The sequence below is a fragment of the Dermacentor andersoni genome, chromosome 10 (assembly GCF_023375885.2).
Source record: "Dermacentor andersoni chromosome 10, qqDerAnde1_hic_scaffold, whole genome shotgun sequence".
Classification (NCBI taxonomy): Eukaryota; Metazoa; Arthropoda; class Arachnida; order Ixodida; family Ixodidae; genus Dermacentor; species Dermacentor andersoni.
Window position 1 is genome coordinate 80,984,693 of NC_092823.1, and position 288,358 is coordinate 81,273,050.

At 45.2% G+C, this 288,358-nt stretch overlaps 3 long non-coding RNA genes, 1 other non-coding gene and 1 pseudogene across 4 annotated transcripts; 2 read left to right on the forward strand and 3 right to left on the reverse strand.

Moving 5' to 3' along the window:
• Positions 1 to 26,488: 26,488 nt before the first annotated feature.
• Positions 26,489 to 30,339, forward strand: LOC140213529 (uncharacterized). The gene is made up of 3 exons (XR_011890389.1): positions 26,489 to 26,576; positions 28,070 to 28,447; positions 30,093 to 30,339. It is a non-coding gene; the product is annotated as an uncharacterized lncRNA (long non-coding RNA).
• A 28,094-nt stretch (positions 30,340 to 58,433) lies between these two features.
• LOC140213530 (uncharacterized) lies at positions 58,434 to 62,120 on the forward strand (annotated as a pseudogene).
• A 6-nt stretch (positions 62,121 to 62,126) lies between these two features.
• LOC129388332 (uncharacterized) lies at positions 62,127 to 63,240 on the reverse strand. Its single transcript, XR_008615306.2, has 5 exons — positions 63,167 to 63,240; positions 63,042 to 63,080; positions 62,927 to 62,971; positions 62,458 to 62,505; positions 62,127 to 62,394 (listed from the first exon to the last, which is right to left on the reverse strand). It is a non-coding gene; the product is annotated as an uncharacterized lncRNA (long non-coding RNA).
• Positions 63,241 to 78,870: 15,630 nt separating this feature from the next.
• Positions 78,871 to 184,490, reverse strand: LOC129388333 (uncharacterized). The gene is made up of 3 exons (XR_011890505.1): positions 184,425 to 184,490; positions 85,463 to 85,660; positions 78,871 to 78,950 (listed from the first exon to the last, which is right to left on the reverse strand). It is a non-coding gene; the product is annotated as an uncharacterized lncRNA (long non-coding RNA).
• On the reverse strand, positions 178,805 to 178,877 carry TRNAS-UGA (transfer RNA serine (anticodon UGA)). The gene has a single exon. It is a non-coding gene; the product is annotated as a tRNA-Ser (tRNA).
• Positions 184,491 to 288,358: the final 103,868 nt, after the last annotated feature.

Sequence of the window (288,358 nt, forward strand, 5' to 3'; positions counted from 1 at the left end):
AGGTATGCACACACATGACGCAAGCACCGGCTCTCAAGCTTCAAGATCTGAAAACAGGGAATTATTAACACGTGGAAACATTATCTCATCTTATCTGGTAAAAGAAAGTTTTCGTGCAGTGTAGCTTATGGATGGCTGATGAATTTGTCGATCTTTTTAAGTGTCGCCAGCCACAAGTACAAGCGAGCTTAGTGGAACACAGGACGGCAGTCGCATTTCTTGCAGCGTTTCACAATCTGTGAGGGTAGATTGGTAACCATGTGTACGCTATCAACCGCGCACAAGTGGCACAAGAGGCATGAAAAACAAAACAGCGTTATAACTAGCTTAATTGTGGCTACCTATGAATCGTGCCTCTTTGTTTATTATGCCACCGAAGCCACGCTAAAGCACATATCAAATCCAGACATTTAGATTATCACTACTTTGAAAAGCTCACATTCTAATGTTGTTTTTCCACAGCCTACAACTTGCGCATTTTTCATCCACGGATGAGCCACGAGTTTTGGAGTGTTAGGCAAGATGTGTCGTCAAGTGAGCAAACCTAGTGCAACAAAAGACGGGTATCAGCATGTCCCAAGCGCTTCTTCTTTCGTGTTAAGAATTATTTTAAACTGCGGCCGTGTTTACTTGGGGCAGACCAGCCAGTGCATGAGCGACAGGCTGCGACAGCACTTTAGGTGTTTGAAATCAGGAGAAGGGTCAGATCATTCCTTGGCACTGCGAAATTTACGGTTGCTATCCGCGGTTGAAGAATGCGGAAGTTGTTGGCCATGGAAAAACAGACGCATCCAAGCGTACCCAAGAAAGAGAAGGACATAGGACGGTGGATTGTTGGGGGGGAGGGGGGTCGGAAAGTTAAATAGCTTTGAGAGGTGTCGTAGGTGGCATCCGCCTACGCCTACTACTACAACTACGTCTAATACGACTGCTACGCGAAACCACCTACTACATTCTCGCTTACGCCTACTACGGCGTGCGTGGGTCTGTAACTACTACTACGCCTACTACGCGGACAACGCTCTGGCTGCCCGCTTCGCAGGCAAGCGAACGCGTTGAGAAGTTTGGCGCGCTTTAATTTGGCCTTCCCGAGACGCAGTAAGAACGCAGGCGAGAGCTTGCGCGAGCATTGAACGCGCGGATAACACAGGCTTCCTAGAGAGAGAGAAAGGGTGACGTGGCGTCGCGGGGATACCCTGTCCCGTTACGCAACACCGCGGCAGGGGGTCGGCACTTTCACCCGTTCTGCTCCATCTAGGCGCGCGCTAGAAAACGCGATCTGGCGTCGTGAGCGCGTACTCGTGATGTGGCATGCCAGTCAGTGAGAAGTTTCACTGCTACAGCAAAAGCGGCCGGATTTTCCATCGTATGGCCCATTTGGCGCTTTCGCATCAAAAGTATAGCGCGACGGAGAATCCAACCCGTGTCTGCCACGTGGCAGTCAAAGGCACAGCCGCTTAGCTACCGCTAAAGCTCACAGAATTGTTTGGTTAGTTGCGATATTAACAACTGTTTGAAAACTATTCCGGTCTTTACTTATTGTTTATGTGGATGTTGTCGTTATAAATCGCACATCCTTAGGCACTTTGGGTACATTTCGCTCGAACATTAAGGGTTTTAACCTATTTACCTTCTCGAGGCACTTTTTAACGACTCTTTCATTAGAGTAGCTAGCCTCTGCTGCGCCACCGCTGACTGCCGTCTACGCGTGCTACGCCTCGTACCTTCTCGCGCTTGTTTTCTTAGGATTCTACCTAGCACATTTGATGACGGGAAAGTATGGCTGTATGATGACTAGCTTTGTAGGCGTTCTCACCACTGTACTCTGAACATAGCCCGCAGCTTCACGGAATGCGCTTCTGGTTCTGGATCCGCCATTCTACCAAATCTATTAACGCGCCAAATTTATTGTTCCCTGGTGCGTCAGACGTAGTTTTAGGCACCTCCAAAATATTTTGCGCGTCGTGGACTATAGCCACATGATCTTGGGGTGTCTAAATAACAAATGCTTCGAGCGTCCACCTTACATAGTGAACACACGAGGAGCTTTCTTGTGCCTATCATACTGGAATGTGGATTTCAATCGCGGTTTTTAAAGCATGAAGATATCCTTGCCAGACCGATAATCCTACGTGCTTGCAGGTTATTTTTGTTCGCTATATTGAGCATGCTGCTCTTGTCGGCGAAACCCGAAGTCATGGAAACCACTGTGCGCAAACAAAGGGGCTATGCCCAGTGCAAAAACACTCTGCCAAGCAGTTCTTGTCAGGAGTGCGCAGAACATGCCCTTCGTATCCGCCGATGCCATATTGTTCACATTCCCGACAATATCTCCGTCGTGCTATGCAGTTTATTTTCTATTTCATTGTGTGTGTTCATTTCCTGACACATATCTGTACCCGGCATTACACAAAAAAGCAAAGCACATCGCAGTACACGCACTTTCTACATGCGTAAAGGATTTCTTGTAGGGGCAATTTTTATTGGTCTAGGACAGGCATTTGACAGCATAAACTACAAGCCTTATATGGCTCTCGAGAGAGAATCAGTATTTCCACTTAGTATTTCTAGATATTTCCCGTAGCTCAAGTTGTTTATACTGTTATTGTTTATTCAGTGAATCTAAAGGAAGCGCCTCAAAGACTCCTCGTGTTTTGTTAGATATTCATAATTTGCCAAACTTTCTTTCTAAGTGAAATTGCATTACTTACGCTGATGATGATTTTGTAATTCTGTTTATTCAAGACATCTCATCTTTTGATAAATATGCATATTTCTGATATAGAAAATGCCCTAAGTTTCCCATGCCCTAAAATGGGGCATTAGCTTATCTAATAAAATCACCAAAACTAAGTTTGATAAGTTCTCTAGTCATCAGCGAAATCTTTCAGCTATTCCCCTGTCATTTTTGGTACCACTGACGCCCTCAAAATTTATGCGCCCAGAGCCTACCTGAGTGCTCCAATTTATACCGTAGGAGGTGACTGATTGTGGGCCATTGAGCGAACTGCGAACGAAGGAACAGTTATCAGCATTTGCCCACACTGGCGCGTTATGTATTTTGGAGGACACATGCAGGATTTGAGGCGGCAGCGCTAGATGACCTAGAGGCTTGTTAGCGGAGCGCAAAAGAAGATTCCCGCTACAGTACACGCCTATCACATAGCTCGTTTTGACAGTGGCAGTAGGTTGTGTCGATGTATTGATTCAATGCTAAACACATTACCGTCGACTGTATTGAAGCTCTCTTTCCCTGCCATCCCGTGGCTTGCTCTGCGAAGGTTGCTTGCTGGTCGGGTTGCTGTGGAGTAAGCTCTTCCGGTCTTCTTAAAAATTAATTGCGTTCGACGGCAGGACTCGAACCTCAGCACCCGATTTCATCAGTCCGGTGTTGTAACCATTTTGACACAATTGCTAATATTATCCTTTTTTTATTGCCCGTACAACAGCAATTATATACACTATCAACGACAGGCATATTTACAACCATACAGGTTTCTTTACTCCAAGTGTTTACTCCAATCTCCTGCTGCGCTCCGCGTATCCTCATTCATCCTTCGCAGCAGTCCTTCGCTCAGTGGAGAAAGTGAGATGCATGTGCGGATGGTTCCAATCATTTTGATTAAAGCTGTTGCTGTTGCACAGAGATACTAATTTCTGAACAAACGCACACTTCAATCAACTTCCGATCAATTACTTCCATTTATTCATCGAGAATGCATTGATATTATACTGTCTACAAGCTTCTACCTTGAATTAGCTGAATGACTTCTTTAATTCCCCAGTTTAACTATTTGCAACCCAATAACACAAACTTTAAAATGCTATTAACAGTATTTGCCTTTTTCTGGCGTTTCAAGCGTGCCTGCGTGTCTGTCTGTCTGTCTATCTATCTATCTATCTATCTATCTATCTATCTATCTATCTATCTATCTATCTATCTATCTATCTATCTATCTATCTATCTATCTATCTATCTATCTATCTATCTATCTATCTATCTATCTATCTATCTATCTATCTATCTATCCTGTTACGCCAAACCAGTGCTCCTGGTTGTCTACCAGCATAGGCCACTAGCTATGCTCTCACGGTCGTTATGCCGTCGTTATAGTTCCATCGTCGTAATTCTGGGTTCTTTATCGCACTCTTGTCTTGGCGTCGTCGTTACGCCTTCTACGCTCCGCCAGTGGTCCAAGTTCTCAAATATTTTGGGCTAATAGGCCAGGCTAATTTTCGTAATGCCGTCGTCCTGGCATTTTTCACATTTCCGATTTTTCGTCCTATATTTGTCATGTCGATTTCGCCATGCTATTTTTGTCATGTATTCAGAGTCATACCGCCGTTGTGATGCCGTCGTGGTCGTTATTACGTACGCAAAGGCTTTGCGTACGTAGAACTCCTGCGTATGAGCAGTGCGCCTGCCAGCTTTAGTTTCATGTACGTAGAGCCTTTGCGTACGTAGAGCTCTTACGTGTGAGCAGGATGCCTGCGCAGAATGCAAAATGTTTGCGCGAGTCTCTCGGACGTCTCACGGCGCCTCCGTTTTTCTGAAAACAACTTGAATTTGTTGCGAGACGTAAGGTAGTGCAACCCCTTCGAGGACAACATGCAGTATAGCCCTTCTAGTCATTGCGAAGCTCCGATCGGCACAAGAACACACTTTTACGTGTTTTGCGCGCCAATCCAACTCGACTGGCTTGGCGTTGATTATTTTTGGATGTCAACGGCTGCAGCAGTGCTTATACCTGGCGAAACATGGCGATACATGGTCGGTTTTAGCGTGCGTCGCGTACGTGTAGTTAAAAGCGTTTCAGGTGAGGTGTGCGTATGGTACGTGGAGCTTTCACGTATGCGTGCGTGAAGTCTCTGCGTACAATGACTAAAACTGTCTAATGTCACCCACGATTTCGAAAGGAGTGCAGCCGGTAGAGGTGTTCCAATCAAAAGTGGATAGGCTTCGTCTTTACGGCATCATCTTCCTCCGTATTACGTGCCGCCCGCCGTCTCCGCGCATATTCCCTCTTCCGTTCAGGACGGTGGTTTTTCGTAGGCGCGCTATTCTGCCGCAGTCCAGTCCTCACCTCACGCGGCCTACCCATTGCACCGGTGAAAAGGGACTGAGAAAAAGTAACGTGGTTAGCCTATACAGCCTGTGACGTCAAACCGCTATCCATACTCAAGAGTGACTATTCCGGTTTCACTTTTTTATTACGCCATATTTTATTAGAATACGTTCTGACACTTGTCGCAATGAAATGCAGCTGGTCGACGCACTTTTTCCATGTGGTTTTGTTCTGTAGTTATCGCCCTCGTTTGTGCGTGCAGAGAAAGTGCCAGAACCTATCGTATACCAGCTCCTCTGTAAACGAAGGCTGAGGAGATTTATGCAAAATTGCTAGAAGGAAAAACAAGTGTAGCATACCTGATTAGATGAAGCAGGCTAGGTGACTGTTTGCCACTGCCTCGTTTCAAAAGGGACGCCAATAAAGCATCATCACCAACAACATCGAATCGTGACACTTGTCACGCGACTTGACCTATGCGCAGCGTATCGTCAATGCGTGGAAACATTGCATTGCAATTGCGTTGTATTTCACCAAGTTTCCCGAATGTAGCACTTGCCTCTTACATATGGCTCGAGTTGGTAATTTCAAGCAAGCTAGGTGATTATTTGTCTCCGCCCTGCATCAAAGGGCATTCCAATATATCATCATCACCAACAACAACACTTACCATTTCGCGGGTCAAGAAATGCGCCATATGCGCGGCGCAGTCTCGACATTTGTGTTCGCACTTCGGCGCACTTTGCGACAATTGCTCGCAATGCACGAACAGTTGCTGAAGAAGCGAGTCGTGGAGCTGCGCGCGCGGCTCCAACCAGACAACGTGTGACTCAGCAGGTTGCTGTGCAGAGAACAGCACAAGCCGTAGCTCACCCTCGACTCCGCCTCGCAGTTCAAATCATTCGGTTGAAATCGCGGTAAACAGACTTTGCCGCAAAGACTCTTAGTCATTGCGGCTGACGAAAATGGACCTTCTATGGATCTGGTCCTCCAGCTTATACTGTGACTGTGCTGGCCTTGCCGCGCTGGCCTCTAACTTTTTTCGGTAGATTTTTCTCGGAACATTAAATTTTGTGTAATCATCCTTGGCGATACAATAAATTCCACTCAGGCAATCGGTGATGTCCGTTCAAAACATTGCTCGGATTGTTAAAAAAATGGATAATAGTGTTGGGAAACGTGCTGAGGTGATTTTAAGTGTGCGAATTGATTTCCTACCTCGAAATTTGAACACCCATAAAAAGAAGGCGCGCTAAAAGGATAATAGTAGCGCTAATATTTTTCTTAATCACAGACTTTCTCTTAGCGGATGTTTGGTTTCCGAGCTGGAAGAAAAATAACACTACAGAGTTAGTAGCATATGCGTATAAGATATGTTTTTCTTGGTTGAAACGGGACATCTGAAAGCCAGGGTAATTCTGCTTTCATAGTCTGGAAAAAAATGGCAAGGTTATGTTATTAAAACGTCATGCGTCGAAAAGCAAGGATATATCGAGAATATTAGCCCAGCATTGGTGAGAAACAGTTCCAGATCAGCGAAAATTCAAGTCCACTTTTATTTCCGGCGCCGGGGAGCACATTTGCACACCATAACTAATGGAATTGGATTTTATTAACTATCCCTAATTGAGAATCCACTACAGCGTCTTCAAAACGTTATTATATTCTATTCGTTAGATCACCCGTTCGGAAGTCAAAATTTAGAGGCTTCAAATTCAGCGTTTAGGAAATTATACTTCATGAATTGGAGGATCATGGGACAAAGCTTCGTTTCCGACAGGTAGCGGAAATGCAGCTCACAAACGACGATAGCACAAAGGTGTATAGCAGTGCACCTTTATGGTGGAAGGCTTTCAGCCACATTACCTGATGCCAGGTGGGCGTTAGAAATTTCTCTGAGCTTTGTCAAGAGCGAAACTGCGTCCTGTTCTGCGCCTGTGACACAACATCACATTAAAATATGGAAAAGACGCAAGTAGACCGTGATGTGCCACCTTGAATATGTTATGCCACGTCATGCAATAAACACTGCGCCTGTGTGACAGCTGATCATGTGAGACAATTGAGACAGAAAAAACTTTAGTTCGTATACGGCATGTTTGTGGACTGGCCTCCCGCTTAGGTATCGGCGAAGAGGTCTTGCCTCCTAGTGACTTCCGCGGTCCCCTGTATTGGCCAGAGTTGCTTGTCCAGGGCTGAGATGAGCGGCACGGTCCGACAAAGTGCGCGGAGGCTGTCGGTGGAGTCCGTGTTCTCATTATTGCGGATTAATCGCATAGTATGTGTTCTTAGGTAGTTCGTGCATCGCAAGCTTTGCATATATCGGTCGTCTATATTGCTGCATATGTAACATGTAATTCTGCCGGACTGTTACATGACTCGGCTTTTAACTGTCGCCCTTAAAGAGACAGCGAACTATTAAGTTGTGGATGAGGGGGTGGGCAAACGCACCTGCGCAGTTTATAGTATTTTATAATATTGTTGAATCTATCCATTTTGTCCTCCCACTCCGACACATCGGGGGACACTGACGAAGGATGTCGCAGCTAGGAAAGTGAGCTGTAGAGATGCGTTGTGTGCTGTTTCGTCATCATGTTTGTCCTTTCCCGTATGGTCGGGGGCAAAATCCATAGAATCTGGATACACCTGTCTTCATGGGTTGTTTTGTATGTTCTTTTTTGACGACGTGCAAGCTCCGGAAGATTTGTTCAAAATACGATTGAAATTTTCCAAACTTCGGTTTTTCTTGAAAGATAAGCTGACATACAATGCTGACCGAGAAAGTCTCAATAAGGAGCTCCAGTATAAACAGACTAGGCCCCTGAACGATGCAAAAATATCTGGCTTCCACAGCTGCGGTATAAAGAAAAACATGTTTTTAAGATCTCAGCACCCAGGTGTTTCTTGAACGTTGTTTTCGTTAAATTTTGTAACATTGTATTCAGAAGAAAATGAGCAACATCCTACGGCCGAACCGCCACTGAGTTGTTATTCTAGAAGGCGCGGAGCTTATTTATTCTTTGCACGTGTGAACAATACTTGACAAATGTTCGGAGAAAGTGACTCATGCACTACCGCCACAGGTTGACGTGGACACTGACCTTCATGTCCCGTTATCTTTTGTACAAGGATCTTTGATAATGGTTTGCTTTCACATTAATAGTCTTTGCTGCCCGTCTGATGGCTACTACTCTTGTAAACTGCTAGTATGCTTACACGCGAGAAAGCAAAACGGTCAAAAAATACCGAACACAAGAAAGGTGGCAGAAACGCAGAAAATACCCCATTTTAGACCTTCTTTTCCTTGGTTTTATCTCAACCAAGCCAATGTTCTGCGCCTGAAAGAGATCCTGCAGAAATACCTTGTGGATTGTCGGGTGCATAGAATATGGAGCCGCTTCTTGCAATTGTTTATTCTTGATTGGGTGAACGTTATTTTTCTTTTATTTTATTGCTTCGCGTATGTCCTTATAACAGTTCTGGCCTTGTCTTTCACATACTGTTCAAAAAATGAAGATTAAGAAGGTATATTTTTTATTTGAGCTCAGTATAGTTTAATTTTGTGTATTGTCTTTGAGCTTGGTAGGCCGTTTTTTTTTTTTTTGCAGTATAGCTATAAAACCCAACGATACCTTTCAGGCGGCTACGTATGCGAGTGCAAGGCAGAATTCAATTTCCTGTAACTGCATGAAGTACGCTAATGCAATATCTAATGTTTACGATTTCACGAAACCAAAGTTCACATTTTCACTATAATTTCAAGTTTTCTTGTTATCACTACCATTAAAGCTGCTTGCCGTCGAGATTTGAGAATTCAATGCTGCGAGGTCATGCACTTGAGATTTTTGCTTAGTCTTCAAAGAAACAGCGCTGTGCCATGTTGTTATGCCTAAAAATAACACGAAGAACTAAACACCATATTTTTTTACTTACAAATACAGCCATGTAACAAAACGGGGGTAGGAATAGATAGCAACAACAACAACACATAAACAGCGACTACAAAGTTGGGTCCGGTCGTGTTGATCACACACACAGAAAAAAAACTAGTAACACACCTGCTTTATCTTCGCGATTCATGTTCTCAATATAGCACGCGTAACGCATTCTAGTACTTTTCTCCTGATCGAAAGAACGTTTAGTTATGAGGGAGCATACGCTACTAATTTTTCGTGATGTGTTTTCTTCGTGGAAGCAGCGCATCATGCCGTGAGAAAAAAGGAAGGATAAGTGCTCAGTGGAAATAACTCTGGAGTCCCCTGCTTGAGGCCCCTGAAGTCGTACAAGAAGAGCTTGACAAGGCTGTGTGCCTGTCCGTCGCCTTCGAAGTCACTGGCAGCCACTCGGCTCCGTTTCAGAAACCTGGGAACACCCAATCACCTGCTAAACTTCATAATAACACAAAGTCATCCGCTATCGACAACACATTAGCAGAAAATCTGCTCAACCAGCTCATTGTGCACTATTCCCATGAACGAGCCAATCCTGTAGAGTTCCCCGAGAGCAAATGACAGTGACGGTCAAATTTTACGAATACCTGGACTTTCCCTAACCGTTTTAAAGCTAGCCTTAGGTCGCCTCGTTACCCTGAGTATAAATTTAGGTCATTAGTATTTGCGCGTGTGCATGCGCATGCATTTCCTTATCTCATACATTCAGTATTTCTGGTCAACATTGAATGCAAGACCTTTCGTGAATCCAACATTGGAGGGCCTCATTACGTCACGCACAATTCAGGTAAATGAAATACACGAAACATGGGAAATATCAGACAACGACGCCGAGGAATCACAAAATGAAAACAATGAGACTGGTACACTGTTGTCAGTATACTTGGCTTACCGCACAGGCGTTTTTAACGTCGTTGTCTAAACAGAGATTTATGGGACATGTCGGGCAGATTGGTGTTACTACAAAAAGATGGAAAGTTTCAACAACTGATGCTTCACATGATGATGACGATGATTTACTGGCAACCGCTTGAGCTTACTTGAGCTACTCAAGCAACCTAGGTATGCTGTACGTGCTTTTCATTCTAGCATTTCTGTGGATACACCTCTTCAACTTCTCGTCTCTCCCAAAATTTCTCTATTTACCGTGTACCGCGGCCTATGCCAGTAACCGATCCGGTCCTATCAATCTCTAGCCTACTTTTTCCACCAATAGTCTAAACGTCTCTCGCTTTTCTCGATTGCTGATTTATTGCTGCTTCGGTACGGTTGAAGTTCGGCAGCTTCTGAAACGTGTACGTTACCTACGGGCCTCACTGGATGAAACATTTGCATTCTATTCATATGTGCTAAGTGGTTTCAAAATTTATGCTGCAGCATACACGCGCCTGATGTCGTTTTGAATATTTGAGCCGGTATTTTCTTGTTCATAGGCAACCAACTCGAACTTCAAATAGTAGGGCACTGTTTGTGTTATGGCACAGGTTATCCCTTCTAATTTCTTCCTTCCTACTGGAAGATATTCATCTTTGCTATTCTTTGCATTCATTGGACACAATTCAGTCTCGCGTTTTCTCTCACTTTCCTTCTTATGACTCCTCGTTTTCTATTAAGACTTTCAATTACCCTGTACTTGGTTGCAAACTTTCCTGACATCTTCAATCTATGTCCACAATTCTCACGTCCAGATACTTGTGCACTTTAGCTGGCTATTTTCATCCGTGTTAACCAGCATTTGTTCAAAACAAGTTTCCGTATGCGTTTCTGCGACTTCAAAAGACACCCAGACCAAGCAGCTGTGAGCTGCGTCATTTGTGATTCTAACGTGGGCTGCCAAAGACCTCTCGCTTACCGATCGCTGCTTAAGTTCCAACACTGACAAGTTATCCGATTGTAAGCACAGAATAGCTTTTGCGAAAGTTAACACGTGCGACTTTACGGCTTCCCAGAATCCGTGCAGTAACTCATATTTACAATAATCCCTAAGCAGTCGGTGTTTTCATTACTGTATTTCGCTTCCCCTTTATTTTTAAATTATGTTGGCAGTTGCCTGAGTAAGTGTTTCCTTGGTTAGAGTATACGTCAAGGAACTTATATTCTTTGATTATCGGTATCCCTTGCTGATAATTTTCATCATCAACATGAGCCAGGCTACGCCTACTGCAGAGCAAAGGCCTCTCCCATACTTCCCCAACTACCCAGGTCATGTGCTAATTGTGGCCATGCTGTCCCTGCTAACTTCTTTATCTCATCAGTCCACCTAACTTTCTACCGCCCCTTGCTTCGTTTCCCTTCTCTTGGAATCCACTCCGTAACCCTTAATGACCATCGGTTATCTTCCCTCCTAATTACATATCCTGCCAATATTGTTGCGGGAAGAAAGCAGGCCCACGAGTGTAAAATAACGTATATTTACAAATGATGGATATGGCGTTCAGGCAACTGCCAGACTTCGTCTTTCTCTAGTCCAAATCAACTTCTTCCTTCACTTCACCGTAACATCACCCTCCCGGCGGGGTAGCTCCGTCCCGGTGCAAGTTATACAGCCTCACCTAATGGGGGGACATAGGGCTTGAGCCTGGTGACGTGAACAACATCGCTGGTTACGTTGGGAGGCACTGAAGGCTGACCGACTGTCATCTCGTATGTCACGTCGGACAGTTGGCGTAAGATCTGGTACGGACCAGAAAAACGGGACAGAATTTTTTCCGACAAGCCGACGCGACGTGAAGGCGTCCAGAGAAGGACAAGGGAACCAGGTGAAAAGTGGTGGTCTCGGTGCCGAAGGTCGTAGCGTCGCTTTTGAGAAGCTTGCGAGACTTTGAGGCGATGACGGGCGACATCTCGGGCCTGGGCGGCAAAGTCAATAGCATCGCGAGCGTAACCAGTGCTGGGTGACTGTACTGCGGAAGGTAGCAACGTGTCAAAAGGCAAGGTGGGGTCGCGACCATACAAAAGGAAAAATGGTGAAAATCCGGCAGTGTCGTGACGGGACGAGTTGTATGCGAAAGTGACGTATGGTAAAGCGACGTCCCAGTCGCGGTGATCGTTGGAAACGTACATGGCGAGCATTTAAGTGAGTGTGCGGTTGAGTCGCTCGGTGAGGCCGTTCGTTTGAGGGTGGCACGCAGTAGTAATCTGATGTTCTGTAGAACAGGAGCGGAGCAGATCATCGACGACCTTCGATAGAAAGTAGCGGCCGCGATCCGTCAGCAACTGGCGAGGGGCGCCGTGGTGCAGGATGACGTCTTTTAGTAAGAAGTCGGCGACATCTGTAGCGCAGCTGGTTGGCAGCGCTCGTGCGATGGCATATCTAGTGGCATAATCGGTTGCTACAGCAATCCATTTGTTCCCTTTGATGGAAATCGGAAACGGGCCAAGGAGGTCGAGGCTCACACGGAAGAAAGGCTCTGTAGGTATATCAATTGGTTGAAGCAAACCAGCGGGATTCATAGCAGGCGTCTTCCGGCGCTGACACAGGTCGCAAGAAGCGACATAACGGCGCACAGAGCGATAAATGCCGGGCCAGAAGAAGCGGCGCCGCAGGTGGTCGTAAGTACGAGTGACGCTCAGATGTCCAGCAGTAGGAGCGTCATGAAGTTGCTGGAGCACGGCGAGTCGAAGGTGTTTGGGGACGACTAGGAGGAGCTCCGGCCCGTCAGGACGAACGCTGCGACGGTATAAAGTTCCATCGCGCAAGGTGAACATGCGAAGGAACGGGTCATTGGGCGAGGAGCTTAGGCGTTCCATAAGTGTTCGAAGAACAGGATCCTTGTGCTGCTCGTGGCCAATATGGAGGAAGCCGGAGAGGGACAGAACACTGATGTCCGAGTCTGCATCGGTATCGTCCGGTTGATCCACGGGATTGCGGGACAGGCAGTCAGCGTCTTTATGCAGGCGCCCTGACTTATATATAATAGAAAATGTATATTCTTGTAGGCGCAATGCCCAACGTGCAAGTCGTCCAGTTGGGTCCTTCAAAGAGGAGAGCCAGCAGAGGGCGTGATGATCGGTTACAACGCAGAAGCTCCGACCGAAAAGGTACGGTCGAAATTTCGCGACCGCCCATACGAGCGCGAGACATTCTCTCTGAGTAATGGAGTAATTTCGCTCGGGCGTGGAAAGAAGGCGGCTAGTGTAAGCGATGACATGGTGTTGGCCCTGTTGACGCCGACCGATGACAGCGCCGATGCCATGACCACTCGCGCCAGTTCGTACTTCAGTGGGCGCAGAAGGGTCAATGTGTGACAGAATTGCGGAAGTTGTAAGCCGCTCAATCAGGGTAGAGAAGGCTTTCTCCTGCAGTGGTCCCCAACAGAAAGAGACGTCTTTCTCAAGAAGGTCAGTGAGAGGGTGAGCGATTTCGGCAAAATTTTTCACAAATCGCCGGAAATAAGAGCATAAGCCCAGAAAACTACGGACATCGTTCGTTGAACAAGGTACAGGAAAATCTCGCATGGCGTGAACTTTCTGTGGATCAGGTTGGATTCCGGCGGCGTTTACGAGATGACCAAGCATGTTAATTTCACGGCGACCGAAATGGCACTTGGAGGAGTTTAGCTGAAGGCCAGCCCTGCGAAACACGGAGAGTATGGTTGTGAGGCGCCGCAGGTGGCTCTCAAAGTTCGGCGAAAACACAATCACATCGTTGAGGTAACACAGGCATGTAGACCACTTCAAGCCGCGCAAGAGAGAGTCCATCATGCGCTCGAATGAAGTTGGCGCATTGCATAATCCAAAGGGCATGACTTCATATTGGTACAGACCGTCCGGTGTGACGAAGGCGGTTTTCTCGCGGTCCATCTCATCAACGCTAATCTGCCAATAGCCGGAGCGGAGGTCAATTGATGAAAAGTATTGGGATCCGTGAAGGCAGTCAAGAGCATCATCAATGCGAGGCAGGGGATAAACATCCTTCTTTGTTATCCAGTTGAGGTGACGGTAGTCAACGCAGAAGCGCCACGAGTTGTCTTTTTTCTTTACAAAGACAACCGGTGATGCCCACGGGCTACTGGAAGGTTCAATGACGTCCTTGTCCATCATTCTGTCTACCTCTTTCTGTATGATGGCCCTTTCTGTTGCCGAGACACGATATGGCCGCCTATGAATGGGGCTGCCGTCATCGGTGTTGATGCGATGCGTGACAACAGATGTCTGGCCAAGTGGACGGTCGTCCAAATGAAAGATGTCCCGATAAGATGACAGGAGGTGACGAAGAGCTGTTGTTTGCTCGGAAGGAAGGTCGGGGCGATCTTCTTAGAAACATCGTCCGCAGGCGTCGAGTAGGAAGGAGTGGATGACAAAGGTCCGTTCGTACTGAGGAAGGATTCAGAGGTCAAAAAAGAAATCTGAAAGTCTTCCAAAGGAGTGATATGCGCTATGGCGATACCGTGTGGCAACACATGCGACGAAAACCCAAAATTGTGGATGGGCACGCGAGCGCAGTTTTCGCGGATACGAATTAAGGTGCTCGGTAGGGCAATATTACGCGACAAAACCACGTCAGTAAGCGGTGACACGACGTACTCGCCATCAGGTACGGGAGGACAGGGCGTCAGGAGGACATTTGTAGCCGCCTGTGGAGACAGCCTTGCAAATTCAGCAGAACATAAGCGGTGTGGAGCACAAGTGGTTGCGTCGGCAGGAAGCGGCAGATCCAACTGTACAACACCTGCGGAGCAGTCAATTTGGGCAGTGTGTTTCGAAAGGAAGTCGAGGCCGAGAATTAGGTCGTGCGGACAGTGTTCAAGGACGATAAATTGAACAACGGTATAATGGTCCCCAATGGTCACACGTGCTGTGCACATTCCAAGGACAGGTGACGTACTCCCATCGGCGACTCGCACGGTGCACGGTACGGCGGGGGTCAGAACCTTTTTGAGCCTTCGGCGGAGAGCAGCGCTCATAACTGAAAGCTGCGCTCCTGTATCGACGAGAGATCTAACAGGAACGCCATCAACTTCAATGTCCAGTAGGTTTCCACATGTAGGCAGGGTCAATAGAGGATTTGTGGGCCGGGTCGGAGTGACAGCTTCACCTCCGGGAGCTGCACCGCCTAGTTTCCAGAAGCGAAGTGACCGGTTGCAGAAGGGGACGAAGAGCGGTGAACGAGAGGCGAACGGGACCTACGACCTTGCGGAGACGGGGAGCGGCTGGATCTTGGTGGAGCACTGTCGGCGTTGATGTTCCTAGTCGGCGTATAGGGCGAGAAAGTACGATTGTCTGGTACTTGGCGGTAGTGACTCGGAGACGACCACCGAGGAGGCGACGATCAGTGGTTGCGGCAATGACGGGCGATGTGTGCAATACCGGAACAATTAAAACAGATGGGTTTATCATCCGCTGTGCGCCATTCAGCTGAGTTGCGACGAAGTGGTGGAAAGCTTTGCGTCTGGGAGCGAGCGGTCGGAGAAATTTGGTAGGTGTTTGTATGGCGGACCGAGCAGAGAGATGGAATGCCTAAACTTGCTATTTCCTCCCGAACGACCGCTTGTATAAGGGAGATAGCGGGTACGCTTTCCCGACAGTCTGAACGAACTGGAGCCGGGCCCATGGCCTCAAGCTCACGGCGAACGATGCGCGTTATTTCTTCCGGTCCTGTGGGCTGAACGAACCGCGGCGGGTCTTCGCAAGAAGATGTCGCGGCGGTATTGGGCAATCGGTCGAAAGCTTGAGTGACGCGGCGGCCCTTCGCTTGTTCGAAGCGCCGGCACTCCTTAATAATTGCATCCACAGTGGCACAATCCTTACACATCAAGAGATTGAAGGCATCGTCTGCAATACCTTTCAATATATGGCCAATCTTGTCTGCCTCGGTCATGTTGTCATCAGCCTTGCGACAGAGGGCCAGCACATCCTGTATGTACACGACATAGGATTCTGTGGACGTCTGAGCGCGGCACGCAAGTTCTTGTTTTGCTGCCAGCTGACGACCGACAGGTCTGCCAAACAGGTCTCGCATTTTTTCTTTGCAGACATCTCAGCTCGTTAGGTCAGCTTCTTGGGTGTCATACCATTGCTTCGCAGTTCCCCTCAGATAAAATATTAAGTTTGCAAGCATCATTGTAGGATCCCACCTGTTGGTGTCGCACACTCGCTCGTACATCGTAAGCCAGTCCTCGACGTCGGCGTTGTCCGTGCCACAAAATGTTCCCGGGTCCCGTGGGGGAGGGAGGATGACCGTTGGCACGGGCTGCCGAGGCGTTGTCGCTTGTGTCGGTTGATGTGCCATTGTAGCGGCAGGTAGATGACGTCCGCTGCGAAGTACCGTGGTTGTACCCCGCACCTTCCACCAAAATGTTGCGGGAAGAAAGCAGGCCCACGAGTGTAAAATAACGTATATTTACAAATGATGGATATGGCGTTCAGGCAACTGCCAGACTTCGTCTTTCTCTAGTCCAATTCAACTTCTTCCTTCACTTCACCGTAACAATATCTACTTCTTTTTCCTAATTTCCACTAAGATTTCATTAGACACCAATGACCGGTTTCCCGGCGTAACGATGTCTGTGTGACGCGCGGCCACTCTGGGTGAACACACGTTCCGCAGAATGCCTAAAGATATAGCGTCTTCACCCTTTAAATGGAGGAGCGCATAAAGTGTACGCAAACATATCTTTCACTATGGACACCTGCGCTGTCAGCGCGTTTTGTCTGCCGCCTCTACTATCAGCACTGGAATTGCCACTCAGGAACACAGGGCATGAAAGACAAAACTGTATTCATCGTGAGCCCCCTGTAATCCTAACTCCCGTGTGCAGTCTGCTCCATGTCTTGTCTACAGCAACGATGAACAGCAGAAATTTAAAACAAAAATCGGAATTTACTTCAGTACGAGATTTCTTGCCTCAACCCACAGGAACTGTGCATCAATCGACGCAGTTTACTCCAAGGAACAGGCGGCTACCGAAATCTTACCGGTGGGTGGATTTTTCGGACTTTCTGAGACTTTTCCACCGCACGCCACGTTGGCGCGCAGCTACGCCTAACGAGCCAAACCATACGGGGCGGTCGGGCAGGCGTCGAGCCTAGGCCCAACGCGTCGTCGAGCTAGGAAATGGCCTCCAACCCCAATACCTCGGTTGTAGAAGGCATGGAAATCAATCCGGAGGAAGCGGAGTGCTCAGGCTGGATCGAAGTCGTTAGCAAGAAGAAGAAACTTGCCGAGCGGTGTGATCCTAACGCGCCCACGTCAGCGAAAGGAAGCGGTAATGGCGGCGCCCGCAATGCCGCACCACAGAAGCTATTGCGACGAGTTGTGGAAGCTTCCAGAATCGCGAACCTTCCTAGGAATCACTTTAAGACCATTATAAGGCCTCGTGGAGGGCTGGACGTTAAGAAGACGGACCTTATTATTTTCAAGCGTGCGCTCGCCAAGGCGGCTTCCCTAACAGCGGAGCAGGTGTTCGACGACACGTTGTGCACGAACCCCTTCCAGAACATTCTCGTGGTTGCCACACCGTTCGAGGCAAACGCGCGCGCCTATGCCAAGGTTCAGCAGATTTGTATGGCAAGTGTCGTCATAGAAGTGGCGGCCTACGTGGCTGCGTCGGACGGCACATGTAAAGGAGTGATCCGCGGAATCAACGTGCACATCAGTGACGCAGAACTGACGGAGATGATCGTCAACCGGAGAAACCCCGGCGCTCTGGGGGTTCGAAGAATCAAGAAGACAACAACAGTGATCGTGTTGTTCGACGGACACAAGGTCCCCCTAAACGTCGTATGTGATGGTGTTCGCTACCCTTGTTCCTTGTATCGCAGGCAAGTAGACGTTTGTTATGCGTGTGGAGAATTGGGCCACAGGTCCGACGTTTGCCCGAAGGGCGAAGACCAGAAAAAATGCCGTGGATGTGGCATGCTCACACCACCAGAGGATCATCAATGTGATCCCAAGTGCGCCATCTGTGGTGGGGCACACCAAACGGCAGACCGCAAGTGCAAACAGCGCTTCCATGTGCCATACATCGTGCGCCAAAGACGGCGGCGCCGCAGGCGCGCACAGCACGCGCAGCGGGCGGCAGGACCGCGTGGCTTCGACACAGCTAGCGGCGGAGAAGCAATGGCGGGAGAGAAACACTTCTACTCCCCTCACCGCAACATATCGGCATCGAGAGGACGCTCCCGATCCAGAGGGCGATCCAGCAGATCGCGCTCTCGCTCCAGAGGGCGCGACAATAGCAGCAGACGCTCCCGTTCGAGAGGACGATCGGGTTCCAGGGTCCGAATCCAGGAACCAATGTCCTGGGCAGACATGGCCAGGATGAACATCTCAAGCGGCAAAAAGGTAACACAGGGCATCTCGCCGGAGCATAAAAGAGAACAATCTGAGATTTTAATGCTTAAGAAGGAAAATGCAGAGCTAAAAGACGCACTACGAACGCTGAGGGCTGAGTTCGAGCTCTTCCGTAACTCGCGTGAACCCCGCGAAGTAGCCTTACCCATCCCAGTTCAAGCAGAAGGGTCGAATAAGGGCAAAGCTATTTCCCCCCCCCCTCCGGGACCACGGAAAGAGAGCCAATGCAAACTGACGAGTCCCCTGCTCAGGACCCTAAGCCAGAGCCAAACATACTCGCGTCTTTGAAGGTAATTGAGGAATCGCTCACGCAGATGAGAGAGGCCTTAGCTATTCAATCTAGCACTGTCGAGCATATGGACAGTAACATCTCTCACCTAACACGTAGAGTTGGCATCCTCGAGTCTAAAATGAAAATGATAGACGCTAGCAACATCAAAAGCATCTCCACTGGAACCACTGCAAAAGCTAAGAAAGTACAGCAGGATCCCGATAACACGAGTCCCCTGCAGGCTCTGCTAGTTCAATAGAAATCAAAATGGCGGGACAAACCGGAAACCTAATTATCTGGCAGTGGAATTGCGCCAGCTTCTTAAGGCGCAAGGCTGCTCTATTGCAGCTCATCAAAGCACAAGCGATAATGCCGCACGTCCTGCTCTTGCAAGAAACACTTAGTGAGAAGGTAAATTTATCGGGCTACCGTTCGGTTAGCCAAAAAGGAGAAAATGGCAGAGGTATCGCCACATTCGTCAGGAAAGGCACCTCTTTTCAGGAGCACGAAGTGAAAATTTGTAACTCGGATAAGAAATCCGGTCTCGAGGCACAGTTAATTGAAATCATCCCCCACGGAAAGATTCGACGAAACATTTTCATTCTCAACTTGTACAGCTCTCCTTCCGCTCATAAGCATAATCTCCGGTCACTACTAAATAGGGTCGCAACCGCTGCGAAATCGCAGCCCTCAATAGTCGCAGGAGATTTCAACGCTCCCCACCCGGCCTGGGGTTATGTAACACGAAGAAAGAAAGGAGCCAACCTAGTTGCAGCGAGTACAGACCTAAACCTGACGCTGGTCTCGGACCCACGTTTCCCCACGAGGCTGGGGAACTCGGTCGCCAGAGACACGACCCCTGATCTCAGCTTCACTAGAAATGCTGTGGCCACGTGGTCCAACTTACAGGAGAACTTGGGGAGCGACCACTACATAACAAAACTCAGGATGGAAATAATAGCAGCTCCTCCCAAAACCTATAAATACACAGACTGGGACCTCTTTAGGAAAATAAGAGGTGAAGATGAGGCAGTATACGACACGTTCAGTGAACTGCTTGTACTGATACAAATGGATGTCGAGAAGGCCACCAAGGAAATAGTTACGGATTTTGATGCCCCAGGGATGGACGCAAGGTTAGCGCATCACCTGGAAGCCAAGCGCTCTCTCCTCGAGAGATGGAAGACACAAAGACTCAATCGCAGGCTACGGAAAAAGACCGCAGAGCTCAATAAACTAATTGAGGAGCATTGCTCCGAACTTAATAAACAGCAATGGAGAGACGCCTGCTCGGCAGCGGAAGGAAAAATGCGCAAAGGAGGCAAATGGACCCTCTTTAAACATCTCTTAGACGATGGGCAATCCAAATGTAATCAGAGACTAGTCATAGACCGATTAATTAATAAGGAAAAAATGGAAGGCATCTCAGAGGCCTCCATATTTCGGAAACTAGCGAACAAATACCTTCCAATTGGACAAAGCCCAGGTTCTCCCCTCCCTCAGTATGAGGGCGCGCCTGCCCCAGAGCTGGACGTCCCCTTCTCGGAAGCTGAGATCAGGGAAGTGCTGCACAATTTAAACGGAAGGTCTGCCCCAGGCCCCGACGGAGTTACAAACCGGCTCTTAAGAAATTTGGACGACAAAGCAATTCAAGCTTTAGTGAAGGAGATAAATGAGGTATGGGAGGAGGGCGTTGTACCAGAGAGTTGGAAGGCCACAGTGGTCTTAATCCCCAAGCCAGGTAAATCACCCAGCTTGGAGAACCTCCGTCCTATCTCCCTTACTTCTTGCATTAGCAAAGTAGCGGAACATGCAGTGCATAACAGGATATCGAGTCATATTGAGCGCAACGAACTATTCCCGTACAATATGGTTGGTTTCAGGCCCTTGCTTTCAACGCAGGATGTCATGCTCCTGCTCAAAACACAGATAATCGACTCTCAAAGCAAGGATGTAAAAGGGGTCCTCGCACTGGATCTATCCAAGGCATTCGATACCATTGCACATGACTATATCCTTCACGAGATATCGGCCTTGAACTTAGGAGTTAAATTCTTCTCTTTCGTTGCATCCTTCCTCGAGAGCAGGACGGCGGCGATAAAGTTGAGGCAATCAGTCTCGGAATATTTCACACTCGGAAACAGGGGTACTCCCCAAGGGGCAGTTATCTCACCCCTTCTGTTTAATATAGCAATGCGCAAGTTGTCGGAAAGCCTTGCAGCAATTCCTTACGTAGGTCATGCATTATATGCTGACGATATTACAATCTGGTGTCCTGGAGGATCGGAGGCTACGGTCGAACAAGCTCTACAGGAGGCTCTGGATGTTACAGAGTCTTTTTTGAAAGGTACGGGACTGGCACTCTCGCCTGGAAAGTCGGAACTCCTGCTGTACAGACAGGCTAGACGAGGTGCTAGGGGACTCACCCCACTCGATCAGGTGCCCATTAGCGTTCGTACTAGAGATGGGCACACCATCCCGAGAGTCGACTCTATCAAAATACTAGGGCTTTCAATAAACTCAAAGGGATGCAACGCTAAGACTATAGCCCAGCTCACCACGAAAACTGAAAACATTATTAGATTAATTATGAGAGTGTCCAACAAGAAAGGTGGCATAGGCGAGGATATACTCCTTAGGGCTCACCATGCTTTCCTCATCAGCCATGTCATTTACATAGTCGCGGCCCTCAATTGGACGAAAACAGAAATGGATAAATTAGACCCGCTTATGCGCAAAAGTATCAAAAGGGTGATCGGCGTGCCAATCACGGCTAGCACAGAGAAACTCATGACATTGGGAGTACACAACACAACTTCGGAATTAATAGAAGCACAAAGATCAGCACAAATTATTAGATTATCAAACTCCAAAGCAGGCAGAAGACTTCTGGATGCGGCAGGCCTCCGTCCTAGCTTCAATCAGGGAAATATCGCGCAACTTGATATTCAGACAAGGAACTCCTTTATTGTAGACCCTTTTCCAAGAAATGTCCACCCCCAACACAATAAAGGTCGAAGGTTAGCGAGGGCTAGAACTTTCCTAAAGAACATATCCGGAACGGAGACCTTTGTTGACGCGGCGCGACACGCCAGTGCCAACAGGTTCTCCGTAGCCGTAGTCGATGACAGAGGAGAACTCCTCTCGGCAGCCTCGCTGAAAACCTCCTCGGTCGATGTTGCAGAACAGGCTGCTATAGCTCTCGGATTACTGGACTCAAAACGCACTACGGTGTACAAGGACTCCCGAGCAGCTGTTAGAGCGTTCGCATCGGGATTGATAGCCAAAGAAGCAGCCAGGATTCTAAACGGCAAACACCCCTCTGACATTGTTCACCACATAGTCTGGTTCCCAGCTCACATGGGACCAGACGTATTACCGGGTCACCTGAACCCAAATGAGATAGCCCACGACCGTGCGCGAGGTTTTGTATGCCGCGACGGGATGGTGTCTCGGGAGAGTTCGGGAGAGCTCGTCCACAGTGATCCACTGGTTACTTTTCATGAAATCACCTCTCATTACAGAGGGAATAGGCAGAGTTTTCCTTTCCCCCATCATAAACTCAACAGGCCACAAGCTAGCACGCTTCGCATGCTCCAGACAGGGTCCTACCCCTCTAGGGGCTTTTTGAACATCCTCCACCCGGACATCGATCCACTCTGCCCAGATTGTGGCACTGAATTTAGCTCATTAAATCACATGCTCTGGCAGTGCCCTGTGTTACAGGATTTTAATACAGAAGAAGACTGGACGAAGGCCATCACAGACCCGAGGCAGGACGTCCAGCTCCTGGCTGTCCAGAGGGCCCGTGAATGAGCGGAGAGGCATGGCCTCTCTGTTCCAACATGGGGCTAGCCAACGGCTGGGTAGGGACCTGCAGGCCCCCGCTTAGCTCCTCAGGACCCCAATAAAGTCGTTTGCTGCTGCTGCTTACTTCAGTACCAGATATTTGCAGAATCTACTATGTGCAACAGTCACAGGAGCCTTCAAGTGTACCGTACATGCGCCGCAAACAAATCCCACGTCAGCTATTTTTTTTTACGAATGTGAAGCAGAATGGCGCAACGTAGCAAATAGTCCTGGTAATTTAAAGTGGTGGACAACATTAGATTAAGTCTATAGTATCGGTTACGTGAAACAATTATACATGCTGCCTTTCCACTTCGTTTACTAAGTGTTTTACTGCAGTTCATTTTATACGAACTTTGTCCATTTGATTCTTATTTTTGCAGTCCATGATTCATACATTTAGCGTATATTTGTGAGACTCAGGAAGTGACGCTAGCGCACGACATGCGAGCATTTTCTTGTGGCCGCGCACGTGATGAAAGCATACCTTCGCGGCTTGGGTACTACAACCTTCTGCGCTGTGGTTTTAAAATGCGTAGACAGTACACCAAGCTAATGGCCAGGCAAAATTATGTGCTGACGGTAACGTACTAAATCGAATTGAAGCTAACAAACCAGCAAAATCCATATCGTATGCTATGTGCCGTGATATGCGGCGGGATGATATGCCAGCATCAAAACAAATAATATATTAAACAACAAAAAAGTCACACTTTTTTGTCACTTCAATAAAATAAACACTTTATCGTAGCTAAGAGCTAACGCCGCAAAGTGTGCTTTGTTAAAAAAAAATAATTTACAGAGTTTTAGACGCTAAAACGACGAAATGATTACAAGAACCATGTAGTGGGAGACAACGGAAATTTGGAAAGCCGGGGTTTTTTTAACGTGCATGTAAATCTAAGTACATGGGTGTGTTCTCATTTAGCCCCCATCTAGATGTGGCCCCCGTGGCCGGGATTCGATCTCGCAATCTTGAGTGAGCTTTGTTGAGAACTCACGTATGCTTTTGTTTTCTTTCTCGCAGCCACAGCAAAAACGAGTACAATCCTAAAAGGCAACATTAAACAGTAATACATTTGTGAAGCCCACTGGTTAGCCCTTACGTGTGCTATAACAAACAATCACCACCCATGCACTCCGTACGGATAGTAAACCAGCGAAGCTAGAACGTGTGACCACGGTGTTAACACTGGTTCACTAATCGACGGCTTGGTAGGCTGTCAGGTCTTCGGTATGCAGCTGCTCCTTTCGCTCGGCTGCACGAGCCTGTTCTTGTGGGCGGGCCGCGTAATCGGAACGGCGTAGACGGGCTTCATCCCTGTTCTCCTCGCGGCGTTGCTGGTCGAGAGCTGCCTTCTGCTAAGGAGTACGTATAACGCTTTGCCTACCTGTTTCGAAGCCGCAGAGATACAGCTGCGCGCAGGCTCGCCAGTGACGGAGAGCAACGTCATCACTACTGGCGCAGATAATCTAACACCATCTAGATAGCACAAGGCCTTTTCACTCCTATTCGTGACGTCATCTGCTCTTTGTGCGCTCCCATGTTTCAGTTCATGCCCTCTATACTTCAAGCAGTTCAAAATTTTGCTTAATTTCTTGAAACGACTAGCCGAACAAAATATCTTACGTACCTGGCCCGACTGCCATATAATTTAACGGGGATGCTCCTTAGTAGGCAACAGTGATTTCGAGGTTACAACACCCAAATTTCGGTCTGGTAGCGTGTCATCATGGATCACAGTAAACAGGTCTTATGCTATTTAGATTATGTTGGGAAATCGCGCACCCCTCTTTCTCTCTTTTTCCTTCGCGCATGCCCGCTGGGTTATGCCGGAGGAGTTTTCGGCATAGAGGCGACCAACAGACGGACGGACGGACGAATCGGCTAGACATATGCAGCTTCGCTGTGGACACTAAACCTAAATTTAATTCCCAAATCGCACGTTGCCTCTCAAAGCGCAGCGTACGCTTAAATGTAAGAACGCGTAGCTGCAAATTTTTTCAGTGTCAGCCTGAACTTTCTTTGCTGGCTACATTGAGGTGCTGTTCTATGTCATAAACTCGCGGAAAATATTGGATAAAAAATAAGTCGTGCATGGGTCGAAATGTATGTGAACTGAAAACCCCTCAAGTGTTCTGAGTCGCAGTAGAAGAAACGGAGCCGTGCCGACATGCGTTGACTGGAAGAGCAGCCATCTTGATTATGTCAGGGGCATCAACCAATTCGTTGATGCACGACATTGCGTCGTGCATGCTATATGCAAGAAACGGCGTGTAAAAAAAAAAGAACGCTAAAATTTTAATTTATAATTATTTATGAAATCACCATAATTTAGAACGGCTATATTTTAGTTTTAACTTGATTTATGTGTTATAAGAATAGCAGAATACCCACCGTGGTTGCTGAGTGGCTAAGGTGTTGGGCTGCTGAGCACGAGGTCACGGGTCGGATCCCGGCCACAGTGATCTCATTTTGATGGGGGCGAAATGCGAAAACACCCGTGTACATAGATCTACGTGCACGGTAAAGAACCCCAGGTGGTCGAAATTTCCGGAGTCCTCCACTACGGCGTGCGTCACAATCAGAAAGTGGTTTTGGACCGTAAAACCCCATAATTTTTTATGAATAGCAGAAAGATCTGTTTTTCCTTTTTTTTAACAGTTTTCCATCCTAGAACATTCACAGAAATTTTGTGTAAATTATCTTTATCTTAACATCTTCTTTTTTTACAGTGTAGAGGACATCCACTTGGTGAGCAGCATTTCGGACAAACCATACATGGGCGCATGCAGGCTGTCACTACTAGGATATTCTATTTATCGAAGTCCGCTATTTCGATGAAATGAGTTGTATTTTGTGTGCAGCCACTTCAGAAAGTTTCTCGTATGTTCTGTGTTCTCCTTTCTCCTTAGTCAACTAGTGGGTGTTGCTGGATTGACATTTCAGCCATATAACACATGTGAATTTAGAAAATAATCCCAACTACTATCTCTCTGTGGCCGTTGTGCCAAGTTGCGCCCTGCTGCATGATAAACTTCTTATGCGAATTATATTTCTTTCTACCAGGCTGCTTTCTGTGGTAAGGATGGTGCCCATAAGCAGCGGGACATCCGGCGAAGGCACAAGTCCTACAAGGCCGCGTTGGCAGGTGCGGCGGGATAGAAGACCGAGTGCTTTTTGCATTTCTTTTGCAATTTTGTTGTGCTGGAAAATAGGGATATTCAAAATGTCCGATAAGGACTTGATCGCTGAGAGCATACCAAATCTTGCTGACTTGGCTTGCGGTATAAAGATTGGAGCTTACGATGACTAAATGCATGAGTGGGGTCAGAAATTTGGAGCTGACCATACAACCGTAACATGAGTTTCTTCTGGGCGTTACTGGGAAAGGTGAAATGATGAACAAATCCGTGGCAAGAACAGAAGGTGGGAATGACAAAAATTATGTGCTGAATTTCTTATGTTGGGTAAGAACATAACTCCAAAAATAAGGAGAGGCCTTGACCTACTTTCTTTGACAGAAAAAAAGAACACATTTTCTTCAGTTCCCAAAATACAGCGAACGCTTTACTCAATAAGTATTTGAGATTTATTTCGCTCACATACACTCAAATATTTCTTGCATGCGGCGTTAAAAACAGAGCGCGTTGCAGCCCGTTGCGTCACAAATGCATCAGAGCATTTGTGACGTTAGTAGAGGCACACAGCCCTGTGTTTTTCCTACTCTATCTCTCACAACCGAAAATAAAAAGAACAAATAATCCTGCGAGCATGTTCTCTCCTCCGCTGAAAGATATTCTATTATAATGGAACGCGAACCAATGTGTAAAAAACTGACAAAGATATATTGCGCCTGGGAAATGTCGAGTCACTTTATTAATCATCCGCGCCTTCATCAATAATGTGGCTCTCACGCAATTTGCGCTCTTGAAACTTTCATTTCTCTGACTTCCTGCCTCGCTCTAGATATTTTTCTAAAAGGGGGAAGGAGAAGAGAGGCGGGAGCTCTTTGTGTATAAAAGGCGGCGATGCTTAGCTAGCTTGTTCACAGTTCAGTGGAGAGCTGCAAGTGCACAATATTTACGATGGCTGCTTCGAAGGTTCTTGTAATCCTGTCCATTATTGCTAGCGTCATGATAATGTAAGTATGCTGGGAGACCCTTAGAAATGCGGTAATCTACAGAATACATACATTTCTTGTCCTTGTAGGTTCCAGTGGTCGTATGTCGTTCAAAGTCATGGAGTTGTAGCTAGCAGTGTGGAGAAAAAGTTTCAATTGCTGCTGCACGAGTGATTCTCTATATGTTTTAGTTTTCCTCTTTTCTACTTAAAGGTTATTACTACGAAATGAGCAGCGAAGATATCTATACCTTGTTAAAACTAGCTGTAACTTTCTTTTACTGCGTCACTGTAAGAATGTTGTTGTCCCATATGCGATAGAACTAATGTTGCATGAACGTTTTAGAACTAAAATGCTAAAATGTATGTCTGTCAAATACAACAGAAAACAGAGTAAATTTGTTTCGATAAGTACTTTTAATTGACGCAAAAATCACAAAGGAATTGCTCAGACACGTAACTACAAGTGTCACAAAAACAGTAGATGCAGTTTCTGCATTTCCGTAAACAATCGCAAAATTAACGTTTGCTGTAGCCATGCGAAATTTCTACAACACAAATATTGGGGCATTCTCGTAGACAGCTTTGATGTGTACTTTGCATCACCCATGCCAGCGCATGTAGATATCTTTATATGACAAGAACAAGAGCTTGCTAACGCTCTTGTGCCTTCAAACAATCACCGTCTCGGTAGCCACCTTATGTTCTCAAACTGGCTATTCCGGAGACTGCAACCAGAAGGTTACCTGATGTTGGCATACGATTCTTATTAATAAATACGAGACAATATCATTGGCTTGGATATATGCAGTAATAAACTTGGCTACTAACAAATGCGGACCGTTTTTCTACATTCTCACCTCGTCCACAATCGCTGCGCCACGCCTGCGATGCCGCCGCTAGCACTCCTCGCCACGAAATTATTATGAGAAGCCATAAGCGCAACGTAAAGCCTTGTTATTCCTTTTAGTGCTTCGCGTCCGATAGAAAGTGCCATATTTCTAAACAGCTGTCATGCCAGCCGCTTCCTTAGGTGATTGGCATTCTACAAAACGTAGCAATGAGATTATTTCGCCACCATGTGCAATATAATTGTATGCCTGATTATTATCATTTCTAAGTTACCCTAGTTCTAGTTGCGACGATTCATTTCCGCCTAACTTTATTCTGTTAAGCAGTCCTATAAGACCACCAAACGGGTGTCCATTGTAATGAGTGGGGCTTTCGTAATTTTTTCATTCCTTCGGTGGAGCAATACATTAAAAAGTTTTCTTTAGAATGTTGGCAATGCACAAATATTATATGTAAAATGTCATCTCAATTTTAATTAGACTTCTCTTAGATTCAGTAAGGACATCTTCGTCGCGAACGCTTCGCGAGCGAGTGATATTTTGCTTAGACAAAGACAAAAAAACTATTTGGAGTAACAAGAACCGCTTCGCTTCAGTATTGCTACATGTCTAATTCCTTTGTATATTAGGAACCCAAAGTTCAAAAATCTGTTTGTGCTCGCAGAACCCAAAGCTTGACACCAGCGTCCACAATTGGTGGGCTATCATCTGGAGGGGGCCCGTCCGGTCCGGCTACTAGCGCCACCAGTGGCGGAGCTGGCGGAGCTGGCGCAGCTGGCGCAGCTGGCGCAGCTGGCGCAGCTGGCGGAGCTGGCGGAGCTGGCGCAGCTGGCGCAGCTGGCGGAGCTGGCGGAGCTGGCGCAGCTGGCGCAGCTGGCGGAGCTGGCGGAGCTGGCGCAGCTGGCGCAGCTGGCGGAGCTGGCGCAGCTGGCGGAGCTGGCGCTAATCCCGGCGGCGCTCCTGGCGGCGCTCTTGGCGGCGCAGGTGGTGCCGCTGGTCCAGCCGCTCCAAAGTAGAAGCCGATGGGTGCAGCCCGTTAACAGTGAGACATGTTATTACGGGTTTCATGAGATTTTTTTTTGGGATGATTTCTGTTTGTTCATCGAAATAGGTCTTTCCAGCCGAGTAACATTCGTTTTCGTTAGGCACAACATACACAGTTTCACGGTTCATATAGGAAATATTGCACCTAATCTTTAATAATTTATGTACGCCGTGTCTCAATGAATTTTCCTTCGTAGATGATAGAGGTGGCGGTGGTGGTGGTATTGCAGCAGGTGGGGTTAGCTTGGCGAACATATCCGGCAATCGATCCGCGTGAGCCTTCTGTGAGTATCACTATGTGGGTCGCCAGGTGCTGAAGAGCCTCCTGTTTCGCATGAAGGAAATTATCAGCCATTTCACTCTTTTCCTGAAAGCCGCAGGCCATTCGGGGAAAACGATGTCATCAAATGTCCTATGCCAAAGACCATTCTTTTGCAGGCTGTCGACCATCGCTGTCATTTCTGCGTCGGACTTCGAGCATAGCCAAACAAAATGTTTGATGTCACGGATATCAACACAGAAGGTGCAGAGCCGGGAAGTGCATTGCCGAGTCTTGAATAACCAAGCGGCGATGCACGCGGAGTCGGTTAGGATGCGAAATAATAGTGTTGCTACTTTCCGTGTAAGTCCATGAGTCACAGGGGCTTGGTGTGGAGTGTGGTGGATCGCCCTTATGTGAATGCGCATTGCCTCCATAGGGTTCGGAAAAATACTGGACGCTCTTACTTTTGGGGCACATGTTATTGCCACGCGTGGAAGGGCGTCAGCTTTTTCATTTCATTCAATTCCTACGTGAGGTGGGATCCACTGAAATTTTGCGTTAGATCACTTGCTCATTGCAACTTTGACCAGTGCCAGAGATTGCCTTCTAAACTTGTCTTGAGGTAGGCCCCGACGTAATCGTGTAACAATAACTTTGAGTGCGTCAGCACCACAACGTCACGTGCGGAATAGGCGCGTAGTTTTCGGAAGGCCGCGGAAATTGCTGCACTTTCTACTGTTGTACACGAAACTACGCAATCCAGACGGCCAGACCATGACACATCTTCGGAGCGTGTGGAGCACGCCGCTGTGCGGCTGTCTGTCTGCGCACACACCAACCCGTCAGTGTACGCTTTTACGTGGCTTTGAAACGCTGTGCTCAAGTGTTCTAGGAGAAGAAACTACTTCGGCGCTTGAAATGGTACGTTTTGCCCGTAGGTGGGCTACACTAACGCTGCAGGTAATGTCCGAAAATGATCATGGCGGGTCGAAGCGACTGAGTTTCGGCCACGCAAATCCAAAAGTCGAAAGTTGTTCAGCGCCGCATGGAAATGGGAGCGAGTTCTTGCTCTTAGCCGCCGGAGAAGCGCCGCTCCTGCGGGGCACTCACCTAGCCTTAAAAGCTGCGTCAGCTAGGCCTGAGATGCCAAAAGGCGGAGGGGAAGAGAGTCCGGGTCATTACTAAGCTTCTTGTTTGAAACCGCCAGAGAAAATACCATAGGAAATACCAGAGAAAATACCAGAGGAAAGGCCGGCCTTTCTACTAGAAAAAAAAAGAAAAGATTTGTTGAGCTTTGCGATTTATATAAGCCACCGAGCCATGTTATGACTTATCGAAAATGCTTGAGCTCGGCCAACCTAATTGAGTTTTATCTTTCCAGGGCACCATTTGAAGCCACCGAAAAACTTCAAGAACGGAACTGATGGTGTTTGTGCCAACGCAAGGAAAAAAAAAGCAGTCACTAGAAAAGAACATCTCAATACAGTCTCATTATTGCTTTCACACGATATTGAAGTGAAGCACCAACAAAACAAAGGAAAAGGAAAATACAGATCACATCACAACGTTCTTCTAATAGGAGTTTAATCTAAAATGCAAAGCATTCACGTCTATGAATAAATATTACTTTTGCTAAAAAATCTGCTTCAACTCTTTTTATTTCCCCTATACCTAAGCCTTGTGCGCAGTTTTGTCAATAGCGCATTGCGGAGGCACGATATAGTCGCGATGCACAAACGTCGCCAGATCTTCTGTTGACATGCGCGACATGGAATAAAAGCTGCTAAGATGATCATTTGCTTTGTGTCTTAATGTTTGGGTAATATTCACAGACCTACTTGTTTATCTTTATTGTGTGACCACGTTTCACCGTTTAACAAGTGTTATCACTAAGTTCACGACGCGCCTGCATGTATCGAAGTTTCTCGAGTGTTATCGATTGTTGTATCCGCTGTCTGTTGTCACCGTATCTTGTGCTATCTAATTAAATGTATGCCTGACTCGAATTGTGTAGTACTTTCTGGAAGACATCCTGGTAGCAGCGACTACTCTGCAGCCTTAAAGGAGTCATGCGAAAAATCCGACGCGCTTGACCCGCTGATCAGATTACGACTATCGCCGACTCTGTTCGCCGCTATAGTCGTGATTTGAGTGTAGACTGTTTTTTGTGGACACAGATTCACGCAATATAACTTAATTTCATCATTCGCAAATTTCGCTACTGTCTTCTTTACCGTCACAACAAAGTAACATCTGATGGAGGTGCTTTGCCTTCATTTACCGGACGCCCTGGCAAAGCCGGGATCCAAGGTGGAACCAGGAAGAAAACCCCAGCATGTGCAAGGTCCAACGAGGCTACCGCGGGCTGCAAGAGCTGCCCCCAGCGCATAGTCTTTTGCCTGAGACGGCTAGGAAGATCGTCTCTATGTCAACAAAAATAGCAGATAAAGATTCCTCCATCGTGCTTCATCAACCGAGGCAGCCAACTACTTTGCGTGGAGCTTCGTCAGACGATCCCGAAACTTGGCTCGAGACTTTAAAAACAATCTCAGCCTTTAACAACTGAACCTCTGGGGATAAGCTATGCCACGTGTACTTCTCCTTGGTAGATGCCACTAGGACATGGTTCGAGAACCGGGAGTCTGCCTTTACAACGTGGAACCTGTTCCGCAGTAACATTCTGAGGACCTTGACGAGCGCTGACCGTAAAGAAAGAGCCAATTGTTATATTAGATGGACAAGTGCAGCTACCTAACGATAACCTTGCCATCTTTACGGAAGAAATGAACCCTCTATTTCGCTACCTGACCAGGAAATGTCCGAGGATAAGAAAATCCGCCTACTCATGCATGGCATTAAGCAAGAACTTTTTACCGTAATACTACGAAGTCCACCAGAGACCGTCGAAGAGTTTCTTCTCGAGGCTGCCAGCACAGAAAAAAAACACGGTGGAAATGTGGAACGGACAATTCAACTGCCGCAAGAACTTAACATACTAGGCTGGAGTTCGCTCACGGGGCACGGACGATCTGCGCGAGACTATCAGAGCGCCCTTGAGGGAGGAGCTTCCTCCCTCAACACCGCAAGAAGCAGTCTCAAGCAGCTTCAGTCCCTGAGATTGTTCGCGAGGAAATTCAGCAATCACTTGGAGTCTCCGAATCGCAGCGGCTTCAGCCGGAAACCATAACCTACGTCCCCGTATCCCGCCGTCTCCCACCGTCACGCTCGCCTTCCGCGACCGCGCCATGGCTCGGTAGTTCCGCAGTTCCGTCGTTCACCGCTGCAGTTGTCAGCTCGCCCTCACGTCGGCCAGCGCACCTACACAGGCAAGACAGATGTATGACACACTCCGGACCACCGCCCGCTCTGTTATCATTGCGGAGAAGCGGGCCACATCTACCGCCGGTGCTCACACCACGACTTGTGATACCGAGGCTTCGCCGTCAACGCGCCGCTTGCACAGCTTAATCAGCGGCCACGTGACATCGGCGACCATATCGCCACAACAAAGTGTAGATCTCGACAATATTCGCGTTCACCGTCGCCAGTACGCTACCTGTCGCCGCAGTGCCGCCCATACACTGGCGCAACACGGGGCAAGGCCGTAAGCCCTTCTCCGGAAAACTAAAAGCAGCAGCCGATGGAGGTGCGGTTGCTGTACGTCGAAAAGACGAAGATCCTCCGTCCCCGACGATGATGCTCAAGATCGATTTTGACGACGCAGCAACGACACGCCGCCATTCGGACGAAGCCTGGAATGCAAGAATACGCCTACACAAAACGACAAGACGACGCCACAAGTCAACGCGACGCTGACATGATCCGACGCCAAGACCCAATTGCAACCAAAGACAAAGAAAATCTCACCTCCACGTGTTTCCTGGTGGCCGCGAAGTCGCCACGTTTGTACATACTGGAATGGATTATACTCCGTCATCAGTGAATTATTCGCCAAGTTAAAGAAAGTCAAGACTGCCTGCTACGGCCCCGAAATTAGGATTGCTGGAAGACACGTCATAACGCGACTGGAATCTGCACGGCCAGAATTGCCGTTAATGACCGCACCTAACCTGGGACCTTCGTTATCCTCCAACCGAGTTCAGATTCTCGGCGCGGACTACCTGAACAAACACGGCGCAGTCATCGACTTGAAGTTGAAGTCGATAACGTTATCCGAAGATCAAGCGATACCGCGAGAGCGCTCTTGTATCAGCACGCCTTTAGTGTGCTCGAAAATTAGGTTTGCATCGCGGCCCGCTCAAGCATTGTCATTTCCGTCAGCACCGAAACACCTGCATACGTAGAAGGCGTCATCGCCAGTGAGCAACGTTTACTGCTCAACCATGAAATTTGCGTCGCAAGAGGTATCGGTAGAGTGCACGTAGGGAAAGCGAAAGTGATGCTGACAAACTTCAGACAGGTGCTCCAGTGCATCAACATTGGCACGACGATCGTGTACATCGAGGAAATTGTTGAAACAATGCGTTTGTCCTCTCGAATTGTGCCGCATCTACCCCGGCGAACATAGTTCCCTTACCATACTTCGAAACAAATGCAAGTGTCCCCATGAGTAAGCAGCAACAGCTCAGAAGCCTTCACCGACGATAAAAAGAGTGCTTTTCGACGTCATCGACGATTCGGGAAACACCACTTGCAAAGCATGCCATAATAAACGAAAAGTGAGCTCGACCACTCCGGCAGAACTCCTACCGAGTTTCGACGCGAGAAGGTCAAGCTATAAAGCAACAAGTTGATGAAACGCTGCGCGACGGATCATCCAGTCGTCGAACAGCCGGCGGTCATCTTCTGTTGTCTTGGTGAGGAAAAAGGACGGAACCGTATGTTTCTGCGTCGACTGAACAATACCACGAAGAAGGACGTGTACCCTCTCCTACGGATAGACAACGCATTGGACCGGCTCTGAAACCCTAAGTACTTCTCATCCCTGAATCTCTTGTCTGGCTACTGGTAAATACAGGTCGACGAGAGAGATCGCGAAAAGACGACCTTCAACACGCCAGACGGTCTATTAGTTCAAGGTCATGGTATTCGGACTGTGCTGGCCTCCAGCAACGTTCCAGCGCGTGATTCACATGGTGTTAGAAGGATTGAAGGGACAGACCACCAGTCTTGTTACTTGGTTGACATCGTCGCCTTGACCGGAAGCTTCGAAGATGACCTTAGGTGGCTTGCGATAGTACCATTGGTAATAAAATCATCAAGTCTCACTCTGGAGCCGCGAAAGTGCCGCTGCGCATGAGATGAGCTTCTGTTCCTGGACCAGGTCATTCGAAATCTGGAGTCCGCTCTGACATGCCGAAGACAGCTGCCATCGAAAAGTTTCAACTGCCCATCGACAAAAGGCAGTGTTTAGAATTTTTCTCACGTGTGCCCGCTACAGGCGCTTTGTCAGTGACTTTTGACGCGTCGCTGAGCCGCTGCCACATCCAACTATATGTGATGTCCATTCCAAGTGGTAAACGCCGCAGAGCAACGCATTTCAAGACCTCAAACTACACAAGTAGTTGCCACCGGTACTTGCGCACTTCGAGGATGACGCCGATACTGAAAATCACACTGACGCCAGTGGCCTAGGCCTCGGTGCCATTCTAGTCTAGAGGAAACACGGAGTTCGACGTGTGGTAGCTTACGCTATCCGCTCGCTGTCAAAAGCGGAATGCAATTATTTTACGACCGAAAAGGAATGGCTCGTTATCATTTGGGCTACCGCAGTATTCCGCCCTTACCTACCGCAGTATTCCGCCCTTACCTATATGGCAGGCCGTTGAAAGTCTTGAGCGACCATCAAGCGTTTTGTTCGCAAGCGAACCCTTCAGGTTGCCTGGCGCAGTGGAGTCTCAGACTGCGAGAATATGACATCACTGCAATCTTCAAGTCCGGCTGGGATGCCGAATGTCTGTCTCAAACTCCCGGAGACCCACCGCCCCAAGATCTTCAAGACGAGGACCCCTGTTAAGTACAACGATTGCAGACGACCTTGCCGAGTAGTAGATATCGGACCCGGAGCTCAGAAGCCTTGCTGAGTACTTCCAAGACAAGACTAACGCTGTCCAGAGAATAGTTAGGATCGGATTGTCTTCCTTGTTCTGACAAAACGAAGTCCTAGTGAAGAATAACTTTTCGCCAGGCCGCGCGAACTGCCTTTTTGTGGTGCCTGCATTATTCCGGTCAGAACTGCTGCACGCCCTGCAAGAAGAAAGGACCGCCGGGAATCTCAGGTCTTCCCGTACGTTCAAAAGAATACAAGTATTATTGGCCGCGACATACCGCCGACGTCGCCCGTTACGTCAAGACATGTCCATACTGCCAACGACTCAAAACACCACTGACAAGGCGGACGAGATTGTTATAGCCGATCGAGCCTCTTTGCCGACCGTTTCTGCCGATCAGGATGGATTTGTTAGAGCCGTTTCCGATGTTAACATCTGGAAACAAGTCAGTCGTACTGGCCATCGACTGCCTGACTCGATACGCCGAAACGAAAGCTCTACCTAAAGGTAGCGCGGCCGAAGTCGCTGAACTCTTCGCCGAGAACATCCTACTGCGACATGGTGCCCCAGCAATCATCAACGACAGAGGAACGGCCTTCACTGCGGAATTCATCCATACCATTGTGTAATACAGCCAGACAAGCCAGAGAAGAACAACTGCCTACAACCGGCAGACGAATTGTCTTACGGAGCGGCTAAATAAAACCTTCGTCGACATGCTTGCAATGTACGCCGACGGAATACGCAAGACGTGGGATGCGTTCCGCCATACCTAACCTTCGCTTACAACACGGCAGTGCAAAAAACAACGTATGTCACGCTGTTTAAGCTGGTTCACGGCAGGAGCCCGACGATGACTCTCGACACCATTCTGCCACACGTCACCGACGAAGTGAATCTCAACATTGCCGCCTATCTCCAGCGCATTGAATCCCGAGAACTCGCCCGCCTGCGCATCGAGAACCAGCACAGGACCGACAGCAGGCACTGGAATCTTCGACAACGCTACGTCAATATACCAACCCGCCGAACATGTGTGGGTATGAACTCGCATACGCCGATGAGGACTTTGCGAGAAACGGTTACGCCGCTATTTCCAACCCTACAAGGTAAGCCTACGCATTGGCACACTGGACTATGAGGTCGTGCCAGAGGGCGTTTCGCAATCACAGCGGCGCCACGTGCACCCTGTAATCACTCACGTGGTGAGTTTTAAGCCTTCATAGTCTCACCGAGTAACTTAGGGACATACGTTATTGTTATTTTTTCACTTTATTATGCGTGGTTTTGTTTTCGATTTCACGTTTCTAGCACGGAAACGACGTGCTTTACAAGAGGAGGAGTATTGACACGTGTACTTGTTCATCGTGTGAGCGTGTTTCCCCGTCTAACAAATGTTATCGTTGAGCTCAAGATACGCCTTGATGCATCGGGAGTTTCTCCAATGTTATCGACGGTTCTACATGTTGTATTTAAAAAAAATTAAATTATGTGGTTGTACGCGCCAAGATTACGATACGATTATGAGGCACGCCGCAGCGGGGGATTAAGGAATTATGAAAACACCCGGAGTTCATTCTAACGTGCAACAAAGTGTAAGTCCATGGGTATTTTCGCATTTCACCCCCATAAAAATCGGCCACCATGGCCGGGATCCAACACCATAGCCACTTAGCAACCATGACGGGCTACGCTCTTTCTTGTCACTCAGCTTTCTGTAATCTGAGCGCATGCATGCGCGACACGAATTGTGTGGTGTTTTCTGGAAGACACGCGGGCACCACTGATTACTCTGAAACCTTCGACGACTCATGTAGAAAAGCTGACGCGCTTGACCCGCTGATCAGATTTCGACGATCGCCGACTGTGTCCGCCGCTATTGTTGCACTTTGAGAGTAACTTTCTTTTGTGGGAACATGTTCGCTGAATAAAACTTTGTTTCGTATGACTACGTCCCAGTAAAAAATGGAGAAAACGACTACCCAAATATTCCGACTAAGAAACTCAATGAATCTCGAAATACAAAAACCATTGGTTCGGGATTGCCGTAAGTTGTAAGTAATCAATGTACCGGGTCGGCGTTACACATCCGCTTATAAGCCTAGTTTGATGCGCAGAATATCTCTGTAACTGCGAAACAGAAACAAAAAAAATGCGTGGATCCCACGCATCGCACGAATCCGTTTAAGTGAAGCTTTCATTGGTGCCATCTTGGTTGAGACAATATCCAGTGCTTCTTCACACTATGTCAAGTATCGGTTAATCCTGCACGACAGCAGCCATAAAGTAAGGGTAAATGGAAGAGATAGCTTCGAAAAATTAAAACATAAAGCATTTTCACCCGTAACTCTGAGATGGGACGTGATAGCTGGCGAACTGCAAGGCGCAGTAAGCTTTAACTGCTTCGGGCGGTGTTTCTTGGATTGAACATTCGCAGGCGAATGCTCGCAATCTGTATTCCAGATGTAAAATTGTGAAAAGTATTTGTTTATGGTATGTTTCCTGTCTTGCGGTGAGGTGAATGACTGGGATTTTCTCCCGTCTGTGATCTATCCCTACTTAACCGTTAGCCGCCACTAAAACAGCGCTTTAGCTTTTTTCTAGTGAATTCCCCCCGCTTACATCTCTTGGGGCTACATCACTGTACGGCTCAAGCTATCCGCTAAGAAAAGAAAACGATGTTATCGTCATCCAGTAAACATAAGAGCATTCTGAGTTGTAATGGAGACAACGCAGACGCACCGAATCAGTGCCATTACATGTAGAAGAGTAAGAATTCATTTATTGCCGTGTCTCTAAAGGAGCTGGTGACGTGCTAGAAGAGCAAGAAAGACCGTTCACCAGCTATATCTTGTACATAAATTTCGAGCGGGCCGAAGGTACTTACGGCACCTGCTGGCAGGTTCGCGCTCTGCAGGATCACTATTCTCCACTTCAACCAGACCAGTCGCTTCGATTTATTTTGTTGTGTAGGAGGGCAGCCTTTGGTATGCGTAAAAACAGAAAAAAATACCAATACAATTAGGCAACCATAATTCTTTATCGTTGCCTCTGTTTTAGAAAAAACTATGCTAGTTTTCTGTGTCGGTGATTACTTATGCAAATTGTGTTCTCTGGTTAACCTTCAGCTGAAGTGCATTGCCTTTTGCGTTCGGGAATGCTTGCATACACTAGGACAAGCCGTTAGCCACCACTCTTCCGCACACAACCTTTGTCTACACCACGACACTGCAAGAAAGACGTTGTTCAAGCTGCTGCTTTACGCAAGCTACACCGCAACTATGCATGACCCCAAGCTACTGAATATCAGCGACGAAAACAGCCTTTAGGTCACCGCGTGCCTCCAGGAAACCGAATAGTACGGACAACTTGCGCGCTAGCGCACCAAAACCAGCACAGCACCAATATCCGATACATGAATATTTGGAGGCGGTACTTATGGGTTTGGGCACCACCTTTATTCTTGCCTAACTTCTGCCATAAATCTAGCCTAGCGTCCGTGAAAAGAACATTGACCTAGGCGTTTTGTCCTTATTCCTTCAGTATGTTCACCACACTAACAAACGCTGCCTACTCCTAGAAAGTTCATCGCACACGTCACGCAGATTACAGGATGAGCTTAACTTCAGCCGTATTTTCAGCAAAACTGAGGCATTCAATCGTCTGCACTTTCACGTATCATTCGTTTCTGGCACAGTTTCCCCAACAGCAAAGTCACGGAAGCTGACCATGAAAAATTCCTGGACTCACTCAACTTGCTTAACCCTCGAAGACCCGTGATACAAAACTCACTGTTTCGTTTTCTTTTTCCGGCTTTTCATTGCACTATAACACGTCTGTTAAACATTTATCGAAATGATGTTCTTCTTATGCACAGATGCATGTCGTTAATACGTTTCCATAATTTCTACGCTGTGCACCTGGCTGGTGTTGTTCTTTTGACCTTCATATTGACACGTGTAGTTTACATTTTCCGGGTGACCGCTCGTTACCGCCTAACAAATGATATTGCACAGAGCAGGACGCGCCTGCATGTATCGGAAGTTTCGGGAATGTTGTCGATGGTTCTATCCGCTGTAAGCCACCGAACCTTGTGTATTCTGATTCCATGTATGCGCGAACCGAATAGTGTAGAACGTTGTGGAAGACACGCGGGTCGCAGCGATTGCTCTGGAACATTCGACTACTGATGTAATAAAGCCTACTTGCTTGACCCGGCAGTCAGATTTTGATGACCGCCGACTGTGTTCGCAGCTGTCGCCCTTCTTTAAGGGTAGCCTGTTTTTGTGGGTACATGTTCGCCCAATAAAAGTTAGTTTCGTCAGTAAATTTTCTACCTTCTCCTTCTTACACGTGTGAGCCCCGAGTGTTCCAAGCTGGCGTAACCAGCTTACTTGGTAGAAAACTTTTCTTCAGCTGTCGTTGTCTTCTCCCCTTCCATCAGAGATGGGACGCCATAGACGTTGCACTTGGAGAATAGACTTTATGTACAGACATTTACATTGACAGCTATTTACAGTGGGTCTGACGTGTCAACTCGACATAGTCGATAGTGCGTAGCACCGTTCGTACGTCAAGACCCTTAGGTTACACTGGGACCGGCGCCTTAACTCGGCAGAGCCGAAAGTGCAGAGCACCTGTCCTGCGCCCGGAACCACCGTGAGAGGTCGGGAGCCAGGTTTTAACCCTTCAGTTGCTCCTCCCGAATCCCCTCACGGCAAATCACGACACCCCAATGACCTGATTGGGTCAACTGGGCTGTCACTCATTGGACACTCTCTTTCTCTCACCCTCTCTCTGCGTTCCTCGGAACCTTCAGAGAGACAGAGGGAGAGAAAGGAACCACCAAACAAGAAATAAACAAATAGCATCCCAACCGTTTTGTCTTCGCGACATATGGAAAAGCCTCCCGACACTTTGACGAACACTTACGGGAAACGACCATCTTTGTCGCCCCATCCTCGCACCTTAATTAAAACGATCGCGCACTGCGTGCCGCAAAGGGCACCCCTGCCGAAGTGCACCCACCGATTCACCATGCCGTCTTGTGCATGGTCCGTCTCCTCCGGCGGGCCCGTAAAGCTAAGTGCACAGATGGATTTGTCTCGGGTGCCGGCCTGCCTTTCAAGAGACCGCGCGTCGGGTCACCGATCCCTCTGGCTTTAAGCTGCCCCTTTGTACCCCGGGCATGGCCATTGATGCCCTAACGACGCTTTGCCCGTGGTCCGTCCGAGGCAGGGCGTCCCCGTCCGCGCTTCCGGGCCAAAGGGCCCCCAACGTCTCACCCTTTCCTACGTTTCACGACCGCATGCGCGACAGGTTAAGATGTCCCGAGGTGTCGGCGCGGGCTATACCTGCCGCCAAAGAGCGCCCCCCGACTCATTACCGAAGCGCCCGGCTGGTTTCACTCTCGGCGAAGCCCGAAAATGGCGACCTCCCACAATCCTGGGGCGAAACTACCTCTCCGCGTCCATGCCGTTTGTCAACATCCTTTACACGCCCTCCCTAAGATTCATGTACGCGCTCAAATGCGGGTACCTGAATACAAACAAAACAAAAAGGATGGTGCAAAGAAAGTAAAGCAAATGTCACACTTTCGGCACTAGGATTTCTGTGCCTAAACTAGCATCGCTCCTTAACAACCAAGCCCCCCTGCGCTAACACTGAATTCAAACACACCATGGTGATACAGTAACACTACCCGATCGAGATGTCGTACATGCACATACAATGCACAAGCACTAACAAATGAAAATGAACAAAGCAATAACAGACACCGAACACGGCTCATGAACAGCATCGCGAGTCATGGTGTCACATTAATGACCGCACACACAAAAACAGAAAAAAGACACACAACAGAACAAGAACTCTTTGAACGCATGCAATAATACGACAGGAAAACGCTTATTTCACTGAAGAACACACACTTCATCGCACGGTTCAGTTCTATAGTTCGACACGTCACTCTGTTCCACGCGAGTGTTCACTGCATAGTCCTCCCGTATCTTATCTCCCTCGGAAACACCGCTGCCTTTAACCAAGCGTGCCTTCAACAATGCCATAAGCATCCTACACCTTAAACTAAGGTGAAACATAGGTGGAGTGGAAACCCCTCACAGCTCATACTTAGCCGCCGGGGTCGAATGGGTGCTCCCTGCAGCGCATACGGGTGATCTCGCGGCGCGCGCTGCGACAAACCGTCTGTTCGGAAACGTTAGCCCGCAAATGGCGACCTCCCACAATCCTGGGGCGAAACTACCTCTCCGCGTCCATGCCGTTTGTCAACATCCTTTACATCGTCTTTCACAGTATTCCTACTGTGTTCTTTATACGTCCCTACCACGTGACAGTATTGCACAAGATTGACACGTTTTATGTGTTTCCTTTGTTCTATGCCCTCCTTACTCAATGCCCAATGTTGGAAACTTGTAAGGTATACGGTAATAAATAAATAAAATAAACAAAATTTCATCAACCAATTGAACATACAAAACACAGTAGCGCATTTTACCGCAGAAGTAGACCACAACCAACAGACGTAAGGAAACTCATGCAAAAGATGAGTTCCTTGAGTGAACGATGACTGTCGACGGGCACAAAAGAAACAAAACAAGGCATGGGGCATTCTCTGTTGATATGCTAATGCGGAAAACCTTATTGCATTCAAACAGATTAAATTTTATGGGATGAGGACGCAAAGGAAAGCAAGGAGGGTACGCTGGGAGAGGTTTCTCTTCGGCGTTAATCCGTAGCCACACGGGGTGAAACATGGGGCGGTTTTTTGAAGGTTAAAGGGGCGGCCAATCCAGTCATTGCCCTTGGTAAACCAACAAGCAAACAGTCTGAAGGACCAAGCCGACGCTCTTTTGCGAGCACTACTAGTGCGATTTTAGCGCAATGCACTATTCCGTGTCTTACCCGCCGTGATTGCTTAGTGACAATGGTGTTGGGCTGCTAAGCACGAGTTCGCGGGATCGAATCCCGGCCACGGCGGCCGCATTTCGATGAGGGCGAAATGCGAAAACACTCGTGTACATAATTTAGGTACGTGTTAAAGGACTCCAGGTGGTCAAAATTTTCGGAGCCCCCCACTACGGCGTGCCGCATAATCAGAAAATGGTTTTGGAACGTAAAACCTCAGAGTTTCTTGTTTAGTCCTTGTCTTCTCTGAAGCACAAAGAAACGGAGGAACGGAAGCCACTCAGCAACAAATGTAGTACAAACAACCCTTTTAACGGGCATTTGTGCTTTGCATAGCTTTAAGCTTCCTGAAACACATGTCAGAACTCTGCTCTGGGTCCCAATAGAGTTACATATGACTTTATTAAACACCTTCACCAAGACAAACAAACCACACTACTCGCACTCTTTAAAACTCTCTGGGTAGCTGGGCATTTTCCATCCTCATGGAAAGAAGCTATAGTCATCCCCTTGCTGAAACAGGGTAATGATACCGCCTCATTAACAATCTATCGTCCAATTGCGCTAACGAGTTGCATCTGTGTTTAAAAAACGATGAATCGTCGCGTTCTACATTACCTTGAAACAAGCATGACGCTTGCTCTGTAGCCAAGAGGCTTTCGAGAAACCGGGTCAGCGACCGACCACCTCGTGCGTTTTGAGCCTAATATTCATGATGCTTTCGTCCATAAAAGTTGTTTCTAACTGTATTTCTTCACATGAAAAAGGCCTACTACACCACGTGACACTGTGAAACGCTCCCAGATATGTCCCGAATGGGTATCAGCGACGAATACGAATCACTCTGCTGCTTTGTACTGCACGAAAGAACAATATGCTTTCTATTCTAATACGCTGAGCTTTATGGACAGTTACCTCTCGAAACGTGCTTGCTGCGTAATAAAAGGCAACACACTGTCTCGCTCATCTACATAGGAAGCTACAGTACCGAGAGAAGCATCCTCAGCTGTAGGCTTTTTATTGTGAATATTGTTACGGAGATGTTGGGAGCATTTAAAAATTATATTTCCAATATATTCAGGATGAGTCAGAATAGCTAAAATGGCTGACCAACAACAACACGCAGCAACCAGCGTCTGCGATCTTCTCTTCTCTCATCCTTCCGTACCTGGGCCTCCGGGTGGCGAAGCGCCGTCTCGGCGCATGGCAGGCGAAGAATTGCGAGCGAAGTATGGCTTCAGCCGCGAAACGTGCACAACGTCGACAGCCATCTGACTTGATGATGCATAAAAGTGCAGCGGTGACATCTCGTAATGGACGTCGTTAACTTGGCGTAGGACCTAATAAGGCCCTGTGTAGCGACAGCGAAGCTCCTGGGAGAGGCCAACCCGACAATATGGTGACCAGAAGAGCACCCAAGCTCCTGGTGCGACCTTCACATCGCGATGGCAGCGGTCGTAACGCTCTTTTTGTATGTGCTGTGAGGCTAATAAAGGAGATTGGGCGACTTGAAGTGCCATGCGAGTGCGATCGACGACTTCACGATCGTACTCAGTTGCAACACGTGGCACAGAAAGGAGGATGGTGTCAAACGCCAGTGTGGGGTCGCGACCATAAAAGAGATAAAAGGGTGAATATCCTGCGGCGTCATGTCGGGACGAGATATACGCGAACGTCACGTAAGCCAGCATGGCGTCCCAGTCGCGGTGATTGTTGGAGACGTACATCGACAGCACCTCTGTGATTGTTCGGTTGAGACGTTCGGTAAGACCATTCGTTTATGGATGGTAGCCGGTGGACAGCTTGTGCTCAGTGGCACGAGAGCGGAGGAGGTCGTCCACAACTTGAGACAAGAACGAACGGCTGTGGCCTGTAAGTAACTGTCGAGGTGTGCCGTGCTGGACAATGACGTCGTGGAAGAGAAAATCGGCGACGTCAGTTGCGCAACGCATCTTTACGGCGGAGGCCTACGCACTCTTCTCGTTTGTGCGCCAAATCAAAGAAATAAAAGACAAAAGCGAAAAATACTTAGAGATTTATTAGGCGTCATCAAAGCCTCAGTTTCTCTACGGAATAAAAGCCCTGTCCTAACTCAATTTTATACAATATTCTGCGCTTTGTGTGCATCTCATCAACCTGTCAATTTATGTGGGGTACCCGGCCGCAGAGGCATGGAGGATGCTTTCTGATCATACAGCCAGATCCGTAAGTACAAACCCGTGTAATTCTTCCATAGTTGTGGCTGTGATTGATTTAAAGGCCCTCCTGCGCAAGAAACTGAGGGACCATTGGTTACGCACGTGGGACACTGAAATACTTAATAAACTTCACGTTATTAAGCGAAACGTATGAAACTGGCCACGAATAAAAAAGATACAACAAATTGAGGGTATTTTTTGGCGCCTTCGAATAGATCGTGCATATCGCACTGACTCTTACCTATTAAATGGTGATGATAGTCCTGTGTGCGATAAATGCAGGGACACGCTAACGGTCATTATCGTCTTGTTAGAGAGTCGTGCAGTAGAAGACCAAAGAAAAGTTTTTTTGTTTACTCGGGCATACAGACAACACATTCGCCTCCATCCCGCAATGTTTTCTGTTAATGAACCACAGGTGCTACTTAATAATAAGGTATTTTTAACTTTTTTACGAACTGTTGCCGCATTCCATGTTACCAGCGAAAGTATACGTAGCGCATTTTCTCACTAGAGGCTGCTTCTGCGAAAGCATTTTTCTAAAGGACATGGCTTCCAGCCCTTGCGTTCAAGGCCTCACTGGTGAGGTACAAATGCTACTTTGTAAATCATTTTTGACTTAATGCGCGCTGGGATCCAAGAGACATGTATCACCAACTAGCCCACAAGTTCGTCAGGAGCAAGTTCGCACAACACCTCTGCCTTCGAGCATTCAAGTATTGCAGGTTGGTCTTGTATTGATTCTTGGTGCGCGAACGGGCAAGTTGTCGGTATTATTGGATGGCCTGGACGTAAGTGGTGACCACCAGACTGTTTTCGTCAGTGATAGTAAGTTACATGGGGTCCACCCTAGTTGTGGGGTAACCTCCGTAAATTACCTTGAAAAGCGTGTTTCTGCAGTGCCGTTGTAATGTATTTCACTTCATATATACGAAAAAATACAATTTGTATCAGTATTAATCGATACAGAAAAATAGTATAGTTCCCCATAAAGAGAGGAAACGACAAATAACTAATCGATGCAAGATCGCATTGGTATTTCTTTCCATTATTTATATATACCCTAACACAGCCTTTCTCGATTTAAAGGAATACGAGGCAACCGGGCTGGTTCAATTGCAGTATAGTAATCCTGTAGAGTGTAATTGTGCAAGCAGCCGCCTTGAATAGCTGCGGCCTGCTCAACATTTGTGTGCTACACTCCTAGTGCGGTAACGTTTAGGTTAAGGTCATCTGTGCTCCACCTGCCATCACTGTCACCAGTCTGACGCATCTCGGATCATGAGTGGACAACCTTATCGCCAGGAGCATCATCCGCTGCAGCTATAAAAGCCGTGCGGTCATCGCCACCGCTCTATGAGCCCGACAGCTGCGCGACAGTGCAGTCTACTAATCCGTTGCTATTCACGATGCAGCTTAATAATATATAGTTCGCTGAAAAAAAGCAGTAATATTTTCCTGATGAAGCTACCGAGCCCTCAGTGCTGTGCCTGTATTGCTGCTGAATGTTCGCATGTTATTCGTATTCCCTTGATATTGTCGGGAGATGTAGAAACAAACCCAGGCCCCGACCGTTTCGACACCGCACTTGCCGAACCCCAGAAACTAACCACCGGGCAAACCGCGTTATGGTCTGATTTGCAGGGCAATAAACGACAGCTGAAAACTACTGACACAACATTAGTCGACCTAAACAAACGCATGAATGCTCGGGAATCCCATTACGCTACCATTTCTGATCTCCACGCTGAAATAGACACCTTGAAAACTTAAACAACCGAACTTACCTGCAAGGTCGACAAAGTGGAAGCACGAGTGGGCGACGCAGAAAATTGCTCCCATCCTAACAATATCATTTTTCCCAACGTTCCGGACGCTAACCCCGCCAAAACTTATGCAGACTGAGAAGAAACTGTCGTTCGCCAATGCTCTAAACAACCAGGTATTGGCATCGGACCTAATCGAATAGAGCGTGCTCTCGCTCTTGGGCGTGGCTAACCTAATAGTACCAGGCCTATCGTCGTAAAATTCACGTCATCCAAAATAAAAGAACCCATTCTATCATATGGTTATAAACTTGAAAGCACGTCTGTAACGTTCGCAAAAATATTGTAGCCTATGCCAGATCGGTATCCGATGAGTTCTCCCTGCGCTTCAATACATTACACAATCGTCCGAAACGCTGCACATTCGATGAAGCTTCACAAACAGTAAAAGAAGTGAAATAGCAATCATCTCACCATCAACCGACACGCCGTTCTAAGCATATCCCACAATGAGCACTTTCATTGTCAGCTGTTTTCTCTAACGTGTGCAGTTTCATTTTAAAGCGGGACATAATTTCAAATATCGTCTTCGGCCAGCAACCAACGAATCTTGACGGAAATCTGGCTGAACAGCGACATCTGCGATAGCGAAGTCCTTGCCGACTTGCCCAATTTTCGCGTCCTCCGCCACGATCGTCTAGATAGGAGCAAGGGAGGGGGGTAGTGAGTGCAACCAGACAGGAACTATCATCATCAACCTATGCCCCCTGCAGGAGGAAGGCCTCTCCCTGCGATCTCCAATTACCCCTGTCCTGCGCCAATCGATTCCAACTAGCACCCGCAAATTTCCTACTTTCGTCGCACCACCTAGTTTCCTGGCATCCTCTACTGCGCTTTTCTTCTCTTGATACCCATTCTGTCACCGTAAGGGTCCAACAGTTATCTAATCTGCGCATTACAAGACCTGCCCTGCGCCATTTTTTTTCTGTTCATGTCTATTAGAATATCATTTAGACCCGTTTGCTCTCTGATCCAAATGGCTCTCTTTCTGTCTCTTAAAGTTATGCCTAGCATTCTTCGTCCCATCGCTCTTTGCGTGGTCCTTAACTTGTTCTCAAGCTTCTTTGTCAGTCTCCAACTCTCTCCGCCGTATGTCAGCACCGGTCAAATACACTGATTGCATACTTTCTTTTTCAATGATAACAGTAAGCTCCTAGTCAGGAGCTCACGATGTCTGCCGTATACGATCCAACCCATTTATATTATTCTGTGAATTTCCGTCTCATGGTCAGGGTTCCTTGTGATTAGTTGTCCTAGGTAAACGTACACCTTCACAGACCCTAGAGGCTGGCTTGCAATCGTGAACTCTGTTTCCTTTGCCCGGCTGTTTATCATTATCTTTGTGTTCTGCATACTAATATTCAGCCCCGCTCCTACACTCTCCCTGTTAAGTCCTCAATCATTTGTTGTAACTCGTCCGCAGTGTTGCTGAACAGAACAAAGTCATCAGCAAACCAAAGGTTGTTGAGGTATTCGCCGTCGATCCTAACTCCTAAACCTTCCCAGTTTATAGCTTGAATACTTCTGCCAAGGACGCAGTGAATAGCATTGGAAAAATTGTGTCTCCTTGTCTGACCCCTTTCTTCATAGGTATCTTCCGACTGCTCTTGTGTAGAATTAGGGTGGCTGTGGAATCTCTGTAGATATTTTCCACTGTATGTACGTATGCGGTCTGTACTGCTTGATTACACAATGCCTCCATGACTGCTGGTATCTCTACTGAATCAAATGCTTTTTCGGAATCTATGAAAGCCGTTCAGAGAGGCTTACTGTACTCTGCAGATTTCTCGATAACCTGATTAATGACATGGATGTGACCCATTGTAGGGTATCCTTTTCTGAGGTCAGCCTGCACCCTTGGTGTACCAAAGTCCAATGTTCTCCTTATTTTATTGGGTATTATTTTGGTAAATATTTTCTTGTGTTACTCGGAGTAAGCTAATGGGCCTATAATTTTTCATTTCATTAACGTCGCCCTTCTTGTGGATTTCTATGTTTGCATTATTCCAGCTTTCTGGGACCCTCGCAGTCGATAGACACTTCGTAGAGAGCCGCCAGTTTTCCTAGCATTATGTCTTCATCTTTGATTAAATAGAATGTTATTCCTTCCCCTCCTGCCGCTTTTCCCCGTTTCATGCCTTGCAAGGCCCTTCTGACCGAATCTTTGGTTACAAGAGGAGTGTCGGTATACTTTCGTTATTGTTTCGAATAGGGTGCCCCTGAGTCCTCTGGGTACTGTACAGATCAGTATAGAATTCTTCCTCTGCTTTTATTATACCTCCGAGATTGCTGATGATATTACCCTGGTTATCTTTCAGTGTTTGGTTTGGTTTGTGATATGCCAAGTTTCCTTTTTCTGATTTCAGGCTGCGTACATATTTTACATTTCCTTCAGTCTTTCCCACGCTATGAGTTCTAATATCACTTATTCTCGCTTTCTTGGTCAGTTTTAACCGTTCCACGAATTCTATCTTATCTTTTGAGCTGGACACTTTCATTCTTTGTCGTTTCTTTATTAGAGCCTTTGTCACTTGGAAGAGCTTGCCTACTGGTTGCCTTAGTGCCTTGCCTCCCACTTCAATTGCTGCCTCTCAAGCCAGCTTCGTTACGGTTTCATTCATTACGTCGATTTCATCATCATCATCATTTCTCTGTTCTAAGGCTGCATATTTGTTTGCAAGTGCCAGCCTAAATTTGTCTGCTGATACCCTTATTGCCTCTAAGTTGACCTAAGTTAACCTAAGTTGACCTCTAAGTTGACCTAAGTTGCCTGCAGTGTCTAGGAAACCATAGAACACCTACTGTGCTACGGCCCATCATTTGAAGATGAAAGGCAAGACCTCTGCACAGCTCTAAATCAGCTAGATGGAAAGCCGTTCGCCTTGAACAAGATCTTGAGACCATGGCCTCGCATATCGCAGCTACAAAAGGAAACAAAAGCGCTGCTGCGATATTTGAATGATACCAGATTGAGTCAGCGTCTGTGATCTGGACTGAGTGACCGACTGATATCCCCAGTGGACTTTCTCTTCTTTTAATCTTTCCGTCCCTCTTTCTCTTTCTCCTGTGTAGGGCAGCAAACCGGGCTCAGTCCTGGTTAACCTCCCTACCTTTCATTTATCATTTTCTCTCTCTCTCTCTTTTCTTGACCAATTTTACTCTTTCTCTGTTCAGATTAAGGTGAATCCTGGCGCTCACTAACCTATTATTACGGCACTTTACCGTACCTATCCCTTCCACATCTTGCACTATGCTGCGATCAGCAGAAAGTACGAAAACTATTTCATTTCTTGCTTCACTATTAGTGCTTTTCCAGGTCCATATTGTATTGTTACGTTTCCTGAAAAAAGGTGTTCACTATTCTCAGCTTACTCTTTTATGCAAATTCTACTAGCATCTCTCCTCTAGCGTTTTTAGAATCGATACCGTAGTCGCCAATTGCCTGTTCACCCACCTGCTTTTTCCCTACTTTTGCATTGAAGTCAGCCATTACTACTGTATACTGCGTTTGCACTTTTCTAATCGCTAATTCAACATCTTCATATAACTGATCTACTTCCTCATCGTCGTGGCTGGACGTTGAAGCGTAGGTTTGTACAAAATTTAATGTATACCTCTTATTGAGATTGATTACGACAACTGCTACCCTCTCGTTGATGCTATAGAATTCGTGAATGTTGCCCGCTAGGTCCTTATGGATTAGTAATCCTAACCCGTATTGCTTCTTGTCCAGGAAACCTCTATAGCAGAGGACATGGCCGTTATTCATCAATGTGTAAGCCTCACCAGTTCTTCGAATCTCACTGAAGTTGAAAATATCCGAAACAATGTCTCATAGTTCTTCGAAGAGACCTGCCTCACTCGAAAGGGTTCGGGCGTTAAACGTTGCAAAGGTCAGTTTCCACTGGCGGCCTGTCTTGACGCAGAGGTTCTTATCACCCTCTGCTGCGTTGCGAGTCTGACCACCGACTTAGTCGAGAGCTCCGCAGCCGCTGGGAATTGAGGGCCATTGGGTAATTGAAGATATCATTAGAGACATTGTGGCCGAATACTGCACCAGGGAGGACAATTCCTGTTCTGGTGAGGAAGTGTCTTTGATCAAGGTTAGGGGGCTTCCTAATTTGGTTGTGGCAGGATTAGTATAGACCCACTCACCCTCGGCACCTTTCGCCGGTGTCAGGCGTCACTCCAAGCCTGCAGATGTAGTGCACTGGAGAAAGTAAAAAAAAAAAACGTGGGGGGGGGGGATTTGAACATCCGACTACTGTAGCCGAACACTCGGCATAGCTCAGTTAGATAATCCCGCAGGCAGCAAGGCTACGTTGTCGCCGCTAAGTACGACCCAGAGGGCCCTACATGCCTAATAGATCCTCTAATTTGTCCGCTTTTTGCCGGTTTTGCTGATCGTTATAGGTTTCACAACATATTGTCAGTTCTCCGTGGCCCTAACCTCTTGTTTCCCGACCCTCAGACATGCCCGCTGCCTTGAGTGTGCCTAGGAACACGATATCGTTTCGCTGAATTTGAAGATCACTTTAGACTTGTGTGTAAGAATTAAAAAAGAAGTGAAAGGTGTTTAAGTGCTTACCGAGAGGACGCGAGTTACGTATGATCCGCTCGTCACGTCTGCTTGTCCCTTGGCATCCGAATGCTAGGGTAGCTATTCAGAATGGTCAGTCGCACCGTCATCTCAATAACGCTTTGAGATTCGCACAAAGCAGGCGACCTTGACGGCTTCCCGGGGTGTCTTCATCATATTTACCGCTTTGAACAGTGGTTATACTAGAGCTAATGAGAAGGACGAAATAGGAGGGGGAGGTAAGTGACCTCGTAGTTTTCTCGGAACGCAGCGAGCCTAAGCGCTTGAGATCTGGGAATTGTATACCTCATTTAACCTACAGTGGTGATTCTTCGTTCAGTCAGACATGGTTTGAACATTTCGCGCCTATAAGAAATTCACGGCTCTCGGAAATACAAACAAAAATGAGCACGAAAGAATTACTGCAGATGTAGACGAAAGGGATGGACTCATATACGATCGTTCTGACGTGCTCAAAATCTGTGTGCTAGCTTTACAGCTATGTGTTGTTGCTGCTTGGTTTCCCTTATTATTTGTGTGAATACTGTAAACAAGAACCTTCCCGTCATTTTTCCCTGTACCTTCTGTGCGGAAATTTTGCATCCTTGGCAGTGTGCCTCGTAAGTTGCTGTGGAGGCGATCTTGAACATAAGTTCTACATTTGTAATGTTATTGAGCGTGTAGTGCCAACATCAATTCGCCTGTTAGGTTCCCCGAATAGGTTTCCAAGATCTCTATCAGCTAGCTTTTAAGTATTGTAGGCTTATGAAGAGGGAATTGCGGCAGGTGCAGATGTCTAGAATTTCTCTGCGTTGCATTTTCTAGTGTTGTCACGAGAAAGCATTTTGCAACGTATGTCAGTAGTGTATTTGCGAAGCCCTTTATGTAGAGATTTCGTGTGGCACGACATAGCGTCAGTTCTCGGTGGCCCTAACCTCTTGTTTCCCGAATCTCATGCGTGCACGCGGTCTTGAGCGCGCCTAGGTAGACGATATATTTTCGCTGAATTTGAACATCACTTTACACTTGTGCGTAAAAATAAAAAAAGGTAAAATTTTTTCAGCGGTTACCGAGAGGCCCCGAGTCTCGTATGATCCGCTCGTCGCGTGTGCTTGTCCCTTGGCGTCCGAAAGCTAGCGCTCCAAGGTAGCTATTCAGAACTATCATGTACAAAAATTAACGTTTCATCTGACATAGAAGTGTTATGGGTTATACGTATGTTCGCGGATGATTGTGGGATATATCGTGCCATTATTTCCACCGCTGATCAATCTTCTCTTCAAAGTTATCTTAATGCTGTCCAGGACTGGTGTAACGAGTGGCTGATGGAACTTAGACACACTAATGGAACTAATGGACAAATTTTGGCCGAAACGAAGATAAAGAATTCACGTTGATAAACTTGAATGTTCGTAGTGTCCGCAAATATTGGGAACAATTCAAGATTTTAGCAGTAGAATGTATAGGCTTTGTTGATATATTTGTTCGCACCGATATAAATGCCCCACAACCCTGTTTAGATATGTTCACAGTGAACGGTTATCGTGCCAGTTTTATTGTAAACCCCGTACGCCGTGAGGGAGGGATCGCTGTTTTTGTGGGTGAAAAATATGATGTTTCAGTTGTCGACATTACATTTATGCATGCGGATTGTTTGGCCTTAAACGTGAATTTATTACACGCGGCTTTTACATTACTCGGGGTATGCATACCGCCGTCTGGTAGCATGACAAACTTTGTAATTGAACTCGAGGAAATACTTCTCAAGTACAATGAAGCTGAGTTGTTCTGCCTAACACGAGATCTGAACATTGATAACCTACGCACAAACAAAATCCTATCCTACCTACCTATCCGATCCTACCTATCCTCACCATCAGCATATGGAATTGAAAACACGATCACTGCCGTTTCGCGTGAATATTTCTTGCACGGTCGACAAGTTAAGTCATGTCTTGACCACATCGCTGTTCGTGCACCCAATCACACTTTGACCTCATGTATCATTTCTCAGCGTCTAGCAGATAATTATTTAACCGCCTGTCGTTTTTCTCCTCAGTATAAACCGTCTGGAACTGCTTCAAATTTCAGTAATGTTAACAAGATACATGTGACAATAACAGACGAAAGAAAGTTGGATGCATTAGTGACATCTTTTCACTGAGCAAGTTTAATTGCAGACGATCAAGCAGAGGTAGTTTACTCAAAGATGTGCCGTAAACTTGAAGAACTCAAAAAAACATGTACGCGAAAAATTATGCGTAAAAACAGGCTGAATCATAATTGGCTTAGCCCGGAAATTTTACGGGCAATCGTGAACAGAGACTGGCTTTGGAGACGTTCCAAGCATGCTCCTAAAAACGCAGAGCTATGCTCAGATTACAGAGCCGCCAGAAACAAAGTTGTGGCACTTATTCGGTCAGCTCGACGGCTGTGCTTTCAGCAGCAGTTCAAACAAGCGTTTTAACATCCTGCAAAGATGTGGTCACTGATTAACCATCTTCGTGGACAAGGCAAGAATATGCGCAGTCTTGATCTTTTAGTAGAAGAGCCTGTTTCAAAAGCTGATAGTTTCAATAAGCATTTCACGCTCGCGGCGGAAATGGCAGCAGCTCGAGAAGACGTAACATGCACTTTAAAAGAATCTTTGTCAGCGTCCGCACATCTCCCTAAGTTATCAAAGGAAGACTTGCCAGATTAGTGTTTAGCTTTAAGCGGAGTAAGGCAGCTGGAATAGATGGCATATCGGCGGCATTGTTGCAACAGAATTTTGACGCTCTTTCGGAAATTATCATCTTTTTCATTAACGATTTCTTTAAATATGCCGTCTTGCTAGAAAACTTGAAGACCGCTATGGTAAGACCACTGTTCAAGGGAGTTCAGAAGAACGCAGTTGAGAACTATCGACCGATCTCTGTTTTGCCAATCTTTTCCCAAATACTAGAGAAATTTCTATTTGAATGCATGATGTCCTTCTTAAACAAATATGCTGTCTTGTCAAACCGTCAATACGGCTTTATTCCAGGAAGGGGCACCATACATCTTCTGGAGGGATTTGCAGACCAGTTCTACGCAGCATTTGAGGAAAACTCGTTTAGCTGCGCTCTCTTTTTAGACGTTAAGAAAAGCTTTTGATACGGTTCAGCATAATATTATTTTAGAGAACTATACTCACTAGGCTTTCGAGGTTCCTCTTTTGCCATTCTCAAGAATTTTTTGAGTGGTCGTTCTTAAATTGTTAGTTTAACCAACCAATCAGAATACAGTAGCAAGCTGCCTGTGAAGGCTGGTGTACCGCAGGAATCCATTCTATCTCCACTACTCTTTAATATATTTACAAATGACCTGAGCTTAGAAACTTATAAGTGTTTAATATTTCAGTAGGCGGGCGACACTGTTTTGCTCACAAGACATATAAACTACGAGACAGCAGTTAATGTTTTGCTGCAAAACGTAAATCGTGTAATGAAATGCTTCGCTGAGAACGGAATTTCAGTGAACACACAGAAAACCAAAACATGTTTTAGAAGTCCGTTAAAGACAGCCCTTATAGACACACAAGTATTTTTACATGATCATGATTCTCTCTCATGTCGTTGCGAGCCCGTTGAATATGTAAATTCATACAAATATCTCGGGGTGGTTTTCGATAGCACTTTATTATGGCATGACCACTTGGCTTACGTTTGTGGCAGGCTACGGAAAGTTTCATGGCTACTCTTTAATATCAGATCTTTGGCTCCAATGAATGTGAAGAAAAGTGTAATTTATGCACTTGCGTATGGTGTTCTTAGTTATGGAATCACATTATGTGCGTCATGTCCTTCCCGTTGGCATTGCCGAATTGACATCTTAAAAAACAGGTTAAAGAGCATTGCGTACAGTTGTCATATCCCACCCGGGGTGGACATTTTCCTGTTCCTACGTCTTCCTTCATTCCGTTCTCTCCGCGTACAAACGGTTGTTCATCGCCACTTTTAGAATTTAGACTTTTTAATTAGATATGATGGTGTGGGATGTCGTGTCTGCCGAAGGACGAATCCCAACATAAAAGAGTAACGACTCTTTATTCGACTAACGATGGCAGCCGACGGGTATACCAACGCTACGTTCGTCTCAGTAGCGGAAAGTAGAAAAGCAGTCCTTCTCAGCCGGGCAACCTGTTTTTATAGCCATCGTTGGTGACGCATACCTCTGGTGACGCGGTGGTGGCGCTATGTTTTATCGGCCACGCAGTCCAGCGTGCAGCTCTGTTATGCTGGGCCGGATGATAAGAAGGCGGAGGGTGTGCAGAAATATGCGCGGCTTGTGTCGCCACAATGCTAACCGGAAATTGCGAAATACCACTCGATATTATGTACCGCGGAGCTTAACAAAGCATGGAAAGGCAAGACGGTGGTGCTTATGTGCCTGACATTTTTAATGGCTTACGAAAATAACTTTTTGTTGTAACCTCTATGCGGAAAGTAAAAAAAAAATATTTGAGAACATTGTGTTGATTGTTGAATTTTTTTATGGTTGTGCTTAGAAGTATGAGATTATATATTTTGAGTTTTGTTTCCTTGTACTAGGCACTGCTGTCCTTGGTACTGGTTTTGTGATTGCTTTGTTTTTCTATGTTTTCAGCTGATCCTTTTCATTTTGGTATGAGTCTTCCATTTTCAGCATACATATTTATAATCAGCATATTTATTACCATATATACAGCTCAACTCGTCATCCACCATCAGAGCATAGAATGGTTATGAATATTTTTCTTCAAGACAATTCATTATTTCTTAGCCAATTCCCCATAGTGGGTAGGAGCTCCATACTGAGACAGTACACACAAACTACTTTGAACCTCTACGCATGCAACTCCTAGATGGATTACTAGCTGGTGTAATAATATGCAACTGCATTGCAACGCGCCCACGTATCGACGCTACGTAGCACACATCGCACATCGCATGACAAGGGGCAGGACACAATGCTAATGATCATGATGAAAATAATGATGATGATTTTTGATTTAAATGGAGCGATGATAGCTACCTAGTCTGTTTGATATTTATTTATTCAGAATGCCCCTAAAGGTGCTAAGGGGGGGGGGGGGATTGCAGTAACGGATACAGATGTAACAAATAATTAATAAGTCGAAACAAAGGCGGGACCTGATAAACTATAATCACAAAAATTAATAATAACACAAGGCCAATAAGATTCCCGTAGTATGAATAATATTTAGAAGTGTCCAAAAAGAGAATACGAATCACAAGCACACAAAAATGGAGGGTAATCCAGTTTATAAAAAATACACGTGAGATTAATGTATACCAACTCAGAAAACATAACACGTAAACTTAAAAGGAATATCCAACAGATTCCATATTACAAAGAGAGCTCAAAGGGTTTATTTTTTTACTAAGAAAGAAACAATAAAGTTCTCAATAACAGCCACATGTAAGAGGATAATCCTGTTCCCTTACATGTTCCTAATTACCATTTCCTTTGCACACGTGCCGGATACTCAGTAGGTTGTAAGTAGGCGGGGTTCAAAAAGTAAAAATTTAAAATCAAATACATATATATCAATGACAAAAGTGACTTTCAACTATTTAACTAAATGCTAAGTATCTTTTGTACGCAAAGTGAAATATTGTTGGTCTGAAGTTGGTATGTTGAAGTTGAAGTTGGTCTGTTGGTATGAAGCTGGTCTTGTAGAACTGAATGTTTATTTATAATATAAGCTATATGCTTCTAATGTCGTTCATAACTGCAAGTACAGTCAACTGGGAGTCATCACCCTTGTTATATTCTGCACAATAGACTGCACAGTAATGAAACAAGAGAAAAGCCGCTGTGGTCGCTTTGTAGATAAGGTGTTGCACTGCTATGCGTGAGGTCGGAAGACCAAGGGCCTATAGCGTAAAACTATTTCAGTATGTTTTTATTCCAATCTCCTGACGTCAAATTTGAGTAACCGCCGACGCAAGAATCCGGCAGTCACCCGCAGCGTTGTCTGAACAGACCAACCAAACGCTCTCCTCGTTCATAGGAGGTAACTTTTGTTTGCTTGAAAAACGATTAACATTGCCTACACAGAGTGGCTTGTCTTATCTAATTGGCTGAGACGAGACGAGTAGCACACTCAAGTGGAGAGGGATTCGATGGGCCGAGCCACTGCACTAAATATCGATAACCGGATAAAGAGGGTGGGGCCGGCGTGTGCGATTGGTCCGCTTTCCCTTACCTAGCTTGCGGTGGCTGGTCGAAAATCACGGCAGCATGCGACGGAAGCTTAAGTATGGTGCAAAACGGATCCTTAGCAAAAAATAGTTGGCAGAACGAGGTCGTAAACGTGCTGAAAGTGCTCAAAAACGTTACGCGGCCACGCATAAAGCTTTATTATACGCAAAAAAAAAACCATGCTCCTCGGCAGGTGCGAGTAGCCAGTGCCTGAGCGACCGGCGGCATCCATCTTTTATTCCATTCGGAACGGGGCAGCCTGCGGCTATTCAGAAGAAAATTCAGTTTTGTTCGGCATATTAATGCACATTTAACGCGTACACGTCACTTTGACCTGGTGAGTTTTTGCGGTTTTGTGAAGTCGCGTGACAAGCAGGTGAAGTTGGTGCAACTCAAAAACTTTTTACCAATAGCCAAGGGCTAATGGCATTAAGGCGTCGAATCAGAAATAACAATTTTTATTTTATTCGGTCAAATCATGTATAATCAGCGTGTACACGTCATGTGAGATGGGGATGTTATTGCGGTTTTCATGGCGTCGCGTGACAGACAGGTAAAGTGGGAGTGGCCCAAAAAGATGTTTGATCAATCGCGGAGGGGTGAGTGCGGAATTGGAATAGAAAAGTTTGGAATAGCTTTACGTTATAGCGCCCCAAATCCCTGCCACGGTGGCTGCATTTCAATGGGGGGCAAATGTAAAAACACCCATGTACATAGATTTAAGCGCACGTAAAAAAACCCAGGGGGGTCACAATTAATCAGGAGTCCCCCACTACAGCGTGTCTCACAACAAGATCGCCGTTTTGGCATGTAAAACACCATTATCTAATATCTGGAAACAAAAGACTATCGTAAATCTGCAGATGGGGGTAGAGTGTTGTATTCGCAAGAAGAGAAATGTGCGATACTCGAGCAGAGCAGAGTGTTTCACTGTAATGAAAGACAGAGAAAAATGTTATCGTAGTGTTCTGTCAATTACTGTTCACGGTTACGCGCTTAGCATTCAAGCAATTTAGCGACCCACGGTATTGGAGACCCTACGATCATTTAAAATATGTAGTTGTGATTCTTTGAATTTCACTGCTTTGGTTATCAGCAACCTACACTGTCTGTGGTATCAGTGCACATTGGTGTAGTACCGGCTTTCCAAGGTACTTTATTTATCACTGCAGGGTTGCAAGTTAATTGAGGTAGGCCTAGTGTGGCTACCAGCTGGGGGTGACGTCTTGGGCCCACGATACGAGTGCCAGTTCTATTTTCTTGTCTGCGCTTGTCAGCAGCTGATTCCAACCCTCCTTGGAGCGAGCTGGCAGTAATGATAGGGGGCGGGGGGGGAGGTTACCCTCGCATCCCCAGAGAATGTGTACCCGAGTGGCAAACATTCCATGGTCTCGCACTTAGTACAGACGGGATCACAGTCCTGGCCAGTGAATAATTAAAGCCTAGAATGAATGAGGACGAAATCATTCTGCAGTCTGTGAAGCATGGTGGCTTGTGGTAGGTTGAGATGGGGGTGGGGAGGCGGTAGACGTGTCTCGTCTCCTTGTAGAAGTTAGTAATTTCGCCATAGGATTTGGTGGCCTTTGCGAGAGCAGCCGGGTTCGGGGGGCCGGCCGCCCGGTTAGGTAGGCCTCGGGCTAAATGGTCGACCCCTTCATTCCCAAAGTTATCCGCGTGAGCTGGCACCCACACGAAGCTTAAGGTACGGACACACTGGCGGCAAAACACGCGCGGCACGCCGCCGGTGGCAAGAACGCCGCGCGGCAGAGAGGCCACATCGGTTGTGCGCGCGGCGGCCGCCGCGGAGTCACGTGACAGCGCTGATCTCGCCTTGTCTCGAACTGCGCGAGCATAGACGCGATATCGCGGTTGTCGGGCGCTTTTTCCTTGCTCGGTTAGCAGATACCAGCTCCTCGTCCCTCGTCATCTACCGCGCTGATCGCGTTGACTCTTGCAATGCCAGATGCAGACGACGCTGTTCTGACGACGATGAGCGTTTTCGTCATTGTGTGTTCTCTGCTGTTCCGACGGCGGCGCGCGCAAAAGGCACGCAGACGAAGGTTTTGGGTGCACCCCTGCTGGCGCTACCGAGACGTTTAGGGGCAAGCGAATGTTTTGCTTCCCCGACTGCGCGCCCGAGATGAAGGCTTCTTCCGAGAGTGAGTAATTACAACCTTTTTAAACGCGTAGCGTGCCGTGTGTGTGACGTGATAGTGATGTTGTCTTTGATTCTTGATTATAGCTTCCTTCGGATGCCGCCGAGCTCGTTCGACACAGTGCTCCACCTAGTTCGGCCTGTGATTGAGCGGCAGGACACTCCGTTCAGGCGGTTGATATCCGCACACGATCGACTTGCCATGACAGTAAGGTAAGTCCGAAAGTGCGCGACCCGGTACTGTCCCGTCACAGTGCCTGATCAGCAGTCCCTCGCAAAATATTGTGTAAAACATACCGCATGAGCACTGTGATGCAACTCACCACCCCTCCTCCTCATTTATCCTTTGAGACGTATGTGATGAGAATACGCTTTTCAGATTTCTCGCAAACGGCGACACAATGAGAAGTTTGTCGTTCAACTTCGTGACAGGACGATCAACGGCTGGAATGATCGTAAGAGAAACTTGTTCTGCATTATGGGAAATACTTCAACCAATCTATGTAAGATTTCCACAAACAGCAGAAGAATGGAAAAGAAGCAAGTGCACTGCAGTCCGTTTTGTTACTGTGGAGAAGGTTTATAGTGTTAACAAGCATCCAGCTTGCCTTTTTTTACCTCATTTGTTATGCTACTGACTTTCCCAATGCCCCCCTGCGTACCGACTTTTCAAATGTGTTGAACTCCGGCATCTCATAACGCATAAGACAACTAAAGGCTGCCTTATGCATTACTACGCTATTGTTTTGTCACAGTCTCATATTATATTGCCTCCCGGTCACTCTTTCAGATTGCCACAGACATGCTTGTCGACTGGAACTTTCCCAACTGCATTGGATGTATTGATGGAAAGCATGTGAGCATTGAATGTCCTGCAAATTCAGTGTCACGAAACTTGAATTACAAGAAGTCATTCAGCACAATCCTCATGGCAACATGCGATGCACATTATAGGTATGGTGCATTCATGGCAAAACAAAACTTTTGTTGAACTACTCGTTAATGGTGCATTTTTCTTGTGAATCATAAAAACAGTGTATTATATTCATTGAAAGAGAGTGCTATTGTATGCACTGAAAGAAAAGAGGACAGTTCAATGGTGTAAGTGACATGACGAATTAAGGAGCATAGCGTAGACAGGTGTATGATTACAATGGTTTGCTCACGCAGGTGGACAGTAAACATATTTGGTTCTGCACAAATAGCAGCAGATGTTAAGATGGTAATCTGAGTTGTGATTGTGTATGGCATGTATATGTAGTCAAACTATAATGCAGCGCAGAAATCACTTTACGAGACTTGAACGCAGTAGTGACTTCAGGAGGAGCAAGGTGAAAGTCATGTGCTACACCAGATGCTAAATGGGCTACACTGAAACTTCTTGCTTTATTTCAGATTTGTGTATGTGGACGTTGGCCACTACGGGGGAGGAAGCGATGGAGGAGTTTTCTTAAGAACGAAGTTGATGCGCATATTGGGCGAGCGCAGATTTGGGATCCCCCCAGCAGCAACAGTTGGCTCAGCGGGACTGATACCATACTTGATTGTGGGCGACGAGGCCTTTCCATCGAAGCTTTACCTTATGCGTCCTTATCCTCGACGTGGCAAGTTGCTTCAATTACTTTTAACGCTGACATGTTCCTCTTATTGCCGAGATGAAATATCAATGTAGCTGTACTGTGTTACTGCTGCCACTGTTTTCCATAGCAGATACAGTTTCGTGCAATGCATGCATACGGTAAAAATGGTCAAACAATTTCTACAAAAAATTTACAAATGCAGTCTAGGCAGCATGCATGTACACAGCAAGTCTTACATGGAAAGGTTTAGTTTCTGCATAGAGAAAGAAATAGTGCAGAGGACTAAATTTTGTGTATGCAGCGCATTATCAGTGTATTAAAATACTTTTATTACTGATAATTTACACGTTATGTTGCATTTTGTGTGAAAGCAATAGTACGATGCAGTAATAAAATGTAATATTGACATACAAGGTTTAATTGCATGATTGCAAGCAAATGTATGAGCACTATTTAACCTGTTTTTTCTGACAGGATAATATACTGAAAATCACAAGTTGTGCAATGCCGCCAAAGGTGGCCCTATGTAGCATTTCTTTAGCACAACTTAAACATGCAAAAATGAATAAAAACCCTTATAATATCAGTTTATGTAGCATTTCAAATTGGCTGCACTGGAAAGAGGCACCCAGAGGACATTAGATGTAGGAACAGCTTTTTCTTTTCAAGTTGTATAAAGCGGGTGTGCACAGCTGCCACTTATTTCAATAATTTGAAATTAGTGCCATAGCATTTTCGATCTAAGTATGTACATGTATGCTGTAATTTTAATGCCCTGACCTTTTGTTTTTTCTAGCTCTTCATGCATACAGGGTCAGCCAGTACAGCGAGTACTTGAAGAGGGCAGTGTTTAATTACCGGCTGAGTCCTGCAAGGAGGCTCATAGAAAACAGTTTTGGTATCCTGGCTAGTAGGTAGCGAATACTGAAGAGACCTTTTCGAGCGTCTGAAAAAACAAATGAGAACATTGTAAGGGCATGTGTGGCGCTCCACAATTTTCTGATGAAAGATTCGGTGTTCTCAAGGACAACGTACAACCCTCCTGGATTTGTTGACCATGAAGACTGGGAGGGAAATGTCATAAACGGTGCATGGAGGAGCGACACTAGTGCCCTTCCTGGATGGACAGACCAGGGGTACCACTCTGCTCGGTAATTATTATTTCCATGAGGGCATGAAATCAGAAATAGTTTGCATTTCCTGCTTTATTTACAATAAAGCAACTGAAGCTCATCAATAACAAACAGCGAAACCTTCAAAACATTTTGTTTAACTTGATCATTTAACACATGACATAAAATCTTGTTCATTAGAGTTTGCGTTAAGAATTGTAACAGTGCAAAAATACATGCGTAGTGCATGTTTTCAACAAAGTCCGTGGGTACAGCTAACGACGAGGTATAAAACACGCCCATTAGAACTGTGAGCTCAGTCAGACAGGCAGAATAAGCTGAAGGAAAAGGTTGAACATTTCGGGATTTTCTTTGTTACAGGGCTGCAATGGAAGTAAGTGATAGACTGGCATCCTACTTCATGAGTGACGGCCAGGTGCCATGGCAGGAAAGTGTCGTGACCCGTGCAGGACGGCAGGTAATTTCAGATAACAGGCAACTACTTGTCAGCATGCACAAACACAATCGTGTCAAAAGAAAGCCGAAATTGCTTGCTTTCATAGAAAAATATTATCGATTGCTTGCACTTTAAATTTCATTTATTCATACTGCTCCATTTCGGCTTCATACAGCAGCTTGTGGATTTTGAATGTTACCTCGCATCTTTTTTGTGTGGTAGCATCCTCAGCTTAGCAGCTATCCAGTTTGCTGCCTCTTGACTGTAATCTGTCGGTGCAGGCATTTCATTTTTTTTAGTTCTAACAGCGTAGCTGAGCAGCTGCCCAAGACATCTTTCACCGCCTTCTTTTGGTTCTGCATATAAATATACCAGCACAATGTTTTCTTGCAATCACTGATTATCATTCAAATACTGCAGGAAATGTGAACCATGCCCGTACCGAGAGGAAGGTCCATTTGATGCTCACCTTTTGGCAGACCTGCAGGACAGGCCACATCATTACACTCAAGAAATGCACTGGAAAAGTATGTCTGCTTCCAATCAAAGAAAGTGCCCACAGCTTTCTTACCCTGGATCTGGGGCAGCGGCTCCTGCTTGTGAAGTTGACAACCTGCCTCAAAAAATGTTTGTTATGGTGTCATATTCCGACACAAGAAAGTGAACACTAACTTACCCTGAAGAGCCAGCAGCAGATGCCGCACCTTCTGATGTGCTGGGGAGCCTATAGAAAAAATAAGAATGCTGCCATTTATGCCGTGCAAAAAACATGTTGTCTGCTTGCAATGCCATGAAAAGGAGCAAGACACATCACACTCACCTAGTACCCGAAAGCTTGGTTTCACACCTTCTTGTAGTTTTTAGACTTGCAGTCATTAAATAGGACACTTAAACGTTTTTCCCAGTACATTGCAATGCAGTGTTGAGTGTGTGATTCACTTGAAACTGCACACCAGCGGCGAGTCATGACAGCAACTAAGCCAAGCTCTGTATGCACATAAAACTAATCCATTTCTATGGGAGTGCAGCATAACAGTGCATAATAGAGTGCACCCACTCTTAAACGTGAAAGGCTTGTGGAAAGGGTGTATTGAAATGCAACCTGTGATGCACCACGGCTAGGAAAACTGAAAATCGCCACCTACCTCAAATCATCTTCATCAGTAAAGTCATTGGGGCTGTCAGAGTACCTGCGTTATATGAAGACATAGGATGTTACTGCTATTTGTGGATAATGACACCACAATTCGTACAGCTTACATTTCTTGAAAAAGCGTAGCAGCCGGGCTTGATATACAGCTGCACAGGTGAATGAAATGACAATGTTGTACATAAACTGCTTCACTGCAGTAACCGTTATGGTAAGCAAACGATGAGGTGCACACCTGGCCACCAGTCTCGGACTGGAAGGGCTGTTGGATGACAGTGAAGATGGCAGAATGGAGCTGCACAAAAGCACAGATGCATAACAAGTTAAATCACTTGAAGCTTTATAAACTGAATTTACACTTATGGAAACAAGACTTAACGTACATGTCCTCTTCTGGGGGCACATTTTCTGAAGACCTGAAATGTAAAATTTGAGGTGTTTTGAGGCAATCCCTGCAGATTTCTCGCCAGGAAAAAGGTAATGTGAAAATTACGATAGCGAAGCTACCAGCGCAGCTGAAGGGAATAAATTCTTAAGAACACAGACGCTTGGGCACTCAAAGCAGGTAAAAAGATATTGAACACGAAGAAAGCGGCTTACAAAATAGTGGTAGGACAGGTCACAGTGAAGTTATCAATGCCAGGCTTGAGTTGGCGCAGATGGCGACGCACTCAAGTTGCCTTTTTTTTACGTTTCCGCATAATGTGGTGTGTTCCTCAGCATGCCATCCACGATGTCGAAAAGTGTCCACTTCGTGTGGGCCTTTCCGGCCTCTCCTCCGGCGCCACTTTTCCGGGCCCCCTCCGACGCCGACACAATTTTAAGCCAACGATCCTTCACATCCTTAAATTTAGCGGCTGCTTGCGGTCCTACAGAAATGCCACTGTTTATCACCAAGAAAGGTTGCAAAAGGAAAAGGGGAGCAATTTGTTTGAGTGCTCAAGCGGCGCTGTACGAAGCGCGCAGCCTGATGCGACATACGAACCGCTCAGGCAAACTCACCATGCCCGTAGGAAACCGAGATTCCACATCATTTGTTCAGCAGCACATCGCTAGAGCACTCTAAACAAGTGTGCTCACCCCTGCACATTCCTGCCGACGTGAACATTCAGCGGAAGCTCAGATAAAGAATGAAAACAACTCCCCAGTCAGATAGAATGTTCTGCCGATGATCCCCCCCCGGTTCATTTTGGCGTCCTTATCTTTGAACTCCGGGTGAGTTTTATCGTACAAAAAGGGGAATAAGCTAACAGTCTCCAGAAATTGTTCGATCATGTTCTCTCGGCTGAAATTCATCTTGCAACGTGGATGCACACGATCACGTGGATGCACGTAAAGCACTGGCGCTGTTTGTCGCGGCTGGCACGGAGCGCTCGGTCGTCGATCGTGGTTCCGCCGCCGCCGCTGGAAGTTATCTTCGGCAGTAGCCAGGAGGTGGCGCTTAGGAGAAAGCCCAGACGTCTCTCATTGGTTCGCTGCACGCGGCAAGCCGCTGAAAATGGCTCCTCGACCCATCCTCTGCGCGGCAGAACAAACCGCTTCCGCGGCAGGTATCGCGGCACGCGGCGAGCCGCCGGCGGCGTGTCGCTCACGTTTTGCCGCCAGTGTGTCCGTACCTTGATAGTTTTGTTGAGAGCGCAACCACAGATGATGTGTGCGGCGGGGAGACAAGCGAGTGTTTCGAGAAATTTTGGATAGCCTTTTTACAGTCACTGAGAACCGTGCGTGTGCGGGGATCCGCGATGGCTAGCGCGATCGCAGCCTCTTTGGCACGGGTGGAGGAGTGTGTGCGCACTGCAGCGGCGCTGATGAGAGCGGTGGTTGTCGTCGCTACGCAGGCCACGTATGTGTACGAGTCGGATTTCGCCGCATCCACGTACATGGCATGTTCGTCGTCGGAGTAGGTGACGTCTAAGGCTTGTGCATTCAGTTGGCGGCGCCTATCCTGGCGGGCGGGTAGCGTATTCTTGGCCATGTGTTTGATGACCGGCCGACTGCAGATTCCAGTCGGGAGGGCAGCAGTGGGGTGGATGACACCTGTAGGCTCGATGTTAAGACGGTTAAGAATCTAACAACCGTGTTTGTTACAGTAATAATCGAAAGACTACACCGTCCTTCTATTGAAATGAAGCGCTGGCGTGGGCTTCGGACCCAATGTGCTGCCGAAGCTAGAGAATGCGTTCTACGTGCGCCACGCATTTGGGTACTCACGCTTTCTTGCTGCACACTGAAGATACAAGCGGTGGAAACGCTTCGTCTGCCGCTGCCGTTAAACGAACTGGCCTAGCAGAAGCTCAGCGCCGCCGGTGAGAGGACCGTGTCCTTCAAAAATCGACTATTTGCCACAATATATTTTGAATCCAAAGCACCTAAAAAGCTGCGCTCGAAATTCGCTTTAGAGAGTGTCGCATTCGTCAGTGAATTGCTTTTTTCCCCTAAATTCGAACATAAATAAATGGACGATTAGGAATACGTAATTGTGGAGTTCTATACAAACCAAAGAAAACATTAGGCGCATAAGAAATCATTGTTAGGTATTCGTGGGAAGCGATCATTTCATTAAGCGGCAAATTAAATGTCATGAATTTGACTCTTTCCTTGCTGCGTCATGGGTGTACAGAAAAATGCGCGCGCGCATGTGCTCGCGCATGCCAGTGCTGTGCATTGTGATAATGTTAGATGGGCTCGTCTTTCTTCATTTATTCTTATTTATTTTAAATGTACGGGGTGGTTTTTTGCCTGATCCCCCGAGCCGCGGATATGCGCCATTGTATGGATATGTGCCGCAGTTTGGAAATAATAATGATCGTCAACACGCTGCGATTATGTTAAAGAGCTAGTTGACGTTGACACGATAGCTACCGCCCCGCCCCCTTCTTCGCCAGTTAGTCGCTTTGGCTCTGCGTCATAGTATGAAAATGATCATCATAATCAGCAAGCGGTGGTCATAAGATAGACCATAGAGTTAGGTATCTGTCCGATGCGGCCTCAGACAAATTCATCGCATACAGCAAGTCAGTTCTCTTTTTTTTTTTGTTCCGCCCTTTCTTTCAGTTGGTAGACAAACCTGTATCGATGTAAATATGCCACTAGTTGAGAGTATATATAGTTGATGTTGTACAGGCCATAAAAAGTAGAGAATATTTGCAATTACAGCCTTAGCCTTATGGCACTCTGGCTGATGAAATGAAGAGCCGACCTTGGGGTCCTGCCGTGTAACGCGGATAATTTTTTTAAGAGATAGGAGGAAATTATTCCAAAGCAACACGACAAGCAACACACCTTCGTATAGGAAGCCACGGGATGGCAGGTAAAGAGAGCTTCAATTTCCGAAACTGTGGCAGAACTTATGTGACGATGACGGTCGACGGTAATATTTTTAGTATTGAATCAATGTTACGACACAACCTACTACCACTGTGAAAACGAGCTATGTAAGAGGCGTGTACTACAGCGAGAATCCTCGTTCGCGCTCTGCAAAGAACCCACGGCACCATATAGCGCTACCGCCTAGAATCCTGCGTGTGTCCTCCAAGATGCATAACGGGCGAGTGTGCGCGAAGTTTTAGAACTCTTCCTTCGTTTGGATCACGCTGAATGGCATACAATGAGTCACCTCCTACGCATAAATTTCAAGGAAGTCAGTGGTACCAAAAATGACAAGGGAATAGATGAAAGATTTCGCTGATGAGTAGAGAATTTTTCAAGCTTAGTCTTGGTGGTATTATAGATATCCTGATGCCCCATTTTAGGGCATGGAGAACTTAGAGCATTTTCTGTGTCAGATATATGCTTATTTATGAAGAGATGAGACGTCTTCATGAAATATAATTATAATATGATCATCAGCGTACGGAATACAATTCCATTTAGAAAGAAAGACAGGCAAATTATTAATATATAGCAAAACATGAGGGCTCCTTGAGGCGCACTCATGAAATTGGCTGTAGAAATTAAACAATAAGAATATAAACAACTTGAACTATGCCAAATAGGCAGAAATTGTAAGTAGGAATACTGATTCTCTTGATAGAGCCGTATATGGCTTTGTAGTTTATGCTATCAAATGCCTATCATGGATAAAAAAAGATTCAGCCTGCAAGAAACCCTTGACGCACAATAGAAGTATTGCGGCTGCGATGAGCTTCCCTTGTTTGCGTGACGCCGGCCACACACTTGCGCCAGGAAATGAACAGACACAAACAAGTAAGAAAATAAACTGCGCAGCACGAGGGATCGATTGTCAGGAATGTGAACAATGTGGCATCGGCGGATCAGAAGCGCAGGTTCTGAGCCCTCCTGACCATAACTGCTTAGCCGACCGTACCCGCGCTGGGCATAGGAATTTTATTTGCACACAATGGTTTCAAGTTCCTTCGATGTCGGCGCCTACAACCGCTCGCTAAATAGAGCGAGCAAAAAGCAACCTGCAAATACATATGATTATCTAGCTGGCAAGAATATTTTCATGCTTTTAAAACCGCGTTTGCTATGCACATTCCACTTTGATAGGCACAAGAAAGATCTTCGTGTGTTCACTACATGAGATGAACGCTCAAAGCAGTTGTTATTTAAACACCCTGAGAGCAAGCGGCTATAGTCCACTACGTTTAAAATATTTTGGAGGTGTCTAAAAGCACGTCTGACATACACGGGAACAATACAGTTTGGCGCTTTATATATGCGATAGAACGGCGGATTCGTAAGTACAGCTCTCTTCCGCAACCACATTCCGTTAAACCATGCGCTACGTTCCGGGTACAGTGGTGAGATGCCTACAAAGCTACTCATCGTAAACCGATACTTTCCCATCATCAAATGTTCTCGGTGGAACACTACGAAAACAAGCGGGATCTACGAGGCATAGCAGGCGTAGACGACAGTCAGCGCTGGCACGACAGAGGCTCGCTATTCCAATCAAAGAGCCGTTAAGAAGTGCCTCTAGAAGTTAAATACGTTAAATGAGTAAAGGTTAGAGCGCAAGGCACGTAGAGTGCCAAAGAATGTGCCCTTCAAAACGACAAAATCCACAAAAACAATGAGTAAAGACCGGAGCAGTTTTGAGACAGTGGTTAATATCGCAACTAAGCAGAGAATTCCGACACCTTTAGCGGTGGCTAAGCGGTAGTGCTTTTGAGTGCCACGTAGCAGACCGGGGTTGGGTTCTCCGTCGAGCTATACTGTCGATGCGAAAGCATCACACGGGTCTTCCAACGAAATATGCCGGCGGCTTTCGCTGCCGCAGTGAAACTTCTCATTGACTAGCATGCAACATCACGAGCTCGCGCTCATGACGCTGGATCGCGGTTGCTGGTGCGCGCCTAGATGGAGCCGAGCGCCTGAAAGTTCAAACCTGGTGCCGCGCTTTTGCATAATGGGACAGTATAGCACCGCGACGCAATGTCACCCCTGCTCTCTCTCTTGGAAGCCTGGGTTATCCGCACGCTCAATGTTCTCGCAAGCTGTCGCCTGCGTTATTACTGCGCCTCGGGAAGGCCAAATGAAAACGCTACAAACTTCTCAACGCGTTCGCTGGCAAGCAAAGCGCGCATCCAGCGCGTTGCCCGCGTAGTAGGCACACTAGTAGTAGCAGGCGCAGGCGAGCCGTAGTAGGCGTAAGCGAGGGCGTCGAAGGCGGGTGACGCGCAGCTGTCGTAGTAGACGTAGTTGTAGTACTAGGTGTAGGCAAGTGCCATCTACGACACCTCTTAAAGCAGTCTAACCTTTCGCTCCCCGAACAACCCACCGTCCTATGCCCTTGTCTTTCTTGAGTGCGCAAGGATGCGTCTCAAAAACTTGAGATTAAGAACGTCAGTGAGAAACTTCAACAGTGGGCGCGCGCAAGGACAGCGCAAGTGAAGTCACGAGCCATCTCTGTTCGCCAGAGCTTTACATCCGGCACGTGGCCACGTGACCCAATATTGTGCGCTTCTGAGAGGTGTCACTCGTCAATTCACCATTCTAGTACCGTCGCCCTCGCGTGCCTTACCTCGCCCCAAGAGCCTACGCCGGGCATGATGTCTACCATCCTGTGGCTAACGGATCGGTAGAAAATTTCAGTGGTACTTTGAAAGCAATGATACCGAAAATGTGTCACGGAAGACCGCGGGACTCAAACAGATATCTACCTGCACCACTTTTTGCACAGCGTGAAGTACGGCAGACAAGCCCTGGATTCTCGCCTTTCGAAATGCTATATAATAGACCACTGAGGGGGCCTTTAGCAATGCTCCAGGAGCTTTGGAGTAACGAACCATGGCAGCGGAGCCGAAATTGAACTAACTTACCTTCTGGACATCAAGGGGTATTAAAGGCCAGTATTAGGTCAAGCTTAAGTTATAGATAAGTGATTGAGAAGTTTTAAGGTGACAATATTATTGAGAACGAGGCCTCAATAATCGAGAAACTGAGGTAAATGCAAATGCAGGACATGATTAGAGACTCCCCAGGGACATTCAACCACTTGCCTGGTGATGAAAGCACTCAGTTAAATTCTGTTACTAGTACGCAACCACTCGTTATTAAAAACATAATTTCATTGTATTAGAAGAAGAAATAGGATGCTATTTATCCAGTTCTGATTCATTTTTAGAAAAAAAACAACTAATTGACATTACCCTTCACAACGACGCGAATGGTTGAAAGATTTCCTTTTAGCTCGAGTGCGCGCCGCCCACGCTTCTTCTTCTTCATCATCATCATAGTGTTTTATGTCCACTGCAGGACGAAGGCCTCTCCCTGCGATCTCCAATTACCCCTGTCCTACGCCAACCGATTCCAACTAGCGCCCGCGAATTTCCTAATTTCATTGCTCCACCTAGTCTTCTGTTGTCCTCGATTGCATTTCCCTTCTCTTGGTACCCATTCTGTAACCCTAATGGTCCAACAGTTATCAAACCGGCGCATTACGTGACCTACCCAGCTCCATTTCTTTTTCTTTTGATGTCAATTAGAGTATCATCTATACCCGCTTGCTCTGCTACAAATCGCTTTCTTTTTGTCTCTTAACGTTATGCCTAGCAATCTTCGTTTCATCGCTCTTTCCGCCGTCCTTAACATGTTCTCAAGCTTCTTTGTGAGCAGTCTCCAAGTCTCTGCCCCAAATGTCAGCACTGGTAAAGTGCATTCATTTTACACCTTCCTTTTCAATGTTAATGGTGAGTGAGCTTCCAGTTAGGTGCTGGCAATGTCTGCCGTATGCAGTCCATCCATTTTTATTCTTCTGTGAATTTTCTTCTCATAAACAGGGTTCCCTGTGATTATTTGACCTAGGTAAACGTACTCCTTCAAAGTCTCTATAGGCCGGCTGGCGATCCTGAACTCTTATTCCTTTGCCCGGTTATTTATCATTATCTTTGTCTTCTGCATGCTAATCTTCAACATCGCTCTTGCACTCTCTCTGTTAAGGTCCTCAATCATTTGTTGTAACTCATCTGCATTGTTGCTGAATAGAATAATCTCGTCGGTAAACCAAAGTTTGCCGAGATATTCGCCGCCGATCTTTTTTTCTAAGCCTTCCCAGTTTAATAGCGTGAATAGCTCTTGCAAGCATGCAGTGAATAGCATTGAAGAGATTGTGTCTCCTTGTATAGCCCCTTTCTTTATCGGTATCTTCCTGCTTTTCTTGTGTACAATTAAGGTAGCTGTTGAACGTCTGTAGATATTTTTCAATGTATTTACGTAAGCGCTCTGTACTCCATGATTACCTAATGCCGCTATGACTGTTGGTATCTGTACTGAATCAAATGCCTTTTCGTAATCTATGAAATCGATATAGAGAGGCTTATTATACTGTGGGAATTTCTGGATAACCTTATTAATGACATGAATGTGACTCATTCTAGTGTATCCCTTGCTGAAGCCAGCCTGTTCCCTTGGTTGACTGAAGTCCAATGTTGGCCTCGCTCTATTGGAAATTATTTTGGTCAATATTTTATATAATACTGGGAGTTAGTTAATGGGCCTATAAATTTTAATTCTCCAACGTCTACATTTTTGTGGATTTATATAATGTTTGCATTCTTCCAATTTTCTGGGACCCATGCAGTCGACAGACACTTCGTATAAAGAGCCGCCAGTTTTCCAAGCATTAAGTGTGCTCCACCTTTGATTAAATTGACTGTTATTCAATCTTCTCCTGCTGCTCTTCCTCGTTTCATGTCTTGCAAGGCCCTTCTGACCTCATCACTAGTATAGGAGGAATTTTTTTATGCTGTTCAACACTGTTTCTAATTGAGGTATCCCGACTCCTCTGAGTACTGTCCAGGTCAGTATGGAGTTCTGTCGCTGCGTTTAATATCTCTAGATTGCTGATTATATTACGCTGCTTATCTTTCAGTGCGTACATCTTGGTTTGTCCTATGCCAAGTTTCTTTCTCACTGATTTGAATCTGCGTCAATTTTTTACGGCTTCTTCAGTCTTTCTCACGTTATAGTTTCGATTATAACTTATTTTCGGTTTGTTGATCAGTTTTGACAGTTCCGCGATACTATCTTATCTGTTGAGTTGGACACATTAATTTTTTGTCGTTTCCTTAATATGTCCTTTGTTACTTGGGAGAGCTTGCCTACTTGTTGCCTTGGTGCCTTGCCTCTCACTTCAATTGCTTTGCTGCCTCTGGAGCCAGCCTCATTACGGTTTCATTCATTACCTCTATGACATCATCATCAAGTCTCTGTTCTAAGGCTGCATATTTGTTTGCAATAACTAGCCTAAATTTATCTACTTTTACCCTTACTGCCTCTAAGTTGACCTGTTTTTCTTGGCCAATCTTACTCTTTCTCGGTGCAAATTGAGGCGAAACCTAGCTAAATAAACAGTAAAAAAGTGTTCCATGCCAATATGTTGAAGAGGTATGAAGAAAAGAGTATGCTGGAGGGGATGCAAGCTTCATTTATAGTGGTAGTATAAGTAACAAAAAAGACAGAGGTACCCATAAGTAACGCACACATAAGTATGGGGTGAGAAAACGTGACGACAAATTGCATTTTCCACCCGAACAAGATAATACAAACAGCAAGCCTGTTGCGATGATATGCGGATATATTTTCAGACAAGCCTGGACAAACGAAAGACATTGAATGCCGGTTTCAAATCACTACAGATAGACTCGTAAATTTCAAGCAATACCCATTAGCAATAGCCGTAAAACAGTCCATCGACAAAGAAATCCAAGACGTGGTAGACATGTTTACTATCGAAAGATTAAATTAGGCATAACACGCACCACTAGTAATTGTGAAAAAGCTGGATGGTTCATGCCTAGTGTGTGTTGATTTCACGCGATTGAATAATAACTTTGTAGAGGATGCAGAAGCCGGCCGTTAAGTAGATGTAATGCTCGCCACGGTGGCCAACAAGAAGTTTTCTCAAAATTAAATTTAGCAAAAGGATATTGGCAAATTCAAATGCAGCAGTCCTCAAGACAGACGACAATGTTTTGATGCTCAGAGATGTTTTTCCAGTTAAGGTTTAGGCCGTTTAGACTCCAGATGGCAGCCGCGTTATTGACAAATTGATGGAAAGGGTACTAGAGATATTGGCTAACGTCCAACACTACAAAGATGACATTCTAGTAGTAACTGAAAACTGGCCGGAATATTTGGCCACTATGAAAGCGTTGTTTCAGAAATGGAGGAATGTAGGACTAACAGTGAAGCCCACTAAGCTTTATATGGGCTTCCAAGCAGTTTCGATACTTGGACGTAAGCTAGGAAAGGGGCAAGTTATAACGAAGGAAGACGCTATGAATAATTTACAAGCGGCGCAGTTGTCAACTACAAAAAAAGAGGTCAAATTATTTTCGGAATTAACGAAATACCAAAGTAATTCAATCATAATTACGCAGGTCTCGTGCAGCCGCTTGTAGAACTGACAAAAAAAGGAGCAGCTAAAACTCTAAGCCGGACAGCAGCGCACGAAAACGCATTCGCTGTTCCGAAACAACGTATGTCATAACCAACTGTGCTGTTAGCACCAAACATGGAAAAGGAGTTTGTACTGCGTACACACGCATCTAGTAGTGCACTCGGAGGAGTTTCGCTACAATGGCAAGATGGAATAATGCGCCGGGTATGCTACGATGGTTAAATATTCGCTGAAGCTGAATGAAATTACTCGACTATCGAGAAAGAGAGCCTCGCAGTGGTATGGGCAGTGAAACATGCCTACATATATCTGTATATACAGTCGACATTTTCATGTACAAACGGACTACCATCCCTTAGGATATCCAGCGAAAGGTGAGTTCACAAACAGCAGGATGACGCGTTGAAGTTTAGGCCTACGAGAGTATAGCCTCCATGTAGAATATATCAAAGGCAGAGATAACGTGGGAGCGCATTGCTTGAGTAGGCTAATTTGAAGAGAGTACTTCGCTTGAACATGTTTCTAACGCGTGTCGACAGTGAAAGGTTGAATTGTTAGAAGTAAGCTGAATTTATTTATGGAGTGTTTTGAATACGCATGCTTGCATAAAATATTTGGAGTTTAGTGAAACAAAACAAATTATCGGCTCATGCGTACGGACATTTAAGTGAGCAAGAAATATGTGAAAATAGGGCGCTACAATGTCAGACACACAACATGTGCAAGGGATGTGTGAAAGCGATGTGTTCGAGGTGGTGTGGGGCTCATGGTGATGATTGCAATGATGAATATTGATGATTATGAGGACATTACTTGAAACAATGACGGAGAAGCAGTTTTTCGAGGAAAAACTCTTCGGAGAGGGGGCATTGTCCTGAGCTGAAGTACAAGTATATAGCACCAAGCAGAAAATATCGAAAAGTAGCGTAGCAAGCACGGCCGTTACTTCAAAAGAAGAGAAGACAGCACGTGCATCCGGTGGAGAAAGAAAGAAGGGTGAGAGGAAGGTAGAGGAGGAAGGCTGACGTGACCTGGCAGGAACGAAGTGCGGAGCGACGGAACATCGCTAGAGGAGAAGAAGCAGGACGGGCGCTCGAAGATTCGGTGGAAAGGCGGTGAACCGGTGGGGTCGTCACCGACGACCTGATCAGGAATGGCATAGTATAACCGTCTAAGAGGATCCTAGAAGCCACACTCATGTGCCTGTGGTCCCCGGCAGTGCCTCCACCAGAGGACAACGGACGCATCCTACGCTTAGGGGACAACCCCGCCCTCGTGTGCTGCAACGCTCAACAAACCAGTTCTACTCTATGAAGACAAATACTCAGGAGCGAGGCAAGTAGTCCACCGGCCTTGCGAAAGGACTACAATGAAGCAGTCGTGGAAGCCCCACACTAAACATGCCTTATTAGTACACTTAGCAAAAATGACAGATGGATGGGTTAGAACTCGTGAAGGTATTAGCGGGAAGTGGAGAGACCAAACGTGCAGTGTAAGGAGTTATCCGGGTTTATGTATATTTCATGTTCACTTGTGTATTGTATGGTAATGTTATAAATGTGTTTGGTTTGTCTTCTTCTGTATTCTTGTGCCGCGCGCCGGAAAATGTGACACTGAGCCACAAACCGAAGTGTGTGAGTTGAGACAATGCAAGGCTTCATGCACCTCAGCTGCTCAAGCATTCACTGTTTTTATAGCAGTTGGTCATGCACACATTTCAGCAAGGCGACCGCAAGCTCCAGGCGCGACTGCCAGCGCTGCATAGCCAAGAGTGTGAGCCATGACCGGCGGCGGACTGGCGGCAGTGACTACCAGGTTAAGACTACTTGCAGCAACAGCACTGTAACATTACCATACCGCCGGCACAAAATATTAAGGAATGGTGAACTTCGATAAGCATGCAATTAAGGGCTACGAACTATCCCTGCAAGCACAACTTTAATTTTTGAGCCACTTCACATTGCTTAACAGCCAAGTGAAACGTGCCATAATAGGCGTATACCGCGAGTTTTATTTCTCTATCAGGGAGCACAGAAACAGCAAAGGATCGCTCAGCCATTGCAAGATTCTACTACAAAAGCAATTATATAGGCACTCCAGGCGCAGTTCAGCCATTGGCGTCGGCGTCGCTGTGATGTTTCATATATTGCCCAAGTGGGAAAACAACGTGCCCGCGCTCCGTATGGTTTATGCGCGAGTGAAACCGTGTTATGGTGAGCAGAGGATGGTGGCTTGCTCTCCTGCTTAAGAAATTAAAGCGCGAAGAAAGCGCGCCGTCGTCGATTGCACGCAAAGGTTTCATTGCACGAAACTGGTTTTCCTTTGTACAGCTGTCCCGCTGTGTAGGTTTAGCCACAATGACGTTGCGCTTCCTAACACGAGGTAGTAGCTTCAATTTTTGGTAACCCACCATTGTGGCTTAGTGGCTGTGGTATTGCGCTGAAAAGCGCGAAGTAGCGGGATCAAATGCCTGCCGCGGCGGGCGCACTTTGATTTTGGCGAAGTGAAAAACGCCCGTGTCCCAAGCATTCTGGGCCCGTTTAAGATACCCTGGTGGCCAAAATTATTCAGGAGTCCCCCACTACTGCGTGCCTCATAATTAAATAGTGGTATTGGTACATAAAACCTAGAAATCAAAAACATTTCGGCCATTACGACCCCATACGATAGCGCCGATATCCAAACACGCCCGTTTACCATGCGTGCGTTTACGTTGCGAGCTTTTTAAGAGACCCCAGGTAGTAAAAATTAACTCAGAATGCCCCAATACTACGTGCGTCATAGTGATATTCATGTTCTAAAACCCCGCAATGTAGTCTAATAATTTTGTGGAGACGGTGGCGCAAGGTCATCGCACGTGGAAGATGTTAAAGACGGCCTTAGTCACTTGTCGGTCCCTTGCAAAGTAATTGCCTTGTTGGGCTATCGATTCAGCCATGTTAGGGCCGAGACGTTTGCTAAACTGGAATCAGTAAATAAATTATCAATTTTTGTAGAATGAAAGTGACATACCAGGTATTTACAATCACCATTAATGCGAACCAAGATGTACAGCGTGAGCTGCAGGGGCTTCTGCTGATCACTCTTCATGACGACCCACGACTGGCCTTTCTTCTTTAAAGCAAAATCAGCGAGATCTGCAAGGAATACTGGCGGGTTTATTGTGCGGCTGAAGAAGGATACACTATTCGGCTACTCACGCTGGAGCTGGAACCCGGGGTAACCCTGGAAGATTATGCCACGGTCGCACGCATACAAACTATCGTGTTCACGTCAAAGCTCTTTCACATTATTGCCCCCAGTGTGAAATTTCGTAGCGAGGGTGGGGGAGAGCATTGCGCGGGTGCAAGATGAAACAGGCAAACAGGCCGCAGGAATGAAACAGGCAAATTCATAGCATATGATTAACCGCTACAAAAACCTTCACTTCACATTGCTTCCAAGATGTGCACGGAATACGCATGTTTTCTTTGACTAAATTCACCTCAGAATATTTATTTATTTATTTTCTAAGGACGAAGATAGTACAACAGTTACGGCGGCCGAATGATTCCGCATTGAGAAAGACAGACAAAAGCGTCGTGTGTCGCAGTTCTTGCTCGCACTTGCGCTTGGCTGGAATTGCTCGGCTGTTTTCTGCGCGAGACCTGACATGACTGCGATTCCCGCTCATAGTAAATCTCGTAACATTCGGTTGAGGCGCGGGGTACCCGAACGCCTGGCACTGGAACTCCGGAGGCAAACTCTGCCCACCGCTACCACCACGACCACGCCAGACAACGCCGGTGAGCAACCCTCTTCGTCAATTGGACCAATCACCTGCGGTGCCGTTCGTCAACGAGACCCAGCTGTGTTCAGTGGCACCGCTCATACTGACGTCGCCGACTGGCTTTCGTCGTACGAACGGGTGAGCAACAACAAAAAATGGCACGATCCAACAAAACTAAGCAACGTTATTTTTTAAACTTGTGACTGTCGCCAAACTCTGGTCAAGCATAGTTGCAGCGTTCCTTCCCTAAAGCAGCAGCTTGAACAGCGTATTTCTTGCAGGGTCGTGCTGTAGACAAAGGTTGTGTACGGAAGAGTGGTATCTAACGGCTTGTCCTAGCGTATGTGAGCATTGCCGAATTCAATTCACTTCACTTGAGGAATAAGCAAAGAACCCAATTACTATAAGAATATCCGACAGAGAAAACAAGCACAGTTTTCTCTAAAACAGAGGCAATGACAAAGAGTTAATGAACGCATAATTGCCTTGGTATTTTTTATACTTACCTAAGGCAGCCCTATAACAAAAAAAAAAAGAATCGAAGCGACTGATGTCGTTGAAGTGGAGAATAGTGATACTGTAGAACGCGATCGTGCCAGCAGCTGGCATTGGTACCTTCGGCCCGCTGGACATTTGTGTTCTAGATTCAGCTGGTGCACGCTCTCTTTTGCGGTTCTAGCATGTCGCCTTCTCTTTCGGAGAGACGGTAATATATGAATTTTTCCTCTTCTATATGTAATGACACTGATTGGGTGCGTCTGCGTGACCTGCATTACAACTTGGAAACTTCTTATGCTTACTGGATGGCGGTGACATCGTTTTGGTTTCTTAGAGGATAGCTCGAGTCATGAAATGATGTAGAACCAATAAACATAAGCCGAAGGAATTCACCAGTAAAAAGCTAAAATGCTGTCTTAGCAGAGGATAACTGTTAAGTAGGGCTGGGTCACGCAAGAAAGAAAATATCCAGTCATTCACCGCACCACAGGACAGCGCAGCTGCCATAAACAAATACTTATCACACTTCTTTTACATCTAGAAAATAGATTGCACGCATACACCTGCGAGTGTTCAATCCAACAAACACTGCAAGAAGCAGTTAAGGCTTTCTGCGCATTGCATTAAGCCAGCTATGTCATCCCAACTTAGCGTTACGGGTGAATCTTTTTTCTTTTTTTTGAGGAGCTATTTACCCTCAGTTTACAGCTGCGGTTGTGCAAGATTGATTGACAATTCACATAGTGCGAAGAAGCACTGGATATTGTATCAAAGAAGACGGCACCTTCACTAAGGCGGATTTGAGAGATGCGTTGAATCCACAAATCCTTTTGGTTCTGTTTCGCTTTCACTGATGCATTCTGCCCTTCAAACTAAGCTAATATATGTGGATGTTTAACGCCGACCAGGTATCTAGATGCCTTACAACTTACGGAAATACCAAACCTATGGCTTTTATAATTCGAGACTGATTGAGTTTCGGAGTTGTGATATCTGGGTCGTCTTTTTCTTCAGTGTTTTAGTGTCACGTAGTAGTGACGCTAACGAACACAGTATCAAAACTATTAATGATTAAACTATGTTTAATTGGGCGAACTTGTACCCAAAAAAGGAAGTTACACTCAAAGTTCAACGATAGCGGCGAGCATATTCTGTGATCTTCGAAATATCATCAGCGGGTCAAGCGCGTCGGCTTTTATGCATGAGTCCTAGAAGGTTCCAGAGTAATCGCTGGTACCCGGGCGTCTTCCAAAAAGTACTGCACAATTCGCGTCGCGCATACATGCAATCAGATTACACAAGGTGCGGCAGCAGAGAGCCGAGACAACCATCAACATTCGAGAAAGTTCCGATACATGTTGGCGCGTCCTGCGCTGAGATATAACATTTCTTGGACGGTGGAACGCGGTCACCCAATAAAGATAAACAACTAAGTGTCTTAATATTATCGAAATATTTAGACACAAAAAGAATGATTATTATAACAGCGTTTATCCCCTGTCGCATAAGTCAAGATCTGGCGACATTTGTGCATCGCGACTATATCGTGCCTCCGCAATGCGCTATTGGGAAAACTACGCACAGGGCGCAGATATAGGGGCTATAAAAAGACAAGAAGCATGTATTTTTAGAATAACGAATATTTATTCATAGACATGAGTGCTTTGCATTTTATAATTTTATAACCCATATTAGAAGAACGTCGTGATAAGATTCGCCCTGTATTTTGCTTCTCTTTTTTTTTGTGCTTCACTAAAATATGTTGTGAACGCAATAATGAGACCGTATTGAGATGCCTTTTTCTAGTGACTCGTTTTTTTATTTACGTTGGCACAAACACCATCAGTTGCGATCTTGAGTTTTCTTGGTAGCTTGAAATGTGCCCTGGAAAGATAAAAATCTATTAGGTTTGACAAGCCCATGCATTTTCGATAGCTCATAACCTTGCTCGATGGCATATATACATCGCAAAATTCAAGAATTACATTTTTCAGGTCAAACGGCCTGACTTTCTCTTCTTTCTCTGTCTTACCAAAATACAAGCCGCAGGTGTTCTTTTTTGTGTGTGGGAAGGAATTTATTAAAACCCTATGGAGGTCTTAGGTGTACAGAGCAGATACGATTGATCCGGCTTATACTGATATCGAGTGCCTTAGTATGAATTGAAACGAAGGTGATAAACTATCAAAATATGTTTTAGTTCATGTCACAAATTTTTAGCAGCACCATTCTATTAAACATCACATAGCCTGAACGCATGAAGGCTTTCCCTAAGCGCTTCATGTCTTGCGCGTGGAATTGTGACTTCTGCTCATCTCAGTGTGTCTGTTAATTAGACTAAGTTTATCTGCGTATAAGACTCTCGAAAAGAGGCACAGTTTGTGTATGTTATCGATGCGCAGCCAAAGTAGCTGCTTTATGGTGCCGAGAAGGCAGACATGTTGGCCATGTAACCTGCGTGCTTATTGTACATCACAGCCAAGCCGTCCAAGAACAAACAATTAAGGAGCACGGCCAATAATTGTTTAGAGAAATCGAGCGCTAAGGGTGTGCGACATAGCGGGGAGGTCATTCGCGATGGATTTCGAATATTTCTTAATGACAGCCTATTCACATCGCCGTGTGCATGTTTCTCACACATTTAGCTACGACCGTGAAAAATAATATTAGTTCTTCTCACGTCGGTGTGATGTGTAAAGCAGGCGGTGGTGACAAGCTACTTCACGCATGATCGTTCAATTGCACCGAACGGGACTGGAGAAAGCACACTTTTAACTACGAACACCATAAGTGTTTAGGTTTTCATCGCTTTTTCTTCTTTCACCGCATATGTACTTGTAAAGGCTTCTTGTGTGACCGTGTGAACTCGTACTTCTTAACAGCGAAAGCCTCCTGCGCACTTTTTATATATAAACTGTGTGCAAGTGTTAAATAATCTAGAAGTTCAAAAAACAATGCATGGAGCGGAGCGATAACTAGTGAGAAAAATGGTAATGCTTATGCAGAAACTGAATATAATAGAGTAAACGCTGTCGTCCGCCGTGACACAAAAATCTTAAGGCCAGTTCAATGGGTTACTTTCTGTGAGAGCTTATCTGCATTTACTCCCATGACAAGGATATGGGGAGTAATCAATAGCCTATCTGGAAAGGTTTGCCCACACAAGTAATTCGGAGCACTTGCTTCAAAGCAAAAAAAGAAAAAAAGATTCAATCCTTGCAAAAGATTTGTCCGATATATACAAATCTGGCAGATCAGCGCGAATGTACTTTAGTAGGACGTTCTTGACTACTAGTTGATTCATACTTCAAGCTAGGTTAAAACAGCGCGAAAAAGTCACTAGCGGATTAAAATACGAGTGGTGTGATTCTCGATTTGGTCAGCAATTAAATGCTGAAAAATCTGCCATACGAGCGAAGGCGAGTCCTTCAAGACATATTTAATCGTGTCTGGAGCACGGGAGACATCCCTGAAGTGTCGAAGAGGGCATGGTTGGTGTCAGTTCTCAAGTCTGGAAATGAAGCTGCCAGCTTTGCCTCATATCAGCCAATATCGCTAACATCTTGCGTATCAGTGCCGATAGAAAGACTGATACGTACGAAGTTAACTTGGTTTCTAGAGCAAGCCTGTAGACTGCCATCGTGTATCACCAGATTTCGCCCACATTTAAGTCTCCATGACAAGGTTTTGGACATACTAAGCCACATCGTGCACCTTCGGATCCAGGCCCTTTCGACGCTCGCCATCTTTATGGACGTTGCCAAAGCATATGACTCTGTGTCGTCTCATACTGGCTTCATTAATGGACTCCAAGCCCTGGGTGCCCCTGGAAATGGTCTTGGATTCGTCTATGAATTGCTTAGAGAGCGACATGTTCAGATTAGTCTTGGAAATATAGTGAGTGAGGAGCGACGCATTTTCCTTAGCGTCCCACATGGAACTGTGCTATATGTCTTGCTTTTTAAGGTTGCCATGGACACCATTCCAGACGCACTCTAGGTAGGTTTGACGGAATTGAAAATGTCCATCTGCGAAACTGAAATCAGCTTTTGGATCTCGAAGTAACCGCCAAATCGTTTGGTCCGGACAGCCCAGGGCTCAATCTCCGTCATGGATGGTCACTTATCGACGCTTAGCCTATCATCATTAGTGAACAAATCTGCATTCATACTTTTCCCGCCAGTAAGGCGGAAATCAACTCGCGTGTTGCTGAATATTCATCATGATCATGATCATCATCAGTCTGGTTAGGCCCACTGCAGGGCAAAGGCCTCTCCTATACTTCGCCAACTACACCGGTCATGTGTTAATTGTGGCCATGTTGTGACTACAAACTTCATCTCATCCGCCCACCTAACTTTCTGCCGCACCCTGCTATGCTTCACTTCACTTGAAATCCAGTCCGTAACTCTTAATGACCATCGGTTACCTTCCCTCCTCGTTACATGTCCTGCCCATGGCCATTTCTTTTCTTGATTTCAACTAAGATGTCATTACCTCGCGTTTGTTCCCTAACCAAATCTGCTATTTTCTTATCCCTTAAAGTTAGACCCATCATTCTTATTTCCATATTTCGTAGCGTCGTGCTCAATTCAAGTAGAACTCTTTTCGTAAGCCTGCAGGTTTCTGCCCCGTAAGCGAGTACTGGTAAGACACAGCTGTTATACGCTTTTCCCTTGTGGGATAATGGCAACCTGCTGTTGATATCAGATAATGTCTGCCAAACGCACCCCGGCCCATTCTTATTCTTCTGATTATTTCAGTCTCATGATCCGGATGCGCGGTCACTACCTGCCCTAAGTAGATGTATTCGATTACCTTATCTAGTGCCTCGCTAGCTATCGTAAACTGCTGTTCTTTTCAGAGACTGTTAAACCTTATTCACTTTTTTGCAGAATATTATTTAGACCCAACCTTCTGCTTTGGATGTCCAGGTCAGTGAGCATGGATTGCAATTGGTCCCCTGAGTTACCAAAGCAAGGCAATATGATCAGCGAATTGCAAGTTACTAAGGTATTCTCCATCAACAGTTATCCCCAATTCTTCGCAATCCAGAGTTCTGAATACCTCGTGTAAACACGCTGTGAATAGCAGTGGAGATTCTATCTCCCTGTCTGACGCCTTTCTTTATTGAGATTTTGTTCCTTTCTTTATGGAGGGCTATGGTGGGTATGGAGCCGCTATAGATATCTTTCAGTATTTTACATGCGGCTTGTCTACACCGTGATTCGGTAATGCCTCCATGACTGCTGAGGTTTCAACTGAATCAAACACTTTCTCGTATCAATGAAAGCTATATATAAGGGTTGGTTATATTTCGCACATTTCTATATTACCTGCCGGATATGGTGAATATGGTCTATTGTTGAGCAGCCCTTACGAAATCCTGCCTGGTCCTTTGATTGACAGAAGTCTAACGTGTTCCTGATTCTGTTTGCGATTACTTTAGTAAATACTTTGTAGGACACGGACAGTGAACTGATCGGTCAATAATTTTTCAAGTCTTTGGCGTCCCCTCTCTTATGGATTAGGATTATGTTAGCGTTTTTCCAAGATTCCGGTACGCTCGAAGTCCTGAGGCATTGCGTATACAGGGTGGCCAGTTTCTCTAGAACAATCTGCCCACCATCCTTCAACAAATCTGCTGTTACCTGATCCGCCCCAGCTGCCTTCCCCCTTTGCATAGCTCCCAAGGTTTTCTTTACTTCTTCCTGCGTTACTTGTGGGATTTCAGTTTCCTCTAGACTATTCTCTCTTCCGTTATCTTCGTTGGTGCCACTGGTACTGTATAAATCCTTATAGAACTCCTCAGCCACTTGAGCTATCTCAGCCATATTAGTACTAATATTGCCGGCTTTGTCTTTTACCGTACACATCTTATTCTTGCCTATTCCTAATTTCTTCTTCACTGCTTTTAGGCTTCCTCGTTTCCTGAGAGCATGTCCAATTCTATCCATATTATACTTCCGTATGTTAGCCGTCTGGCGCTTGTTGATTAACTTCGAAAGTTCAGCCAGTTCTATTCTAGCTGTACGGTTAGAGGCTGTCATACATTGGCGTTTCTTGATCAGATCTTTCGTCGCCTGCGATAGCTTACTGGTATCCTGTCTGACGGAGTTACCACCGACTTCTATTGCGCACTCCTTAATGATGCCCATAAGATTGTCGTTCATTGCTTCAACACTAAGGTCCTCTTCCTGAGTTAAAGCCGAATATCTGTTCTGCAGCTGGATACGGAATTCCTCTATTTTCTCTATTACCACTAACTCATTGATCGGCTTCTTATGTACCAGTTTATTCCATTCCATCCTGAAGTCTAGGCTAATTCGAGTTCTTACCATCCTATGGTCACTGCAGCGCACCTTGACGAGAACGTCCACATTTTGTATGATGCCAGGTTTAGCACAGTGTATGAAGTCTATTTCATTTCTAGTCTCGCCATTCGGGCTCCTCCTTGTCCACTTTCGGCTATCCCGCTTGCGGAAGCAGGTGTTCATTATCCGCATATTATTTCGTTTTGGAAACTCTACTAATAACCCTCCGCTGCTATTCCTAGAACTTCTGCCATATTCGCCCACTGTCTTGTCTCCAGCCTGCTTCTTTCCTACCCTTGCATTGAAGTCGCCCATCAGTATAATTTATTTTGTTTGGCTTTACCCATAGCCGATTCCACGCCTTCATAGAATAGTTCGACTTCCTGGTCATCATGACTGGATGTAGGGGCGTATGCCTGTACGACCTTCAATTTGTACCTTTTATTAGGTTTCACTAGACCTGCCACCTTCTCGTTAATGCTATATAATTCCTGTATGTTACCAGCTATATGCATTGCAGGTGTACGTTAGGGAAACAGTCCTATGTATATGCTTAAATTGAATGCTGCACTGACAATAAGCCGCATTCTCTATGAGCCTTTGCTGATATCACCATCACCGAGCCGATTGGAGTGCTTGGAGGTAGCGCAAAGAAAGGAACTTCGCTTGGCAATGGGAGTTCCTCAGGCGGCTTCAAAGAAGAAGATCAGTAATGAAGCGAAATTTCGTGCAGTCAGCCCTTTGGCATCTCAGGCATTGCTGACGGAGCCTTTAGGGCTGGGCGAGTATTCCGCTGGCGCAGAGCTTCTCCGGCGGCTAAGCGCAAGAACTCGCTCTCATTTCCAGGCGGCGCTGAACACCTTTCGATTTTTGGATTAGGCTGTCCTAAATGGAGTCGCCTCGACCCACCATGCTGTTTTTAGACTTTACATGCTGCCTAAGTGTACCCCACCTTCCGACTGAACGCACCATAGTTTCTTGTGCTAGACCACTTAAGCACCGCGTTTTAAAGTCACCAACAAATGTACACAGACGAGTAGGTGTGGGCACAGCGGAATTCTGCATACCTACCCATATTCTTGCATGAACTGGCCGCCTGGATTGATTAGTTTCATCTACAAAACTAGAAAGTGCCACAATTACCGCGGAATTTCGGATACTACACTGTTATTTCGCACGCGATGTCATGGTGATGAGGGATTCGAGAAAAATTTACTAGGCAATCTCTGGCATTGATCAAAGTTCTGACCAAACGATTTAGCGTAAAGTTTCAATGGGTCCCACCCCACCTAGGCATTGAAGGAAATTAGTAAGCTGATGCTCTTGCACGTCTGGCACTGACCCAAAAGTAATAACGCCAACAATTTTTCAGAACCCTATGGATGAAATCCACATTCACTTTAGGGCGCTCAACCACACTCCACACCTAGGCTGGGTGACCCATGGACTTAGTCGACTAGAATCATCGATGTTGTACCGCACCCTAGTCCGAGCCATCTCCGCGTATACCGCGCCTTGGTTATTCGACACTGGACGATGCACTTCCGGGCTCTTTACATTCTGTGATCATATCGGTGACATCGAACATTTCATTTGGCTATGTTCGTACTTCGACGCAGAAAGGAAAGCAATGGTCGACATCCTGCAAAGGAACGGTCTTCTGCACAGGACATTTGATGACGATGTTTTCCCCGGAGGGCCCGTGGTCCCAGAAAGAGAGTGAAATTAATGATAATTTTCTTCATGCGAGACACGGGGCTCTTCGACACTTGGGGACCAACATAGTAACACCCACAGAAGGCTCAGGTGATTCAATTGCCGGCTATATATGCCAGGCTAACCCAACCTACTGCAAAACTACCACCCCCACCACCATCACGTACGAAAGAAAGTTTGTCGAGACACCACCTTCATAAAATAATAAAATATTAGATGCTATATTTCCTCTATGAACCGTGTAAGTTATGTATTTTGTGCCTAACAAAAAAGAAAGAGGCTCAGCTGGAAAGACCTATTTGGATAAACAAACAGAAATCATTCCAAAAAATATAATGAAACCAGTAACCAACCAGCCAAACTCACCGCCAAGAGGCTACACGTTCACAATCCTATTTTGGATTGTTTGAACTACTGGTAGTAGAAGGAGTGCCAGGGGTGGCACCAGGACTGGCAGCGGAGCCACTGATGGGGGAACCGGAGGAACTCCCACTCCCAGTGGACCCGGAGGAACTACTGCCTCCTCCACCAACACTTGATGCCCCTGCTGATATGCATTGGGCTCTGCGAGCAGAACAAAATGTTTGAAGTTTGTGTTCCTAATATACAAAGAAATTAGACACGTGGCAATACTGACGCGAAGCTATTCTTCCTACTAGAATTAGTTTTTGTCAGAGAAAACTAGCACTCTGTTGGGAAATGTTCGTGACAAAGGGGTCCTCACTGAATTTGAGAAAACTCGAATTAAAATCGAGATGATATTTGCCAAAATTTATTACGCATTTCCAACATTCACAGAAATGATTGATTGTACTGCTCAACCGAAGGAATGAAAAAATTACAAAAGCACCGCCAATTGCAAAGACACCCACATGGTCGTCGTATAGGACTGCTTAGCAGAATTAAGTTAAGCGGAAATGTATCTTCGCAGTAAGAACTAGGGTAACTTACAGTTTATAATAATCAGCCACACAAGAATCTGGGGCATGAGGCGAAATATTCACATTGCTACATTTTGTAGAGTATCAATCAGCTAAGGGAGTGGGTCAAATTTCTGCTGCTTTGAAAATATGCCAGTTGCTATCGCACGCGAATCACTAAAAGCAATACCAAGGCCTTACGTTGCGCTCACGGCTTCTCAGAGTTCTTGCTTCTAGCGGCATCGCAAGCATCAAGCAGCGATTGTGCACGAGGAGAGAAAGAAGGACCCAAATTTACGATTACATATATCTAACTTGGCGTTCACTGCGCGTTCCACTATGAGTAGTGTAAGCACCACTGCGTAGCTTCCATACAGATATTCAGCAGGAGCGTTAGTGTGTGTGTGTGTGTGTGTGTGTGTGTGTGTGTGTGTGTGTGTGTGTGTGTGTGTGTGTGTGTGTGTGTGTGTGTGTGTGTGTGTGTGTGTGTGTGTGTGTGTGTGTGTGTGTGTGTGTGTGTGTGTGTGTGTGTGTGTGTGTGTGTGTGTGTGTGTGTGTGTGTGTGTGTGTGTGTGTGTGTGTGTGTGTGTGTGTGTGTGTGTGTGTGTGTGTGTGTGTGTGTGTGTGTGTGTGTGTGTGTGTGTGTGTGTGTGTGTGTGTGTGTGTGTGTGTGTGTGTGTGTGTGTGTGTGTGTGTGTGTGTGTGTGTGTGTGTGTGTGTGTGTGTGTGTGTGTGTGTGTGTGTGTGTGTGTGTGTGTGTGTGTGTGTGTGTGTGTGTGTGTGTGTGTGTGTGTGTGTGTGTGTGTGTGTGTGTGTGTGTGTGTGTGTGTGTGTGTGTGTGTGTGTGTGTGTGTGTGTGTGTGTGTGTGTGTGTGTGTGTGTGTGTGTGTGTGTGTGTGTGTGTGTGTGTGTGTGTGTGTGTGTGTGTGTGTGTGTGTGTGTGTGTGTGTGTGTGTGTGTGTGTGTGTGTGTGTGTGTGTGTGTGTGTGTGTGTGTGTGTGTGTGTGTGTGTGTGTGTGTGTGTGTGTGTGTGTGTGTGTGTGTGTGTGTGTGTGTGTGTGTGTGTGTGTGTGTGTGTGTGTGTGTGTGTGTGTGTGTGTGTGTGTGTGTGTGTGTGTGTGTGTGTGTGTGTGTGTGTGTGCATAGCACTGTAGACACTCCCGGAAAACACAAAGCTGTCCTGACTCTTGCAGAACCGACCGAACGGGGTACTTAAGTGCTTCCACATAGCTTCGTCGAATTTGCAGGGAAACAAACTGCGCTTTTCTGGAGACCTTCTAATGTTCTACGCAAAGGCCGTGCAAGCGTTTCGATGGTGTGAAAGAGCGGTGCAGAGGGACCATTGTGAACGGCGACGGCAAGAATGCGCCACAAACATCCGTATAACCGACATTGTAAAAAGAGAAAACTCATATTGGACTGACACTTTTCGTGCATACTGGCTACATGACAGACCATTTCTGGAAAGGCAACAAGAGTACCAACTAAAGTGTGCCGCTAGAAATAAATAAAATTCTGCTGCTCATGGGAAACTATTTTTTCAAGGAAGCTAATTCTTTTCCCAATACACATACACATGGCTTTCTTACGTAAACACGCTCTAGCCTTGTAATTTGTGCCGCCTCACCAATGGCATAAGTATGATCCTCTTTGACATTGTACATGACACCAGCGATGTCGAAAATGAATGCACAACCGCACGTATGGCCGTGCAAGATAAAAAGAGAATCTTTTCTGTTTTAAACGTTCTTAAAATGAACACGATAGTAATCATTGTGGCACCTGTCTCTATGAACCGCATAGCAAGCGCCCCGGGCATAAACAGTCTCATATGCGAACTAATACTGTAACAAGGAAGAGTAGTCTGCTCCTTAGCAGCATCGCCACCGGTGTGGCCTCGTGGTTCCTGTCCTTCGCCGAACGCTTGTGACCGCTGCCCGTTCACCTGCGTCCGCTGATAATAAATCTGTTTGGAAGCGGTGGAGCTTGCTGGGCTTCGACCACCATGGCACTTCTGAATCACACTGCAACCTCATCGTGCCCGACGACGCACACCCTCCTTCAACTACTCCAACGGCACCGCCCACGCTGGTTTGTGCAGGTGCCTTTCGTCAGCGATATTTCCCTATCTTCTCCGGCACAGATCATAGAGACGTTTAAGGGTGGATCTCCTCTTACTAGCGAATGAGTGCCCATAACCCGCGGGACGATGTTAGCAAGTTGAGAAGTGTAGCATTCTATATCTCGGACATTGCGAAACTTTCGTTTCTGAGCGATGAAGCCGACCATAATAAGTGGAGGTCGTGAAGACAAGCTTTACGCAAGTGTTCGGTCGACCAGCAGTAAGAAAGCGTCATGCAGAACAACGTTTGCGTACATTAGCCCAAAAGACTGGAAAGAATTTCATGAACCATACTGAGGATATTCTTCACCTATTTAGATAGGTGAACGCATTGATGTCGTAGGAGGTTAATATCAAACATAATTGAAGGGTATTGAGAACGACGCATTCAAAATGTTATTATCGAAGAGTCCTCACACTCTTCTGGAAGTGATAGAGTGTCAGAGTTACGACGAGTTGCGCAGGCAACGGCTTCGCACCCGACGTCCCCCTAGGCCCGTCGACCTTCTATCAAGCCTTTAAGTCAGCGACAACCATTCTACACGTTCCTGAAGATTAAGGATTTCGTTCCCACAGAAGTCGCTCGTCAACAATCTTCGATGTCTTCTGTCGCGGACCCACCACCCGCTTTGCCACCTCCAATCCGCGACATCATCCATGAACAAGCTTATCAAACCGTTTCTGCAGCCCATGAACAGACGCCAGTCACTGCGCCTCCGACGTACGCATAAGCAGTTGCCCGATCATTTCCACGCACGCTCTCGTCCTGTCGCCGGCGTCCGCTGCTAATAAATCTCTTCGCATTACAAACTATGCACAAGGCGGTCCTTGTGTATGGCTTTGCATAGCTCCTTTCTAATAACAATAGATCTCTTTGAAAGCGAAAACTCCCTCGAAGCAGGAAAAAAGGATAATATAAATTTCACCACAAATATGCGAGAAATACTTTCGCAGTACATCGCTGCTCTTTTAGATCCCGGATCCATGATTCAAGCCTCATTCACCACATTGCAAAGTGTTGTTCAGGACCTGAATCGACACCAATGCTGCCTCTTCAAGGAGCGAAGTGTAACTGTCGGTGGCCCGTAGGAGGCCACCTTCATTTGTAATGCGCTGGGTGAACATATTGCAGTTTTCCGTACTTTTCTAAAATGGCTTGTTGGAGTTAACATATTTCTAGCCCTTGAGTTTCATTACGTAGACAGGTCAATAATACTTGCACGAGAAATCAAAACACATCTATAGTTAATTAAGTAAACTCACTAATTACCCTCCTCATTATTTACTTTATCGCACCAATTGATCGCAATTTACTAATTGTAGCCGCTCTGTTTGCAAGGCGTATTTATTACAAATACTGTTCCACAAAGACACCAGTTGCGACATATCCGTCAACAAACTCGCCGTAAATATGTAACCTTCCCCTTACTTTCTTTAACAAAACTCCCTTTATGCTCTGAAGCTGAAAGTAACTTGAATGCATATTTATTTCCTCCAACTTCTTGGAATATGTCGAAACTGGCATCATCCTCCAGATTAGTTTCAACTACATATTTTTGCGAATTCACTGGCTATAATACATAAATTGGAGTGTGTGCCTTAAATTATTAGGCAGTGAATTTCTGATTTGCTTATTTTCTGTAATATATGTTTCGATTTCACGTGCTACAAACATAACGAAGCCATTAAAGAAAACAACTCATTAAAAGTGCACACAAAGCGCCATTTTTTTTGTACTACCGTCCCAAAGATGTTCCCCTCTAACCCACAGTGTTTTTAGAAAACGATAAAACCTGAAAATAATAGCTCTACTTCCCTATGTGATAACTGCTGCTCACCCATTACTGATTCAGATTTCACTGTTGCCTTGAACCTTGAATTTTATTCTGTTTGTTCTTTACAAAGGACCTGCCGGTGAACTTCCAGATTTACCATTTTAATATTTTCCACCACTGGAAGGTTTTGGTTTTAGGCCACAAGGTATCGTTAATGTTATAGATGGCCTCAAGTGCCCATCATCCCGTGGGATAGACGGTATCAATGCCAAACTGCTAAAAATACGAAGTATGTGTGTAGTTCGATCCTTTGTATTATTTTTCAATAATCATTTGGCAAAGGCACTCTTTCGAAAGACTAGAAAAGAGGGAAGGTCCTTCCAGTCTTCAAGAAAGGTGATTGGTCTTCCCCAGGTAACTACCGTTCCATTTCACTCACCAGTGTATGCTCGAAAATCATGCAACACGCCATTTACTCTCATGCTGCTAACTTAATAACTTCAGTGAAGTTCTTTCACCCTAATCAACATGGCTTCCAGAAATATATCTCATGCGAAACGCAGTTAGCTTTATTTATTCATGATTATCATTTAAACCTCGACTGTAACATTTCAAAAACGCCCTTGATAAGGTTCCGCCTTCACGTCTTTTGCTAAAGTTATCAAGCCTAAACATCCACTCAATAGTTCGTACCTCAATCCAGTGTTTTTAGCTAACCAAAATCAGTTCGTATATGCTAACCAACTTACATCTTTTGTTTCTTCTGTTCTGTCTGGTGTACATCAGGGGACTGTTCTTAGGCCGCTCCCATTTTTAATCTACATTAATGACCTGACATTCACTTTAACCACTGTAATACGTCTTTTCGCTGTTGATTGTGTCCTTTACCGCCTTCTCAATAACATCAGTGACATATCTACCCTTCGGGAGGATCTTTCATATTCAAGACAGGTGTGTTATATCGCTCTTGTCCCTGAATATTAGTAAGACTGTACAGACTTCTTTCCATCCTCAACCTAAGTACATCCGCCCTGCCTAAAAGATTATTAAATGTACCTAATCTACCACCGACTCTTTCAAGTACGTCGGAATTCACCTCTGCAAAGATTTGTCTGAGGGAAATCACGTAAGCCACATCATTAATTCAGCTAACAAAATGCCTGGTTAGCCTAGCCGTAATCTCCTCGTGGCACAACCACCCGTAAAATAAGATGCTTATAAAACGCTCTTGTGACCAAAACATGAATGTGCATCTGCTGTCTTTCACTTTAACCAAACTAATCTCACTAAAGCCACTGAGTTTGTTCAGAACCGTGCTTCTAGATTTATTATTTGAGATTACTTATATCACACTAGCGTTTCAACACTAAAATCAAACATACACCTATCGCCTCTTACTTCTCGTCGCATCTCTCGCTAATACCTTTATCACAGGTCTTATTATTCCATGTCGCGTTACGGCCAGCTGATCCAACTGGCTCATCGTGTTCGTCGAACAGACCATCCGAATTCGATAATTCCGCCACGAGCTTACACCACTACGATGCTGAGGTCATTCTTCGTTCGAACTGGCCGAGACTCGAATGGCCTTCCGAGACAAACTGCACTCACCTGCGATACAGCGAGCTGTGGATCTACCATCGAGTATTCTGACTTAACTTTCATATCATCATCATCATAATCCCCGCCTTTTACGTGCCCACCCTTCATGCAATGCCCTATGGTGACCCTTGAGGTATCAATAAAAAATAGTGGTACCCGCCTAATCAAATAATCAAGCTTACGGACAAGAATTATCCTACCTGCTATAGCCGATTTGTTAAAGTTCCAGAAAATTTGAAACTGATAACCCCGGATCCTATAGTAAGAACCAAATTACAGGGTTTATGTGCCAAAACCACTTTCTGATGATGAGGCGCGCCGTAGTCGGGGACTCCGGAAATTTAGACCACCTGGGGTTCTTTAACGTGCACCTAAATCGAAGCACACGGGTGCTTTCACATTTCGCCCCCATCGAAATGCGGCCGCCGTGGCCTTGATTCCATCCCGCGACCTCGTGCTCAGCAGCCTAAAACCATTGCCACTGAGCAACCACGGCGCGTAACCCCGGATCCTGAAATCCCTTTTGCAATATATTGCACCTTCACTTTGTTTTTAGAAAATTCACTCGGAAGTGATTACTAAATATATTCATTCCGGATACCAAGTCATGTACATGTGGAACTGTATTTATTCAAATGAAATCTGTGTGGTTACAGGTAGCGGAAAGCAGCCTTGGGTCACGCTTCGAATTCTTTCCTAGTGTGAGAATATCGAGGATGCAGCAGCAACATGGCAATGCACTACACGTAGTCAACAAATTGCAGTTTTTACCTTAGAAAAAGATGAGATAGTTACTTCTTGTCTCGACATGAAGATGCTGTTTTTAGGAGGTATATATATATATATATATATGTATATATATATATATACAGAGAGAGAGAGAGAGATAGATATAGATAGCGATGTAGGCGTGACCCTGTTTAAAACGTCAGTATAGTCATCTTGTGTGTGCTATATGCTTCTTTTCTTGGGACTACTTCCGTGCCGGATCATGTGATTCTATACTTCACTGATATACCGGGTGTTTCAACGAACACTTTGTAGAGTTTTTAAATGTTGCCTATTGGAGATAGCACAATACTAGCTCATGAGGCGGCTACTCAAAGTGGCCAAAACTACCTGCAGATAGAAATTGAAACGCATAATCTACAAATTAACAAAACTTGCTATTGAAGTTTTTAACTAGTTACCTGGTGGCCCATATTGCAATTAACAAATTTTAGCAGTGGTGTTCGCAAGGCCGATCCACGTGAAAAGCATTCTTAGTATGACACCTGTTTCGAGATATTCAGTCTTTAACTTTGCGGAGAAATGCACTGCCGTTCTAGCTACTTGCTTAACAAACCATCGCTTTATGCTTTCAAATTGTTTTTTGGTCCACTTTCATTTCGTTTATTTATCATTTATGTAATTCACTTCGTAAGCACAAGCAATTTCCCCTATGTTGTTGTTGGTGTATTGACCAGTTGAACCCCCCCCCCCCCCCCCCCACTAAAGAAAGGATCACGTACTCGTGAGGCCTTTGGCAGAAAGCTCATAAGAGGCCAACAAACACTAACACCAAGGACAACGTAGGGGAAATCACTTGTGCTTAATAAATTAAATAAACACTGCTGAGTTCACGCGTTAAAAGCCAGCCGAGCGCAACTGCGTGGCCCTTACTTTTCTAGCCTTAGCGACACTGTATGCTATATCGGACGTACTGCGACACTGCCCCGCAATTCCGCATTTTTTTATTCTTGGCAATAGGTCGACATGGCGACGCCGTGGCGATGTGCACCTTTTTTCATTCTGTATATATCGCAAGCCAGCGCATGTTCTCCGTCATAGCGTTGCTTAATTTTCCGACGTGCGAAATTAGTCGTGAAAATTCGCTCCATGTACGCGATGCTTTACCGATGAATAAAACCTTCTGGCGTATTCACCAATAACAGGGTCAGTCTTTGATGACAAAGCCAAATTGGCATGCAGTGGTTGCTAGTTTGCATAGAGCGTAAAGCTAAGTATGTCGCTGAATCCAGGGCAGTTCAGTCTTGATGCGTTGCACATAGTGCTGTCGACTTGGTCGACTAGTACGTAGATTTAAGGTTTGTTATTACTATGACCTCAAATAGTGGTCTCATTAAAGAAATTCGGAGAGAACGAGTCTACGATAATTTCCTAAGTAATACGAACGACAGCCCTTAATTCGCACGTCACATTCTCCGTATTGAACTTTCATTACAGCCGGCAGAGCGGAGGGTGACGTTGCGTCCGTTTGCCTTCGGAGGCATCGACATTTGTGCAAGTTGGTACTAGTGGAACATCTTGATGGGGCCGCGCAAAAGACGAAGACTCAAGGAAAGAGAAATACAGCCCATCACTGACCCGAAACCGACCTTACTGGAAAGCACAAGAACTACGCGTTTCTGGACCTCTGCTGATCGACCACTCTCAAGCCGCTCAAGGTTGACGGTAATGTGATAGCGCACTAGTAGCAGTGCTCTTACACTCTAGTGTCGCGCATAGTCTGTACCTACTTTTCCACTTTTGGGACCGCCTCAAGGATAACTGACACGTTTATTGGTACAAGCTCGGACTTTGCACATCGTAGGAGAAATATGTTTGTAACTGTAGAATACTGTAATTTTTTCCTTGCTCGTTGCTCTGTTTCGCACATTGGCACCGTCCGTAGCAATAAAGTTGAGCGAGGGAAGGGAGATAGGCGAGAGCCAAACCAAAAGAAGCTTCCGTTGATAGAAGCGCACGCGGCGTCGCGTGCAGTGAGAAGGAAGTGGTCGGTGATGGAACACAAAGCTCCGGTAGCAGCAACACGAGTGATTGTGTTGCCCTCCGCCGCCTGTATCGGGGCAGGATTTCTATATGACTTAGGCGCCTTGCTTTTGTGTTTGCCGTCACGTCCCGTTAACTAGATGGTTAACTGTTACGGAGCGGATGCCTCGCTCAGCGTGATGCGGCAACCCGGGCTGCGCTAGTTTACGCTTAGAAAGTCGGCGTGCATTCGGGCAATCTGAGAATGTCATAGTAGTTTAGACGAGGACGCTGCAGAATATGATTTGCACTAACATCCTGGAAGAATAAGGACCTTCGGCCACTAAGAACCGTTCGGCGCGCTCGAGATCGGGAGCAAAAACGCCTAGCTCACAACAGAGCGAACGCGAAAAAATTCGTTTTTCGCACTAGTAACCGCCCTGAGATTTTCTTTACGCGGTCATCGTATCGAGACCACATAGATAACACATAGATTGGTGGCGAAGCCAATGAAATTGACTCGCATATAGTAATAAGAATCGTATGCCAGTATCGGGTAACCTTGCGTTTGCAGTCTTCGGAATAGCCAGTTTGAGTATATAAGGTGGCTTACCGAGATGAATAATGCTTGAAGGCAACACATCATTAGCAAGCTATTGCTCTTGTCATATAAAGATTTCTACAGGCGTTCGCATGGGTCACCCAAAGTACACATCACAGCTGTCTACGAGAACGCCCTAATATTTGTGTTGTAAAAACTTTGCATGCCTACAGCAAACGTTTATATTACGATTTTGACAGAGATGCAGAAACGGCTTCTACTAGTTGTTGTGACACGAGTAGTTACGTGTATAAGCAATTCTTTTGTGCTTTTGGCGTCATTTAGAAGTACGTATCCAAACCAACTTGCTCACTTTCCTGTCATATTTGGCAGACCTACCTTTTAGAATTTTAATTTTAAACGTTCATGCAACGTTAATTCTATCGCATATGAGACGACGACATTCTTACATTGACGCAGTTAAGAATGGTACAGCTAATTTTAACAAGGTATAGATATCTTCGCTGCTTATTTCGTGGTAATAACATTTAAGTACAAAAGAGGAATTATAACATACATTTAGAATCACTTGTGCAGCAGCAATCGAAACTTTTCTTCACACTGCTAGCTACAGCTTCATGATATTGAAAGACATACGACGACTGGAACATACAAGGACAAGAAATGTATGTATTCTGTGGATAACCGCATTTCTAAGGCTCTCCCCGCATACTTACACAATCATGACGCTGGCAATAATGGACAGGAATACAAGCACCTTCGAAGCAGCCATCGCAAATATTGTGCACTAGCGAATCTACACCGTACTAAGGTACCTAAGCGACGCCACCTTTTATACAACTACAGCCCCCGCCTCTCCTCTCCTTCCCCTTAAGAGAAAAATATCTAGATCGTGGTAGGGAGTGAGAGAAATCCAGGTTTCAAGTATGCAAAGTGCATGAGAGCAACATTATTGATGACAGTGCGCGTGATCAATAAAGTGACCCGACGTTCGCCAAGCACAATATATGTGTGTCAGTTTTGTAGTCGTGTGTTCGCGTCCCTTTATGAAAGAACTATTTTTCAGCGCAGGCGAGAACATGATCGCAGGGTTGTTTGTTCTTTCTTTTTTCACTTGTGAGTGATACAGTAGGAAAAACACGCCACTGTGTGCCTCTAAGAACGTCACAAATGCAATCGGCTGCAACGGGCTGTATTTTTTAACGCCAGCAGGCAAGAAACACTTGAGTATACTTGAGCGAAATAAGTTTCTAAGAAGCTTCATCACAACTCCTTGACTAAAGCGTTCGCTGCGTTTCGGGACGGAACAAAAATTGTTCTTGTTTTCTGTCAATTTACACGGGAATAACTCATAGTCTATCGTCATCTTTGCAGCCATGTTTGTGACCCACATGAGAAATGCTGCACATAATTTTTGTAATTCCTGCCTTCTGTTCTTCACGTGGATGTCTTCATTATTTCACCTTACCCAGTAAACAGCCGGAAGAAACTCATTTTACGGTTGTGTCGTCGGCTCCGAATGTCTGACCCTGCTTGTGAAATTAGTCATCGTGAGCACCAATGCCTATACACCAAGCATATTCAGCAAGATTTCGTGCGCTCTCAACAACCAAGTCCTTGTAGGACATTTTGAATATCCCTAATAACGTATGGTATCAGAATTAATGGACAGCCAATTGCCTACGAGAAGACGCACCGCTTTCTAGGAGTGATAATCGATCGAGACCTTTCCTGGAGTACTCATGTCTCCTACCTAAAAAGGAAATTAATCATGATAACCCACTTGCTCAGATTTCTTGCGGGAAAGTCATGGGGTGCGTCTGTGAGTGCGATGCTCCAACTCTATAACGCACTGTTCCTTGGTCTCCTGCGCTATAGCTTACCTGTACTGGGTGGGACCGGCAAGACCAACATCCGTGCCCTCCAATCTGTACAAGCTCAAGCTCTGCGAATTTGCCTTGGTCTTCCCAGATGTGCGTCCACGGCAGCAACAATAGCCATCGCGCATGACCACCCCATCAACACGTATCTTCAAGTCGACACCTTAAGGATGCATATCAGGCACTTCGCCCGACTTCCATCGCATCATCTCGCCTCCCTTCCTGCCGCTCGACCTCGTTCAGCGTTTAGCAAGATTATTGCCGCCAACCATGGAACTTTACCGTTGAACTTCACGCCTGCAGCACGACCATCTCAACCGCTGTGGTGCCTCCATCCACTCCAGGCTCTTCTTGTTATTCCCGGTATTAAAAGGAAAACGGAGATGTCAACTTTTGCCCTCAAACAAACCGTGCTTTCACTGCTACATGAACAGCACAGAGGACGCATCCACGTTTACACAGACGGTTCTGTATCCTCTAATAGTTCAGCTGGAGCAGTGGTGATTCCCGCAGAGTGCGTTACCCTCAAGTTCAAGACATCTCACATCACATCATCGACGGCTGCAGAACTCGCAGCTATCCGTGCTGCTCTGGAGTTTATTGTTCACAAATCATCACATTCATGGTCCATCTTATGTGACTCAAAGGCAGCTCTTCAGTGTCTGATGTCCCCTTTCAACCATGGACCAAATGAGCAACTAGTCGCAGACATCCGACTACTCCACCATCACGCAATCAACAAGGGACACAACATCATCTACCAGTGGATACCGGGTCACTGTGGAATTTCAGGAAATGACAGTGCGGATGACGCTGCCCGGTCGGCTCATGATGGTGCCCAGATTACACCCATACCGCTGTCAAGAACAGATGCAGCCACAAGTCTTCGCTCCCTCGCCCGCGAGCTTACACAGAATCTGTGGAACACCAGTGCATTCACGAATGCACGTCTCCACAAATTGGATCCACGTCTGCAACTCCGCCTACCACCAGGGTTGCCACGAGCGGAAGCAACACTTCTGTGCCGCCTGTGGCTCGGCGTGGCATTCACAAACTCCTATTCATTCCGCATTGGAATGGCCGACAGCCCTACTTGTGACACCTGCGGCTGCGAGGAGACGATTGAACACCTCCTTTGTGACTGTCCCCGTTACGCAGTGCGAAGAAAAGTGCTCGTGTCCGCTCTCGCAAAACTGGACAATCGCCCCTTTACAGAGGAAAAAGCTCTAGGACACTGGTCCAGACGGGCTTCGGCACTCAAGGCCTTAAGGGCTTTGTTGAAGTTTTTAAGGACATGCCAATTGTGTGACCGCCTCTGAACGTTGTAGCGCGTAGTTTCGCGTTACTGTGTCAATTTTCTTTTTTTTTTCCATTTTTTTTCCTCTTCTTCTTCTTTCTCCTTTTATTCCCTTTACCCCTTTCCCCAGCACAGGGTAGCCAGCCGGGACTTACACTGGCTAACCTCCCTGTCTTTCCTCTCCTTTGTCTCTCTCTCTCTCTCTCTCTTGAATATCCCTACTTTCCAGCACAACAATATTGGAAAAATAATTGCAAAATTGCACTCGGTCTCCTATCCCACCGCACCTGCCAACGCGGGATTGTATGACTTGTGCACTGGCTTGATGTCACGCTGCTGCCATGTTAGGAAGCCGCTATTCTGCCGCTGCCCCTTTTTCACTCATTAGGTACGTGCTACTGGATATGGTACCATTCATGAGCACCGTTCTTACCTACAGAAAACAGTCTGGTAGAAAAAGAAATTATTCGCATGAGAAATTCATCCTGCTGTATGTCGCAACTTGGCACAACTGCACTAGAGAAATGGTAGTTCGTATTAGTTTTTAAATTCACATGTAGTATATTGTTTAAATGTAAATACAGCATCACCCACAAGTAAACTAGGGAGAAAGGAGAACGCAATATATACGAGAAACTTTTTCACGTGGCTCCACACGAAATAGAACTCCTTTCATCGAAATAGAGAGCTTCGGTAAATAGAATATGTTATTAGCGACAGACTTTATGTGCCCATGTTAGGCTTGCCCGAAATCCTGCTCACCCAGTGGCTGTCCTCTACACTTAAAAAAAAAGAGCTGTTAAGGTAAAGAAAATGTACAGAAGTTTTATGCACCGCTAAATATATTTTCCCTGAATGTTCCCACAGAAACCTGTTAAAAGAAAAAGACTGAACTTTTCTGATCCTCTATTAAACCACAAATCAATTTAAAGCTAAAATATAGCCGTTCTAAAGTATGGTAATTGCATAAATAATTATGAAATACTATTTTAGCGTTCTTCTCTTGTCACACAGGCCGTTTGTAGCATGTAGCACACACGACGCAATGTCCGCAATCAGTTGCTGTGTTGCAGCCCCGCGCCATAATCAAGATGGCTGCTCTTTGAGTCAACGCATGTCGGCACTGCTTTGTTTCGTCTTCCGCCAATCGGAAGACGTGATGGGTTTTCATTTCACATGCATTTGAAACCATGCACGAGTTATTTTTTTACCTAGTATTTTCTACGTGTTTATGACATACAACAGGACTACAATGTAGCCCGCAAAGGAAATTCGGGCGGACAGCAACAAAATTTAGCAGCTACGTGTTACGACATTGCAGCGTACGTCGCGCTTTTTGAGGCAACCTGGGATTTGGGCAATAAATTTATATTTATAGACTACAGGGAAGCTGTATATGGCTATGCGACTCGTCTGTCCGTCCGTTTGTCGGTCGCCTGTACACCGAAAGCTCCTCCAGCGCAGCCCCATGCGCATGCGCAAAAGAAAAAGGATAGAAAGAAGGGTGTGTGGTTTGTGAACACCTCCTAAATAGCACAAGGCCTGTTTACTCCGATCCATGATGTCACGCGACTAGGCCAAAAATTTCTGTTGACAAGGCTGGCGTAAGGACAAAATGACTGTTGCCTACTCAGGAGCATCCTCATTAGATTATATGGCAGTCGGGCCAGGTTACATGACGTAAGGCATGTTGTTGGGCTAGGTGGTTCATGAATTTAGCAAACTTTTGAACTGCCTGAAGAATACAGGACATGAACAGAAACATAGGCGCACGCACAAGGTGCAGATGAAGTCGTGGACAGGAGTGAAAAGGCCTTGTGGGATCTAGGTGGCGTTCGATTGGTTGCGCCTGTAGTGATGTCGTTGCTCTCCGTCACTGGACCCGCCGCGGTTGCTCAGTGGCTATGGTGTTAGGCTGCTGAGCACTAGGTCGCGGGATCGAATCCCGGCCACGGCGGCGGCATTTCGATGGGGGCGAATTGCGAAAACACCCGTGTACTTCGATTTAGGTGCACGTTAAAGAACCCCAGGTGGTCGAAATTTCCGGAGTCCTCCACTACGGCGTGCCTCATAATCAGAAGGTGGTTTTGGCACGTAAAACCCTATAATCTAATCTAATCTATCTCCGTCACTGCCGAGCGTGCGCACAGCGATTTCTCTGCGGCTCCTGAATGGGTAGGCACGCGTCATACGTTCTCCTTAGCAGACGGCAGCTTTCGATCAACAACATCGCGAGCAGAACAGGGAACAAGCTCGTCTACGCCGTGCCAATGCTGAAGCCCTCGCAATAGCTCAAGCTCGTGCAGCCGACCGAAAGAAGCAACTGCATCCCGAATATCTCACTGCCTGTCCAGCCGTCGTTTATTGATCCGTAGGGAATAACACAGTGATAAACACCGTGGCCGAACGTTCTCGCTTCTCTGGTTAACCATCCTTACAGAATGCATGAACGGTGATATTTTGTTATGGTAGACGTAAGGGCTAGGCAGTGGGCTTGACAAATGTATTATTGTCTATTCTTGCCTTTTCGGATTGCACTTGTTTTTGCTATGGCTGGGAGAAATAAACGAAAAGCGTGTCTGAGTTCTTAATAAAGCTCACTCGAGGTCGCGGGATCGAATCCCGGCCATGGCGGCCATATTTCGATGGGGGCGAAATGCGAAAACACCCGTGTACTTAGATTTAGGTGCAAGTTAAAAAACCCCAGCCGGTCCAAATTTTGGAGTTTCCCACTACGTCGTATCTCATAAACAAATCGTGGTTCTGGCGACTAAAACTCCATTATTAACTTTTTTCACAAAGCTCACTAAGCGACGTTAGATGTTAGCTACGATCAACTGTTTAGTTTATTGAAGTGATCGGAAAGTGCGGCTTTTTCTCTGTAGTGTAATATTTTATTTGTTTTGATGTTATCATATGAACGCGCCACATATGTGGGCTAATAGCACACGGTATTAACTTTACTGCATCGTTAGCTACACTTCAATTGTTTTAGTACGTTACCACCAGAACATGATTTCGCCTGACCACTGACTAAATTGTTTCATTTTGAAAATAGCGAGAACACTGTACTAGTTGGCTTGGTGTACCGTCTGCGCACTTTAAAAGCACAGCGCAGAAGTTCCTCGTACCCGAGACGCGAGGAAACGTCATTATCCCGCACGTGGCCACAACGAAGTGCTCGCATGTCGTGTGTGAGCCTCACTTCCTAAGCGTGACAAATAATGGCTAAATGTATCAGTGATGGAATGCAAAAGTAAGAAACAAGTGGCCAAAGTTTGCATCACTTGAACTGCAGTAAAATATTTCGCAGAAACGTTGACACGCAGCATGTTTCATTGTTTCACCTAACTAATACAGTACAGTTAATTCAATCTGTCCACAGCTTTAAATAATCGGGACTATTTTCTACATTGTGCTATTTTGCTTGACATTCAACACGACATCACGCCTGCGCATCGCAGTTCATCTCGTCTTAGCCATTCAAAGGCTGTTTATCCTGCTCCAGCTCGCACAATTGCTCATCTTAACTCTTTCTTCGTTCCAACGGCGAAAGACCGGAATCTACCTGCGGAAGCGGTGCACCACTCCAACCATCCACCGTTGAAGGCATTCATTGAAAATATGATCTAAATGCCCAACCCTCATGTAAAACCCCAAATGGGTTATTTGAGGTATGTATAAACAAATGAAAATAAATAAAGATAGCTGACGTTTTATTTGTTGGCGACGTATGTGCGATACATTCGAAGGCTCGTGTCGGTGTCGCATATAGTAAAATATGTAAATATCTGGTACCTGAAGTAAAATCTGATTCAATTTTTTTTTCAGTTTCTGCTCTTAAACGTTGCTGTATACGAGACGTAGAGCGGACTGCACACGGGAGTTCGGATTACATGCGGTTCACGATGAATACCCTTTTGCCGTTCATGCCCTGCGCTCTTGCGCGGCCCTTTCGGCGCTGATAGTAGAGGCGTTACAGAAAACGCGCTGAGAACACAGGCGTCCATACAGAAAGAGTTGTTGTCGTAGAAGTTATGCGCTCCTCCATTGAAATAGCGAAGAAGTTAACATCTTTACGCACTCCGAGGAATGTGTGTGCACCCACCGTGGACGCGCACCGCGCAGACACCGTGACGCCGGGGAGCCGGTCATGCATGTCTTCTGCCCAAGTATTACATGGGTTGACTGCTCGTCTAGCCTGCAATGCGCGGAAACAAACTTCGCTTTCAGTATTATATTTCAATGTGAAGGAAAAAGCGAGCTTCGTGTTTATGCAGAGGATGGGCCGTGTTCGATGGCTTCTTTTGTTGCGATGTATGGGCACTCCAGGCGTATTTTTGCCGTTACGTTCAGCGTCGCCATCGCCGTCGCCGTGATGTTCTGTATAAAGTCCAAGGGCGATAACACCATGCTCACGCGTCGTATGCCGTGTATGCGAGTTAAAGCACGCAATAGAAGCCGACGATGGCGGCAGGATCTGGCGCGCGCGAAGCAAGAAGGCGGAGAGCAAACGTGCCGTCTACGGTCACGTTAAGGCTGATTCACACCGGCGACTCACAGTGTTCGTGCGACCAAGTTGGCCGAAAAGCGACCAGTCGCAAATGGTCGCTTTTCTCGAAAAGAGACCATTTTGGGCCAGTCGCTCGATGCTCGATTTTTCAGTCGCGCGACCATGGTCGCCAAACTGATACAACAATCAGCGGCGCACCGGAAGTGATCTTTCATGTGTCTACATCCGGCCTCCTCCTGCGTCGCGACAAATACAAAGTGCACGCCACCATATATTTCGCTAGTTCTCGCTGAGAACGATAATTTCCGGGATGGCGACTTGCGGGTCACGCTCAGCCGGATTTGGTGGTGTGAACATCAGTCGCCTTCGGTCGCTTTTTGGTCGCCAGTCGCAAATGGTCGCGTGACCTCCTCAAGTTGCCGGTGTGAATGAGCCTTTAAAGGCCGTGTGGCGGTGGGAGGGAAGGGGGACTACGGCGGTGTTGTGCCCCGGCAGCAACTGCGGATTTCGCGGGCGTGCGCAAGGAGAACTGACGATCGCCGCTCAATCACGGGCGCGATATATGTATTAAAGCGGGTGGCAGCGTGAGAGGGAGCAGGAGGGGGGGCGGCTTCCACTTCGCCAAAATTTTCGCACTTTGCACGGCCGCGCGCGATCGCGCACACCGCATCTTGAAAGTGATGTACAGACGGCTCGTACGTTTGCGCGCTCTCAGTCCTGGCCGCTCTTGCATTGAACCGATAGATCGCACGAAGGTCACTTCTCTCCCTGCTGCCGCTGCACGTGCTCACACCAGCGTTTCGACAGAGTGTCCGCGCTCATCGAGTGTGATGTGATCATGTTTGCTTATGCTCGCTGACGCCATGCCTCTTACTTCTGTTAGTAAGCGAATGTTTCCAAGTTTATGCTGCCGACAAAACTTATGCTTAATTCGTATAGCTGTCTACAAATTTGCTGTCGCAATGAATGCTTCACCTTTCGGGCGAAACTGCGACTGTTTCATTCTTTAATTCGAAAAAAAAAATCGCATGGAGCATATTACAAAATTCGGCCCGGCCTATTGATATCTATTACATGAAGAAGGGGACTTCAGCGACGGATTGCAATGTTCAGGTTGCTAATTAAAATGATTCGCTGAATAACTTGGTCAGTAATCGATTTGAAGCATATTGAAGCATAATTACGAAATTAAACCCATAAGTAAACAAGTCATTGCATCACTTCAAGTCATTGCCCCCCCCCCCTCCTGTCTACTTCAAGTACGCAATTTCAACAGCGCGTGAAGGGAAGGGAAAGATTGCTTTAAAATATTTATCTTATCGGAAGTCATGAGACAGTGTGCATTAAGACAGCACATTCTAATAGGCTGCATGCTCTAAAAAATATTCCTACGATAGTTGCACAGACGGTATGTTAATATTGTCATGAGTAGGTGACGCGCAAAAAAACAAGCGGCAGAAGAATCAAGATTGTGGGAGGTGGGTAATTACGCATGTAGCTGAAACGGTGGAGCTCAGTCTGACAAATATTAAATCGAAAGCTTTACTCGCTGCGAAATTACGATTTTGCCGTGGCCGTGCTCCAAGGAGGCACATGACGTCACACCGCGTTCCTCGTCGTTGCGTTCGCCTCCGCTCGCTTCGCCAGCTGCACCGAATGCCTGATAACATGTCGGAGGATTAAAAAGGAGAGCTCGCGTGCACCGCATCCACAGTTGAGGCGGCAGTATGTACGGCGACAATTCTGATAAGCAGGAGGAGGCCCGGAATCGACATCGGAACGAGATGAAGAGGAAACGAGTCGCCCAGGAAATAGACGAACAGCGCGCCGAACGACTGGCTAAACGCCGCAACATAGCTAGACGACCCGACTAACCTGGATGTGCAATCAAGGATAACCAAGGCTAACCATGCTATGCCTTAGCTTTCGCTACGTCTAACCTGGCATAGCCGAGCTAACCCACTGTTTTTTTCTTTGACTTCATCGACTGTTGTTTCTTTAAAAGCAAGCAATAGTCATTCTTAATGTGTCTCCTTTTGTACGCTTAACTGTACTTAAAGAAAGAAACCACAGACGCCTCAATCATCCTAGGGTTCATCCATTCTCTAGCTTAGTGCACATTGTCAATGATAAAATGAAGCCTGTCACTGCAATTTTCTCTATATGCTTCTATATTTTTGGCCCCAAACATGGTGTTGTGTCTGTATTTTGTATGCTTGTCTTGCCTATGTGTACGTGCGCATGTGGATGTTGCGTACGTGTTCGGTGCGTGTATGTGTTTTTTACGTGTTGTGTGCGTGTGTTTTGGATTTGGGGGGTGCGTGTACATTTCGTCCTATGGTGAGTGCTGTTTGTTTCAAAGCGTACACGCTGCCACTTACTATCGACGTGCTAATATTCTGCAGCTACCTGAAAATAAATAGTCGTCTGGCTGGCATAAACATTACTTGGAAGTACCCTTCCACATGGTACTCAGATACGCACACACTACAGGGCTTTCTTGACCACTCGACCCCAAAAAACATGTATTGTGCTTACGTGCTTCACTGAGCTCTTTACAATCACGCTAGTGTCATGTGTAAATTAAAATACCGCTGTTGTTTTTCAGGTAGGTCGCAGGCTGACGTCCCGATAGAGAAACCGAGGTTCAGCGTCTAAGCAAGCAGAACGGCCATGCACCAAAAGTTGTCTCCATAACGAGGTGATTTCCCGATTGAGCTCACAAGCAAAGTCTTCAAGAATGCCATCGCCAAAGCCAAATTCAGTGTTTTCTTTTTCAGCACCATTATGGTTTGATATATAAGCTGGTTCTATTGCACTGTACTAAGAAGTTCTCTGTTTCTGTTTTGTTTTCATGTGGCTCGTTTAGCCATCAGTTTTTTTCTTTTAAAATAAAATACTTTTCTATTTTTGAACGAAAGTAAATCGAACCTGGCTCTTCTTTGTAGCATCATTTACCGCAGTGTTAACGCAAACCCCCGGAACACGAGTCCTAGTTTCGGTTTCAAGGAACATGCACGCTTCAAGCGGTTACCGGACAACCTAAATTGTATTTTTTTTATTTTTCTATTTGTGAATTTTAAATCGCACGAAACGCGGGAAGTGGTTGTCTCCGTGCGTCCGTCGAGCTTACCTCTGCTCACCCTTGCCGCTCACTCAGAGATATGACAAGTCGGATCCCTCTTCGTGATCTGCTTGAGTTCTTGTCCCGCGTATAAAGATCGGACAGATAAGACAAAGAAGCTGGATAAGGCGTGCAACGAACGGAAAATGCAGGCACAAGGTCAACCTACCAGTACACGTAGATGCTGCGCAGCTCTAGGGTGTTCCAACACCGCGAACCCAAGTTCTGCGAAGTTTTTCAGGTTTCCGAATGACAGCAGGTAAGCACAAATATTTCACTTTTTTTTTCTAAGCAGCTGTTTAGTTTGGATGATTAACGAGTTCAGTGCATGCATCAGTGGACTGATAAAGAAGCAGTGTCGCTCGACTCATTCTTTATGGCGGCAGTACATCCGCATACTGTCGTAGAAATACTTGAACTGAGGGGCTTGATTTTGTGTTTGTTAGGCTATACATTTTGTGCACTCTTTAGTTTGTTGACAGCCAAGGCTAAAGTAAAAAGAAATAAACACAGCCGGGATATTTGATCAAACTTCAATAGGAATCATGGCAAAATGATGCACGCACGTAATTTCTTGTCGAGCTTGGATGCACCATTACTAAGCTATAGTACCGAAGAAGGTTGAAGCTCTCAATTATATCTAAATTTGGAGCGTAGACGGTACGATACGGTCAGTTACCTTGCTTTAGGCTCAGCTTCGGTGTGTGTACGTTTTTGAGCACCTGTATTGAACACCTGTATTGAGCACCTGTATATGGACCTGGCAACGTTTAACGCTAGAACGTTATCTAGTGAGGCGAGTCTAGCAGTGCTATTGGAGGAATTAGAGGGCAGTAATGGGATATAATAGGGCTCAGTGAAGTTAGGAGGCCAAAAGAAGCATATACAGCGCTAAAATGCGGGCACGTCCTGTGCTACCGGGCTTAGCAGAGAGACGAGAACTAGGAGTCGGATTTCTGATTAATAAGTACATAGCAGGGAACATACAGGAATTCTATAACATTAACTAGAGGGTGGCATGTCTTGTTGTGAAACTTAATACGAGGTACAAAATGAAGCTTGTACATGTCTACGCCCCTACATCTAGTCATGATGACCAGGAAGTCGAAAGCTTCTATGAAGACGTGGAATCGGCGATGGGTAAAGTCAAAACAAAATACAGTATACTGATGGGCGATTTCAATGCCAGGGTAGGCAAGAAGCAGGCCGGAGACAAGTCAGTGGGGGAATATGGCATAGGCTCTAGGAATAGCAGAGGAGAGTTATTAGTAGAGTTTGCAGAACAGAATAATATGCGGATAATGAATACCCTTTTTCCGCAAGCGGGTTAGCCGAAAGTGGACGTGGAGGAGCCCGAATGGTGAGACTAGAAATGAAATCGACTTCATACTCTGCGCGAACCCTGGCATCATACAAGATGTAGACGTGCTCGGCAAGGTGCGCTGCAGTGACCATAGGATGGTAAGAACTCGAATTAGTCTTGACTTGAGGAGGGAACGGAAGAAACTGGTACATAAGAAGCAAACCAATGAGTTAGCGGTAAGAGGGAAACTAGAGGAATTCCGGATCAAGCTACAGAACAGGTATTCGGAAGAGGACCATAGTGTTGAAGCAATGAACGAAAATCTTATGGGCATCATTAAGGAATGCGCAATAGAAGTCGGTGGTAACGCCGTTAAACAGGAAACCAGTAAAATATCGCAGTAGACGAAAGATCTGATCAAGAAACGCCAATGTATGAAAGCCTCTAACCCTACAGCTAGAATAGAACTGGCAGAACTTTCTAAGTTAATCAACAAGCGTAAGACAGCGGACATAAGGAACTATAATATGGATAGAATTGAACAGGCTCTCAGGAACGGAGGAAGCCTAAAGGCAGTGAAGAAGAAACTAGGAATAGGCAAGAATCAGACGTGTGCGTTAGGAGACAAAGCCTGCACTATCGTTACTAATATGGATGAGATAGTTCAAGTGGCTGAGGAGTTTTATAGAGATTTATACACTACCAGTAACACCCACGACGATAAGGCGAGAGAATAGGCTAGAGGAACTTGAAATCCCACAAGTAACACCGGAAGAGGTAAAGAACGCCTTGGGAGCTATGCAAAGGGGGAAGGCAGCTGGGGAGGATCAGGTAACAGCAGATTTGTTGAAGGATGGTGGGAATACTGTCCTAGAAAGATTGGCCGCCCTATATACACAATGCCTCATGACCTCGAACGTACCGGAATCTTGGAAGAACGCTAACATAATCCTAATCCATAAGAAAGGGGACGCCAAAGACTTGAAAAATTATAGACCGATCAGCTTACTGTCCGTTGCCAACAAAGTATTTGCTAAGGTAATCGCAAATAGAATCAGGAATACCTTAGATTCCTGTCAACCAAATGACCAGGCAGGATTCCGTAAAGGCTACTCAACAAAAGACCATATTCACACTATCAATCAGGTGATAGAGAAATGTGCGGAATATAACCAACCCTAATATATAGCCTTCATTGTTTACGAAAGAGCATTTGATTCAGTCGAAACCTCAGCAGTCATGAAGGCACTACGGAATCAGGGTGTAGATGAGCCATATGTAAAGATACTGGAAGATATCTTTAGCGGTTCCACAGCCGCCGTAATCCTCCACAAAGAAAGCAACAAAATCCCAATAAAGAAAGGCGTCAGACAGGGACATACGATATCTCCAATGCTATTCACAGCATGTTTACAGGAGGTATTCAGAGACCTGGAGTGGGAAGAATTGGGGATAAAAGTTGATGGAGAATACCTTAGCAACTTGCGATTCGCTGATGATATTGCCTTGCTTAGTAACTCAGGAGACCAATTGCAATGCATGCTCACTGACCTGGAGAGACAAAACAGATGGGTGGGTCTGAAAATTAATCTACAGAAAACTAAAGTAATGTTTAACAGTCTCGGAAGAGAACAGCAGTTTACGATAGGTAGCGAGGCACTGGAAGTGGTAAGGGAATACATCTACTTAGGGCAGGTAGTGACCAAGGATCCGGATCATGAGACAGAAATAACCAGAAGAATAAGAATGGGCTGGGGTGCGTTTGGCAGGCATTCTCAAATCATGAACAGCAGGTTGCCACTATCCCTCAAGAGGAAAGTGTATAACAGCTGTGTCTTACCAGTACTCACCTACGGGGCAGAAACCTGGAGGCTTACGAAAAGGGTTCTGCTAAATTGAGGACGACGCAACGAGCTATGAAAAGAAGAATGATAGGTGTAAGGTTAAGGGATAAGAAAAGAGCAGATTGGGTGAGGGAACAAACGCGGTTAAATGACATCTTAGTTGAAATCAAGAAAAAGAAATGGACATGGGCCGGACATGTAATGACGAGGGAAGATAACCGATGGTCATTAAGGGTTACGGACTGGATTCCAAGGGAAAGGAAGCGTAGTAGGGGGCGGCAGAAAGTTAGGTGGGCGGATGACATTAAGACGTTTGCAGGCACAACATGGCCACAATTAGTACATGACCGGGGTAGTTGGAGAAGTACGGGAGAGGCCTTTGCCCTGCAGTGGGTGTAACTAGGCTGATGATGATGATGATGATGATTATAGACGAAGAGCAATGTTTGTTTGGCCGGCAAAATCTATTCATTAAAACCAGTAGTACAGAGTATCTATTGCCAATTAAATAGGAAGTGGTAATCCCCGCGTGATGAAAAGTGCTATTAGGACTTTTAGGCACGTAATTCAAACATTGAGAGCAATTGTAAGCTACTTCATTTTCTTGCGGATGCATGCCGCCGGCTTAAGATTCTGTGGGAGCTTACTTCTCACAGTGTCAATGAAATACATGTATTATACTCTACCTTCCTTCTGTAAGCCACAAATTGTGTCGTCATCATTACATATGTGATAGTCAAGTGCCGTGTGACCAGTCCGTGATAGCAAATTTTCGCATTGGTTTGGTACGTCTGTAATCTATGTTCGCTCCTTATTTCAGTTGTGAAGCAATATCCCTTCTGCACATTGCCACTTTGGCACTGTGTGGAGGTCAGTCTTTTTCCAGTACAGAATGTGTAAATAAAAAAAAAACGTCAAATTTCATTAAGTTTGGCTGACTGAGAAATCCGCTAGATTTAGCTGAACCACTTAGGAACACACGAACCAAATAAAGGATGGATGATACCAAGAAGGTGTTTTCTTTATACTACCTCCCTCTATATCTGTGGGCTAGTTGAACTGTAGCCCTCAACTTAACCACAAATTAGGAATTTTAAAGCGACTGTATACTTTCACGAAATGAATAAATGTAATATACTACTTGCGAATATTGTTCGTTAACGACAGTTTCCTATATGAATAGTTTTCATTATAATTGATTGGTAAAGGTGTGCGCGAGTGCTGTACCAGTGCTTTAAATAATTTATGGACGGTTCCATGGTAAACGCAGAAGAAAAAAGCACTTCGTAAACAAGCGACACTTAGCCGTTTCTGCTCCGTGATTTGGCTAACGTCGCCGCTCGGCCAGTGGACCTGCAAGTGAGCACGAACACAGCCCGCTTGTTTGCGAAGTGCGAAAGGAGGGCTTCGGCTCAAGCCTCCCTTTTCCGGTTGCCCACCCTCTGCCTCTATCACCTGACCTCATCAGTGACCTCAAGGAGGCATTGTTTTGTGTGTGAATTATTTCCAGTTGGATATCCTGCAGCCGCCAGATGTGGGAGTGGCGCTGCTGCCGCGTATCGGCATGGGACCGAGCGTCGTAAGGGAGGTATAGGGAGTTTCCGTCCCCTGGTTAGAACTGCCACCTGCTCTTTGTTGCGCATGACTCCATGCAATATCCCGTTCCCTGGTTTATTTATATATATATATATATATATATATATATATATATATATATATATATATATATATATATATATATAAATGCCGACGCAATGGTTAAGCGGCAGTGGTGTTGCGCCTCTCAGCACGACGTTCTTAGACTGGACTTAGTGCCATAAAAATATCCCAGCTGGTTTGGTTATATGGCACTAGTACACCGATCGGAAACCACCCTTTGAATTGAAATATTCCTAACTTGACTCAAATATATTCTCTCACAATGTTAAGGTCATAGTCATTGCAGGAGAGGGGATATGACGGAACACTGTAGATGTCAAAGTTTATTGTACCAATTTTTTTTAACAGCTTGGCCAATTGTGTAATGTTGGCTGGACAACTTTGAATATATACATAAAGGGTGTCCCAACTATCATGGACCGAGATTTAAACGTATACAAATGCCACGTAGCTCGAAAGAAGGAAGGCACTGTTGTTTGTGGTTTCCTGGAGATTCTTAGATCTTTTTTGCATTCTGCCTAATTACATAATTGGTTCTAATTAGTCAACTTCTGAAATATTATATTTCGGTTAATAGTGTCCACGAGGAAATCTCAGAGCAACATGAAAACACTCCCGATACAGATCTTGGTGCTTCAGAAACTGTTTGGGCGATCGTGAAAAAACTGCGCAAATAAACACAAAGTGCCAAGGGCATTGTGCGTGTACTCCAGACTTCTTTCACGCTCAGAAAAGCACATTTATGTAGCACATATTGAACAACAGAAAGCTGTATCGGGAGATTTGACTGTTGCTCTATAATTATATCTCCGAATCTTTTCATTTTATTATATTACTTGAGAAGTTCGTTATCTAATGAAGACTAACAATGCAATAAGGTGGAATGCAAAAAATATTTAAGTATTTCCAAGCGGCGGCAGAAAACATTACTGTGGGTATGTGCAGCTACGTGGCATTTGTATATTTTAAGTCTTGGCGCATGATACTTGAGACACTATCTATCTATCTATCTATCTATCTATCTATCTATCTATCTATCTATCTATCTATCTATCTATCTATCTATCTATCTATCTATCTATCTATCTATCTATCTATCTATCTATCTATCTATCTATCTATCTATCTATCTATCTATCTATCTATACATACATACATACATACATACATACATACATACATACATACATACATACATACATACATACATACATACATACATACATACATACATACATACATACATACATACATACATACATACATACATACATACATACATACATACATACATACATACATACATACATACATACATACATACATACACACACACACATACATACATACATACATACATACATACATACATACATACATACATACATACATACATACATACATACATACATACATACATACCTACCTACCTACCTACCTACCTACCTACCTACCTACCTACCTACCTACATACATACATACATACATACATACATACATACATACATACATACATACATAAATTGACAAGTGTACTTCTTTATCTTTAGTACTGTAGCAAGCCGCCTAAGGTGATCGTCGAAATTACCGGCGAAGACGATGATGTCATCGAAGTAGACAAGACAGGTCTGATACTTGAAGCACGATGAAGGCGATTTTTTCTCGATCCCTCTCGTCGACTTCTATTTGTCAGTAGCCAGTCTTGAGATCCATCTACGAGAAATATTCAGCTTTGCTGAGCCCATCCAATGCATTGTCTATCCGTGGGAGGGGCTATAAGTCCATCTTCGTGATCTTGTTCAGTCGAAGATAATCGACGCAGAAACGTAGGCTTCCATCCTTTTTCTTCACCAAGACAACAGGAGATGGCCACGGGCATTTCGACGGCTGCATGATGTCGTCGTACAGCATTTCGGCGATTTGTCTAATAGCTTCACGGTCTCGCGTAGAAATTCGATAAGAGCTGTGGCAGAGTGGTCGAGCGCACTCTTCGGTTATAATGCGAGGCTTTACGACTGGTGTTTGTCGAGTCCTCGATGACGTCCAAAAAGCAGTTTTTGTATTGTCGGAGCAGGTATCTGCGCTGTTACTTCTTAATCAAGGGAAGACTTGGATTTATGTTGAAGTCTGATTCGGGAACTACGGTCGTGTGGGTCTGTGAGAGTGCGATTGAGACGCTCCGTGAGGCCATTTGTTTGCGGATGGTATGACGTAGATAGCTTGCGCCTCGTGGCACAGGACTGCACGATGTCCGGGATAAATTTTGATAGGAATGTCCGGCCACGGTCTGTGAGAAGTTGTCGCGGAGGTCCATGTAATAAAATCACATCGCGTAAAAGAAAATCGGCGACATCTGTGACGCAGCTTGTAGGAAGCGTTCGGGTGATGGCGTAGCACGTGTCGTAATCCGTGGCCACCACGATTCACCTGTTCCAAGAGGTAGAAAGAGGAAAATGGCCAAGTAAGTCCAAACCAACCCGAAAGAGTGGTCCCGCGGGAATGTGGACTGTTTTAAGGTACGCAGCAGTGAGCGTCGATGGTGTCTTAAGTCGCTGGCATTTCTCACACACAGCTACGTATCTTCGAACGCAGCGAGCAAGCCCTGGCCAAAAGAAGCGTCGGCGGATCCAGTCGTAGGTACGTAACACACCCAGGTGACTGGCAGTGGGGAGGTCGTGAAGTTCGTGGAGAACAGCCGAGGGAAGGTGTTTCGGGATCACAAGGAATAATGCACGGCCGTCGGGGTCAACGTTGTGGCGGTAGAATACGCCATCTTGAACGGTGAATAAGCGAAGGGAACCGTCGACAACTGACAATTCCAGGCGGTCAATGATGATATGCTAGGACGGGTTATGGCGCTGCTCGTCGGCGACATGGAGCAGTGGAAAACAGAGAGAACACAGACGTCGGTGTCAGCCTCAGACGTAGAGCACGCGTCTTCGATTGGGTAGCGAGAGAGGCAATCTGCGGCCTGGTGTTGGCGCCCCGACTTGCACGTCACTGTGTAGGGATATTTTCGTAGTCGGTGGGCCCAACGAACCAAGCCGGCCGATAGGATCCTTGAGCGACGAAAGCCAACAGAGCGCATGATTGTTGTGATTACTCAGGAAAGGCTTGCCATATAAATATTGGCGGAATTTTGAAACAGTCAAACGAGAGCAAGACATTCGCGCTCTGCAATCGAATACTTGCGCTCTGCAGTTGTAAGGGGCCGACTATCGTAGGCTATTACGCGATCGTGTCCGTGTTGGCGTTGCTATAAGACGGCGCTGATCCCATAACCAATGGCATCGGTTCGGACCTCTGTAGGTGCGAACGGGTCATAGTGGGCCAAGACCGGTGGATTGGTGAGAATCGTGATAAGCCGTCAAAATGTGGCAGCATGACGTAAACCCCACGTAAAGGCACGTCTTCCTTCAGAAGTTAAGTGAGTAGTCGAGCGTTTGCTGCGAAATTATTCACGAACCATCAGAAATAAGATCAGTGTCCCATAAAACTCCGGAAGTCTTTCACAGACTCAGCTACACGAAAAGCCGTTACTGCTCGAACCTTCTCCCGGTCGGGTTGTAATCCGGAAGCATCGACGAGATGGCTAACCACTGTAATCTGTCAGTGCCCGAAGTTGCACTTTGATGAGTTCAATTCGAGCCCAGCCTTGCGGAAGACGTCAAGAATAGCTGCGACGCGCTCAAGGTGCCTCTCAAATGTAGGAGAGACACAAGGACGTCGTCGACGTAAGAAAGGCAAGTTGACCAATTCAAACCTTGAAGCAGAGAGTCGATCATCCAATCGAACGTGGCGGGGGCATTGCATAAACCGAACGGCATAACCTTGAATTAGTAGAGGCCCTCTGGAGTGATGAAAGCGGTCTTTACTTGGTCTTGCTCATCGACGGAAATCTGCCAATAACCAGATCGATGATCGATGGACGAAAAGTATTTGGCACCGTGAAGACAATTAAGAGTGTCGTCGATTCTTGGTAATGAGTAAACGTCCTTTTTAGTAATTCGGTTTAGGTGGCGGTAATCAACATAGAAACCACCACGTGCCATCTTTCTTTTTCACGACCACGACCGTCGACGCCCAAGAACTGCCCCTGGAGGCGTCTTGTTTACTTCCCGCTAAATAAGTTGCCACTCTGCCGTGGACACGTGATACGGCGGGGGTGAATGGGAACAACATCACCAGTGTATGGGACAACATGGGACGTCTGACCAACTGGTCAATTGTTTAGTGTCAAATTTGTCGCGGTAGGAAAGCAAAAGGCGATATAGGGCGGCTGCTTGGTCAAGTGAGAGGTCCGGAGCGACCATGGGACGGAATGGGCCGGCGAGGTTCAAGGCATCCTCCGGGTAATCAGGAGGGTCTGGAGACCCATTGGCTGCGAAAGCCGTGACGTGGTCACCTGTCACTGACCGGACCCTTGCCACCGCTATGCCTTCAGGTAACACTTGCTTCGTCAAGCCAAAATTGATAACGGGGAGACACATTGGAACAGCGGCAAGGGTTACGACGAAGTGTGGCACAGAGATGTCCCGCGCCATGTGGACATCACGAATAGGTGCGACCACATAGTCGCCATCAGGTACGGTTTCCGTTGAGCCAATTCGACGAAAGTCGGGGCTTCTGGAGGTAAGCGAACAAACGTTATAGTGCAGAATGTGTTCGGTTGTTCGGGGCGAACGTCTGAAAGAAGAGAAAGCTCAAGGCACAGCGTACCGCAGCAACAGTTGACGAGGGCAGAATGCGTCCTCAAAAAGTCAAGCCCGAAGATTAGGTCATGAGGGCGACTGGTCAGCACGGTGAGTAGGACTGGAACTTGGCGGCCAGCAATTACTATGCAAGCTGTGCACATATCTCTGACGGCAATAGTGGGCGACGCGTACGGCTCGAGTGATAGCAGGCGTAAGAACTTTTTTGAGGCAACGATATAGGTTAGTGCTCATTATGGACACTAGGGCTCCAGTATCAATTGATGCCGTCATACGAAAACCATCTACGTCCACTTCAATTAGGTTCGTGTTGGTGAGGACCGTGACTGGATTATTTGGACAGGACGAATGTGATGCAGCACTACCTCCAAGAGCTGAATGGCGTAGTTTTCCCTCCATTGGTTTGGCGAGGAAAAGCGGTGAGGTTGGGGTGACGGGGAGCGAGGGCGTTGAGGCGACCATGATCGCACGGAGGAGCGGCTGTCAGCGGCATCAAAAGTAAGGTACAGATGGCGAGGTGAGTAACGGCGAGCGTCGGCGTATGCGCGAAGAGCAGGCAATGAGCTCCAGTACGGCGGTATCCATTTGGTTCGGCAGTGGCGGGATACATGACCAACGCGGTGGCAGCGGAAGCAGATCGGTTTGTCGTCTCGGGTTCGCCATTCAGCAGGATCGCGGTGTCTGGGAGCGAAATATTGGCCATTGCAGGTTGTCGACGTGGGAATGGTTACTGAATCAGGTCGGGAGACAGAGCAGGTGGTAGGGATGCCAAGGTTTGTAATTTCTTGCCGCACAACTGCTTGAATAACGGAAATAGTGGGGGCCGCTTGGTCAAAGGTACCGTCACGGGGTCGTGGATGAAGGGGGGCCGGACTCGCCGCTTCAATCTCACGGCGAATTATACGTGTGACGTTCTCCTGAAATAGTCGTGTGGCGGTAACAGTGGAACAAGAGTCGTGGCAGGGGTGTTTGGGAGCCGGGAAAGCTGTGGGACGACGCGGCGGCTTTTGGCTACCTCGAAGCAGCGGCATTCTTTGACGATGGCGTCGATGGTAGAAGCGTCGTTATGGACGAGCAAATTGAAGGCGCCGTCCGCGATGCCTTCTAGGATGTGGCCCACCTTGTCAACCTCGGTCATGTGCTCGTGGACTTTCCCGCAAAGCTCAAGCACTTCCTGTATGTAGGATACGTACGATTCGCTCGACGACTAGACACGGGGGGCAAGTTCTTATCGCGCAGCCTGTTGGTGACCTCACGGGTAGCCAAATAGGTCGCGAAGCCGCTCTTTGAAATTGTTCCAGCTGGAGAGCTTGATCTCATGGGTGAGAAACTACACACGTGGTGTCCCGTCCATATAAAACATCACACTGGCAAACATAATGGTAAGGTCCCAGTGGTGGCTTTGGCTAACACGCTCATACATGTTGAGCGAGTCGTCGATGTCAACGTCATTTTGGGCTGAGAATGTCCCAGGATCGCGGAGACTAGGAACCTTAACGTGCGTTGTGGTTGGCGCCGCAGGTGTAGCTGGCGACGGGGTGGTTCCAATGGAAGCCATGGCTGAGAAGGCGACAGTGCAGCCGCTTCGGAGCTCCGTGGAGACGACGGGGATCGTTCCACCTCCGCCACAACGTTACGCGAAGGACGAGTCAGTAAGACCAGCAACTATTTACAGGTTATATTTACAACAGCGGTTGCAGCCTGACCGGCTAGATTCACAGCGGGCGCCCGGTTCGTTCTTCCTCCTCTTTTCTCGAGTGATGGCGCCCACGTGCCTCGTTCAAGCAATCAAATACCGTACACGTGTAGCAGTATCTAGCTGGCTACCTTCTACTGGGGAACGGGAAAACCAGCATAAAAGAATAAAAAGTAAGGAGAGCAGAAAAAAAAAACGGAGAAAGAAACTAAAAATAAAGAACAGCCCATGTAGGCGCTGTAACCCACCGCATGAGTGGACACCATCTCGCCACCTTTCGGTTCATCTGCAACAATGCGCAGATATAGTTTATGTGACGATTTATTGTTTCACTATGCCGAACAGAGTTACGTTCGCTGGCACTCTATAACTCGTTCTGAAAGCGAGATAAACTCGGAAAAGGATCAGAATAATAAAGTGATCTGCATAACGCCGTCTCTATATTTTAGAAATATTATAAATATTGAGCATTTCTTCAGGTGTATTTCAATGCTCAGCGTTTTCTTGAAATAACTAGCCTTGAAATCGAAGGACTTTGCTGAATGTGCTGATAAATTTCTTGAAGTGCAGGACTCAATTAAGTAGGGAAAATAAAGGAGACTGAGAAGTGTTGTTCATTATTAAAATACTGTGGCGGAAATCATGTAATTTCAGGTGCTTTACCTAAGGCATTGGATATTTTTTTTTACCAGCGTATTTTATTAGGTACTAGATTGTTGCGTTCAAAGCAACCACTCACCGGCACATTATTTTTGTAATAATTAGTAGAGTGCATGCCACATTAAAAAATACTGCACGCGGCCATAACAAGATCGCCAGCGTTGTTTCTCCAAAGAAAGGAAAGTCGCCACAGGAAGAATTAACCAAGTATGCACAGAATAAGACACGTACAAAGTGTATCGTTGAGAAACATTACTGAGATAAACACAAGCGAGAAGAGAGTAGGATTGAGAGGAAACTGCTCATTTGGTTACCGTATAGTAGCTGATGACAAACCGGTATAAAAAGATCAGAGGGGAAGAAAAGGAAGGGGAGACACAGGGAACGCATGTACGGGAGTGAAGTGTGCCGCACGGTCAAAGGGACACATTTTAGTGATACGGTATCAACGTCACTTGGATATCGTTCCACCACACGGGCACTATCTTTTTTAGGCGGGCCCCAGTTATCAGGCAGGTAGGTTAAGTATTGCATGTAGCCTCACACCCGCAATGATCCGAATTAAACTACAGGCTGTTAAGACAGACACACGAAGGAACAAGATATTGACTGCAAAATTTGATGCACGAACAAGCAAGGTGGTCGCTAGCAGGAAACATGGCTGTAAAATTCACATGCAGCTGAATGATGAAACTATTAGCGTGTACGCCTTGACCGAAAGGCATCTACATGATTTGGAGCAGCGGCCATTTATTGGAACTAAAGTATGTGAGGAGCGGAAAAGAATAACTGTGTCAAGGAAAGGTGGAGGCAGAGGCATGGCAATCATGCGACCTATGATGTGACAAAGGATAAAAGAGACACGTGGGTTCCTTTATGGGTTAGCGGCATAAGGAAAGAAACAAGACATGCATTTTAGTAACTTACCTATGAACATATACTGATAGAAACAATAGAGTGCATTGCATTACGAGCAATATAATCGAGTTCAGCAAGTGAGGTCAGGTGGTATAGTAGGAGAGATGAATGCGCACGTAGAAGATTTAGACAGATATACTGCTTTCAATGGTACTATAGTGCTAGATTTATGCGATGAACAGCACCCTATGTTGTCCACAGCGAGAAAAAGCGTCATAGACAGGTAACGTGGCTATGCGGTAACAGGAAGCCACGTATCAATTGCGCCGTAGTCTCAACAACGGTTTACGGACGCCTAGATCAAATGGCGATAGATAAACATGGACAAGATAGCAGGGCTAGCGATCCTAAACATTTGATATAGTCCAAAGTTAGACGAAAACTCGTCAGGCGAGGTGATTATTATCAAATAAACAAAAGGAAACTAAAATAAAGGCAGGACCTCTCCAACAATGGCTACCCATCGCAGCTTATAAAAACTCAAAAATTGCGGTCTGCAGCTGCTAATGACAAAAAAAAAACAAGACAACAAGAAAAAGAGAATCGAAAGGGGCGGCTGCCCCCTACGCGCAAGGCCTCAGTAAGGCACTGGAAAGTGTTTGTGCGACATGCGGCGTAAAAATCGTTCACGTCTCAACAAACTAAGACAGCGTGTCATACCCATGCAAGACCGTTTCTAAAAGTGAATGATTCTATGAGTAATCTACATGATTCCTTGCAAGAGTTGTGACGCATCCTGCATAGGTGAAACCGGCAGTTTCAAAAGAAGTTGAGTTGAGTTGAGTTGAGTTGTTGTAGGCTACTGGTGGGATTAGCCTTGCAGTTGCTGCCGGCAATTGCTCCACCGTAGCGACACTCAAAATAAGTAAATCACATAATCAGACACAGACCTCACAAATACAAATGGTCACTCCTCAGTTCACCATGTGGAGGCCAAATCTGTGTCCTGTAGGTAATTTAAAAGAAGGCGAGAGACCTCCTTCCTACACAACCGGTTCCCGCGCGGGAAAACAATGTCTTGAAAAGAGCCGTGAGGAACTCCTGTCTTCTTGAGGGACCCGAATAACACCCTCCTTTCCGCGTTATACACAGTACAGCACATTAGGTAATGTTCTATGTCACCGCACACACCACACGTTGAACATGATGGTGATAACGCCAGACCAGTCTTATACATCCACGCAGGGGTTCGAGCAGAGCCCGTGCGAATGCGGAGCAGTAAGGTGGCTTGGTTTCTTTTGAGGCCCTTGATCACACTTGGCTTGTGAGGTGAGCTCCACAAAGAACTGAAGTGGCACAACACTGCTTCTCTGAAGAGTCCGTTGTCCTCTTGAGGCACTCTTCTCAATCGATTCCCAGACAGCGCTCTATGGGCGAGGCTGTCCGCCATCTCGTTGCCTATGATACCTGTGTGCGAGGGCACCCATTGGAAACGTATGGAGTAGCCTTTGATATGGAGATTGTGCACCGAGCGTAGGGAGCTAAGACATAAGGCATCAGTAGGGAACCCGTGCTCTAACCTTTGAAGGGCAGATTTTGAATCTGTAAGAATAACAACAGGTTGAGGCGTGCAAAACCGTAGTTTCTTTAGAGCTGCCTCAATGGCAACGCTTTCGGCCGTTGTGGAGGACACGACTGCAGTGAAGCGAACAGACCAATCATACTTCAAAGAGGGAATGTGAAAAGCAGGTGCACTAGATCCTTTGACCTTGTCCACAGAGCCATCAGTAAAGATTTGAAGATGACGTGCATATTCAGACTCAAGATGTTCCAGTACCAGCGAACGCGTTGCCGCCAGAGGAGAATTCCGCTTAGAGCGTACGTGAGGAATTGTCAACGAACAAGCGAGGCTCGCGAATGACCAATGTGGTTTCAACCTCTTAGTTCGACCTCTAGCGTCAAGACCCAGGTAACCAAGAGTATTTAGTGCCAAGTACGCTCGGGACTCAGATCTCTTTCGAAGGCGCTGTAGAAGGGCTCGGCCGGCTGCCGTCTGTTTGAGGCGGCCAATTTGCATCAATAACCTTTGTGAAGCGATTAGGCTAAGAGGTCTCGATAGAGATTCACAAAGTACTGCTTTGTTAGGAGCAGTCTGCGGAACGCCAAGAGCCCTTCTCAGGCCCTTTCTGTGCAGAAACTCAAGTCGTTCCAGCTGTGATATCGAGGGGGAAATTAAAGGGAGCTGATACATTATCCGACTCGTCACTAGTGCATCGTGCAACCTCATCATTGAGGAAGGGTGATTTCCCCATTGCTCACTTGCAACTCTACGAATCACATTGAGACGCGAAGATATCGATGTCACAACCGAGTCCACAGCTCGTCGCCACTGTAGACGGTAGTCAATAATGACGCCCAAAAAGCGCTTGTGTTTCAATTGTCGAAGGCAAGATTGATCAAGGTCTATCTTCAGCCGCGCATACCTTCTTCCTCTACCTGGAAACATGATAAAGCCAGATTTTTCCACCGAGAGAGTCAACCCAACACCTTGAAGGTAATTTTGAACTAAATGTAATGCCTGTCGAGCTATCAGAGCTAAACGCTTGTGTTGATATCCGGTTAAGCAAAGGCAAATGTCGTCCGCGTATATCGACATATGGACATGCCTGCAATGTTTTTGCACTTCAGCGGGAAGACCAGCCATTACAACGTTAAAGAGCGTTGGGGAAAGAACACTTCCCTGAGGTACACCTCGTGATACCGCCCTTTCGGTGCTTGTGGTACTTCCTAACCGCACTTGAATTTTACGATCACTGATAAATGAGTGAACGAATCGCAGAAGATAGCCCTGTACGCCCATCGCCTGCAAACTATTTAGTATTGAGCTCTGAAGCACGCTATCATAAGCCTTTGATACGTCTAGGAAAATAACTAGTGTTGAAAGGCCGAAAGCTCTATGATGTTCAATATGGCTTATCAAGTCCAAGACGCTATCTTGCGCGCTTAAACCTGTTCGGAATCCAGTCATGCATGTTGGTAGAGCCCTTCTATCTTCGAGCCACCAAGATAAACGCTTACTTGCCAGCTTCTCCATGAGCTTAGCCACGCACGACGTCAGTGATACAGGACGATACGAGGCCAAGTCTGTCATTTCTTTGCCGGGCTTCAGCACTGGGACAACACAAGCCACCTTCCATGAAGGAGGAACGTCGCCAGTCTCCCACACTCGATTGAGATAGCTTAGGAGCATCTTCCGGTGTTCCAGAGGTAGGTTCTGCATCATCTGGTTGGTGATGCCGTCAGGACCTGGTGCACATCGACGCCGCAGGCTGCTGAGTGCTGTCTGTAGCTCTCGAAGTGTAAACGGGGCGTCCATCACAGACGTAGATGTTGCAGGCGGAGCGCAGGGATGAATTCCTGAACTTGCACTTACATATGCATCTGCAAATTCCTCTGCCAAGCACACGAGAGGTTTCTGCTTGCGCAGTGCAAGCGCTTCAAAAGGTTTACTAGGACGAGAATCACCAGCAAGACTGCCAATGACTCGCCAAATTCTCGTCATCGGTGAGAAAACCGTCAAGCTAGCGCAGAAGGACGCCCACTGCGACCGACAGAGCTTGTTCGTATGGCGTCGAATGGCAGAGTTAAGCCTATTGAAGGTCGTCTTCAAGGATCTGTCGTCCTTCTTCCGCATCAGTTGTCGCTCCGCCCTTCTGCGCGCTGCGCAAAGGTTCCTGAGTTTTAAATCCGGAGTCGGAAAATGATTAGGCAACTTGACCGCTGTGGTAGCAGCCATCTTACCAGAAATCATTTTGTCAATCACATCACCAGAAACATACGCAAGTTGCTCCCTGTATTTGTCCCAATTAACAACATGGCTAATTTTAGAGTCGCGCATATGGAAGTCGGCAGTAAACGCAAAAATTGGATAGTGATCACTTCCCATGCGGTCAGGTGCAGTTGACCACTTCACGTGGACGTCAGATGAATGCAAGGTTAGGTCTATAGATGTGGCTGAGGCTGGAGGCCGGAAGAAAGTGGGACTTCCGTCATTGGCCACGCACAAGTCCAAACTATCGATAACTTCTACAAGTTTGCGTCCGCGGGAATCTGTGTTCCTGTCACCCCAGAGAGAGTGATGGGCGTTGAAGTCCCCGCAGATAATTCGGGGCGCTGGAGAACGGTCACAAAGCTGCTGCAGAAACAAGTCCATTGCAACCTTCTTCCGCGGAGACACGTAAACGGATGCAACAGAAAGAGTTCGGAAGCCAAGACGTATCCTCACAGCCGCTACCTCAATACTATCGGTGCAAAGATCGGTGACGTTTAAAGCCACATGAGGAATCTCTCTTCGTATGTAAAGGGCGGCACTTCCCGCGGGAAATGACTTTATGCTGCAATTATTATGGGCGACATATCCAGTCAGAGATCTCCCGCTTGGCAGGCCAGCCTCCGAGAGGGCCAATACTGGAACACGTATCTTTCAGAAATAATTTAAGTTCTGCTAATCGACTTATAATCCCAGCGCAGTTCCATTGCATAATAAACGGCACTTTTGGGTGATTTTTAGTTGCACGAGGTTGAAGAAGACTAGCCATATTATAAGGTAAAGGTCGCTGCGAAGGTGGTAATCATTGACTCGAAGGAAAGAACGAGCTGTAGAAAGTTCTTTAAGGTGCCAGTCTGCATTGCCTGAACATATGAACGCAGGACTTCAAACAAAACTCGCAGAAGGTCGGACAGGTCCTGATTTTTGAGCTCCTTATTTTGCTGTACGCACTGCCTCACAACTTCAACAAAAGTTGCGGACTGGGACCCACTCTTGGCCACTGCAGCTGGTTTCTTCATCTCTTTTGAGGCGAGGGAATGTCCTCCATATTGTCGAGTCTGGCTGTGATCTGGTCGCTGAGGAACTTGGACACTTTTTGCTGCAGCAGATCGAACAACCGACTCACCCACAGATGATTTTGCCGTCTTGCTAGGCTGAGGTCGCTCACTGACGTTGCTTGTTACCATGCTACGAACTTCCGACTCTAACGCAGGGAACTCAATTTCCGAATCTAACGCCGGGAACTCGTCACTTCCAGGTATCCGCTTCTCAGTAGGTTGTGGTTTGGGACCACTAATGAAGGACACTCGGCGGTGTAAGGCGCTTACACGGAAGGGGCAGCCACCGAAACTCGCTGGATGGTCACCACCACAATTAGCACAAGCAAAATCTGCCTTGCAGGCTTTGTAATCGTGGGCGCCACCGCATCTTTTGCAACGTTGATCTTTGATGCAAACTTTGGCTACATGCCCAAAGCGTTGGCACCTAAAGCACCGGGGAGGAGGTTCAACGAATTCTTTGACTGCATGCTTGGTAAAACCGAGGTCAATTTTTTCGGGGCGCTCGGTGTTGGGAGCAAACGTTATCACAACAGAGGTAGTAGGTTTCGCTGCCCATTCTTTTTCTTGAGTCTCCACCCGGCGCATCAGACGTTTTACGTGCAGAACACCTTGCGGTTTCAAGTAGTCCAGAAGGTCGCTTTCCGAATACCACACTGGTACTCCCCTAATAACACATGTGTTAGTCATGTAGGAGTGGGGCAGCCGGGCTTTAACTCTTATATCACCAATTTGAGAGCACCGGAGAAGAATGTCAACTTGCTCTTCCGTTGCGATATCTAAATAAAGAGCAGCTTGCGTTGTGAAGCGGCTGTGAATCGGGGCAGATCCCAGCAGTACTTTAATGGCTTCGAAGAGCCTGATAGGGTTCCGCTCTCTCAAATCAACACCTTTCTCTGTTGGCAAAACTACCACTGGGACTCCGACCGTTCTTTGCTTGCGATGACTCACCACCTTGAAGCCGTCGTTATCCACTTCCGCCATATAAGCCACTTCCTCGTCAGGGTCGGCGATAGTTGTGTCGTCCCCACTGAGCGATGATGACGCACTGGCCTGCTTATCGTCCCTGACGTCTGGCAGCTCCACACCTTGCGACGCCATGGCCGCCTCCGCCACGCTGGCTTCCTTCGGATGGCGCTGTCCCTTTAAAGATGCCGACGCCGGAGCAGCCGTACCCTTCCCATAGGGACAGTACCGCCTTAAAGATGCGGCCGTCTTCCAAGGATATAAATAACTCACTTAATGAATAGCAAAACCTATGCAAAAATTACAGAGCTGAGGTGACAACAGATCGAACAGCGTCGTCTTCCTCTTCCTCTCTCTCAAAAGAAGGATTCAGCAACACCAGAACGATGTCAGGAAAGGAAATGCAAGTTCAACCGCCTTATGTGATCATCCCATGACTACTAACCACATCATCGACCGGGATGCTGAGAAGCTAATCGTGACAGAGCAGCGCCTGTCTTGAAGACTACTCTTAGGATCGTTACATATTCAAACGACTAGAAGCGCGATTAACCGAACACGGGGTAATCTCGCCGAGATGTAAATGTGAACGCTGCCCCACCTAACACATATATAATCGCCTGCTCTTGCACGCATCTTCATTATGAACAAGGTACCCGTAGATTTACTCGAAACGTAATTCTATGTTTTTTTTCTTCTTTTTGATCCTTAGGCAAGTGGCAGTTTATTTGACCATAAATGTTTGACCTAAAATGTGGGAGAAATGTTAGAGCAAAACACAAACCAATGGCAATAGAATGATTAAATTCTTGAAAATCAAGTACCAGATGTCGCGAAAACATATAGATAATAAAATGAAGGCAGTTGGGAAAATAGTCTTGAATAAAAGGACTGCTAGACGTTATGCAGCAGGACATAAGATAGACACGGAAAGAAATGTTGGACTCGAAAGAAGAGACCATGGAACTGGTGTAACAATGAAATAAAGCAAACTGTAGAAGAGCATAAGCAGACGTCTAGTCATCATCCAGAAGGTGAATAGCTGGGATTACGTGAAGAGTGGCTCCTTAGATGAAAAAAGTGCAAACAAATGTCAAGGATGATGACGGAGTTCTTGCAGGAAAAAATCAAAGGCACAAAAGCGTGTTGGGTGCATAAAATTTGCCAGACGGAAAGGCACGCAACAAAATATTCAGGAGCCATGTATGAGCACTCGGAGCTTAGATAGAAAATTCGCAAATGATTTCAAGGGTTCAAGACGCTAACATCTTCGAAAGAGAGGAAGTGCTTCGTTACATCAGATACACTATTAGAGATAACTTTTGCAAGAAATTTCCAGGAACAACAAAGAAGCCGGAGAGAGAAATATTTTGTGTCGAAAACTGTTATGGAAGAAGGCAGAAAAAACGCCTCGAGTAACGTGGCCGCAGGAGCTTATGATATCACAGTACAGCGGATGAAACACCTGGGTCCGAAGACTACGGCTTTGCTCTATAATGTCATAGACCAAGTGATTAAAACGAAGAAACATCCGGTAGAATGGCGTGAAAGCAAGACCAACCTCCTCTACATGCAGCCGTTATGACAAGGATCAGACTAATTCGTACAGGCCAGTTACGTTGATAATTCATGGAAAAGCAAAGCAAGATATAAAATTAGAATGCTCAAAGTGGGTGGAAAATCTTGATATAAGCGGGAACTTCAGAATCCTTTGAGACCGTGCTGACGCCTAGAGGATAATGTGTTTGTACTAAGTCAGTGCATACAGATTTAAAAGGTAAGGATAAATATATATGGACTATGTTTCAAAGTGATAATGCAGCTAACGACAACGTGGACAGGAAACTGTTTTGTAATATTCTGAAGTTCAAAGGTACAGTTGACGATTTGGGGAAGCTGCTGAGGGATACGCACACAGACAACTGAGTCATCGGCGCAGCGGAGTCGAAACCATTCCCCTTTCCAACGGAAGAGAAAGTTTCAGAAGTAGGGCTCCGAAACAGCAACATCGATGAAAGGGAAGGTGTGAACGTTAAAGCAAGGCGAAGGCTAGTGGCGTTCCGAAAGAGGGGAGGGGGTGTCATAGGGGCGATACCCTCTCCCATGCACGGTACACTGCGGCCCCACTCGTGGTGTGCCTCCACCTCTTTACAGATCATGTCAACCATAACTGTTGAGGGGGATCAGGGCTCAATATTTCAGACACAGATAATGATATGACAACAGCGCGTGTGAAACTTGGGGGCATTGTTGCGCCCCAACAGACCTTCGTGTCGTTGAAGAGCTTCTCATTTATAGTACATGACCGAATCAACAACCACGATGCGCGGAATAAAGGCATTCCGAAAATATTGTTACGTGAACGAGTAATGAAACACTAAAGACAATTTACAATGTATAGTTACAAATATTAATTGCAGCGCTGGCGCGCTCAACCAGAAGCTCGTGACTCAGACTAGTTCGGCTTCTTCATCGGGGCGCGCGCGCTTCGTCCCGTTCTGCTCCCCCCTCACGTCCCCCGCTCAGCCACCCCCCCAAAAAAGAAAACACGCCATATTCATGAAGCATGACCCACAGCGGCAAAAGCACCGTCCCGGTGAGCCTAGATGTCGGTGTTGACAGGAGAATAGTAGGGTTTGAGGCGGCCGACTTGCGCAACATCAGTGGAATACGAGGCAGATGAGGCACTGGCACTGACCGGTAAGATTTCACATGCAACTGGAGTCACACCACGCAGCTCTGAATACGGGCCTTTGTACCGAGACAGGAGTTTTTCTGGTATGCCAACGTGTCGATTCGGGAACCACGGCTGTACCAGAGATCCCGGCAGACAGCGCAGGTCTCTCTATTGTCGATCGCACGAACGCCGTTGGTTTTCTTGGGAGGTCGGTACTCGAGCATGGGCGATTTTGCGTGCTTGCGCTGCCCTGATGATGGCATTAGGTGCATTGTTGCTGGCCTCTTCTGCGACAGATGGAACGACTGTGACCACTGGGAATATTGGTTTGCGGCGGAACAGCAGAAAATACGGGGAATCACCAGCAGTGTTGTCGCACGAATTATTATATGCAAATGTTACCTAGCGTAAAGGAAGGCCCCAGTTAGTATGGTCAGTCCGACAAGACATACTTTGCAAGCATGTATGTCAGGATTCGACTCAGCCGCTCCATAAGGTAATTAGTCTGCAGACGGTAAGAGGTAGTCAGCTTGTGCCTGGTTGAGCTGTAGTGCATTTTGCAAAATAACGTCGTGTAGGAGGAAATCGGCGATATCAGTGGCGTAGCTTCTTGGAAGTGCCCTGGTTGTTGCATAGCGCGTGGCGAAATCTGTCGCCACAGCTACGCGCTTCTTGCCAGGCGTTGATAGAACGAAAGGGCCAAGAGGTGCAAGCTGAGACAAGCGGTGGTTGTTAAGTCATGAAGTTAATGGAGAACCGCTGACCGGAACTGCTTAGGAATTACTAGGAGTAGGGCCGGACCATTGGGGTAAACGTTGTGGTGGTATAATACACTATCTCGGAGGGGAAAACAAGGGACGAATTGGAAGGCGAAGGTTCTAAGCACTCAATGATGGATCGCACGGTGACATCACAGCGCTGCTGAACGTCGACGTGGAGCAGTTGCGTTACGGAAAAAACACAAGCGTCGGTAGCGGTGGCAGAAATGGTGTGTGGTTCGTCTACAAGATAAAGCAATAAACAGTCTGCGTCTTGATGCAGGTGTCCCTACCTGTAGAGTACAGTATAAGAATATTCTTGCAGCCAGATAGCCCAGCGACCAAGCCGATCCATGGCATCCTTGAGTGCCGAAAGCCAGCCAAGCGCGTGAACGTCCTTGATTGCCGAGAAGTGCGGACCATACAAATACGAGCGGAATTTTGAAACCGCAAGACGAGAGCTAGGCATTCGCGCTCTGCAAACAAATAGTGGCGTTGAGCCTCTATGAGGAGGCGGCTAGCGTAGGTAATAACACGGGCCTCGAGGTAGGACTAAGTTTGTCAGCACAAAACTACCGACGGAGAGCCACGTCCGGTTATCAGCAAACGTTACGACAGATTAGGGCACAGTGATATTGCGCATGAAAAATAGATCAGGAATAGATGTGACCACTTAATTACCATCGGGAACAGGGAAAACTGACAGCGAATGGAAGAAATTCAAGGGTTTAGGCTGCAGGCGGACGAAGGCGGGCGTACTAAAGTTGTTCGAGAGTTCGGCACAAATATGCGGGAGAACAGGGAGTGTGAGGCAAAGGGTACACTCTAAAAATTTTAACACCCTTAAGGGTGTAAATGACTTGTCCCATGGGTGACACCCTTTTTGGGTGTATTGCTACACCCCAAGCAAAGGGGTGCAAATTAACACCCCACAAAAGAAGGGGTGTTAATATGACGTCACCTTGCCTATGGGTGTAAAACAAACACCCTTTCTATATGGGGTGTAACACAGACACCACCCTTTCATTATGGGTGTAGCATGTGCAACACCCTTCCAAAAGGGTGTTATCCCTGCAAGTATTTTAGCGTTCACTACAGCCATGTAGTTAATGGGCAGACTAGCTGTTGTGAATGCTGCCTAGCCTTAGCTATGGTACTACCTTGTTCAGTATGAGCCAGAATCTGTGAGGCGTCGTCATATTGCGCTTCTGGTCCGTCATATGGTAGCATAACGTGCGACCCTTTCAGGCAAAAAATTTAAGTTTCATGATCGCAGAAATGCACACATCCTATGCTTTTCGTAATCTTCCTCTGCAGTGATAGTACACTGCCGGCAGGATGCAGAGCGCAATAACAACGCGCACTGCACTAAGGACACAGGATCTCCCGCACCTTGGTGCACCAGTACTTATCACTCCGTGGAAACAGCACACAGCCAAAAGCATGGTTGCATGCATTTCAGAAATAAAAACCTCCACTTTTCATGGTCAAAAATTTTCGCAACACCAGCTCGACCAGGAGGGAAAGACACCACAGCTCGTTGTCGTAGCTCATATTGAATGCAATAGAGCGCAAGCAATGCATGGATTGGCGACGGTAACAAGTGCAGTACTACAGAAGCATACGTTTGCCTGTGAAGCAGTTTTTTGCCGTTTTAAGCACACATTTTATACCTCTATTCATCAAAGTTGTCATTTATCTCCACGGGATGCTTCTACTAGTACTTTCACATATGACTTAAAGGTAGCACTGAAAGCCAAAGAACAAAGTGCAACAAAGCGCTTCCACTTCGAATATTGTTTTAGCATTTACGAACAAAACAGCATGTGTAGCTGTGCATGCTGTTCAATATATAAGCATGCACTATTTCCTGAAATATATGTATGCTCCATTTACTGCCAGTGACCTGCTTATACCCAATAATTTAGTTTATTTTTCACCATGTGCTTCCATTGAATATCCCACAGGTATTGTAAGTTAAGCTACCAGGATACCAATCAGCTAGTCTAAGGTTACCTAATTGAAGAAAATCATTGTAAAACTTGTGACGAAATGTCAGAAGTATTTATTATTTTATTAAAGAGAAATGGTTACATAATAATGTTTGCACATTTTAATAGTAAAAAGGAAGATAAGGAGTAAAACCATACCAATACAAAGACATAAGCACTGAATGATGGCACAGGCTTGCTCATATAAAATTTAAGCAGAACAGTTTTTTTAAATAACCTCACTACGAACTATCACATGTTTTCATTCGAAAAGCACTGCATCTTATTATAAAGTACAAAAATAACCGGTCACATAAGTAAGAACAAGTCTGAGTGTGTCTATGTTAACACAAGGATAGAAAGTTGGGCGAGCTGGTACAGTAATATGATCTTGGATTGTAGCGCGAAGTGACACGTACACAGACTAGAAGCAGACCAGGATGAGCGCTAACTCTCAACTAAATTTTTATTGAAACGAAGAACATATATATGTATAGGTGACTGCAAAAACCCGCAGCGTAAGAACATGACAAGGTATGAAGACATCAGTTAAACATATCAGGAAGTAAGGAAGTAAAAAAAGGAAACAACAAAAAGACTACTAGATTAACACACCTGTTCTGAAGATACTGAAATTCGCATCCTAACAGAGACAAAGATGCATGGCTAACGCAAGTCTCTCCCAATCTTTTAATGTGGTATGCCTCTCTATCTATTTGTTGTGAAAAACGTTGTTTCATATTGTGTGGACATGATAAGTAATGGCAAACTTAAGAGCTGAGTAAGCTAGTCATGTCCACACAATATGAAACAGTTTTTCACAACAAATAGGCTCGAGAAGGCTAGTTATCCTGTGCATTTATTATCACTAACCTGCGAAAAGCTTTTAAAATGGGTAAAAGGCCAGGCTAAGAAATAAGAAAAACAGAAAAAGAAGGTTTGCTGTGGTGCCCTATGTACATAGATTATCAGATGGTTTATGGAACGTGGCCAATACATATGATGTGGATAAAGTTTTCTGTGCCCCGCAAGTTGTCTATCATGTGCCTATGATAAATAGGAGACTTGAACAGGGTGGCAAAACAGAAAAGATAATTGCGGCGTTAGACATGTGTCCCTTTTTGTGCCTTGTCACACTGGTATAGTTTATCAGATTCCTCTCAAGTGCGGGAAGACTTACATTGTACAGAGCGGCAGGTGCATTAATATTAGACTAAAAGAAAAACATTCACTTTACAACCCTAATGCTTCACATCTAGCATCACATTGTTTCAATTGCGGTTGTAAACCTTTGCTTGAAGACACAAAAATTCTTTCGAGACAAATGTCAAACCACACGGGAAATAATCAAGGGATTCCACATTAAAAGATTAGGAGAGACTTGCGTTAGCCATGCATCTTTGTCTGTTAGAATGCGAATTTCAGTATCTTCACAACACGTGTGTTATTCTGAAGTAGTGTCTTTTTGTTGTTTCCTTTTTTGACTTCCCTACTTCCCGATATGTTTAACTGATGTCTTCATACCTTGTCATGTTCTTATGCTGCGGTTTTCTGCAATCACTTTATATATATATATATATATATATATATATATATATATATATATATATATATATATATATATATATATATATATATATATATATGCTCTTCGTTTCAAGAAATATTTAGTTGAGAGTTAGCGCTCGTCCTGTCTGCTTGTAGTCTGTGTCCGTGTCACTTCGCGCAACAATCCAACAGCATGTGTGAACAAAACATGGCTAGTAATAACTAGTGAGCACTGCACAAAAGTTGAACATGAAAACTAGTAATAGTAAACATATACTTGCATAGACAATATTTTGCAGCTGAACTGCAAAATATTGCAAATATCTCAAAGAGCATAAAAACTGGGCAGGACAGAGCACTGACTGTTAGTTATAGTTGAAATATGCACACCAAATCTAGACATAAAATGTCAAAACTAAACTGCCGGAAATGGTCATCTCTCCAAGAGACCACTGAGGAACAAAAGATATACTTTTTATAATTCCATCTCATAGATTGCTGATCTAATTAAACTTGACACATGACCCCTTGTGTGTAACAAATGCCCTGTTCTCATTACATATGCATGATTACCAGCCTTGGTGAAAGAATGACTTGCACTAATGTTTTGAACCCCGGTAAAAATGCTGCTTGTTCTCAACTTTCTGTTCCGACAGCACACTTGTGGGCAGTTGTGAACGTAGTTGCCTATAGGGCTCAAACACCATGTTTTGACTGCACAGGTACTGTCTACCAAACACCTGGTTCAAGATAGCTTGCATCTCGGAATGTGCAGCCACACTGGTGGCACAGCATTATTTTTTCAACTTGCCAGTTGATAAAGCCTCAGCAGCCGCAATCACCTGCGATTGCTCGTAAAGGTGCCATAAGGTCAGGCAGCAAACACAGATACCACGTAGCAAAACTTTCAGAGTGCATTGTGTGATTCGAGGTGTGTAATTTGTGCTTTAGTTTGGCAGCACTGCCACATTCACAACTATTCATTGCAGCTCCTAGATTTCAACATCAACAAAATTAGGACAGTTCCTTCAGTATGGTGGCAGATGCTCAGCTGCAGGCTTTCTAGAACCATGCATTATCTTCAGACAGTGCCAGTACAGCCCGTAGCACATCTTTCAAGCACTCCAGACAAGTACACCGATTACACTGTACACAGAGCATCTGGTGTCCATTTACCTATAGAGGCAAGGTAGCCCCTAGAACATGTTTTGTGACAGGCATGCTGGGCACTTTGTCCCCTGAAATGCAAGTGCCATTTGGTACTTCAGTGCCTGTAGTGTCCTTTACATCTAAATGAATATTGAATACATAGTAGTAACATGAAGACGACAAACAAAAGCCATCAGCCATCAACTGTGTGGCAAATCTGGGTGCAAGCTATTCTCTTATCAAGTATACCTGTAGGCATTGTGACCAATGTGCTCCCAAGATGTATGAGGCATTATCATTGCAGAGTTGTAAGGACATGACAATCCTAGGATGATTATGTTCTTGAGGCTTTTTTTCCCCACTTTCCATCTTTTGAAACGTGTATACTGTAGTCATGAAAACAAAAATGCTACAACTGGCGTGTGATAAGTTTTGCGTCTTATTTCCTAGCAGCTCATTGAAATGAGCCACGATGACAAATTCAAATGCTGTTACCTCATCAGACATACAAATTTCTTAAACACTAACAAAACCAGATAGGCATTAGAGTGAGCATCACTTAAATACATTACACTGGTTTAAAGTTATTGCACCGCTTTGTGTCAGGTAAAAATGTTAGAAACACCGAAGATGTTAAGATTCTACGGCCAACCGTAAAAACTAAATAAAAAAAAATCATTAAGCTTTCCTAAACGGGTACAGGAGCTTTACAACTGGCCGTCTTGGTGATGGACACGCAGATAGATGAGCAGCCATTCCACTGAGACGAGAATGTTGAGGACTTCGCATGGAAGTCTGCGAGACACAGCAGACTAGTTCTTGGTCCACATGAAGGAGGTTGCTTGCATACACGTCTGGGCCACCATACTGAATGCATGGTGTTACCGGAACCTTTTTCTCCCTGCATTGTGGTAAACAAGAGGTGAGGCATGCAGACAGGACACGAGAGTGGAGAAGTGAACACGAACGCAAAAAACATGAAAAATTTCATTAAATTGTTTTAATAGATAAAATTTTTATACTATGTGTCATTCATTATGAGGGTTCATAACTGCAACATATTTCATATATAAGCAGGTAGAATTATCAGCTTGGTCAGTTTTTACAAGCTCGTTTGAGGCAAGAAATCGAGTTTCACAAACACAACCTCAACATTCTTGATTGAAAAAGGAACACCTCAGATGACATGCAGTCCTCTGAGTGGGAATTGCACAGTTCAAGAAAAACAAATTAAAACTCACACACCAATCCCGAAAAAGGAATAAGCACCTGCTACTGCAAAAAGCTAATTAATTGATAGGTTTTAGTAGCACAAGGTGATCTTTGGCCAAAGAGCACCAAGTCTATATTGCAAAAGATAAACTTAGCGCATCTTTACAAAGCAAATATATAAAGATGACTAATGCCTCTCTGCGCTACAGTTGCTTTGCTCTAGCGTGAAGTCATTTTAATGCATGCACACGTACATACACACGCTACACCCAAGTGTAACAGCTGCAGAATTAAAATTGGGCAGCAACGAAGTCGCAACCTTTAACCCTTGATCCCAAGCTGTACTAGTGACTGCAGGTAGTACCAATATCGCCAATGACGAGTCGCACTCTTTCTGCCCGATGTTATGCTGCTCTTATTGTCAAAGATGAGTTACAGTCGGCATTGAGGGAAAGCTGCCCTCAAGAGCAGCTCTTATTTTTGTGTTATGTCTAACCAGAGACCAATGAAGTAATATATTTTTAGAATGAGAATGACACCGAAAAATTGAGTACGTAAAACATTTGGTACATTTTTCCGGAATTAACTTGGGGGTTAAAGGTTAAAGCAGCAATCCAGAAACTAGAACAAGTTTTGACATGTTTACTACCAGTGAATGCTAGAAAATATGTTGGCATTCTGTAGTTTTGTCCAACAATGCAAAATGGATTCTTAATAACTGAGCAAATAAATGAAAAAGTATCATGAAGTATATTTCGTGGATGTAATGCAGAATCACTCAACTTCTGTTACTATATAATCTCCACTTGATTAACCTGCACTTCCTGAACTAGTTCAGGAGGTGCTGCATTTCAATACTCATTCCACCAGTTCAACGTGGCAGCAACTGCATGTTGTGATTTGTTTTACTTAGTGCAGGCTTTGTACAGGGCGAGTTCACAGCATTCCCTGCACTTGGACGAAAGGTAGTGCATGTTTACGCAGCAGGTGTGGTGCCGCTTCTGCAAGAGTGAGGTGCAGAAATCAGTTTCATACAATAATTACTAGAGGGAACTCTGACATTAGTGTCTACAGGAGATCAAACAAGAACGGCTGTACCAGCATGGAAATTATGGGAAGTACATGGATTTGCCTAAACTTCGTCTGTTTGGCTTCAAACGGCTTTGTGACTTTGTAAACTAGTCATTTTCAACAATATACTGTGCAATAAATAAATAAACATTAAAATCATCCGACGATAGGATTCAAACACAGGAACTCTAGAACAGAAGTCTGATATTGAAACCATTAAGCCACGGAGGCATGTAACGACAAGCGAGTGCAACGCCCTGATGAATTTATCGCAGGCATACCAGTGCCTTGAGACGCTTGGCGCCTTTCGATTTGGCCACCTGGACAAGCTCAATCGTTGCAATTTATAGCAATTGTGCGTGTTGGCGCCGTCTTCTGCACTTTGAAGAGTATAGACTGCGCTGAAATTTACGACAATAAGATTTATATAGCGTATAATATACGAAGCCACAAGAACGTCTGAATTCACAAGCACGAATATCAGACAAATCCATGTGCTTCCCATCATTCCCATGGTGGTACGACTGGAGCGCCAGAGTTCCCTCTAGTAATTACTGTAAGAAATTCTATGGCAGAAATAACCGAAGTGCCTGGCATTTTGTTCTGGAGTAATAAACAAAGTTTTGCTGTCCCATAAATCTTACTGGTCATTAATTCAAAGTTTTAGTGCAGTCACATGTCTAGCAGGCAATTGTGGTATTTTGCATAAACATTGCAAAGCCAACTGTGATGAATGTTCACTCTGGTAAATTGTTTATGATCGAGTAGCATAGACTACTGAAGCAATCTCTGGAAGGCAAGTGAAGTAATTTTCTTATCAGCAGCCTTTAAACAGCATTCGAGCATATGACACATGCACCTCAGATATGCAGATATTTCCTTGACTCAGCAAGAAGCGATGCTTCATGTTCCACGAGGATACTTCAATCAAAGCAGTATTTGTGCTCTCTAAAAACAATACCAATGCAGATGATCCAAATATTTTTCAGGGGCAACAGTTATACCTGAAATCATGCTAGATTAGTTTTCTTAAACACATGATCAGACCATGTTAGAAGTGCTTCTTAAAATCCTCCTATTTATTAGACTAGTCATATGTCAGTACACAAAGGCTACTAATTAGATCCCATGCTATATCATCATCTTAACAAAAACTTCACTTAGTAATACACATGCTGTGATAAGATTTGAGACCACATTGAGATGCTGAACAAAGTGAACTCACTATTTTTAAAATGAAGCTCCTGTTCTTCCAAATGAGAAGAAAGGATACTGAGGGTCAAAATTTTTCTGAATCACAGCTGGAAGATGCCAGGGAAGGCACGTGGAAACTTATTTGTAATTTTCTATTTATATGTAGAAATGATAAAGGGAAATGAAAATGGTAAAAAAAAACAGGCATGGGGGGAGAACGAAACTACAGCATTTGAATTAGGCATACGATGCACTAACCACTGTGCCACCGAGGCAGCATTCAACCGTCCACAATGGCCCCTCAGATTGTCGACGCTCGAACACGGCCGTAGTACCACAGTGGTTAGTATATCACATGCGTAATGTAAAGGTTATGGGTCTGTTCCTCACCCACAGGTGGATATCTTTTAATCCACTTTCATTTACCTAGAATTTATCATTTCTATACTTCATATAAAAAACTTAAAACGTGTTCCTGAATGCTTTCCTTGGCCTCATTATCTGCTGGCTTCTTCCAGTTCTGTTACTTCCAACACTTATACATATTCTAATCTGGTAAGTAAACAGCTTTTGCATGATGCTGGAATGCAATATAAAACATTATTGCAGGGTCGTGTTATGTAGAATGCCTTACATTGCCTAGGCAAGGTGTATTAATGTCAATCTGAAAAAAAAAAATTTCCCACTCTAAGCAGAAATGCTGTGTACTGCTGTGTGCAACAGGGTTTAACGAAAACAACTTGTTCAGAAATAAAGCCACCAAACAACGAGGAAATATGAAAACTAGATGAAAATTTGTGCAGTTGCATGTTAAAAATTTAGCACAGCAACAGATGAAGACATAATGAAGGAAGCGCGAGGATGGTTTATTTTGGACACACGAGGCAATATACTTGAAAGATGCATATGAGCTTACACGTGGAGAAATATTGTTTATGTAGCAGCTAAACTACGAACAGGCCTAGAACACACTGATACAAGCATGTGTCGAGCATGTAAATCTTATCATGCCCTTAAGTCAAAGAAACATGGCCATTTCACATGATTCGCTACACATGGCTGGCTCACACAACTTAGCCACTGCTATATATGCCTTGTAATTACCAGGTGGTCTGTCTGACATGTGCAAGCTTTAAATATGTAAAAGTGCCACATAGCTGGACAGCACCAAGGTAATGTTGTTTGCCATTGTTTTGAGGAAGTGAAACCAATTCCTGCATTTTTCCTAATTAGGTAATTAGTTATTAATGATTATTTAACTGCTCAAATATTATATTCAAAGCAAAAGTGTCAGTGCGAAAATTGTAGAGCATCCTGAAAAATTCCCAATCCAGCTTTCTATATCTCAATAGGTGCAACAAGTTTTTTTGTTCAAGCTTGAAAGAAGCCAGTGAATACATGCAAAAAGTGCCGTGCAACTAACCACTCGTGCACCTGAACACCATTTGGCTCCTCCTTTCATGCTTTAAAAAAATTTTGAAAAGAATATTTTAGAAATTGATTAATTATTATTGACTGTGTTTTAGGCAAAATGCATGATATAGTGTGGCTGCCACCTCCATTTTCGGCGACATGAATTGACTGCATTTTCATGTCCAAATCCAGCTATACATGGTGCGTGTTTTGAGCTGGTTCTGTAATTTAGGCTGGTTTTGACTAATTGAAGCTTCGCACCCTAATAACGGAGTCAGCCTAAAAAGAAATTGGTGCATAAATGGTCGCTGTCAGTACTCCATACTCCTTTAACTTAGTGCAAAGTGCTTGTGAGCCAAGAAGTTGGTAGTTCTAAGCAGTATTTCTCATTTTGACCTGGTGTTATAGCCCACTTACTATGATGCCATGCTGCTCAGTCATGCTGGTCCTAGCTTCAATGTAGGCCATGGCAGCTGCCCTCCAATGGGGGTAAAATGCAATAACGCTTATGCACTTAGATTCGGGCGTACATTAAAGAAGGCCAGGTTCCCAAAACTTCAGGTTGTGACTTTGGAATGTAATAGCCCATAATTTAATTTTAAAATCTAAAGGTGCTTTATTAGGAGCAGGGGAATCATTTTAAGCTTTTACTGCACTGCTATGGCACCAAGAAGCTCCGAGTAAGTAAAAACAATTTCTTAGACAATGTACATATCTTGCAAACATTTACAAACATTCTCTGCATGCACCTCTGTTGCTGTTATATTTAGATCCGTATGCCAAGGCGGGTTATGATGTTAGAACATGTTTCAAACTTGTTTTTTTTTTTTACCGCTTTAATGTTATTGGTTATATTGCATGTCATTGTTTGTCGAACGCAAATTTCAGTGCATCAATTTCTTCAGAAAGTGCACTCCTCTTTATTTATTTGTGCATGCAAAAAGGGTTAAGAAGAACTGCTTTCTGAAGATCTGTATGACAAGCAAAAAACAATTCTATGTAGGCTGCACAAAGAGAAAGGATGGGTTTGTAAATATGCTATTTAGTTCTTAAAAGAAGAGGCAGCTGTCAGTATTCTGTTCCAAAGTAAAAATTGCCCCTACCTGGCTCTGTTTCATTTTCCGATGTTGATGGTCCATTCGGGGGCACTCAGCTGATAGGCTGCACTTAGGCCATGTCGGGTGTGCTGTCACCAGGCCCAAGGTTGATCGACATCCTCACCAAAAGTCGAGTCCAAACGCTATAAAAGAAACATCTCATCATTTTGCTATCAGTTTTGTCATCATGCGCGTTTCACACACGGCCGTAAGTGAAATATTTCGTCACTTGGATACTGAAAAAATTCAAGCATTTTCTGGCAGCCAAGCAGAATACACATAAATGGAGAATATTAAAGAGCAAATGCAGTTGTCACATTAGATTGATCAAGTACAGCAGAAATGGAAATAAATCAGTGATACTGTGTCTGTTGGCTTTGAATGCAAGAAACTTAAAAACAGGAACTTGCAGCCACGCCACTTTGAATTTCCCGCGTTTGCTACACCTCACAACAAGTTTGGCATTGTCCGGTACTCGGGGATAGTAATCGCTTAAAATCAAGATGAACGAGCGTCGGCATAAATTAACAGGATACTTAACCGGGCAATATTGGCGCATAATACAACTCACGTAGCGAAGCTACTGTCAATTACCCGATGACGCATCTGCGAGCGGTGCGGTTTCGGCGAACAATTCAAAAAGGAATGAGAGTTTCACTTGTTTCACGCCTACTAAGCTAAGACAGAATTTGAGTTTCTTACTTAACTATACTGGATATTTACGCTCTGAATAAAACGCTGGAAATTTTGTTACGTCACATTGCATTCGTATGAAAGTGAGGAAATTGCTTTTATTGTATTCTGCCCAGACGGCATGCAGCAGCTACCACTCTCATGCAACAAAAGCATGAAAGTGGTACTCGCGGCACGGAAAACAAACCTATACAGCGCCAACGTTACGCCCCTTAGAGTTGGAACTAAGCACGATCAAGCCAGTTAGTTTTCTAGCTTTCATGACGCCATGAACACGACCAAACATCGCGCGAAACAACTGCCTGCTCTCGAAAATTATTACCGCTTCCATTTATATACCTATCGCTGCCACAAGCAAAAGTCAATGGGCTAGCTGTCCACAAGCCGCAGATTAGACTGACAGCAACATATTACGGTAACCTAAAACAATTTCCACGCTGACTTAGCAGCCGCGGTGTGCTCTAAGTGCCACAGTTCTCGTTTGCCGCTCGAAATTCACACCATGATGACGGGCACTGCAACTTTCACATGAAATATTGCACGCTTTGCTCCGGAGCTCAATAGGAGGGCGAAACGCATTTGCACGTACCTGAAATCCGCATGCCGGAAGCCCGTCGACGCTTCCGAGAACGGGGCACACAGCCATACACCCGTACGGCGGCTTGACTTGGACGTGAGGCACTCCTATCAAATATTTCACATGCGACATGTCGCGCACCGATTGCGCGAACACGAGAAAATGCCGCAGGTCGCAATGCGACGCCGTGCACCCGTGCATCTACCGATGAGCTGCGTGCGCGGACTTGCAGAAAAACAAAACTATGACAAAACGGCCGGCGCGAAAGGATGGCGGCTCTCGTTGCGGAGACGAAGCGGACAATGAAGCGCGAATGAATGTTGCCAACTGTTGGTTCCGCGTTATGCCGGCGGTGGTGGCTTTAGTGGCGTGTGTTGCGGCTGTCTAATTTTTATTTCTTTTCCCCAAACAGTATAGCTAAGATCAGTTCTTTGTGTGAATTTTTAACTGTGTCGTTTCGCATTATCTTTTTGTCTTTTTATGCTATTAAGCGGCCAATTGTGGCCTCCCAGGTTCGCGCGCGCCAGCTTCGCGCTCAAATCTCGGAGGCCATAAGACTACGCGGGAGGAAATGCCGTTCTCGTCGTTGTTAACGTTTCATCATCGTTTCTTCAACTGAGATAAAGGGGTGGTGTCCCTTTTCCCGGGGTTGGGAGGGGGCGATCAAGACGGCATCGCTCAGCGCGGGGCGGGGGAGTAGGTTGGTGTCGGTTGTTATCGCGAAATTCGCGAACCCTGCGATTTTTTTTTATAACGTAAGCATTTCTATACTTACCCAACAAGAAAAACCATCTGTCCGTCAGTCCGTACCGCACGATATCTTTCAAAATAGAACCCGCAGCAGCGAGTGAATTCACCTTCGTGCTAGCTCTCGCTTTAACGCGACCGAAGCGGCGAGAATACTGCGCTCACGAAGCTTTCAGCTCATGCCGCACTATGCGCTTTCCGCAGATCACTTTCAAGATAGGTGTACGCGCGTCTGTTTTCAAAGCGAAGTAAACGGTGAGAACACAGCGCGTCAAGTTATTAGCAGTGGGCACACTCTGTCCGCAATGCAGTTCGCTTTCAAGATACGGTTCGCGCGGCCGTGCCACAAGCAGCCGCCGCCGGAGAACGGTTGATAATGGTTCGACGCGGATGAGAAGTGCTAAAGAGCGATAACGGCTCAAAATGAACGGAACGTCACTAGCGCACCTGGCCCCGCCACCTGCAGTACTTTGCTTGCGCCATTCACTTGGCGCCGCCGACCACAGCAGCTCGTGTCGCCGCAGCGCTGTCGCTTATACTCGTCGGATCAAGTCTCATAACATTGATAACGACATGGACTGCGTGTGGTTGAGGAAGAGTCACAATGCTTACGCATACTTAGACAAGTCCGAGAGGAGTTCCTGTGTGATTTTTTTTACCGGAAATGTGCAGTCAGCAGTGACCCAGAGTTGACAATGCATGTAAGAGGGGTGCCAAGTTTTTTTCTTTTTTTTATGAGAGTCTTGCCCAGCTCCCAAAGATCTGCTCAAGCTAAGACTTGCTGATGGCTGTATGTGTCTTTTTTTATTTTCGCATGGGGGCCCTCGAACCGCCACGAATCCTACAGTGTAATAACATTAGAGCAGTATTCACGTCCAAAGGGAAATGCAGCCGGTAATTGGGCTGCCTAAGGTTTGCGGCCCGGTGGCAGCGGCCCACCCCTCCACCGTTCCCGTTGACAAGTTTGGGGGAGGGGTCTGGAGCAATCTTACACCCCCCTCCCCACAGTGGTGTAGCCAGAAAATTTTTTCGTGTGAGGGGGGGTGGGGTCCCAATTGACCGTGGAGGGGGAAGGAGCGGGGCCATTGCCATAGTAGCAAAAATTTACTGTTAGTGAGCGTTACAAGTGCCCGGCGTGCCCCACTTGGCTACGCCGCTACTAGCCCCCCCCCCCCCCCACCCCGCAATCGACGCAAATCGAGCTATCAGAACGTGCATGACACGCATGCATGCCATAACATGAATGACGTGCCGCAAAGCTGGCATGGATGTTGTCACATCATCATCATCAGCTTATTTTGACGTCCATCGCAGGACGAAAGCTTCTCCAGCGATCTCCAATACCCCTGTCTTGTGCTAACTGGTTCCATGTGTCTTCAAGTTTCCCAATTCCATCACGTCCACATTATTCTCTGCCGTCCTCGACTGTGCTTCCCTTCCCTTAGCACCCATTCTGCAACTCCAATAGACCAGCAGTTCTCTCCTATACGCATTGCAATGTCTGCCCAGCACGACTTCTTCCACTTAATGTCAACCAGAATATCAATTATCCCCGTTCGCTCTCTAATCCACATCGCTGTCCTCCAGTCTATTATCGTCATGCCTAATAATTTTCATTCAATCGCTCGTTGCGCGGTCCTCAACGTCTTCCCAAGCTTCTTTGGTAACTTCCAAGTTTCGGCCCCATACGTTAGTAACGGTAGAAAGCAATGATTAGCAGTAAGCTCCCTGGTCATGATTTAGTAATGCCTGCCGTAAGCTCTCCAGTTAATTTTTTATTTTTGTTAATTTCCTAGATCAGAGGCCCCTGCGAGTAATTAACCTCAATAAACGTATTTCTGCGCAGGTTCTAGAGGCTGACTGCCGACCATGACATTCGTTCTCTCGCCAGGCTGCGGAACATTACTTTTCTCTTCTGCATACTAACTCTCAATCAGGCTCTTACACTTTCTTCGCCAAGGTCCTCAAACGTTTGTTGCAAATAGTCTGCAGCTTTGCTGAGTATGCGAATGTCATCTACAAACCGTAAGTTCGTGAGCTATTTACCGTTAGCCCTCACTCCTAACAATTCCCAGTCTCACTGGTTGCACACCTTTAAGTATTCAGGGATAGCATTGTAAATATTTTGCCATTGATCATATGAAGCCTTTTGCAGATATCTAGCTATGCAAAGTCTGCGCGTTAGTGGCATCCGTTCGATATCAACATTCGTGGGAAACTTCATTTTTGACCGCTGTTCGGAGCCAGTGCGCTGCTGCCTAGATGCCCCGATCTAATCATTCCAGCTACCTGATTCAAGCGCAGGTAGCGCGCGTTTCATGTAAAGCCAATATCAACGCCTTAACTGGCAATGTTCATTTATCATATACTGTAAGCTTGTTCACTTACTCCCTTATAATTAGGGTGTAAATTAGAAAGACTGGGGTGTTCCAAGGGTGTTTTCTTGTTGAACACCCTTTTCCATTAAAAAAGGGTGTTTCAAGGGTGTTTACAAGGGTGAAAAGATGAATACACCCGCATTACACCCATAAGGGTGTGAAAATTTTTAGAGTGTACCGGGCAGAACAGTGGATCAGAGCGTAATGCGCCGTAAGAAAGTCTAGTCCGAGGATGAGGTCATGAGAACAATTGGCCCGCACTGTTAAAAGAACTAGAATGTGCCGGCCGGCGATGCTTATATAGGCCGCACACAATCCAGTGACGGCAACTGTACTGACATTGGCTCTGTAATAGCAGGCGTGAGAGTCTGCTTAAGTCGTCGACGGAGCTCAGCACTCTTTACGGAAACCTGGGCTCCTTTGTCAATGAACGCCGCCAAAGGGATACCTTCGACGTGAAGATCAAGTAAGCTCCCTTTTGTTCGGAGCATCAATACAGGATTTCGGCACGTTGGAAATAATGCAGCGCTACCCCCAGTAGCTGAATGGTCAAGTTTACAGTCCGGGACGACCCTTAAGTTGTCGGCGACGAATGCAGCCTGGTTGACATGACGCGGACCGACGGCGTTGAAGTAATGGCGAGCGAGCGGCACTAGTCTCGTCTACAGGAACGTCAGAGGAACGAGACATATGGTGAGGCGAGTGGTGGTGAGGATCGACATATGGTCAAGAAGGACGGCCAAAAAGAGTGGCAGTGGCGAGCTACATGGCCAATTCGTTGGCAACGGAAGCAGATTGCCTTGTCGTCCGTAGTTCTCTACGCATTTGGGTTGCGGAACCTGGGAGGAGAATACTCTTCCCTATGAGACACAACTATTGAAACCAGTCTGGAGTCAGGTCGGGAGACAGAGCAGGCTGCGGGAAATGCCAGGATGGCAAATTTTTGCCGCGCAACTGCCTCAATAAGTGAGATTGCTGATGCGAATTGGTCGGTGGTATGGTCAAATGGGCGTCGAACGAAAGGAGCTGGACTTGCTGCCTCGAGCTCATGGCGAACGATATGCGTTACGTTCTTATTGAAGGGGGGGGGGTGCAGTAATTAGGTCTAGGGAGGATGACTTCGCAGCTGTGTTCGGGAGACGGTAGAAATGTGGAAAGACACGGCAGCTTTTGCCCAGCTCGAAGCGGCGGCCCTCCTTGACAATTAAGTCTATGATGAAAACATTCATGTAGATTGTCAGATTGAACGCATCGTCGACAATCAGTTTGAGAATGCGTTCGACTTCATCAACTTCGACCATTTTCTTCTCAACTTTGCGACAAAGAGCGGGCACGTCTTGTACGTACGAGACATACGATTCAGTGGAATACAGAACTCTTACAGCAAGCTCTTTTCTTGAGGCCAGTTGGTGACCGGTCGTGTTTCCAAAGAGGTCACGGAGCTTCTCTTTGAAGGCATCCCTACACAGCTCGTCGTCGAGTGTCTGGAACCAGGCATATGGTGTTCCTCCCAGGTAGAATATCTAATTTGCTAGCCTAAATATAGAGTCCTAGCGGTTGTTCTAGCTAACGCGCTCATGTATGCTGAGCCAGTCGTCAACGTCAAAATTATGTTGGCTAGGGAATGTTCCAGGATCGCGCGGAATGGTAGCCGCAGTTGTAGAGGCAGACGAAGTGTCACTGGGAGCCATGGTGGGAAACTGGATGGTGCGACCGGTGCAGAGCTCTGTGGCGAGCACTGGGAACGCAAACCTGCACCAAAATGTTACGCGAACGATTCATTGAACACTAAAGAGTATTTGCAAAGTATATTTACAAAAATAGCTCTAGAGTTGGCCCATTCAACCAATAGCTAGAGAGCCAGGGGCAGTTCGCATTCTTCATCGGGGCCAGCGCGCATTGTCCCAAAGCAACAACGCAATATGCATGAGGCAATATTGCGACTTCCTTTCCTAGGAAACGTATATTGAGCATGCGCTCCCCGTTTTTTTCTCTGTTTTTTTTCTTTGTCTCTGACTTTCATTATGTTCATAAACTTGAGTAGAGCTTGGTGTGAGGGTAATTTGTACACGCTGTTAAGAATGAAAACAGGGCGAAAAACGGGACAAGAAAGAAAGGTCAACAAAATGCTGATTTTTGCGCTTATCAAAATATATTAAGGGCGGTGGCGCTAGAAATGGGACGCTAAGAACCCGCCACAACAGACAGGTTGGAGAGCAGGTGGGTGAAAGGCCTGGAAGTGCACGCAGAAAGAGAGATCTAGGGATGTTAGCGGACACCATTCCTTGTTCCAAAATTCCACCTGGTTGAAGAACACGGTGAAAGTTGAAGAGGGCGACAGACTAAGGAAAACGACCTTTAAGGGGAGTTGGCTGATGAATGGTGATGGGTGAGGGAAGCGCACAAAAGGCGTCCATGAACAAAACTGGTGGATAATATTGGCATCGCGAGTGCGTCGCGTCACTGCCCAATCGCTCGAAGTTGTATAACTGATGCTCATCTACCACGTCATAACGCGTGCGGCCCGCTGTGGAGAACGTCTCGGAAATATTGAGAACAGACGGGTGTCAGGAGACACGATAGCTTGAAATCTCTCAGTTACTGGTCCTTCTTTTATTGAGAACTCCTGATGCCTTAATTTTCACAAAGGCTTCTAAACAGGAAGCAGCCCTGCTTCAGACTTTGCCTCATCAATCCCTGTGTGTGATGGAATAACAGTATGAGTCGCGTAATGACTACGATACCATGATCCGAAGTTACTTCCCAACACCTCTTCAAACAAGTGGAAAGCAAGTCAGCGAAAGCGAGTGAAACTTGCTTTATATAATATTATCGAAGTTCTAGTTCAAAACTAAATTACATTATTTTTAAACCGACAATAATATTGCATGGCCACAACTCGTATAGCGTAACTGAGTGATAGGCGACTTGCAAAATACTGCCCGGCCTCTTTCCTGCGCAACCAAGGCCGTACCACTCATTAGGAGGTCTGGCTGGAAAACAATAGTTATCTCCACTATTACCTTGTCTGCAACAAGGCTGGATTGCAAACTAGAAGGCACGCGATAGTGGGATCTCTTGTTTTTGTTCGGGCCCATTGTTAGCGCTCTTCATACACCAGCTAGGTCATTGAATGAAAATATATAAACGCATGAGTTTGTAAAGTTCAGTCTTTTTAATACCGTCATGTTTGAGAAATACCGTAAGCATAATAGGCTAACTTGATGCGAAGCCGCTGCACGTCTTACCAATGAGAAACTACGTATATATATATACTAACACGTGTGTTGTTTATCTTTTTCGGGTGACCGCTTGTCCCCGCCTAACAAATGTTATCGCACAGCGCAGGACGCGCCTACATGTATCGGAAGTATCTGGAATCTTATCGATGATTTTATCCGCTGTCTGTCACCGAACCTTGTGTAATCTGATTGCATGTATGCGCGACGCGAATACTGTAGCACTTTGCGGAAGGCACACGGGTCCCAACGATTACTCTGGAAAATTGGACGGCTCATGTATAAAAGCCGACGCGCTTGACCCGCTGATCAGAGTTTCGCCGCCGATCGCCTTGTGTGTTCACCGCTATCGTTGTTTTTAGAGCGTAGCCTGCTTTTCAAGGCACAAGTTCGCCCAAGAAAACGATAGTTTCGTTAATCACGGTTTCACTGTCTCCTTCACCATCATGTCTACGTGACTATATATATATATATATATATATATATATATATATATATATATATAGAGAGAGAGAGAGAGAGAGAGAGAGAGAGAGGTGAAGGAGGGGAGAAGTGGTTGTTGTAGGACTCAAATAAATGTCTGACTACGCCACTTAACTGAGCACAATTATGTGGGAAGGCCGAATATACAAAGAATTGCTGGAGATTCACCAAAAACTGAAGCAAGTATGTCGTCGGCTTGCATTTTTGTTCCAGCTTTATGCCTAGGGCTTAGACAGACGAATGAAAAATATTGACTTAGGGTTTCATCTATCTTCCATTTGCAATGGGAAAAGAGTGCTAGTAAAGGTATCTGTACTAACGCATGCATACGGCATAATGCTACTAGCTGAGAACGCAAGTGATTTACTGAGACTTTCCAATATGCGTGGCAAGGCAAGACAGATATAGTCGTAAGTTTAGCACAGACCATAGAGGAATTATGACCTTTATCTAAGATCAGACTGTGGTATAACTTTAACAGAAAGTGATACCGATATAAAAATATATATATATACCTTGACTTATAATTAAACCAAGGAAACACTTAGGCACCCACCAACATAATCAAAAAAGAAAGGGGAAGGGGAATCCAGTAATATTAGAACACAGACTGCCCAGGGGTTATAGTAAATATGAGGTAGTGCGCGGATTCTCCGATGCTTTTACAATCTTATCTTAACCACAGAAAACAACTCGTTTCAATTTGATCAGAAGATCCGAAAAATTACACAGGGCGTTCCCCAGGGAAGTATACTAGGGCCAGTATTGTTTAATATATGTTTTAACGACATTGCCAGAATTTCTTATGGCGCTAGCTTCATCATTTATACGGACGACACCATCCTCTTTCTTCAGTCTCGTAATATCGGCGATGTGTCATTGTTGGCAAATGTCGCACTGAAACAATTTCCCGAATGGAGCGAGGTAAACGCTCTCAAATTAAATACAACAAAAACAAAAGCTGTTATTTTTGCACCTCCACAAAGCATTTGAGTGAAGGCATACTGTTGCAGGTTGGCTCCGAAGTAATTGAACTTGTTCCTAATGTCAAAACTTTGGGTGTTATATTTATTCAAAAATCATGTAGAATGAACACGTGGAACTTATTCCATCGCGTTAAGCCTAAGCTTGCGGTGTAATTTGTAGAATCAATGAAACGACATCATCTAAACTTAAGCTGACCCTTTGTAACGCACCATTCTGATCTCATTTAAGGGGTTGCCACCTTGTGTGGGGTACCGCGTCAAAGCAATATTTCTGTAAATTAGTATGGCTGCAAAAAGAGGCTGTTCGTCATATCGCCATTCGACGCACATACATCTGAACTACTTTCGAAGTTTAGTATCATTTGTCTAGCAAGTTTATATGAAGTTAACCTTGCCCTAAAATAACACAGGTATTTTAAATATAACAATGAAGCGTTCTTGGGCTTGTGCAACCTAACCGAACCAACAGATATATCCTATAATATTCGGGAAAGGGATGGTTGCTACCACTCTCCCGTACAAATGCAGAATTAAATTGTTTAACCAATCGCGTCTCATCATTATTAAATAAACTACATGAAAACGGTGTGTAGATAACTGACATTACTAGGAAAACAATACGAGACTTCCTAATTCAAATTGAGTACTTGTTTTTATAACGTTACTTTCGCTAGCGGAAGTCACTACTTGCCCACTTTACTTAGGTGGTTTACGTTTTGTTAACATTTTCGCATACAGGATGCAAACTGCAAGACATTTATATAAATTTTATTTTGCTGTATCTGTTTTCGCATGTTAATAGAATGTAATATGATAAATTATTACCCTTCAGCAATTGAAAATATTTTCTATATCTGTTATATACTGTATACTCATATATGCCATTTGTATTGACTAAACACACTGCTTGGTAACACTGATTGCACATTTAACCTTACTCATTTTCACTTATGCATTGTCATTGATTGTACACGGCACACCCTAAAGTGTACAAACTTTATTTTATTATGCCCCCTTGTCATGAATATGGGCAAGAAGCTTTTCAACCTGCAAAAAAGCAGCTTTAAATTCTTGTGCCAGGGTTCATCTTTTGTAAAATGAATAAATGCTAAATAAAGACTGATGGAATGATTGATTCTGGGTAGGAATAAAATCGCCAGCGCTAACTTTCGCAAAGGCAAGTCTGTGCTTAGCATCAGATATCTTGTCAGAGTTGGAAGTTAACCAATGATGGGTAAGGCGGTTGGCTTTGGGAGCCCACGTTAAAAGAAAAAAAAGACGCAGCGCACAGATACTTGGGTCGGCCTCTCTTAAACTCCCAGAAACGCGTAGAAAAAACTGTTTTGAACAAATACACCGAAAAATGGACGAAAATAACCAGTTAAAGTGCGCAAGCATCTCAACGTGAGAATTCTGGACACAAAATGAAGAAAGAGATCAGGAAAGCTTGCATCCAAGTACAGTGTAATTGAAAGTGTAAATAGAAAAGGAGGAGTCATCACACAGAGAGTGAGAGAAAAGAAGACAGGAAAATGAGTGCAATGAATAGAAACAATGGCGCCCATGGATATCTTCAAGAGTAGTAAGAAAGTAATTACAAGGGATAACCTGCATAACCTATGCAATAACACAAACGGCAGTGCCTTACTATTTGAGGCTCGAGTTGGTTGCCTAAGAACAAGAGTATAGCGGCTCAAATAGTTTCAGCGTTATGAGGTATGTGTCTGCTGCATCATGAATCTGGAAACCACTTAGTACATTACCAGGGAATAGAAAGGTTTGATCCAGTGAGGCCCGCAGGTAACGTATACCTTTCAGAAGCGCCCAGATCTAAAGTGTACAGAAGCTCAAACAAAGAAAAGCAAGAAACGTTTAGAGTATTGGTGGAAAAAGTAGGCTAGAGATTGATAGGACCGGATCCGTTACACACATAGGCAACGGTACAAGGTGGATAGATATTTTTTTAGAAAGAGAAGAAGCATTGAGGAGATGGTGTACATTGAAACGCTAGAATGAAAATCATGCATAGCATACATAGGCTACTTTAGTAGCTCAAGCATGCTCAAGCGGTTGCCAGTAAATTATCGTAGTCATCATGTGAAGCATCAGTTGTTGAAGCTTTCTATCGTTTGCAGTGGCACCAATCGGACCAACATGAGCCATAAATCTCTGTTTAGACAACAATGTTCAATGGGCCTGTGCGGTAAGCCGCGTAAACTGACAACAGTATACCAGAATCCGTATTTTTATTTTGTCATTCCTTGGCGTCGTCGTCTGATATTTCCCATGTTTCATGTATTTTATTTGCCTGAATTGTGCATGACGTAATGAGCCCCTAAAACGCCGGATTCAGGAAAGGCCTTGCATTCAATGGTGATCGGAAATACTGAATGCTGAAGATATGAAAACGCATAAGCATGCACAGGCGCAAATACTATATAAAGACCTAAACTTAGAATAAGGAGGCGACCTAATGCTAGCTTTAAAGCTGTTAGGGAAACTCATTGTATTCGTAAAATTTTACCGACAATGGCATGCGCTATCGGGGAACTTTACGGGATTGGCACGTTCATGGGAATAGTGCACAATGAGCGGATTCAGCAGATTTTCTGCTTGGTGTGTTGTCGATAGCGGATGACTTTGTGTCAATATGAAGTTTAGCAGGTGATTGGTTGTTCCCAGGTTTCTTAACAGGAGCCGAGTGGCGGCCAGTCACTTCGAAGGCGATGGGCAGGCACGCAGCCGTGACAAGCTATTCATGCAGGACTTCAGGAGCCTCAAGCAGAGGACTCCAGAGTTATTTCCAATGGGCACTTATTCTTCCTTTTTTGTCACCAGATGATGAGCTGCTTCCACGAAGAAAACACATCACACAAAACTAGTCGTGTATGCGCCCTCATAAATAAACATTCTTTGGATTAGGAGAAAAGCTCTGGAATTTGTTAGCGGGCTATATTGAGAACCTGAATAGCAAAGGTAAGGCAGGTGTGTTACTAGTTTCTTTTTTCTGTGATCAGAATGACCGGACCCAACTTGGTAATCACTGTTGTTTTTGTTGTAGCAATCTATACCCACCCTCGTTATGTAAGATGGCCGTGTATGTAAGTAAATAATTATAGTGTTTAATTCTGCATGTTATTTTTACGCCTCATAACGTGTCACAGCGCTGTTTCTCTGATGGCATAAGAAAAATCACAAAATATCACCTCGTCGCATCGCCTTCTCAAATGTCATCTGCAAGTAGCTTTAATGATAGTAATAGCAATAAAATTTAAATTCAGCGTGAAATGATGAGCTTTAGATTCGGGAAATCATAAAACGTTAGAAATTGCACGAGCCTACTTTATGCAGGTACGGAAATCTGAATTCTGTCTCAAACTCGCATACGTAGCCGCCTCGAAGGCATCGTTGGGGTTCGTAACTAGACTGCATAAGAACGACCCACCAAACTCAACATTACACGCAGCATCGAACTATACTAGAGTTCAAATAGGAAGCATAACTTCTTCACTTCTTGAACAGTATTTCAAGGTCAAGGCCAAAACTTATAATAACACATCGTGAAGCAATAAAACAAAAGGATTAACGTGCACCCTACCAAGAAAAAACGCTTGCAAGAAGCGGCGACATATTTAGACCCCGTCAATCCACAACAACATATATCTGCAGGAGTTATCTCAGACGCTGAACTTCGGACAAGTTGAGATAAAGCCAGGGATAATGTCTTAAAATTTAGGTATTTTCTGCCTTTCTGCCACCTTTCTGGTGTTCGATATGCTCTGACCATTTTCCTTTGTCGGGTGTAAGCATACCAGCCGTTTACAAGAGTAGCAGTCATTAAACGGGCAGCAATGATTATTAATCTGAAAGCCAACCATTATGAAACATCCTTGTATGAAAGATAACCCGACGTGAAAACCAGTGCCACGTCAACCTGTGGTGCCACTGAATTTCTGGAGTATTGTTCGCACGTAGGAACAATGAGAACGAGCTCGACGAATTCTAGAATAAGAACGCAGTGATGGTTCGGCCGTAAGAGGTTGCCCGTTTTCATCTGAATAGAATGTTACAGAATAAAAGGAAAACAATCTTCCAGGAACACCTTGGTGCTGGAAGCGTCAAAACATGTTTTTCCTCATAGCGCACCTGTGGAAACCACATATTTTCGCGTCATTCAGGGGCCTACTCTCTTTATACTGTAGCTATTATTAAGTATTTCTCGCTCAACACTATGTAATCGTACCCTTTATGAAAAACTGAAGGTTACAAAATTTGAATTGTCTTTCTGAACAAATCTTTCGGGGCCTGCGTTTTCTCGAAACAGACAAAACAACCCATGACGACAGGTGTGTCCAGATTCTGTGGAATTTAGTCCACAACCCCCGACCCCACGGGAAAGAACAAACTTGGCGAGACAGCACACAACTAGCTCGAGAGCTTGCTTTCCTAGCTACGACAGATGACGACCTTTCGTCAGACTCCCCCAATGGGTCGGAGTGGGAGGACAGTATGACTGCATTCATTAATATTATATATATATATGTATATATATACATATATATATATATATATATATATATATATATATATATATATATATATATGTATATATATACATATATATATATATATGCAGCACTATACACGACCCATATATGCATATAGTGCGGTGCGCGAGCTAACTTAGAACACAAATCATGGCACTACAAGGGATCAGTACACAGTAGTGAGAATACAGCCTTCGCCGACAGCCTCCGCGCGCGTTTGCCGGGCTGCGCCGCTCATGTCAGCACTGGACAAGCATGTATGGGCAATTCAGGGGACCGAGGAAGTCGCTAGGAGGCAAGACCTCTTGCCCGACACCTAGGCTGGAGCCCAGTCCCATGCCGGATATGAAATAAAGTTTTTTTGAGGGCGTAACCTTACGCCTCCTCCGAACACACAGCTACCCTATCCCCGCCGTCTTACATCACTGGTACCCGGGTTTATGTGCAACTGTGGCCTGTAAAGCTTGCGGACAGAGAGCAACGCTGCGACACATGCCCTGCGAGTGTGAAGGCAAGAACGGTACTGAAACCACCTCCGTTCGCGACGCGTCCATAATCGCGGCCGTTCCCAGAACACAGAAAGCCTCGAGCTCGCTCCTTCCCGACGCCGCCGCTGCTGCGGGAGCCGCCGGGGACCTTCTCATTCGGCGTCGCCGCTGCTGGAAGGCGGCTCTCAAAAGTACAGATTTGGCAGACCAGCTCTGGGCCATCCCGCAAGCCGAAGATGCCGCCCGACTCCAAGGACTTGGAGCCACCGCCTGAGGCTACCACAACAAAACTGCCGGACAATTCTTTAATAAAGCTTCTTCTTCTTCCTTGTGTCTGTCTTCATACCTGTCAAGAATAAAACAGCCACAAAATTAGTTGTCTCATAGGCACAGCGTTTACTGCGTGACATGGTATACCATATTGAAGATGGCAAATCACGGACTACTTGCACCTTTCCACAGCTTTGATGCGACGTTTTTGTACCACAGGCCCAGAGCAGGGCGCAGTATTGATCTATACAAAGCTCAGGGAAATTTCTAGCGCCCAGCTGGCTTCAGATAACGTCCTATTGTAATTTTACGGGCCTTGTTTTTATGGGTGTCTAGTTTTGGAGATCGGAAATAAATCCGCGCCAGGTAAATTAACTCGGCACGTTTCTCAAACCTGTTATCCATTCTGTTAACAAAGTGAGCAATGACTTGAACGGAGAGGACAAATTGCGTCAGTTGAATTGAATATATGGCCAAGAATAATTAGACAAAAATTAATGCTCTGATTAAAATCTCCCCCAAAAGTTACAGGCCTGCGCGGCAAGCCCAACCCACTCACAACTGAAGCTAGAGGACCAGATCCATAGGAGCTTCGTTCACGGCAGCACCCACTAAGAGTCTGCGTCGTTTTCACTAGAACGAGCTGAACTGCAAGCTGGCGTTGAGGGCGAGCTACGGCTTGTGCTGCTCTCTTCAAAGCAATCTCCTGAGCCCTACGTTGCCTAGTTACAGCCGTGGGCGTAGCTACACGATTCGCTTCTTCAGCGGTGGTTCGTTCCTTGAGAGGAATCGTCGCAAAGTACGCCGAAGTGTAAACATAAGTGCCGAGCCTACGCAGTGGATATGGCATATTCTTTGATTCATGAAATAGTACGTGCTGTTGTTGGTGGTGATGATATACTGGCATGCCCGTTGATGCTCGGCGGATACAAATAATCACCAAGCCTGCTTGAAATAACCAACTCTAGCCATATGGAACAGGCAACTGCTACATTCGGGAAACTTGGCATACAACGCAAATGCAATTCAATGTTTCCACGCTTGGAAGATACGCTGCGCATATGACAGATCGCGTGTCAAGAGGCACAATTCGATGCTGCTGATGCTTTATTGGCATCCCTTTTGAAATGGGGCAGTGGCAAACAGTTTGCCTGCTTGATCTTAATCAGGTGTGCTATAGACTTTCATAATCCTAGCAAATTTGCATAAATCTTCTGAGCCTTCTTTTACAGGGGAGCTGTTGTACCATAGGTTCTGGTGCTTTGTGTGCATACGCACAAACGATGGCGACAATCCCAGCACTGAAAGAGCACAATCATGCAGAAATAGCGCATCGCCGCTCTGCCTCCTCATCGCAAGAAGTGTCGCAACGTATTCTAATTCTAAATGTGAAACCAGAGTACACTGTTTAGTATGGCCTGCTGTTTGACGTCACGGGCTCTATAGGCTAACCACATAACCTTATCTCAGTTTCCTTTCACCCGTGCAATGGGTAGGCCTGGTGCTATGAGGACTGCGGAAGAACAGCGCACCAATGAAGAACATCGTCGTAAACAGAAACGAGAATTTGTGCCGGGACGGTAGGCGGTACATAATATGGACGAAGATCCTGCCGCAAATGCCAAGCGTATGCTGTTTTGGTTGTAACATCTCCACCGACTACACACCCATCGTAATTGTGGGGGATTTTACCATACACGCGTCACGGTCAGATGGAAAATGGTTCGTGGCGTTCGTCTTGGAAAGCTATGGCATTCAATGTTACAAAAACATAAGCGTGCCCAGAACGTGTCACAGGTCATTAATGAAGGGGAAATCAGACATCCACCCGTTCGTAGCGATTGCTACAAAGGAAACCTATACGGGTTCCTCGAAAGAAAAGCCTCGCAGTTGAAGAAAAATTCCTCCTTGTCCGAGACTCAAACCGGGGGCAGCCGCTCTACCATCTCACCTAACCAGGTGGCTAGCTGATGGTAGGGCGAAGTCGAATTTGTCAACAACTCGAAGCAAAGCAAGAGTTTGACATAATAGTTCTGCGGAAACCCGCAAACTGGAGAGAAGAAATTAATGAAGTGAAAATGAGACATCCACCCGTTGGGAGCAATTGCTACAAAGGAAACCCATACGCGTTCTTCGAAAGATAAGCCTCGCAGTTGGAGAAAAATTCGTCCTGGTCCGGGACTCGAACTCGGGACCACCGCATTTCTGGGTCAGCCGATCTACCATCTGAGCGAACCAGGCGGCTAGCTGATGGTAGGGCGAGGTCGGATTTGTCAACAACTCAAAGCAAAAGCAAAAGTTTGACCTAATAGTTCTGTGGAAATGCGCAAGGCGGAGAGAAGTAATTAATGAAGGGAAAATCAGACCTCCACCCGTTTGTAGCAATTGCTACAAAGGAAACCCATTCGACAACCTCGAAGCCTTTTTCTCGGCTCATTTTCCATAACGCCTCATTAGCAGTCACTAAGGCTCTTTGTACTTGACTGTCACGTACAGGCATCTCCAGCACCGTGCACACCACGATTTGCACCTGAGGGGATAGCTCGCGCAAGTCGTCCACCCCCTTCGCGAAACGCTGGGCTAGTCCTGTCCCTTTCCTGTTTAGGACGTCATTTAGCCTACCTGATATTATGACAAGGTTGCTCACGTGGGCATTTTTCGCGAGCTTTTCTTTTGCTCGTTCCACGACAGAACACAGTGTACGCCCTGGAAATGTCCCTATCGTCACTCTTTTACCGCCTTTCACCCTCTTCCCAATTGCTTCTGAGCACCCAGCCAGGTTTGAGTCGCCGGCGATAAATCACCCTTTCACTCTTTCCTGCCTGTCCCTGCTGCCCTTTGTCCTTTCCCGCGTGATTCGGGCTCGACAAGGGACATTGTCCCCTGCGCCCCTGCTTTTACAGCGCGGCAGCCTCAAGGTAGGTGCTGCTCTTTCCAGCTAACCGTTCACCATATTGCACGCATTCCCCGTACTTTGCTGGCACTCCCTTTCCTGTCACGTCGGGGGACTGCGTTCCACTGTCACGCACATTCTTGTTCACAATGGCGGCCCTGTTCAGCTTTTCCTCGGCTTTTCATGTCTTTTTTCAACTACCTTCCGTGCATCACGCTCCCGGGTTAGCTCATTTTTGAGCTGTTACACCTGCTTGACAAGCTCTTCCTGGAAGGCCTCCATTTTCTGCAGCCTAGCATTGACATCACAGTGTGTGCCGGTTTACTCGATTGCCTCTCCAGTCTCATCCATCCCCTCATCTGCCTTGAGCGAACCCCCGCACACTGCCTGCTCTCGCGGCTTTGTTGCCATGTATTGCACGGTTTTTTCTGATGCAAATACTATAGTAATATAATAATGCAGAACAGGAGCATTTTAGCAAAAACCGATACGAACAGGATCCAAATCCTCAAAATGTCGCGAAGCAACTCTCACCGCTGTCTCAAAAGCAATCAATGCTGCAGAGACCCAAGATATGACATGCTCTCGCACGCGCTCAACCACGCGGCCACGCTCTCACTTTCCTACCAAAACACGCAAAGTAAAACCACTAATAGATATTTCTTCCAACTATTAGTCAGCTATTTGTAGTCTATGAGCAGTCAACTCAACTATTGTAGTTTCGACTATTTCTAATAGCTATTAGTCTCTAATAACTCAACGTCCCATCCGGCTGCACGTGTTGAAGCACGTGGGGGGAAAGGGCGCTTTAACCATCCTGCAAAACCAAATGTACACGAAACACACCCGCGCACAGGAAATGGGAGAGACAAAAAAGAAAACCACCCAATTACAATTTAAAGGAAAAAAACGGTAAATCAAAAACAGAAGCAAGCTCAAAGCATGCACAAGAACATGATTTCATCGCTGCCACGGAGCCCCGAAAAGCACGTCCATTCGCCACAAAATCTCAAGCCACAACCCCATGGATGACACCCCATGTAACTCCTGCATGGGGTGCCACCTGGTGTAATAATATGCAACTGCAGTGCAAGGCGCCAACGTATCGACGCTACGCGGCACGCATCTCACATCGCGTGGCAAGTGGCACGATACAACGCTAATGATGATGATGACAATTACGATGATGATCTACGAAGCGATAACAGCTACCCAGCCTCTTTGGTATTTATTTATTAAGGATACCCCTGCAGACCCTCTCGTAGGAGGGTTTTACAACGGGGGGGGGGGGGCAGTAAGGCATAAAGATGTAACAATTGATTGATTAGTCAAAACAATGGCGGGCACTGATAAACGATAATCGCAAAAAATAATAATACAATCCCAATAAGATTGCCGTAGTATTAATCAGACTCAGAAGTGTACAAAAAGAGAATGCGAATCACAAGCACACGATAAGGCAGGGTAGTCTTGTTTATAAAAAGCACACGCGCCATATATGTATCACAAGTTAGAAAACAACATAACACGTGAATTTAAAAGGAATATCCAACTGATTCCCTATTACAAAACAGCTTGATGGGTTTCTTTTTTCTTTGGACTATTTACATGTGTTTAATTACGATTTTCCTTCCACAAGGGCCGGATGGGTCAATAGGTTTTAAGTAAGCGGGGTTCAAAAAGGCAAATTTTAGTGTTGAATCGAATACATATGTATACGACAAAACCGACCTTCAAACATTTAACTAAATGCTAAATATATTTTGTGCGCAAAGTGAAATATGAATTTTTCATGATGTTGGTCTTGTAGAAATAAATATTTATTTATAATATAAGCTACATGCTTCTAATGCCGTTCATAGGTGTATGTACAGTCAACTGGGAGTCATCGCACTTGTTATCTGCTTCACTATAGAATGCACAGTAAGGAAACAAGACAATACCCACTGGGGTGTCCTAGTAGCTATGGTGTTGCACTGCTTTGCATGAGGTCGCAGGATCAAATCCCTGCCACGGCGGCGGCATATCGATGTGAGCGAAATGCAAAAAACCCCATGTACTTAGATTTAGGTGCACGCTAAAGAGCCCCGAGTGGTCCGAATGAATTGAGTCCTCCAGTACAGCGTGCCCTAATATCAGATCATGATTTTGGCGCGTAAAATCTCATAATCTAATTTCTTGAAACAAGAGACTATCGTGCATCATCAGATGAAGGTAGAATGTCATGTTCGTGAAAAGAGAAGCGTGCGATACTCGAGCAGCGCAGATTGTTTCACTGGAATGAAACACAGAGATAAAGGTTATAGTAGTATTCTTCTGGCAATTACTGTCGACGGTTACGCGCTTAGCATTCAAGCAATTTGGTGACACACGCTATTACCGAAGTTACGCTCATTTACAACCCGTAGTTATCATTGTTTGAATTTCGGTCCTTTTGTTATCAGCAACCTACACTGTCTGCGGTATCGGTGCACATTGGTGTAGTACTGGATTGCCAAGGTGGCCCGTAAGCATGACGGCACGCCGACAATGAGAGGACGATTCTAAAAGGATGAATAGGGTATAATGACGACAGCGTCACAAGAGGACGTGAACTCAACGAATTGATGGCGGTAGTGAAACGGTGATGGGACATCGTCAGCGTGACGGCAACGGCATGGCGACGACGGTTTAATGACAGCAGGAGAACAAAGCTGAAATGACAACGATGGTTTCATGACTAAGGCACGACGACGACGCTATATATGAATACATGCCAGCGGTTGTGTGACGACAACACGATGACAATGAGAAGACAACGGTGCCATAATGAAGACTCAAGCAAGAGAGCAACGTTAAGAAAGAATTACGGAAAAGAATGAATATAAATGGAAGGACGAACGCGGTATGACGACCGAGGCTTGACGACGACAGCACCAAAGCAATGCAATTACGTTTCAGAAAGTATTGTGACGTTAAAACGACAGCATGATATTGACTCTGTGACGATAATGACGTAACGATATTGTAATTACAAAGTTTGACTGAACAATATGGTACGATTACGATGGCACCACGGCGACAACTTGACAACAAATTCAAGACGATGACATCATGACTTGCATACGCAATGACGACTATATGACACGGGTATGAGAAGAATGAGATGACGAAAAGTATATGACGACGACTACGTGACGATGACTGTATTACGAAGACTGTATGAGTATGGTGGCGTCAGAACGACGGGATTACGAATGTGGCATGACGAAGCTGGACTAATGGCGATATAACTACCATGACGCGATCACAATGACGGTATGTTTCCGAATGCATGAGGACAATGGCATGGCGAAATCGGCAATACGAAGATGGGATGAAAAATTTGAAATGACAACAATAAATCGAGCGCGGCAGCATCATGTGGATGAGGACGACCTATTGGCCTAACATATTTGACAACTTGGACCACTGGGTGAGCGCAGAAGGCGTGACGACGACGCCAAGACGAGAGTAGGACCAGGAAGATGGAATGACAAGAATGGAACAATAACGATGGCATCCCGACCGTTAGCACATACCAATTAGCCCAAGCTGGTAGACAACCAGGGGCACTGGTTTGGCGTAAGAGGATAGATAGATAGATAGATAGATAGATAGATAGATAGATAGATAGATAGATAGATAGATAGATAGATAGATAGATAGATAGATAGATAGATAGATAGATAGATAGATAGATAGATAGATAGATAGATAGATAGATAGATAGATAGATAGATAGATAGATAGATAGATAGATAGATAGATAGATAGATAGATAGATAGATAGATAGATAGATAGATAGATAGATAGATAGATACATACATAGATAGATAGATAGATGGCTCGGAACACCCGATATAGGAAAATAATGTTAACCCTATTTCAAAGATTATGTTTTTGCGTTGAAAACAGTTAAGCTGTGGAAACCTAAATCGCCTAAATTCTTAAATTCGCCTAAATCAGGAAGTTTCCAGACTGCATAAAATCAACGCATTCTTGATGTATAAACGAAAATATTTGATCGAAAGTTATTTGAAGGGTGCATTTGTTCAGAAACTAGTGTCACCAGGCAACAGCAACTCCAAAACGATTGGAACCGTCCGCATTTGCATCGCGCTTTCTCCACTGAGCGAATGAGCAAACGCGGAGCGCAGCGGCAGATGAAAGGCGGTGAGGGCGAATAGAGGACGAGGAGGGAAACGGAGGAGGGTGTACCGGAAACTTGAAGACGAAAGCGAAGTATCAAAATGCGGCGAAAGAGTGAGGAGAAAAGATGAGTGTCGCACGACACATGCTCAGCGGCGGCTACCAGGCATGCGCCAAGCGCTACTGAAACGAAGCGCTGGCGTGGGCTTCGGACCCAATGCGCTGCCGAAGGTAAAGAATGCGCTCAACCTGCGCCACGCATTGGCGTGTTTACGTTTTCTTTCTGCACATTCAAGACACAACCGGTGAAATTGCTTCGTCTGCCGCTGCTTTTAAAGGAACTGCCCTAGCAGAGGTTAAGCGCGGCGGGTGAGAGGACCGTGTCCTTCGGAAATCGAATATTTGCCACAATATAATTTGAATCCAAAACACCTGAAAAGCCGCACGTAAAATTCGCTTCTGAGAGTGCCGCAATCGTCGGAGAATTCTTTTTTTCATAAATCCGAAGAGAAACAAATGGACGATTATGAATACGTAATTCGAGAGTTCTACACAAATCAAATACAACAATGTGCGCATAAAAAATCCCCGTTAGGTAGTCGTGTGAAGCGAACGTTTCTTTAAGCAGCAAATGAAATGTTATGAATGTGACTATTTCATTGCTGCGTCATCGGCGTAAAGAAAACTGCGTGCGCATATGTGCCTACCGGTGTTGCGCATTGTGAGAATGTTAGATCGGCTCGTCTTTCTTCCCTTTTTGTTATTTATTTTAAATGCACGGGGGTGCTCTTTGCCTGATCCTCCGTGCCATAGATGTGCGCGATAGTAAGGATATGTGCCGTAGTATGGAAGCAATAATCGTCGTCAACACGTGGCGATCATCTTAAAGAGCTAGTTGACGTTGAGACGACACCTACCACCCCGCCCCCTTCTTCGCCAGTCGGCCACTGCGAGTGTGTGTCATAAGACAAGTGGCGGTCTTCAGAGAGAGCATAGAAGTAAACGACCGATGCGGGATTAAAAAAAAAAACAAATTCATCCCATAAAGCAAGTAATTTCTTTTCCTTTGTTCTGACCTTTCTTTCAGTTAGTCAGAAACACTTGTGATTAAAAAAACCTGTATGGATGTAAATACGCCAGTCATTGAAAGTATATGTAAGTCATGTTGTAAAGGCAATAAAAATAAAGAAAAATTGCATTTGTGGCGTTAGGATTATAACACTCTCGCTGGTGAAATGGGGAGCGGAGGTTGGAGTCCTGCTGTGGAACGAGAATAATTTTTTTAAGAGATCGGAGGAGCTTACTCTACAACAACCCAACCATCAACGGACCTTCGCAGAGGAAGCCATGGGATGGTACATAAAGAGAGCTTCCATTTCCAACATCGTTGCAGAGCCAATGTCAAGCTGATCGTCGACGGTCATGTGTTTAGCATTGAATCAATATACCGAGGCAACCTACTGCCACTGTCAAAGCGCGCTATGTAATAGGCGTGCACTGGAGCAGGAATTCTCTTTTGCGCTCCCCTGAGAACCCTCGGCGACATCTAGCGCGGCCGCCCGTGTGACCTTCAAAATGCATAAAACGCCAGCGTGCGCAAAGGCTGAAGACTGTTCCTTCGATTGCATCACGCTCAATGGCATACCATGAGTCAAGTTCTACGGCATAAATTGGAGCACTCGAAAACACTAGGCGCATAAATTTCACGGAAGTTACCGGTACCAAAAATGAAAAGGGAATAGATGAAAGATTTCGCTGATGAGTAGAGAATTTACCAAGCTTAGTTTTGGTGGTATTACTAGATAACCTGATTTACGATAACCATTTTACGGTATGGGGAACTTAGAGCATTTTCAATATCAGAAATATGCTTTATATCAAGAGATGAGATGTCTTCATGAAAGATAATTATAATATGATCATCAGCGTACGGAATACAATTTCAATTAGAAAGAGAGTCAGGTCAATAATTTATATCTAGCAAAAACACAAGGCGTCTTTGAGGTGCACTCTTGAAGTTCGCTTTAGAAATTAAAAAATAAGAATATAAACAACTTGAACTATGGTAAATAAGTAGAAATACTAGGTAGAAGTACCTATTCTCTCGACAGGGCCGTATAAGACTTTATTGTTTACGCTATCAAATGCCTAAAATTGAGCCTACAAGAAATCCTTGACCCGCAAAAAAAAGAGTGCCAACTGCGATGCGCTGTACTTTTTTTGCTCAACGCCGGCCACACGCTCGCGACAGGAAATGAGCACACACAAAAAAAGTAAGAAAATAAAGTGGGCAGCACGAGGGATATGTTGTCAGGAATGTGAACAATGTGGCATCGGCGGATAAGAATGGCAGGCTCTGAGCACTCGTGACAATAACGGCTTCGCAGAAAGTGATCGCGCAGGGCATAGAACCTTTATTTTCACACAATGGTTTCAAGTTCCTCCGATGTCAGCGCTTAGAACTGCTCGCTAAACATAGCGAGCAAAAAATAACTTGCAAGTAAATAGGATTATCAATCTGGCAAGAATATCTTCTTGCTTTTAAAACCGTCTTTGACATGAACATTCCACATTGATAGGCACAAGAAAGCTCTTCGTGCGTTCACTACATGAGATAGACGCACTTGTTATTTGAACACCCCAAGAGCATGCGTCTATAGTCAACTACGCGTAAAACTTTTTTGCAGGTGTCCAAAACAACGTCTGACGTACGCGGGAATAATACAGTTTGGCGCTTTAATAGATGTGGTAGAATAGCGGATCCATAAGTAGAACACTATTCCGCAGCCGCATTCGGTGAAGCTGCACGGTACGTTCAGAGTACAGTGGTAAGAATGCGCACAAAGCTACTTGTCATACACCCATACTTTCCCGTCATCCAATGTGCTAGGTGGAATCCTACGCAAACAAGTTGGACGAAGTATGAGGCGTAGCATGCTTAGACGGCAGTCACCGCTGGCGCGGCAGAGGCTAGCTTTTCTAACGAAAGTGGCGTTAAGAAGTGGCCCTAGAAGTTAAATACGTTAAAGGACTAAATGTTAGAGCAGAATGCACACAGAGTGCCAAAGAATGTGACCTTAGAACAAGGAAATCCACAAAAACAATGAGTAAAGACCGGAAGAGTTTTCAGACCATGGTACATATGGCAACTAAGCAAAGAATTCCGACAGCTTTAGCGGTGGCTAAGTGGTAGTGCTTTTGAGTGCCACGTAACAGATATGGGTTGAATTCTCCGTGGAGATATACTTTTCATGCGAAAGCGTCAAATGGGCTATTCAACAAAAAAAGCCGTCGGCTTTCCCTGTAGCAGTGAAACTTCTCATTCACTGGCATGCCACATCAGGAACGCGCACTCATGACGCTGGGTCGCGTTTGCTGGCGCGCGCCTAGATGGAGCCGAGCGGGCGAACGCGCAAACTTGCTGCCACGGTGTTGTGTTATCGGAGAGGGTATCACCGCGACGCCACGTCCCCCTTGCTCTATCTCTAGGGAGCGTGTGATATCAACGCGTTTAATGTTCCCACAAGTTCTAGCCTGCGTTATTACTGCGTGTCGGGAAGGCCAACTCAAAACGCTCCACATTTCTCAACGCATTCTTTTGGCCGCGAAGCGCGCAGCGAGCGCGTCCATGTAGTTTGTCTACGTAGTAAGCATACTACGTGGACTAATAGCACTACTAATTGCAGGCACAGGGGAGCCGTAGCAAGCGTAGGGGAGGGCGTGTATGCGGGAGAGGCGTAGCAGTCGTAGTTGACTTAGTTGTAGTAGTAGGCGTAGGCGAGTGCCACCTACGACACCTCTCAATGCGGTCTAACCTTTGATTCCCCCAACAACCCAACGTCCTATGTCCTTCTCTTTCTTAGATGCACTTGGATGCGTCTCAAAAACTTGAGATTAAGAACGTCCTTGAGAAACTTCAACAGTGGGCGCGCGCAAGGAATGCGCAAGTGAAGTCACGAGCCATCTCGGTTCGCCAAAGCATTGCATCCGGCACAGTTTCGTCAGGCATAGCGCAGCCACGGCCGCGATAGAGCAGGTGACGTCAGCTCGCCTACCCCTCTGTGTGCTTGATCACGCTAGCACCAGCTCGCCTCCCCCTTCCGGCACTCGTGGTCTCGTGACCCAATATTTTTCACGCCTGAAAAGTGTCACTCGTCTAGCGACCATTCCAGTCCCGTCACCCTGGCATGCTTTACCTCGTGCCAAGAGCCTATGCCGCGGAGGATGTTGTTGCACTTGGACTGTACACGGCACGTCATGAAGGTGACGAAAATTCAGCTGGTGTGTTCAAATATTTTTCGTCTGGAAAAAAGGAATCGCCGGGGCAAATAAATTCTGAAGTTGGCGAATTCTCAAAGCCAATATCATTGATCTACTTGGTTCAGGCGCTGTCCTTGTATAGCAAGCAGGAAGAGTGTTGCTTGCTGCCGTTGGACCCACTGTGGGAAGTAAGTGGGCATGTCCCGTGTTCTGCAAGCTGTTTTAGCTGGTAGTATATGAGATCGCAGATTCCTAAACTTCTAAAGGCGATGGAATCTAAGTGCAAGGGCGTGACGTATAACACGGCAGCTTGATGGCTCAGCTGCGGGAAAGTTTTGTTGGGATTCTTGAATCTTGAAAAATTAAAGCAAGTAATGAGCTATATATAAGGATCACCTCGAACCACTACTGCGCAGTGGCGAATGACTCTTTAAGTTGGCCTTCTGCGTCAACTTCCATGACCACATGAATAAGACAATGTAAAACTGAGAGAATAGGCACACCTCATTCATGAACTGTGTAAAGCAATGTAGGTCTCATATATTTATAACAAGAATCCTCGGCAATCTGCGCACACCGTTTGGCGAGCGACTCTAACTTTGGTGCCAGGATGGAAGAATTACAATTTTTTTAGGCTCCCCTTTGCTGCCATGTAAATAGACTGCCAGGCTTCTTTCACTTGAAAGTAACTGAAATGGAGACAAATGAAAAACTGAAGTACAAGTACAAACAAAGAATGTAATCAGGTCCTATAAATTACTAAGCCTAGAACAGTTCGCAAACTCATAGCGATGAGCCTTAGCGTACATCCAAATTTCTTGCTTGCATGGGACCCTATAACGTAAAGCTATTCCAATATGTTTTATTCCAATCTAGTGACGCCTCACTTGCGTAGCTGCTGACGCAATCTTCAGGCGATGACCCGCAGGGTTGCCTGAACAACCAGATCAATCGCCCTCCTCGTTTACAGGAGGTCGAAATTGTTTCTTTTCAAAACGAATAACATTGCCTACATTGAGCGGTTTTTGTTCATTAATTGGCTGACAAGAAATTAGGCTGATCCACTGTACTGAAAATCGATAACAGGACGAAGAGGGAAGTGCCGGCTTCTGCAGTTTGTCCGCTTTCCCTTATTTAGCTTTCGGTGGCTTGTCTTAAATTGCAGCGGCGGTCAACGGAAGGTTAAAAATGGCGCTGAAACGGTTCCTCAACAAAAAAGAGTTGGCAGAGCGATGTCGTATACGTGCCAAAAGGATTCAATAACGTGATACGGCCTCGCAAGAAGTTTCGTTATACGCGAATAAACCCATGCTCTCCGGCGTCTGTCAGTAGCCAGTGGCTGAGCGATCGGCGAGAACACCCACATAGGCGTTTTTCGCTTGTCCTCTAGCTCATTCGCGTCTGTACATATTTTTGTTCCCATTAAATGGAAATACGCTAAAGCTTCCATTTCGGTGGTCACTGCTTCGGCACATAAGGGGACTGCCGTAATATGTTCACTTTGCCCCCATTGGACTGGTAAGTTATGCCTGCCAAAATGAGAGTTTTCCCATAGCCAAATGGGAAAATTTGCGATGCAATTAAGGCGGTATTTATGGCGTCTTTTTACTATTAATAAAGAGTTTAACTAATGTATTAAATGAATGCTAGTCTACGCGCAGCATAAACGTACGGAAATGTCTGTTGACGCGGGTCACGCGCTTCCACAGCACCAGACGGAACAACGCCGGCCGAAATGTCGGAGTCGGGCGATCAAGGCACAAGGGATCTCGGGCGTCCACGGATAAGCTGCCCGAGATGTCGTTGCGCCTGCTCGGAGCGATCGCCGCTGTCCGACGCTTTCGCCTACGGCATTCAGTCTGCTACTGTGTATGCGCGGCGTCCCGCCATAGAGCATTTCGTCGCGTGCTCACCGCACGTAGCCCAATCTACGGCTCAGGGCTATCAGCGCATTCACGAAGTCACGCGCACTCGCGCTCCAATAGCCGAACGAACCCGCCACCACACATCTTCGACATCTTTTCCTTTCACTCATCACAGAACCACTTATTGCAAACCTTGTTCTGTAATGCAGTCGTCCTTGCGAAAATTCTACCAATGGGCAGTGCCTCCGAGGCAAGCAAACATCCTCTAGAGCAATCGCTGCTTGCTGAAAGAAAAAAACACATTAAATACACACTGAGAGATAAGAAAATTTGTTATAGACACCAAATTCAACAAATATAATAAAATATCTTCACTCTCTTGCAAAAGAAACAAATCCTTTTAGGCACCCGTGAAGAAATTTTCTCGATTTAAAAAGAAACGCTGTTCAAACGTGAAACCGGCAACCCATCACCTCATCAGAACGTGCTGTGGCGGAGTCATGGTATTAGATCCAAACGACGCTTACGCACAATATGGCCGTGCTGCGGAAAGCTGAATGTGTTTAGTACTAGGCGGGACAAGAACAAATTGAGGTTTGTGAAATGGGACTATAATTGGTCAGATCAGTGCTGCCGCCAGATTGAAATACAGGAAGGACAACATTTCTTTCGGTAAATCTCGATGCTTGCCGAACTACAGACTACTGAAATTAAATCAGAAGGAAGAAAACAAGTACATTTGCTGATTTGGGGCTAACGAGCCATATCATAGATGGTCTTTAGTGGGAATCTGTCGACCACAGAAGCTATGCCCCTTGTAGAGAGAAAGGTAGGTTGGAACGTGCGGTCAAGGTCTCGCTGGTGTACCACTATTTTGTAGCTCTTGAATAAGCCCCTACTTTTCTCAGAAAAATATTGACAATCACAGTGATGGTGAAGATAGGTCAGTTGCCTGCGCAACGAATTCTTAAAATACATGCCAATGCGGCCCAATACCAAAGCGGCCTATTCAAATACATGTAAAACGCACTGACGCTTTTCTGAGATAACCTCTGGACCAATCTTAATGAAATTTGTTGCACTTGAGAAAGATAATTTATTGTAGTGACTGTCAAAGCGGAACTTCTATTTAATGCCTAAATTTCGTGAAAAGAATTTTTCAATATTCGAAAGTTCGAAAAAAATAGACGCGCGTAGTCTATGAATCACTAGGTTTGCATCAAGAACAGATATCACAGTTCTGTAAATGACATCCATTGGATCAGGGAAAGCGGACTAATTCAATATGACAATTGGTTACGTTGTGTACGAGGGTTCCGCAAAAGCTCTACTTCTGTAATTCTGGTTTTTTTTAGATTTGTGTGTAACACGTCAATTTTGTCCGCTTTAGATGTACTGTCAGGCACAATCCACAGAATTGTGATATCCTTTTGCCTTGCTGAGTTAGAGAGTTGTAAATTTGATAGTACCGTTTTCGGGAAATTTATCATTTTTGGCCAATTTGAATAAAAAATTCACAATCTAAATCAAGATCTCGAAACCAACAGTCACTACATTTTAAGTTTTAGTTTCAGAAGCAACAAACCTCGTCAAATATGGTGCAGTGGTTGCCGAGAAAAAGGAATTCTCCTTTTACATGTATTTAAATAGGAGCACCCGAACTAAGGCTTCGTCTTAAATTTCCAAGGTTGAAGACTGGGAGTGTTGGTGTAGCGTATTACAGCTTGGATTGCGCAACATTTTGACGAGACACACAGACGAGAAACACACACCAGATAGCGCTCTGCGGTGCGTTCCTCTTCTGCGTGTAATATCAAGATGTTGCGCAATCCAACCTCTAATATTTATCTTTAGCGTTGAAATAAACGAAAACAAACAAGCCAAAATTGATAATCCGAAAAAGAAACAGACCAAACAATATTCGCGGAAGCAGAACCCTAGTGACATAGGGAAAAGGGCTAGTGTGTGTTGAATAATACTCGAAATATTGGACAGGACGATATAGGAGTGACTAGAAAAATACTGCAGAAAGGTGGGACAATACGTACAGTGAGCCAGCAAGAAGTGCAAGCTTGCCTGTTTTTTTTTTTTTCTTGTGCAAATTCTGTTCCATGGCGTTGTGGTGATCTTAGCTGGGTGATTTCATGCACTCTGCTGACTCACTCGTTGCGTGGTGAAAAATCATAATGGCGAGCCGTGCAAAAAATATTCATAATTTATATAGATATAAGGCAATATAGTGACCGCCCGTACAAAAAAAACTTATTGAGATTGAATTATTATTGGTCAATGTTGAGTTTTTCATTGAGGAATTGTGGAAATTTTCTTGGAGAATTGTTGGGCTGACTGTTGAGTGGTCTTGAATATTGGCCACTGAAATTTAATTGAAACACCATTGGGTGTCTCAATGTTGAATAATTGTTAAGTTACCATTGAAATTCTATTGCGCTTAGACGGCTCGTGTTCATTTTGTTGAACGGTTGTTGGGTTACCATTGATGCTGTATTGAACTGACGTGTTAGTTCTGTTGACCTGTTGTTGAGTTATTGTTGTCCCAGCACTGAAAAGTACATTGTGGCCCAGTTGAGATGACATTGAGATTTCAGAAGTGGCCATTGAAATATGATTGACATTTCCTTGGGCTAGTGGATTTCTATTCATATATTGAAACTGCTTTGCTATTCACACTTGCATGCTCCGGTGCCTGCTCATAACTTTCACAAACAAAAGCAAAGGAGAGACTGATCAATTTGAAGTACCTTTATTTACACTGAACATGCGTGCCCATAAAACATTATTACAGTACATAAGGCACCACTACATCGAACCTGGAGACATAGGCTAGTACCTACAGCACTCTTAACAGTGTAAATACATCTGAAAAAACCTATACATATGAATTAAATCAAAACGATCATTCTGGTCTTCCCTTGCGACTTAAGTTTATGACTAGAAGGCAAAGCGACTCAAAACGCAAGGCTTAAGGATACCCTTTTAACAACCAACTTTGAACACATGAACACTTGAAGCTGCTTGCGTGTGAATAGACACAAAACATCTGAATAGGTTACATTAAAATGTTTCGCACACTAACCCATCACAGGAACAGTTACGGCTGACTGTGAGAAGGCAAAATAACAGACTTGAAACAAATGACTTCACGTAAATATATACAATATACAAATACAATACAAATATACAAGCTTTAGCACACGTCTTTCACCGCGATTAAAATTTAATGAAGTACCAAAGTAGACTTGTCTGAGCTTTTTGTCTTCGAGATGCATATATTTTCAGGTTGTCCAATTATTTTATAAAGTAAGATCACTCAACTTAGCTATTAATTGATGAGACATCATTTAGAAAGTTGTTGGGCATGGTGAACACCTGAATCATGTTTCTGACGAGCCAGGTTTGCAACAGTACAATATTTGTATATGTTAAATTGAGGTACAGAAGAGTTTGTTGGTGGTATTTCCTCAATTTAGTGAGCTCATTTTCAGTTAATTTTTCTGGACTTGCACAAAGCTAATTAGAGCACTTTTTGGGGCCTTTTTCACTTTACCCAGCAACTAAGTGGTACCTCAGTCAATAAAGAGATAAGGCAAGGCTAATACCTTAAACGATAAGAGAAAACAATTATTTCGCACAGAAAATTGGCAGTAACACACGGCTAACACAATTCCAAAGAGTCAAATAGATGGTCACCTGCACTTGCAATATCAAGTACCCCAGAAATCGTCATAAAGGATGGGAAAAGGTTTCAATGACTGGACAGCAAGATTGGTGAGACAGTGAAAATGCAAATAAATGCGTATACGAAAAACCGATGACCTCAATTGCGCAGGTAAAATGTTATTAAAATGCTACCAAAATTTTATTGCATATTATACATAAAAGTTGCATAAAAATTGGACAAAGCAGTAACAAAGACGGAGGGAGATACAGCACCCGTGTTGAAAAAAAAAATTACAAGTGATATACATGCATATTTAAGCTGAAGACAATTTTTCCTCCAATATATACAAAAAGAACCCATGCACTGACGGCATAAAAGAAGGTTCCTGCACCAGGAGAATGCAGCACAGTACAAAGCAGCGTCAGGAGAACCGAAAACTAGACCTTACTATGTTTAAAAAATACGAATACTTGCATACCTACAGGCATGTGACATGTCATGCCTTGAATTGATGCAATTCGTAAATCTCACACAAATGAAGTTACCATCACTCTTATTGGCTTCCTCAGAGGACTCCTTAAGTTGACTAGAAAAATGTACATCAGTGTTAAAAACAGAGAAGATAAGACCCTATAGCGTTCTTCCTGAAATAAACAGCGCAAATGTTTCATGTACCAATTCTATGAACACTTGTCCAATTCGGTTTACATTTATTTTTGACAACCACCCAAACAGAGACGAGAAGGATGAATTAAGGTAGGAACACACATGAACGCTGACTCAACTAGAAGTTTATTCGTGAAGGCAAAGATTTTAAACGCATTGGCCAACTTCACAAAGAAAAAGCCATGGATGTGCAGCAGAAACAGCCCGGCACAACAAAAAAGGACCGAAACACATGTCCTGTAGAACAAACATGTGCGTCAAAAACAAAAACACATGAAAACTGAAAGGTTTGTCCTGTAAGTAATATTAATGAGAAATACTGCAGCAACTCTTTCCCACTAAGGCTCCCAAATCTTGCTTATGAATTTTTCTTCGTGATCAATAAATAATTATTCCATAAGTCCTCTTGTGTTCTGGTCTTTGTGATGAAACAACCATTCTTTCTGCTCTATACCTCAACACCAGAGGAGTTCCAGAAGCAATATTTATTGATCATAAACGAAACAAGTGCATAACCAAGTTATCTGTTGCCCATGGTGGGAAAGCCTTGCAGTTCTCAAGTGTATTTCTCGTTGGGTAGTATCACTCATCGGACAAATATTTCGCTTTTTCGAAAGATTTGTCCGATAGTTCTCGTTTTTCACGCACGTTTATTCTACATGACATGGCTTTTTCATATCTTTTTTTTTCTTGTCGCTCGTGGCTGTTTCTGCCACGCATGCACGGCTCTTTACCTTTGTCAAGTTGACCAGTGTCTTTAATACCTCTGTCTTCAAAAATAAACTTAGTTGAACTTGCGCTCGTGTGTGCTCCTACCTATTTCGTCGTCCGTCGTCCGCCTCTGTTCGCGTTGCTGTTTCCAGTACGGACGTATCACTTGGTTAGGCTGGTAAACATTCTCGCAAGCAAAAGGAAATACCTCCCCTCAAAAGGTAGCCCATCCTTCACTACTAAAAGCCAGAGCAAATCAAAAGTAAGCCTTCACAGTGTCCATGCGGCAGCTAGTACACCACAGAGCAGCACAAAAAATAGTTAAAAATCCCACTTGATGGAGAGTGACAACAGAGTTGCGAGCTTGCTAGTGAATCAGCCACATATCAACGGGTGTCTCTTGCGCGACGCCAAGCTGCTCTTGACGTAGAACACTAGCATCTGGGCATTTGCATGCATGCGTATCCTGCGAGAAGGGAATGCGGACAGAAAATGAGATTGCGCGGATTCAGAATCTGCCACACACTGCACATAACTACGCGCAAAATAGAAGTACACAATACACTGGCAAGTAAAAATTTGCGACTCTTTACGAGTGCTGTCTAGAAAAGGAAGAAATGGGTTGCTACGGTAAATGTTAGCTAAGACACGCACAGCGATGTTTCACAGCGGGGAGAAATATTCCCGGCTCTCTCGCAGAACCAAAGACCACGCGACAGTGGATTAGTCGACACCAAGCAGATATCGAATCCTTGGGTAGAAGTCCAGCAGCAGGAATGACCTAAATATACGCCGAGAGCGATGCGAGCGTGAGCGTGCCTGTACGAGTGAGAACATGCACCGCTTCTTTGAAGCTAGCCGCTCCGTCGTGTCTCCGATCACCCCACGCGATTTGTGTGCAGAACGTCGCGTACACGCCCTTGCGCGTTTTGCGCGGTAGCGTCTGCGCAGTGAGCTAGCTTCATGCACGCGTCATTCTTCACCGCGCAAACTGTGCTCGAGGTGACAACGCGCCGAGTGCCACTCCTTTCGCTTCTGCAAGCAACGCACATTCGGATCGGCCCAGCTCGAAGAGGCAACAGAGAACGGTGGCATGTTTCGGTTATCGCCAATTAAAATTGTACAGTACGCCTTCAACAGAAACGCGCCGCGCTAGATAAAGATGCTTACTGCGGTAGTTTTGGTAGTGATAGGCGATAAGGCGAGCCCGTGGGCGGCTGTGTTTGCCGACGTCGTCACCACACCTCTGTTCATTTGCGCTGTGTATCCGTGTACAGTCACCGCGCGGAAGCTGCGACTTATCGGTTGGCCGTTCTCCGCAAATCCCAAAAAGGCGAAATATATTTTGCAGTGCGCCGCACCATTAGGCGCAACCTAAATCGAGGCGCGCTTAACCGCTACGGCACAAAAGGTGATCACACTAACCGTACGGTATACGATGAGCCACTACGGATTTAAAAAAAAATTATTATGTCCTACGTGCGAAACCAACGATCTGATTATGAGGCAGGTCGTAGTTGGGGACTCCGTATTAATTTTGACTTCGTGGAAATTTTTACGTACATACAATGCCCAATGCACGAGCGTTTTTGCATTCCGCTCCTTTGGAATGCGGCCGCTGCAGGGATCGTATCCACGACCTCGAGCCCCAAATTGGCACGGCGGCCGCCATAGTTACGAAATACGTAAGCGTGACGTGCAACATCGCCTTCCGGTACTAGTGTTGTACAAAAGTAGCACAGCTGCACACCTGCTGCACAATTATTTGTCGCGGTTCTACTAAGCTCGTAGTGTCTGCCTAAGTACCTTGAAAGGCAGCGCGCCTCTCACGTATCGGAACGCGATAACAAGCGCTTAGACGGCCTACGTGAGCCCCTATGAAAGATGGCGTGGCCACTGTACAATATTATCACTGCTCAGAGAAGCTGATCATTACGCTCCAATTGTATTCTCTCATACAAATTAAGGAAAGGTCATTAGAGAGGAACAAATGAAGCAATGCAATTTTACGTACGTGGGGCGCCACTGCCTCTTCGCCTACTATTGTTTCAAACGAAGTGACGGCGGCAGCGAGCGTTAGTATCGCGCGCTTTCGCTCCGGGGCATACGGTTTGCTTGAAGAAAGTTTACGGTGTGCTTCACATCTTGTCAATGTCAAAATAGAAGAAAGGCTACGTGCCCAAGAAAACGAGATTACTTACCTATCTGCAGAACTTCGGCTGCGACTGTTTCGGGGTGCCTTCTCTCCAACAGGCATCATGACCTCTGCCGCGCAACTCATCAAAACAGCCAGGCTCGCACATCAGTCGAAAACTAGTAGCTGGGTCAGCCAACGACTTCAACGGATAAACGTCCCACTTATCGTCGTTAAAGCATTGTGCGTCATGATGTCCGAAAAGAAAAAATACCGTCATCAAAAAGCACGAGGCATGAACCACTACACAAGGCAACCACGCAACTAACTGAGTCCGAAAGCCGTTCACAGCTTCACTATCGTATGGACTTATAAAAACATTTGAAACACAATATAACCGCACGGGAAAACGACTAATTATTTAGTAATAATTTTTAATCCATTAACCTTCATAAAGTTTTAAGAACAACCTAATTTGTAGCGCAAACAACAAATACTACGACCAAAATATGTGGCTACGAAACTAGCGGTAACCATGTGTACTGTTGCAAAAGCGTACTCAAAACGAAGCTACAACAGTTGCAACCGCGTGCGCGCACACACACACGCACCCTAACGCTGCCTTGACGTTGGTAGCGCCACCTAGAAATAAGAATTACTACTAATTTTATTATTTTTACAATAGTAACGCCACTAGAATAGTATATAGCATCTTTGCAGGTTACGAGGTGACAAGTAAGGTGTGATAACAGTCCGTTACCTGAATTTCTTTCATTTCCCTTTGGTGTTCTATTCAACTGATCATACGGGACCTATCCTGCAGGCTTGCGAGACGAGAGGACGACAGTTCGGCGAGGCTCAAATAAATCGCCTGCTTCTTGCAAGGCGAGAGTCGGGATCAGCCGCAGACACAGCGATTAGCTGCGATACTGTTGCGGCTGTTTCTGAATCAGAAGCTCTTTGAAGTCAGTGGTTATAGCGGCTGCGCGCTGCGATCTCAAAGCGTGTTCGTTGTTTGACCTCTAGTACCACGGCCGTTGGATAAAAAACGCTATATTTACTTTCCGGACAGAGGGTGCGTCGCAGGAAATTCGAAGTTCTCTCACGTGTATGTTTGCAGCGTGTGCGCCGCTTGCATCCTACGGTTCCCACAGCGCGTCGGATGCTCGAAGGTAGCGTCGTCGCGTGTCGGCGCCTGTCTCATCGCCGGCCGCGCTGCCGCCGTGCCTACTTTTGGGAAACTCTACATGCGCGTAGTCACCGTGTTTGCGAGTGAACTTCGCATTCTTCTGCTCCCCGAAACGTGCTCATTTTGGATCGTACCAATTGCTATGGCACATAGTGTATGTTAAAATGACGATGGCATTCGTACACCGGCGAAGAAATAAATCGTTATGAACTTGGGCGGTCATGAAGCTAGTCTAACGCTGCAGTTTTTACATAGAGAAAACGGCTACGAAAGCGGGGCGGTCCCGGAGATAGGCGCTTGAAAGCGCCAGCTTTAGCGACAGCACGAGAAAGTGGCACGCTGCGCACGCTTCAAGCATTTCAGAACTTACTGGTTTTCAAACGAGAGGAGCATGCGTGTTCGTGGCCTAATGGTTAGAGCACCGGGCTCGACGGCCGACGTTCAATGCCACCCCATCGGTCACACATTATTTTTTTTATGAAAACGAGGCGAAAGAAGAACCTACCTGCCGCAAAGCGACAGCAATGAGGTTGGAACGCTTCGCATTAAATTTTTGGAATGTCTTCATATGCGAGTCCTAATTATTGATACTGGACTCAACTGCTACACAACAAAAAAAGAACTACAGAAATCAACACAAATTACCCAATAAATTCTTTATTGAGAACACTCAATGGTAATATTGTTGTGAAAGTGTTGAGCGAACTCAATTGCTTTTGAAAATTTGTTGAAGTCCGTTGTTTCAACAATTCCCCAACAATATATCAATGATTAATCAACAGTCATTTTTGTACGGGCGAGGGCGAAAATACTTGCAATTTCCGTTTTAGTTATACGAGGGAGAATAAGAAATTATGTGCCCCTATATTTTATTATTCAAATAAGGTAAATACAGGTAATAAGAAACACGTGCTATTCTACGCACCTTACAGTATTTTTCCACATAGTGTGCACATCGGTTCAGACGTTTGTCGCATAGCAGCCCCGAACTTCAGATGTCCATGTGGTAAAATTCGTCCGGCTGACTGTGGAACCACCGTCGGGCTACTTTCTTGGCTTCATCGTTGCACATGAATCGTTCTCCTGCCAGAAGCTTTTTCAGCGGACCGAAAACGCGGAAATCATCCGGGGCGATGTCCGCACTGTATTGTGGCTTGTCCAGACTATGCCATTTGTTGTCAGCAGTCAGCTATGCGTTATTAAAAACTCAGTATGAAAATTGTGCGAGAAATGTACGAAAATGTACCCCATGTATACATATGGCACAGAGTTGACGAGGAGTGAACGATATGAAAATTGTGCGAGAAATGTACGAAAAAAGTACCCCATGTATACATATGGCTCAGAGTTGACGAGAAGTGAACGATATGAGAGGAGATATTCTACGAGAGTGCGTAAAGAATGTACGAGATTTCTGCGATGTGCTGCATAGACCTAATGAGATTATGTGTGAGGTGGGTGAAATGGCATGCGATGCGTACACACGGTAGTAATATAGAGCAACCTGAAATTTGAGGATGACCACGAACAGCGTATAAAGTATTTGCACCTAAGTCTTCAGAAGCTCATAAGTGACAGCGAGATCTTTAATGAGTGACGTGTAGTACATGCAAGAGCATAATCATTAAGTTGTATGATGAAGTCGAACCGTTGTGACATATATACCAGCAGAAATTACAGTCCAAGAAAGAGGACCAGTGTTCAATATCTGGGTTTTCATGCAATGAACACACACATCTCCATCAAAGCTGGTGTCAGTACTAATGATGCAATGGTTTGCACTTGAGACGTATTTCTGGATGGTAACTTGTGGCGATACTCTTCTCTTCGCGTGACGCATTCTTCAACCAACCAATAAGCAAGCACTGACAGTAGTATCGCCGAAAGCTATCGTCCGAGAATATGTCCCTAGTTCAAAGTAGATTAGGCTAAGATTGCAGCACAATATACGATAGATAATACACAGGGAGTAGCGCAATACGACGGGGGCCTTGAATAAGAACGCCCATACACAGCACTAACGTGCCCTAACACTACAGGGATTACCATACCTTCAAAGTTTAAGAATAAAATGTTGCAAGCATTTTTGCACACACAAAAAATAAGCTGTGGTTGTCATTATAGCCCATTGGAAACACTTACAACAAGGACGACTTGGCAAAGAAAGCTTATTGCATGCAGCTTGAACAGTAGCAGAGGATTCATGCACTTTGCCACATCCTAATCTTATTGCTCGCATCAGAGATGTCGTTCGGAGATATTGATGCACGTATTTCGAGCGGCACATTTTCCTAAAAGCCAAGTATTTCAACCACAGGACTGTCAAATATAGATACACTAGCCACTTTTATTTGCCATATTCAATTGATATCAGTGCCTGTTCATGTCAAACAGTAACAGGCAGGCGTGAAATTGGGCATGCGTGCCAATATGTAACACATAAAAGCAGAAGCACACAACATAGTATAATAAAATTGGTGAATAAATAGCCAGAATAGCAGTCAAGACTGACCACATTTTGTCAATAAAAAATAATGAAATTACATAACCATCAAACACTAAAACTCTCTTACGGTCAACACACAGTACCTGCGATGAAAAATTTTTTGCACGACGTCTTTCACAACTTGCGCAGGGGATGCTGAGAGAGCGTGCCGTAGTAAAAATGCTCGTATGTGCGCTGCACTGGTAAAAAAACGAGATTAGCGTCGCAACTTGGTAAACAAAATCTGCATAAATACTACACGGAACTAAATTTGAAATTAACGAAGAAATATTAATGTAGTTCGTATGCCAGTTCTAGTTCAGCGCAAGGCAACGCTTTGCTATGCGTTGAAAGCTGACCGCGAAGGAACCAAAATGGCAGTGTCCCTTACATTGAAGTAAGTTCTTGTAGCATGTACCATGTAGCACGAACATGTAAACAAATGAAAAACACTTTTGCACACCGCTGACACAATGAGCCTCTGATTATGCAGTCCCGGACTGTCCGTAAACCGTCTGTGGCTTCCATTCTGACTAGCCTTGACAGAAGAGCGCGTCACTGTCAAGCGTTTCAGCGGTCGTGTGCTGTCCGAGGTTTCCTTCGAAAGCACCGAGACTGGAAGTCATTCTCTTGGCTGCCGTGTCTGCACTTAGCTACTCGTAGACAGTCCGCTACGAGGCCAATTCCTTACTGTTGCCCCATAAATAATGGTGCGCTCTCAGAGGTCACGTCGCCGACACAACCATAAGGCTTGTATAGTGGAATCACAGCCTCAGCGCATAGAACGTGATCGCAATGTGCAGTTTACGTCGCGCTCTCAATTTTTGTGCCCATTAACCGCTATAATTAGGTCAGCTGATTGCCTGCGAAATTTACGCGGAATTCACGCACGGTCATAAGCAAAATAGCAGTCGCGCGACATGGCTGATCATGCAGAAAGCACCCATGGATTTCCTCATAGCACGTGAGACTGCCTACTACGGGCCGGTGCGTGTCTAAGCAAGAGCGCACGTACACCGTCTACTAATCCCGAACGTCAAAATCAAGCGCTTGAAGCTGTGAACAGAACGTACCAACATATGTGAACAGCAGCAATCAGAGAAGTACCGATTCTATACCACCCCAGCTGCCGGTGCGCAATGGCCACATGCATGATGATATACTTCCTCGTGCACCAGTTCCACTCCCATGAGAAACACAATCTACATGTTTGCTAAGCACAAAGCTTAGTGCTTGACATGATTATGGAAACACATGAAAAGCAAGCATGTGCTATTGATCACTGTGCTACTCTCTTAAAAAGAAAACCAAGACTAAATCTGAAGCAATTTGAACGCTCGTGAAAAACTAGTATGATGGCACACAAACCAAGAAAGCAATAGCTGTGTGCACAATATTTGCCGGTTGGAACGTGCAAAGTATGCGGAAGCATAAGGTGTCGTTCAGAACAAGGCCTCAAAAGGCGCACGCATCTTTTCAGGAAGCCGTCGTCTGCTTGCTGCTTGATCTTGTCCAAGCAAATCTCTGCTGACAGCTCCGAGAGACCGCAGACTGTCTGTGACTCCAGGTCCATGAAAAACAAACGCGATTCTGGCAGCTCTAGAACTCTTGGACAGAGCTTCCGAAGCTGTGCGAAAAATCGAGAGCGGGACAGCAGTCCCATGCAGTATGGCACTATCAGGGAGCGATCATCGAAGCGGCCCAATAACGACGCATATCACATGCGTGGTCAGAAACGCGCACAGAACCAGAACGGGAGCAGCTTCCCAAAGCAGTCGCGACAGACGACGGGCACGTTCTTAGGGGTTCTCGAGAAAGCAAGTCACATAATAAGGCAGCAGCGGCCGACGCAGAGACGGCACAACTCACGAAAAGTACACATCCCCAGAACATGAGAAGCCCACAAACACTGACACCAAGGACAACATAGGGGAAATTGCATGTGCTTAATAAAAGAAATAACGTAACGATAAATGATGGAAATTAAAGTGGATGAAAAAACAACTTGCCGCAGGTGGGAACCGAACCCACAACCTTCGCATGTCACGTGCGATGCTCTACCAATTGAGCTACCGCGGCGGCGTTTCCCCATACACTTTCTTGGGTATTTATGTGTACTAGTAGAACCCTGGGAGTGTTAGCCAGCGCCACCACTCACAGACCTTGGCGGCGGACGTGGAACGTCTTTTTTGCCGCAGGCGTCACGAGAACGTGATCTTTTCGGGTGAAGGCAACTGGTCAATAAACCCACATATGCAACCTGAAGGCATCAATGTTGCCGGATTCGAGACCATCGTTATGTAATAAACGAGAAGAAAGGGGGTTAACCGAGGGACCCGATTTTAATTAGTCATATCATGAGCAGCCCACAAACACTGACACCAAGGACAACATAGGGGAAATTGCATGTGCTTAATAAATGAAATAAAGTAACTATTAATTAATGGAAATTAAAGCGGATGAAAAAACAACTTGCCGCTGGTGGGAACCGAGCCCACAACCTTCGCATGGCGCGTGCGATGCTCTACCAATTTAGCTACTGCGGCGGCGTTTCCCCATACACTTTCTTGGGTATTTATGTGTACTAGTAGAACCCTGGGAGTGTTAGCCAGCGCCACCACTCACAGACCTTGGCGGCGGACGTGGAACGTCTTTTTTGCCGCAGGCGTCACGAGAACGTGATCTTTTCGGGTGAAGTCGAGGCGGCGGTACCTCACACAAAGGTACGTTTGAGGAGTACGCCTGGAAATGTAAGTCCGGCGATGGGCGCATTGTTATATGATCCATACAGTTGGACTTGTTATGCGGAAAACAAGATGATTAGTAAAGCGACGAAAATGATAGATCACAATCAGCATCATCCTCATCATCATCAGGTTAATTTATTCCCACAGCGGGACGAAGGCCTATCCCTGCTATCTCCAATCACCCGTGTCCTGCGCGAACAAATTCCAGCTAGTGCCTGCGAGTTTCTTAATTTAATAACCCCACCTAGTCGACTGCGCTTCCTTTCTCTTGGCGCCCCTTCTGTAACCCTAATGGTTCATCGGTTGTCTAACCTGCGCATTACATAACATGCCGAGCAACATTTATTTCTCTTATTGTCAATTAGAACATCGCCTATCCCTATCCCTGTTTGTTCTCTGATCCGCACGGCTCTATTGCTGCCCCTTAATGTTACGCCTAACATTTTTCCTTCCATCGCTTTTTGTGCGGTCCTTGACTTGTTTTCGAGCTTCTTTGTCAGTCTCCAAGTTTCTCCCCGATATGTCACCACCGGTAGAATGGATTGATTGTACACCTCTGTTTTTATTGATAATGGTAAGCTTCCAGTAAGGATCTGAAAATGTTTTCCGAATATGCTGAAACTCATTTTTCTTCTGTAAATTTCCTTCTCGTGGTCACGGTCCCTGTGAGTAACTGGCGAAGGTAAACTTATTGCTTCACAGTCTCTAGAGGCTGATTGGCGATCCTTAACTCTCATTCCGTTGCCTGGCTATTGGTCATTATCTTTCTCTTCTGCATAATAATATTCAACGCCACTTTATACTCGCTCTATTATGGTCTTCAACCATTTTGTTGCAACTCGTCCCCAGTGTTGCTGAGCAGGATAATGCCGTCTGCAAATAGAAGGTTGCAGTGATATTCACCGCTAATCCTTACTCCTATGTCTTCCCCATTTAATAGCTTGAAGCCTTCTTCCAAGCGTGCAGTGAATAGCATTGGAGAGATTGTCTACTTTGTTTATAGGTATCTTCCTACTTTTCTTGTGGAGAATCCAGGTAGCTGTGTAATCTCTGTAGATACCTTCCGAGATATGTACATAAGCGTTCCCTACTCCTTGATCACGTAAGGCCTCTATCACTGCTGGTATCCCTACTCAACCAAATGCGTTCTCGTAATCTACGAAAGCCACGTAGAGACGTTTATTGTACTCTACGGATTGCTCGATTACCCGATTGAAGACATGGAAGTAATCCATTGTAGAGTATCGCTTCCTGAAACCTGCCTGTTCAATCGGTTGAATAATGTCCTGTGTTGCCCTTACGCTATTGGAGATTTTCTTTGTGACTATTTGATATAATACTTGAAGTAAGCAAGTGGACCTATAATTTTTCAATTCTTGAAAGTCTCTGATTTTGTGGATTAGTAAAATGTTGGCATTTTTTCAGTTTTCTGGGACCCTTGAATTCGATAGGGTGTTCGTATTAAGGTGCGCTAGCTTTTCAAGCATTATGTCTCCTCCATCTTTGATTAAATCGGCTGGTAGTCCATCTTCTCTTGCTGTTTTCCCGGTTTCCTGTCTTGCAAGGCCCTTCTGACTTCATCGCTAGTTATAGAAATGGCCTTTGTAACCTATTACTATTTCGAATGGAGGCATTGTGGCTCTTTTGGGTACTGTAGAGGTGAATGTAGAATTATTCCGCTGCTTTTACTATATCTTCGATATTGCTAATGATATTACTCTGCTTATCTTTCAGTCCATACATCTTCGCTTGTCCGATACGAAGTTTTCTTCTCAGTGATTTTATGCTGCGTCCATTTTTGCTGCTTCATCAGTCTTTCTCACGTTATCATTTCGAAAATTCATTATTTTCTCCTCGTTGATTAGTTTTGACAGTTGCGCGAATTCTATCTGATTCAAGTGAGTTGGAGACTTTCATTATTTCTCATTTCTTATTAGGTCATTTGTTACTTGACGGAGCTTACCTAATTTGTTCTTGGTGCCTTAGTTTCCACTTCAACTGCTGCTTCTGAAGCCAGCCTAGTTACGGTTTCATTCATTATCTCTATGTCATATTCATCTCTCTGTTCTAAGGCCGCACATTTGTTTGCAACTGTCAACCTGAATTGGTCGGCTTTTACCCTTGCGGCATCTAGGTTGGTGTATTTCTTCTTGATCAATTTTATTTTTTCTATTTCTATTCTATGATTCTAATGTGGTCTAGGTGAATCCTAGACCACATTAACCTATGATCACTGCAGTTTAGCCTACCATCCTGCACTATGCTGATCGCCAGAAAGTACGAAATCAATTTTATTTCTTGTTTTACCATTACCATTTCTTGTTTTACAATATTTGCAGTTTATTCCTCTCCGCGAATTCTACATCTTTGCGTGAGTGCTCCTACACTGCACGCCGTAGTTCCGAAATGCTTGCTGACCAGCCTGCGTTTTCCCGCTTTTGCATTGAAGTCGACCATGACTACAGTACACTGAGTTTGCACTCTTCGCATCACTAAATCAGCATCTTCATAAAACTGTCCTGTTTCATCTTCATCGTGACTGTAGGTTGGAGCCTAGGTTTGAACCACCTTTATTCTATCAGCAGCGTAACTATTGGGGCATGTTGGGGCACGAATTAAACAGGAAAGAATAGCGCCCAAAGGACGGGACAGTAAAAATCAGATGCAAACACGGTTTCTATTAGTTAGGCACGTAATAAGCTCCACATAAATCTAACCTCAGCAACTAATGTACAGTTGCGTATGGCTCTTTAAATTGGCCTGTTGCTCGAATTTATAAGATCACTCATAAGAGACGATGGGAAGGTGAGAATACAGACACACTTCATTCATGACCTGCATCGAGAAGTGCAAGGCTTCAGAACAAATGTGCCTGTGCGAAAAACAGTCATTTGTTGCAGTGCTGCTATTGTTCAGAGATTAGTGCACGGACTAATAAAATATTACTTTCGCTATATATAAGAAGACTCTGCGGCGGTGTGCACTTGTAATTTTGCGAGAGATTCTCTGACTTTGGTGCCAGGATGAAAGATATCCAAATGCTTCAAACTCCAATAAGCTACCATGTGAACAGGCTGCCAAGCTACTTTCCATAACAAGAACTTGAAATGGAGACAAATGACAGATTGAACACGACTGCTCAGCTTCAATCTGTCAAACTCTTCAATATACCCTGCTTCCAACAGTTCCCAAATTTAAAGCAAGGGGCTGCCGGTACATGTCAGTTTCTTGCTTACTTGCCTTCGTAAGCAATCTTTCACCAGAATCAAAATTGAACATTCGAGATAAAGGGCTAGTTTTTCTGCGAAACGCCTTAGTTTTCTCTTTATTATCGGCTCATCACGTTTCCCGTCACCGTTCAGTAAAATATAAAAATCAAAGCATCTAATCCACCGCTCATATTATGCCCCGTCCTATATCTTGGCAACATGATGCAATGAGCGTACATTCAATTGAGTACTTTCTGCATGCTGCCCTATACGGTGTTTTGCTGTCCTCATATGCTGGACTTTGTGCTGCTTTAAAAAAAATTGAAATTTCTATTCAAATTTCTATGTGCCATTCTGGTAGTACTGTGCCCTGTATATGCAGCTGCGTAGTCAGCGGTCACAATTGTCCTTCGTGCTAAAAATTTGATCTTTCCAAATTACGTCATGGTTTCTTGCAAATTGGTACGTATTATTCTTGGTGGCTAGTTTTACTGTCGTACATTGTCATGGCCATATGGCCATGTTGACCGACGTCCTGCTTGTTAATTTGATGTTGTTCATACATACTCTCAATTGTCCTTATGCTCAATGTGTTCTGTCACAAATATGAAATTTGTGTTATGTGAGTAATGAATTCCCCAATAAATTACTTGTATATGACACGAGTACTGCTGCATTGCTTCCAAGGAAGAGAAAGATCTAACCATGCTAAAATAGCCTGAGGCCTTGTTATAGAACTGTGTTATTTATGAGAGAGTTCAACTGCCGTGAAGTTATGACTGGAATTTGGTTGTGCGCCACTGTTATCCAGCTTACTGAAAGTCGCCGTGCGGGTTCTGGTCTCGTGAATTGGTCTTACGAAGAGTCCGGCCGCCATTTATGGCCCAGTAGTGCCTGAACTCTGTGGATGTTGGCGTTCCCCGTGAAATAAAGCTAGGGCAAAATCGCACCCTCTTGACGGGAGCTATCCCCGCCTCTACAGAGTGTTTTACCGGCAACGTGTGGATGGCATCGGATGCTGGCACAACTAAGAGTCGGAACTCATGATGGGCGTTTAGGCTTCGGAAGGCCACGGTAGAACTATGGCGAAAACTACGCAGTATGCTATGCGAAAAGGTACCCGCCATGTTAGCTCGGGTCGTCAGCCTGCTGGTGCATACACTGGTGCAGAGGAGTGAGCCATCGACAACGAACACTGCTCCAGGGGTGACTAGGGACGCCAAGCGAATAGTGTCCTGGCACTCTTCTGCACTGGGTGCCGCCACCTTAGGCCTAAGCACAATGTCTACCCTCCGGCTCCGCATGCGGTGGCAACCTTTACCAGCCTTGCATAGCGGCTGCCCGTCGCTTCGGCGACCTAGCTACGTCATCCATCACTACAGCCATAGCCTCCTAGCGCTGTTGAGGAAGCATTAGCTCTCGTTTTCTGGTCATGCCCCACGGTCTACGGGACGCGCCTTCCTCCTACATATTCACAATACCCAGTCATAGGCATCATGTATATTGAAGAGCAGTCTCTCTCCATTCACCAAGAGAGAGGGGCTGCCTGGTCAGCGCTTTACGTAATCGTGCCCTGAGGCACGCACCTTGGGCATGGCCTGACCAACACGGCGAGCTGTACAGTCCAGCCGCAGCAGTTGGCTAATGGACAAAATCGAATAAAGACTCACTTGATTGCTTGTGCGCCTGGTGTCCACCTTTGGCTGCCTCATCTGGCCATCTGATTCTGAAGCCACCGCCCTGACCCCAGAGTCAATGCATAAGGAACATAAGGAACTATGCGGGTTCTGGAAACTTACAATAGATTGAAGCTAGTGAAATGGGCCTATAATGGGTCCCATCAGTGCCATCGCCAGATTTAAACACAGGAACGACAACATCTGTCCTTTATTGATTCGGGATGCTTATCAAATCTAAAGACTGCTGAAATTTTTGCGAGAATGAAGAAAAGAAGTAAGTTTACCTATAGGCTCTAAAGAACTATTTCGTGTCTTTGGCTTGCCTTTAGTGGAAATCCTTTTGTCACTGAAGATATACCCCTTGCAGAGACAAACCTTCGAGTGATGGTACGGTCAAGGCCTCGCTTGTGCACCGCCATTGTGTAGTTCTACGGCACTTAAACTATAAATACTCCTAAAAAATGTATGCTGAATATTTCCGCACGCTCTCGATACAACATACTTTAAACTGATTCCATGTTTGCTAGTAAGCATAGCCAGTCATTCAGTAAAATTTGCCTGACTAGTAGTTACTATTGTATTAATCATGCGCGAGGATGGTATTCAAGTCTGTCTCGCTGGCTTTTGTGATAATCATTCTAATGTTTCTGTAAATATTGCTATAGGTCTACCAGGAATGAGCGAGATTTGTTCTACTAGACTATCTATGCCCTCCTTTCTTTCTACTGGGACATCTCCTTACATCATGAGACACTAAAGATTCATCAATTCATGCGATAACACATTTTTTGCTAGCCATGTATTTGCAACTTGATCGAACTTATTTTGACGGCAGTGTCGACATATATCCGTATAGAGGAACACTCGAGTCACCTTGGTGCCGTCGCCGCCGCTAGCATGATGCCCGAATATCTTCAGTGCATGCGCTTGGCGCGCCGCCATCTGGCGGTCGCGTGAACTAATGCAAATGCAACTGCTAGAAATGCTGCTACAATGCTGGCGCCTTTTCTGTCAGAGCGATGGAAGCTATCCCCAGATGAAAGCGGCATGCATTCATTTTCGCTTCAAAAATGGCAAGGCCAGTGACCCTACCCTCTTATGCCAATCAACTGACTCGATAGTGAAGCCCAAGCGGTGTTCTTCCTTTCGCTGCTAGCCCGATCGATTTGCGCCCACACACTAGCGTTGACAGAGAGCATCTGCGTGTCAGAAAACTGACAATGGCGATATTCCATAAAGCGAAATGTGAGCGCATCCGAGCGAAATGCGAAATGAAACACTTATAGTGTTTCATTTCGCATTATTGACTGGCGGGGAGAATCTATCTCGTCCTGCACGTTGCAAACGAGCGCATAGTGGCCCGACGGCCTCATTAATCAGGATATCGCGAGAGGCAGCACGTGTGTGACGCGTCCTTGTGATTCGCAGCAGCCCCCCCCCCCCCCCGACAGACTTTCGCTCATGCAGCGCTTTGTTGCCACACGTGTTATCGGTGGAAGCTCTTGCCGCATGCCTTATAGATGGCGTCTTCGGTGAACAGACGACGCCTATTATTCAGGCACGATCCCACATTGATCGCTGCCGCAGAACACGTCTTGCACCGAACTAGGTTTTTTTCCCCACGCTTTCGTCATACACACCTTCTCCGCTTTCTTCCTCGCGCTGTGTTCGCTATCGCCGTCTTTCATCCCCCGCTGCACTCCACGTTCGCTCTATCATCCTTCCCTGTGCTCAATCACTTGGCTAGGTCGCGGAACGTCGAGGTACGCTGAGGATGCCGAATGCGCCGACGCTCAACGCATGAACGGAAGCTTAAAAGCTGCGCTCTAGAAGTGACTAGTGCATATGATAATAAAAGAAGTGGTTCTACCCAGTTCTTCTGTATAGTGACTGCCGTGTGTGCACTGCAGGGACCATAACCATGGTCGCCCGGAACATATGCGTATTCCTATCCTTCACACGGCTCTAGTTACCATGGAACCTGCAAGCATAACGGCCGTAAATATTAAAAGCTGTAAACATTTCTTGACCGGGCCAGGGCAGCACCTGACACTTTTACTTGAGCAGCTTGTTTGCATCGAAGTGGTTGTAGGCTGTGTGAGCGGAGATCATTGACCATCTCACTAAATTGCGTTATTGGCCTTCATGCTTAATAATGTATGGCCTACTTATTTCTATTTTTATTTAACCACACGGCCCACCATTTCGAGTTTCTCAAATACTGCCTACTATTTCTGATTTCCAAAATTGTTGCTTGAAAATAGCACAACTCCCAAAACCAGTCGATTTTGTTCTGGAGAATTGCTGAATATGTCCTGAATTTCATGAGAACAATGTTGAGAATCAGGCGCTGGCTAACACTCCCAGGGTTCTACTAGGACACATAAATACACAAGAAAGTGGATGGGAAACAGCGCCGCGGTAGCTCAATTGGTAGAGCATCGCACGCGAAATGCGAAGGTTGTGGGTTTGGTTCCCACCTGCGGCTAGTTGTTTTTTCATCCACTTTAATTTCCATTAATTTATCGTTTCTTCATTTCATTTACTAAGCACAAGTAATTTCCCCTATGTTGTCTTTTGTGTCAGTGTTTATTGGCTTCTTATGATATGACCAATAAAAATCGGGCCCCTCGGTTAACACCCCTTTCTTCTCGTTTCTTGCATGTGTTGTGTGCGTAATTCTAATGAGTGTGTGGACTGCACGCTTCACTTTGCTGGGTGCTTGCAACCTCTGCATTGCGAGAGCGATGAGTGTTGCATTTTTTGTTTGTATAGAGAGGACGAACCATTGTTGATGATGATAGTTTTTGTACCATAGGACCGGACGATGCATTTTTGGGGGTATGAACTATCTGCCCATGGGCGAGACCAAACCACGGTCCCCCATACCAATGCCCTAACCATTAGGTCCCTGTCGCACGTACACTTTTGTGGTGCCAACATCAACTACCTGCTTGAAATGTTCGCTGCGCGTGTCACATTACGTAGCATGGATGCAAGAGAGCAACTATACGCGCACCCGTATTCTTTACGACAAATACAAAGCGATGAAATGTACGTAATTTTAGCATTTCCTTAACACTTAGCGAAAAGTTTGCCATTCAAAAATGGGCACATTACCAGCAAAATGTTTTTCTAAGTTTTATTGGTTTCTTCAATAACAGTCGTCCTAGTCAATACGCTATCGTGCCTCAGTACTCTGAGAGCGCAGGAGATAATATATTACGATGTTAGCTTTAAATGCAGTCTCTCCTAAACTCGCGTGAAGTGCAGCGCGGTTCAGACGTGGAACAGGCAACCCATGACGTCATCAAAGTCTGCTGTGACGGAGTTATAGTACCAGATGCCAGTGACGCATGCGCACACTATAGCCGTGCTGCCGAAAGCTCACTCTGTTCAGCACTCGGTGGGATAAGAGGAGAAAGCGTGTGCACATCGGTTTCCATGAGAAGCGAACGATCGGACGGCCCATTTCGCCAGGTTTGAGTGACACGGTCACTGTATTGCCTTAACCCATAACAAGCTGACTCGCACGCTCTTAGTTTGCTTCTGTTACCATGTCACCGCCAGATTTCCGAGCTGTGCTCAGTCGTATTTGTCACGCCAGAAGCAACACTATGCTTGACATGCTTTGTGTACGGATTGCATAAAAGATGCGTGAATATTAATTTTTCAAGCTCCTAAGGAATGCAGGCTTCATATTATATATGCGAAGCCGACAACTGCCTAAAGAAGCTAGAAAAAGTGGCATACAGCAGTTTGTTATCAGTACTTTATTTAATGGCGAAAGCTGCATAGTTAGACATTTGTGAAATTTCCTTCCCCCGCTTGAGTGCGAAAAACAACGCATGTTATAGGACAGGGGAGTAATGGCGCCGTTTTTCAGCTGTTTCTACTTCCCTAAAAATGGGTCGTAAGATGTGCCGCAACACTATTTTGAAATGCTGCATTGCAGTTTGCTGTCTTCATTGCCGACTCTGGAACACTTTCACGCCAATTTTTATACGTTTTCGGTCTGAGGTCACTTTCGCAGAGAACCAGTAAACTTCCAACTTTATGCATTCGACCATTTGAGATCACATGCAGCACAGAACCATGAACAATTACAGCTGCTCTTTTTCTTCCCAGTGTTAGGTTTACAGGGCTTGCGCAGTTGCCGCAGCCAGAAAGTTTTCCTGCAATTCTACTTTCCTGCAACACGTATATTTATTGATGCCAAAGCGTCACATAGCCCATTTAGCTAAAAAGCCAGAGTCTGTAGTCTGCAGCAATGAAACACCACCTAAATTCCCATTAGCTGTCACGCTTCGTCACGTGGGGGCCTCGACGGAGCAGAGCCGGTGAAATAGAACACACTCGCGCTGCACCGCTAGGTGTTACGTGAGGGGAGGGGGCATCGCCTCGACGACCCGCACCCCTCGCTCGCTCTCGGAAGGCGGCACGCGGTGCCCGAGATAGTACCACAGGCTGCTGCTATTCGCTGGCTCGGAAAGCACGTAACGTTATCGCCTGCTGGTTTTAGTGGGCGCTGCTGTTTCCTCGGTCTCGCGTCGTGCAGGACGTCTGTGGCATATGACGTTGACCGCTATTGTACTTTACTCGCACCGCAAAACTCGAAAGACCAATCAGCGGCTTTCATTTGGACAAAGACTCTTTCGCATTCAGAACTCATATGAAATGCCTAGGTGACTATGGATTTTTCAAAAATCTTTGCGTTCCGGCAAAGTACAAAGAACCAAAATTCAGATTGATACATAAAGCTCACGGTAGAAGATGGACTCCAACAGCTTTGCATGCACCGGAGCTGTTGCACCGACAACATAATAAAACCACTACCTATGACCGAGTATTTGTACTACATGTGGGTTACAAGTGGTCATACGCATGCAATGTTTTGAGAATTGTGACTAATAGGGTGGTACTAACCCTGTGACTAATGGGGTGCATTTTTCCGGGCTAGATTAATCACTGCAGAATGAGTAACCTCTCTATGCAGTCATCTTTCCTAAGGTGTTTCCTTCTTCCGCAACCACTTGACATATGTTAAAGGTCTTAATAGGACTCTGAAAAACCTTATTGTGTATATGCGTGCATGCGCAAGTCTGTGCCTTTCTGTGTTCATGATATTTACTTGAAAACAACGTATTTCTCGCCCAGAACCAGGGTAGCAGCCCCGGCCCTGAGCCAGGTAAAGATGCTTCAGTGCAAGGAGAAAGGTGCTTCGGAGCAAGGAAAAATGAAAGCGGGGCCTTTGAGGTATGCTGTCGAGGTCCGGTATGGGAGAGTGCAGGGTAGTAATTTCGCTTGCGGAGGCTAGATGGTGTGAGTGGAGAGAGCGTCTTGCTTGGCAGTGGAGCCCGCCTGCTGAAGTCATGGGATCGTGGCACTGAAACATTTCTATCTCGGCTATTAATGAGCCGGTTTAAAAAACTTTTTTCGGCAGAGCACTCCCTAGAAGACATGTAACAACTTGCAGCGTATGACCTAAATTTGCTACAGAGCATGGTGAGGGGCCCTTTAAGTGCCAGACATATGGACACGAATCCCACACATGCCGTGGAACGCAGACTTGTGCAGCGCTATTGATAATTCTTCAGACATGTATGACTCATCTCCACATTGTGTCAACTGTGACGGAAGCCATCCAACCTACTCCAGGAGATGTCCTAAACTGAATAAAGAAAAAGAAATCATTGCACTAAAGGTCAAAGAAAATAAAACATTACTCTAAGCAAGAAAATGTCTTTTTTACTTAGATTGTACCAACTTATACGAGGTTGCGTGTCGGGGAAAGCCTCATAAATGTCTCGGCAGTCTACGTCAATCATTAACAGTGGTACAGTAACCACTCAGGCCAGTCTGCCGATAGCAGCAGCTGGAGCTGCTGAATCATCATCCGAAGATGGGCCTGCAGACCTCAGTTCCGCAAGTGTAAAAGCTAAGCCGAACTGAATGTATAATTTTGTTAATAACAGAATGTTCTTATTTTTCCTGTGCTGTATTTATTCAGTTACTTGCTATTTGGCAAACGGTTTATACTTTTCATTGTTTAAAATTTTGCTGTAAATAGTTTTGAAGTTTTGTGTCATATTAGTTGTACTTTGTTATCAGTTGACTGCTACTTCTGCTGCTCCAGCGAGGTAAAGGCCTTAGTCAGGAGGATTACGCCCTCCTTTTGCCTTACCTTGCGGGCAAACCTTGTATTTATCTTGCCCAAAATAAACTGAAACTGAAACTGAAACTGAAACTGCAAGGCCTGAGATGCGAGTCTGAGTGCCTAGTTCCCGATCTTCCGGTTTCTCACAAAGCTATGGAGATTGATGCAAGAAGGCGGGTGCATTGACGCTAAAATATCGGCGCTCTCTGGTGTGCGTTAAGAATAAAGAGCCTGTAACTGCGCCAAATAAAGACACCGGTAACCCAAACGATTACCATTCGTTCGTGTATATTTCTCTATGCTAAGCTCGTTCACTGGAATACAGACAACGCAGCTCTTCCTCAATATCATTAGACGAGTAAATAAGCGAAATGCCAGGGCCCTATTTCACAATCTAGACGATGGAAAAGATCTAGTAAATGAATATCGACCTTGTTCACCGAACGCACGCTTGAAAGCACCACGATACCACTGCGCAAGAGCTCCTTCACGTGTCTTTCTTTCAGATTTCTCGGACTTTCTTTGCAACCCAGAAAAAAAGGACTTCGTGAGACGCACAGGAAAAAAAACTCTATTGATTGTTTCTTAAGGTGCTCTACAAATTTGGTGACTATACTTGCGGTCTTCAGGTAATAATAAAAATTTTGGATAAATAAATCTAATTATGGAGTTATGAGTACAACAGAAACGGGGGGAAATGATAAAAGAGAAATGGCATGGGCAGGACCTGTAATGAGGAGGGAACATAACCGATGGTCATTAAGGGTTACGGACTGGATTCCAAGTGAAGGGTAGCGTAGCAGGGGGTGGCAGAAAGTTAGGTGGGCGGATGAGATTAAGAAGTTTCCAGGGACAACATGGCCACCATTAGTATGCGAGAGGCCTTTGCCCTGCAGTGGGCGTAACCAGGCTGCTGCTGCTGACAATGATGATGATGATCATGATGAGTAAAACAAAAATTGCCTGAGTTACAATAGGACATTGCAAATAGTATGCCTTCAGTGCAATTCGCTTCCGATGCACCTTTCATTTTTAAAATCTTGGCTCATGTTGCGTGGGACACCCTGAATACGTGACGCACTTCTACGCAGCCAATACCATCTATATGTATTCTTTGACCTTGTGGAGGCATATGATACTGCCTGTCGAGACGGCACTCTGCAATACCTGTGGACGTATCAAATTTGTGGAAGCATGTAGAACATTTAGCACAATTACCTATCTGAAAGCAAGTGCGCGTAAAAATTGGCATTGTGCTGTCGCACACTTTTGTACAAGAAAACTGTATACTACAAGCAGAAGTGCCAAGCTGCAAAGTTTTCATAATAAAATGAACTCTCTTCATTGCGTTATACGACCTACGGTATCTTATGCTCTCTATTTGGACGACAGCCAAATCAGCTTCAGATCTTGCAATCAGTCTGTATGTGAATGCCAGGTACCGTTAAGTGTATTAAAGACTACTCGTGTGCTGCTTTTCAGAGGAAAATGGTTATGTCCTGAAGCACGATTTCGATGAATAGAAAATGTCTGGTCGTCGTCATCATCATCATCAGCCTATTTTATGTCCACTGCAGGACGAAGGCCTCTTCCCGCTATCTCCAATTACCCCTGTCCTGCGTCAACCGATTCCAACTAGCACTAGCAAATTTCCTAATTTCGTCGCACCACCTGGTCATCGGTCGTCCTCTACTGCGCTTCCCTTCTTTTGGTGCCCATTCTGTCACCCCGATGGTCGAACAGTTATCTACTCTACACATTACATGACCTGACCAGCGCCATTTGTTTCTCTTCATTTCAATTAGAATGTCGTCTATACCCCTTCGCTCTCTGATCCAAACCGCTCTCTTGTTGTTTCTTAAAGTTATGCCTGGCATTCTTCGTTCTATGGCTATTTGCACGGTCCTTAACTTGTTCTCAAGCTTCTTTTTCAGTCTCCAAGTCTCTCCGCCATATGTCAGCACCGGTAAAATGCACTGATTGTATACTTTCTTTTTTAATGATAACGGTACGTTCCCAGTCAGGAGCTCACGATGTCTGCCGTATGCGATCCAACCCAGTTTTATTATTCTGTGAATTTCCGTCCCGTCTTCAGGATTCCTTGTGATTAGTTGTCCTAGGTAAACGTATTCCTTCACAAACTCTAGAGGCTGACTTGCGATCTTGAACTCTTGTTCCCTTGCCCGGCTTTCAACAATATCTTTGTCTACTGCATACCAATATTCAGCCCCACTCTTACACTCTCCCTGTTAGGTCCTGAATCATTTGTTGTAACTCGTCCACAGAGTTGCTGAACAGAACAATGTCGTCGGCACACCGCAAGTTTCTGAGGTATTCGCCGTCGATCCTTAATTCCATGCCTTCCCTGTTTAATAGGTTGAATATTTCATCAAGCAATCAGTGAACATCATTCCAGAGATTCTGTCTCCTTGTCCGACTCCTTTCTTTATAGCTAGCTTCCTGCTTTCCTTGCGTAGAATTAAAGTGGCTGTGGAATCTCTGTAGATATTTTCCAAAGTATTTACCTAAACAGTCTGTATTCCTTAATTACGCAATGCCTCTACGAATGCTAGTATCTCTACTGAATCAAATGCTTTTTCGTAAACTATGAAAGCCATATAGAGAGGCTTATTGTAGTCTGCGGATTTCTCGGTAATCTGGACAAAGACATGGACGTGATCCACTGTAGAGTATCCCTTCCTGAATCCCGCCTGTTCCTTCGTTGACTAAAGCCGAGTGTTGCCCTTACCATTTCGGAGATTATTTTGTTAAATATTTGATATAATACTGGGAGTAAGCTTAGAGGCCTAGAATTTTTCTGTTCTTTAATATCTCCCTTTCTGTGGATTAGTATGATGTTTGTATTCTTCCAGTTTTCTGGGACCCTTGCAGTAGATATACATTTTCTATGCAGAGCCGCCAGTTTTACAAGCATTATGTCTCCTCCATCTTTGAATAAATCGGCTGTTATTCCATCTTTTCCTGCCGCATTTTCCCGTTTCATTACTTGCAAGGTCGTTCTGACCTCAGCTGTCGTTATATGGGAATTTCTGTATCCTGTTCATTATCGTTCCGAATGGAGTTCTCCAGAGTCTTCTGGGTACTGTACAGGTCAGTATAGAATTCTTCCACTGCATTTATTATACCTTCGAGATTGCTTGTGATATTATCCTGCTTATCTTTCAGTGCATACATCTTGATTAGTCCTATGCAAAATTTGTTTCTCTGTGATTTCAGGCTGCGTCCATTTTTTAGGGCTTCCTCAGTCTTTCTCATCTTATAATTTCGAATATCACTTATTTTCACCTTGTGGGTGCAATATTTGAAGCAAAAGCTCTCGTTGATCCAGCTTATGAAACAGTTCAAGCTGAAATGTCCTAAAACTATGAACCTTTAATGAAAGATTTTATCTCACCAATTGTGGGGAGGAGATAAACGTTGTCTCCTATCTCTGTTCAAAAGCCTCGTTTTGTGACGCATAGACTATGGATGGATTCTCTATCAGTCAGCTTCAAAGACAACACTTAAGCTACTTGATGCTGTCTGTCACTTTGCTATTCGCCTTGTGCTTGGTTCCTGCCTTATGCACCAGCCCTTGCCAAAGCCTTTATGCCGAGTCGGATCAGTGGCCACTGGATTATCAGCGTACATATCTTGAAGTCACCTATGCAATAAGGACAATGCCCATAATGGAACCTCCATGCAAATCACTTATAAGTGATGTGTCCACCAAACAGTTGTACTTCAGCCGGCCTTCACACGCCCCGCCGTTCCCGTTAACAGTAAAATCTGTTGGGAGAAAGTGTGCAATATCTTCAAGAGATCTGCAGCAATGTGGCTATGCTGAACGCATCCTGTCTTGAGAGCATCGTCCAGTCTCCAGTGACCTGTCCTTCAAGGAGCGTAACAAGAACACTTGTCCAATTGTCCCATTCAGCAACCCTTCTTGGCCCTTGAACACAAGCATAGATCTATGGCATTTTTCATGGATGCTTCAAAGTCTGCAACTTCGGTATCATGTGCAGCCTATGGCACAAACTTCTCCAACTCCGAAACCTTGCATAACCACAGCAGAATCTTCACAGCGGATGCTTAGGGTATCTGATCACTGTTGAGGACATAGTAGAAAACAAGATACAAAAGTCTATAGCATACAAACATTCCTTATGCGTTGTGACAACCCTCTTCTTGGGCAAAGTTAGCCCTATAGTCCTCCTTTAAACAAGCTCCGTAAAAAGATTCACGCAGCGTATAAACTAAAGCTAAGTCTCGTTGTATGCTGGGTGCCAGGCAAGGAGGTTATATACTAAATCTGCTAGAGTGGCAGCCGCTGCGGCCGCCACGAGTGCGAGTGAAGCATCCGTCACCCATACTAGTGGTGCCAAAAAATGGTGGGCCCAGAATACAAGTGACTGCGGACTACGCGTGTCACCGTATGCGTATTCGGCTCCCCGATCAAAAATTGCACGAAAAACACCTGTTTATCTTACATCACTATTTTACTTACTATGAGGCAATTTAGACAGAGGGATATGTGATACTACATTATTTTTGTATGCGTGAAAGCATTTTATAGATTAACTTCCTTTAATGCATAAGTATTCTTTGGCGAGTACCACAGTTCGAACGCACGAAATGTAGAATGCCTTGTATCTGCACAAAAAGGCGTAATTTGCGAAATTAAGACATTTAATCGTTATAGCAGTGTGAATGCAGATGATTTGTTGCCATACCACCTATTACGAAAAATTCCAACCAATAAGAAAATTTGTTCAGAGAGAATACCCCTAGAGATACATATGGCTCTGTAAAAAATGCATGGGAAAGCTTGTAGTAGGGGCGGGCCTTCTGAATGCTGGGGTCGGCCAACCTTAAATGGGGGGCTGGGCCAATCTAAAGTGGGAGTGGACCAATCTGAATTTAGGTTGGCGCACTCCCAAATTTAAGTGGGCCCAGCACCACTTTCAGTTGGCCCAGCCCCACATTTAAAATTGGCCCAGCCTTAAATTTCAAGTGGGCCGGCCCTACTATTAGCTCTTCCAAATATATTCTTGGAGCCCTATGTATCCCTATGGGTATCGTAACTTGTTACGTGCTAGTTCTTGTACAGCAACAGCAGTCCAGAGTCGTTCTAACGAGCTTTATTAGGACGAACTCGTGCCCGGTCACGAAACAAGTGTGGCGGCGTAGCGTACTGCCACCGTCAATGATCCGTGCGGAAAACACAGCTGTGCCAATACTCAGGCGAGTAGTTATTTATTTATTTATTTATTTATTTAACAATACCGTTGGCCGAAGGCCGTTACAGGGTGGTTGCAAGACAAGCGAAACAAGATAGCAGCGCTGCCGCAGTCTACAACATACCAAATAAGGCATATGCACCGGGAAAGGCAAAATACAATGCAGGAAGCAGCAAAAACAAATTACAATAGGGTGGTAATACATGTACCACAGCCGCTGGATTAATTATATTTGCTACAACCAGGAACATAAGTAGGACAAAGTACCATTATTAAATTAGCAGCCATGTACTTCTAGCCGAAGTAAAGAATTTTGTTAGGGTGGTTTCAAATCTATTTAGACTGTCTACTGTTAGTAATTGATTCATAGTAATTGTTAGTAATTGATGCATACAAGTACACGCCCACTCGAAAGCATTCGACATGAGCACACCAATGCTCCGTTTCAACAGCAAACTGAAACAGATGAGAAATGCGCTGCTCAGGCATGGAAAAACGAGATAACGTCTTTCTTATGCGGGTCGCTGCAACAAGGACAAGTAACACTGTGCGAAATTACTCCTTCCTCTCAGAAGCATAGGCCCGATGCTAAAAAAGAAAAAGAAAGAAGTTGAAAAGGAGCTCAATACTTGAAAAATGACGACTTAATGAAAGTTGTGGTATCAAACATCCAGGAAAATGAGAAAAAAGAAGTCATTGTGTTGCCGTTCATAATAGGGCTGCAGGCGAGCCACTTGTACCACGTGAGGGCGGGCACGACGACAATGCGAAGCCGTGACTCCGTCGGACACAACGTTACAGTCCAATTCGGTCCGACGTCTAACAGTCGTAGAAGGCCCAAAGTAGCGACGCAGGCGCTTCTCGCTAACGCCAGGACAGCGAATAGGCTTCCAAATCTGTACTTGGTCACCGAGATTGTAATGGAAGTCGCGATGACGAAGATTGTAGCATTGTTCATCCTGGCGTTGTCGAATGCATAGGCGGAGTCTTGCAAGTTGACGGGCTTCCTCAGCGCGCTGCAAAAACTTGGTTACCTTGGGACCAAGGGCATTCCCGTCTATGTGAGGCAGCATTGCATGGAGCGTCGTAGTTGCCTATCTGCTGTACACGAGACTCAATGGTGTGACTCGTGTAGTCTCCTGGATGGGGTTGTTGTATGCAAATGTCACATACGGGAGCACATCATCCCACGGTTTGTGCTCGGCGCCCACGTACATTGATAACACGTCTTCCAACGTCTAAATGAGCCTTTTCGTGAGCGCCTTAGTTTGTGGGTGGTAGGCAGTCATGTTTCGGTGAGCTGTATGGCTGTAGTGGGGAATGCATTGCATAAACTAGGCTGTGAAGGATGTCCCTCTATCAGTGATGAGGACTTCTAGAGTGCCATGGCGAAGAAGAAAGATGAGCAAGAGAGGGAGAGAGAAAAACATTTATTCGAACCATCGAGGTGGTTGAGCTTGAGGTCGAGTGGGTGGTGTCCTCATTCCAGGACTTCACTGGCCATGGCTGCTCGACGTACTTGCTGGACGAGAGCTTCTTGTCCCGCCAGGGTATCGCCGGTCAGCTGTACCTCCCACCGCTCCAATGACGTGCTAGGCGTCTTTAAGTGTTGAGGTTTGCCCCCGCACCCCCACGAGATGTGAAAAAGTGTAGGGCGTGTGTCACCGCACCAGGGGCAGATGCCGCGATATGTATGTGGGAACATTTTACTGTATCTGTGTAGGTTTGAAAATGTGTTTGTCTGAATAAGTCGGAGAGCTACGGCATCTTCAGTGCTGAGCTTTCTGTGAAGCGGAGGATAAATCCTGCGGTTGAGTCGCTGGATCTCGAGTCGGTCGCAGTAATTGGACGGCAGGGGCATGAAGGTAAAGGGTGGGGATTCATGAGACGATTCGTCTTGCCCCGCTCGGTTGATTAGCGCTCGAGCTAGGTCGTTCGCCCTTTCGTTCCCCTCCAGACCCGCATGGCCCAAAGAACTTGGCATCCTGTTCAGTAGGTCCTCGTGGAGCAGCAGTCTGTATCTGGGTAGCGTATCATGTAGTCTGTTGCGATAATAATCCACCTATTTGCCGATGCTGACGTGGATTTGCCGATGCTGACATGGATTTCCTGCTGAGGAAATCCATGCCCATGAGCTGAAAAGGTGCTGACGCTGGTGGAATTGCGGCTACAAGCCCAGGCGGCTTAATAGACGGCGCCTGGTAGCACTGACAGTAACTGCAAGTGCCGACGCGGCTGGTCACTGCAGCAGCCAGGTGAAGCCAATTGTAAGTGCGGGCGAATCTGCCAAGCGTTCGGGCCACTCCCAGATGTCCGGAGTTGGGCTCATCGTAGGAGGCATAGAGTATTTCCTCTCGCATGCACACTGGAATGGCAAGGCGGTATTTATTCCCCGAATGAAAGCTGTGTTTACTATCACATTGTTTCGAAGGCAGAAGCTGGCAAGTCCAAGTATTGAATCTATTTCAGGCGGTGGTGCTGTCCCTCTGCAGGTAATCAATGAAGCTGCGCAGTTCAGGGTCGTTGTGCTGCTTCTGGGCTAGGTCGGCCGAGCTGACGAAACAAAGAAAGGACTCGTCTTCGCCGGTATCTTTTGGCGGCATGTCTACAGGATTTCGAGACAGGAAGTCGGCGTCGGAATGTATTCTTCCCGTCCTGTATACAACTGTAATGTCAAATTCCTGCAGGTTAAGGCCCAGCGGCCGATGCGTCGGGGAGAGTCCTGTAGGTTCGCAAGCGAGCATAAGGCGTGTTGGCCTGTGACCACCTTCAACAGCCTCCCTAAAGTTAGGGGCAGAGTTTGGACGTGCCCCTTACCATGGCAAGACATACCTTTTCACGTGTCCAATAATTCGTGTCCGCTTTGGATAAAGACTGGCTGGCATAAGCAATTAAATTTGCTTGGCCGTTCTTCTGCACGAGCACGGTGCCCTGACTGATACCCCTTACGTGGTGTGAATATTTGTTTCGGCAGCGTTGTCAAAACGAGCGAGGATTGGCGGCTACTGTAGTAGGCGCCGAAGCTTTTCGAAAGCCTCCGTTTGCGCTCTTTCCCACGTAAAGTCGACGTTTGTCTTTGTTAAACATGTAAGCGGCTCGGCGATTCGAGAAGATTGTCCGAAAGGTCGATAGTAAGCGCAAAGTCCCAAGAACATGCCCAGACCTTTCTTAAAATCAGCTTGCAGAAAGTATTGAATCGCAACTGTCTTTTAAGGGTTGGGGCGAACACCATAACGTCTACTAGGTTGCCAAGAAACTTAGGTTCTTCGTATGCGAAGCGAATATTTTTCGTGCTCTGCGGTCAGCCCGGAGGCGTTGATTGCATTTAGCACCATCTCTATCCGGCAAAGATGTCCGCCAAAGTTTAGTGAGAAAATAACGACATTGTCCAGGTACACGAGGCAGGTGCTCCATTTCAGACCAGCCAACACAGTGGCGGTTACATTGAATAGACCAAATGTCATCACTTCGAAATTTTACAGGCCATCTGGGGTTATAAAGGCAGTTTTCTCCCGATCTCTTTCGTTTACCTTTATTTGCCAGTATCCGTATTTCAGGTGTATGGAAGAAAAATACTTGGCATGGCAAAGACAGTCCAACAGGTTGTCGATCCGGCGCAACGGGTAGGCGTCCTTCAGGGTCACCCTATTTATCGGGCGATAGTCAACGCAGCATCTTAATGTTCCCTCTTTTTTCTTCGCGAATACTACGGCAGATGCCCACGGGCTCTGCAATGGCTGCACCATGTGGTCGTCAAGCATCGGTTGAACTTGCCGGTTAAATTAATCTCGTTCCTTTGGCGAGACCCGGCATGGTACTTGCCAGAGCAGCCGCACTGTGTCGTCGGTTATGATGCAATGTGTAGTTAGCGGCGATTGGTTCACCGACGAGGATAACACGAAGCAGGCCTGGTAGCGGCTCAGCAATTACGGCAGTCGGCCTTGCTTTTCTGGTGTTGAGGCGGCTCTGACATCAAATACAGGATTCATATATGGTGCGACGGTTACTGCTGAACATGTTTCATCCAGCGTGAACACACCGCTGGTGCGTGCTAGTTCTTCTAAGGAAGCCACGCAGGTGCCTGTGTTAAGGCGTTGTAGCTCTCCACTTAAGTTCGTAAGCAGGACATTGGTTTTTCCTTTCTTCACTGTGCCGATGCCTCGTGCTACCATGACGCCTTGATCGGAGAGCACGCATTGGTTGCCTTCCACAGCGCCCTCAAAATTGTCCGCATGCTCCACAGAAGCGGAAACAACAGTGTCTGCATAGGGCGGCAGACTTTCAAGGTCGCCAACAATTTTCAGTGAAGCATCGTGTGCGGCATTTACGTTTGTAGGCAAGGCATGGTCAGCCTAAAATGCTGTAGAGTTCATCCTCAGGTCGATTACCGCGTCGTTGTCCGTTAGAAAGTCCATCCTAGGAATGACGTTGCCAGAGCACTCTTTGACCAGGACAAAGGTCACCAACTAAGTCTGATTGCGCACCGCGATTCCTGGCGTGCACTTCCCGGTAAGTGTGATGACGGGACCACTAGCAGTGCGAATTTGTGGGCCGTCGAAGGTGGTTGTTACTTTCTTCGGCTTAGCCGCGAGGAGCCCACTCAGGACAGAACAGTCTGCTCCCGTGTCAACTAGAGCTATAATCTCGTGGCCGTCGACGATAGTTTTCACGTATGATGTCGGCATTGCGGCCTTACTGCTCAGTCTTAAGAGCACCGACTTTTGGGCTAGTTGCTTACGCATAGCAGATCACAGTCAAACGCGCAGAAACAATGACATAGCGAGGAGCATACAATAAAAGCGCTTATTTTCAAGTGATGGTGTATTAAAAAATTGCATCATATGAACACTTTCCTTCATGCCGTTAGAAGACCGAAATGCCTATATCAGGTGGCCATGCTCAGGAACTTCGTTTCTTTGGACGACAGAAAAACAGAAGGTGCGCTGACACACGACACACCCGCCTTTCTAGTGCAATCTGCTTCACTTATCTCCCTAACATCCTGCTCATAATTTTTAGCTGCTATCTTACAGATGTTGAACAAGGGTTTACACGGTTTCTTTTTTTTTATTCCACAGTCATGATAATGCACAGAAAGATTGTCATCGCAGTAATTCTCCGGCTTACTTTCTTCGGTTTAGCCGCGAGAGGCCTGCTCAGGGGCCCGAGGTGCCGGCTCCTGTGTTCTAGAAGTCTTTCATTCCCACACCTTCCAGTCTGACCGATATAGATGGAACCACACGATAAGGGAACTCCATGCACCACACCAGACACACACGTTACAAAAGGATCACGATCTTTGACAGTTCACGGCTCTTTCTCTTTCTGGAAAAGATTAGTCATTTGGCAAAGTTTCCTTACCTTCTCAGGGGCGGAAAGCAGTACTCTCCTTCAAAAACAGATGTGCTCGTTCCTTGCCAAGAACATTTGCGAAAGCCTGCAGAAGCGCGGACTCGAATGCGGCCCACGCAGTAAATGATGACTCCCAGTTCTAATACCAAGTCTTGTGCGAGTCTTCGAGTGAGAATACTTTACGCTTCCTTGCCTCGGTGTCAAGGCAGCGTTAAAAGAAAATACTCGCTGAAACCGTCCGAACCAGTCTTCCGCATCTTCGTATGGCTTCCCATGGAAACGGGGAGGCTCATATGGCTGCTGCAAGATGACCGGAGCTGCGCTAAGGGCGTCAGTCATTGTACCGGAGGTCTCCTGCTTGCCTCGGGGCGTCGTCGTAAGGAGACGGTATTCCGGAGACAGGTTTTTTTGGCGTCAACGGCTGCGGTACACTAGCGAGACGTACACTGAGTTTTCTCGCAGCGGGGTACCGTGACGGGATCCCGGGGGTGTCTTGACCGTGGGTGCTGTGCCCAGCACCTCCATAAAAATGTCACGTGTAATGTGATAGTACTTGTAGAGCAACAGCAGTCCAGAGTCCTTGGAACGAGCCTCAGTAGAGCGAAATTGTGCCCGGTCAGGAAACTAGTGTGGCGGTGTAGCGGACAGCCAAGGTCAACGATCGGTGTGGGAAAGACACGCGTGCCGACACTGAGCCGAGTTCATATACATGTGCACGCACACTCAAAAGCATTCGAAATGAGCTCACTAACGTCACGTGTAAACAGCAAACTGATGAATATGAGCAACGCGCTAATAAAGAATAGAAAGACACATTAACAACTTTCTTGTTGGGGCTCCCCAACCATGACAAGTAACAGCGTGCAACAGTATTCTATCTCATCTAAACATTTATTGGTTTAAGTTGTTTCTAATCACTTATAAAGCTACCAATCATCTACATTTACAATATAATAATAATATGTTATATGGTTGATACATAAACACATACGCTTTTTGGTGACTAATGCTTAACATTAACGCAGGCGAGGACACCTTGTGGAGAGCAACGTGTACACTGATAGTCGCATTTGCTTTAGATTTCTGTCATGCTGCTCCGACATCATGGTATTGGTGACAGTTGCGCGATGTTCCTCAGAGCGGTTCTGAATTTTTCGTTGTTGTATGCTTAACAAAGGAGGCTTTGCTAGATCAACGTGGTCTAAAGATTCCGCACTGTGGTTGGCAACTAACGCGCACTGCAATATCTTGGAGGCCACGGGCATAAAGTTCGCGTGTACTTTGCACTTCGCATAGACCACGCAGCCGTCTGCTCAAACTCGCAACCACCATTTTCTTCTCGCCAGACAGTTCGCCACCGGAAAGTGCGCCTGCACAGACCACCATCACATGGCATATTATTGCTAAGAAGTCCTCGTTTAGTGCAATAAGCGACGAAAGGCGTTGCCGAGACGTCTACTTAGTGCAAAAAAAGTGAGCAAAGGAAACATCAAGGTAGCTTACGGTAAATAGGTAGGTAGCTTATGGTAATAGAGCCTCAAGGACGCCTGTACTAAGGGCGCGTAAAAAAAGGAAGCTTTAAGAATGGCTGTAAGGCGGCCTAACTGCAATGACGGCTTCCTTAGAAAGGTACGTAAGGTTTTAAAATTCGCGCCTCAGAGTAGTGACAGCATGCTTCGTGATGGCAACAATGCCAAGCAATTCCTGCGTGCCTGCGTGTTATTCAAGGTATAAGAGTAGCTTACTTACCTTAAGGTAATAATGAAAAGAATGAGCTTACCGTTAAATAACATTTCAGAAGTGAGAACAAGCTAAAGTAAATTAAATCTAACTAAACTCCTTGATACCGAGCTAATCTAACTTAACAAAATAAAATCTACCTGAACTATGAAATCTAACTGAAATAATTATGGCAACTAATAACTAAGCTAATCACCTAAGAATTAACTAAACCAATTTACTAAACTCAATAATCCCTAATATATGTAACCAAATAACATAAAATCATCTTACTTACCCGTTGCACTAATTGTTACCAAGGTATGTATAGTTAGCTGAACAAACAAATTAATAATTACTAAATTATGAATGTCATAACTTCCTGAACTAACTAAGCTAAATTAATAAATAATGTAAATCACAAAATGCCTAACCCATTTTGTTATTTAAATTAATCCCGTAACTAATAGCTGAGTTAACCTACCTCATTTACTCACTAAATGCAATATTTCCTAACGTAACAAACTGCAGTAACAAGGCTAACTGACGTAATGAACTCACTATATACAGAGTACGTACCAGCTAAGTTAAATGTTTTAATTTCGTAACTTAACTAACTAAAATAATTACAAGCTAAGCATAATTTCAAAAACTATAAATATTTTGAATAACGAAAACTAAAGAAGCTAACCAACTAAGTTATGATCGGCTAACTAAACAAAGGCCTAAGAACAACAATAATTAGGGCAATAGAAATCTCTTACTAGCTTAGCTAACTTATCAACAAAACGCTAACTTACTGAAGTACCTAACCACATTTACCTAAAATATCTAACTAAATAGGGAAAGTGCATATAGAGACAGCCGACCGAAGCAGTTATTACGAGGAAGGCTGCAACGAGGTGGGGTGGGGGGTGGGCGAGGCGAACCTTACAATGGTTCTGTGTACATTTTAAACACAGCGGCATCGCACGTAAAATTACTTTTCCGAAAGTTCATGCTGCGTGCTCACTCTGCAAATATGCTGAAATTAATCTGGGACAGGCACGTTTCCCACTTTTCCTCATTACAGATTGGCATGACCGTGCGGCTTCGCTATCTGATGCCGCGCATTGATGCCCTTCTTATGCTAACGCCTTTCGTGCCACATTGTGGCGCCAAATGAAAGTTCAGGCGAAGTTTGTGACAAGAAAGCAACTAGTGAAAAGAGCACTTATTTGCTTATTTTTTTAGGCGAACTACGTTTCACTCATCAGCAGCTTATTGTTCACGCAAGGAACCAGATGTGCCTGAAGGATTTGGAACTTGCTTAAATGTTATCGTTGATTTTATCCGTTCTGTGTATTCTGGCCGAAATTTGTGTGATCGGATTGCATACGCGACAGGAATCAAAGTAAACTGAAGAGATCGTCATCATCATCATCAGCCTGGTTAAGCCCACTGCAGGGCAAAGGCCTCTCCCATACTTCTCCAACTACCCCGGTCATGTACTAATTGTGGCCATGTTGTCCCTGCAAACTTCTTAATCTCATGCGGCCACCTAACTTTCTGCAGCCCTCTGCTACGCTTTCCTTCCCTTGTAATCCATTCCGTAACTCTTAATGACCATCGGTTATCTTTCCTCCTCATTACGTGTCCTGCCCATGCCCATTTCTTTTTCTTGATTTCAACTAAGATATCATTAACTCGCGTTTGTTCCCTCACCCAATCTGCTCTTTTCTTGTCCCTTAACGTTATACCAATCATTCTTCTTTCCATAGCTCGTTGTGTCGTCCTCAATTTAAGTAAAACCCTTTTCGTAAGCCTCCAGGTTTCTGCCCCGTACGTGAGTACTGGTAAGACACAGCTGTTATAAACTTTTCTCTTGAGGGATAATGGCAACCTGCTGTTCATGATCTGAGAATGCCTGCCAAACGCACCGCAGCCCATTCTTATTTTTCTGATTATTTCAGTCTCATGATCCGGATCCGCAGTCACTACCTGTCCTAAGTAGATGTATTCCCTTACCACTTCCAGTGCCTCACTACCTATTGTAAACTGCTGTTCCCTTCCGAGACTGTTAAACATTACTTTAGTTTTCTGCAGATTAATTTTTAGACCCACCCTTCGGCTTTGCCTCTCCAGGTCAGTGAGCATGCATTGCAGTTGGTCCCCTGATTTACTAAGCAAGGCAATATCATCAGCGAATCGCAAATTACTAAGGTATTCTCCATTATCTCTTATCCCCAATTCTTCCCAATTCAGGTATCTGAATACCTCCTGTAAACACGCTCTGAATAGCACCGGAGAGATCGTATCTTCCTGTCTGACGCGTTTCTTTATTGGGATTTTGTTGCTTTCTTTATGGAGGACTACGGTGGCTGTGGAGCCGCTATAGATATCTTTCATTATTTTTACATACGGCTCGTCTACACCTTGATTACGCAATGCCTCCATGACTACTGAAGACGTTTACATGTAAAAACCGCGGTCTGATGATGAGGCACGATGTAGTGGGGGTCTTCAGAACTATTCTAACCATCTCGTATTCTTTAACCTACACATATAAGGCAGAGCGAACGGGCGTTTTTCATTTCGCCTCATCGAAGTGCTGCCACCGTGGCCGGCGTTTGATCCCTTTACCTCCTGCTTAGCAGTGCAGCGGCAGAGTCAATAAGCAACCACGGCATGTATCGAGAACAATTGTATATTACTTTCTGTAAGGCTGCCGGGCGCCAGTGATTACACTTGAACGTTCGACGAGTGACGTATCAGAGACGATGCGCTTAAATCGCAGATGACATTTCGACGATCGCAGGCTGTGCTTGCCGCTATCGTAGTGCTCCGTGTGCCATTTTTGTAAGAACAGGTTCACCGAAGGCGCGTCTGCATGGACTTCATTAGACTCCTCCTAGTGCTCAGAATCCCTTTATGCTTACTCGATGACCATGACGTCATTTTCATTTCTTAAAGGACAGTTCGATGCCTAAAATGATGTAGCCCAAATAGAGGTAAGCCGCAGGCATTCATCCGCAAAGAACTAAAGTAAGCCTTTAGTGGAGGCTGGTGCTTAAGTCGGATAGGTCAGGGAAGGAAGAAAAACGAAGTCATTCACCTCACCATAGGACTGCGCAGCTGCCATAAACAAATATTTATCACACCTATTTTACAACTGGAAAATACATTGCTCGCATACGCCTGCCAATGTTCACTCCAGCAAACACGGCATGAGCCGTTAAGGCTGACTGCGCATTGCAGTTCACCAACTATGACATCATGGCTTAGCGTTACGGGCGAAAATCTTTTTTTTCCCCGATGCTATCCTTCCTAGTTACCCCCACTTTATGGCTGCTGTCGTGGAGAACTGACCAATAGTTGACGAAGTTTGAAGGAGCACTGGATATTCTGTGAACGACGAGGGCACCAATGTAAGCTTCACTTAAACAGATTCGTGCAATGCGTGGGATCCAGGCGCTCTGTTTCTGTTTCGCTTTCACTCAGGTATTCCGCGCTTCAAGCTAGGCTTATAAACGGATGCTTAACGATAACCAGGTACTTTGACGCCTTACAACTTACGACAATCCCATACCTATGATTTTTATAGTTCGAGACTGAGTTTCTTAGTTGTGATATTGGGGTCGTCTTTTTCTCCATTGTTATATTGTCACGTATTAGTGACGGTAAAGAACGCAGTATAAAAACTGGTAATAACGAAACAAAGTTTTATTGGACAAACCTGCACCCACAAAGAAGCTCACAGTTAAAGCACAAGGATGGCTGCGGACAAAGTCGGCGATTGTGGAAATCTGGGGCACTATAACGTAAAACTATTCCAATACGTTTTTATTCCAACCTCCTGACGTCAAATTTGCGTAACCGCCGACGCAAGCATCGGGCGGTCACCCGCAGGGTTGTCTCAACAGACCAATCAAACGCTTTCCTTGTTCATAGGAGGTCACTTTTGTTTGCTTGAAAAACGAACATTGCCTACACGGACCGGCTTGTCTTATCTAATTGGCTCACAAGAGGCGAGAAGCACGCTCAAATGGAGAGGGATTCGATGGGGCCGAGACACTGCACTGAAAATCGATAATCGGATGAAGAGGGTTGTGCCGGCGTCTGCGATCGGTCCACTTTCCATTGCATAGCTTGCGGTGGCTCCTAAACAATCGCGGCGGCATGCAACGGAAGCTTAAGAATCACGCTAAAACGGATACTCAGGAAAAAAGAGTTGGCAGAACGAGGTCGTAAACGTGCTGAATGTGCTTGAAAACGTTGCACGGCCACGGGAAGAAGTTTTATTGCACGCAAATAAACCCATGCTTTCCGGCAGGTGCGGGTAGCCAGTGCCTTAGCGATCGGCAGCAGCCATCTTTTATTCCTTTCGGAATGGGGCAGCCTGCGGATATTCAGAAAGAAATTCAATTTCGTTCGGCATAATAATGCACCTTTAACGCGTACACGTCACTTTGACGCGGTGAGTTCTTGCAGTTTTGCGCCGTCGCGTGACAAGCAGGTGAAGTGGGTGCAGCCCGAGAACTCTTGACCAATAGCCGAGGGACAAAGGCGAAAATGCGTCGAATCAGAAATAACAATTGTTCTTTGGTTCGGAAAATTCATGCATAATCCGTGTGTACATGTCATATCAGATGGAGAGCTATCGCGGTTTTCGTGACGTCGCGTGACAGACAGGTGAAGAGGGGGTGGTCCAAAAAGCTTTTGACGAATCGCGGAGGGCAGATTGCAGAATAGGAATAGAACAGTTGGGAATAGTTTTACGTAATGGCGCCCCTGATCAGCGGGTCAAGAGCGTCAACTTTTATACATGAGGCGTCGAAGGTAGCAGAGTAGTCACTGGTGCGCGCGTGTCTTCCAGAAACTACTACACAAATCGCGTCGCGCATACAGGCTATCAGGTTACAGAACGCTTAGTGACAAGAAAGAGCGTAGCCCGCCGCGGTTGCTTATCGGCTATGGTTTTGGGCTGCTAGGATCGTGGCCACGCGATCAAATCCCAGCCACGTCGGCCGCATCTATATGTGGATGAAATCCGAAAATGCCGGTGTGCTTAGACTACGTTACACGTTAATGAACCCCGGGAGGGCCAAATTTCCAGAGTGCCCCACTACGGTGTGCTTCATAATCGGATCGTGGTTTTCGCACGTAAAACCACATAACTTAATTTTTGACAGACAGCATATAGAATCCTCGATAGCATTTCAGAAATTTCCCATACATCAAAATATGTCCTGAGCTCAGCGATAACTTTGTTAGATGATGAAGCCCGCTCACCTGATTAACAAGTACACGAGTCAATTCCCCTCCTCTCAAAAAGCACATCGTCCCCGTGCTACAAACAAACAGGAAATCGAAAACAAAGCCACGCATAATGAAGTGAAAAATAACAATCTACCTAAGTTTTCAGCGGCCATAAAAAGGCCTAATACTCACCACGTGGGTGATTACAGGGCGTGCGCGGTGTCGCTGTGATTGCGGAACGCCGTCGGGCATGACACTGTCCAGTGCGCCAATGCGTCGGAAGATCTTCAAGGATTCGAAAAGGCGGCGTAACGGTTTCTCGCAACATCCTCGTCAGCGTATGGTAGTCCATAACCAAACATGGTCACCGGGTTGGCACTCGGCGTAGCCTGTCGAAAATTGCAGTAAAGACTGTCCTTCCTCTGCTGGTTCTTCACACACAGGCGGGTGACCTATCGGGCTTCTTCGGGGAGCAGGATATAGGCGGCGACGTTGAGATTCTCTTCGTCGGTTGCGTGCAGCAGCATGTTGTAGAGAGTCGTCGTCAGGCTCCCGAGGCAAATCAGCTTGATCGGCGTGACCCACGTTATTCCTTGCGCCGCTATGTTGGAAGCGAAGGTTACGTACGGCGGGACGGCATCCCATGTCTTGTTTTGGACGTCGACGTACATTGCAAGCATGTCTGCGAAGGTTTTCTTCAGCCGCTCCGTAAGATAATTCGTCTGCGGGGGGTAGGCAGTTGTCCTCATGTGGCTTGTCTGGCTGTGCTGCAAAATGGTTTGGATGAGCTCTGCAATGAAGGCCCTTCCCTTGTTGTTGATGGCTTCTGGGTTACCGTATAGCAGCACGATGTTGTCGGCAATGAATTTGGCGACTTCAGCCTCACTGCCTCTAGGCAGGGCTTGGGTTTCGCCGTAGTGGGTAAGGCAGTCGGTACCCACGGCGATCCACTTGTTTACAGGCGTTGACGATGAAAAGGGTTCCAAGAAATCTAGCCTAGTCTGCAGAAACGGACGGCAAAGAGGCTCGATCACCTGTAGTAATATCGCCGACCTTGTCGGTGATGTGTTTCATCACCGGCAGTCTCTACGTGCCTTGAAGTAACATTGGACGTGGGCTGTCAGGCGTGGCCAAGAATACTTCTATTCTAGCGAACATACGGGAATATTCGCGAATTCCGGCTGTCTTATCATCTTGCAGGGGCGCGGGACATCTTACCGGAGTAGTGCGGGCACGACGTCCAGGTAGTTGGCGCGGGCTGGTGAGAACTTATTCTTCACCAGTACCGAAAAACGAAGACAATTCGCCCCTAAATACCCTCGGGACAACGTCGGTTTCGCTTTGCAAGTACTCAGCAAAGTTTCTGAGCTCCAGATCCGCTTGCTACTACTCCGCTATGTTTTCTGCACTCATTGTACCTAAGACGCGTCCTCATGTTGGAGATCTTGGGGCGGCGGGCCCACGGGAGTGCGAGACGGGCACTCGGCATCAGAGTGTTTTCGTTCGGCGTTGTAGATTACAGTGACCTCATATACTTGCAGCCTGAGACTCCACTTAGCCAGGCATCCGGAATGGTTTTTAAAATTCGCTAGCCAACACAACGCTTATGGTCGCCCACGATTTTTAAAGACGTGCAGTATAGGTAAGGGTGGAAGTTTGCTGTTGCACAAATGATGGGGAGGCATTCCTTTTCTGTCGTAGAATAATTGCCTTCCGCTTTTGACAGCGACCGGCTAGCGTACGCTATCACACGTTCAAGTCTGTCTTTCTTTTGGACAAAGACGGCACCTAGGCCTAGGCTACTGGCGTCAGTGTGATTTTCTGTATCGGCGTCCTCCTAAAAGTGCGCAAGAACCTGTGACAACTCCATGTGTCGTTTGATTTCTTCAAATGCGTCGCCCAGTGAAGTTTACCACTTGGACTCGACATCACATGTAGTTAAATGTGGCAGCGGCTCCGCGATGCTTGAAAATTCCTTGACAAAGCGCCTGTAGTAGGCACACATGGCAAGGATTCTAAGCAATGCCTTCTTGTCGATGGGTGGTTGGAACTTTGCAATGGCAGCTGTTTTCTGCATATGTGGAACGCCGACTCCAGATTTGCTGCTGACGTGTCCAAGAAACAGAATGTCATCTTAAGCGGAGCGCCACTTTCCCGGCTCCAGAGTGAGCCCTAATGAGTTGATGGCCGATAGTATTGTCGCAAGCCGCCTAAGGTGATCGTAGAAATATCCGGTGAAGATGACGACGTCATCCAAGTAAACAGGATGGCTGGTCTGCCACTTCACTCCTTCTAACACCGTGCCCATCATGCACTCGAACGTTGCTGCTGAGCACAGTCCGAATAGCATGAACTGGCACTCATAGACGGTCTGGCGTGTTGAAGGCGGTCTTTTCGCGATCTCTCTCATCGACGAGCTGCGAGTAGCCACACTTGAGATCCACCGACGAGGAGTATTCAGGGTTGCAGAGCCGATCCAATATGTCGTTATCCGTGGGAGTGGGTACACGTCTTCTTCGTGGTTCCGTTCAGCCGACGATAATCGACGCAGAAACATAGGCTTTCGTCCTTTTTTTCCTCACTAAGACAACAGGAGATCCATGGGCTTTTCGGTGGCTGGATGGTACCGTCAAGCAGCGTTTCATCGACTTGTTGCCTTATAGCTTCACGAACTTGCGGCAAAACTCGGTAAGGGTTCGGGCGAAGTGGTCGAGCGTGCTCTTTCGTTATTTTGGCATGTTTAGAAATGGTGTTTGCCGAATCTTCGATGACGTCGAAAAGCACTCTTTATCGTCAATGAAGGCTTCTGAAATGTTGCTGCGTACTTATGGGGACATTTAAATTTATGCCGAAGTCTGGTTCGGGAGCTATGTTCGTCGGGGTAGATGTGCCTGAATCCGAAAGGCCAATGGCATTGCTGGTTTCCACAATTTCATCGATGTACGCGATCGTCATGCCCTTGTTCAAGTGCTTGAACTCCTGCCTGAAGTATGTCACCAACACTTTCGCTTTCCGCCCGTACAGTGGAGCGATACCTGTTTCGACGCAAATTTCACGGTCGAGAAGTAAACGTTGGTCATCCTCGATGACGCCGTCTGTGTCTGCAGATGTTTCAGTGGCGGCGGAAATGACAATGCTCAAGCGAGGCGGGATGCTGACTTGATTTTCGAGCGCTCTGAGGCGTGGTGACTGCAACAGCTCTACGGTGGTATCGCTTAATCTTCGGATAGCGTTATCGACTTCGACTTCAGGTCGGTGACTGCGCCGTGTTGGTTCAGGAAATCCATGCCGAGAATTACGTATCGTGAACCGTGCTGGAGGATAACGAAGATGACAGGAAAAGTACGGTCATTAACAGTACTTCTGGTCGTGCAGATTCCAGTCGCGTTATGAGATGTCTTCCAGCTATCCAAAGTTACGAGGTGTCGCATGCAGCCTTGACTTTCTTTAACTAGGCGGCGAATGATCCAATGATGACGGAATAGTCAGCTCCAGTGTCTACAAGCGCCGTGAGTCTGTGGCCATCGAAAAGAACGTGGAGGTCAGTTTTGGTTTGTCTTTAGTTGCTTTTAGGTCTTGGCGTTGAATCACGGCTGCTCCGCGTTGACTTGTGCCTGGTACGTGGCTTCGTACGGTCGTTTTTCATGGGCGTATTTTTGGATTCCAGGCTTCGTCTGAATGGCGACGTGTCGTTGCTGCGTCGTCGAAATAGGTCTTAAAGCATCATCGTTGGCTGTGGAGGATCTTCGTCTTTTCGACGTACAGCAACCTTCGGCTGTTGCTTCTGGTTTTCCATAGAAGGGCTTACGGACTGGCCCCGGGCTGGGCCAGTGTATGGTTGGCGCTGCGGTCACAGGTAGCGTCCTCACGACGGTGAACGCGAAGGTAGCCGCGGTCTCCACAGTGTTGCGTAGATATAGGCCGGTCATGTCCCGTGGCCACTTATTAGGCTCTGGACGTGGCACGTTGACGGCGAAGTATGGCACTCCCAAATCGCGGTAAGAGCACCCGTGGTAGACGTGGCCCACTTCTACGCTGTGATTGCAGAACAGGCGGTGGTCTGCAGCATGCCATACATGTGTCCTGCCTGTGCAGCTGCGCTGGGTGACGTGAGAAATAGGCGACAGCTACAGCGGCGAACAACGGAACTGCAGCGCTACCGTGCCCTGGCGCAGTCGCGGAAGGGAGCGTGGCGGCGGGAGACGGCGGCCTACGGGGCCGTAGGCCATGGCTTCCCGTTGAGATTACTGCGATTCAGGGACTCCTTGTGACTGCGGAATTTCCTCGCGGACGATCTCAGCGATGGAAGCTGCTTGAAGCCGAGTCGAGGGGAACAGCTCCTGAAGCTCCTCCCGCATGAAGACTCTGATAGTCTCGCCCAGATTGTCCGTGCCCAGTGATTGAACTCTGGCGTTGTTAAGTTCGTGCGGTGGTTTAATTGTCCGTTACACATATCCAGCGTTTTCTCAATGATGGTGGCCTCGCGAACAATCTCGTGGACGCTCTTCGGTGGGTTTCTGATTATTATGGCGATAAGTTCTTGCTTCTACAACCCATGAGTAGGCGGACTTCATTCTCCTCGGACGTTTCCGGGTCTTCGCGGCGTAATACATGGCTCATTCCTTCCGTAAAGATGGCTACGTTATTGTTAGGTAGCTGCACTCGGACAACCAATATAACTTTGCCCCTTTTTTTACAGATGGCGCTCGTCAAGGTCCACAGAATGTTGCTGCCGAACAGGTCCCACGTTGTGAAAATGGACTCCCGGTTCTAGAACCATGTCCAAGTGACATCTTCCAAAGATACGAGTAAGTGCATGTGGCGTAGTTTATCCTGGGAGGTCCACTTGCTGAAGGCTGAGATTCTTTTTCGGCATCGAACGACGAAGCTCCACGGAAGGTAGGTGGCCGCCTCGGTTGATGAATGATGATGGGAGAATCGGTAGCTGCCATTGTTGTTGACTTGGCGACGATCTTCCTAGTCGTCTCATGAAAACGGCTGTGCACCGGGGGAAGTCCTCGCAGCCTGCGGTTACCTCGTTGGTCCTTAGAGACGTTGCGGTTGTCTTCCGGATTCGGGCTTGGATCCCGGCTTTGTGAGAACGTACAGTTCATAAACGCAGAGCACCTCCACGGGATGTTACTTAGAAATAACGGTAAAGGAGACAGTACAAAAACTGTCAATTATGAAACTAAGTTATATTGGGCGAATCCGTGCACACCAAAACAGGTTGCGCTCAAAGCAAACCAATAGCGGCGAACACAGTCGGTGACAGTCGAAATATGATCAGCGTTTCAAGTACGTCCGCTTTTATACATGAGTTGTTGAAGGTTCCAGAGTAATCGCTGGTACCCAAGTGTCATCCAGAAAGTACTACACAATTCCTGTCGCGAATACATGCAATCAGATTACACAAGTTGCGGCGACAAAAAAGAGCAAATAGAACCATTGATAACATCCTAGAAAGTCCCGATAAATTCAGGCACGTCCTGCACTGAGTGATAACATTTGTTAGACGGTGAAACATGGTCACCGGATAATGATAAACAAGTAGGTGTGTCAATATTATCCAAACATTTCGATACAAAACAAGTGATCGTCATAACAGCGCGTATTGCATGGCACGTAAGTCAAGAGAAAAACATGCGACGTTTGTGTATCGCGACTATATCGGGCCTCCACAATGCGCTATTGGGAAAAGCTGCCCAGAGGGCTTTGATATAAGGGCTATAAAAAGACAAGAAGCATAGTTTATTTGGAATAACTAATATTTATTCATAACCATGGGTTCTTAGTATTTTATAATTTTTATACCTCATATTAGAACGTTGTGTTGCGATGTCATCTGTATTTTTCTTTTCCTTTGTTTTGTTGGCGCCTCACTTCAAAATCGTGTGAAAGCAATAATGAGACCGTATTGAGATGTGTTTCTCTAGTGACTGTTTTTTGTGTTTACGTTGGCACAAATGCCAACCTTGGCGATCTTGAGGTTTTTCGGTGGCTTCAAATGTGCCCTGGAAAGATAAAAGTCTATTAGGCAGGACAAGCTGAAGCATTTTCGATAGCTCATAACATGGCTCGATGGCTTATATAAATCGCAAAGTTCAACAAACACTTTTTGCTGGTTAGAAGGCCTGTCTTTCCTTTCTTCCTTTGTCCTCCCAAAATAAAAGCCGCAGGTGTTTTCTTGCTTCCTTTTTCTTGCGGCAAGGTTTTTAATAAAACCGATGTTCCACTATGGAGATCTAAGGAGCACCAACCAGAGTCAATTGATCCCGCTTATAATGATCTCGAGTACCTAAATATTCATTGAAGCCGAGATGATAAATTGTGCGAATTATGTTTTAGTTCGTCACAAAGTTCTAGTGGCATCATTATATTAAAGATAACATAGCCTGAAGCCATGAACGCTTTCCCTTAGCGCTTGATATCTTGTGTGAGGAATTATGACTTCTCAGCTTAGTAAGTCTGTAAATTACACTGTCTGCGAAAGAGATTCTCGGGAAGAGGCACAATTTGTGCATGTTTTTGATGCGCAGTAATTGTAACTGCTTCCTGGTGCAGGGAAAGTAGTGATGTTGGTCTTGTAACCTGCGTGTTTATTTTACATACATGGACAAAGGACAAGGACAATGACAACACTTAGGGAGCATGGCCGATAGAGCTTTAGAGAAATAGAGCACTAATGATTTTCAGCATAGTGGGGCAGTTATTCAAGACTGATTTTGATTATTTCGTAAGGACGCCCTATTCACATAGCCGTGTGCATGTTACTCACACATTCAGCCACGACAGTAAAAAAATAATATTTATTCTTCTTATGTCCCTGGGATGTCTGAAGCAGGTGGTGGTCAGAAGCTACTTCGCGCATGATCGTATGGTTGCACCAAACGGGAGTGGAGAATGCACACAGATGGCTAAGAACAAGATACGTTTTCTGTTTTCGTCGCCTTTTCTTCTTTCACCACATGTGTTCTTGTAAGGACTTCATGTGCAACAGTGTGAACTGGTATTTCTTAAAGCCGATAGCCACCTGCGCGCTTTTTTTATAAGAAGTCTGCTCAAATGATAAATAATCTAGAAGTTCTCAAAAAATGCACGGAGCGGACCGATAACTAATGAGAAAGAAAGGGGAGTCCCTCTGCGAGAACTGAATATAACAGGGTAAACGCTGTCCGTCAACACACAAAAAGGTTAAGGCGAGTTCAATGGGTGCTTTCTGTAAGAGCTTATCGGCATTTACTCCCATTAAAAGGATATAGGGAGTAATCAATAGCCTATTCGGGAAGCATCTCCCACACAAGTCATTCAGAGCACTTGCTTTAAAGCTAGGAAAATATTTATCAATCCTTGCAGAAGATTTCACAGATATATACACATCTGGCAGATTAGCCTGAATATACTTTAGTAGGACGTTCTTGTGGGCTAGTTGGTTCATAGTTGAAGGGAGGTTAAAACTACGCGAAAAAAAAAAAACGAGGACAAGCCAAAGCCTATCAACCGTCTCTAGTGATAATCGACTCTCCTCTTGAAATAGTGTGGGTGTCTCCACGTATCCGACATGGGCAATGTGTCATTGGTGCATATTATCGTCCACCTGATAGCCCTTTTGGAATTTGTTCATTTTTTCAATTATGCTTTACAACAGGTCTTATCCCAGTTCCCAAAATGCATACTAATATTAGGGGTGACTTTAATTACCCAGGTATCGAGTGGCCAACCTCTTCCTTAAAGGAAAATTGCAACGGATCTGAGTGTCTTCATTTTCTACAAACCTTGTATTTTCACCACTTAACTCAAGTCGTGCGCGAACCAACTCGGGGTGAACACATACTAGATATCATTTTAACAAATCGTCCAGACCTTGCTGCGACACATGTGCTAGAACCATTAACTGATCGCAGGGTGGTGCAATGTTTCTTTTCATTGAAACCTGCCAAGACATATACAGCGAAAAAATACATTCTCAACTACGCACACGCCGATACTGGCAGAATGATTGATATGTTAGCCTCATTTGCAGCAGACTTTGCAAACAATTTTCAAAACAGAACGGTAGATGATAACTGGAGCTTGTTCCGCGATAAACTCGAAGAAGTTGAAACTACATGCATACCAAGAATGACCATCAGCTCAAGGCGGAACGATCCGTGGTTTAACCGCGAGGTGAAGAAGTGTATAAACAAGAAAAAAAGAGCGTTCAGAAAAGCGGCCCGAACAATTGCTCCAAAAGATTGGCAAACTTACAAAACCATAGCGCGCCATACAGAAACTACAATTGTCGAAGCTAAACACAAGTTTTTAATTGCACCCTTCCCAATATGATAAAAACTGATCCGTAAAAGTTTTGGCAAGTAGTTAACCCAAGAGCAAATCACACTGCTCCCTTACTACTTTCCGAAAACGGATCAGTGCTTAACACAAAATATAGCACTGAGCTATTTAACAAATGCTTCTCTGCAGTTTTTACTAACGAACTGCCACTTGATAACACTCACATACTTGAACAACCACTATCCGATTCCCCTTTTCATCCATCATAATAACGGAACATGGTGTCTCTCGTGCCATTGACAGGCTTCCTCATAAAACCAGCCCAGGTCCTGACGGTATAAGTGCTAAACTTTTAAAATTAACCTCGCACTACTCTTCAGTTTTGTTATCTCTAATTTTTCAACAATCACTCGATACAGGGTGCCTACCAGAAGGTTGGAAATCAGCATTAGTGATACCGGTATTTAAATCTGGTGATACAGCAGACCCTAATAATTACAGACCTATATCACTGACATCTATCTGCTGCAAATTACTAGAACACATCCTATACTCTCACATTATAGCATATCTTAACGATATTAACCTGCTCCTCAATAACCAACATGGCTATCGCCAAAATCGCTCATGTGATACGCAACTTTATGAACTTGTAACAGATATTCACATTTCTTTGCACAGATTGATTAGTACAGACGCCATTTTTATTGACTTTTCTAAAACTTTCGAACGAGTACCTCATAATCGACTGAAACTGAAATTTAGAAACCTACAGCTTGACTACAACACGACGCGATGGATTGAGGAGTTCCTAACGAACTGATTTCAAGTAATCAGTCTCAACAACTGCTCTTCTAACCGCACTCACGTCACTTCGGGAGTTCCTCAAGGATCCGTCCTTGGGCCACTGCTATGTTTAATATACATAAATGACATCGCAAATAATATTACCTCACAAATACGTCTTTTTGCAGATGACTGCTTCTTGTATAATGAAATAAGCTGCCCTGCCGACATCTTTGTGCTGCAGTCTGATTTAACAAAACTAACTGACTGGTGTGACACATGGCAGATGGAAATTAACATAGCCAAAACTAAACATGTAAAATTTGCTTCGATAACTCGACCTACCTCTGACTAATATACAATACGCGGTATTACTTTTGACTCAGTATCTTCAATCAAGTACTTGGGTGTCCTGTTTACCTCCAATTTAAGCTGGAATGCTCACATTGAACACATCACCACAAAAGCATGCAAAAAACTTGGTTACCTGAAACGTCACTTACACCTTGCTAACACAGATACCAGACTTCGCGCATACAGTTCTCTTATCAGGCGTCAATAATGCGTCAATAATTTGGCACCCCCATCACTCTAATCTCACGAACCTACTCGAATCAGTTCAAAATAAAGCTGCGCGGTTCATCTTAACTTCATACTCTCGATATCAAAGTGTGTCCGCCTCAAAGAAATTACTTGATCTCCCTTCACTTGACATGCGCAGGAAATTATCACGGTTGACCTTCTTCCATAGCCTTTACCACAGCAACATTGCATTCGCTCGAGCCCATATTCTTCCCGCTCCCCACATCTCTACCCGCACAGACCATGTTCATAAAGTAAAACCTATATTTGCCAGGACTAATGCTTATCAAAATGCTTTCTTTCTTTCTTTCTTTTTTTCCTTTCTTTCTTTCTTTTCTTTTTTGTTTTCTTCTGCTAGATGTTTTTTATGGTTCCTAATGCCTTCATATATTTACATTGTACAGAGTTCACTCATGCTTGAACTTTTCCGTCCCCCCCCCCCCCCCCTATGTAGTGCCCTAACGGACCCTTAGGCTACTCAAATAAATAAATAAATAAATAAATAAATAAAAGAAACACACAACACACAAGAAACGCCAGTATAGCTAACGCTCGGTAATCTCGATCTTCCATGGGATGGATAAGCCATTCACCTTTCACGAGTCCGTATTGGGACTTAGCGGATTACAGATACGTGTGCTGCGGGTCCTGATTTGATCAAAAATCAAATGCTGACAAATCTGCCATACGAGCGAAGGCCTGACCTTTTGGACATATTTGATTGCGTCTGGAGCACGAAAGAGAACCGCGAAGCGTGGAAGACAGCATGGGTGGTGGCAGTGCTCAAGTCTGGAAATGATCCTGTGAACCTTGCCTGATATCGGCCAATATCGTCAAGATCATGCGTATCAAAGTTGACGAAAAGACTAATATGTACGGGTTAACTTGGTTTCTTGAAGAAGGATGTAGACTGCGATTGTGTATGACCAGATTTCACCCACGGTTGAGTGTCCAGGGCGGTGTCTTGGGCTTAATAAGGCATATCGAGGACTTTCACGTCCCCGCTCTATCGTCACTCTATCGACGTTGCCAGAGCACATGGCTGTGTGTTTCATTCTGGCATCATTAACGGACTCCAATGTCTGAGTGTCTCTGAACAAGGTCTTTCAATTCATCCATGAATTTCTTAGAAAGCGACATGTTCAGAATAAACGCGGATATATATTAAGCGAAAAGCGACGCACTTCCCTCGGCGTCCCACAAGGAAGCGTGTTATCTCCCTCCCTTTTTAACGTTGCCATGACCACCCATCCGCCCGCACTGAAGGTAGGTTTGGCATCAGTCCAAATGTCCATCTGTGCATTTGAAAGCTGCATTTTCATCTCGGGATACCAACACAAAGGTTTTGTCCGGATAGCCCAGGGCGCAATCTCCGTCATCGATCGTCGCTTATCGATGCTTGGTCTATCTTAATTAGCGAAAAAACCTGCCTTCATGCTTTTTTCGCGAGTGAGGTGAAAGTCTACTCGTGTGTCGCTGAATATTACAGACTATCCAATTCGTCGCGCGACAAGTATTCGATTCCTGGGCATCACCATCAAAAGCAAGCTACTATGGCGACGCGCAGTTGTAAGTGTTGTGGATTCATGAGTATAAGGACTCAACGCACTACTTCGCATGGCAGGTACACGTTGGGGAAAGGATCCCATGCCTATGCTTAAACTGAATGCTGCCCTAGTAACAAGCCTCATTCTTTATCAGCTGCTGCTCATATCACCATACCGGGCCAATTTGAGTGCTTGTTGACAGTGCACAGAAAGAGACTCCGCTTAGCGATGGGAGTTCCTCAGGCCGCTTCAATCAAGAAGGTTAGTAACGAAGCGGAGTGTCTTCCACTACGCCTTTTGACTTCTCTGGCCTTGCAGACGCAGCTTTTAAGGCTGGGCGAGTCCCTCGCAGGAGCGGCGCTTCTTCGGCGGCTAAGAGCAAGAACTCGCTTCCATTTGCATGCGGCGCTGAACACCTTTACATTTTTTTGATTGGAGTGGCCTAAATGCAGTCGCCGCGACACTCCAATGTCTTATTCGGACGTTATCTGGAGCCTCAGTGTACCCCACGTACCGGCAAAACCTATCATTAGAAGTGCCGAAGCAGTTTCGTGTGCTAGACCACTTGAGCACAGCGTTTCAAAGTCACCTACAAATGTACACACACGGGTCGGTGCGTGGACAAAGAGATAGCCGCACAGCAGCATACTGCATAACGTCCATTGATATGTAGTGATCTGGGCGCCTGGATTGCGTAATTTCGTCTACAGCACTAGAAAGTGCCCCCATCACCGCGGTCTTGCAAGAACTTCGCGCTTAGTCTGCACGTGGCGTCGTGGTGTTGACGCACGCAGTCATTGTTACAACGATTATGTCGTGCACTCTACCTCGAGACAAGTTTACAAGGCATTCTCTGGCACTGATTAAAGTTCTCATCAGCAAGGCATTTACCGCAAAATGAAGGCGCAAAGCTTGCCCGCTCTGTGCCCTTTGTAATGATATCGGCATTGAACATTTCGTTTGCCTATGCTCGCCGTTCGACACCGAAAGAAAAGGGATGGTCGACAGCCTGCAAAAGAATAGTCTTTTGCACAGGACGTTTGAAGACGTTGGTTTCTTCGCAGTATCCGCGCCTTTTAGGAAGAGAGTGCAATGACTGAATTTTCTTCAAGCTAGACACGGGGCTCTTCAATACCTGGTGACCCACATAGTGACACTCACAGAAGGCTGAGGCGGATCACTTGCCGCCTATGTGTGTCAGGCTAACCGCGCCTTGCTGCAAAACCACCACCTCCATCATCTACGAAGGAAAGTTCATCGAGACACCACGTACACAAATTAATCAGGCTTAGATGCAATATTTCCTATATGAACCGAGATGTTGTGCATGTTGTGCCTAACAAAAACCGACTGTAGCTCGGCTGCAAAACCTATTTCGATGAACAAGCAGAAATCATCCCAAAAAATCTCATGAAACCCACAATAACATGTCTTACTCTCAACGGGCTGCACCCTTGGGCTTTTACTTTGGTACGGTTGGAGACACGGCAGCACCAGCGCCGCTAGCAGCGCCGCTAGCAGCGCCGACGCTGGTAGCACCACCAGCGGGACTGGTACTTCCTCCACTGCTGGTGGGGTTAGAAGCGGCAGGGGACGGACCTCCTCCAGGTGATGACCCACCAATTGGTGTCACTGTTGCCAAGCTTTGGGTTCTACGAGCACAAACAGATTTTTGATGTTTGCGTTCCTAATATACAAAGGAATTAGACACGTAGCAATACTGAAGCGAAGCGGTTCTTGTTACTGCAATTAATTTTTGGTGTTTCTCTAAGAAAAATACCACTCGCTCGCGAAACGCTCGCGAAAAAGATGTCTTTACAAAATCTAAAAGAACTCGAATTCAAATGGAGATGACATTTTACAGACATTAATTGTACATTGCCAACATTCTAAAGAAAATGTTTTTAAAGTACTTCTCCACCAAAGGAATGAAAAAATTACGAAAGCCCCACTCATTGCAATGAACATCCGTTTGGTCGTCGCATAGGACTGCTTAACCGAATAAAGTTGAGCCGGAATGAATCTTCGCAACAAGAACTAGGGCAACTTACAAATTATAGTAATCAGTCATACAAGGATATGAGGCATGATGGCGAAATAATCACTTTGCTACATTTTGTAGAGTGCCAGTCAGCTAAGAGAGTGGCTCAAATTACAGCTGTTTAGAAGTATGGCAGATTCCATCGAACAGGAAGCACTAAAAGCTATAGCAAAGCTTTACGTTGCGCTGACTGCTATTCAAAAAAAAAAAATTAAATTATGGGGTTTTACCTGCCAAAACCACTTTCTGATTATGAGGCACACCGTAGTGGAGGACTCCGGAAAGTTCGACCACCTGGGGTTCTTTAACGTGCACCTAAATCTAAGTACACGGGTGTTTTCGCATTTCGCCCCATCGAAATGCGGCCGCCGTGGCCGGGATTCGATCCCGCGACCTCGTGCTCAGCAGCCTAACACCACAGCCACTGAGCAACCACGGCGGGTGACTGCTATTCAGAGTTAGGTCGTTACGAGGATACTGCACGAGGTGAGAAAGAAAGTAAACCGACTGTACCCTCCCCTCCCCCCCCCATCAATCATGCCCGATGACGCACGCCCTTCTTGAACTACACCAACGGCACCGCCCACACTGGTTTGTGCCGGTACCCTGCGTCAGCGAGATCCCTCTATCTTCTCCGTCAGAGAAGAAAAAAACGTTGAGGAGTGGATCTCCTCTTAAAAGCGAATGATTGCCCATAACCATTGGGACCATGCTAACAAGTTGAGAAACGTTTGGTTTATAAATGATGAAGCCGACCTAACTACGTGGTTGGTCGTCAAGATTAGCTGTACCCAAGTTTTCGGTCGGCCAGCAGTTAGAAAAATTCGTGCAGAACAACGTTTGCGTACACTATCCCAACAGATTGTCGTTAATTACATGAGCTATATTGAGGACATTCTCGATGTTTTTAAACGGGTGAACGCGTTGATGTCAGTGGAGGAGAAGGTCAAACATTTAATGAAGGGTATTCAGAAGGACGCGTTCGAAATGTTATTATCGAAGCTTCCTCACACTGTGCTCGAAGTGATAGTATTGTGTGACAGTTACGACGAGTTACGCAGGCAACGACTTCACACCGATTCCCTCTACGCCCGCCGACACTCTGTCGAGACTTGGAGTCAGCAACAACCATGCTACAACGTTCCTAAACATCCATGAGTTCGTTCGCGCAGAGCTCGCTCGCCAGCTATCTTTGAGGTCTTCTGTCGCGGACCCACCACCCGCTTTGCCACCTCCAATCCGCGACTTCAACCATGAGCAAGCTAATCAAGTCCTTTCTGCAGCCCATGAACAGACATGCTAACAAGTTGAGAAACGTTTGGTTTATAAATGATGAAGCCGACCTAACTACGTGGTTGGTCGTCAAGATTAGCTGTACCCAAGTTTTCGGTGGGCCAGTAGTTAGAAAAATTCGTGCAGAACAACGTTTACGTACACTATCCCAACAGATTGTCGATAATTCTTCCGAGTGCGGGGACGCACTCGGAAGAAGTTGCCCGATCACGTCCCCGCACGCTCTCGTCCTGTTGCTTGCGTCCACTGCTAATAAATCTATTAGCAGTAAAAACAATCCACAGCGGGGTTCTTATGTATGGCTTTGCATAGGTCCGTTCCTTTAATGATAGCAGAAATTCTTTGAAAGCAAAAACTCCCTCGGTGAAGGAAAAAAAATCACAATAGCAATTTCGCCGTAAATACGTGAGATATCGCTTCTCTTTTCGATCCCGGATCCATGATTTAAGCCGAATTCCCCAAATTGCAAGTGTTGTTCAGGACCTCACTCGACACCCATGGTGCCTCTTCAAAGAACGAAGTGTAACTGACGGTGACCCGTAGGAGGCCACCGTCAGTTGTAATGCACGGGGTGATCATACTGCGGTTTTCCGAAGTTTTCAAATATAGCTTGTTGGAGATAACATAGTCCTTCAGATCCATCACGAATACAGGCAGATAATACTTTCACGAGAAATCCCAACACATCTACAATTAATTAACTAAATTCCCTAATTTCGCACAAATCGCAATTTACAAGTTGTAGCCGCCGCGATTGCAACGCGTACTTATTAGAAAAAATGTTCCAGAATGACACCAGTTTGGACATATGCACCAGCAAACTAGCCGTAAAAATGCAATGTTCCGCTTACTTTTTTAACAAAACACCTTCCATGCACGGAAGCGCGAAAGTAACTTGAATGCACATGTATTTCATCCCACTTCGGATAATATGTCGAAACCGGCATCATCCTCGATATTAGTTTAAACTGGATATTTTCTTGCAAACTAACCGGGTGTAACTTATCTTTTGCATATGTGCCGTAAATAATTAACAAGTGAATTTGTGATTTGGTTATTTTTTTGATATGTGCTTCGATTTCACGTGCTACAATATACAACGAAGCCACTAAAGAATACACCTTATTAAAAGCACAGGCAAAACGCGATTTTCTTTGTACTACCATCCCAAACATGTTGCGTTCTAACCCACAGCGTTTTCGGAAGAAAATAAAACCTGATAGCCCTATTTCTTTATCTGATAACTCTGGCTCATCCAGATTTTCTGTTGCTTTGAACCTTTAATTTTATTTTGTTTAATGTTTACAAAGAACCTGCCGATGAACTTCCAGATTTATCATTTTAAGATTTTCCACCAATGGAAGGTATTGATTTTTAGCAAGAAGGCATCGTTAAGGTTATAGAGGGCTTCAAGCGCCATCATCCTGTGGGGCAGACGGTATCAGTGCCAAAGTGTTAAAACTACGAAGTATGTGTGTAGTTCGATCGTCTGTATTATTTTTCAGTAATCCCTTGACATGGGCACTGTTCCAAGAGACTAGACAATAGGGAAGGTCCTTCCACCCTTCAAGAAAGGTCATCGGTCTTCCCCAGGTAACTACCCTTCCATTTCACTCACCAGCGTATACTCGCAAATCATGGAACAAGTCGTCCACTCTACGCTAACTTCCTAACTCCAATGAAGTTCTTTCACCCTAATCAAGATGGCTTCCGGGAGAGAGAGAGAGAGAGAGAGAGAGAGAGAGAGACAACTTCGTGTAGTCGCCTGCAGAATGACACCATGACGAAATGGCGCCGTGACGCGGGCCCTGACGTCTTTTCAGCGGGTGGTCTCTACTCAACTCCAGCGCGTGTTACTCCCGCGGTCGGTCGCCCTGAGGGGCAACGTTCCGTCGGTTTCGCTCGGCCTTTGCTAAAATTGTTTAGCCTAAATATCCGCCCACTTGTTCTAATCTCGATGCAGTGGTTTTTAATTAGTCGAAAACGCTTCGTATTCTCTGTTTTCTCCGTTCTATCTGGTGTACCTCAGGGCACTGTTCTTGGGGGGTATATATATATATATATATATATATATATATATATATATATATATATAGTGCTTAACTTGCTAAATACCAGCGTAGCGCAACCGCTTGGCGCTTCCTTTTCTGGCCTGTGGGACAATTGAATATGAAAATTCGCGCGTGCTGCTACATTGCTCCGCTTATCCGCGTTTTCTAATACTCGTTAACGGATGGACATGGCAAAGATATGGTGATGTGCACGTCTTTTTCATTTTATATATCGCAAGAACGCGCGCGTTCTCCGTCTTGCCGTTGCTTAATTTTGCGACGTTCGAAATTAGTCGTGAAAGTTCGCTCCATGTACGCAATGCTCTACCGATGACCGAAACATTCTGGCGTATTGAGCAATTAGTGGGTCAGTCTTTGATGACAAAGCTGATACAGCATTCACTCGTTGCTTTTTCGCATAGAGCGTAACGCTAAATATGTCTCTGAATCCAGGGCAAGTATAACTTAAAGCGGTGCACTGAGTGCTGGCGATCTTGCCGATCAGTACATCCATTTAAGTCTAACTACTACTATGACCTCCACTATTGGCATCGTTAAAAACAGTCGGGCAGAACCTTTCTACGATGATTGCCGAAGTAATACGAGAGCCCTTAATTCGCACAGTATTCAACTTTCACAACAGCCGACAGAGCGGAGGGTGACGTTACGTCCGTTTGTCTTCAGAGGAATCGACATTTGTGCAAGTTGGTACTGATGAAACATCTCGATGGGGCCGCGCAGAAGACCAAGACACAAGGAAGGAGAAATACAGTACATCGCTGATTCGCAACTAACCTTATTGGAAAGCACACGAACTGCGCGCCTCAGGACCTCTGCTGGTCGAGCACCCTCAAGCCGCTCATGGCTGTCGGTATTTTTAAAGCATATTGGCGGCAGTGGTCTTACACTATAGTGTCTCGCATAGTCTTCACCCACTTTTCAACTTTTGGCATAGCCTCAAGGATAGGTGACATCTTTCTTGCTGCAGGCTCGGGCTCTACACATCGTAGGAGATGTATTTTTGTAACTGTACAGTAATGGAAACCTTTCTTAGCTCTTTGCTCCGTTTCGAACATTGGCGCCGTCCGAAGCTATAAATGTGAGCAAACGAAGGGAGATAGGTGAGAGCCAAGCCAGAAGAATATTCCGTTGATGGAAGCGCACGCGGCGTCGCGTTCAGCGAGAGGGGAGTGGTCGCTGACGTGACGCAAAGCTCCGGAAGCTGTAACACGAGTAATTGTGCTGCTTTCCGCCGCCTGTACAGGGAAAGTTTTTCTGTATGACCTACGCGCCTTGCTTTTCTGTTTGCCGTTGCGTCCCGCTAATTCGCTGGTTCACTGTTACGGTGGCGACGCCTCGCTCAGCGCGCTGCGGCAGGCCGGGCGGCGCCAGTGTAGGCTTAGAAAGTCGGCGTGCATGCGTGCAACCGCAGAAGACCATAGTAGTTTAAACGAGGACGCTACAGAACATGCTCTTCACAAACACCACGGAAGAACAAGGACCTTCGGCCACTAAGCGGTTCGGCGACCTCGAGATCGGGAGCGATAATGCCTAGCTATCAGTAGAGCTAACAGTAAAAAATTCGTTTTCCGCTCTAGCAGCCACCGTGTGATTTTCTATACGCGGTCATCGTACGGAGACCACAGAGACAAGGACATATTTGGTGGAGAAAGCAATGAATTTTTTTCGCATTTAGTAAAAAGAATCATATGTCAATATCGGGTAACCTGCCAGTTGCAGACTTCGGAATAGCCAGTTTCAGAATATAAGCTGGCTTACCGAGACGGTTCATGCTTGAAGGCATACTATCATTAGCAAGCTTTTGCTGTTGTCATATAAAGATTTCTACATGCGTTTGCATGGGTTACACAAAGTACACATCAAAGATGCCTATGCGAATGGCCTAATATTTGTGTTGTAGAAATTTCACGCGCTTACAGCAAACGTTTACATTACGTGGGTTTAGCTAAATGCAGAAACTGCATCTACTACTTGTACGCATCCCAACCAAGTTATTCAGTTTTCTGTCCTATTTGACAGATATACCTTTTTAGAATTTTAGTTCTAAACCTTTTATGCAGCGTTACTTCTATCGCATATGAGACCAACACATTCTCACAGTGACGAAGTAAAAAATGTTACAGCTAGTTTCAACAAGGTACAGATATTTCCCTGCTTATTTCATGATAATAACTTTAAGTAAAAAAAGATGAAAACTAACATATATTTAGCATCCCTAGTGCAGCAGCAATCGGCACTTTTTCTGCACACTCATAGCTACAGCATAATTTTGAAGGACATACGATCACTAGAGCCTACAAGGACAAGAAATGTATGTATTCTGTTGATAACAGCATTTCTAAGGGTCTCCAGCATACTTACATAATCATGACGCTAGCAATAATGGACAGGATAGCAAGAACCTTCGAAGCAGCCATGGCAAATATTGTGCACTAGCAGCTCTCAGCCGTAATGTGAAAAGGCTAGCTAAGCGAGGCCACATTTATACACCAACAGCGCCCCCTCTCTTCTCCTTCCCCCATGAAGGAAAATATCTAGAGCGAGGTAGCGAGTGAAAGAAATGCAGGTTTCAAGAAGGCAAAGTGCATGACAGCAACATTATTGATGAAGGTGCGGATGATCGATAAAGTGACTCGACATTTCCCAGGCACAATATATCTTTGTCAGTTTTGTAATCATTTCTTCGCGTCCCTTTATTATAGAAACATGCTTCAGCCAAGTAGAAGCATGCTCGCAGGGTTGTTTGTTCTTTTTTTTGCCTGCGATTGATGGAGTAGAAAAACTCGCCGCTGTGTGCCTCTAAGAACGTCACAAATGTAATCGCTGCAACCGGCTGTTTTTAACGCCAGCTTGCAAGAAACACTTGAGTATATTTGAATGAGATAATCCTCAAAAAAGCTGCAACAAAACTTGTTGAGTAAACCGTTCTCTGTGTTTCGGAAACGGAACAAAATGTGTTCTTGTTTTCTGTCCAAGAGAATAGCTCATGGCCGATGTTGATATTTCCAGTGATGCTTTTACCTCACATAAGAAAGGTTGCACATAATTTTTGTCTTTTCTGCCTCCTGTTCTTGCCATGAATGTCTATATTATTTCCCCTTACCGAGTAAACAGCCAGAAGAAACTCATTTTGTGGTGGTATCGTCGGCTCCGAATCTGTGGCCCCGCTTGTGAAATTTGCCATCATAAGCTCAAATCCTCAAGCAGCAGGCATATTCAGCAAGATTTGGTGCGCTATCAGCGATGAAATCCTTGTCAGAGATGTTCAATATCCCTATTTTCCAGCACAACAAATTGTGGGTCTACTATCCCGGTCCACACCATAAAAAATTGTTGAAAGGTTATTGAAATATCATTGTTCAACGTTAACAAATGACCTGGAAAGATTATTGGCTAGTTGTTGAAACATCATTAAAGAAATTGTTGGCAAGTGTTGATAAGAGGCCCGCGAAATTTTCTCAAAACATCATTGTGGCCTTTCAATTTGAAAGATTATTGGAATATCGTTGAAAGTGTGATGTATTTTAAATTTGAAAGCTCATTGAAGCATTGTTGAATATATCTTGAGTCTCATAATTGAAAGCCCATTGAGGTATTGTTGAAATGTGTTGTTTGTCAATATTGAAAGCCCATTGAAGAATTGTTGCAGATCTGTTGAACATGAACACTCAAATTATGTTGAAAGCCCTTTATGCCCCAGTGTGTATTTAGCAGTGTTTAGAACTGCACTTCCCTTAAAATACTGCTGAGCTATGTTGCATATAATTATCTTTGATCTCACTTTGATATGTTTGCTGTTAGAGGATAGGGGTAAAATTTAAATATATGCGCTTTCGTATTGCAGGCCCCTGTTACCCTGGGCTCAAAAGCGGGCTCCTGTGAAGCTGCTAGCAGTACTGTTATGCCACTTTTTCAATCGTCAGAGTGAATGGTTCTCTACGAAATCAAGAGTGCTGAACTGATGCAGACAAAGACCATTTTCTAGGCGAACTGTTTATTTGTAACCAAACATCTGTGTAAATATACAACCAGTTGTAGTTCGAGAACATCATAAATTTCTTAAAAACTATTGCAACGCACAAACTTTCTGCAGCTTGACACCATAAGAAAATTGAATACTGAGAGGTGTAGTCTTTGTGGCCCTCAAGTAAAACACATCCCCCGGAAGAACGAAATATTAAAAAACAAATACCTAAATTAATAAATGGACAAGCAGCCTAAGATGATTGTAAATAAGAAGACTCAGAAAAGGCACTTGCTTTCTGTGTTAGGTAGCCCATGGTACTATAACCATGGCACGATTCTCTTGTACCCACAGCACCCACTTAGACCTGATATGAAGGGTGCTTATCTTCAAGTTTCATGGAATTTATTAAAGACTGGCTGTTGCAGCTAACATAATTCTCAAAACAGAGTGCCAAACAGTACTTGCATGAGAAATCAAGACGCCATATTCAGCTAATTTCCAACAACTCACTTCCTAATAATCTTTTTACTAGTTGTAGCCGGTAACTTTGCAAGTTGTATGCACCTGGAATGAATTTCCAGAATGACACCAGTAACGAGACATACACCATCAAACTGGCTATAGAAATGCACTGTTGTCGCACTTATTTTTCTCACAAAACGCCCTGTTATGCATCGAAGCACAAATGTAACTGGAATTCCCATGTATTTCTCTCACATTTATGGAAAAATGTCAAAACTGGTGTCATCCTGGAAAATAATTTCAAGTGAATACTTCTTTCAAACTCACTGGCTACAAATTTGCTAACTGAAATATGTGCTGTGACGTCATAAGTGAATTAATAAATTTGTGAGAATCAGTTGAATGTGTTTACATTTCTTGTGCTAATAAAGTCCACCTCTGAATAATCCAGCTCCAGAACAAGAATTATGCTACCTGGCACAGTCAACTTTTAAAAAATCTGTAAAACAGAAAAAGGATCAATCAGTGCAATCTTTATTTGTTGGTTGAATGGTGTGCGCCAATTTCAGTAAATCTTATCTACTTTTGAAACATGGTAATCGCAATAAGTGATGCTCATCGTAGAAGTTTATTATGCTGCATTGCGTTTGCACGTTCCAGTTGTATTTTCTGCCATGATAACATTCCTGCGCAGGTCATTCCATATCAAGCGACTTATTCATATTGACTGCTTCAGATTTTTATATGAAAAAAATTGCTATTAGTGATGTGCTGGAATTCTACAAAGTTACTCCTTATGTGCGTTCCATTTAAATTTTGTTCACTGCCACAAAAAATAACAAAATATTTCACACAGAAAATCTGGTTTCATGCAAACATAAAGGCACGCACATCATTGGCATTACTGGAGTTGTTTTGTTGCATTTTAAGTTTAAGCCGACTTATATCTATTAATGTTTACTCATGTATTTTAGATTGAAATTAACCATTTTTATGAAGTTATGTAAGATGCAGTTTTTACTGATCATCTCTCAGTATGGTACAGGTGCACTTGCAGGTGTGTGATTCCATGCCGAATCGACCAGTGTTTTTTCGACACCGCAGATATAGCTCAAAACATTGCCTTATGCTTACTAGAGCTCAAAACTCCTCACCCACTTTTATTTATTTATGCCAGATATTTTGTGGGCTTTTGGTGACAGTTTAGGTTTGCTGCTCAGCTGAGCTAGAGGACATCAATCAACATTCTTTTTCAAGTTCACATTGTATTAATCGAGGCCTTCAAATGGTATGCATGGAAATACGGTGAAGTGATGCAACTGCCAAAATAGCCAATTTTTCAAATATTTCAATACTTCAGAAAAATATTTGAAGCTCGCAAGATTCTGATGATCGCCTGTAAACATATTGTAAAATTGTGATCTTTTGCAAGAAGCTTCATGTTCAATGTAAAAACAGCTTTGATAGTTGGCCATAAAATATGTGATACATTATTGGATACCTCTACATGTCTGCTATGCATGTGTGAAGTTCAAAAAGATGGCATTATTTCTTAATGCGAAAAACTCTTTTTTGAATTTTTGTCAACACTGACTTTTATCGGATGTGTGCACAAGCTTGCCAGCCGGGAACGCAGACGACAAAGCTGGCTTCATCTGCAACACAGATGACAGAGAAGCGGTGTTGGGGTCTGTATTTCATTGCGAAAAGACGCATGTTCTAACGCAACGAGTCTTGTGCTTGGTGTGGGCCGGGTAAACCATACAGCCATTGCACATAAAATTCCAACACGTGTTAAATTTATGAGGGAGTCCTGCAGTGCTAAAAGACATGTTTCATGCAGAATACAAAAAGAAATATCTGCTATTATGTAGACAGTAAATCCAGAAAGAACGCTAATATTGTTCATACAAAGCACTTTAAAGGACATGTTGCACTGCCATGCAACATACAGGGTGCAGGACTCTTTGTACCCGGCTCCTTGGAACCCAATGAAGATGCAAGTAGAAAACACCTTCATAATTAAAGTGAAAACCTACACGAGTATGAACAAATTCTTGTAGTGTTGCATGTTACCTCTGTTTCAGAGCCGGAACATTCTCATCTATAAAAGTCAAATGTGCCGAGTTCAGTGTGATGTGGTCAGACGTCGTTGGGGACCACTTTTCGTGTTCATGTTAAAAAAAATACGAGTCGAGACTGCGGTTCTTGATGCCACCTGCCTTTGTAATGATAAAAAAGGCAGTCAGAGATTATTGAGTAGTTCTTGTGGCCAGTAAAATTAACAATCTTTCCTTGCTGGATGACCTGTCTTCATATACTAATGCTGTATGTGTGATCCACAAATGAACAATATAAAAATTAATATTAGCAGACATAAAGGGATATGTAACGTTCGTGATATATACTTTCGCGCCAGCCATCAAAGCTAACTTTTCACTTTCAACACGAAACTTTTTACAAAAAAAATTGAACTTTACAGTTTTTTAGGTGATCAACTGAACCTCCAAGGCTTGAAATATTTTGCAGCTATCCCAAGTCAACCAGACTGATTATATATTTATTTTGTGCCTTCTGTACTTCCCTACGTTCGAAGAAACAAATTCAAACTTTGCAAAATTTGGCAGTCACACCACTTCAGTACCTTGACATGGACGCGACCTGAATATCTAGATCATACAATTTCCATTTGAAAAGAAACGTGGACCAGTGCCTTCTGTATTTCCCTGTGTTCAAAGAAACAAATTAATGCTTGGCAATTTTGGCAGTCACACACATCAGTCTCTTGACATGAACACCGTCTGAATATCTCAATCATACAATTTACCTTTCAAATGAAACGTGCATCAGTGCCTTCTAGCTTAGTTGGGCAAGAAACATCAGTTTTTGTCAAAATTCTAGAAAATTTTTGCGAAGGAAAATAAATGGGGAGGAAGAGTTCGGAGCTTCAACAAACATATCTAATTTTTTTCGGCTTGTGATGGTAAAAAAAAAACACTGCTTCGTTGCCTTGCATGACTGAGGTGTATGTATGAAAGCAAATTTAAAAAAAATTTTGTCATTGTACCTACTTTTGACTATCAAGAAAATTTCAGATGGCTTGCCATAATGGAACGGTTCTTGACAAAATTGGATGGTTTAGCATGAAATGACCGAAGATACTTAAAAAATTTAATAAAAACGATACTTTATCTTTGCTGGAACTATATCAAGAACTAACATAAAAATGTAGTGAAATATAAAAAAGCACAGCACTTGATTCTGGATTGAGCAATTAAACGTGGGCTTCTCAGTAGACAAGCATAAATAATATAAATAAAATTAACATAAAAATGTCAAGGCCTAAAAAGGCACAACATTTGTATGCTCGTTTGAGAAATCCGAATTCGGCTGTTTAGGAGACTAACATAAACATAAACGAACATAAATATGCCGAGAGTTACAAAAGCACAACACTTGTGTTTTGGTTTCAGCTGTCCAACTTCGGCTTTTCAGAGGCTAAGTTGGAACATAAAAATGCCGAGAGTTACAAAAGCACAACACTTGTGTTTTGGTTTCAGCTGTCCAACTTGCGCTTTTCAGAGGCTATTGGACACATGCGAGAAGCGAGGCCAGAGTTCTTTACGTAGGACACGTTGGTACCAAGAAATTTGTGACACGAGAATACTGCAAAAACAACAAAAAGCCAGAACAAGTTTTACAAAGCAACTTCCACATGCAAGAGCGTGGCATGGAATATGCCCTCGCTATAATGAAATCTATTTATGTGTTTGTCTTGCTTTATTCCAACTTTTCACGAGCACAGCTTCACAGCAGGACCATTTAAATTTATTCAATGTTGCACAGGACTCCACTAAGTGTCAAATGCAGGAAAGGGCAAAGAGGAACAAAACACTGTATCAAAATAACTTTATGAATATCGTCAATGGCGAAGATGTGAACTTGCTTGCTTAGAAACAAAATAGTGAAAAAAATTTAGTCGTTCATAAAGAAACCTAAACTACTGACAACTAAAATTATTTCTTGTAAGTTTCAAAATTCAAATGTGCAGCACTTCACTGTGCTTTTCCATGCTCCAAATACAATACTGTCATGTGACTAGAATTGAGTGTGGCTTCATTTGAAGTTAGGTTTCATGAGTGCACATGCAACTGGAATGTACTTCTCGCCATACAATAATTTTGGACTCTCTACATTAAAGAAAATACTGCTTACAGCGAAGTGTGTTTTCTGCCTCAACGACTGCATGACTGTTATAATGAGGATTCCGTGTAGTTGTGCACCAAGCTGTTAGCATGACACATGCCGAATGTGACAGATACGAAGAAATGCTCAGTCTTCTAAGAGCCATACACCAGAGGACTGACTTGTTTAACCCTTTTACGGTTCACTGCCGTACATCTGTCGCTGTGACGGAACATTTTGAAAAAAGTGTGCCTTTTCAGAACAAAGTGTTGCCTAGCATCCCACTGGATGTGCTGCAACCTTCTGAGACTTCTAGAAAATATTCTTGTCGTGCTGTCGCCTCTTGGCTTTCTAAAAAACTGATTTTTCACTTAGCTCCTTGGTGTCTGTCATTGATGTACTTTGGGAGTGAAGCCACTTCACCTAGTTTACTATAAAACAAGTTGTCAGTTTCCTTACACAAAATATTATCCTGCTTTATCCTGCATAGAAAAATAAAACATGTGAAACTGAAAACACAGAAAGGGTTTTGCCACTTTGTTATCACTTAAAAACATAATTTACCAGTTTTTCTTTCTCGGAAAGTCACCCTGAAGAACTTATATCTGCAACAAAAATATTAGGGATGCACGAATAGTGATTTTTGACACCGAATCGAATAATGCCAGAAGCAAATTGAATATTGGATAGCTTCTGAATAGTGAACAGCTGATACCACAACTAATGTAAAATGATGTTGACATCCTAGTATTCTTAAAGTTATCAAGTTTCTGTTATTGCATACTATGTTAGGAAGAGCTGTTTATTAAAAGCACGAATGGAGCAGCAAAAAGTTTCTGCACATGCGCCGCACTCTTCAGTAAGCATAACTGATTGCTGTACAGTCTCTAAAGAACAGCTACTTAAGTAACGCAGCCTGGTCTACTATTCATACAAGTTCCCACGTTTTCTGTCCATATATTATTGGAGGTGGAAATTTACCGTACTTTGGCTCAAATTTTCTTTTGTTGGTGTTTTCGAATATTAGAATAATATTCGCGTTTACATGCAGTTACCATTCAAAGACCAAATCTAATAAGACACTATTCTATTTGAAAGTTTCGAGTATTTGCACACCACTAAAAACGAAAACTCCTAAATGGGAGAGGCATATTTCTCCCTAAAATGTGATCCTTATTGGGCTCATCAAGAGCGACAGGGAAGCTCATTCATCTTTTTGGTAAACTTAAGCCCATAATCTACATAGTAATCTTTCTTAATAACCCTGTAAACAGGCAAGCGAAGTAAGGAAGCAGGAAGCAATTCTAACAATTTCAGAATGCGAGTAGTGGACATGTCCGATGGTCTGTAAAAAGCTTTATAAAGTAGTCGCCAAGGGACTATTCTCAGTTTATTGAAGTATATGGGGAAAAGCCACACAATTTTTGTCATATTTTAGAATACACAGTGATAAAGTGCATGTTAATAAATACGAGTCGTAGGTTAGGTGCTTAGAATTAGTAAGCGTCCACCAAACATAGTACTGTCGACGGTGAAGCTGGCAACTCCGTCCCTGTTGTTTCTTTGATTGAAACAAGCAAAAGAAACTTGCCACACAACTCATGTTCCCTCTGCTGAAAGGCTGCTGTTTGGCATCACATGGACCTCCTTCAAGAGAGGAGCAAATTTAATTCAATGTCGTCTGTGTTAAAATTGATAAAACTACTGTTTCACATCCCAGAACCTGGAGAGCTGTTTTGATTGCTGAAATTACTGTTCCTCGAGCTGAGCAGTAATCACACTTGAGCATAGCTTCTCCGCAATTCGTGCATTAGAATAACACTTTCAGGCTACTTAAGCATGCCCTCCATGGCACTAGATTTGGAGCGTGCTTCACAGACAACTATTCATTGCAATGACAGCCAAGTGACACTGCTAATGCTCAAATGCAGCTCATTTCATCTGGTGGAGCCGCCAAACACTTCTGGCAATAAAGGCAACTTTTAAATTTTAGAATCATTTGAATGTGGTGGAATTAGGCACTTAGGATCATATGAACAGTTATTACGAATGGTAGGCTATTGTAGCACACAACTGCACACATGGGCTACTTGAATGTAGCCATATTGCAAGTTCCTAAGTTTAAGAAAAAATGTGAATGTAAAAATGCAACCGCAAGATATATATGGTACTTGCCTATAAGAGTGCTGACCCTGGTGGGGTCAAGAGCCTCTTTTGCACCTTGGTATTATTTTGAAATCCCAAATGGCCCATGAGCTCCTCCTCTGTAAACATATGGTGAAACAAGGCCCTTGCGAACATTCCTGGGCCACCATCGCAGGCCATGGTAAGCTGTGCCAGGATAACCTTCTCAATGTGCACTACTCCAACCTATGTGAACCTGCATGTTTAAGTAAATGTTAGCAAAGCAGTTTTAAGCATTTCAACACATTTGCACAACAGCCCTACTTCAAATAAATTACAGAAGTACCTGTTGCAAATCTAGAATGCTAAACTTGACTTCTTACTAGCTTCTTAGGCTGTCAGGATGCCTCGTGTTTAAGAAAAACAATCCAGCATAAACCAGAAAACTAATAAGTAAACGAAAGTATCCAAGACATCTAGTATCATTTAATGTGAGAACCATTCTTAGGATACTTCATATTTTCCGGGTGTGTCTCTATTTTCCCACCTGTTTGGGTCAATGAGTAGCCCACAGCCTAACGGCAAGAGATTGGGCTGCTATGTTAAGGGAAATGGGCTCATAATCAACCGTCAGAACACTTTGGGTGAGTGGGTATGTGACCTTGGGCATATGCCACTTTTAATGAATCTCTTTCACGCTATCTTGCGCAACTGCTGCTGCGTCTGTTCGCAACCCGCATTAGGAGCTCGAAGAGGGACATGACTGTCGATTGTTACTAAGATTACCACTAACCATCGGGTACGCTTGCTGTGCTTCAGAAGTAATATGCGAGATACCACTCCACAGTATGAAATGTACATAAGCTGCAAAGACAGTATGTGCCAACCACCACCTGATCAAGTAAATTAAGTGACTCACAAAGCAAAGGCTGCACAAGTTCACGGAGTGAACAGAAGTTTGTGGACAGTCAGTTGATGTCTATGTCAGCGGCATCTAGAGAGACTCTGTCATTTCCTCGATGTCCGTCATCGTGCCCTCACACAATGCATTACAATTCTGTCTGTCTCGCTGTGCCACCGTTCTAATAGTCATCACGTATCCCCACGAATTAAAATATAAGCAGGCACTTATATCTACTGTTCATTAAATCTTTTTACCTCATCTGCACTTCCACGTGTCATCCGCGTGTGGAACGACCTTCCTGATATCCTGGTAGCTGAAGCTAACAACAAAAAATTCCGTCACGACAAAAACATTAATTTCTTTAAAAAAGCTTGTGTGCTTTGCTTCTTGCATGCCTTTTTTTATCTGAGAATTTTAGAGTTTGTGTAAACTTGACTATTCGTTGCATTATGATTAGGAAAGCGCTTTATGTTCTGTATAACTGTATGCTGTTTATACTATGTAAAATATTTGAAGCTTCACTTACCCGATTCCTATTCTTCGGGCCTATAAGGTATTCTGAATAAGTAAATAAATAAAATCTGATCTACGAATCAATGCCTCGGTTCATCATAGTGGAAGGCTCGTACATTGCAGCGCAATCTCGGGTCCTTAAATGAGGTGGACAGTGTATGCCAGCATTCGCTTAACGCGCAATCTGATACAGTAACGCTCTTTCGCAATCGAATCCGTGACAACATACTGGATATAAGAAACACATGCAGGTGCGTCTTGAACTAACCGACAACTTTGAAAGAGTGGATAGACGCTAAAGAAACTCAGCTCCCCCCCCCCCCAATAAAAAATTGTGTACAGTTTCTGTACACTATAATATGTTCTGTACAGAGTTCAGAACATATTAGATATTGAACAAAGTTTAGTAGAAGTAAGTGGTTTTCTGCGATGCTTATGATTTCTAAAAGAGCTGTAGTAGTATAACCTGTCGCATTAGCAGGCCACTGGAACAAGTTATCACCGTAAAAAAAAGAAAAACACTCTTTGATCAACAATAATTGCTAGTATTAAAGCAACAGAAGTACCAAGCCTAAAATGTAATTTTTAAAAAGCAACACAAACAGGTCGAGCAAGCTAAATTACATTGAAACTACCCCTCTGCCAGTAACATAAAAATCGTGGTGGCGTAATGGCTTTGACATTGCACTGCTAAGCTAAATGGCGCACAATGCCCGCATTCGATGCTGGCAAAATGCAAAAACATAAGGGGCATTAAGTGCACAATAAAGAACCCCGAGTGTCCAAAATCATCCGGAGTCCCCCACTAAAGCATCCCTCAATCATATTATGGTTTTGGCAGATAAAACTGCAGAATTTAATTTACTTAGAGCAAATAGTATATGCATAAGGACAAATGCTTATACAGAATCATCTCACAGCAGCGACATTTATTGAAATTTCATACTTTCTAAAATAAGAAATTGTCAGATGACTTGAGCAAATATCTATTTATGAGAAAATTATTGCCATTAGCTTTATATGGCTCATTCTGCCTTACTTTTTTAAACTAAATTATATGTGAAGTGCAAGTGCTCACTGCACTTAAAAAATTTGGCACCACTCCTTTAAGTGCATAGCATTGTTTCAAGCAACAGCACAAATTTGCTTTACGATTGTTAACCTATGCAAATGATTTTCACACTTCTTGACATCACGGATTCCTAGGCAGGATCACTAGTCACACTGGGCCTTTTAGTCACACTGGGCCTTTTAGTCACACTGAAACGTTATGACGGCAAAAGAGGTAACTGAGGAGGAAGTCGAAGAGTTCTGGGCAGAAATTCTTGAGAGGAGAAGCGAGAAAGAAATGCGCGAAGAGGAGCAGAAAAGGCGCGAGGAGGCAGAGGAGAGAGAACGGCTCGATGAGGCAGAAGAGAAAAAAATGCGCGAGGAGGCAGAGGAGGAAGAAAGGCGCGAAGAGCGAGATAATGCTCTTAAAATTAGAGAACTGGGAATGGAGCAAATTCGATTCACGTCGGCGCATTCAAGTCCCCTTTCCGGTGGAGATGATACGCGTAAAGTGAGAATACAGGATGTGATGCTACCGTACAGGATGGGCGGTGATATCGCACTTTTTCTCGTGAATTTCGAATGCACATGTGAAAAGATAGGGCTGGACGAAAGCGTTTGGTCTCAAAAACTTCTTTCAGTTATCCCAGGAGAGGCTGCGAAGGTTCTCGCACGCTTGTCTAAAGAAGACTGTGAGAAGTATGGAAAGGTAAAAGCCGCTCTTCTTCGCAAATACCGCCTCTCTGCCGAAGCATTTCGACAGCGGTTTAGACAGGCAAAAAGGAGCCGGGAGTCACACCCTGAGTTCACCTACGCGTTACATTCTAACTTAACAGAGTGGCTCAAAAGTGCGGAAGTGTATGGCAACCAAGACAAGGTACTTGAATGCATGCAGTTCTTCCAGAAGGTTAGACTGAGGCTGCAGGACAGGCTCCCAGAGGTAGACCTAGAGAAAGCAGTGCAGCTCGCGGAGGAATATTACTCATGCCGAAACTTTCAAGAAAAACCGAATCAGGAAGATGGGTTAGAAAAAAACGACTATTCCCTAAAGCAGTTTCATCTCGACTTGATGAAAAGAGCGCTACGAAGACGGGGACTAAAAGCGTCTTGTCCGTCGTACATGTTGTTCTTTTAGTCCTCGTCTTCGTAGCGCTCTTTTCATCAAGTATGCAAAACCAACTCGCCCACATCAAGCTTCTGCTGCTTCAGTTTCATCTCGTAACCCAGTTTCGCCGAATAACAAATCATCCACGAGCGACGAGTTCAGCAAGGGAGTATCGACTAAGGCTGAGGTAGCGAGGGAACGAGTAGCAGAGACAGCCCAGGCAGCTGGGGCTGCTAAAGCTAAGGCAGACGTAGAGCATGCGTCCAAGGCGCGGAGACCAATTGTCTGCTTCCGTTGCAACAAGGAAGGCCATATTTCCTGAAATTGCAAGGAGGAAATTGCGTTAGCCAGCACTGGCCATTAAGACGAAAAGGTGAGGCTGCTCCAGCCATATACGCCGGAGGTCGTGATAAACGGGAAAATGTGCAGGGCACTTCGCGACTCGGCCGCCACCCTGTATGTTACTCATCCGTCCTGTGTTTCTCCCGGAAACTATACAGACAAATGCACCTGGATTAGACAAGTCTCAGCAGAGCAGAGCGCGTGCTTGCCGGTTGTCAGGGTAACCCTCGAGGGCACTTTTGGAAGGTTGCAAACGCGGGCAGCCGTGAGTCCAAGTTTACCCGAACACTTTTCATATCTTGTTTTGAACAAATCGGAGCAGCTTTTAGAAACGTAGGGCCGGTCGTTCTCTACCAGTCTCGCTTGTATGACATTATCGCGATCGCAGTCACGCGCCCTCTCAAAGAAACGTGAAAGCTCATTTCAGATCACGAAACTGCCAATGTAACGTCCTCACAACGGCAGTCTAGGCCGGGAGATACGACTGATGAAATGCAGATGACTCAGACCTGCGCCGAGTCAATTATCGGATCAGTGATAGTGGGTGAGGAACCTTTCGAGACTAGGAAAAACGGGGCGCCTAGGGCTGAAGTGGAAGGTTCACTGCTTAGTCCCGCATCTTTTTGCTCGGAGCAGCTTAGTAGGGTTAAACGAGAGGCGCTTATTTCGGCCCATAAAAGTGACCCTTCACTAACTATGCTGCAGGCAAATGTAAATGAAGGATTGGCCCAAAAGATCATCTCGTTCTACAATAGGTCAGGTCTCAAGTACCGAGAATATCAGTATTTAAAGGGCAGACATACAACCAACTACTCGTGCCAGAAAGGTACCGACCACTGCTTTTAGAGTTAGTGCATGGGAGTGTTTGGGCGGGTCACTTCGGTATCAAGAAGACAAAGGCTTGGCTCAGGCAAGATTTTTTATTGGCCAGGATGCTGGAAAGAGTTGGATACTGTTGGTTGGATACTGAGTTGGTTCAGTCACGCGAAGCATCTCACCAAGTTGGTAAACCCAATGACATGTGACAGAATTTCACTCGGAGCGAGAATGGGTAAAATATAAACTTTCTTCGATCGCCTAAGCTGTGTCTTGCCTGCCCGAATGATTGTTCGGAATTGATTTGCAATCTATTCTTTAGCTGTTTATTCTCTTTGAATGTGTCTTCTTTGAGAGCGCTATTTGTGGAAGTCTGTATCCTGGGGCCTTTATCGGGTGCGTGTTTCGTGTTTAGTACAATAACTGTAATTGTGCTGTTGAGCACAGAGGGGGTTAGAGTGTTTCTTTTCATGGAGTTTGGTCTTGCGTTGTGGGGAGCATTGGGAGGATGCTCCCTTTCACCGAAGTGGTTGGCGTTGATTTCCGGTCACTCCATGAGCTTTCTCGGATCCAAGCAAAGGAAAGACCAGCGGATGAAAGGGCGGTAAAGGCAGTTCCTTAACCCCTTGAAGGACGTCACTCAATCAGCACATTGCATACGTCGAGCCACGTCGAACAGCTTGACTTCTGGTTCTATTATCTGGCGACGTGAGTGCTGTTGTGCCATACTACGTGCATATCAGGGAGGCAACGTGAGCTTCCACTTCTCCGCGACGAATCAAGCATTCGACATAGCAGGCGACTTCAAGAAGCGCCCTGCCATCTCCGCGACGAATCAAGAATTCGACGCGGGCGATGTCATCACTCTGCCCCACCTGATTCCTGCCAACGAGGGTCGCCAAAGGTACTGAAAGGGAGAATCGCCCCATTGTGAGAAGATAGTCGCTTCCAGCCGCCAAGTCAGTCTGATGCGCCCTTACTGTTTCGTGTGCGGTATCAGCCAATATCTGTAAATATTGTATAAAGCTTTTGTTTCTTCTTTGTCTGCGGAAAGAATCCGTCTTTCGTCTTCCACCCCGAAGTCACAACACTGTATGTCCCAGAAGACACAAATAATGATCTGCTATAGTTCGCTCCTTGCAAGGAATGCTCGAGTTTCCAAGCCGTTGATTTTCTGTCAGCACTGAGCTGTTGCTGGCAGCAATTTCTTCCCAGCTAGCCAAGTTATTTTGAGGCAGCACGCTGACACAACGGATGACTCTAAATGCAGACTTTTTGGATTAAGATTATTTGCTTTGCAAGTCTGTTTGAAGGAGAGGTGGCACTTAGATTTCTATTCTGGATGCGGTTGAGACGAACCAGTAAGTCTCGGTTACAATGTTCTATCAATACGTTCGGTAGAAAGCGTTGCCAACGGTTCGACGAAAATCCATTTAGTTGCGTAACCTGATTTGTGAAGTTATGGTCACTGACCAAGTAATTGATTATTATCACGTTAGAGACGAGATGAATTTTCATCCAACCTTTACCTCCTACACAACTAAACACAAGACGCAACGAAGGTTTGCCGGTTCGTTTCACTCGCATCTAGTATAGTCATCTGTGAGTGCCACCTTTTCTCTAACCACACTTGCAAAACCAGGAGCCTTATCCTGAAATGTCTGCATTTGAAGACATCAGTAGCGTCGGCTTGGGGCCTCAAAATAATTCAGGAAGCTGAGAAGAAATTACTGACGGCACAAGTATGTCAACAGAAAATGAAGGGCATCAAAGCTGATCCCTTCTTCACAATGTGCCAACTAAAGGGTCATTGTTCATGATTTTCGGGATGCACAACTTAATGGCAACTTTATTACAATGCTAAGGAAGCACTAGTGCACCCCCAGATAGTTGCTAGAAAAAAAAAACTTTATGCTCTCAGACAAATGCACTCACTCAAAGCATACAAGTTATGTTTAACATCTCTTCCTACAACTACACTGAACCTAAACCTGCTGTTTTGGGCAAGGGAACAGACATTAACCCTGGTGCCTGGCCTGGCTCAATGAGAATCATTTGCGCGGTGAATGGAGCCATTAGTGCACCTCGTTCCAAAGCTGACCCCCCACCTGGACTTTTAGTGCACTGTACAATGTGCACAAGCACATCCCAAAGCATGTCTGCCGTACTGGGAGTAAAAACACGTATGGGGCTCCAAAAACCAACGAACCAATGATCGCAAACCCAAACCAGCTAACCTAGCTTGTTCAGTGCTGAGAAAAGTAGCCTCACTTCGGCTGTTCCTACAGTTCTTTCTCGACATGGCAGAAGCTTCCTTTGCTGTGTAGGCACATAAATAATGAGGAGGCATGCATCACTATTCATGAAAACACATGCAAGAAAGAGTAGGTAGAGCACAGATGTGTCGATGGATAATAAATACCACTATCGTGCAGTGCACACCACGTCGAAAGAACAGGCCAATGTACAAAGGAATGGATTTGCACCCATGCTAACTTGATGCCAAGGTCATTTGGCAGCCACTTGGCAGTGCAGAACTCACTTGTATTATTTTGTTCGAAAACTGTGCAACTGTGGCAATGTATAAGGAGCACAGGGCTGGCGAAATTTATGAGGCTTTCCTTATATGTGTGACAGGGAATCTGCAAATTGGCTTCCCCTCCAGAGGATTATCAAAATAACAAGATTGCTTAATTATCATTGTAAAACAAGTGCCACAGTAGCCATGCCATGTGTCGCATTCACAGTTGTGCGAGCGACATGCATTGCCAATTTATCTGTTCTTCCCCTTTCGCCTCTCACTTGATATTGGTGTGCAAGCAGTAAAATTGCGTAGTTGTTAGACTGTGTTATGTGCTGTCACCTGCTCAGCTTTTTTATGAATTGTGCGTTAAATAAGACTTTTTTTTCTTGGTGAAAATGTGAAATAAACAAGCTCCATCGCAGTTTGCATTTAAGGAGTGTAAGCATCTTCTGAAAACATGTACACGGCGAACACTGCAAAAAGAGCCCTTTAAAAAGAGCACGAGTGTATTTATCACCCAGGCCAACTCTTCGGTCTTCTTAAATATTTATCAAAAGTCAAACTCAAAACTGATACTGAGGTGCAAGGTGTTCAGATCATATTACCTTATGAAAGCACAGCGGTGCCTGGTTGTTGTGGGACCAACTCGGACGTGGAGATCAGCACTGATTAGCAACACAGAAGTCTGGTTACACTTTTTCTGCAGGCCAAGCCACACCTGCGTTAACACAAGTGAGCTTAGTGTCACCAGAGTCTAATATAAAAAGTGACACTGTGAACATAGCAATACTTAATAGGTACGAATAGGAATGAAATGCTGATATTCGTCCATAGAAAACTTTCAGTAACAAAGTCTGCAAAATAAGAAAAATGCATTGTATGGGCCATCTGTATAGGAACATTAATCAAAGGTTTCTTAATTTTTCACTCCCTCCTCCTCCTCGTGCATAGATGGCAGTCAGGTTAAGTAAACTGGACCAGATTGCTACATACTGTAAGTAAAAGTGGTCACTTCGTGGGTCAATCATGATATAGCATGACATGCATCCCTACAGTCGTTTTAATGTGTTCTGTAATGCTAGTCATCCTATAGGTCCTACAGTGTCAAAGCACCCATAACCCTAACGGCGTTACCCAGTAGGGATAATCAATAAGTGTCCACAGCAGCACAACTCAGTATATCTATCAGGAGGCTTTCGTTACACTGTTACAACTCTCCTCCTATGGCTTCAGCCCAATTTTTGTAAAGAGATACAAGCTTGAGGCATCTGCACAAGCTGATGCACCAGCGCAGCATAAAAAATACCACAATATCTTCCTACCCAATTCCACGTTTATTATAGGACTGGCAAGTTAATTATCATGTGTAGAACAAACCAAACTGTGCTGGAGTCAAGTAATCCTCCACTAATTTTAAAAGAAGCATGCAAAAAAGAGTATGTAGAGCACAGGGGTGTTGATGGATATAAAATACCATTGTCGTGCAGTAGACACTGCGTCGGCAAAACAGGCCAACGTATAAATGACTGGATTCGAATCATGTTAACTTGATGCTCAGGTGATTTGGCGGTCACTTGGTAGTGCAATGCTCACTTGCATTATTTTGTTTGAAAACTGTGCGATTGTGGCAATGTATAAGGAGCATAGGGCTGGCAAGATTTGTGTACCTTTCCTTAAATGTATGACAGGGAATCTGCGAGTTGGCTCATCCTCCAGTGGATTATCAGATAGCAAAACTGCATATTTTTTATTGTAAAACAAGTGTCATAGTAGCCATGCAATGTCTCCTTTTCGCAGTTGTCTGAGCAACATGCATTATCGATTTGTCTGTTCTCCCCCTTTGGCCTCTCGCTTTATATTGCTGTGTAAGTAGTAAAATTGGCCGGTTCTTAGACAGTGTTATGTCCTGTCACCTCCTTACCTTTCTCATGAATTGTGCGTTAAATAAGGCTTTTTTTCTTGGCGAAAGAGTGCTACTTTAGCCATAAGCAAGTTCCATGGCAGTTTGCATTTAAGGAGCGTAAGTATCCTTTGAAAACATGTACATGAGGAACACGGCAAAAAAGAGCACTTTAAAACAAGAAAACGCGCGTACTTATCACTAAGGGCAACCCTTGTGTCTTGTTAACATATTTCTCAAAACTGATACTGAGGTGCAAGGTGTCCATATCATATTAACTTGTCAATGAAGCAAAGCACAGTGGTGCCTGGATGTTGTGGGGCCAACTCAGACGTAGAGATCAGCACTGATCATCAATGCAGTAGTCTGCTTACACTCTTTCTGAAGGGCCAGCCACAGCTGCATTAAAACAAGTGAGCTTAGTGTCACAAGAGTATAATATAAAAAGTGACACTCTGAACAAAGTAATTCTTATTAGGTATAAATAGGAATGAAATTCTGATATTCACCCATAGAAAGCTTTGAGTAACAAAGCATGCAAGATAAGAAGAGTGCAATGTATGGGCCACCTGTGCAAAAACATTAATCGGAGGTCTTTGTTTTTGGCTTCCGTCCTCCTCGTGCATAGATACCAGTCATGTTGAGTAAACTGGACCAGGCTGCGACGTAGTGTAAGCAAAGGTGATCACTTCTTTGGGGAGCAGCCTATAAGCTGCTCCTTGAAAGAGTACCAGAAAATGTGAATAATACATATATGCATTATTCACAAGAGGCCTTTTTCACTGAGAATACCACAGCCCATTACATATTTAAAATCGACCATTTTAAAATACATGCAACGTACAGCATGGCTTTGAGGATACCAGAAACTACTGAACTTCACATCAGCCAAGTTCAGCAGTCAACACCATAATCAAGCCTCTAGAAGTTGTGCATATTAGCAAGTTCACAGAATAATGAGGAGGAGAAGGTGAGAGAGATGGTGGCGCTATACCATAGTCCCACATCATGTGCAGAAGGGCAAAGAATACCCAGCTTGCGGTTATACTCTCACCTGTGACCGCGGCACCAGGTTGACTGACATGCGTAGAAAGCACTTTGCGATACCACGTTATTACAACCTGCAACTAATCTGACATCAGAGATCAGCTTCAACCTTGACGCTAAGCGATACTAGGGACACATAATGACCTGGTTACATTAAAATCTAAAGCAAAAGTGTTGAAGATTTTTTGCCAGACCTGCCAGCCTGTGGACTTCATATTTCGCAAAAATCCTAGACAGAAATCCTGTGTTGGAATAGCATCACCCACTTTCTTAAAGCTTTATCTCAGCACCCATATTTTTCTATGCATTCGTTATTAATCATTATTTACCTTGACACGCTGTACAGAAGCAGCACACTTGGGACAGTAGAAAATAACATGTTTTTAGATCAGCGAGTTTTTCTCAGTGCTTTTGTTGCTGCCAATTTATCCTGCTTTTGGAGTGTATCTTAATAAACTTACCTAAAGCAAGTGCCCATCTGGTATTTTCGTTAGGGATTTTTCATTGCTAACAATTAAGAAAGCAGCATAAGTGCCTTGACTCTTCTTTTACATGCATTTTCGCAATCCGTGCCACACGATCTCTCAACAGCTTTAAACCATCTTCACCAATAGAACTTCATTCTCATTACTTAATGGAACATTAATAAAATTGTAGAATGAGCAAGAATTTGTAATTTGCATGAGAGACTCAGTAAAGTTGACAGGTTCCAAATACACAGTGACAGTTTTGTACGCACCTTGTCAAAGCAAGTATATGAGATGCTTTGTCGTGCTGTTCTGGCTGCATTAGTACCGGAGACTCATATGTGGTTCACAGATGCCTCCGTGTCAGGAAAAAGTGTAACATCCCTAAACAATAAGAAATGTTCAGCTTATTGTAATCACTGCTGAAACTGCAAACTTTGGATTTAACAACATCGCGTTAAATTGTGAAAAGCTCTCGTACAGCTAGCTACAAGAAGTTGCATCCACTTAAACAAGTTAACTGTGTCATTCTTACATCACAGACGGCTCTTCAACGTGTCAAAGGCACGAAAACACACAGAAGACTAAACACAAGAAATACAGGTTGCCTTGGCGACAATCTATAAGCAGAAAAATTTGCGTACAAGCAAAAATCTCACGAGTCAGACCATTCGGATGCCGTGGCGCTGACGTTAGCTGTGAAAATACATCAACGTGCTTCTAGAAATATCTATACGATTTCTTGCTGAGAAATTATGTACGAAATCAGTGAAATTCCCTGCTCGAAGTTTTGTGGCAGTTCAGACCAAGCGATGCCCGGTGATAGCATACTTCATAACAAAAAGCAAATAAACAATAGTTGAAGCTCTTAGCAGCATCAATCTCAGGGTAATTTTCGTGAAACTTTTCGCTAAATGTGCACTACGATTTCGAACGAACATTAGTAAATCACTTTTATAGTTTTTGTACCTGTACTAATCATCTTCTGCTGCGCATGACAAGGCACACTACATGAACCATAAGAATGCGCTCGGCGCCGCACTTACCTTTTGAAGCGAGCGCTTCTTCATGTTAGTTCACGCCGCATCGACTGCATCAACGGTCCCTTCGGCGTAAACATTGTTGAATTGCGGTGAACTACAGCACGCGAAAGCAAAACTATCAACACATTCTTCCATGCACGGTGACCCGATGCGGGAGCGGCGAGAGGGCAGAGTTCTGACTGGTGTGGTAGAAGTCAGTTGCCAGGTCTGCGGGTCAATCTTGCCAGACTGCCTGCAAAATTTGACGGCGGAAAACACCATCAAATATAGCGAATGCAACAACGTCGTTTCCGTATACCGCGCAGAGTTACCAGGCCAGTATAACACGCTCCCAGTAGTACCGTAAAGTTGATGCATAACCCTAACTACCATGAATGGATATGTTTTACAAAGGACTGCCCTATTGGCATAGACAGTTTAAACTTGTTCATACTCGGACTGTTTGAAATTTGCCCATTCAGTTGCGCATGTGCATTGCTGGGATATTCCACAGGATGGTGAAGGCCCAATGTCCAGAATTCTCGAGAATGTGCATGCTGCAAGGCAAGATAGTATTTTTTATCTTAGCACAACGACATGCGCATGTTTGTTGTTATGTTGTCTAAGGAATAAAATCTGATAATAAAAGCGATGCCTTAACAAATAAGGGACCCATTTCTACGCTATAGAAAGTAAAAATGAAAAATATATTATTTAAAGAGCCCTCCTAAAAAACCAAAACTTAAACTGATTCAGACTTTTGTGTTTGGGCTATTTGGCGGGAGACTGACGAACTCTGTCCTACTTGGTTGTTAAAAAAAAGAGGTATCGCTCAGTATGGCATCAAACTGCTGTCAGCATGACGCGGAACGATACGTGCAAGAAATTAAACGACTCGGCCACGTCTTGCAACGTTAGCGCAAGTGATACGTTCGTGTTATTATATATACCACGTGAACTTGCCCGACTCTGTTTCAAAAATTGTTTTTGGGAGCAGTGTTACTCCATGTATAGAAAGTCGAGATAGACATCAATCGAAAGTTGAGTCTCCGGACTACATGCACCGCAGCGGCAATTACGATAGACGCCGTAGTTTTATCACAGCTACTGTTCTTGTCTCGAAAATCGAGTACAAATTTTTGTCGTTCCCAGACGCTTCCACTGCTGAATCTTTAACCGCTCTGGGAGAGAGAGAGAGAGAGAGAAAACTATTTGGTCCATTAAGGGTTTAGCGTTCGGTCTCCGTCTTCATCGCTGGAGACGCCTGACCTTCTTAGCAGGGTTGGGCCCCTAGTCCAGGGCTCCACTGAGCCGCGCTGCTTCGCTTGCGTGCTGCACCATTGCCCTTTGGGCGGCGAGCTCGCAGCTGTGAGCCGGCTCTCCCACTGCTCCGCACTCGGGGTTTTGTGTTGGTGGAACGTGTAAACGAAATTCTTGCTTGCCACAGCGTGATCACTGCATTTGGTTCCTGTGGATTCTCATTGAGAACATATATATCACCTGCCTTTTTCATGATTCGACCTGGAGCTTCTGTCATTTCCGAAAAATCCACTAGTTCCATTGAAAACGCGCTAGCTTCGTGCCGCGACTGCTTGGGGCGCTAGTTGGTACTTGTCCAGACAAACTAGAAATGATCGCTCGTTGCAAGGTCATCAACTTCTTAAGGTAATTTGCTAACCAACGAGTTTCTGATCCATTGGTTAGTAACGTTAGAATGCAATGACAGCACAAGTTTATTTTCTAGCCTACCTGTGAGGTACCAGTCATGACCTGGTAATGCCTACCGTAACATGCAATCAATTCGCATGTGCGTGATTGCTGTGCAGTTGCACAGCAGTCGCCAAGCAATCGTCAGGAAAAAATGCTGCCAGGCCAATGACGCAGATGACTCGAAAAATTGGTAGTGATGCCAAATATGATAGACATTTCGGAAACACCTTCCATAGGACGTCTGTATCGACCTTCTATAGGTGGAGGAAGGCATGCAGCCTTCATTCAACAACGTGAACAAGTCATGGAATGCATTCACTCAATTTTGGAGGAGAAACGACCTCACCGGATCGACTGTGTTTTACCGCATCATGCACTGAAAATACGTATATGATACACAGATTCCCAAATCCTTCCCACATTGCATTTTGTTGTAAAGCAGTGATTTGGGCTTTTCGTAAGACATCGTGAGGCTTATAGCGCGTTAAAAAGACCTGTGTGTGTCACGTCTCACTTTCGTCCTTGTCTTTTTAACGCGCTATAAGCCTCACGTTGCATTTTGTCTCGTAGTGGGAGTTAGCGTGGCCTACACGCATATGAAACAACGAAAGATGACGTTGTCACTTCGGATAATGTACAAGAATATTGGCGGCCATTCGTCATGACAAAAGCTTATAAGTTTTGTAGACCAGGTACGATGACTCCGTCGAAGAGCGCACACGGGACAACCCACCGCGCTAGCTCTCGTCACGTGCGCCTTTTATGTCAGTATTGTTGTGCCTGCACTTCATCAAACCAGAACTTCACCTACCTACAAGTCTATGTAGTTACCCTCGCATTCATATGCATCTTAACGTCAACGTTTATGCGGAGAAAACTTCTTTCCTGCAATGTCGCTTTGAAATTCAAAAAAGTATTTGGCAATATAGTGTGCATTGGTCCATGTTAGTACGATCTTGATGAGGACTGGTTGGTTCATATTTATAAGTGAGGTTAAACAGCGCGAATAAAACAAGGTCACGAGGAAACAAATACCACAGACAAGCGCTGGCTGCTAACTGGAAGCTTATTTGAAATTCTACAGCCAGCTAGAATTAGCTTTTTTGGACGAAAGATTATGATGCTGCTGATTTGCAGATGTTTTTGCGACTGGTGTACGCATGCCTATGCTGAAATAGGTATAAAATGGCTGGATAGTTTTAAATAAACATCCAATTGGCAGTCAGCGCTTGTCTGTGGTATTTGTTTTCTCGGGTCCTTGTTTTATTCGCGCTGTTTAACCTTAGGTCCATGTTAAAACGGTTTCACGAGTAATCTCACACGCACTTTTATGAGATCAATTATATTGAATACCCTGCTCAGCTTCCCTAACCTTATCCGACCAAGAATTGGACAGATAATTACTCATCAAAGCACACGGATCTCATAGTCAAAAGCTTAAAATGGTAATTTTGAATTTGTCTTGTTCGTCTTGCATTTATTGTCAGGGCTGTCATCATGGGTGCATCTGAAGTACGAGTTGCCATATTAACTGCCAATATGCCAGGTAAGAGCACTTATCAACATTGAACTGTTGCTCCACTGAAGGACTCAGTGCTGTGTCTGAAAATATGTTGGGGTTAGCTATATTCTGAGATGCCACGTGCACGGCAAACAAGTTCTAAATTACTGCTGGTTGAATTGTTTCCATGGGTACTAACACGACAGATAGCAAATGTGTTGGCCTCTACAGACGCGCGTGGCAGCATAGCTTATACTGCTAATAAATAAATGGTATGAGGTGTAGGAACTTCCCACAGAACCTATATAATGGTGATTGCTAAGGTAATGCGAGAGAAGACGTGCACAAAACCTCTTGTGTGGTACCAAGAAAGGATACCAGCCTACCGCGCTCCGCGCCCATGCTCGCATTGTTGTAGCGGACCTAGAGATTTTCTGTTAAATTCAATTTCTTTTTTTGAGCATGGGTACTGAGTCATCCTAATGAGACTAGATATATCTCCATGGTGATGTGGGTAGGGGTAGGCAAAGAAATGCTCCCTCATTTAAAACGATGTAATTATGTGTTGAACATCATATACGTACATTCCAGGAATTATAAGGCATAAAGAACCAAGAACAGCTGGAATTTTTCCATGTATTTGGCATTACCACTCACCTATAGAAAATCCACTGTTTCCAGAGCACGAGCGGAAGAAATGATGCAATGTGAAATAGGAAAAACCGAACGCACTAAGGAAATAGACAGCGTGCGTATGCGCGCACTATTCATGCTGATTGCATATTGACACGTGTAGATGTTTATTTTTTTCGGGTGACCACGTTTCACCGCTTAACAAATGTTATCACGCAGCGCAGGATGCGCCTGCATGTATAGGAAGTTTATGGAATGTTATCGATGGCTCCATCCGCTGTCTGTCACCGAACCTTGTGTAGTCTGATTGCATGTATGCGCTACGCGAATAGTGTAGAACTTTGTGGAAGACACGCGGGCCGCAGTGATTAGTCTGGAGGATTCGACGATTGATGTATAAATGCCGACGTGCTAGACCAGTTGATGAGATTTTCGACGATCGCCGACTGTGTTCGTCGTTTTCGTTGAGCATTGAGTGTAACCTGTTTTTCTGGGCATAGGTTCGCCCAATATAGTTAGTTTCGCCCTTCACAGTTTTCTTGCTGTGTCCTCAACCGTCACTACCACGTGACATTATGAAAGCATGCTTTATTAGGAATTGCATACCAGGAAACCTAAAAGATAGATGAGTAATATTTCATTCTATGTTTTGCACGAAATAAGTCGCAAGCAATGCGGCGCCGTCGTGCGTCCATGCGCGTGTTTGCGTTCTTTTGTGTTGTAGCATTCAATTTTATTATTATAGGGACCCAAAATTTTATTCATTCAAGAACTTATGGTATGGAAAATTCAAATAAAGCAATTTAGAATTTCGAAAATATTCTTAGCGTATCTCTCCTTGGTGATAGGGCGAAGATGAAACGCTCAATCAGCGTAGAATGCTGTGCAGAATAAATTTATCGCTCAGCTTTACCACGCTGACTAAAATACCGCGTGAACGTCACGTAACCGAGCCGTCCATGCGCATTAATCGTACAGACCACAAATAAACAGTTAGGCAAACATTCAGACACCTTATCATAAGTCAATATTACCTGTTTCCTCATAATTATAGGTGTTGAAATTACAAAAGGAAGATAGTTAACGCCAATACGACACAATCGTTCGTTCACCTTGTGAAAAACTTTTCGTTTGGTTAATATTGCACTACACGCAATGAAGGCAATTAATAAATTCTCGTGTGTGTTTAATATTGCCATTTGCTGAAATGCTGAATGCAGTAATCTGTTCTGTCTGTGTGGTGTATCACTACTATTTTTCTGAGTTCCAAACTAAAGCTCTTTTTACCGGTTAACATTGTTCTTGATAACTGTTCATTGAAAATGTTCATTTCCCTGTATTTTTCTGTTTCAAGTCTTGTTTATTACAACTGACGTAACCACGGCTGCATGGGCCCGAATAGGGCATGCAGCATTTGTAAATACAAAATATTATTAAGCGCAGAATTTATCTGGCAAGAGAAATACTTTAAAACAAAGTAGGCTGTCGTATCGCGCTCGTTTCAGTTGATTTTGTTAGCAGTTACATATACATGAAGGCACCTTTTACATCAGCACTTTCTCGCATGACGCCGAAGAGGACAGACGTGCCCATTGCAAGCGTCTTGTCAGCACCGAAGTGTCAGCGCCGAAGAGGGAGAAGTTTTTCATATATTATTTCGCTGATTAATCTTACAGAAGTCTTAGGCTATACTAGCAATCAATATATATTATTTTTCGTGCTTCTCAGTTTTTTGGTCTTTTTGATGAGACGTTAGTAGGTAACGAACAAGTATTTTCCTTTCTATCTATGAATGTTTTTTCTATAGTATGGTTACTTTCGCATGACACCTTGCTAGTACTAGATAATGATCGGTAGAGGGAGGAAGCCAGGCATTCGTCGTTGTGAATACGAGCTTCCCTAAGCGTTGGAAGAAACACGGTTTAAGCCAGTAGACGAGGCTAACCGGGGAGATCTTATCGGCAGGATATGAGTGCCATGGTCGCGAGTAGACCGTTCTGGACAGGAGAAGGATCAGATAGCTAAGCGGGTTGGCAAGATAGAAAAGTAACTCAAAAACTAGCAGAACCAATGGAAGGTAGTAGAAGATAACCTGTGAAAGGTAAAAGCAACGCTGAGGGCAGCCATTCAGAAAAGCAATTGTAAACGCTTCAATACAAACACTAAGCTTAGGGCAGACTCCGTAGCGAGGATAGGTGACGAAGCTGAGCAAATACGCCGGAAAGCTGTGAATGACAAATGAGTGATGGTCCTGGAAGCGCAGCCACTAAAGTGCCGGCTGCGAAAGCTGCCAATGCAAAGGTCGAGCATGAGACAGGGCAGATGTCATGGCACCCCCATCTAATAACAGCATCGAGTTGTCTTGGTTGGTGATTCAAACACGTATAAAAAAGTTGGAAGTCGCTTAAGCTTTGCCATTAAGAAAGGAATGCGATACCATTCAACGATCCCTGACTGCTTCTCACGCTTTCTGGCAACTGCAGCGCATGTATTCGTAATAGAGACTTTTAGCGTGTCCGCTATTCCAGCAAACGGGGGTTTGTTTTGGCGGATTGCCCGATGGTCGGGGGCGTAAACGTGAGTGGCCGGAGTGGTGCAGCCACCTGGTGGCATAGAGCTCAAGACAAACACAAAGCTAAAATTGCAGTAAGCTACTATATTCTGCTCCACTGCTGGTGCAAATTTTCAGCTGCGGAGTAATTGTGAGCACGATTACGCCGCTGTCGAATGTTTACACTAGCAGTTAAGAAGAATATATTAATTGGCACTGTGGTTCGTGTGGCTGAGCGTTGAACCACTAGCTGGTGCCAGCAATCTGGCCACTTACATTTATGCCGCCGCTCATCCGGCAAACCAGCCGCGCTTGCTGGAATACCGGTGGCACTTAAAATCTCTCATGTTTACGGGGGAACGTTCGCGGCGAACGGTATGTACGAAGGCGGGCTTCCTGGTAGAAACGTCCACTCTTGAGTGGGCCGCGATGAGGTGGAGGCGAGCGCCATCTGGAGGTGTTTCAAGGAAGCTGCCGTGCCACTACGGGGACTCCGAGATATTCACACGCCCGCGCGTGCAAATGGCGCATGATGTCGGCAGTTTATGTGTTGTTGAAACGCCGGAAAAGGGGTTGTAGTTTTGGCATCACAAAGTTGTTTTCCCGCATATTCAAACTACAATACCAGAGCTATCGCGTCTGTTGGTTGCCTGTGAGCGTAGTGTACAATTTTCCAACGTATTTTAGCTTGAGAAATGCAAATATTTCAGTAAGTTCCTTGCGCCACATGGAATGCCTGGTTATGGGTGGTTTGAAACGTTTTGCCGAAACGGCGTTCAACGCTGATGCCCGTTTTGCTGCCAAACGGGCTCCTTAAAACTATCGCGTTAAAAACCGGTAATGGAGCACGTAAGTGCAGAGGAGGAAGTCCACATTCGCATCCTTCGGGGGAAGCCGATTAGAAAACGGACAGCGAATGCCACAATGATCGGTGGGCACCTGGTGATAATGGGTGGAGTGATGAACGAGGTACAGGGTGCACTGAGAAGGCAGCGAATGCATTTTTGTGCGTAATGGGACAGATTTTAGTGATACGGTAGCAACGCCAGCTGGATATTGATCGATGACACGGGCATTTGTTTTTTATGCGGGCCCCAGTAGTCAAGGAGATAGAATAAGTATTGAATGTAGCCTCACACCAGAAATGATCCGAATTAGACCACAGGGAATTAAGACAGACACGCGAAGCAAAAAGATACAGACCGTAAAATTTGTTACACAAACAAGCAAGATGGTCGCAAGCAGGAAAGTGGCTCCAAAATTCAAATGCAGCTGAATGATGAAGCTGTAAGTGTGTACGCCTTCACCGAAACGCATCTACAAGATTTGCAGCAGCCGCCATTTATTAGTGGTATTGTATGGGAATGGTGCAAAAAAATGACTGTGTCAAGGAAGGGTGGAGTCGTAGGTATGGTAATAGGGCGAGGTATGATGTGGCAAAGGGTAGAAGAGGCATGTATGGTTCAGTTATTGGTTAGCCGCATATGGGAAAGAAAGAAGCCTTGCCTTGGAGTAGCTTCCGTATGAACACGTAGTGATAGAAGCAATAAAGATAGAGTTCATTGCATTACGAGCCGTATAATTGAGTTGAATAAGGGAAGTCAGGTGGTCTAGTAGGAGATATGAATGCGCACATAGAAGGTCTAGACAGATATAGTGATTGCAACGGTTCTCTAGGGCTGCATTTGTGCGATTGTGTCCAAAGCGAGAAAAAGCGTCATAGACAGTTAAAGTGGCAATGAGGTAACAAGCAGTCATGTATCAACTACGCCTTACTCTCAACAACGGTTTACGAACGCCTCCTCAAATGGCGAAAGATGAACATGGAAAATAGCGTAGCTAGCGATTGTAAGCATTTGACATAGTCCAAAGTTCGACGAAAACTCGTCAGGCGAGGTGATAATTGTGAAAAAAAAGAAAGGAATTAAAAAAATACGAAGGACCTCTCCAACAATGGCTACCCATCGCAGCTTATGAAGACTCAACAATGGCAGTCTCAACAACCCGAAAGGTTACAAAAAAAAGAAAAAAGAGAAGAGGAACTAGGCGCTGTCCCCTACGCGTAAGGCATCTGTGAGGCACTGGCAAGTGCTTTTCGCACATGCGGCGTAAAAATCACTCATGTATCAGCAAACCAAGAAGCTCGCACGCGTGAAATACCGTATGGAAAAGTCAAGGTTTCAGGCGTAATAAACAAAATTCCGCGCAAGAGTTGCGACGCATCCTGTATTAGTGAAACTGGCAGTTTTAAAAGATGAACTAAGCAGCACCAGAACGATGTCAGGAAAGGCAATGCAAGTTGAAATGCCGTTTGTGATCATCAAATGAATGTTACCCACATCATGCTTTGGGATGCTGGGAGCCTAATCGCGACAGAGAAGCGCCTATCTTCAAGACTACTATTAGAGTTTTTACCTATTAAAACAACTATAAGCACGATTAACCGGACACTGGGTAATTTCGCCGAGATATGAATGGGAACTCTACGCCACGTAACACATAAATAATCGTCCGCTCTTGTGCTCCTCCTCATTCTGAACAAGGGCCCCTAGATGTCTCGAAACGTCATTATATGCTGTCTTTCCTTTTGAAACTTAGGCGAGTGCCAATATATTTGACAAGAATCATTTGACCTAAATATCTCGGAGATATATTAAGGCAAACCATAAACCAATAGCAACATAAAGATTAAAGTTAATGAAATCAAACATATAGAGAAGAAAATGAAGGCAATTTGCACAATAGGCTTGAATGTAAGGAACTGCTAGACGTTGTGCAGCAGGAGATAAGATAGACACGGCAAGAAATGTTGGACTCGAAAGAGGAAACCATGCAACTGGTGAAACAATGAAACAAAGAAAACTTTAGGAAAGCCTATGCAGACGTCTAGGCATCATCAAGAAACCAGATAGTTGGCATTACGTGAAGAACTGATATTTTGATGAAAAAGTACAAAGAAATATTAAGAATGGTGAGTTAGTTCTTGCAAGAAAAAATCGATGACAATCTCATCGTAAGCCGGTCGGCTTTGGGAGCCGACGTTAAGATCCTAAATGACGCCGCGCACAGCTACACGGGTCGGGCCTCTTTTAAAATCGCAGAACCACATAGAGAAAATTGTTTTGAACAAATAAAGAGAAGAACTGATGAAAATAACCAGCCAACGTGCACAACTATCTCAACGCGCAAATTCCGCATACAAAATGAAGAAAGAGATTGGGAAACTTTGCAACCAAGTACAGGTTAATTGAATGTGTAAATAGAAACGGAGGCGTCATCAGAAAGAGAGTGACAGAAAACCAGACATGGAAATCGGTGCAAAGAATGGAAACAAACGCGACCATGAATATCTTCAAGAGTAGCAAGGAAGGAATTAAAAGGGATAACCTGTGTGATAACACAATCGACATTGCCTTACTATTTGTGGTTCGACTTGGTTGCCTATGGACAAGAAAATACCGGCTCAAACATTCGCAACAATATCAGGTATGTGTATGCTGCAGCATAAATCCCGAAACAACTTAGCTCATAGGAATATAATGCAAAGGTTTCATCCGGTGAGGGCCGTAGGTAACGTACGCCTTTCAAAAGCGCTCTGTTTCAAAAGTGTGCAGAAGCAAAAACCGATCAGCAGTCGAAAAAACCAGGAGACGATTAGAGTATTGGTGGAAAAAGTAGCCTAGAGATTGATCGGACCGGATCCGTTACAGGCACAGGCACCATACCGGGTGGATAGAGAAGGGTCGAGAAATAGAAGAGAGATTTAGGAGATGCGTACACAGAAATGCAAGAATGAGAAGCGCGTATAGCATACCTAGCTGGCTGAGTAGCTCAAGCATGCTCAAGTGCTTGTTAATAAACCATTGTCATCATCATTTGAAGCATCAGTAGTTGATGCTTTCCATCTCTTTGCAGTGGTACCAGTCTGACCAACATGACCCATAAGTCTCTGTTTAGACAACAATGTTGAAAGGGCCTGTGCGGTAAGCCGCGTATACTGACAAGAGTAGACCAGTCTAGGTGTTTTCATTTTGTCTTTCCTCGGCGTAGTTGTCCGAGTGTTACCATGTTTCGTGTATTAGGTTTGCCTGAATTGTGCGTGACGAAATGAGACCCTACAAGGTTGGATTCACGAAACGCCTTGTATTCAATGGGGATCGGAAATACTGAATGCTGAAGATAAGAAAACGCACGTGCAAGCACACGCGCAAACACTAATGACCCAAAATTATACTCAGAATAAGAAGGCGGCCTAACGCTAGATTTAAAATGGTTATGTAAAGCCATGGTATTCGTGAAAACCTTTCCCGACAGTGACACTTGCTATGGGGAACTTTAAAGGATTTACACGTTCGCGGCAATAGTGCACAATGAGCGGGTTCAGCAATTTTTTTTATTTTTTTTTTTGCTGGGTGTGTTCTCGAGAGCGAATGACTTTTTGTCATGATGAAGCTGAGCAGGCGGTTCGGCGTGCCGAGCTTTCTGATGCGAAGCCAGGCGGCTGCCAGTCACTTCAAAGGCGACTGACAGGCACACATCCATGTCAAGGTATTTATGTACGACTACAGGAGCCTCAAGCAGGGGACACTAAAGTTATTTCCAATGAGCACTTATCCTTTCTTTCTTCTCACCGCATGATGCGCTGCTTCCACGAAGAAAACACATCACACAAAATTAGTCGCGTATGCTCCCTCAATATTAAACATTCTTTGTATTAGGTGAAAAGCGCTGGAATGTGTTACTCGGGCTATGTTGAGAACATGAATCGTGAAGGTAAAGCCGATGTGTTGCTAGTTATTTTTTCTGTGATTAACACGACCGCACACAACTTTGTAATCCCTGTTCTTATGTTGTTGTTGTTGTTGTTGTTGCAATCTATGCCCATGCTTGTTATGTAATATGGCCATATTTGTAAGTAAATAAGTCTAGTGTTTAGTTCTTCGTGTCATTTTTACGCCTGGTAACATGACACAGCGCTCTTTCTTTGAAGACATAAAACAAAAATCACAAGGCTATCGCCTCGCCGCATAGCGTTCTCAAATGTCAACTGCAACTAACTTTAATGGTAGTGGTAACAAGAAGACTTAAAATTAGAGTGAAATTGTGAACTTTAGATTCATGAAATCTTAAAAGTTAGAAATTGCATTAGCCTCCTTTATGCAGTTACGTAAACTAACTTCTATTTCGCAATCGCACACGTGGCCACCTCAAAGGCGTCGTTGGGTTTTATAACCAGCCTACATAAAAAAGACCCACTTCGCTGACTATTACACGCAAAATCGAAATATACTTGTGTTCAAATAGGAAACATATCTTCTTAATCTTCATTTCTTGAACAGTATATCAAGGTCAAGGCCAAAACTTTTATAATGACACATCATGAAGCAATAAAAAAAAACGAAAGAAAGATAATATCCAACCAATCAAGAAAGAACGATTCCAAGAAGCGGCGACATATTTTAAGCCCCCGTCAATCCAAGACAGGGTATATCTACAGGATCTCTGTCAGACGCAGAACTTCGGACTGGTTGGGATAAAGCCAGGGGAAATAAGTTCAAAAATTAAGTTATTTTCTTCGTTTGGGCCACCTATCTGGTGTTCGATATGCTTTGACCATTTTTGTTTTTCGCCTGTAAGCTTACTAGCAGTTTGCAAGAGCAGTAGCCCTCAGACGGGCAGCAAAGAGTATTATTGTGAAAGCCAACGATTATGAAACATCCTTGTATGAAAGATTACGTGACATGAAGGTCAGTGCCCACGTCAACCTCTGGGGGTAGTGCATGAGTAAGTATGTCCGAACATTTCTGGAGTATTGTTCACACGTAGGAAGAATGAGAATGAGCTCGACGAAATCTAGAATAACAACTCAGCGGCGGTTCGGCCGTAGGATGTTGCCCATTTTCATCTGAATACAATGTTACAGAATAAAAAGAAAACAACGTTCCTGAAACACCTTGGTGCTGGAAGCGTAAAAACATGTTTTTCTTTATAGCGCACCTGTGGAAGCCACATGTTTTTGCGTCATTTGGGGGCCTGCTCTGTCTATACTGGAGCTATTATTATGACTTTCTCGCTCAACATTGTATGTAAATGTAACCTGTTGGAAAACTTGAAGGTTGCAAAATATGAATTGTATTTTCGAAACAAATCTTTCTGGTCGTGCGTTTTCTCAAAACAGACAAAACAACCCATGATGACAGGTGTGTCTAGATGCTGTGTATTTTAGCCCCTACCCCCGACCTCACGGGAAAGGACATATCCGATCAGACAACACACAGCGTAGCTCTCAGGCTGATTTTTGTAGTTACGAATGATGTTGATCCTTCGTCAGAGCCCCCTGATTTGTCGGAGTGGGAGGACAGAATGACTATATTCACTAATGTTACAAAATATTATAAGCTGCACAGGTGGGTTTGCCCGCCACCTCACCCACAACTCAATAGATCGCTGTCTGTTCAATGGCGACCATTAAAAACCAAGTCATGTAACAGTCCGTCACAACTACATGTTTTATATGCAGCAGTATACACGATCGATATATGCGAAGATTACGATAGACGAGCTACCTTAGAACACATGATATGGGACAGCCAGGGATTAATGCACAATAATGAGAACACAGCGTCCGCGAAAGTTGGCGGCCCTGGCCGCTCATCTCAGCCCTGGACAAGCAATTCTGGTCAATCAAGCGGACCGAGCAAGTCGCTAAGAGGCAAGACCTCTTGCTCGAGACACACTCGTACCCTAGCCCCGCCGTCTTACATCACTGCTACCCGGATTTATATACAGCTATGGCCTGTAAAGCTTGAGGACAGAGAGCAACGCTGCGACACATGCTCTGGGAATGTGAGGGCAACAACGGTACTGAAACCGCCTCCGTACGCGACGCGTCCATAATCGCGGCCGTAGCACAATACAGAAAGCCTCGAGCTCGCTTCTTCCCGACGCCGCCCCAGCAGTGGGAGCCGCCGGGGACCTTCTCAATCGGCGTGGTCGCCACTTGGAGGCGGCTCTCTAAAGTTCAGAGTTGGAAGGCCAGCTATGGGCCGTCCGGCAAGCCGAAGATGCCGCCCGTGTCCAAATACGTCGAGCCGCCACCTCAGGCTACCACAACAAAAACTGCAGTGCAATTCTTTAATAAAGTTTCTTCTTCTTACTTCCGTCTGTCTTCATACTAAGTCAAGAATAAAACCACCACAAAATGACTTGTCGCATAGGCACAGCATTTATTGTGTGACGTTGTATAACATATTTAGGGTGGCTAATCACGGGCTACGTGCATCTTTCCACATCTTTCATGCGATGTTGCTGTGTCACAGGCACTGGGTAGGACACAGTATCGCTCTATGCAAAGCTCAGATAAATTTTTAGCGCCCAGCTGGCATCACGTAATGTAGCTGAAAGCCTTCCACCATAAAGTTGCACTGCGATACACCTTTGTGCTATCGTCTTTTGTGAGCTCAACTTCCGCTACCTGTCGCAAACGAAGCTATCGTCTCATGATTCTGCAATACATGACGTATAATTTGTGAAACGCTGAATTTTAAACCTCTAAATTTTGATTTTAGCACGGGAAATCTAGCGAATAGATTCCAGTAGCGTTTATGGGACGTGGCAGCGAATTTTGTGCTATGGATAGTTATTAAATTGAAATTTCCTTAGTTATCGCCTACAAACGTACACGATAACTAATTGTCAATCCCCGGGGCCGGAAGTAAAAGTGAACTTAAACCTTCCGTGATCTCGAACAGTTTTCGACCAATGCTTGGCTAATATTTCCGACATATCCCTGCTTTTCTACATGGGACGTTTTACTGACAGAACCTTGTGATATTCGTTTTTTTTTTTTTGCAGATTTTGAAGGCAGCGGTACTGAGCTTTCAAGTGACACGTTCCAATAAAGACAACCTACTTTCTTCGTATATGCAACTAGCTCTGTAGGTTTATTTTTCTTCCACAGAGGGAACCAAACATCCAGTAAGAAAAGGTCGATGATTAAGGGAAATATTGCATTTTAACGTGCCTCGTTTTTATGGGTGTTTAGTTTTTGAGGTAGGAAATAAATCTGCGCCAGGTAAATCAACTCAGCACGTTTCTCAAAACTATTATGCGTTCTTTTAACAAAGCGAGCAGTTACGTGAACAGCAAGAATCAATTGCATGAGTTGAATTGGATATATGGCCAAGGATAATTACACAAAATGTATTGTTCCGATTAAGATCTCCCCAAAATGTTACAGGCCTGCGCGGCAAGCCTAACAAAGTGACAGCTTAAGCTGGAGGACCAGATGAATAAGAGCTTCGTTTTCGGCAGCAGTCTGCGTTGGTTAAGCTAGAACGATCTGAACAGCACGCCGGCTTCGAGGCCGAGCTAATGGTAGTGCTGCTCTCTTCAGAGCAATCTGCTGCGCGCTACGTTGCTTGGTTACAGCCGCGTATGTAGCTACCCGATTCGCTTTTTAACGGTGGTTCGTTCCTTGCGAGGAATCGCGGCAAAGTGGGCCGAAGTGTAAACACGATTGCCAAGACTACACAGTGCATATGGCATATTATTTGATCCATGAAGTGGTACATGCTGTTCTTGGTGATAATGATATATTGGCATGCCGTTTGATGCAGGGCGGATACAAATAATCACCTGGCGTGTTTGAATTAACCAACTGCAGCTATATGTAACAGCAAAGTGCTACGTTCCGGAAAAGTCGTGCAATACAACGGAATTGCAATGCAAAGTTTCCACGCGTTGACGATGCGATGCGCATGTGTCAGTTCGTGTGACAAGCGGCACGATTCGATGCTGTTGATGATGATGCTTGTTGGCATCCCTCTTGAAACGGTGTAGTGGCAAACAGTCACATTTCCTGCTTGATCTTAATCAGGTGTGCTACACACTTTATTCATTCTAGCAAATTTGCATAAATCTCCTTAGCCTTTTTTTACAGAGGAGCTGTTGTACGATATTATCTGCTGCTTTGTGTGCGTACGCACAAACAATCGCGATCACCCCAGCGCTGAAAGTGCAAAACCATGTAGAAAATGCGAATCGCACCGCTGCATCCTAATTGCAAGAAGGGTCACAACGTATTTTAATTCTAAAAGTTAAACCGCAGTAGACACTCTTTAGTACGGCTTGCTTTTTGACGTCATGGGCTCTATAGGCTAAGCACGTAACCTTGTATCAGTGTCCTTTCACCCGTGCAATGGGTAGGTGGGGTGAGTTGAGGACTGCGGAAGAAATGCGCACCCATGAAAAATACCGTCGTAAACAGAAGCGAGAGTGTGCGCGGCGACGGCAAGTGGCATGTAATACAGCCGAAGATACTGTCGCAAATGCCAAGCGTATGCTGTTTTGCTTAGAGGACCTCTACTGACTCCACACCCATCGTAATTGTGGGAGATTTTAACATAGACGCGTCTCGGCCAGATGAAAAATGGTTCGGGCCGTTTGTCTTGGAAACCTTTGGCATTCAATGTTACACAAACATCAGCGTGCCTACGACGCGTCGCAGGCCGTGTATAGACCTCACATTGGCCGAAAACTTTTCCAATGCCTTCACATAGCCACTGGCCGTTTTCATAGCAATAATAAAGCGTTAGTCACGTTGGTGACCAAATACTAAATCCAAATAAGCACACAAAAGAAGGTTAAACAAAAAAAGCGTCTGGTGTGCAATTTAATTAAGCAAGAAAACAATCGTGAAAAACGAAATTCATTGTGGCATGAGTCTTCAATTTTCGGGCAACATATTTATAATCAACATGTTTATCACCACATATACCGCTCCACTCGTCATCCACCCTCAGAGCGTAGAATGGTTCTAAATTTTTTTATTCGATTCATTTCTTGGCCAATCCCCCATAGTGGCTAGCAGCTGCATACTTCATAGTAAACATAAACTACCTTGTACCGCTACGAATGCAACTCCTGCATGGGGTGCTATCTGGTGTAATAATATTCAACTGCCGTGCAAGGCACCCACGTATCGACGCTGCGCAGCGCGCATGTCACATGGCGTGGCAAGCGGCACCATACAGTGCTAATGATGATGACGAAAGTTATGATGATGGTCTAGGATTTCAAAAGTGATGACAGCTATCTAGCCTGTTTGATATTTATTTATTCAGAATACCCTAGAAGACCCTGTCGCCGGAGGGTATTAAATAGGGGGGGGGGGGTAAATAACGCATAAAGATGTAACAAATGATTACTTAGTCAAAACAAAGGCGGGAACTGACAAACTATCATCACAAAAAATAATAAAACAATGTCAATAAGATTGCCATTGTATTAATCAGAATCATAAGTGCATAAAAAGAGAATACGAATCAAAAGCACACAATAATGGAGGGTAGTCGGGTTTATAAAAAGCACACGCGCCATAAATATATAACAAATGAGAAAACAACATAACACGCGAACTTAAAATGAATATCCAACACATTCACTATTATAAAGACAGCTTAATCGGGTATTTCTTGACTACGAAAGAAACAATAGAGATCTCAATAACAGCCACCAGGAAGGCATGCGCGTGCACCGACAATTCTGTCCTCTTACAAGTTTTTAATTACGATTATCTTTGCACAAGGGCCGGATGGGTCAATAGGTTATAACTAGGTGGGGTTCAAAGAGGCAAATTTTAAAATCGAACTGAATATATATATATTTGCCAAAAGCGACCTTAAATCATTTGACTGAATGCTAAGTATATTTTGTACACAAAGTGCAACGTGGACGCTTAGAAATAAATATTTATTTATAATATAGGCTATACACTTCTAATGCCGTACATAAGTGTATGTACAGTCATCACACTTGTTATCTGCTTCCCAATAGAATGCACAGTAATGAAACAATAAAATACCCGCTGTGGTCTCTTAGTTGCTATGTTATTGCACTGCTACGCCTGAGGTCGCAGGATCAAATCGTTGCCACGATGGCCGCACTTCGATGGGGCGAAACGCAAATACACCAATGTACTTACATTTAGGCGCACGTTGGTCAGAATGATTTAAGAGTCCCCCACTACGGCGTGCCTCATTGTCAGATTGTGGTTTTCGCACGTAAAACCTCGTAATCTAATCCCTTGAAGCAAGAGACTATCGTGCATTATCAGATGAGGGTAGAGTATTATGTTCGTGAAAAGAGAAGCGTGCGATACTGGAGCAGCGCAGATTGTTTCACTGGAATGAGAGACAGAGATAAAGGCTATCGTAGTATTCTCCTGTCAATTACTGTCGTCGGTTGCGCGCTTAGCATTCAAGCAATTTTAGCGATGCATGGTATTGCAGAAGTTACGTTCGTTTAAAATCTGTAGTTGTTGTTCTTTGAATTTCGTTGCTTTGGACGTCAGCAACCTACACTGCCTTCAGTATCAGTGCACATTGGTGTAGTACCGACTTGTCATGGTGGCCCGTAAGCAGCACGGCAGGACAACATAGAGAGTGCGATTCAAAAATGAAGGTGGTATAATGACGACAGTGTATAAAACGACACAAGCTCAACGATATGATGGCGATGGTGTGACGGTGGTGGTGTCACAGGATCAGCGTGACGGCAACGGCGTGGCGACGATGGTATGATAAAAGCCGGATAACGAAGCTGAAATGACAACGATGATGTGGCGATGATGGCACGACGACGGCGGTATATATGACAATGGATGCACGCCAGCGAATCTCTGACCACGACGCGATGATGATGACGAGGCCGCGGTGCAATAATGAAAACTGAAGCAAGAAAGCATGGTTACGATAGAATGACGGGGAAGAATGGATATAAATGGAAGGACGAAGGCGGCATGTCGACCAAGGCTTGGTGTTGAAAGCACCAGAGCAATGAAATTACGTTTCAGAAGGTATTGCGATGGTAAAACCATAGCATGACAACAATGGCATCACGACCCGCCGTGGTTGCTCAGTGGCTATGGTGTTAGGCTGCTGAGCTTGAAGTCGCGGGATCAAATCCCGGCCACGGCGGCCTCATTTCTATGGGGGCGAAGTGCGAAAACGCCCGCGTACTTAGATTTAGGTGCACGTTAAAGAACACTAGGTGGTTAAAATTTCCGGAGTCTTCCACTACGGCGTGCCTCATAATCAGAAGGTGGGTTTGGCACGTAAAGCCTCATAATTTAAAAAAGAACGATGGCATGACGACAATGGTATGACGACAGCTCTATGACGACGACGACGTAAGGAAATTGGAATGAGGTAGTTTGACTGACAAATACCTTACGGTTACGACGGCATCGCAGCGACAATCCGACAACAAATGCAAGACGACGGCGACAGCTTGACGAAGATGACTTGACGATGACACCATGACGACGATGAGATGACAAGGGTATGCGAAGGTTGGGACGACGAAGAATATATGGCAACGATTACGAGACGACGAATGTATTACGAACTATGTATGAGTACGGTGGCGTGACGACGGCGGAATCACGAGAGTTCGATGACGAAGCTGGACTAATGGCGATATAACGACCACGACGCCATCACAACTACGTTATGTTTCCGAATGCATAACGATGATGGCATGGCGGAATCGGCATGACGAAGATGGGCTGAAAATTTTGAAATGAGAACAATAAGTCGAGCACGGTAGCATCATGACAATGAGACCACTGAGAACTTGGACCACTGGGTGAGTGTAGAATGCATGACGATGACGCGAAGACGAGAGTAGGAGGAGAAACCTAGAATGAAATGGATGGAACTGTAATCACGGCATCACGACCGTTAGCACATACCAAGTGGTCCAAGCTGGTAGACAACAGGGGGCCCTGGTTGGGCATAAGAGGATAGATAGATAGATAGATAGATAGATAGATAGATAGATAGATAGATAGATAGATAGATAGATAGATAGATAGATAGATAGATAGATAGATAGATAGATAGATAGATAGATAGATAGATAGGCAGGCAGGCAGGCAGGCTCGAAACGCCCGAAATAGGAAAATAATGTTAATCGTATTTTAAAGTTAAGGTTATTGCGTTGAAAATAGCTAAATTGTCGACGTAAAGAAGCCATTCGCCTAAATCAAGTAATAGTTGGTAGACTCCTTAATGAATGCATTCTTGATGAATAAATGACAGTATTTTATCATAAGGTATTCGAAGGGTGCGTTTGCGCAGAAACTAGTGTCACGGCGCAACAGCTTTAGGCAAAATTATTTGAACCATCCGCATTTGCATCTCGCTTTCTCCACTGAGCGAACGAGTACTGCGAAGTATGAATGAGCAAAGGCGGAGCGCACCGGGAGGTGAAAGATGGTGAGAGAGAATAGAGGACGGGGAGGAAATTGGAGGAGGGCGTAGCGGAAGCTTGAAGAGGACACCGGTGCTGCGCACACTGCACACCGGTGCTGCGCATTGCGATAATGTTATATCGGCTCGTCTTTCTTCTCTTTTTCTTATTTCTTTTATATGCACGGAGCCCTCTTTGCCTGATCTCCCGTGCCATAGATGGGCGCCATAGGATGGATAGGTGCCGTAGTATGGAAATAATAATCACCGTCAAGACACGGCGATCATCTTCAAGGGCTAGATGACGTTGACAAGGTAGCTACCGCCCCGCCCCCTTCGCTAGTCTGCCGCCGTGGATGTGTGTCATAGTATGAAAATAATCAACATAATGAAGAAGCGGCGGTCATCAAAGAGAGCATGGAATTATACGTCCAATGCGGCATCAAACAAATGAATTCATCGAATACACCAAGTCAATTCTTTTCTTTTGTTCTGACCTTCCTTTAAGTCAATCAGAAACACTTGTGATTCAAGATGTATGAGTATAAATGAGTATGAATGTAAATATGCCAGTCATTGAGAGTGTATATCATTGATGTTGAACAGGCAATAAAAAAGAGAACAATTGCAATGGTGGCATTAGAGTTGAAGTACTCTGCCTGATGAAATCGGGAGCTGAGGTTGGAGTTCGGCAGTTGGAGTCCCGCAGAGCAAGCCACGGAATGGCTGGTAACAAGAGCTTCAAATTCCAAAATTACGACAAGACCTGTGTCACGATGACAGTCCACGGTAATTTGTTTAGAATTGAACCAATACATCGACACAACCTACTACCACTGTCGAAGTGAGCTATGTAATAGGCGTGTACTGCTGCGGTAATCCACTTTTGTGCTCCCGTAAGAACCCTCGGCGCCATCTAGCGCTGCCGCCTCGAAGTCTGCGTGGGTCCTCGAACATGCATAATGCGCCAGTTTGTGCGAACGCTGAGAACTGTTCCTTCGTTTGCAGCAATCCCAATGGCACACAATCAGTTACTCCTACGGCATAAATGGGAGCACTCAGAGACACTCTAGGCGCATAAATTTCAAGGAGGTCAGTGGTGGCAAAAATGAAAAGGCAATAGATAAAAGATTTCGCTGATCAGTAGGAAATTTACCAAACTTAGTTTTGGTGGTAATAATAGATAACCTGATACCCCATTTCACGGTATGGGGAACTTACAGCATGTTCAATATCAGAAAAATGCTTACTTATCAAGAGATGAGATGTCTTCATGAAAGATAATTATAATATGGTCATCAGGGTACGGAATACACTTTTATTTAGAAAGAAAGTCAGCTAATTACTAATATATAGGAAAAACAAGAGGTGTCCTTAAAATTGGGTGTAGAAATTAAACAATACGAATATAAACAACTTGAACTATGGTAAATAGGTAGAAATACTAAGTAGAAGTACCTACTCTGTCGACAGAGCCGTATAAGGCTTTATTGTTCACGCTATCAAATGCCTGTCCTAGATCAATAAAATTGAGCCTACAAGAAATCCTTGACGCACAAAAAATAATGCCAACTGCGGTGTGCGTTCCCTTTTTTTTTTTTTTGCGCAACACCGGCCACACACTTGCGCCAGGAAATGAAGGCGTACAAACAAAGAAGGAAATAAGCTGGGCAGCACGAGGGGGATCTATTGCAAGGGATGTGGACAATGTGGCATCGGCAGATAAAAAGGCAGGTTCCCAGCACTCGTGACAATAACTGCTTAGCAGAAGGTTATCCCGCAGGGCATAGAGGCTTTATTTGCACACAATGTTTTCAAGTTCCTCCGATGTCAGGGCCTAGAACCGCTCGCTAAATATAGCGAGCAAAAAATAACCTGCGAATACACAGGATTATGCAGATAGCAAGAAAATTTTCATGCTTTTAAAACCTAGTTTGATATTCACATTGCACTTTGATAGGCACAAGAAAGCTCTTCGTGTGAAGCACTTGAACGCTTGAAGCACTTGTTATTTAAACACTCCAAGAGCACGCGGCTACAGGCCACTACGCGTAAAAATATTTTGAAGGTGTCTAAAACTACATGTGACGTACACGGGAACAATGTGGCTTGGCGCTTTATTAGATGCGGTAGGATGGCAGATCCTTAAGTATGACGTTCTTCCACAACCGCATTCCGTGAAGCTACGCGCTACGTTCAGAGTACAGTTGGAAGAATGCGTACTAAGCTAGTCATCATGCAGCCATACTTTCCCGTCATTAAATGTGCTTGGTGGAATCCTACGAAAACCAGTGCGAGAAGGTACGAGGCGCAGCACGCGGAGACGGCAGTCAGCGCTGGCGCGTCAAAGGCTAGTTATGCTAATGAACGAGCCGTTAAGAAGCGCCTCTAGAAGTTAAATACGTTAAAGGACTAAAGGGTAGAGGTGAACGAACCTAAGGTGCCAAACAATGTGCGCTTCAGAACGACAAAATCCAAAAGAACAATCAGAAAAACTAGAACAGTTTTGAGACAGTGGTAGATATAGCAACAAAGCAAACAACTCTGAGAGCTTTAGCGGTGACAAAGCGTCACTGCTTTTGAGTGCCACGTAGCAGACCCGGGTCGGATTCTCCATCGCGCTATACTTTTGAGGCGAAAGCGTCAAGTGGGCCATTCAACGGAAAAGCCGGCGTCTTTCGCTGTAGCAGTGAAACTTCTCATTGACTCGCATGCCACATCACGATTGCGGGCACATGACGATGCATCGCGGTTGCTGGCGCGCGCCTAGATGGAGCCAAGTAGTTCACCGGGCAAACCAGCTGCCGCGGACGGGAGAGGGCATCAGCTCGACGCCACGTCACCCTTGCTCTCTTTTTCAAATGCCTGTGTTATCGGCACGTTCAATTTTTCCTCAAGCTCTCAGCTGGGTTTATAGTGCGTCTTGGGAAGGCCAAATCAAACGCTCCAAATTTCTCAACGTGTTCGCTTGCCCACGAAGCGAGTAGCGAACGCTTTGTCCGCGTAGTAGGCATACTAATAGTAGCAGGCGCAGGCGAGCCGCAGTAGGCGTAAGCGAGGGCGTAGTAGGCGGGTGACGGTAGCAGTCGTATATGACGTAGTTGTAGTAGTAGGCATAGGCGAGTGCCACCTATGAAACCTCTCAAAGCTGTCTAAACTTTCGCTCCGCCAACAACCCACCGTCTTATGCCCTTCTCTTTTGTTGGGTGCGCTTGGATGCGTCTCAAAAACTTGAGATCAAGAACGTCCTTGAAAAACTTCAACAGTGGGGGCACGCAAGGGCAGCGCACGTGAAGTACACATTAGGGAATAAAAGAGTATCCCTTACTCTTTTCGAAGAGTCTGGACTCGTCACGTATACGACACACTTTGTGGGAAACACCCGAACTCTCTTTTGGCAGATAGTCCCGAGATTTTCTGTGCTCGATACAAGGTGTTTACGTGACTCATCACTCATACAATGTTCTTGTGATTTTCCTTATTCAAATTTTTAACTTAGCAAGCATGACTAAGTTACGTAAAGCCTCCCTACGGCTTGGCACATATGTATAGAGCAGTGTTTTATAAACGCTGGCAGTTACGGACGTATGACTGACACAAACCTCTTTTAATTATTTTGTCTTTGTCTTTATGATTATCTGCCACAGTAGTCTTTTGTATAGTGAAGCACACCCAGATAATACACTGTGCACAACCAAGTGTTAATACCTTATCTTGATTTCTACCTTTCTCTGGCGTCCAGCTAATGTAACATTGGTGCAAAGGATTGTCTTCCCAATGTATGCGTTCCCAAACAACAGCAGCAGATGATAAGCCACATTAATGGTGCGTGAAATAAAACATCTGAACTTAACTTTCCACTGCTGCTCCAATCTGGAGTGATATTTTGCTTTGTTGTGTACTCTAGCACAGGTGCTACGCAGTTCATTGGTGCCCAAAGCAACTCTCACACCTTAGGGGGATGTCAATTTTTTTTTTCAAATTCTAAGCGAAACTCTGGTTATGGAGGACAACTGCAAGCTTATATTTTTACTTTGTATCTTGATTATGTTGTAACCTTTAACTTTAGCCACTTTGCTACTTTTCTGCAGGTACACACATGCCATTGCACCAATTCTAGGTTAAGAAAACTCCGGAGGAGTGTAGAAAGAAAGAACAGATATTCATAATTTGGGTGCCCACTTTGCATTGCGTGGATATCTTTCAATGAACGATAAAACTACTCGGTAGATAAAAATATAAAAGATAAGAAAATAAAGATCGAAGCCCACCATTTTAGTAACTGGGAATTTTATGTGTAAATAAACTTTCGTGACTCCCAGTGATGAAGGAACAGTTTTGAGAATATGTGCCAAGGCAACCTAGTCACTCATGCTCAAAAAGGAATCAAAATAAAAAATGCAAGGTTACAAGAACTTCGAACTTGTAACCTAAAGTAAGACATTTCATATCACTGATTTATGTATTCACGTGGCATAAATTACTACTGTCGCATAATCTGCTTGTACAAGATGGCAAACAGTGAGTTACTGTTGCTTTCTCTCTGGGGCATTTGGCTCTTCTGAACACATCCATATTGTACGGCACAGCAGCGTGGATGTAGCTGGGCATAGTTGTGAGTCAGCATCACTCTGTTTTTATGGTCCGGCACTATTATTGTTATAATTTATAATTAGCGAGCAGCCTAACTATCGGGTTGATCAGCTGTATTTTAAACGAAACATACTGAGAGATTTCCCTGTTTCTTGCTAACATAAGGAGGCGGGTACATCATTTCAGATCTCAAGAAACAGCTGTGCAACAGACCAAATGCTCAAGACAGAAAGTCTACAATGACGAGTACCTTTACTTTTAAATGCCATGTACTAGCTCATTCTGCAATGAATACCTCTATTACCAAAAATTGTAGTCTGAAAAAATAATTGGAAAATATTTACAAAAGTGACAGAGATTAGAACTGCATCATAATTGCAAATGTCTTCTTAAACCCGGTCGCAATAATTGAAGTTGTATCAATTTCAGAAAAATGGCTGACATCCCATTATTGAAGCTAGTCAGTGCTGGAGGTATTGTTAGTTTGTAGGAGTCCTCAGACTGACAGCTCTGAAATATTTGTCACCATAGTTGATGGAACACACTTTGCTCTTTCAGATATTACTTTGCCACAAAGCATATTGTAAGCCTTGTGGGACAATTCTGAGTGGAAGAGAATTCTATTTGATCATTGCTTTTTCGAGCTTTGTATCTCAGAACTGGCGCTAGTCTGAGTTATTACAAAGTAGACATGATTGAGTACTGTAATTCTAATGCCTGTCACTGCTATAAATTTCTGTTAGCGAAAATTGTCGCATTTTCATAAAGCAGTTACGTTCAATAATTAATGGTAGTCACCCCTGAAACGCTCAATACAAAACACAAAACAAAGATGTGGAGTCAAAATGTAAATGTCGAATAAATTTATAGTCGGTACTGCATTTCACAAAACTTATTTTTTCTGTTATTGTGCCAATACCAATTGCACATTCACAAACGTTTGAGTATTGTACTTCTGGCAGATGCAGGAAAATTCACAGTTTAACAGCAGCCCCTCGGAAGACAGCCCAGAGTGGCTTCGTCAAGAGGACTAGGCTTCAACTTTGCGTCGCTATATTGTAGGTCACTATAGCAAGGGGCACGTACAATCTTATGCTATTGTGAGAAAAAATTATTCAGTATACTTCAATAATTTTTTTTTCACTATAGCATGAGAATAACCTTGTGCACTTATAATTGTGCCATACTAACGAAATTCGGCATACATACTCTTCCAGATATGTAGAATGCTGATATTTAATTGAAATTGCGACCTGTGAAATTATTTAAGGTAGCCTAATATTTTTTGTATAGTTCCAGTGATTGTACACGCTGTTTGGATAGGTATCGCCATTTTGTGGTATACAATTAGCTAAAGAAGATACAGCATGAAGCTACTTGTGAAAATTTTATGCAAAGGAGGTGCCCACAAAAATATTTTGCCACTGTGTAGGGCATAACTAAAAAAACAGCAGCTACACTAAAGTCAATGACAATTCAAATCTACATAAAACACTCTATGAACGGCAGTATATTCAAATCTCTAGTAGAAGTAATTTTAAAAAGTTGTTTCGAGGAGCATTTCCGCGTAATACGTCGGGGTCACTGTGTTCTACCACTGTTAGAAAATGCCTTCATGCTTATCATAGAGAGTTTTAAAAATAGCACAAGCAGGCATCTGCCAAAAAAGCCCCACGCCCTACTTGCATTTCTTAGTCATTCTTGCACTCTGTTGTATGTCATCGTTTTCATCCCTTAACACTGAGAGCGCAAAACCAAAAACAGCTTATCAATGCACTGAATTTTTAGCCTGTGAAGGGGTTTTATGCAAATGGGGGTAGCCAACTCTAGTGTTACAACAACAAATATTTGTTCTCGCAATAATGAAAGCAATCATAAAATATATCCTCATGAATTTGGAAATGAATGCACAAAGAACTTTGCTCATTGTCACGTTAGTGTCCCGAACAAGGTTTTTTCATGTTGATAATTCCTAGTTTAATTCACTTTCTTCTAGTAGATGGTCTCTGACCTAGTATACCCAGTGTAGGAGGCCAACCCAGACCTGGAAGTCAATATTTAGATCTGAAATAAAACATTCATCCCACGACCACATGTCACTGCTATGTCATCAGAAGAAGCGTGCATCCATGGATATATAGTCTGTAAAATTATTTTTACAGGATCTGTACCGTTACTCCTGCACTACTAAATTCTCAAAATTAGGAAATATATTTGCCATTTAAAGCACTGCTCTAAACCTTTGTGTTTGATAAATGCAATACTCAAAAGGTGTAACACAACCAATGTGTGCATGAAACCAACGATGCCTTTGACATTCGTCAGTGTGGCAAATAAGCACTGAGAAATGCCAAGGGCATCATAGCTTTCATATCTGAAACCTTGTGTGTGAGTACGACTGGTATCTTTGCAGTGAAAGGAACTCACATTATTACTAGACTTATGAGGGGAACCCATGTTTTTCTAGTTTAATATTTTTTGTGCTCCTATATTCGGGACTTTTTCAAAAATAATGGGTGTTTGAAATAAGTACTTTATATTGCTCTTAAATTTATCTTGTACCAGAGGCAGTGCTAGGTTACATTTCTTGAACACTTTGCAGTACTGTAGATTATCAAAGGAACTAAAAAATTCCGTAAGTTTGCATTTTAGCCTATTGTATAACAAGAATTATTAACCTCTCAATTACTCCGGAGCCCTCCACTGCGGCGTGCCTCATAATCAGAAAGGGTTTTGGCACGTAAAGCCCCATAATTTCATTTAATTTTTTACCTATCAATTACACACACAAGTACGATAGAACTACAAAAAACTGAGCATAAAGACAGATATACATTATAATAGCAGGAGTCGACGGTGAGAATTCTAAGAGAAAGGAACTAATAAAAACTAGGTACTAAAGACACATATCAATTACAATAACAGAAGTATTTGCTAAGAATTTTAAGACAAATAGAATGTCTCTTCAAATCACTCCTCCCCAACATTCATCCATGGTTCGATAAGTGACCACAGCTGGTGATGCTGTTTTGAGAGATGGAAGGTGAGGTACAGTTGTGAAGCAGGTGGAACATGTAGAGGGGTACCAAAGGTTGCACGCTGGTTGCACAGCAGGTTGCCTTGATCTCCAGACTCACTCGACACTGATGCGTTGAGCCTGGCTATACGTTGTTTATAAGAGACCTGGCCCGAGTGTGTGGCATGGCTAGCGTAAAATTTCAAGGCAACCTGAAAAACACAGATCCCTATCTATAAGCACCAGATATTTTTCACCATAGGGCAAACCTGAAGTTTACCATCTGCACATAGCAGATAATGAAAACAGACAGAAGTAACCAGACTCAATGTATATAAATGCGCAAAAGTATAAATGAATGTTAAAAGCTGCTTATATGTTGGAATGCTGCATTTTGTCTTTTGTTGATCAAAAATAGTATCTTAACATAAAGTCAAGCGTTCATGGCCCTCCATATTTGTGTATGCAGGCTATTCCATGCCAGCTGACCAACCTAGCACACGACCACTTGAAATTTCTTTTTGAAAAACTGGAGGCCCTTCAATATAGAACAAATGTTAATTTCACGAAGTAAGGCAAGAAGTGTTTTTACTGGCACAAGCACTAAGTGAGATTTTGTGTAAAGCACCAAACTATGCATCATAAAAGGCATAGCCAAAAAATTGGTTCCGTCATTAAGCGGGCCAAATTTTTCAGGACAATAAGAGAGGTATACCAAAAATTGAACTGCTTATTAGCCACTGCTCTTTATTATGGGTCAATAAAGATGTACAAAATAGCTTATTAACTTTATTTTCACAGAACTGGCTTACAGCAAAAGCTGCGTATTTATGTAATCCACGTGTTTAGGACTTGTGCTGTGTGCAAAAACTGGTTTCAGAAACATAAATTATGCAGCAGTGCACAGAGATGAGGATGAACTTGCAAAAAAGTCTGTTTTTTGTGTTTATCGGCATACTTACTATTGAGACAGTCCTACTAAATTTATGTAAAATACCATGTATGAGAGTACATTGTATTGTTTTTAAATTGGTAAAGCTTTATCAAAGTAATTTTTGTGTTAAGCCAGAAAAGAAATTGTACTAGCGGTGTCCCACTAGTTCCAAAATTTGCGTCGTGTTTCATCTTAAACAATAAAGCCGCTTGGCGGCTAAGACAAAGTGCATGGACTTGAGCATTCGTGCACTGATAGCAGGGAGTCTAAACTGCTTCGAAGTTAATTCTTTCATTGCTGAGTGGCTACAAGCCACATCACTCAAAAGGACGCCGCTTAATTTCATGTATTTGCCTGAATTTTTTGCTGGCTGCCAACCTGCTTGGCATCATCACAAAAGCTGCCAACTCTCTCGTGGACGTAGTCGGGACACGGTGGTGGCAGGACGCAGTAGCAGGAGCCGCCAAAGGCTTGGAACTCTCTAGTGGACGTAGTCAGGGCATGGTGGTGGCAGGCCGCAGTGGCAGGGGCCGCCAAAGGCTTCCAACTCCCTAGTGGATGTAGTCAGGACATGGTGGTTCTAGCACGCAGGGGCAGGAGCCGCCAGAGTGTACCTACAACAAATTTGCACAAATGTTCTTACTCCTACCATGTCCCAATTTACAACAAAAAATCTGCTGCATGTGCAACATGGTTTCCAATACAAATAAGTGTAAACTGTTAGGTCCTACAACACAACTAGAACCCCGGCAAAAAAGACTGTGCAAACCATTTGTGTAAGGAAGCTCGATTGAAACCTGAGCTTATACCATCAAGTGATTTGCTAGTCAACTGCAAGCCTGCCATCTTAAAATGGCATTGTATATTTTTACAAGTATTATATTAAGCTGCATTAACACAAGTTCAACATCTCTTAACACAAGTAAATCACCAACTTAATTCAATTAACGAATTCCAGTGGTCGTTATAGCAACAATGTGCAAGCTCGGAAAGAAGCTGGCTAAACTGGGCAGTTAAAAATAATGTGGTTCTGTGCATCTTGTTTTTCTGGCTTTCGCTGTAGCATTAGAATACACAAGAATTTTCACATTCCTGACATTTCACCCTGCTCATTTTTATTCCATCATACATAATACCTCAGCAGGAGAAATAATGCTTTCTCTTAACCGTAAATAGTGGTAGAACAAGAAATTTCACGGGAGCCAACGTTTTGAGAAGAAAGTTTATCTTCTTCTTTATATGGAAACATTAGCTCCAGCGGAGCTCTTTGTTCTACGGCTCTTCTTCATTTCAAGTCTCTGTCTTCCTGTGTATCTCTGTACTTTCAATGTTGTGTCAATGAAATTGTAATAACGGAGATTTAGTAAATGTAGCTGATGAGGAACTTGAGATTGTTGGTAGATAACGACAGTGTAACTGCGCAACAGTGAGATATGGTCAAACCAGGCTTGTGTGTGTTGTCTCCTCCAGACATGTCTCGCCTTCGGGCGATTACTCTGTCTCGATGTAAAAGTATTACCCCTTTCCACAATAATATTAAAATGAATAAAGGACAGGAAAGTGGACACAGAAATTACAACAAATAGCATCATATGCTAATGAGATATGCGAAAGTGCCAGCTATGATTTGTTTCACCAATAACGTGCTAGATAAGATGGCAACTTCTTCTTGATGTTGCCCCCCCCCCAACATTTCTGTATTACCTAAAATAAAATATATTTCAAAATTACAAAAATACACAGGACCGCAGCAGTAGCACAGGAGTCAACGCATTGCTTAGAACAAGAAGGTAAACTAATATCTGATACATGGCAGACAAAATTTCTGTTAATAAATTAGTAGCAAAATACAACTCACTTCATTTCATCCAATGCTGTCACCTTTGTTTGGTACAATAAAAAAGGTATTTCTGCATGGAAGCAGTAAAGTAATACAGAGTGTTCTACTTTTACAAAATATGCTACAGCGACTAAGCCAACTACAGCTGTATATACTTAAAATTGTTAAATGCACATTACAACAGCCAAGACAGGATAAACTTGGGCTCATATGGAGCTCACTGGGAGGTACAACTTTACAATCAACTCAATTATGGTTGCCAAATATACGCACTAACATGAGACTACAAGTAAAATGACCCTTTTTTTCATAAACCACCGGAGTCAAAATAGTAAATCCAGTAGCAATATTACAAATTCACCACATAACACACCCACGTTTTGTAAGCCCAGTAGGATTTACATTATAAAGGCTGTAGCAAATTCATGCTCCTAAATATGTACAACAGTGAAAATAAAGATTGCGTAAAAATAATACATTATATATCGGCTTAGATTGTGAGCTAACATGTTTCTGACTTGCAGTCAAATGCACATTAAATTTGTTGTGTTTCAGCGCTTTTAAAGCGCTGTGTCTGTTCGCTTGCGCGTGCAGCCGCTTTACCGCTGCGAAAATATCTGTACTGCCACATCGCCTGCCACTGCCATACAGCGTTATAGCGCTTTTATTATTCGCGGTGACAAAGCGCTAGTTAATCTTCAGAATACACAAGCTGTCTTTTCGACTACTTGTCTTCGCCAGCGAAAGTCACACTGGTGCTAGTATTGTATCTACACTTGAAGTTACGCAGCACTTGATGTTCTTCGGATTTTTGTATGCGACAGGCCACTCGTCACTAGAGTCGTTAAGAACGGTGTTTCTCCTGGCAGTACAGCTTTGCTAGATGCTCTCGTGAGGCTTCCGTTTGCCAGTAATATTTTCGCATACAAACGCGCACGCATGTCTAAGAAACGTCTGTGAACTGCTAAGAGAAACGTGGCGCAGAATGTAGCCATACCGGAAGGGCCGTGTACGCGCCGTTTGTAAACTCGGAACAAAAGCTGATATGCTTACCTGAGACGTTAAGAGCAATATGGAACAGGTCACTCCCCGCTGGTAATATTTCGTATGCATCTGGCCGTCTCTGTGCGTTGCGATCACTCATATCACAATGAAAGACGCAGTGCAAGCCGCAACACTTCGCGTACTTGTGACGGTCCGGTGAGCTGCACTTGAAGTCGGCAAAGACGAAATCGGCGACACGCTGCCAACGCTGCTGCTGGCGGCCGTCCTCCTCGTCGCAATCACATAGCACGGACAGAAGTTCCCACCGTAACTTGCCGCAACCCCTGGTTGCAGTCGCCCGTAAAGCAGCGCTTTCAGAACCACTAAATACAACGTACTCGCGCGTGATGCAACGCAGCTGCAAAATGGCGTCATGCTATTGACGGCTTCGACTTTGGATCATTTTGGACCAAAGGGGTCCCGCACCAAGGGTGAAAAATACAGTTAGGGGCGCCTGTAGCACGTCGCTGCGAGAGCACAGGCTCAAGCTGGGACGCGCCGCTAGGAAAAGTCCCGGCGGCTATGCTACTTGTTCTCGCGATAACCGATGGGTCAGCTCGCGAGAGCTCGGGCAATCTACCTCGGCTTGGGCCTCCGATAAGTGCGGCGCGGCGTGGTACGACCTCGCGCGAGCATTGGGCACCCGTTCTTCAGTTTAGAGTCGGGATAGGAACAACACGAGGTACGCGCTCCCCGCACGGGCCAAGGCACCGTGCGTGAGGTCAGTCCTAGTCACAAAGGTGTCGGTGGACGAGAGGAAGCATGTACGTACCGGGCGCCGTCCCAAGGAGCAAGAGAGTCGCTATCGTCACGGCAGTAGCCACCCGGGGCCGCTCCGTGACGTCACTTCCTCCGCCCTCACCGCGAACCAGCGCGAGTGGAGCGCCACCGCTAACAACTGGTTCGGAGCGAGGACGGCATGGCTTAAGGATTGCAGACATGGGTGAAATGCGCCCGCGCAATGGCGCGTCGAATTCCCCAAATCCCCACATCCTCCTCTCCTTAATTGCCCCCCTACCAGTCTGGCGAAGAAGCTGGTAGGGGCTAATGCACCAAAGACAACTGAGCCTTTCATGCACTAGGTAATTGCTACCTCAGCGCAGTAAGCAGTATGCGTACAAAATAAAACACATACAATGATAATGGAAAAATATTAAATAATACATCATCATCATCATCATCATCAGCCTAGTTACGCCCACTGCAGGGCAAAGGCCTCTCCCATACTTCTCCAACTACCCCGGTCATGTACTAATTGTGGCCATGTTGTCCCTGCAAACGTCTTAATGTCATCTGCCCACCTAACTCTCTGCCGCCCCCTGCTACGCTTCCCTTCTCTTGGAATCCAGTCCGTAGCTCTTAGTGACCATCGGTTATCTTCCCTCCTCATTACATGTCCGGCCCATGCCCATTTCTTTTTCTTGATTTCAACTAAGATGTCGTTTACCCGCGTTTGTTGCCTCACCCAATCTGCTCTTTTCTTATCCCTTAACGTTACACCCATCATTCTTCTTTCCATAGCTCGTTGCGTCGTTCTCAATTTCAGCAGAACCCTTTTCGTAAGCCTCCAGGTTTCTGCCCCATATGTGAGTACTGGTAACACACAGCTGTTGTACACTTTCCTTTTGAGGGATAGTGGCAACCTACTGTTCATGATTTGAGAATGCCTGCCAAACGCACCCCAACCCATTCTTATTCTTCTGGTTATTTCAGTCTCATGATCCGGATCCGTGGTCACTACCTGCCCTAAGTAGATGTATTCCCTTACCACTTCCAGTGTTTCGCTACCTATCGTAAACTGCTGTTCTCTTCCGAGACTGTTAAACAGTACTTTAGTTTTCTGCAGATTAATTTTCAGACCCACCCTTCTGCTTTGCCTCTCCAGGTCAGTGAGCATGCATTGCAATTGGTCTCCTGAGTTACTAAGCAAGGCAATATCATCAGCGAATCGCAAGTTGCTAAGGTATTCTCCATCGACTTTTATCCCCAATTCTTCCCACTCCAGGCCTCTGAATACCTCCTGTAAACATGCTGTGAATAGCATTGGAGATATCGTATCTCCCTGTCTGACGCCTTTCTTTATAGGGATTTTGTTGCTTTCTTTGTGGAGGACTACGGTGGCTGTGGAGCCGCTATAGATATCTTCCAGTATTTTTACATATGGCTCATCTACACCCTGATTCCGTAATGCCTCCATGACTGCTGAGGTTTCGACTGAATCAAACGCTTTCTCGTAATCAATGAAAGCTATATATAAGGGTTGGTTATATTCTGCACATTTCTCTATCACTTGATTGATAGTGTGAATATGGTCTATTGTTGAGTAGCCTTTACGGAATCCTGCCTGGTCCTTTGGCTGACAGAAGTCTAAGGTGTTCCTGATTCTATTTGCGATTACCTTAGTAAATACTTTGTAGGCAACGGACAGTAAGCTGATCGGTCTATAATTTTTCAAGTCTTTGGCGTCCCCTTTCTTATGGATTAGGATTATGTTAGCGTTCTTCCAAGATTCCGGTACGCTCGAGGTTATGAGGCATTGCGTATACAGGGTGGCCAGTTTCTCTAGAACAATCTGACCACCATCCTTCAACAAATCTGCTGTTACCTGATCCTCCCCAGCTGCCTTCCCCTTTTGCATAGCTCCTAAGGCTTTCTTTACTTCTTCTGGCGTTACCTGTGGGATTTCGAATTCCTCTAGGCTATTCTCTCTTCCACTATCGTCGTGGGTGCCACTGGTACTGTATAAATCTCTATAGAACTCCTCAGCCACTTGAACTATCTCGTCCATATTAGTAACGATATTGCCGGCTTTGTCTCTTAACGCACACATCTGATTCTTGCCTATTCCTAGTTTCTTCTTCACTGTTTTTAGGCTTCCTCCGTTCCTGAGAGCCTGTTCAATTCTATCCATATTATAGTTCCTGATGTCCGCTGTCTTACGCTTGTTGATTAACTTAGAAAGTTCTGCCAGTTCTATTCTAGCTGTAGGATTAGAGGCTTTCATACATTGGCGTTTCTTGATCAGATCTTTCGTCTCCTGCGATAGCTTACTGGTTTCCTGTCTAACGGCGTTACCACCGACTTCTATTGCGCATTCCTCAATGATGCCCATGAGATTGTCGTTCATTGCTTCAACACTAAGGTCCTCTTCCTGAGTTAAAGCCGAATACCTGTTCTGTAGTTTGATCCGGAATTCCTCTAGTTTCCCTCTTACCGCTAACTCATTGATTGGCTTCTTGTGTACCAGTTTCTTTCGTTCCCTCCTCAAGTCTAGGCTAATTCGAGTTCTTACCATCCTGTGGTCACTGCAGCGTACCTTGCCGAGCACGTCTACATCTTGAATGATGCCAGGGTTCGCGCAGAGTATGAAGTCGATTTCATTTCTAGTCTCACCATTCGGGCTCCTCCACGTCCACTTTCGGCTAACCCGCTTGCGGAAAAAGGTATTCATTATACGCATATTATTCTGTTCTGCAAACTCTACTAATAATTCTCCTCTGCTATTCCTAGAGCCTATGCCATATTCCCCCACTGACTTGTCTCCAGCCTGCTTCTTGCCTACCCTGGCATTGAAGTCGCCCATCAGTATAGTGTATTTTGTTTTGACTTTACCCATCGCCGATTCTACGTCTTCATAAAAGCTTTCGACTTCCTGGTCATCATGACTAGATGTAGGAGCGTAGACCTGAACAACCTTCATTTTGTACCTCTTATTAAGTTTCACAACAAGACATGCCACCCTCTCGTTAATGCTATAGAATTCCTGTATGTTACCAGCTATTTCCTTATTAATCAGGAATCCGACTCCTAGTTCTCGTCTCTCCGCTAAGCCCCGGTAGCACAGTACATGCCCGCTTTTTAGCACTGTATATGCTTCTTTTGTCCTCCTAACCTCACTGAGCCCTATTATATCCCATTTACTACCCTCTAATTCCTCCAATAACACTGCTAGACTCGCCTCACTAGATAGCGTTCTAACGTTAAACGTTGCCAGGTTCAGATTCCAATACACTCTAAAATACAAGAAAATGACGCCGCGAAGGGGGGATGAAATATTAACAAAGGAGTCTGCTGCTAGCGCGGGACAATGTTCGGGGGTGCGAAGAGAACGCGGCGCGTATAGTTCTGTGGCTAGGGCGGTGGCTCAAGTCGCGGGAGTTGCGAGCGTAGGCTTGATTGCAGGCCACGTAACACAGGAACGGGCTCACCGTTGTTCCATCGGAGTTGCCGGCGAGACCGATGAGTGCTGTTTTCGTGGTGGTGGTGGTCCCGAACTCCAGGTGGACGGGGCAAGACACTGCCAGGTCAGCTGGCCACGCCGCCGTATGCAGGATGGATGGGCAGCCACAGCGGCGGCTGCAGGGCGTTCGCACGGCGTCGGCGACTGCAGAGAGCCGAGCTCCTGGCGTGGTGTCATAGGGTCCCGTCCACCATCGGTGTCCGCGGCGATGGGATGGAGTTGGTGCGGCAACGAACAACGGTCCCCACGCACGCACGCACGCACACACACACGCACGCGCACACTCTCCTCGTGGTATCGCGCATCACTCCTCACCGTCCGCCATGCCGCCCGTCCGCCATGCCGCCCGTCGGCCACAACGCACCGCGCCGATCCAGGCGCGAAGCTCCCTCTCTCCCGCACCAACGAGTCAAAGGGACCACTGTCACCCCCCGCGCTGCCCGACACGCCAATTACCGACCCCCTTCTTGGCAAAAAAGAACGAAAGAAGACGAAAACGAGAAGAAAAAAGCACAGACACAAGAAAACAAGAATGTTCAAATTAGGTCTATGTACAAGGAACAAAAAGATAAACTATACAGCTGTACACTTAAAACATTAAAACAATAATTACACTCAGCATGCGTACCCAAAAATAAAAATAAAAATTCACATTGCTACTACACACTGCTAACAACTGTAGCAGAAAGCTGGGCTGGGGCCAGCTTCTTGTCGTGCACTCGCCGCAAAGAAGCTAGCCCACTGAGGCTAAGCAATATTACTGAGGGCCTTCGGTGGCGGAAAGAGTCCGCCGTGAGGCGCGATATCACACAGGTGATCGTTTCCTCAGGTTGGGCCGGTGCGTGGTCCGAATGCGGTCCTTCACGCCGGGTGTGCCCTGTTGCTTGCGCGTGATGCCACTGGGCATCGGCGCGAGCTCGTCGGACCGCGACGCAAATGCTTTCAGGGCGGCGATATGGGCACGACTGAGTTTTCCCGAAGGGGAATCCTTCAGCAAGTACGTGAGCGGAGACCAAACTTTCTCTAGTTGGTACGGACCAAGCCACTTAGGAGTGAGCGAGGCTGAGAACCCCTTGCTCGCGTCGCTAAGAGCATGGTTGCGCTTCAGGACTAAATCAACTACCTTAAATGAAAGATGGCGATGCTTCCGGTTGTACTGAGCCTTCTGCTGGGCCCTGGCTGAAGTCTAACTCTGCCTTGCTCTACAGAGAGCCCGACAAAGCCTGTCCCAAAGTGCTGAAGCGTACGCAGAACAGTCTGCCGGCGCCTCCTCATCCCCGAGCTGACATTGAATGGCACTGGTCACCGGATTTGCCAGCTCCCTTCCAAAATTGTGGAAAGCGGGAGAGAAACCAGTCGAGCGATTCTCGGCGGTTCGGATTGCGAACGCGAGCTCACTCAAGTGGTCTGCCGAATCCTTTTGACTCACGGCAAAGGCCGCCAACATTGGTTTGAGGGTTCGATTGACCCTCTCCGTCAAATTGGACTGGGGATGGTAGGGCGACGTGGTGCCGTGATTAATTCCCAGGGAACGGCACGTAGCACCAAACACCCGAGTGGTCAAATAGGACGCGTTGTCCGTAATTAGTCTTTTCGGAAAGCCGAACCGACAAAAAACTTCCTGTAGCCTCTCCAGCACCGCTCGCGCGGTCACTTTTCGAAGCGGAAACAACTCTACCCACTTCGAAAAATGATCGACGACTACCATCAGGTGTGTGAACCCCTGCTTACTCCTGGGGAAAGGCCCCATAAGATCGCAGGTGGCCACTTGCCACGGACGCTCACTATCAATTGGTTTCATCAACCCGGGCGGCTTGCCACCCCTTGATTTCACCGTTTGACAGACATGGCAGGAACGGCAACAGCGAAAAATGTCACGCTTTATGCCAGGCCAGGTCACAGTTTGGCTTAGTTTCGCAAAAACTTTGGAGCCACTCAAATGACCGGCCAAGGGTTCGTCATGAGATGATCGCAACAGTGCCCTTCTCAGACTCTTGGGAATAACCACCTTAAACGGGTCCACAGCCTCGTCATCGGTGGCTATGTATTTCAGCGGGAGCCCATCGTGATCCAGCAAATATGAATCCGCGGGGGACCCAGCGACACACGCTGGTTCCGGCCCCCCTGCGCCCGCCGCACTACCAGCAGCGTCTCGGCACTCCGTCTCCCTGAGACCGTCGCTCACTCCGCGACAAAACGGATCAATTTTCTGGGCCTTCAGTAGCTCTTGCCTGCTGAATGTGATTCCAATTCTCCCAAATGGGAGTCTGGTCTCGTCCCCACTCAGGACTGCAGCCAACGGTGCTGTAGGTTCGCTTTCGAGAAGCTCCCCCGCTCGCTCGTTTTGCGGCGCACTGCTTGCCTGGAGAGCGGAATGAGTGGTTTGCCCGCTTGCGGACTCGCCTCTCTCTGCGCTCGTTTCGCCCCCGACGCTTGCTGGCGCAAAGTAACCGCAGTGGCTGTAACACCTGGAGGAATGCTCTTGGTGGACAATGGGGCACGATAACGCGTCAGCTACCACGTTAGTGCTCCCCTTTCGATACTGCACTGAAAAGTCATAATGCTGTATCAGCATTATGCTGATACTGCTGATAATGCTGATAATGCTGTATCAGCATTATCAGCGCGCCAGCCGGCCCGCAGACTCACGGTGCCGCATCAGCCAACTGAGCGCACTATGATCCGCCTGCACTACGAATTTCGCCCCATCAAGGTAGACATCGAATTTATGTAGTGCAAACACGATAGCGAGGCACTCCTTCTCGGTCACGGAATAATTCTTCTCTGCGGGAATAAAGGAGCGGCTGGCAAAGGCCAACGGCTGCAACACACCATCGTATTCCTGTAGGAGGACTGCTCCTAAACCCAGATCGCTCGCGTCGGTCTGGACAATGAACGGTCTGGTCAGGTCGGGGAGTCTGAGCTGCGCTGTCTCCGCAATGGCGCTAGACAGTTGGCGAAAGGCCTGCTGCTGCTCAGGTCCCCACTGCCACGCGGCCGACTTACCCAAGAGCTTGCTCAAGGGTGCCTGCACTCGGGCACAGGACGGAATGAATGACCGGTAAAAGTTGGCCATTCCCGAAAAGCGGCGAAGGCCACGTACGTCCTTGGGCGCGGGGAAATCGAGGATTGCCCGAAGTTTCTCCCGGTCCGGCTCAATGGAGCCTCCGCCCAGCGTAAACCCCAGTAACTGAACTCGGGTTTGCGCTAGTTGGGCTTTCGCAGGATTCAAAGTCATCCCGGCGGCCCGCACCCTCTCGAGCACATCGGCAACATGGGCCAAGTGTTCTTCGAAGGTTCGTGAATAAATCACGATATCATCGAGGTAGCACTTGTATGACCACTTTGCTTCCCCGAGGACGCGGTCCATGAGTCTCTGAAAGGTCGCAGGACCATTGCATAGACTAAAGGGCATACGAGTAAACTCAAATAATCCTCGGTGGGACGCGAACGCGGTCTTGCACCGGTCAAGCTGATCCATCCGGACCTGTAGGTAACCTTTGGAGGCATCCAGCGTAGTAAAGTACCTCGCACTGCCCAGGGTTCCTACGATGGAGTTAATCGTGGGGAGCGGATAGGCATCCTTACGAGTCACTCCGTTCAGACGGCGGTAGTCTACGCACAGGCGATGACTGCCATCTTTCTTAGGCACCAACACAATTGGAGACGCCCAGGCGCTGTACGAGCGGCGGATAATATCGGCCGATAGCATCTCGTCCAGCAAGCCATCGATCACCTGCCTCTTGGCCAGGCTGACAGGCCGGGGGTTACACTTCAAAGGAAGCGCGTCTCCAGTTTCGATCACGTGGCTCGCCAAATCGGTGCAGTCAGGTTGATCGGTGAAGAGCTCTTCGTGCTGGCATAACAGTGCCGACAAGCGAGCCTTCTGTGTATCATCCAAATGAACCGCACAGGCGGCCAGATGATGTGGTGCCTCTTCGTGCCGTGTCGCTCGATCCCAATGGGGACTTTGAGTCGACAAGCGCAGAGCGCAGGGGCCTGCCCCCGAATTCTGCGCGTGACGCGGTGCGTGCCGTGGCTCTCGTTCCCAAAGGGGAGTCTTAGCAGGCGAGCGCACAGCTCGAGGGCTTGCCCCCGAACTCGGCGGGCAGCACGTTTCCGACGCCCCATCTGCGCAGGCAAGATCGGACGCCGGCGGGCTGATGAACGGCTTTAGCAACGTAAACGGTCCGTTGCGATAGCCGCCATTCGCAATGTCCACAACGATTCCTGTTTTAAGGAGATAGTCCCTTCTGAGAATCACAGGAACACTGAGCCCGGGGAGATGAACGAAACCCGTGCGTCTCATTCGCTCTCCCCACCTGACAGTCAGCCTTGCGCCCGCCGAATGGGCCACGCCTTTCGCAAAATTGAATGTCGTTCGGCAATCCCGCAAGCGCACTGAGTGCTTCTGCAAGTGGGATAACACCTGTTCACCGAACAACGAAGAGCTTGCGCCCGTGTCCAGCAGCTTAGGAAATTCGCGGCCGACAATGGTCACCGGAATAAAGGGCGCGTGCGCACCAGCAACACAACCTGCTCTGTACGCCGAGGGGACAAGCAAGCTTTCGGTCACTCGTGCCTTCACGAGTGACCCGCGCTCCCGTTTCCCGACCTCGCAGGAGGCCTGGGCGCGGTGCAGTCGCTTGCTATGTGCCCTCGTTGTTGGCAGCGAAAACAGCGCACTCCGCCGCGGTACCTTTCCCGAGGCGGAGCGGCCTGAGCTCCCTGCCGGGGTCGACTCGCTGCTTGACCAAAGGGCCTTTTGTCACGAGCGTCCGCCTCTGCGATGCGTTGGGTCGAAGTGCGTCCCTGCGCATGCATTTCGGGCGGTGGTGCAACACAGGCTGCCCGCCTCTCGTACGTGTAGGGATCTACAGCGCACGCGCTCAGCTCCCAAGCACACCCGCTTGTAGCCGCAAAGGCAGCTTGGCCGGGTTGTTGCCGTTGGGGGAGGGGCACAGGCCCTCCCCACGCGCAGCGTGGCTCAAGAGCCTCGCTGGCGGGCGCGGCGGGCGCGGTGGGCGATAGGCTCGCACGGAGAGATTGTCGCCTTGAATGCGCTTTGCCTCGGCGGCCAATTCTTCTAAATCTCGGAAGCGGCCGCCGCGCAGGTACGGCGAAAAGGTCGGATGTGCCTGCCTGATCACCCGCTCAACGCGTTCCTCGTTCACAGAACACAGTACCCAGAACATAAAGCGAGACAGGCTTCCGTGAGGCGTTTTTTTTTTTTCGCCGCTGTTCATAACCTCCAAGAAGGTTAGCACTGTCATTGCCTCACACAGCGCATCGCAGGGTGGCAGAAGTGTTCAACTTCAGTTGATACATGGGGCTGCAATAAGAAAAACCCCTCAATGTAGGCAATGTTATTCGTTTTGAAAACAAACAAAAGTGACCTCCTATAAACGTGAAGAGCGTTTGATTGGGCTGTTCACGCAACGCTGAGGGTCACAGCTCGAAGCTTGCATCGGCGGTTACGTAAAATTAAGGTCACGACATTACAATAAAATCTTATTGGAATAGTTTTACGTTATAGGGTCTCAGTAACCAGAAAATTGATTACCTGAGAACAAAAGGTTACCAAACCAAAAGTTTGGCAAGTGTTCTAAGCGTACTAGTTTATAAGATCTGATTAGATTATTTGTTTGTACTTGTATTTCAATTGGTCATTTGTCTCCATTTTAGTTACTCTCATGTGAAAGGACAAGTTGGGCCAGTTGGTTGGGATTAATAGTAAGGTAAGTTACAGTGTCGTCGTTTCATACCTTCTAGTGTCCTTCTCTTGCATTGAGCTGGCAGGAGCCTGGCAGTCTGCTTACATGGCAGCGAAGTGGAGTTTAAAACATTTGTAATTCTTTCATCCTCGCACCAAAGTCAGAGG